Below are 282,416 nucleotides of genomic sequence, written 5' to 3' on the forward strand. Positions count from 1 at the left end.
TGTGGCAGGCTCATTAAAGTAATACTGTGGTCGTTAAGCAAATCAATGGTTCCCTATTTGTGCGGTTTCCCAAAAACCGGACATAAATGCTGGTTTTCTGCAAAAGTGTCATAAAATGCAGCTCTGTGACCATGGGGCACTGCAAGTGGCCGTAAATATGACCCAGTTTGAACTCCGAAAGTTTGATCATAGGGCTGCAGAGGGGTCTGACCCTTGGACGTCGAATCCAGACCGGAAGTAGCCCCCAGGTAGGTCCATCAGAATTGAACGGTTGCAAGTGGAGGATTACTTATAATTATTATGCATGTTTTGTGGAAAGCTGCTGAATGTCAGGCAGATATGCATAAAATGAAAAGGGGAAAGTGGCCTTGGGTCTTAGTCCTCTCTGTGCTACAGAATAACTATGAACAACAGAGTCATGATCACACCTGAAACTATTCTGTTCCGTATTAATCATCTGCTATGGATAATATATTTTTCTATAAATTCCACCACATTATTCTGCTAGTATAGGGGAAAAGATGTCCAGGGCCGAGAACTGAAATTAATGTGTCATAAAAATTGACAATATGTGTCCTACAATGATAAATACCATATTTTTCGTTCCATAAGACGCTCCAGACCATAAGAAGCACCTAGCTTTTAGGGAGGAAAACAAGAAAACAAAATATTGTTTTGTTTCAGCAATGAAAATCTTGCACGGCTTTGTCTAAACCTTTTAAGACTTCGGTTGCCTCTTGTAACATGCTGTTATACAGAATAACAGAATTGGAAGGGACCTTGGAAGTCTTCTAGTCCAACCCTGTGCTCAGGCAGGAAACCCTACAGCATTTTAGACACTTGTCCAATCTCTTTTTAAAAAACACCAGTGTTGGAAAAGGAAAGAAGGAAGAATAGCTGAATAACAGAATTGGAAGGGATCTTGGAGGTCTTCTAGTTCAACTCCCTGCTCAGGCAGGAAACCCTATATCGTTTCAGCCAAAAGCTTTTGAAGCTATGGAAGAAATTTCCTGTAGGTGAGGCTGTCCCCACAATGGATTTTTTTTTCCTGGGACCCGGGTCTATTCTGTTGCTGCCGCTCACCACCGTCGCCTATTGCCTTCGCCGCCTATCGACAGTTGGATCGGCCTCTCAGAATACCACTGATCAGCTGTTCCAGGTGACGGGGATTGCAGCCGCTGCCTGTTGCTGCAGGTGGTGGTGGTGATAGGTGGCGGCGATGCCAAGAAGTTTATAGCTTGCCAAGAAGTAGGTTGTGGTCTACTTTATTGAATGCTTTACTGAAATCTAAATATATTATGTCCACAGCATTTCGCTGATCCACTAATTTAGTCACTTTGTCAGAATGAAATAAGATTTGTTTGGCATGATCTGTTTTTGATAAACCCATGTTGGCTTCTGGTTATAACTTTGTTTGCTATTAGGTATTCACATACTTGTTGCTTGATTATCTTTTCCCAGTTCTTCCCAGGTATTGATGTCAGGCTGATTGCTCTGTAATTTCCTGGATCTGTTTCCCCCCTCTTTTTTGACAATGAAAACTACACCATCTCTTTTCCAGTTCTTCTGAAAGATATATTTCAATGTTTCTGAAATCATGTCTGCCAGTTCCTTCTGAACGCTGGGATATAGTAGTTCATCAGAACCTAGTTATTTGAATCCATCCAGAACAGATAGATGTTCTCTTACCTTATGATTGCATATTTTAATTTGCATTCCTAACCTGTCATTTATGGTTCTGTTTTTGGTAAGTTGAGTAGTGTTTTCTTTTTGCATGAAGACAGATGCAAAATATGAATTAAGTAGTTCTGTTTTCTCTCTACTGCCTGTTACCTCTTTGCCATCTTCTCCCATTAGTGGACCAATTGTTTCAGGCATTACTGAGGATAGTCCGAATTTAAACTTCCTCCCAAGATTCCAGGGCAAGAAAGGCTGGTTTGGAGAAGGTTTAATTTTAATCCATGGTGATCCAATAGATTGGTTTCCTATTTCTCTACTAAACATTCTGAAAGGTAAGAGGATGATTCTGGTGAACACCATTCTCATACTGAAGTAGGTTTTGATAGGCAAAGAAGTGTTGTCATTTCCAGCTGGTGATTAGTCATCTGAAGGCAGGGAAAAGAGACAGATCTTCCTGGAAAGCAAACAATAGCAATAGCACTTAGACTTATATACCACTTCATAGTGCTTTTACAGCCCTCTCTAAGTGGTTTACAGAGTCGGCATATTGCTCCCAACAATCTGGGTCCTTGTCGAAAGAATGTTCGATTGTGCACCCAGGTCATAATGGGAAAGTATTCGGGAAATGGTCTGGAGAAGCAAGGCCACATGGATTATTTGTGGACTTCTCAGCAGCTGAGAAGTTCCCATAGTTTGTTAATTTTTTTCTAGGTAGGTTTCCTACATCAGATATTCAGGACAGGATTGTTCAAGGGGCCATTCTATTGGGGAAAGGGAGGGCAGGAGGACCAGGCAGTTTCAGAAGATAAGGTAGAAACCTTGTTTTGTTCAGTATTCAGCATTCATGACAGTGCTGAGTGACATCATATGAAGGTTTAGTATGTTTAGATATAGCCCCGATTGTTTCACAAGCCTAATGTTAAATTCAAGAAATTGACTCCAGGAGACGCTCCAAGTCTTTATTGAATCCTTTTCTCATTCCTGCCCAGCACACATTATCAAAGTCTGCTGCTGAATCTCCAACCAGGCCTTTCTCTCCGCAGATCCAATAAGAGCCCAAGTGTATAGCTATGAACAAATGCCTTCATTGAGCTATTCAACAAATGCCTGCATCTTCACTTGTATTCAAAACTAAAGGTATTATAAACAGCCACAGCAACCTATAAACTGATTCATACAAGTTCATAAAAATAATTTACCAACCCTAGGTAAATGTTTATACCTGGGTCCTGAGTTTGCTAACCTACCTCTATTTCTTCTTGACAGGTAATACAACACAAGTCCTACATTTGTGTCTGAAATCAGTAATATGCTGGATGAGGGCTAATACACTTGAATTCAAACAAGATAAAAGTACTCTTGATGAAACAATAGTTTTGTTAAGAGAGTGTTCAGGTCTTCTGGATGCAGAATAAGCCTCTCCCTGAAGGATCAGTCCTACAGTCTGAAAATGCACATCCAGCTGGCTTTGCCAGTAGACAGCAAAGCATCATTCAGGATATGGAGCCTCTTAGCCACTGAGGTCACCTCTTCGTAGGGATTGGCATGTGTGAAAGAAATGAGCTGAACAATAAAACATGCATAGTCTCATGCAAATGCCATGACTTATGTATTTATATTAGACATTGAGATGCAAGTAATTTATACCGGCATTTATGTGATGGGGTCACTACATATCATTTTGGTATTGTATTATGATTTGCCGCATATACTGCTGTTCTCATAGGCAACAATAACTTGAAGGAGTATTTTGAAGGATACAAAAATGGGCTGGAGCTGAAAAAGCAGTACTCTGATGATAAAACAGGCTCTGGGAAAATCTTTGCTTGTCCTTAAACAACATCATTAGCTTCCAAGCGATTACAAAGAGAGTTCTACTGTTCTCTCTAAAGCTTTCCAAGTATTCTGGCAGAAGCAGCTATTCACCCTTCCATTAGGTTGCCTGATAATATAGCCCATTTTCTGAATCCTCTCTCAAATTTCTTTCTGAAATGAGTTGGATAGTAACTTGATCAACAATTTTGTCAGTTGTGAAATTCCTTTAGGCAATTTCCCTTCATCCATCACAGGAGGCCTGCATACTTGAATATCTTTCCTGGGGAAAACAAAGCCTTTTTTCCAATGCACGATTTCAATATCTTTTATTACTCTATTTTCACATACTGTAGGTAAGATATCCTGAGGATGTGTCTACTTTAGGCATATACATTTTTAGAACAAAAATACAGCAGAGTGGGAAATCACTTAATCCTTAATGGGAAGCTTAAGTAGGGCAGTGAGGTAAACGTATCTCTTAATACGAAAGACATTCTGCAAGTAATTGTTGATTCAGCTTGACTGAACAACTGAGTCTCATAAATTTATTGCTCATTACTTTTTAAAAATACCTAATTGAATGCATCTCTCTATTAGAACATTCCGCCCATCAGCATTATCCATTACCGATCCCAACTTAAATCAAGTTGAATCAGTTTATAGTTGTTAATGTTTTTCCCTCACCCACACGGAATTACTAAAATGTGTCCTTGCCGAATTTAGTTATACTGAAATCCTTAAAATCATCAACTGTTAGGCTTCAAAGGTAAGCTATTCCTTACTTCTTCAGCAAGAAACAATGCAAGGACTTTGAAGAAAAGTGGAATTATAATCAAATGATAAGGGGGGGGGGAAGTGACTCGTCTTCCTGTTAAACTTCCTGTAGCTGAAACACCTGTTTTTTTAGAAATATAAATTAACCGTGCCTAAGGTAGATTGTAATTAATGTTTTATAATTTGATAAATCCAAATCAGTTCTGTGAACAAATTATTAATCACAGGAGTATGCAGGCTTCCAGTCTTTTGGTTGAACTTCACATATTTCCATCAAAGTGTGGGTTGAAGAAAAATACAGTTTCCATCAAGTAACTGTAGGAGGTGGCAGAATTATTTTTCCTTCTGTGGGACTGAACTCTCTATTCCTGCGCAACTATTTTCAAATGCCGGCCTACCTCAGTCACCATGTCAACTGCAATCCATCTGCTTCTCTGTATAAAACCTCTGCCATCTGTTTGCTTTAATGTAACAAAAAGAACTGAGCCAGCCTATTTTTATTTGCCATCTACAAATACAGGAATACATACTCTGGTGCACGAAATGCAATAAACAATCCCTTGACTGTAACTGGCCACTTGAGAGCACCTGAAAAACCTCCCCAACTTCCCATACAAACTAATAATAATGCCCATGGAACTTCACAAATATTTAAAGATGGTATGTCAACACTCATCAGTAAGGAATATAAAACACGAGGACATCATTTTTTCAAGGCTTGAAAAGAATACTTCAACCAATGGATAAAAAGATACATTTCCAGTAAAATGTTAAACCCGAGATGAGAATCTTTTCACTCTCTCCTCCATTTTCTGTTTGCTTGGCAAATTATTGGGAGATACAGGCTTATAATTAATTGTGGCCGCTCCCTTCTTTAAGAGTTCTTAATCTACAAATTAGATAGGAAAAGGAAAACCTGAAAATAAACCAAATGCTCATCTTTGACAGGCAACAATGTGGTTCAGATGAGGGGTCCTTGGTGCTCTCTGAATTTGGTAGTTTTCTTGCAAACATTTCATTACCCAAGGAGAAAAGCAACTTGGAACAAAGGAGAAACTTCCTAACAGTGAGGACAATTTACCAATGGAACAGCTTGCCTTCAGAAGTTGTAGGTGCTTCATCCCTGGAAGTTTTTAAGAAAAGACTGGAGAACTACCTATCTAAAATGATATCGGGTCTCCTGCTTGAGCCAAGGGGTTGGACTAGAAGACCTTCAAGGTCCCTTCCAGCTCTATTCTGATTGAAACTAGATAACATCGTCTTCATCATCATCATCATCATCAAGGACCCTTCATTTCAATCCCTTGAGCTACAAATATTTTCCTTTATTGATTTGGTTCAACTCTCTATGTTGTATATATGAGTAGATATGTTTACGGCTATGCTGCTGGATTGTGTGAACAATGTTTTGGTTCTGTTCATCCACCACATACGGTCATAGGGAACCTTCATTCTTTCAGCTCCAGGAGACACAGCCAATAACGGATGTTGATGGATGCTGACAATATCTTCCAGTTGTCTCTACTACTAGTGCCCAAATGTGTACTTCAGCAATATCTGGAGGCCACAAATTCTTCATCTGAAACTGAAACTCTAAATCTAAATGAAAGTAATTATTTAATCTGATAATATCTAGATCTGAGGGGTCCTTGGTGCTTTCTGAGCTTGGTGGCTTGTAAATATGTCATTACCCAAACTAGGTTAACATTATCAGTATTACGTCTGCAACATCTGCAAGAAAACCACGAAGCTCAGAGAGCATAAAGGACCCCTCATTTCAACCCTGAGCTACAAATATTCTCCTTTATTGGGGCCTTCTAGATGTGTTGGATATAACTCCTTTCTTGTTATCAAAACTACTGGTTGATTTGATTGGCGATGGGAATTTCCAGAGAATACCAGATTAGAAAAAAGATCTAGACGATATTGGTTTGCCCAGACTGTTTCTATTTCAGTATTATTCCGATATTTAAAAGGTAATGTTTCATTTCCTATTTCTTGAAACTAAACTTTTAATCTTAACCACTTTCTGAGTAAGCTCTTAGCTGGTGACTAAAAATCAACACCACAAATTCAGTCTCTTTGCAAACATTAAACAGTAGAATACAGTACACCTGTTTAGATGGTGAATATTATGTCAACCCATTACGATAAAGACACACAAAATGAAAGTTTAATCACCCAGGGTTGGGTTCAATAAAAATGCAATTCCAATCCCCAAATGACAGAACAAAGTAACTCCTTAGGATATAGAAACTAATTACTATTTCTCTAGTTTATTCTTTCTTGTAAATGATACTATGATAAACAGCCTTCTAATATAAGAGAAAAACATTTTGTGACGTTGACAATCATGCAAACAGACCAATTTCTGTGTCAGCATGTAGAAAAATCCCTTGTTTGCTTTTTGAGTACTAGTAATTTTCATGAACATGTTCAATAATTTTTAGGGTCTCAATCTCATTTCAACGTTCTAAACTGCCTAGGAGAACATCTGAATTGCACTGTCTAAGATTTAAATGATTGCTGGAAAGTTTGATGGAGCAGTATTCAGGATTAACTGAGGTCATGCCATGTAACTTCAAACTGTTTCCCAGGTCACGATTAAATGAGGTGATAGTTTAGATCCGTGTTTCACAACCGGGGCAACTTTAAGACCAATGGATTTCAATTTCCAGAATTCCCCAGCCAGCCATGCTGGGAATTATGATAGTTGAACTCCCCAGGTCTTAAAATTGTCAAAGTTGAGAAACATCAGTTTATATTAAAGCATTCTGCAAAGTAAATATTGCGAGATTCAATAATGAATTCTGATTAGGCTTCTCATCCTAGGCAACCTCAGGTCAACAAAGCAAGGCATATTGAATTGCAAGTAGGCGATTGAAGTATAACCCTTTCAATGCTACTTTCCACCCTAGACTGTTTCTGTTAATCTGGATTTTAAAACGAGCGATTTATCATATGCTTAAAAGTCATCTGAATGACTGTGCAGATCTGATATTTTTCCTAAACACAAAACTTGAATTTTGCTTGGAGGTGCTCAAGATATAACCGAAAGACATCGTTGTCCAGCAAGAACTACTCTCCCATCATGGGAATCAAAGGAAGATGGCAATTGCGGGATCGATGGAGAACAGGGTATACATTTTAATAGATAAATGGAATCATACATGTCCTCTAATTAATTTCCAGTATGGCTGTCTAGACACCAAGTAGAATGATTCCTGAAGGCAGTTTGGCATGATTTCAGTTGTGAATGGAAAGGCATGGGAAATCAGTGGAATGCCTGGCAGTAGCAATCAATTAGGTGGTGGGACGTAATTGGTGATCAGTTCAGTGAAGTAATTGAAGGGATAACTGTAACTTTGGTGGACAGTGTCCAGGGGCCACATCAAAGGAAACCCAAAGATTTCCTGAAGGGACCCTCCTCCTCCTGCATTCAGAAAAGCAGCGCCCTCCTCACCTGCAGCAAAAACAAACAAGCCACACGTCTATGGAAATTCTCAGTCCTCCAGATAAAGGTTGTCCCAAAGGTGCTTTTTCCAAAGGCAACTAGGCTTTGTTTTTCCTAGAAGACGTTTTAACTTCTCATCCAAGAAGCTTCTTCAGTTCTGACTTCTTGAATGAGAAGCGAAAAGTCTGCAAAGAAAAACAAAGTCCAGTTGCCTTTGGAAAAAGCACCTCTAGGATGAGTAAGCCATGGAATGGGAGAAGGATGGAATGGGACAACTCACCACAGCCAACTCATCATGGTCAACTTGCTGTGAGACAACTCGCCGTGGCCAACTTGCCATGGGGCAACTCACTGCAGGACAATTCAACAATTCAATTTAATTATTTAAAATAATTTTTAAAATATTTTCATTTTTATCATTCACATTTCATTTTGTCCCTCCTTTGGTATCCGTTCTTTAATTATTCTATTCCACTATTTCTTCGATATTAGGGTAACTCTTGTCCCGTGTACAGTTGTCCCATGGCAAGTTGGCTGTGGCCAGTTGTTGTAAACAAATCTACATTCTTGCCCAGGACTAAATCCCATTAAATAATGCTCCTTTCTAAACGGGACTTAGGATACAGGTAGTTCTCAATTTACGACCACAATGGAGCCCAAAATTTATGTTGTTAAGTGAAACATTTGTTAAGTGAGTTTTGCCCCATTTTACGACCTTTCTTGCCACAGTTGTTAAGTAAATCATTGCAGTTAAGTCAGTAACACAGTTGTTAAGTGAATCTGTCTTCCCCGTTGATTTTGCTTGTCAAAAGGTTGCAAAAGGGGATCATGTGACCTTGGGACACTACAACTGTCATAAATATGAACCAATTGCCAAGCATCTGAATTTTGATCACATGATCACAGGGAGGCTACAAAGTTTGTAAGTTTGAAAAATGGTCGTAAGTCACTTTTCCCACCGCTGTTGTATTGTAACTTTGAACGGTCACTAAACAAATTGTTGCAAATCGAGGACTAATCCTGTAATCCTCAGTTCAAGAGGTGAGCACATCATACAAGAATATTTATTTCTACGTTGATTGATGTATATACAACTAATGTTTCTTGTCCTTTAATCTTTGGCTTTGTGTTGCAGTCCTAAACATTACATAGAGTTGTTAACTAGGTGGTGGGCAGCATATACAATCAATCAATCAATCAATCAATCAATCAATCAATCAATCAGGCAAGTTACTTTCTTGTTCATTCTAAAAGCTAGTGTGGTAGACTAGCTAAGTTAAGACTACTTGTCTTGTCTTAACCTGTCGATCCCGCTCGTCTAAAGTTTCCTCTGGGGTTCTGTCACTTCATAACCCTGAATAAGGGGGGTACATAAGCGCACCAGCGTGCCTTCCGTCCCTGTCCTAATGTTTTCTTTTATTTGTATCCTTTTCATGTATTTATAATTATGTTTACACTTTTATCTGTCATAAAATACATACTTGATGAAATAAATAAATAAAATGAATAAAATTCCCACTTGGTGCCAGGGCAGGTCCTCTCCTTCTCCTACCAAGCATTATAAAACAACTCCCCTCCTTCCTTTTTTTTTTTTTGTCTCTAAGTGAGCGGGCCGACCCTTACTAGTTCCTCAAAGAAGCTCCCCTCGCGTCCCCTCTCTCTTTCGGGGTGTGGGTGGGAACTCTGTCGTCTGGGACGCATTTTCGCTTCCCGCTTTTTTTTTTTTTTTGTTTTCCTCGACGGCCTGTTCCTAAGTCCCATCGGGGGAGGAGGAAGAGGAGGAGGACCTGCCACAACTTGCGAACGGCAGACGGAAGGCAGCGATGCTCGCTCCTCCGTGCCACTTACTACTCCTCGTAAAGTACTCGCTTCCCCTCCCTGCGGCGGGACAGGGCTGCAAGCTCTCCTCCGCCTCCCGCCACTTCCTCGTCGGCCCAGCCTCAGCCAGCCTCTCAGGTGTTCAGTCCACCCCGAAGTCGCTTGGAAGGAAGAAGGCCGATCGGGGAGGGGTCCCTATCCGGCTCGGGTGCGGGGCTAACAGGACTGGACCCAAAACTGCTGCTCTTCCGCCCCTGATGCCCCGGGCGCTCGCCTCTCCATGCCCGGAGCCGGGGCTGGCGGGAACGACACGCTCTTCCCCTTCTTTTCGGACTTCAAGGAGGCGGCCGTCCGCCTGGGGCTGAGCATCGTGGAGACGGTGGTGCTGGCGTCGATCTTCGCCCTGGCTTTGGCGGCCAACGCGGGCGCCATCCGGCTGGTGCTGCGTCGCAAAGGCCGTCCGGGCGCCGCCAGCTGCCTGGTGCTCAACCTCTTCTGCGCCGACCTGCTCTTCATCAGCGCCATCCCGGTCATCGCGGTGGTGCGCTGGACCGAGAGCTGGACCCTGGGCGAGGCCGTCTGCCACCTGCTCTTCTACCTGATGAGCCTGAGCGGCAGCGTCACCATCCTCTCCCTGGCCGCCGTCAGCCTGGAGCGGGTGGTCAGCATCGTCCGGCTCAAGCCCGCCAAGCCTTGGAAGGGACGGCTGGTGGCTGCCTGCCTGCTCTCCGTTTGGGCCTTGGCGGCTCTGGCCACCCTCCCGCTCAGCCTCTTCTTCAGCGTCCAGCCGCTGCCCACCAGGGGCCCGGTGAGTTGATCTTGGTGGTGGCTGGCCAGCAACCGACCGACCTGGGGAGCCCGAGGACCCCGATGGGGCAAGAGATGTGGTGGCAGGTGTACAAAGGCATAACTTTATTGCTCATGTCCTAAGCATCACTTACTTAACACTCAGGTGAACAGAGTTGGAACGGACCATGGAGGTCTTCAGGAAACCCTATACCCGTGATGGTGAACCTATGGCACACGTGCCACAGGTGGCACACAGAGCCCTCTCTGGGGGCACGCCAGCTGTTGCCCCAGTCCAGCTCCACTGCGCATGCAAGCGTGCCTCCCGCCAGCCAGCTGGTCTTCGGGTCTCTGCCGTGCATGCGCGGAGGGGGGTGCATGCACGCACGGGGCACACATGTGTGCATGCACGAGGGACATGTGCACACATGCACAGGGTGCAGGTTGGTGCAGAAGGCTTTCCAGGCCCAAAACAGGACATGGGGGGGCTGCCCCTCCTGCACCAACCTGGAAACCAAAATGGGGCGTTGGAGGGGCCACACAAGGCTCCCCGTGCCCCGTTCTGGGCCTAGAAAGCTGCCTACACCAACCTGGAAGCCAAAATAGGATGCGGGGGGCCAGCGCAGGGGGGAGCTTGCATTGCATTTTGGGGGTTTGGGCACACGTGTGTATTTTTGCACGCACGCGTGTGCTTTGGGCACTCGGCACCAAAAAGGTTAACCATCACTGCCCTATACCATTTCAGACAAATGGGTTTTATTTATTTTATTTATTTATTTATTAAATTTTTATACCGCCCCCTCTCCCGAAGGACTCGGGGCGGTGAACAGCCAAAATTAAAAACACACAATACAAATATTAAAATGCATTAAAACAGAATTAAATTATCTTAGGCTTCACCAATTTAAAACCCCGTTACCCATAAAATTCACCAATTAAAAATTTTTAACCCAGCCCGGCTTGCTGAAATAAAAACGTCTTCAGGGCCCGGCGGAAGGTCCGGAGATCCGGGATTAGTCGTATCCCTGGGGGCAGCTCATTCCAGAGGGCGGGTGCCCCCACAGAGAAGGCTCTTCCCCGGGGGGTCGCCAGCCGACATTGCCTGACAGACGGCACCCTGAGGAGACCCTCTCTGTGGGAGCGTGTTGGCCGGTGGGAGGTTATCGGAGGCAGAAGGTGGTCTCGTAAATAACTGGGTCCTAAGCCATGGAGCGCTTTGAAGATGAGAACCAACACCTTGAAGCGCACTCGGAAGACCACTGGAAGCCAATGCAGCTCGCGCAGGAGAGGTGTCACGTGGGAGCGCCACGCCGCCCCCATAAGTACCCGCGCGGCCGCATTCTGCACCAGTTGGAGCCTCCGAGTGCTCCTCAAGGGGAGCCCCATGTAGAGAGCATTACAGTAGTCGAGGCGGGAAGTAACGAGGGCATGAGTGACCGTGCATAGGGAGTCCCGATCCAGAAAGGGGCGCAACTGGCGTATCAGGCGGACCTGATAGAAAGCCCCCCTGGCCACGGCCGTCAAATGCTCTTCTAAGGACAGCCGTGCGTCCAGGAGGACACCCAAGTTACGCACCCTCTCCGTGGGGGCCAATGTCTCGCCCCCAATAGTCAGCGATGGCACCAGCTGACTATATCGGGACGCCGGCAGCCACAGCCACTCAGTCTTGGAGGGATTGAGTCGGAGCCTGTTCCGCCCCATCCAGACCCGCACCGCCTCCAGGCACCGGGACATCACTTCAAGGGCATCGTTGGGGTGGTCTGGGGTGGAGATGTACAACTGGGTGTCATCAGCGTACAGATGGCACTGCACCCCAAAACCACGGATGATCTCGCCCAGCGGCTTCACATAAATGTTGAACAGGAGAGGCGAGAGGACCGACCCTTGTGGCACCCCACAAACCAGGTGCCTTGAGGTCGACCTCTGCCCTCCAGCCAACACAGACTGCGACCTGTCGGAGAGATAGGAGGAGAACCACCGTAAAACAGTGCCTCCCACTCCCAACCCCTCCAACCGGCGCAGCATGATACCATGGTCGATGGTATCAAAAGCCGCTGAGAGGTCTAATAGGACCAGAACAGAGGAACAACCTCTGTCCCGAGCCCTCCAGAGATCATCAACCAACGCGACCAATGCCGTTTCCGTGCTGTACCCGGGCCTGAAGCCGGACTGGAACGGATCTAGATAGACGGTTTCCTCCAGGTACTGGGGGAGCTGTCGCGCAACCACACTCTCAACAACCTTCGCCAGAAAGCGAAGGTTGGAAACTGGACGATAGTTTGCTAAAACAGCTGGGTCCAGAGAGGGCTTCTTGAGGAGGGGCCTCACCACCGCCTCTTTCAAGGCGGGAGGCAAGAACCCCTCACTCAAAGAAGCGTTTATAATCCTCTGGAGCCAGCCTCGTGTAACCTCCCGGGTAGCCAGCACCAACCAGGAGGGACACGGGTCCAATAAACATGTGGTTGCGTTCAACCTCCCCAGCATCCTGTCCACGTCCTCGGGAGTCACAGGGTCAAACTCATCCCAGATAACCGTCTCAAGACAGACCTCGGACAACCCGCCTGTACCTACCCAGTCGGAGTCCAAGCCTTCCCGAATCTGAGCGACTTTATCGTGCAGATAATGCGCAAAATCCTCAGCACGACCTTGCAAGGGGTCTTCCCGCGCTCCCAGATGGAGAAGGGAGCGAGTCACCCTAAACAAGGCAGCTGGGCGATTTTCTGCCGACGCGATAAGAGCGGAAAAGTAATTACACTTCGCCGCCTTTATCGCCACTAAGTAGGTCTTGATATAAGACCTCACTAGTGTACGGTCAGATTCGGAGCGACTGGCCCTCCAACTACTCTCTAGGCGTCTTTTCCGGCGTTTCATCCCCCTCAGCTCCTCGGAAAACCAAGGAGCTGGGCAGATTCGGCGCCGGGTCAGAGGCCGCAAAGGCACGACCCGATCTAAAGCACCAGCGGCCGCCCTATCCCAGGCGGCCACCAGGTCCTCAGTCGAGTCGCGTGCCAGAGTCTCAGGAAATGGCCCAAGCTCCATTCGGAACCTATCAGGATCCATCAGGCGCCTGGGGCGGAACCACCTAATTGGTTCCGCCTCCCTGCGGTGGGGCATAGCGGTCGGGAAGTCAAGTCTAAGGAGAGAATGGTCTGACCATGACAAGGGTTCAATAACTATATCCCCTGTATCTAAGCCATTCAACCACTGACCAGAGACGAAAACCAAGTCCAGCGTGTTTCCTCCTATGTGAGTGGGGCCCTGAATTAACTGGGTCAGGTCCATGGCCGTCATGGAAGCCATGAACTCCCGAGCCGCCTCAGATGCTTCACCGATGGACGGCAGGTTGAAATCCCCCATGACTAAAAGCCTGGGGGTATCAACCACCAACCCGGCTATAACATTGAGGAGCTCGGGCAGGGCCGCTGCCACGCAGCAAGGAGCCAGGTACGTAACCAGCAGGCCCATCTGCCTCCCATGGCCCCACTTCACAAGGAGAGACTCACAACCGGCTATCTGAGGTTGTCCAAGCTCTTCTTAAAAACTTCCAGCGTTGGGAGTTTTCTTTCTTTCTTTCTGATTTTCTCTAGTTATCTTCTCAGCTTCGATAGTGCTGGGTTTTGTTTTTGCTTTCCTCCCTTTCCCTACATCAGTTAAGTTAATGACAAGTCAAGATTGCTGAGTGAACTTCAGGGCTGAGTTTGGATTAGAACTGGGATCTCCCTGTGTTAGGTCAGGTTGTAACCAAATTACCAAACAACAACATTCAAATGGCCCAGTTTGAAACTTAGAGCAGATTTCACTTAGAGTTCAGGTCCTTCTTAGAGATATTTAAGCAAAGGCTAAGGGGACTATCCAGCTGTCAGATGGGCTATAGTTTCATCCTGTGTTGTGGTCAGGGGTGGGTGCTACTTACCTTTACTACCGGTTTGCAATGGGATCGCGCGTGCGCGAAATGAGCTTCTGTGCATGCGCAGATCACCGATGACGACATCCAGGGTGGTAGGCGGGGCCTCCCGCTGGTTTTACTACCGGTTCTTGCGAACCGGTCTGAACTGGGAGCAACCCACCACTGGTTATGGTTCATGAGGCTGACTCAACCTCCAACATCCTTTCCAAATATCATTCTATCATTAGTAGAATAAGGCTGCGCAGTGAGTGCGCATCACATTCTGCATTACATACGATGCTGCACAAAATTCAAAAGATTCTGAGGAGCAAGAACATTCAACAGACTTCAGGACGTTGAATGCTCAGGGTGTACTTTGAGAACAGGCTACAGCTAAATTGGGGTCTCAAGCTGCTTTGCCTGGATCACTCTGTCCCTACATCACCAACCAGCCATGTGTCTGCCTTAGTCCTTGCCAGACGTCCTGCGTGTTGAGCACAGAAACCAGGCATCCTGCTTGGCAGGGGATGATGATCTTCTCTAGGCATCTACTGCCAATTTATTGTGTTTCTTTGCTGAATGTATAGAAGGTGAAGTCCTTTGCATGTGCAGCAAAGAAATAAACAGGAGGTACCCTAAGTTTCTGCATTAACTATCAAAGGAGATTGATCAGCTTCCGTTTATCATCAAACCAAGGGTAGAAAGAAAGAATCTTCTTCTGTTTCACTGCAGGCTTTTCTGTTTCTTTTATGGGTATTTGACCTCTCATAACTTCTCCATGGGATGCTTGAGCTTCTGAAGGAAGAATAAAATTCTCCATATTTTTTAAAGTAGTCTACTATATGTTGGCCTCGCTGGGGAAAAGAAGTTTCTTACCCCAGTTTAGTATAAAGGATAAACAAGCCAAAATTTGCATCTGTTTTCTTGCACTTACCTACTAGAAATTCTTAGTTTTCTTCTATGGCAGCCAAAAGAAGCTTCCCATAATGAACCAGCATATCACCTGGTTCTTGCTAGATCAGGATGCAGGGGTGACTCTGCATTTTGATCTTACAGGTTTCCTGCTATGGAGATTCCAGATTCCAATTTTGAACAGGAGAACTCTGTGGAGGATGCCAAAACAGAGTAAAAAAAACATCTCAGTTAAAGAAAACTTCTAAAATAAAATTTATGAATCTCAGCCTCTTCTGTGAGAGTACAAATAACGTTATGGATTATCATGCGTCTCGAGTGAACTGCCACCTGATTACTTTTCCTTCCTTCTCTTCTTGTGTGGCCAGGATGAGAAAGAAGCCAACTTTATGCGCCAGTCATAAGCTCCAGTCCAAGTTTGATTTTATGATTTCAAAAACAGAGTAACTAGCATGAGAAAGACACGAGGGTTCGATTTTTATTTTCTAATAGAAGTGGGTGAAATTTGCAGACCCAGACTTGCTTCTGAGGGGATAAACCCTGTCTAGGTTCTGTAACATATATGCTGGAGGTTTGGAGACAATATGTTAAATTCTGCTTTTTTATAATAAGCCTTGTGAGTTTGGGAGAGACTTACCGTATATTACATTTGCAGGCACAGATGCTTCTCCTCAGAAGATAAAAACTGCCATGCTCCAGGAATGCAAAAAGATAAGTCCCTGCCCCCAGTCCATGTACTTATTTATCTATTTGGTAAATAATATCTACAAATAATGTCAATAGTTTCAGAGAGGAAATTATAGTTACAAATTACAAATAGGGATTCAGAGAGCTTAAAGCTAGGTACCTTTCTATGTCTTTTTCTAAGACAGTTAATCCTGTAATTATTGATTGTGCGGCTCAGCTGGGCATGGGGGGGGCAGGGATTTTTGCTACCGGTTCTCCAAACCACCCACCACCGCTACCGGATCGGGTGATCCAGTCCGAACGGGGAGCATTTCACCCCTGCACCCACCCACCCACCCACCCACCCATCCATCCATCATATATCTATTTCAATTGTGCTTCCCCTGAAATATATTAAAATTTATGTAGCATAGAGGCCAAAATTGTAAGCTGTTCTCCATTCAGATCCTGCTATAAAACAAGGTCAATTACTTAGCTCCATACTCGACTGTATTTGTCTGGAAGATTGGTGAGATTATTAATTTTAAATACTTAAAGTTTGTAAAGACGAGATACTGTGACCACGAATTGATGGAAACTGGAACAAGACTTAGGAAAGTCATCTGAGATTGGCTTTGCTTTCATTTTAAAAAGCTTTTATATGATAAAGCTATTTGCCATGTGTGTTTGTGGGCCCACAGCACACAATACCGAAACATTTATCAGCTACTATGTTACATTTTTGTTTGTTTATACTTATTGCATTTTATTGTTCTGATCATAATCTGCTTTGATGTGTTGACTGGAGAGCAGTTAAAGAATGATTCAAATCATAAATGCTTTCATTATCATAATGGGGTTAATGATCTTAAAGCAATTACAGCAAATGAAGGAAAGATCTATGACAGAAAGAAGTGTGACAACTGGGGAGATTCATCCACAGTGAAAAAAATCCCTTCTGTTTGTTTCTTGTTCAGATCCAAACAAAATATTACATATTGGCCAAAAAGGTAAAATAAAATGTGGCATTGCAAATTGGAGAGCTCAGCTTGGTTCACCCCAAAGTACGACTGACGTTAGCTGCCTATTACCAGGTTCATGGAGTACTTTACAATTCTAAGAGTACATAGTGTAGGCGTATCAAAGAGGTTGCGTAGGCTTTGATTTAAGGATTTTGAGTTATGCAAGGTATCTTGATCATCTTGCAATGAGTGAGCAAACAAAAAGAAGGAAGAAACTCACTCTTTGACTTAATAAGTGAGGTATAGAATAAAACTGGAGAAAAGTTGAATATGTTGTCCAGAGCAAGGGAAGATCCTGCGAGTTCCTTGGACTGCAAGGTGATCAAACCGGTCAGTCCTAGAGGAGATCAACCCTGACTGCTCTTTAGAAGGCCAGATCCTGAAGATGAAACTGAAATACTTTGGCCACATAATGAGAAGGAAGGACTCACTGGAGAAGAGCCTAATATGGGAAAGATTGAGGGCAAAAGAAGAAGGGGACAACAGAGGACGAGGTGGCAGGATGGAGTCACTGAAGCAGTAGGCCTGAGCTTAAATGGACTCCAGAGGATGGTAGAGGACAGGAAGGCCTGGAGGAACGTTGTCCATGGGGTCACAATGGGTCAGACATGACTTCGCAACTAACAACAACAACAATAAAGATCATGGATAAGCATTTCCTCAGGAAAAGCAGGATTGAGGTAGACATTCTTCAGCCTCTGAATCTCATCGTTTTAAATTGCTGGAGCTCCCATCAACCAGGTTGTTAAACAGGCTTCAAATAAAATGGCCCATGAGTTGAGGTTGATTTCTAGTGACTCCAAGGAGACCACCTCACAGTTTTCCTGGCAACAGCCTGGACATGATTTGCCATTTTTTTCCTCTAGGCTTTGTTTATAGACCTGGGCTTAGTTCATCGCCTGCAATTCTGCAATTTGGTGATCTCCCATTCAGGATCTATCTAGATCCAGTCCTGATTAGTTTACTCAGCTTTGCATATACAGTAGGTTTAAGGCAGTGGTGAAATCCAATTTTTTTTTACTACCGGTTCTGTGGGCGTGGCTTGGTGGGCATGGCAGGGGAAGGATACTGCAAAATCTCCATTCCCACCCCACTCCAGAAGAAGGATACTGCAAAATCCCCATTCCCTCCCCACTCCTGGGGAAAGGATATTGCAAAATCTCTATTCCCACCCCACTCTGGGGCCAGCCAGAGGTGGTATTTGCTGGTTCTCCGAACTGCTCAAAATTTCCGCTACCGGTTCTCCAAAACCTGTCAGAACCTGCTGGATTTCACCCCTGGTTTAAAGCCAATCAAAAGCAAATAGTCTCTCCGGACACACTATTCTTCCTTTAAAACACATGAAATGCCCTTTCCAGACATTCAAAGATGTCCGCTTCAGCTGGATACTGAGAGGTGTGGACTTTAAAAAATTAAGTTTTAGAGGCAGAATAAAAATTTAAAGGTCCTTCAATATTTTAGTATGCAGAAATATAGCAAGATACAAATAGGAACTGATTTTATATTAAGGAGGATAAACATTTCCACAGAAAGACTTCTTGCTTGGGTGAGTGGGGGAATCCAGACTTCATCATGTTTATAACAGAAAAATTTACATTCCTAACTAATTTGATCAATTGATGTTAGTATATCTACTTTATAGTAAAGGTAAAGGTTCCCCTCGCACATATGTGCTAGTTATTCCCGACTCTAGGAGGCAATGCTCATCTCCGTTTCAAAGCCGAAGAGCCAGCGCTGTCCGAAGATGTCTCTGTGGTCATGTGGCTGGCATGACTAAACTCTAAAGCCGCACGGAATGCTGTTACCTTCTCACCAAAGGTGGTCCCTATTTTTCTACTTGTTTTTTTTACGTGCTTTTGAACTGCTAGGTTGGCAGAAGCTGGGACAAGTAATGGGAGCTCACCCCGTTATGCGGCACTAGGGATTTGAACCGTTGAACTGCCAACCTTTCGATCGACAAGCTCAGTGTCTGAGCCACCATGTCCCTTATCTGCTTTATACCTGTCCACTAATAGATGCCAAAAATTGGCATCATTTTGTTTTTCCTTTGGTGACCAATACTCCTGTTGTTGTTATTTTATTTGCAAAATAAAAAAGGCAAAACACTTTTATGTTGTAGTTAGCCAATTTTATTCAACAGTAAGGAACTTTCACAATAGGGAAGAATAGAATGAGTTTTCTTAACCATTAAACAAAATAATTAGAGTGAAGCTATTTTAATTCTGTTTTAAAGAATGTAAAGTAGAACTCCTATATTTTTAGACCTGATTTTTTTAAAAAAGCAATTCTAATTTTTCAGGTCCATTTCTTGATTTTATGTTGGATTAAAACTGAAAATGTTCATGAATCCAAACCACCTTTGGTAGTTAAATTCTCCAAAGACCATAGAGAGGAATAAGGGCACAATATGATAAAACTGTCTTATAGCACAATATCATGTAAAAGGTAGAACTAGGGACAACACCTTTCTCAAATCCCTACTTTGCTTTGACCAATCTTAATAAAAGAGGGGCTATTAGTTCAGGGATGATTCTAGATGACCAATAGATGGCAGCAGAGTCAGAACTTTTAAGGTTTTCTGTGTCTCTTTGCTGACATCTAGGGCTCATCTACATTTTTGCAGTCCAAATCTAGGAAGCCTAAGATACTGTTGTGTGCAGCAGACACAACCTTCATGGGTATTTACACTTCTATAGCCAATTAAGCCAACCATGGTTTAGTTATTAATCCCAGGTTTCTGATTTCTGGCTCTCGAACAAGACTGAATTTGCAAAACAAACAAAATCATGATGTTCAGATCTGGTTTGTAAACTGTGTGATGAATGACAAACCCAGATTTGGGTAGTACAGATAATCCTCAATTTACACCCATTTGTTTAGCTACAGTTCAAAGTTACAACGGCAATGAAAAAAGTGTCATGACTGGTCCTTGCAAGTATGACCGTTGGAGCATCCTAAGGTCACATGATCAAAATTTGAACACTTAGCAACCCGTATCTATTTACAACCGTTGCAACATCCTGGGGTCATGTGATCGCCATTTGTGACCTTCCCAGCTGGCTTCCAATGAGGAAAGCCAGATTCACCTGAACAATCTCAGGATTCATTTAAAAGCTGCAGTGGTTTGCTTCACAACCGTAACTTTGGTCATAACATTGGGCACGACAAACTTAACAACTGCCAATTGCAGCTGTAAGTCGAGGATTTCCTGTAGGGTGATACGGTCTTGATTCATGACTAGTTTACATGGGTAATGCTGTCTGGAGGAACCAGTCCAATAGAAGTGGCCTTTAACTTGTTGATCTTGAAATAGGCTTCTCTGAAATGTTGGGTTGCATTACCCCATGAATGCTGCCACTGCCAGTGACCCTATAGATCAGGGGTCCCCAACCCCCGGTCCATGGACCGTCACAGGTCCGCGGCATGCCAGAAACCAGACTGTGCAAACAAACGAAGCCCCATCCCCGGGATGCAAGCAACACATGAACCACGTCGCTTCTGGCCCACGGAAAAATATCTGCCCACAGAACCGGTCCCTGGTGCCCAAAAGGTTGAAGGTCACTGCTATAGATGTTACTGAATCACAAACCCCACAACTCTTCATCATTAGCTTAGCTGGCTGGGATTTCTGGGAGTTGTAGTTCAGCAATACTTTCACTACACTTTCTTTAAAAAAACCTCTCCCTCATGTTTTTCAACTTTGGCAATTATAAGAAAATATGGCATATAGAAAATTGTGCAGAAATGTACATGTTATAATGAATGTATAATTTAGATGTTATAAAAGTCTTTGCTTTCCTGTGCTTGAGCAATATTCCTGCCTGTTATATCATATCTAGCATGCAAAACTGAGATGAGAAATCACTCGATGGCAACAAAGGGTTAGAGCAGGGATCCCCAACCTCCAGACTGGGGCCCACTACCAGGCCGTGGCCTGTCTGGAACCAGGCTGTGTGAGGGGCTGGCTGGCGTACGCCTGTGCGCATGCAGCTCGACTTGTGCAAGTGGCGGGCCGGTGTGCACATGCACAGCTCGACTTGCATGATCGATGGGCCGGCATGCACACACACAGCTTGATTTACGGAGCAGCAGGCCGTTTCTCCTCTTCCCTCCCCCACTGGGCCGCCAAGCTGTAAAGATCGGGGACCACTATGTTGAGAGTTTTCTGTTTCTCTTTGCCGCCACCAAGTGGTCATCTCGATTTTTGCTGCCAGATACAGTAGCCTTGTTCTTTTGAAAATTTGATGTACTTTCCTAAAGAAATAGGCTTCCCTATAGAACTGCAAGTTGTGAGGACCATAAGATGAAACAGGAAACAATACAGGTAGTCCTCGAATTATAACAATTCATTCAGTGACTGTTCAAAGTTACAACAGCATTGAAAAAAGTGACTTATGTTCATTTTTCACACTTATGACCCATGGTCTCGTGACTTAGATTCAGATGCTTGACAACTGATTCACATTTATGACAGTTGCAGTGTCCCCAGAGTCACGCAATCCCTTTTTGCGACCATCTGACAAGTAAAGTCAATGGGGGAAACCAAATTCACTTAACAACTGTGTTACTAATTTAAGAACTGCAGTGATTCACTGGTGAGAAAAGTCGTAAAATGGGGCAAACTCACTTAACAAATTTCTCACTTAACGACATAAATGTTGGGCTCAGTCGTGTGGGCGTAAGTTGAGGGCTACCTGTAATCATCAGGGAATAAGTACATATCGTCTTTCACTTCTAACCTACAGCTGTTATTAACGTAGCAGGATTGAGCTCATAACTTCTAATGTTTGCCAAGCTATTCAGTTCCACTGATGCGATACTGTGGTTTAATTTTTCCCAGGAGTTGATACACCTTTATTTGGATACACACCATTATTTGCCACAATATATAATAATGTAATCATTAGCTGTGTCGTAGCTTATATTTGGTGAGTGATTATGTCACCCGGAAGAGTGAGATGGATTTTTCTGAAAGGCTCTGTTGAAAATCCAATGAAGTCCTTACGTAGGTTTTGTTCTTTGCTTACAGGAAGTGTATATCTGCACGTTGGTTTGGCCCAGCATTGCAGGAGAAATCGCTTGGGATGTCTCCTTTGCCACCGTGATCTTCCTTATACCGGGATTGGTCATTGTAATTAGTTATTCAAAGATTTTACAGGTATTTTCCATAGTTTTACTTTTTTTAAAAAAAAAACAAATACAATGCTAAGAGTTGCCAGCTGTTTAAAACGCAGACAGTGGTATTTCAAATGGAATTTCATTTTTATAGACCACACGAATATGCCGGATTTTCGTTTTATCAGACCGCAAGAATATTCATCGAAGGAAGTTGATAATGCAATAAGCAACGCATGACCGCCTTTTTAATATTCTTAATCATCTCAGTAACGTGTTAAAACGTAAGCATTGCCCTGCTGAATCAGACCCCATCTAAGCCTAATAACAGAATAACAGAGTTGGAAGGGACTTGGAATTCTTCTAGCCCAATGGCCCCCAACCTTTTGAGCACCAGGGACTGGTTCCATGTAGATAAGTTTTTCTTTTGGACCAGAGGGGGCGTGGTTCGTGTGCTGCCTGCATCCTGTGAATGGGACTTCGCTTGTTTGCACGGCCTGGTTTCTGGCATGCCGCAGCTCACTGCTGGTCCATGGACCGGGGGTTGGGGACCCCTGTTCTAGTCCAACTTCCTGCTCAGGCAAGAAACCCTATACCAGAGATGACTAAACTTTTTGCCATTGCGTGCCAGGAAGGGGGGTGGGTGGGGGAGGTTCGCGTACATGTGTGCCCACACCCATAATTCTATGTGCCCCGCCCTGCGCATGCGCGCGCGACCCCCGCTCCTGGCATGCGATGGCCCAGTAAGCCCATTTTTCTTTCTCACCTGGCTCCAGATCCTCTCTATGCATCTGGGGAGGGTGAAAACAACCTTCCCGACCCCCTCGGAGGTCCTCCGGAGGCCCGAAAGGGCCCGTTTTCCAACTTTCGGTTAGACAGGAAGTGACTTTTTTGCTGTCCCCAGCCGCCAGAGTCTCCTAGAGAGGCTGAGAGTTGAGCCGGCATGCCAGGTGACATGGTTCCGCATGGCATCTGTGGCATGCGTGCCATAAGTTCGCCATCATGGTCCTATACCATTTCAGACAAATGGTTGTCCAATCTCTTCTTAAAAACTTCCAGGGTTGGAGCAGCCACAACTTCTGGAGGCAAGTCATTCCACTGATGAATTGTTCTAACTGTCAGGAAATAAGTCTAACAGTCTATTCTCACGGTGGCCAACCAATTCCTCAAGGTCTATTAGTCTCCCAGCAGATGGCCTTCAGAGATGGTCACAGTGCCATCGAGGCGAATAACCATGGATCCTCCTGATTTTGTGAATCATCACAACTCTTTTCTGAAGCCAGCGAAGTTGGCATCCAAACTCCACATCTCAGGATAGCAGATTCCAAAGTGATAAATGGGAGTGACATTTATTTATTCAACCTACGGTAGCAAGCTTATTGCAATGGAACTAATAATACAGCATACATTTAAAACTACAATGTAAAAAAAAAAAAAACCCACAGTGCATGAGCTTATAATATAAAAATCAATCTATCAGAACGGAGAGAACATTAGCTAAATTTGGGAAAAGTTAAGTGTTCAGCTTCTACCTCAAAGTGGAGAGAGCAGGAGTTAGGTGTGGTTTGGGCAATAAAGGAATTGCTAGGTAGGAAGTGAATTTGAAATGAAGCTGCTCAATCTGTGTTTGCAAACTAGGTAGATTTATGAGTAAGCAGGAAATGTTTTAACTCATGGTTGGATTCCAAGCCAGATCTGGGTGGCAAAAATCAGACAGCTGGTAGATGGCAGCAAAGGGATATAGAAGACACTCAGATCAAACTTTAATACAATCAGAGACCAATGCAGTAGAAAAGCACTTGCTCTCTGCTTACTGATTTCTGAAATCTCGGATCTGGTGGCCAACATTTGGGCTTTAAAGTGCACAATATACATCTTAAATTAAGTCCAAACCAGGCTGGTAATTAGTGCAGCTGACTTAATCTTTGCTATATGCCTGACCTCTGACATCCAGTTAGGACTGTTGATGCTCTGAACATGTCTGTGAGGTAGCAGCTTAAAGAAGTTGCTGCTTTTAAGAAATGCTCCAAGTGAATTTTTTATTTAAAGCGAGTCATTTAAACACGTCTTTAGGGCTTTAAGAGTCGTGGTGGCGCAGTGATTAGAATGCAGTACTGCAGGTTACTTCTGCTGACTGCCGGCTGCCAGCAGTTTGATTCTGACCGGCTCAAGTTTGACTCAGCCTTCCATCCTTCTGAGGTCAGTAAAATGAGGACCCAGTTTGTTGGGGGCAAGATGCTGACTCTGTAAATTGTTTAGACAGGGCTGTAAGGCACTGTGAAGTGGTATATAAGTCTTAAGTGCTATTGCTATTCTGTACAAATAAAGGAATAGCCAAATGAGAGAACATCCTGGCTGGATTTGCTGGAACTATAGTTCAGCAATGTATAGAACACCACAGTTTTCTGACTTATACTGTACAGCACCTTTAGTGATTGCAATATTGAGAAGGAACCTCTTCTCCCTTTTCTATCATATCAAATATTTTCCTAGACCAGGGGTCTCCAACCTTGGTCACTTTAAGACTTGTGGGCTTCAACTCCCAGAGTTCAGCAAAACTGGCTCTGAAGAACTTTGGGAGCTGAAGTCCACAAGTCTTAAAATGGCCAAGGTTGGAGACCTCTGTCCTAGACAGTCTAAACATTCTTCAGATGCTTGGAACGTCATGCCCTGTTTAGAATGGAAGTTTTCTTATTCTCCCTGCAGGAAAAAAATATGACCAGAATCTAGCATGGCATCATACAGCTAGTCTTCCACTTACTGTCGTTTGTTTAACAACCGTTCAAAGTTACAACATCACTAAAAAAACTGACTTGCAACCAGTCCTTGCACTTATGACTGTTGTAAGCAGCATTCCACAGTCACATGATCACATTTTAGGCACTTGGCAAATGGCATGTATTTACAATGGTTGCAGCATCCTAGGGTCATGTGATTGCTGCTTGTAACCTTCCCAGTTGGTTTCTGACAAGCAAAGACAATGGGGGGAAGCCAGGTTTACTTAATGGCAGCATGATTCGCTTAATAACTACAGTGATTTGCCTAACTGTGGCAAAAATGGTCATAAAATCGGATACAACTCACTTAACAGCCATCTTGCTTAGCCCCAATTGTGGTTGTAACTAATTGTGGTTGACAACTATTTGTAAAGGAATAGACTTCTTTGCTAGGGCTCTCATATTTGATTTGATCTGATTTGATTTATTTGATTTATATACCGCCCTACTCCCAAAGGACTCAGGGCGGTGAACAGCCAAACAGTAAAAATACATAGATACAAAATTTAAAAACAAAGTAAAATCGAATTAAACAATTTGACCCAGACAGATTAAAACACCCCAATCATTTAAAAACTGATTAAAATTTGCATAATTAAAAAGAGGGAAAAGATTAGGCCAGGCCCGCCTGGTGGAATAAAAAGGTCTTAAGAGTGCGGTGGAAGGTGCGCAGATCCAGGATCCTCCGTATCTCTGGGGGAAGCTCGTTCCAAATAGTAGGTGCCCCCACAGAGAAGGCTCTCCCCCTAGGGGCCACCAGTCGACATTGCCTGGCCGACGGCACCCGGAGGAGCCCCTCTCTATGAGAGTGTACCTGCCGGTGGGAGGCTATTGGTGGTAGTAGGCAGTCCCGTAGATAACCAGGTCCTAAGCCATGGAGCGTTCTAAAAGTGGTAACCAAAACTTTGAAGCACACCCGGAAGACCACCGGGAGCCAGTGCAGCTCACGCAGGAGAGATGTTACATGGGAACGCCATGTCGCTCCCATTACCACCCGCACGGCCGCACTCTGCGCCACTTGGAGCCTCCGGGTGCTCCTCAAGGGGAGCCCCATGTAGAGAGCGTTACAATAGTCCAATATTTGATTGGCACAAACCCAGAGAGCCACTAGATGGCAGCAGATATACAGAAAATTAACAATTTGTTGTCAGCTATGGTCACTTTGGGTCAGATGCGGTGGCTCAGTGGCTAAGACGCTGAGCATGTCAATCGAAAGGTGGGCAGTTCAGTGCTCCGAATCCCTAGTATCGCGTAACAGGGTACTTGTCCCAGCTTCTGCCAACCTAGCAGTTCAAAAGCACATAAAAAATGCAAGTAGAAAAATAGGGACCACCTTTGGTGGGAAGATAACAGCGTTCTGTGCGCCTTTGGCATTTAGTCATGCTGGCCATGTGACCATGGAGACGTCTTCGGACAGCACTGGCTCTTCTGCTTTGAAACAGAGATGAGCACTGCCCCTTAGAGTCAGGAACGACTAGCACATATGTGCGAGAGAAACCTTTATCTTTATCTTTATGATCACTTCAGTGTTTGCAACCGAGATATGTTAGCTCTATCAGACTCCCACAAATTCAGGGGTTCATTCCTAATTAAACGTATAAATCTAAATCATCTTTTTTGTTGATACAGCATAGAATGTCTCAATTCTTTCATATTGACTTTGTCAATATCAGAGACTAGGTCTAAAGTTCACACGCGGAACGAACTTTGTGAACCATAATATTATGTTGATATAAGTTTGATAGGTGTGATAATACCTATTTAATGCTACATTATTGCCATGGCTGCAATAGTAATAGGAACATGAATTCTTTTCTGATCCACATTCCATCAAGATTCCTTGAGCTTCAGAGGTAACAAAAAAAAAAAATTTGAGTCTGGCTTCCCCATAGACTTTGCTTGTCAGAAGATCACATGACCGCAGGACATTGCAACTGTCATTAATTTGAGTCAGTTGATAAACATCTGAATTTTGATCATGTGACCATGGGGATACTGCAATGGTCGTAAGTGTGAAAAGTGGTCATAAGTGACTTTTTCTTCAGTGCCGTTATAAGTTTGAACAGTCACTGAATATACCTGTACCTGAATATATTTTTTAAAAGATTTAAGAAATCCTAAACATGACATTTTTGGAACCTTTTCAAAGAGAAGAAAGGTAATTCTCAAGGCTTAACTTTCCACTATGTTTCAATTGCAGATCGCCAAGGCCTCAAGGAGACGCCTGCAGGTGGGCATGGCCTACTCGGAGAGGCACCACATTCGCATTTCCCAGCAAGATTTCAAATTATTTCGGACTTTGTTTCTCCTCATGATTTCCTTCTTTGTCATGTGGAGCCCCATCATCATCACCATTCTCCTCATTTTAGTACAGAAGTTCCAACCAGATGTGAACATTGCATCGTTTGTTTTCTTCTGGATAATGGCGTTTACATTTTCCAATTCAATCGTCAATCCTGTTTTATACAATATAGTCCAATTTAAACATGGTTGGAGGCAAATCTTTTTCTGTTGCCAAAATCCCCCTGGGAAAAAAGAGACTACAACGGACACATCCGTGAAGCAGCAGAATGGGAGACATTTCACAGTATCTGTTATCACCAGATAACCGTGTGGTATTCCTTGTGAGAAGAAGGTCAACAGTTTTTAAGAACTGGAATAAGCAGTTGAGAAAACAGTTTGTACAGACAGTTGTGGTTTCGTTTACCTTGGTAAAAAACATGGAGGAATAAATCTAGTAGCAATAAACGTGCATTAAAACAGTTTAGCTGGGAACATCTCCATACTATACCATCCTAAACTAATTAAAATAATGATTTATTCAGGATCTTAAAATCTCCTTTTGTATATCCATGACCTAACAACAGGTTCACACAGGACTGTTGATTTCATAAGAGTGAGTATACACTGGAAAAAAGGACCAGCTACTGGGAATTTTCACCACTTAAGTAGGACTATACCACTTTTAACATGCCAGTTTTCCTTTTGAATGGTGTTTGTCATCCTTGACAACTTTAGATTGTATGGATTACAACTCCTAGAATTCCCCAGTTGAAGTCCACACAAGTTAAAGTTGCCAATATTGAGAAACATTGTCCTACTGGTAGGAAGTCACAATCAGAATTTCTGACCACAGATTTATTTTCATTGATGGCTATCGAGAATGAAAGAATCAATTCCTGATTGCGCTGTTCTTGAGCCTGGCTGCTGACTGATTCTTCAAGGAAATTTTTTAATTGTTCTTTTTTGTAGGAACTAATAGCAATTAGTTCCTGGCCAATTAGGAACCAGTCCTCTTGGAATTTCTTTAAAATGGACCATTGAGAAGTTTATCTAGAAGAGAAATTAATCAAGAACCAGCTTTTTTAGACTCCTGTGACATGGGTTAATCAAAGATCAGTTTACAAGTTTCAAATGCAATTGCTCAGATTCTGTGTTTAGTTTTCTGTGAGCTTCTGCGACAACAAAGTCTTCAATTTTTCCATATATTTTACCAGGAACCCTAACCCTCCTAAACATATCCATGCGCTCCAAATTCGTTGGTGATGTTCATTTTTCTGTCCAAATTCATGGGGGCCTAACCCCAACCCTATGTGAATTTTCCTGCCAGTGGGATTTTTCCAGGTATTTTACCAAGAAATCCAGAAAAGCCAGACTCGAAAAGGAAATGCCCACCTAAACATACCCATGCACTCCAAATTCATGGGCAATGTGTCAGAGTTCCAAGTAACACCCCCAACTAAAGAAGACTCCAAAGCTAGCAAGTCCTCAAAGATCCATTTTATTAGAGATGTCAGATTGGCACATCTGGGAAAACCCGAATTTGAAAGTTCCTGGGTTTCCCCCTCCCCAAAAGAAAGTCAGTGACCCATCCCCTGCACCCATATGTCTGTCACATGATCCAATCAATCTACCATCCGAACTGGAGACAGCCCACTCCTACCCAGGTGCAGGCTGAATGTCCTTGACTCTCAGAGAAAAGAATGTTATCGCTATATAGCTTCACCAACTCCTTGCAAATCCCCCCTCCCGTTTTCCCAGGCACTAAATGTAGCAGCCCTGAAGTTCCAAAGAAAAGATGGCCTCCAGGGCTGACACGATGTCCATTTTTGTGTCTGAATTCATTGTGGTTTAACTCACTCTAAGTGGATTTTCCCATGTATTTTAACAGGAAATACAGATAGGCCAGACTCGAAAAGTAAATGCCCTCATAACATAACCATGTGATCTGAATTCATTGGTGATGTCCATTTTTCTGTCCAAATTAATGGAGGCCAAACCCTAACCCTATGTAGATTTTCCTTCCAATGGGGGATTTTTCCATGTATTTTACCAGGAAATGCAGATAGGGCAGACTCAAAAAATAATTGACCTCCTAAACATACCCATGCACTCTGAATTCCTTGGCAAGATCCATTTTTCTGTCCGAATACATGGTGGCCCAACCCTAAGTGGATTTTCCCATGTATTTTACCAGGAAATGCTAAATATACCCATGCGCTTTGAATTTGTTGGCGATGTCAATTTTTCTGTCCAAATTCACGGAAGTCTAATCATAACCCAAAGTGGATTTCCCCCCAATGGGGAAATTTTCCTATTTATTTTATAAGGAAATGCAGAAAAGCCACTCTCGAAAAGTAAACATACCCATTCGCTCTCAATTTGTTGGCGACGTCCATTTTTCATTCCGAATTCATGGTGGCCTAACTCTAACCGGATTTTCCCAACAATGGGATTGCCCATGTACTTTACCAGGAAATATACCCATATGCTCTGAATTCGTTGGTGATGTTCATTTTTCTGTCCGAATTCATGGTGGCGTAAGCCTAATCCTAAATGGATTTTCCTGCCAATGGAATTTCCCCATGTATTATACCAGGAAATGCAGATATACCCGCCTTGAAACTTAACTACCCTCCTAAATATACCCATGTGCTTCGAATTCACTGGCGATGTCCATTTTTCTGTCCAAATTCATGGTGGCCTAACCCAAATCCTTAATAGATTTTCCCACCAATGGGATTTTCCCATATATTTTACTAGGAATTGCAGATAGGCCGGACTTGACAAGTAAGTGCCGTTCTAAAGATATCCATGCACTCCAAATTCATTGGCAATGTCCATTTTTCTGTCCAAATTCATGGAGGCTTAACCCAAGCCCTAAATCCATTTACCCTCCAATGGGATTTTTCTTTCTTAAAGATAGCAGCCACTGCTGCCAGTAAATGTCAAGACATCAGAAACTATGACCATTCAGTCTCAAGAAAAGATTTTCAGCTGGTCAAGATGAGGGTATACTTTCACTATCCATGAGCTGAAGTTCTACCAACACAGTAATATTTGTGGATCATTTGTAGAATGAGAAGGGACACAACACATAAGTAGTTCCGACAATTTGGATTTATAATTTTTAAACATTGCAAAGACAACATGCTAATTACATATCCCAAATGCATAAATACACGTTCACAACACAATCGTGGTGCTATTACACTGATTTCAGTTTATTAACTGGTGGAAGGATAAATGATAAATTACTTATCTGTAATTCACATAAGTATACTTAAAATCCAAATGAACCCACGAATGAATTGAATTGAAATGAAGGACTTCTCTTGAAACAGTACATTTTAAAAGCTTTTAACTACTGAGAATCTGCTTTCCTGCTTTCGATAGAGTATGTTGTCTTTAGTCGCAGAATCCTAAGAAAGAAAAAGAGAAACTAAATCTGCTAGAATTCCCAGAATGCATTACAAAATAAAGCGAACTGGTTTGATTTAATATGGTTCTAGAGCTGGCAGATGGTATGAATGTTTGTTTAATTTCACCCTGGATGTCTCAAGAATAATACATACGTCTTAAAGTTGACAAGTCTAAAAAATACTGATATAGACAAACCTTCCATGAGTAATAGGTTAAAGCTTTTTGCAGGACAGGCAATATTGTATGAATGAGTATGACAGCTGCTATAATGTTAACTCTGAAGTGAGGGAAAGACATGAATTTCAGGATGGAAAAACAGATATTCTGGATTACAGAACTGCAGGAAGAGATTTCCTAGCAAAAAGAGAAAATAATCCAAATTTAAATAAAGAAGTCAGATTGCCTCTATTTGCAAAAGGACTGGAGAGGGAAGAATGTACTACCTGACTCTGGTTTCTTTCCCAACCCCCCAAAACTTTAACCTTAGACTGTCTATTGTTGACCTCACCCCATTCCTAAGAGGTCTTTAAGGGGTGTGCATGAGCAGTGGCTCAGTGGCTAAGATGCTGAGCTTGTCAATCGAAAGGTTGGCAGTTCAGTAGTTCGAATCCTGAGTGTCGCGTAACGGGGTGAGCTCCCGTTACCTGTCCCAACTTCTGCCAACTTAGCAGTTCAAAAGCACGTAAAAAATGCAAGTAGAAAAATAGGGACCATCTTTGGTGGGAAGGTAACAGCGTTCTGTGCGCCTTTGGCGTTTAGCCATGTCGGCCACATGACCACGGAGATATCTTTGGACAGCGCTGGCTCTTCGGCTTTGAAATGGAGATGAGCACTGCCCCCTAGAGTCAGGAACAACTAGCACACATGTGCGAAGGGAACCTTTACCTTTTTATAAGTGCACCAGCATGCCTACCGTCCCTGTCTTAATGTTCCCTTTTATTCGTATTAATTTCATGTATTCATAATCATGTTTATACTTATATCTATACATCTAGATAGATAGATAGATTATCTATTAGATAATCTGATGATGAAAATGAAAATAAATGATGAAAATAAATAAATAAATAAAATAAAAAGTATATGAATCATATCTGAGAAAACTGGTAGATAACAATGAATTAATATGGAAGAGCAGAAATTCCTCTGGGCCTCCTTTTTTTTCAGTTCCATTATTTATTAAAAACACTCAATGTTTAACTCATGGCCAAATTTGTTTTCTTCCTTTCATGAGTCTTCTCATGCCTAATTTGCCTTCCAATGCCCTCTCCTTGGTCCCCCGAGATTCTGGCCAAGTAGACTTGAGATCACAGCAGCTGACTAGAATTCAGTGTGAAAAACAGTGGCATTCCGGATGGATAAATAGGTTTATAAGTTTGTTTCTAGTATGAGCTACTCCTCAAATCAGATTGCACCTCTTAAACTTTATGTATTAGGATTTGCCATGAATATAACTTGAAGCATATGTAACAGACGTCTTAGACTTACAAATTTCCCAGCCATTGGGTCATACTGGTTAGAAATTCTAAGAGTAATAGCCCCAACAATCAGATTGGTGAAAGCTAGTCTTAAGGCATATGATGATCCAGACCAGTATTTCTCAACCTCACAACTTTAAGATGTTGCCTGGAGAATTCTGGGAGTTGAAGTCCATGCAACTCAAAGGTTGGGTGAGATTTAACAGATTAACAGAGTTGGAAGGGACCTTGTAGGTCTTCTAGTCCAACCCTCTGCCTAAGCACCATTTCTGACAAATAGTAGTCCAATCTCTTCTTGAAAGCTTCCATGATGAAGCTCCCACAATTTCCGAAGGCAAGCTGTTCAGGGGTGGGTTCTACTTACCTTTACTACCGGTTCGCAGTGGGGCTGCGCGTGCGTGCTTGCTTCGCTCACACGTGCACTCTTCTGCACATGCGCAGAAGCATTTTGATGACATCGGGGTCGGTGGGCGGAGCCTTCCGCCGGTTTTACTACCGGTTCTATAGAACCGGTGCAAACTGGGAGCAACCCACCACTGAAGCTGTTCCTTTGGTTGATTGTTCTCACTGTCAGAAAATTTCTCCTTATTTCTAGGTTGAATCTCTCCTTGAGATTGAGAAACACTGATCTACACAAATGCATTAGGAACTTAAATTTTGCCCACTTGAAGAGATACATAATCTTTCACTCATAGTGCTATTTTCTTCCACAATCTCTCTGGAAGAGAGGCCCTGTTTTTATCAAGGATCTTAAGGTGATTATGGCATCTGTGTGCCACTAAGAATTCTAACTGCCCTAGAACTAGCAGCTTTCTTGTTTCCAATCTATCCCATCCTGAGCCAGATTTCCTGTAAAATTCTAATAAAATGTTCCTTACCATTGTGTACAATACGCCTGTATTGCTTGTCTAGGCAGATTTCCACCTGCTTTTGCCTGACAATTCTTTGTGCTTCTGGTGTTAGCCCATCTGGAGTCCGGGAAAACAAAAACGAGTAGCTATCATCGCAAGTCCCATCTTCAGTAATATTACGGCAGGAGTAATGTAGAGCATAAGTATCGTAATCCGTGGCCACAACCCAGTGATCATCATCTAAGATAAAGCATAATGAAAATTCAGTATCACTTTACATGTAGGCCTCAACGTATGATGACTATCGGGACCAGAATTTCCTAAGCAAGGGGGGCTGTTCAGTGAGTCGTGCCTGATTTTACAACTTTTTTTACCCAGGATTGTTAAGTGAATCACTGTAGTTGTTAAGTCCAATTTAACAACTTTTCACAAGACCCCAAGATGCTGCAACGGTTGTAGATTCGTGCTAGTTGCCAAGCTCCCAAATTTTGATCACGTCACTGTGTGGATGCTATGATATTTGTAAGTGAGAGGACTGGATGTAAATCACTTTTGTCAGTCCTGTTGTAACTTTGAATGGTCATTAAGCAAATATTGTAAAATGAGGACTACCTGCATTTTTTATTCCACCAAGCCCATTAGTTCAGGATCACATTATTGATCCACCGTTACTCACTTTAAAAGCGATTTCATACATTCTTTCTTTATGAACAAAGCCTGTTTTGTAGGCATCTACTTAGGAGTGTAACAAGTATTGCCATTCAGGTACTGAACTTTATCAGAGAGGAGATTTATCTTTGTATTAGAAAATGCCAATTATTATTTTTATTTTTTTAAATTTGATTTATATGCCGCCCTTCTCCGGAGACTCAGGGCGGCTTACAATGCGCTAAGCAATAGCCTTCATTCTTTTGTATATTTATACAAAGTCAGCTTATTGCCCCCACAACTGGGTCCTCAATTTACCTACCTTAGAAAGGATGGAAGGCTGAGTCAACCTTGAGCCTTGGCGAGATTCGAACCTGCAGTAATTGCAGGCAGCTGTTCTTAATAACAGGGTGCTTTAGACCACTGTACTACCAAGGCTCTGTACTACTACAAGGCACTGTACTACCAAGGCTATTTAAAACCGATTCTGAAATGTTTGAATACACGGGCAATTTGGTCACTCGCATACATCTTTATGCTGTAAGTATAAAAATTATGAATAGAAACCAGATTTAAAAACATTATTTCAGAGGCAAATGGCAAGTCAAACTGGTGAAGACAACAGTGAGAATGGTTTTCAGAAATGTTGCTAATGGTATTTTGGTGCTGAAGAAGCCAAAAGTTTAACATCCGTAAACTGACCAGGCTTAAGTGATAAAAGTCCTGAAATTTACACAGGAATCAACATTAGGAGTACATTATCTTTAAAGTTATCAAATAACTTGAGGAGGGTTAAGGACTTCTAACAGCTTCCTTTCTAAAAGAATGGAGCCAGTTTTTGATAAGATACAATAGAAGGGATGCCCCAGATTTAGTGTTTAACATGGCCCAGACAAGCACACCAGCCTTTGGACTCCCGAGTCCTTAGGAAGCAGCCTGTTGTGATTTCGTGGCAGACCAAAGGTTGAATATCTGTTGAAGGTGGAGGTGAAAAAAAAAAAAACCCCAACCCTGGAGACAAACAGCCTTTCCAGTAATATTTGATGATTTCTGGAGTTAGTCTGTTCTAGCCAAAAAAGGAAGGGAAAAAACCTTTTAAAAAGCAGGCAATTCCATCTGCCTTTTTTGAAGACTTCAAGGGAAAGCTAAAACCAGATTTTCAGCAGCTTTAGTAACAAAATCATTCAAACGGTAATTATGTCAGTCTATTCTGAGCAACTTCCTTAAATATAGCTGGAGCTTCAGTGGGCAGGCGTGGGAGATTTTCTTCTCCTTTCATCTACTGTATGTAAGGTTTAGAGATTTGACCGACATCTCTTCACAAAGTAAAAGAGACTAGATATATAACCTTCTCCCCCAACAATGTCCTACCTGTCAATGAATACTTCAGCTTCAACCAAAACAATCGAAGAGCACACAATAGATACAAACTTATGGTAAACCGCTCCAAACTTGATTGCAGAAAATACAACTTCAGTAACAGAGTGGTCAATGCCTGGAATGCACTACCTGACTCTGTGGTTTCTTCCCTAAACCTTTCACCTTAGACTGTCTACTGTAGACCTCACCCCATTCTTAAGACATCTCTAAGGGGTGTGCATAAGCGCACCAGTGTGCCTACCGTCCCTGTCCTAATGTTCCCTTTTATTCATATCCATTTCATGTATTCATAATCATGTGTATACTATACTTGTATCTGATATCTAATACATGCTTGATGAAAATAAATAAATAAAAATAAATAAAAAATAACCTGGTACTTTCCAGATTTATTGAATTTTGGCTTTGAGAAGTCAAGGTAGCAAGAATTTTGAGGAACTAGCTCTCCTCCTGGTATATACTCACTTCCTTTCTGGAGATATGAGGCCACACCCCAATATTTCATTTTAAACTTGGCAGGGTCCTCTGTCTCGGTGAAGGTGCCAATCATATCAGCACACATGTCCCAGTTACTGAAAAGGAGAGATGGATTTAAGGTCATAATTGTAAATCTGTAGCTACTTGGGCTTACCAGTAAGGAATAAAAGAATGTGAGCAGGTAGAAGAGAGGCAAAAACTATAACAAGCTGGATCACATCATTTTTTGACTTGAGAAATAACCATTTTTCTCCTTGTGTTGAACCTTCCAACACAACTCAAAGTGTATAATAATCAAGGCTGGATGTGATTTTTGACATAAGATGGAAATTACCACCATCACTATTGGATTGTCCCCTGCCTTGTCCTTCTTTATTGCAGTAGTAATACATTCTAAAACCTACCAGTTTGATGTCCCAGGGTATCTAAGATAGCAACCTGACCCTCCCTAATGATAGAGTTGGACCGTCTGTGAAGGAAACTGGATCTCAAGACTCACCCGAAGAGCACGACTCGGCCTCTGGCAGTGGCAGTCATTTTATCATTCTCATCCACAGTAAAGCTGGCCACCACGTTATCCTGAAGAAACAATCCTTCAGGGTCTTTTTTGGCTATGGCATACCAACTGCCAGCGTACTGCCAAAAGAGAGAAAAAAATCCTTAGCAGACCTGTCTAAAGGAATAGGTCAATAGGAGGAAATGAAATGCCAACAAAGAAAGTTTCAATTGCAGCCATGTTCATCTGTCATTAACATTTGCAACAAAAATGAAATTCCAAATACACTATGCAAGTATGAACTTCAAGAAACCCTAAAACGTTTTAAGGGAAACTGAACAAACCTTGATTCTCAGCAAATGTTGCTTAAAATAAAATTCCATATTAAGTTGGTGAGTGCCACTTACAAGCCATATTTTGGGACTTCTGAGGACAGATGTACAAATATTGATTATAGGCCTAAAGATATTTACTTATGTAGCAGGACTGTATTGATATCATCCTTCTCATCTTCTTATCCTTCTCATCTTCTCATCTTTCCTACTACCTTCTCCTATTGGTATCTATGCTTTATCGCTTGTTGTATCTTGTGATTAATGATTGTAACTATGATTTATGATATATGTCCTATTACTTTGTTTTTGTATGCACACTAAGAGCTTATGCACCAAATTCCTTGTGTGTTCAATCACACTTGGCCAATAAAGAATTCTATTCTATTCTATTCTATTCTATTCTATTCTATTCTATTCTATTCTATTCTATTCTATTCTATTCCATTCCATTCCATTCCATTCCATTCCATTCCATTTCTTTGAAGAAGGGTAGACTATATACAATAACTATGCCAAACTTAATAATTAACTTTTGTTTTATTTACCAGATAGTTCTTATGTTATTATGAAACCAATGGGAAGGTACAAATATATACCATTCCAGGGTGACGCAAATTATCCACTGATTATGAGCCAATAGTCAAAGGAAAACACTAGATCCTGTATATCCATACCTTTTCCTTATATATCTAATTTTGATTTCCTTACTAACCAAGAAAAGTGAAAGGGAAAGTCACCCACCAGTAAGAAATGTCCAATGTCAGATTTGTCTTTCCCAGAAAAATCAGAGTTGAAGAATTCTCTGCAATCTTACAAAAGGAAGTCTAAAATATTTTATGACTGTTGCCTGTCAAGAGTCCTAAAGATTTGTGCCTTATACTTCATGAAATGTGCTCTTCTGCATCTAAAGTAACTTGTCTCTCTATTTTATTTTTACTTATTTGTTAGGTATCATCCCATAATGCTCAAGGCAGTTTACAGCACTGAAAAAGGCCCATTACAAAACATAAGAGTAAAAACTATATTGTTGAAGTCAAGCCAAAATTAAGATCAGTATCAAAAATAATTGCTATCCATTGGAAGTGATCTAGAAAGCTTTTCCTTTTACTGTCATCTCTAACACTGGTAAAGCAGAGATAAAGTGGATTAGATAACTCAGCCTTGTGGAAATTACACATAAATGATTTGGATAATGAAGTGGAGCCAATTCTCTTCCCCCACCAAAAAACCTGTCTGTCAACAAGAAAACTTGAAATCTAGCCTTTATAATAGAAGATGACTCACTTGGAGTTTACATACAGATGAAATGTCTACATACATAGGCTGTCAACAACAATTGTGAACAACAATAATTTCAAGGAGGAACTTCAGGTAAAACGAAGTAACTGATGTTATTTGAAATGTAAACATATCTAACGCAATTCACAAAAGAGATTTCTCTAAGAGAGTGACACCCTTTGAAATTTATTTCTGAAAATAAATGGGAGGAGTGAAAAAGTTTGCTGAGCAATGAACACAACTAACTGCCTTTCTCTGCTGCAAAGAGTGATAACCGTGAATTAGCTTCATGCAATGTTAACACTCTTATCCATTTAGCAGCGACAGAACACATGGCATTTGATAGTGTAGAAGATGACAGTTCCTGCCCTGTTTTACATTTGGCAACCCAAGAAGCAGTAGATGAAAAAAAGAAGCATATCTGGGTTATATTTAGGTGTGGTTATGAAATTCAAGGATAGAGACTCTATATCCCTCTAAATGGTTTCAGACTGCACAAAATTGTAGTTCAGCAACATTCAGAAACTCATGGGTTTCCCAGACCTGGTGTAGGGCATGAAAATCAAGGTGACATGGTAGATTTCAGGAAAGAAATTGAAGGTGGTAAGAAAGATGGCTACTTGGAAGAGATCATTTAATTCAGTTCAATTCAGAATAGAGCTGGAGGGGATTGTGGAGGTTTTCTAATCCAACCCCCTACTCAAGCAGGAGACCCTATACAATTTCAGACAAATAAGTGGCTGTCCAGTCTCTTCTTAAAAACTTCCAGGGATGAAGCACCCACAATTTCTGAAGGCAAGCTGTTCCACTGGTTAATTGTTCTCACTGTTAGGAAATTTCTCCTTAATTCCAGGTTGCTTCTCTCCTTGATTAATTTCCATCCGTTGTTTCTTGTTTTGCCTTCTGGTGCTTTGGAAAATAAGAGGACCCCCTCTTCTTTGTTGGCAGCCCTTCAAATAGTGGAATACTGCTATCATGTCCCCCCAGTCTTTCTTTTCTCTAGGTTGGCCATACTCTATCCATCAGGCTTACTGTACAGGCAGCTAAGAAGCCATCTCAGATTCTTTCATGTAACTGGGGAACATTTTGGAAAGAGGGGAGCAGCAAAAAGCACAGGGATGGGCTGTAGGGGAGCAAACTAGAATAGCTAGAGGAAGGAAAAGATGAGGGCAGGATACTTACTCGATATTTATCAAAGTTTTCCTGAACCGTGAAGCTGCTCACTCGGCAGTCCCGCTGAGCTTGACATCTGCTATCCAATAATGCCAGGAACCCCACCAGCATCAACCAGGCAAGACTTGGACTCCCAAAAGACATCTTGTTCCTCTGTGCCTGCAACAAAAATCAAATACCAATCATAACATGGGGAAAAAAAAGGAAGACTGTCCAGAATAACCTAAAGGAAGGATGAAGAACAGGCTCTTTTAAGCATGTGGCAGATGAAACGGGAGGTCTTATGAAGCCCCCCTAAATAGGGCACTAGAATTCCTCTAAAAGGGTCTTTCTGAACCAGGGTACTATTGGGACTTTTTGAGGTCTTCTTCTGTATGTCATAGTTACCAGAGAAAGGGGCTCAAATAATTAAAGAAGTTACTTGTCTGCGGAAGAGAAATGCAGTCCCAGCAGCTAAATTCTAAAGCAAACAGGAAGAGGACATGAGCTTTATAACCTTGGGTGAGGTTGGCGGAGAAGTTTTTTTTTGTAAACCCATGCAGTAGAATTGGGAGGGGGAGGCAAGCAGAGACCAGGCGTTAGATTAATTCCAGCTGCTGGCCAAACTCTCCTAACAAAGATCTTGCATAACTCTGCAGCAGGAGGCTGGGGAAGCAAACAGCAATGATCTTTGATCCCCAGTCACTGGCTAGATGGGGGGTGGGTGGGTAGAGCACATACTCTCCCCTGGATTCTGGACCAAAAGAGGTCTCTCCAGTTTATGTAACACCATCTGAGTAAAAGCCAAGTCAAAAAAAGCAGGATTCACGCAGCAAGCTCTGGCTATGGTTCAGAAGAGGGCTTGATGACTGCAGGTGTCTCTGAGAACTGTTCTTGTTTTCATGCTCATTTGGGCGTGGTAAGAAACACTTCATGATATCATTGTTAAGGCAAAAAGGATTCTCGTTCATTTTTATTTATTTATTTATTTATTTATTTATTTATTTATTTATTTATTTATTTATTTATTTATTTGATTTATATGCCGCCCTTCTCCGGAGACTCAGGGAGGCTTAAGCAATAGCCTTCATACTTTTGTATATTTTATACAAAGTCAGCTTATTGCCCCCACAAACCGGGTCCTCATTTTACCTACCTTAGAAAGGATGGAAGGCTGAGTCAACCTTGAGCCTGGTGAGAATTGAACTTGCAGTAATTGCAGGCAGCTGGATGTTAAATGCTGCCTTAGTAGGAGGCATTAGCCTCCTATGCCACTCAGGCTTCTTAATGTTGTCATCGATTATTTGGGCCTCTCTGATATTTTCTTTTACAATGGAATTGTGGTAGGAAAGAAGATCCAACATTCATTGTATGACAATATAGTGACTGGACTGTTTTTCCTCTAAGGGCCAGTGTAGTTATCTTGTTTTTAAAAGGGAGAATAAGTGTCTTACATGTGAATGTGAGCCACAGCAGAAAATAGAATTCCTGGGGATGAGCTGCCTTTCACATAAAGTATGTCAGCAACACGATAGTTCTGGAGAACAATTGATTTTTGAGACTCCATCTTCTCTGTGGTCAACACATTCTTATAAAGGGTATAAATGAAGCAGTTGTATCAATAGAGATATCTGCCAAAGCAGTTAAAGAAATTGAAGTTGGTTATGGCATTAATTAAAAAAAAAATTTAATGTTCAAAATATTTCACATCCAATAATTCAGTAATTCCTCAAGGAAATGTGTCCAAAATCAGGACACTTCTGTATTTTTTTATTATCACATTTGTTTGCCACCCATCTTGTATTTTGAAGTGACTCTGAGCAGCTGGAGTTTTCATTCCCAAATCCTTCCTAGCCATTTTATGGACATTCATGTTGGGTTGATGGGGATGTGGGGCAGGGAAGTAACTCATGCATATTGTGATAGCAAGGTGCCACTGACATATATTATACACAGGCATTCCTCGACTTACAACCACAATTGAGCCCCAAAATTCTGTTACTAAACAAGACAATTGTTAAGTGAATTTTGCCCCATTTTTTGACTTTTCTTGCCACAGTTGGTAAGTGAATCACTGCAATTGTTAAGTCGGTAACATGGTTGTTAAGTGAATCTGGCTTTCCCCCCTTGACTTTGCTTGTCAGAAGGTCACAAAAGGTGATCATATGACCCGGGACACTAAAACCATCATAAATATGAGTCAGTTGCCAAGCATTTGAATTTTGATCACAACCATGGGGAAGCTGCAATGGTTGTAAGTGGGAAAAATAATCATAAGTAACTTTTTTCGGTGCTGTTGTAACTTTGGTCACTAAATTAACTGTTGTAAGTTGAGGACTATCTATAATTCACATTGTATAATGATACCATGATGCATTAGTCCAGCATGGTGAGGGGGGGATTCTGTGAATTGAAATCCACCCATCTTCAAGGTCCGAAGATTGAGAAATACTGAATTAGAAATTGCTACAATTTCTAGCAAAAAGCCTAGGGTAGGCACAGCATGTATACCATAATGTCTGAAGGTTGCTAAAGTATTTGTACCTGAGCAACAAGTATAATCTAATGCTAAGAAGCCATCAGCAGAACATACGCAATCACATAAGGCAGCTTTTGCCCATACCTTTTCTTCCTATGGCAACTCAAATGTTGAGGTCAGTGCGAAGCACTTACTCAAGAACAAATGAGGTCTCTCTTGTGAACAAAACAACTATCATTGTACCTGATTGCGTATGGATCTTTCCTAATTTGATACACCAAGGTTATCTCCAGTCATCTGAGAGGTTACCCAGCAGCAGCCCTTAGAACATATGATAATACAATACCAAAAAAAAAACTCCTAAGTGTTTACAATGAGTTATATCATTGCATGTGGAATATATGGATTTTATTTTAAACTGTTTTGTTACGATATGAGATGAATGCCATGTTACCAACTCTTGATATGCCATACTTCCAAGATGGCATCCATTGCTATGGAGGTGCAATCAGAATACTGCTTTGGGTTTTAGTCAACAGACACAAGAAGGATATTAAAAGATGTGTTAAATATAGAAGGTGGTCACAGAGATCAGCAAATCAAAGTCTTTAGAATTTACCTCACACCCCTTTCCCTGTCTTGTTGATAGGTTTCTTTCATTATTATATAAAAGGATTTTTTTTCTTCCTTTTCAAGCAATTGGCATTTCCTCACAGTCAATATTTATTCTGAAGTTTCAACATGTCCGCACCGTAATCATTTAAAAGAGCCTGTTAAATATTCTTTAAAGAAGTAGCCTCAGCTGGACAACGCAGAACAAGCCGAAACTAGATGACGCTCCATATTTGGATGGAATAACAATTCTAGCAACAATGGTGAAAAGGTGTTGCAAACAAAAATATCCAGATTATGTTGTTAATCAATTCCTTCCTCTTTTTTTCATTAAAAATCCTAAACCCTGGACCTGGACAGGAAACACATATTTCTTTGTTGCTCGGATCAATATTTTTAGTCAAATCAAATAAGTTTAAAGAACAGTAGCAGAATCAAGAGGAAAGCCCATTTAATTTCTTGAGAAACATGTCAGAAGCAGAGGTGGTATTCAGCAGGTTCTGACCAGTTCTGGAGAACCAGTAGCAGAAATTTTGAGTAGTTCAGAGAACCAGCAGATACCACCTCTGCCTGACCCCATCTGTTCTCTGCCTCCTAAGTCCCAGCTGATTGGGAGGGAATGGAGATTTTACAGTATTCTTCCCCTGCCACACCCAAGAAGCCATGCCCAACAAGCCATGCCCAACAAGCCACACCATGCTCAACAAGCCACGCCCACAGAACCGGTAGTAAAAAAATTTGAATCCCACCACCGGTCAGAACTCTTTATAATTGACTTATTCGACATGCGATGCCATGGTTTGTTTTAACCATGGTTTCTCGAGCAAGCCAATATGTCTTTATGCACTCATCATTTTAAGCCATTTTGGCTATTATTGAGTGCTCTCAGTGGTTGTGTTCAAACACTTTGCTCACTCAACATGAAGCAAATCATATCAAGCTCAGCACTAAGTGAACCATTCGTTTTCAAATGAGGGTGAAAAACCATATATAATCCGCTTTTGCCATCGCATGCCAAAAGGGGGGAAGTGCAGGGGTGTCGCGCATGCATGTGCCCACACCCATAATTCAGTGCGCCCCGCCCTACCGTGCATGTGCGTGCGACCCCCCCCCCCTGCGTTCTCCCTGCTATTGGCATGTGATGGCACAGTGGGACCGGAAGGCCCATTTTTTGCCCTCCCCAGGCTCCAGAGCCTTTCTAGGAGCCTGAGGAGGGCAAAAACAGCCTTCCCCAACCCCCTCCCCCCCCCGAGGCCCTCCGGAGGCCAGAAACGGCCCATTTCCCGACTTCCAGTGGGCCCGGAAGGCCTGAAAAACAGCTGGCCTGCATGTGCATGTGCGCTGGAGCTGAGCTAGGGCAAGGCTCGCGTGCCCACAGATATGGCTTCGCGTGCCACCTGTTGCACGTGTGCCATAGGTTCGCCATTACAGATATATAAAGTCCAAAGCTTTTTTTTTTTTTCCCTACGGGAGAAAATGTTTTACAGAAGCAACTTGACTTCTGATATGCAGGATTTTATATAGATAGCCCTTGGTTAACAATCACTTTGTTCATTCAAAATTATGACAACATTGAACTAGTCATCCTCACGATTGGTCCTTGAAGTTCCATCCATCCCGGCATCCTGTCACAGGATTGTAATGACAGAAATTCTAGTCCCAGTTATCACCATTAAGCAAGGACTGTATATCGGGTCTGTTCATTAAAAGAGCGACTTAACTATGTCCTTAACTATGGAAGTGCTGAACTATGGAAATCTTCTTGCTGCTTTATTTAAAAAAACACACCTATATTTGGAATATGATATAGCACCAAAATTCCAACTAAACTATGGAGTTTATGCCACAATTTCAATGTTTCCTACCTAAATATCACTATCTGGCAAAAACTGACAAAGTCAGCAGTGATGGGTTGCTATTGGTTCACCCCGGCTCAGGCGAGCCAGTAGTGGTGGCAGGGTGCTCCGCCCACCTGCCTGGATGTCTCTGCGCATGCGCAGAGCAAACCGGTAGCGGATGAAATTGAAACCTACTACCGAAAGTCAGTCACTACAAATTTTATCGGAAATAAAATTATATTTGAAGTTGAGCTAGTTCGAGCATTTGAATGGTAATCAAAGATCCTTTTTCAATGCTCTGGATTGATGTCATTCCTTTTAAAAAAATAAAAGCTGGATCGTTTCTTCGTTCAAAATATAAACATTCATACAGCATAAAATGCAAAAGGAAACTTAAGAAGCTCTTCCTTTTCAAACTTGCAGGATGCTGAAAAAGCAGTGAATGAAGTATTCAGCCGTTCTTGGTTGATCAAATTAACCTTGGCTTAAATATCTTGTCAAAGGTTGCACTGATAACATGACAAAACCAGGGTTTTTTGGTCTTTCTTTTTTTAAAAAAACTTAGCCATTTGGGATAAGTAGGAGAATGACTTGCTATCGCTATGGTTACAGTATTTAAATGTAAATACTGGATGAGCAAGTAGAACCTCATAAATACCTTTGGCATTTCCCTGGGACTTGAAGCTATTTAAATAATCACTTGCTCATCTTTTATCCTTCTTAGACTATCCACGTACTGCAGAAGCTCAAGGCTGAGGCATCACTAAGAATGATTCCATAAATAGTTGCATTTGCTATAGTAACCACAAACATCAAAAGCAAAAAGCAACGTATGCATTAAAATAACAAGCTCTGGCTATGCCAAAATTGCCTGAAAATCAGAACAAAATCTATGTAGTTCACCACTTCTTTAAAATTCAAATTTAATCATGATGATGGTGGTTGGTGGTAGGGAATGTGCCAAAATGTCTCACCTGAAATCAGAATCAAACACATAAATCTCCATCTTCTCCTTAAGAATGAACTGCTATCATTTTTTTAAACTAAGAAAATTATAAATGGATAAAGGGATTTGCACACATTTGGCAGGCATTTGCTATTGTTCCTCTTATAATACCATGTTAATAAAATAATTTTGCACTACTGATGTTCACTTAAGTTGGTTATTTATTTTCATTGTTATTTATGGATAATTTACTTTTTAAAAAAAAAATAGATTGCCTAGATTTGTTTTGTTATTTGTTGTTTTGCTGAAAAGTGCCCTAATTATCTTGGGCAAAAGGCATTAAATAAACAAACAAATATTTGAAATTGGTCTTATTAAATTCTAAGAGACTTAGATCTCCGTAAACATGCATAACTCTTAAGGCTTTTTCCACTGTGGCCGTAAGCAGCTTTTGACTCCCTTGCGTAAATAGGCTGGAAATGAAGTCAGCTTAAGAAACCTCTTTCCAGATTTCAGCCCCTTCTCGTGCTTTGGCCCTCCGGGATAGCCTGGGATTCTGTCTTTACCCCTCCCACTGTTCTAGGAAGGCAAACAACCAATTCCATTTCTTTTCATGTATGGGTCTTTGAGGACATGTGGCGTTCATTGATAAGCCTTTACGTCAGCCCTCCTCCGTTGACGCTGCCTTCTCCTTGGCACTTCCCCTGTGATGTGTTTCATCAGTGGCATGGTCTAAGCCACAACAAAACCCAAGCATGTTTTATTCTCCTTCCTGTCCCTTGCGTTAGAAAGTGAAAATTAACAGAACTCTTAGTCAATTTCACCTGATTTTAAAACTGCATCTCATTAAACTTCAGATACAGTGAAAATTTAAGTGAAATGACATTTCAGTGAACTTGTTAACAAAAAAAAAGCTCATCCTGGATCAGGACTCCTTACGCACGGTCACTCAGGAACTCGTCACTTCTCGCCTGGACTACTGTAATGCTCTCTACATGGGGCTCCCCTTGAGGAGCACCCGGAGGCTCCAACTGGTGCAGAATGTGGCCGCGTGGGGGATTATGGGAGCACCCCATCACTCCCATGATCCCCCGGGCGGCCACATTCTCCTGCGCGAGCACCTCTCCTGCGCGAGCTGCATTGGCTCCCAGTGGTCTTCCGGGTGCGCTTCAAGGTGTTGGTTACCACCTTTAAAGTGCTCCATGGCTTAGGGCCTGGGTACTTACGGGACAGCCTTCTGCCACCAATAGCCTCCCACCGGCCAGTACGCTCCCACAGAGAGGGACTCCTCAGGGTGCCATTGGCCAGGCAATGTTGGCTGGCAATCCCCAGGGAGAGGGCCTTCTCTGTGGGCACACCTGTCCTTTGGAACAACCTGCCCCCGGAGATACATAGGATCCCAGATCTCTATGCTTTTCGCCGTGCCCTTAAAACTTTTTTATTTCATCAAGCTGGGCTGGCTTGACCCCCTCCCCCTTATTTTTAATTATTAATTGATTTTAGTTGGGGTGTTTTAAATTTTATATTGGGCCAAAACTTGTTTAATTCTTTTAAATGTTAATCTTAAATTTTGCATGTGATGTTTTTATTCTTGGCTGTTCACCGCCCTGAGTCCAGTAGAAAGGCGGTATAAAAATCTAATAAAATAAATAAATAAATAAATAAATAAATTATTATTATTTTTAAGTCTAGTGTTTCACAAATCCAACAGTCCAATTCTTTCATCTTGGTCTTTGGTTTCTTTTTTACCAAAACTCATAATGGACCGCTAATTACCAAATGGAACAAAAACAAGGGAAAGAAAAAAAGAGCTGACCAGTGCATATCCAGCCATTTTGTTTAGTTTGTTTTGTCCTGTGAAAGAATTACAAGCACTGAAGATTCACTGCTTTAATAGTCTACTGTGAAAACAAAGGAGAAAAAAGAGATTCACTGGTCAAAATTCCTTTAGAAGAAAACTGGCATCCCAAGACAGAAATAGCTTTGGAAGGAAACATTTAGAGCAGAGGTGGGATTCTGCTGGTTCTGTCCGGTTCAAGCGAACCGGTAGTGGCGATTGTGGGAGGCTCTGCCCACCGCCCAGATGTAATGCAGAAGCACTTCGCATGCGCTGAAGGCCTTGCGCATGCGCAGAGGAGGCACATGCTCACATTTGCGAACCGGTAGCAAAGGTAAGTGAATCCCACCTCTGATTTAGAGAGGAGGGGGCATTCCTACCACATTCACACTGGAAATAGTCACCTTCAATGAAGTGAAGTGAAGCAGTTGAACCAAACAGTGCAATCTCTACCAGCTCCTATACTTATAAATAGAGCTGGAAAAGACTAATGGAAGTTGGCCTCCAGGTGGGGCTGGAGACAAAAAGAGGGCAATGTTGCAGAGATGGCTAGTGGCCCTTATGGACCATACTTCTGCTGGAACAAACTGATTGTGTGGAGTAACCCTTAGTGTCAATCTATCATGAGAGATACAATAGAATGTAGAATTTCTCAGATCAGGTGCATAGATGAATTTTCCATCTAACTTAAATGGAATCTAGTTTATTTTGATCTTACAGTGACTTTGAATACAAAGTCACACAATACACTTTTAATTCTATTTCCATATTTATGGTACTAAATTAAAAAATACAGCTAATTGTACCAATAGAAGAGAAAATTTGTAACTCAGGTTTGAACTGTGGGGTCCTTGGTACCCTCTGAGCTTTCTTGTTTTCTTTAGACATTGCATTACCCACTTAGGTAACATCATCAATAATAGAAGGGAATGAGGCGGGTGGGTTCTACTTACCTTTACTACCGGTTTGTATCGTGCCCGTGTGCACTCTTCTGCGCATGCGCAGATCACCTATGATGATGTCCAGGTCAGTGGGTGGAGCCTCCCGCTACTAGTTCTGGTGAACCAGTCCGAACCAGGGGCAACCCATCACTGGAATGAGGTTTGCAAAAAAAAAAAAAAAAACCAACCAAGCTCAGAGAGCACCAAGGACTCTACAGCCAATTTTTACAAGTTCCCTTAATTCTTTGTGTAGAATAATAACCTAAAGTATTTTATTGACCCTTCCTATGTATTTCAGCTTTCCGGCTGGTAGCAATTCTTCTCTTTTCAGAGCTGGATAGTTGGATGGTTGGTTGGTTTTTTTTTTTAATGTTTCGATGCCTTTGAGCATCAGCATTGATTCCTGACTGGACTAGTTCCTGCAGTTTTGTTGCCAAAGTTTTTCAAAAATGGTTTGTTTCCTTCCCAGGGTTGAGAGAGAGTGACTGGCACAAAGCCATCTAGCTGGCTTCATGCCCAAAGTGGAACTAGAACTCATGACCTCCCACCTTGTAGCCTGATGCCCTAACCATTGCACAAACTGGCTCCCTTATTTGGTATATGAATTCCGTGCTATGCTTTTTAGCCCTACATAGTTCCTTCCATGGAAAAAGCAGCATCAATCCTTTAAAAGCATCCTAGCTTGCTTTGTGTATCCAAGATTGATGAATCGTTTATATCAGTGGTGAAATGTAAAATTTGTTACTACCGGTTCTGTGGGCGTGACTTGGTGGGGGGGGTAATATGACTGAGTGGGTGTGGCCAACTTTTTTTTTTGTTAACTTTTAAAATCATTTTTTCTACAACCTCTTCAGTTGAAGAGGTTGTTAAAAAATGCTTTTAAAGCCTCTGACCACGCCAGCTGACTTGCCTGATCGGCAGAGGCTTTTTTTCCTTTTAAAAACATTTTTTCTATAACCTCTTCGGCCGAAGAGGTTGTAGAAAAAATGCTTTTAAAAGCCTCTGACGATCCCAGCTGAGCCGCGGGATCATCAGAGACTTTTTTTTTTTACTTTTAAAAGCATTTTTTTGGCCAAAGAGGTTGTAGAAAAAATGCTTTTAAAAGCCTCTGACGATCCCAGCTGAGCCGCGCGGGATCATCAGAGACTTTTTTTTTACTTTTAAAAGCATTTTTTTGGCCAAAGAGGTTGTAGAAAAAATGCTTTTAAAAATTAAAAAAAAAGCCTCTGATGATTGCGTGGCTCAGCTGGGCAATGGGGGGGGGGCAGAGATTTTTGCTACTGGTTCTCCGAACCACCCGCCTCCATCGCTACCAGATCAGACGATCCGGTCCGAACCACGAGCATTTCACCCCTGGTTTATACTGAAAAGAGTCAATGTGTGCTAATGTAGATCTCCAGGAAGCGAAAGATTGTCTATGCAAATCCTCCGTGGGAAAATTAATAAAAAAGAAAGAGAAAGCAAGTGAAAATATACACGTACAACCTTATAGGTATATTTTCTATACTGTGCATGATGTAGCAATGGCTAGATTGGTTTATCATGCCAAATGTCTGATTTAGAATAGGTAAGTTAAGCGTGCTGAAGGATTTAGTGTCCTGACATCTCTTTAATTAGCAGTCACTGGATCCTTCACTTAAGAAGGCATAAGCTACTGGACTGCTGTCATACTTCAAGGGTTTTAGAAGGTTGGAAAACCCACAGAACAAATCTAGAGTCTATAGTTGCTGGAGATATAATAAACAACATACCCTTTTTCCATTAGAAGCAAAATCAGACTTTTGCTGGGTTTTGGTGGGGATGCAAGAGTAAAACAACAACAACAACAACAATAATAACAACAACAGCAACAACAACAATCTGCCAAATAGAAGCCAAGCAGGATGGGTGAAATCAATAAAGAAGATGTTGAAAAATATTTGGACAACAACCCGCAATTTGCCAAGGAGTTTTATGATAAAAGACTTCGCCCAGAAGCATTAACGAACCTCTTCAGAGTCAACACCGAGAATTTGAAGGAAGGTATCTCCTTCAAAGAGATGACCAAGGTAGAAGAATGTGAAATACTTTTGGAATTGCTTTACGAAATCCAGGACGACAAAGCTGCTATGGAAAAGATCTCACATAAAGTCCTGCAAAGGTTGGCACAGTTACTAGCAGCTGACAAGTGTAGCATGTTTATTTGCCGTTCCCGCAATGGTACCCCAGAGCTAGCTAGCAGACTCTTCGATGTGACCCCTACTTCCAGTTATGATGACAATTTGGTGAATCCTAATAGAGAAGTTGTTTTTCCTCTGGACATCGGGATAGTAGGTTGGACTGCTCATACTAAGAAATCATTTAATATTCCAGATGTAAGGAAGGTGAGTAGGAGTTTCTTCTGAATTTGGAGAATTTGATAAAGTCATTTTATGTTCTGGAGTCGTGTAAAAAGACTTTTTAAAAAAAAATTAAGGGGGCTATAGAACTATAGAGACTTCCTTAAATGTGCCAAGTCTCTGAAATGGCTGGCAGAATGTAATTTTTTTTTTTTTCAAATAGGACACTATTTAACAATTCATATTCTTCAGCATCTTAAATGTGTTTATTTTAGAGCATTATTTAAACTGTAGACAGAAGAAGGAAGGACTGTTATTTCTAAAGCAAATCCATATCTGAAATAGTTGAGGTCTAAGCTCCTACCTAGTGCCCCTCCTGATTTCAAACTGGGCTGAAATTAGTCTTATTTATTTAATAACACACAGATATTGGTTTCTGTATAATTTGAGACAATCGCCCTATTTTAGTTTGAGGGAATTCCCTCTATCATGAATATTAGAAGTACCGTGCTAAGTCCAATGAGGTAAGATTGTTCTTGATCTCTTTGGTTTATTCTCCTGTAATCCACTTTATGAATTAAAAGGATTATCTACCAAGATCCCTTGTTGATAGCAACAGGCAATGCATCAAATATCGCTTGATATTTCCCAGGTAGCACCTGGGTTGATTTTTGTGCTGCAGAGAGATATTTGACTAAAACAAACCACCAAGGGCCAATTCTAGTCTGTGACCATAATTAAGATTGATTGAATCACAATAGGTTTGTGGCTCAATTAATTTAATTCTTGGCTGTGTGGTTATGTTCTCCTGCAATTATTTCTGAACCAGGGACATAATCCATTAAGACTTTTCTCTTGGGGAAACAGACTGAAATAAATAGGAAGCGTAGCATTAAACAAGGATCTAAAATATGATCTGCTTTCTGGGAATCATCCTGAATTGCAGCCAAAATGAATTCAGCGGTTTTGATTTTCATACTAAGTTTGCAATAAATTTGGAAGAAATTTATTGTAAAATTTTAAATCCTGACATCTATTCCTTTCCTTTCCTTTCCTTTCCTTTCCTTTCCTTTCCTTTCCTTTCCTTTCCTTTCCTTTCCTTTCCTTTCCTTTCCTTTCCTTTCCTCTCCTCTCCTCTCCTCTCCTCTCCTCTCCTCTCCCCTCCCCTCCCCTCCCCTCCTTTCCTTTCCTCTCCCCTCCCCTCCTTTCCTTTCCTTTCCTTTCCTTTCCTTTCCTTTCCTTTCCTTTCCTTTCCTTTCCTTTCCTTTCCTTTCCTTTCCTTGCCTTGCCTTTCCTTTCCTTTCCTTTCCTTTCCTTTCCTTTCCTTTCCCTTCCCTTCCCTTCCCTTCCCTTCCTTTCCATTCTTATGGGTGCACTGCAATTCATACCACTTATGGACTCCATAATCAATCTGATCCTTTTAGTTAGGTATACCTATTTGTCTTAAAAAGCAGTTACATGTAATTTCATTACATTACAGATGCAGAGAGATTTTTCTATTCTGTTTCTATATCCTCTAATTTAAAGAACATCACTTTGGGAACATTTCCTATGAATTTTGATTGCATTCTACAGAAAGTGTGTATCTTTTGAACTAGACAGGAAGAGTTGGATTGTTTGATTCTAACGAGAGTAAAAAAAGAGGAGTTAATAACTAATGTAACCTATGAATATTATAGTACCACCCTGTCTGCATATCCAGTCCCCAATACAGATTTTGAATGTAATTTTTCAGACATTTTTAAATTCAATATTAGCACCCAATTACTGATCTCTTCCTTCTGATATGATCCCTTCCTGTTGATATAATCCTGCACTTCTGAACTGTTTCACGATTATGATTTTGTTATAATTTTGATACCACCACTATTAATATCAATAATGTCCTATTTCATTCTTCAGTCAAAACTCCCTCTGCCATCATCTTTACATTTGCATAAGGGAATTCTGAAAATATAGGTTCTCTGTAATATAAGAATTTCTGTGTAATTCATATGCATACATTTCAAAGAAAGATGTGTTTCTTGGTTAAGCACACAGCATTTTCATATTTTTCTTGTATCACTGATGATTACACTATTTATTTATTTATTTATTTATTTTATTAAATTTCTATACCGCCCTTCTCCCGAAGGACTCAGGGTGGTGTACAGCCAGAAATAAAACCATGACAATATAAAAATTAAAAGCAATTTAAAACAATTAAATAAATTGGCCGAAAACTCTAATAAAACAACCCATTAAAATAATAAAATATTATTATTATTAGGCCAGCCCTGCTTGTTGGAATAATAATGTTTTTAGGGCGCGATGAAAGGTATGCAGGTCGGGACTCCTACGAATCTCCGGGGGCAGCTCATTCCAGAGGGTAGGGCCCCCACAGAGAATGCTCTCCCCCTGGGGGTCGTCAGCCGACATTGCCTAGCCGACGGCACCCGGAGGAGCCCCTCTCTGTGGGAGCGTACCGGTCGATGGGAGGCTATCGGTGGCAGAAGGCGGTCTCGTAGATACCCAGGTCCCATGCCATGGAGTGCTTTAAAGGTGGCAACCAGCACCTTGAATCGCACCCGGAAGACCACCGGGAGCCAGTGCAGCTCGCGCAGGAGCGGTGTTACATGGGAGCATCGAGTTGCTCCCATAATTACCCGCGCGGCCGCATTCTGGACCAGTTGGAGCCTCCGGGTGCTCTTCAAGGGGAGCCCCATGTAGAGAGTGTTACAATAGTAACAGGAAGCATTATACTTAACAATCCCTTTTTAATAAAACCAATATTGAAATCTCATAAGAAATCCCCTTTCTTAACAGGGGAAGATTAAATTTGCAGCAACTCCTGTTTTATTGCACGTAGAATTACAGGAATTGGACTATAAAAATCTGCATGACAAACCAATGACAGCAACCCAGAAATGCTAGATCTTTCCAAATCAGATCTCATATATGTTAAACTCAGAACAGTCCTTTATTTTTAAGAAGGTACAGTATATCTTGGGAGACAAATTAATGCTTTTTCAATAATACTATCCATCCTGGCCTAATTAATTGCATTTCAAATGAAAATTCCCTCCCTGAAGCCTTGGAAGGAATGGGAAGCATATATATATAAAAAAAAGGCAAGATGGTGGTCACCACCCCACAAATGAAGCCCCTTTTATTACCTGTAAGAGGGACCTCAATGTGTAAACTACAACTTCACTAAGGCTAATACATCATGTGATAATTTCCTTCTGGTTTAGGATTTAAAAATGGCTATTTTGGAGAATAGGAAAAATGAGAAAGAGGAATAAAGGAGAGAGGGGAGAAAAAATGTTGAAGATCAAAGTACAATCTAGGCCAGTGGTTCTCAACCTGTGGGTCGGGACCCCTTTGGGGGTCGAATGACCCGTTCACAGGGGTCGCCTAAGACCATCGAAAAAAACATATTTTCAATGGTTTTAGGAATAATTGTATGGTTGGGGATCACCACAACAGGAGGAACTGTATTAAAGGATCGCAGCATTAGGAAGGTTGAGAACCACTGATCTAGACGAAAGAAAGAATGATGGAAAATAAATTGTTGAATAAGATAAAGTTAAAATATGTGTGAATAGATGTAAATAGTAAGAAAGGATCACTTCGAAGTAGCTGTAGGGAAAAGTGATATGTATATAAATGTTGTGTGTTTGTGTCTTGTTTTTAATGTTTTCAAAATAAAAAACTTTTTTTAAAAAATAAAATAAATAAAAATGGCTATTTGGTGAGGTATTCCAGGCTTCACCCAAAGCTTTGCTATAAAAAGTTGGTTATGGTCCTGAGGTAAGCGAATCTTCCTGGAAAGAGGAAAGAGAGTGTTCTCATAAAAACAGCATGGTTTCCACTTCTCGTTTCTGAGGAGGGCAATAATTCCCCTTCAAAGTGGGTGAGGTTTGGCGATTGTCATGTGGGAATCCCTTATGGGTGCTTTTTCCACAGATGACTGGATATGAGAACCAGTCCATTAAGTTGAGCTCTAGGGAGGAGTTGGGATTGTTACTGCTGTACCAGCTTCTCTGCTACATGGCAACTCCCTACCTGAGCACCTTAATTCCATTTCTGGGTTGGTGGTGGAATTTCCTATACTCATGGTCTTGGATGATTTCAATCTGTCTTCTTTGGGCATGGGATCTGAGATAGTTCGGGAGTTCATGGCTATCCTGATGCCATGGGCTATTCCTGATCATCCACATACTGATGATCTGACAGGTGTTCTTGTTGGAGCAGTGGTGCTCTTGGTGTCTCCCTTCTCATGGCCAAATCACGCCCTGATAAGCATTGGTTCTCTAGAGTCACTGTCCACTGCAGGAGGCTGGATGCACTAGATTGATCTGCCCCTGGTGACGGATCGACCCAGATGGGAGCGGGGAGGGGTTCCTCCTAGTTCAGGGGTGTCAAACTCAATTTCATTGAGGGCCACATCAGGGTTGTGTTTGACCTGGGGGAGTATGTGTGGCCAGAGTGGGTGTGACCTGCTCGATATCACTCATGTCAGGGGCGCCTGTGGCAGCCCAAGTGCTCTGTCAGCAAAAACAGGCTCCTGAGCTCCGTTTCCAGCTGTGAGGGCCTTCTGCAACCCTCTGCCAGAGAAAATGGAACCCTCCTGACCTCCATTTTCGCTGGCAGAGGGTTGCAGGAGGTCATCGCAGCCAGAAACGGAGCTCAAGAGCCCATTTTCGCTGGCAGAGGCACCACAGGCCGGTCCCTCACTGTTTCCAGGGTGGCCCCGCAGCCCAGATCTAAGCTCCCTGTGGGGCGGATCTGGCCTGAGGGCCTTGAGTTTGACAGGCTGTGCTAGTTGCTGCAAAGTGCATCTGAGGCCTTGGTTGCTACTTGGAATAGGAGGGCTGCCAAGGCTTTTGATGGGATTGCACCCATGCAATTTCTCCCCTCTTATGGATCCCGCCACTTGCTGTGGTTCATGGATGAGCTGACGGAGATGAAAAGATGAGAAGAGACATCTGGATAAACACTGGTGCTCAACAAAGGGTGAACTTGACCAAACATGGATTAGAGATGCTATTAAGGCCTACCTTATGATGTTAAGGGTAGCAAAGCATCAATGCTTCTGCATCCTTTTTGCATACATGGCCTTGTTTAGGGTGAATGTGCCATCTTGGGAAGAAAGGGCTCAGCGAACTTCTTACAGAAATGTGCAGGATAATTTGTTCAGCATCTATTGCACAAAGTTGCTTAAATTTCTTGGACTCCATCCTTGTTGTAGGTCCAGAGAAGATGCCTAGAGAAGAGCTTTGCCTTGTTATTTGTGATTATTTTGAACCTCTTGGGCCTAAGGAAATGGACAGGGTCCTTAGGACTGTTGTCTAGATGCATGCACCTCCTAGCTTGTTAAAATAGCCTGTCGGTTGTCATGTGAGTGGACTCATTAGTGGTAAACTCTGATTTGAATGAGAGTTGTTCCTTTACCAAAAACCAAAAAGGATTTGGTTTGCCCCCTCCTCAGGAAGTCATCACCGGGTTCCACTATGCTGGGCAATTCTCATCCATTATCTAAGGCGATTGAGAAGGTGGTTATGAAGAAGTTTTAGAGGACCTTGGACAAAATAGGTTATCAATTTTCCTTTCAGTTGGAATTCAGGTCTTGGTATGAAATGGAAGTGGCATTGGTTTTAGATGCTCTCTGGCAAAACAGGATGGGAATCATCCATCCATTCTTGCCCTACTTGATGTCTCTGTAGCTTTTGATTCCATTGAACATAGTATCCTTCTGGATTGTCTAGATTGTGGGTAGGTGGCACTGTGTTGTTGTAGGATCCAGTTGGGGTGTGTTCAAGGAGGAGAGATCCTGCCCGAGAACCAAGTATGTGAGATGATGCAGAATCCCTACACTTATTTAATATTTATGTGAAGCTGTTGGGTAACCTTGTCTGTCACCATGGGGTGAAGTATCACACACCCAGGGCACAATCTGTGGGCCTCAGGACTGCAGATGGCAGTCGTGGCTAGAAAGGCCTTTGCACAGCTTTGTGTTGCATACCACTTCCACCCATTCCTGGATTGGGGATCTCTGCTCACAGTTACTAATGCCCTAGTCACCTCCTGATTGGATTACTGTAATGTGCTTTACACAGGGCTGCCCTGGAAGCTTCAGCTGATGCAAAATACAGTAGGATGAGCAGTTATATATGCTAAAACAGCACATGTTATGTCTCAGCTCCGCAAGATGCATTAGTTCTCAGTCTGCTTCTGGATCCAATTCAAAATGCTGGTTTTGATCTTTCAAGCCCTTCATGGCATGGGGCCAGGTTGTTTGAGGAACCATGTCTCCCCAATTACATCCGCTTGTCCCATCAGCTCCAACAAGAGAGGCATGCTGTCTCTCGGTAGGCCCAAGGAGGTGGTGGGGAAACCTTCTCTGTTGTGGCACTTGTCTTTTGGGACCTTCTCAATCCTGAAGGGAGATCAGCCTCATTCCTCATTTCCCAGAAGTCCCTCAAGATCTGGCTTTGTCATCAGATGTCGGGGTGGGGGTAGGTCTCAGAGAACTGGTGGGATCTTGAGGTGGCTTTATTACTGATAGAATCTCGTGTGTGTGTGTGTGTGTGTTTAAATATGACTGTGTCCAACGTGTTTATGGTTTGCATTTTTTTAAATTTTTTGCTTTATGCCACCCAGAGTCACTTTTATTATTTTATTTATTTTATTAGTCATATTTCTATGCCGCCCACTCTCCGAGGACTCTGGGCAGCTTATACCAAAGACAGTATACTAAATAGCATGTTGCCCCCAACAATCTGGGTCCTCATTTTACCCACCTCGGAAGGATGGAAGGCTGAGTCAACCTTGAGCCGGTGAGATTTGATCCGCTGATCTGCTGAACTAGCAGTCAGCTAAAGTAACTGCAGTACTGCACTCTAACCACTGCACCACCTCGGCTCACTTCTCACAAGATCGGGGACTAGACAAATTTGATAAATAAAGAAATAATTTTTTTCTTCATAAGATGGTAAAACTGCTTCTATAAGCAGGCTGATATAGAGTTATAGTCCAAAGGAGATAGTATTAATTGTGTTATGTACATTTAGTTTAGTTTTTCAATGACAAAGTATATATTGAAATGTCATCCAATCACTGTTTCATATTGTGAACTGGGCAAATTGTGCCTCTATTCATATACATATGTTGAAATTCAGTTTATCTTCTACATATTTATATTTAAGAAGGTTCAAATAGTTGTAGAATCTATGGGACAAATTGCACATACAATGGAGCGGGGCTTACATCCTGGTATTGCCGATTTTCAAAGAGAGAGAGAGAGAGAGAGAGAGAGAGAGAGAGAGAGAGAGAGAGAGAGAGAGAGAGAGACAGACTTAAACAGATACTACTGCAGATAAATCTGGCGCAGAGGTAGAGACTGGTATCATGCCTCCTAACCAACGATTAGAAGTACTTTGTTATACATGCATGGAGATTCATGCAAAAACACAGGTTTAGTTATCTGGGAATTGATGGTGGGGTTCAATTGGAATAATTCCATTTGTCTTCTCCATGTTTCCACAAGACAAAAGGCCAAAGCAGAACTGAGTAATTTATTAAAATATTTTTGGGGGGGTCCATGCAGCACTTTGGATCTGAAGACAAACGCTGATGTGATGAAAAGGGGGCCTCATTTGCAACTCTATGGTAGCTACATCTTTCCTTGGGATTGATTTCAATTTTCAATTTATAGTAGTCAAAGACCAGATAATAATTAATAAACAGAATAAAATTTAAAACAGAGTTAAAATTCATTTGTAAAACAACCCCAACTGACATCTATAAGTGAGAATATAGCCTATATAAAATTATAATGTGAACACTAACATTATATTACATATGATAATTTCTAAAATTACAACAAAGTAAAAGTATCTAAAAGTATTAATATCAACAAAGTAATAATATATAAAATTTCAGTGAATTATAGTTACAAAGAACAGGTTATTGATCCATCAGGATTTGATGTACTGTATCTTCTCTGTTGATGCACAAGACTTAATTACATGCAACATAACAAGGGGTACCTCATCTATGAGCTGCATTGGGCAATCTGGGTGACCAAGATATCTACTTACAAAAGAAGGCAAATATACGTGCAGGATATCTACTAATCATAGGTAATACGAATCTGGTTCAGATGACTCTGTAAAAGGTGCAAAGAAGAATAACATATTTTGCAGCTCTAGAGGGATCATGTAGCAACTGCCTTACACACCTGCTGTTTGATTTTAGGAGAAGACACATTGTTAGAATGCACTAGGTGAACATACCTGGGTAATTAGATGTATTTATTTGCTTTCAAATCCAAAGTGAAGTTATCTGGAAAACCTACAGTGGAACTAATTAGGGTATCATGCAAAAATGACAAAATATGCTGTGACATTAGAAGATCATCCCTTTCACACTTGGGTTATGATACCACATGCAAATACAGTATGTAGATGACAGCGCTTCTGTTGCAAGAATAGGGTAGAGTAGAGTAGAGTAGAGTAGAGTAGGGTAGGGTAGGGTAGGGTAGGGTAGGGTAGGGTAGGGTAGAGTAGAATAGAATAGAATAGAATAGAATAGAATAGAATAGAATAGAATAGAATAGAATAGAATAGAATAGAATAGAATAGAAATTTTATTGTCACTTCGAATGTACATTAACTGGCATACATTAAAAATGAAATTTCATTGCATACAACTCTTAAAGGGTCACCACCTCCAATTTTACACTACATGAACATGACAAGATAAATAAATAAATAAATAAATAAATAAATAAATAAATAAATAAATAAATAAATAATATGTATATACCCATCTATATTATATGGCCCAGAGAAACAACACAGTCTAGTTTGGATGTATACATGTTTATGGCGAGAAAAATAAATCTTGCAAGTTTACCAGACAGATGGGATAGGGAACAAAACTGTTACAGGATCTGGTAGTCCTGCTAGAAATATTTTGAAACCTCCTCCCAGAGGGGAGCAACAGAAACAGATCATGAAGTGGGTGTATCTCTAACAATGCTTTGAGCTCTAAGCACATAGCGCTTATAAGCAGTATCCTGAATAAAGGGAAGTGAGCTTCCTATAATCTTTTGGCTGTCCTCACTATTCTCTGTATGGACTTTCTACCTGAGGCACTGCTGCAGTGGTGGTTTTCAACCAGTTCACTTCGTGCATGCGCTTTGTGCGCGCTTTGCAAACTTCGCTTGCACGCATGCTTTGCTCACATGCACGCCAAACAAAGCACATTGCATTTCAGAACAGCTGAGGTGCGGTAATCCGCTCTGCCGCGCCTATCAGCTGGGCTAAAAACAAATGAATATAGGTAGGTATAGCACAGGGGTGGGTGCAAGGGCCCAGATGACAGTCAGAGCGAACTGGTTCGCTCTCAGCTTACCATCGCCGCTACTGGTTTGCCCGAACCAGGGTGAACCGGTAGAAACCCACCACTGCACTGCTGCCACCAACCCAAACAGTCATGCAGTTTGTTAAAATGCTCTCAATTGTGCCTCTGTAAAAAGTAGCCAGGACAGAAGGAGAAAGATGTGCTCTCCTTATCCGACACAGGAAATGCAGACGCTGATTTCCACGCTTCACTGAGGATGACGTCTGGAGAGACCAATTCAGCTTGTTAGTTATTTGCACCCCCAAATACTTAATACTGTCAACCATCTCTACAGCTGCAGCCTTGATACTGAGTGGGGTATGACTACACCAGCTCTTTCTAAAATCTACAATGATCTCTTTTATTTTATTAACATTTAGAACCAGGGTACTTTTATTGCACCAGTTCACCAGAGCCTTCATTTCTTCCTTATAAGCTTCTTCATTGTCATCCCGGATCAGACCCAACATTGCCATGTCATCCGCATACTTCACAATATGATTTGTGTGTTTCATCACTATATCCCTATATCCCTCTTGCAGGTGTCATTATATAACTGTGCCATTCCCTCAATACACTTCTCTGTGTTAAGGGATAAATGAGACTTATCTCTCAGGGATGTTAGAGACAAGCAGTAACAATTCAGTTCTTTGCAGATGAAATATATCCTGAGGGTTATCCTAACTCACACTTGAAAAAATAAACTAACTGTTCCTGTTTGTTTCAGAATAATCACTTCTCTGACTTTGTGGATAAGCAAACTGGTTATACGACCAACAATATGCTCACCATTCCCATTTTGCAAAATAAGGAAGTTCTCGCTGTTTTCATGGCACTTAATAAACAAAATGCCTCTGAGTTCACCAAAGAGGATGAAGAAGTAAGTACAGATTTATTTTTCAAGAAAATACATTGCTTTGCTTAATCTCACCTCTTTCGGTGAGCAGCTTGAGATCATCTTATATTTTAGTATTGTTGAAGCCTAACATGAGCTCACTCCATGGATTTCTTACGCACATCAGAGGAGAAACTTTAAGACGAAAGAGGTGTATTTCAGCTAAATATATTCACAGTAGATGCCACTTGCTTGCCTAACAGAAGCGTCTGCAAGGGGGAACAGGGGAGTATCCAAATGTTAAGAGGAAGTCTTCAACTGTGTGATTCAAGCCCTGCCTTTTAAAATATGTTGTTGTGCATGCGATGCACATAAAGAAGAAACGGGCTTCAATTCAGCTATTGTGGCTGCCATCTTGAATTTTGATTTCACTGTGGACGCCATTGCTCCCTACAGTACTGGTGGCAAGCGATGATTTATCACATAAACCAGCCAATGTTCAATACTTTTCAAGATAGAAATGTTTCTTTCTATATACTTTATGTACTTCTACCACCAGTAGCCTCCCACCGGCCAGTCCGCTCCCACAGAGAGGGTCTCCTCAGGGTGCTGTCGGCCAAATTATGTCGGCTGGCAACACCCAGGAGGAGGGCCTTCTCTGTGGGAGCTCCTGCCCTTTGGAATGAACTGCCCGCAGAAATGCGTAAGATCTCCAACCTCCGTATATTTCGCTGTGCCCTCAAAACCTTGTTGTTCCACCAGGCCAGGCTATCAATGTAAAGATTTTAATTGGTTTTAAATGCGGGATTTTAAATTTGGGGGTTTTATAATTGAGCCAATTATTTAATAATTTTAATTATTTTTAAATTTTGTTTGTCTTTGTGCTTTTAATTAGGCTATACACCGCCCTGAGTCCTTCGGGAGAAGGGCGGTATAGAAATAAAATAATAATAATAATAATAATAATAATAATAATAATAATAATTATTATTATTATTATTATTATTATTATTATTATTATTATTATTTATTTATTTATTTATTTATTTATTTATTTATTTATTTGATTTTTACTATGGTTGTATTTATTAACTTGCCATTCTTTTAATATTATTTACTTCTACTGTGATTATTTCAAGAGCAGGATATATGATAGCACTAGAGTTAGCAGGAGCAATTTTTTTACCCTGCCTTTTTTCCCCTGATGTTAAAACTTGACATGTCAAGCAGCATTCCCTCAAGGTGTAACTTGTATCTTAAGCACTTGAGTCCCCCCCAAAAAGAAGAAAAAGTTGAAAATCCTAATTTGAGTGATGACTTTAAGAGTTGCTGAGAACCAAATAAAAAAGATAAATAAAAAAAAGCTTGCCCCCTCCATCTGGCCCAAGTGTCAGGTGCAAAAGACCACACATTAAGGTTCAATTTAACTGATTTGTTGCTAAAGGCCTATACACAAGAATCTTTTTAACTAATGGTCCTACTTGATTTGAGTTAGATAAGGGTCACTGTCATTCAATGGGGGGAGGGGGGTCGGACTTAATTCGTTGGTTGCTGCATAGTGATTCAAGGCTGGTCCCTCTTTTCACCCCTCCCTCTGGCTCCACCAAGACCCTGATTGCCTTCTGTCTGCAGGCCAAATTTTTCCAGTAAGAGTCAGACAACCATTAGGTTAACTTCCTTACTATCTCATTATCTATCTTTCTATCGTCTATTTATTAAGTTTATTTGCCACCCATCTCGTTCTCATGGAACTGTAATTATATAAATTTGGTCTCAGCATTGACAACTTAAAAATGTATGGACTAAACTCCCAGGCAGTTGGCTAGGAAATTCTGGGAATTGAAGTTCACATATTTTGAAGTCACCAAGGCTGAGAAAATGCTGATAGTGCCCAATAATTTGTTGTACATTTCTTTCTCTCTCTCTCTCTCTCTCTCTCTTTTTTTTTTTTGCAGGTCTTTAATAAATATATTCAGTTTCTTTCACTTGCTGTGAAACAATGCCACATGACATACCTGTATAACATTGAACTTAGAAAGAGTCAGGTAAGTGATTGTTATCTACTTTAATAGTCAACTAAATGCAATTTTTTGTACAGATAGTTTGGTTTTATCTTTTCTCTTGCCACGAGGACATGTTAACCTGCCATTGCCTATATTTGGTAACTGTGTTAGTTCCAAACAGCCTATTATGTCATAGGCTTTATCAGATAATATCACAAATGCCTTGAAGGTTTGAACAGACGTTATCATGTTTTTTCTATCTCTCATCAGCCACGTATTAAAATACTACCCCTCCATCCCATTCTGCCTTCTCTTCAATAGATACTTTTATGGTCTGCCAACAAAGTATTTGAAGAACTTACAGATATTGAGCGACAGTTTCACAAAGCCATGTACACTGTTCGACAATATTTAAATTGCGAAAGATATTCCATTGGTCTGCTGGATATGACCAAAGAGAAGGTCAGTATAATTTTATTTACCACCAGAAAGCAATTTAACTCTTTATCATTCCTTGCTTTCAAGGAAATCATAACTGAGCCATAAACAAAAAAAGAATTGAAAAACACAATCTTTGAAAATGAATTATATTGCAATCAATATAGTTTCAGATAAAGTGTGTTTAGAATGGAAATGTTATTTGTCTTTCAGAAACCTGTTGTTTAAGGGAAATCTTGCCCACCCTGTTGTTTTAACCATAGAAGAGAATATTTGTAGCACAGGGTTGAACTGTGGATTCCTTGGTGCTCTCTAAGCTTGAATGTGTCTATAGAGGTTCTCAGTCAACTGGATCATGGTAGTCCCAAAAGTGCTTTTTTTATATAAAGGCAATTGGACTTACTGACTTTCCTTTAAGACATTTCTCTTCTCATCCAATAGCCGGGCGCAGAGGCAGAAGCCTCTAAGCCAGCTACTCTGGAGGTTGAGGCTAGTGGATTGCTTGAGTTCAGGAGTTCTGGGCTGCAGTGGGCTACGACAATCAGGTGTCTGGACTAAGTTTGCCATTGATATGGCGATCCCCAGGGAGCCGAGGGCCACCAGGTTGCCGAAGGAGAGGGTGAACTGGTCCAGATCGCTTCTCATGCAAAAAGCTTCTTCAGTTTTGAATTGAAGAAGTTTATTGGATGAGAAATGAAATTTCTTAAAGAAAAATCAGAAAATCTCAGAGCTAGGTGATTTTCTTGCCGACATTTTATTACCAGACTAGTTAACATCATCGGTGCATGATAATATCGGTACTGCCAATGTTACTAGTCTGGTAATGGAACATCTGCAAGAAAACCACCAAACTCAGAGAACACGGAGGACCCCACTGTTTTAACCATATTAAGTGTTGTCCTGCCCTGGTCCAAATGTTCTGATGAGGGGCTCAAAAATAGACTACAGAGTGAGAGAAGCCCTGCCCTCTCTTTACATGCATTGAGTATACAACGCACAAGAGACAGGATTTCCATTTCATAATAGCCATAGAGGTTATTCTCAGTCTTTTGACAATAGTCCAGACAGGAAATCAAATCCATGAGTACTAACACTATTTTTATTGTAAGGTTACAGTCACAGAATCTTGCATTTTTGGAAGCATTTCCCTTCTCCCCTGTCTTTACTTTCTAGATAAATAGGGAGGGTCTCTTTTGAGATGCTTTCTGCATCTCCACTCCTTGTGCAGGTTGAAATTTCTCTTGTCCAACCAATGCCCTGGCTGCAGCTCTTCCTCCTGTCTTCCAAGGTTATTCTTGCCACCCATTGCATCTGTCTTGTCCTTCTCTGTGGATGCTGCTGTGTACTGAGCTTACAGTATACTTGGTTGAGTTTTCTAGGAATTAGGCAACCTATCAGAAACAGATTTTCTCTTATCCAATGGCCAAGGATGAGAATTGAAGTCTAAAATACTGTATATGGAGGACACCCAGGTTTTTACAAGCTTCTTTTATTCAGGAGCCCCTTCAATAATATGTAATTGTTTCCAGGAATTTTATGATGAATGGCCAATTAAATTGGGAGAAGTAGAGCCTTACAAAGGACCAAAGACCCCTGATGGTCGGGTGAGTAGATATCTTTCATCTGTCCAAATTGCAATTTGTGGAATGTTGATACGTTTTAAGATTTTTGTATTGCTTTTTTGTTGTGTTTAGGAAGTGAACTTCTATAAGATTATCGATTATATTCTACATGGAGAAGAACAAATCCAAGTAATTCCGTAAGTGTTTCTTACTAGGGATTCAAATAGTAAATAGCTGTAGGAGTTCATGGTATAATAGGAAATGATGGTTTTTATTCCATTCTCTGTCTTAAGGTCACCTCCTGCAGATCACTGGTGTCTTGTCACTGGCTTACCAACTTACGTTGCTGTAAATGGATTTGTAAGTTCCAGATGTTACTTTCCTACAATTCTTTCTGGGGCTATGTGTGGAAATCTACATGTTCACATTTGAACTAATCATTTTAATTTCACAATCTTGCACGTGGAAAGGAATAACATTGTGGTGCAATTATTTGCGACCCTCTTTTACTTCATGTGTACTTACTTAGGCTATTTGACTGTGAACAAATTAATTGTGTTCTGTGGCCCAAAAATATACCATTTGTCTATTTAGCTTAATGTTCTCCACACTGAATGACACTAGCTCAAGATTCTAGATCAGGACTTCTCTCAGCTCTATTCATGAAAAATTGTGGATTATGCCTGAAGCTGTTGGCTTGCAAAGTCCTACTATCTTACTACAGCCTTCCTGTTCTAGCTTCTAGATCAGGGTTTCCCAAACAATGAAGTTTACCTCCCTTGAGGAGCTGCAAGCTGAGTCCAGAGAGGTCTGTAATTATACAACTCTTACAATTAATCTACGTTTCCCAAAAAATTCATTGTATAGCTTCATTCTTCATTTGTATTGATTTTGGAGCTTAGATTTTTAGAAGATAGTGTGTATATTGAGACTACACTAAAAGGAAGTGGATGGCAAAACATTTATCTTTTCTAGTTAATGTGTTTTGTGAGTGGTTAACAATCATCTTCAGCCATTACAGGTAGTCCTCAATTTACAATCGAAATTGAACCTGGAATTATAGTTGTAAGTCATGCTGTCCATTGAGTGGGTCACAATGTGACTGTGCCCAATTGTACAACCTTTAGTTAGTTGTAAGTAAGCAAATACTGGAGTCATTAAGCAAATCTATCGTCTGAGGTGGCCTTCTTTTGGCCAGAAACCGGAAGTAAAGACCACTTTCCAGCAAAAAAAACCCATCCTAAATCATGGTCTCATGTCTGTGGGATACAGCAAACAACTGTAAATGTAGGCCAGTTGTCCAGCACCCAAAGTGTGATCATATGACTGTGGAAGGAATGGCCATCAGAAAGGCTCCCTTCAGGGGGAAAGCCATATCATGGCATGAAGTGTGGAACTGTGAAACCGCATCATAAGTACATTTTGTGGAGTCCATTGAACTTCAAATGGTTGCTAAGCAACTAATTGTAAGTTGAGGACTATCTGTATTGCTTTGTAGGCAGACCATATTGGCAGTAACATTTTAGTTCAAAAACCCTGAAGGACACCAAGGCATTGAAGGCTTATTTAGGCTAAAAGGTAGGGTTGACCATTATTGTACACTTTCATTTTTCAAGTACAGGTACTCCTTGACTTACAACAGTTCGCTTAGTGACCATTCGAAGTTACAACAGTACTGAAAAAAGTGACTTATGACCACAAAAACTAAAAGGGTCATTTTCACATGACCATGTCAGCATCCCCTTGGTCACATGATTGACATTTGGATGCTTGACAACTGACTCACATTTATGACAGTTGCAGTGTCCCATGGTCCTGGGATTCACTTTTGTAACCTTCTGAAAAACAAAATCAGTGGGGAAGCCAGATTCACTTAACAACCGTGTTCCTAATTTAACAACTGCAGTGATTCGCTTAACATATGTGGCAAGAAAAGTCATAAAATGGGGCAAAACTCACTTAACAAATGTCTCACTTAGCAACATAAATGTTGGGTTCAAGTGTGGTCATAAGTGGAGGACTACCTTTTTCCTTATCCACTTTCAAGCGAACCTGAAAATGGCAATTCCAAATGATTTTTTTTTCCATTTGGAAAGCACAGTCTCATTCACTGAATTTTATAGGGAAAGTATGCTCATTAGTTTCCTTTCAGCATTCCCTAAGTTCTCATGACTTCTTCTAACTTTTTTCATATCACAAACTAATTAATAAATACCTGTTAAGATAGGTAAGATGGAAAAAGAGTAATGAATGCCAATATTTATAGGTAGAAACTAATCTTTATTGTATAATTTCTCCCCTAGATTTGTAATATGATGAATCCAGCAGCAGATGATTACTTCGCTTTTCAGGTAATACCATTTTTACTGAGTCATTTTACTAAGCAAGTAGTCAGATAAAAGCATTAATTCTTAGTTTATATAGTTTGAGCTTCTGCCTTTATCCTATGTACATGCACCATGCATACTATGCTGGTCTCCATAAATTACTTTTACAGCCTTTCTTTTCCTTTTCCTTTTGTTTAGAGAGAAGCTTTGGATGACTCAGGCTGGACCGTCAAAAATGTCTTATCTTTACCTATTGTAAACAAAAAAGAAGAGATTGTAGGCGTAGCTACCTTTTACAACAGGAATGATGGCAAACCCTTTGATGAATATGACGAACAGATTACTGAAGTAAGTTCAAAGTTGGCAGGTTTTATCAGCTTACAGCCAAGCACTGGAGAAAGGAAATTCTCATAGAACCTAATAAGTATGTATACTTGTTAATGTTTCTATCTGATTGTCTCTGTGGCAGTCCTTGAAATAGAATTTAGAATCAGTAGCTTACCTTGCAAGCAAGGAGTTAAATATCTTGAGTGTGTCCTTAGGTACAATTTACTGTTATAAACAATGATAATAAAAATGATAGAATACAGTAGCTGTCAAACCTGTCTCAGCTTGAACCTCTAAGTAAGGACAATCCTTAACTCCATTTATTGAGAAAGATAGTTTACTAGAAGTCAAGTGAATTTTAGCTAGAACTGAAAATCATGCACCAAAATCCCCAAGTCTAATTTTTCCCTCTCTTAGTTGCCTCCCATCACTGGGCCTCCATGTCCAGTCAAATTCAAACAAGATGTTTTTAGAATAGTCACATCAGGCATAAGTTTGATATGCAGCTGCTTTCCGTTCCCAACCGATTGTCCTTGAAACCCATCTCGGAGAAATAAGTTTCGTTTCCCTCGAAGCATTCCCCCCTCCCATCCAGCCCCCTTAAAATTCATGGCAGCTGATACTGAATGGTTGTGAAGCGCAAGTGTGAGGTGGCAGCTGACACCATCCATCATTAAGACATCATTGAAAGTCCACTATATGGCCAAGAACCCTTCATTCTAACCATGGAATGGGCTAGCTTGTTGGGAACCATATAGTAGTAGCAAGTTTCACCTATTTTCTTGGAGTTGCATTGGTTGAACTAGTTTGTTTTTAGCTAAATGTATACTGGTGTTCATATTAGGATCATCAGTATGTGTGTGTTTGTGTGAAAATAGTCAAGATGACAGTATCAACTGGCAATCAAGGGCCACCCCTTTTGTATGTATAAACTTCAGACATGCACAAAATGGTTGAGGCATTGATAATTGCAACTGCCATCTTGGGGTTTTTTGCCACCTTCTCTCCCAGGCATTACTGGTTATTAGCTTTTACAGCTCTAAATGGCTTTGAGAGCATGGCATTCCCTACATATCTTTTTCCATCCTCTATTTATTTCTGCATCTTTCTGAAGGTAGGTAGGTAGGTAGCTACAAAGTCTGGCACTGACTCTGTGGTTCCACTGACTCTGTGGCATGCTCTCCCAACAAATATTTGAAATGTGGTTTTAATGTAATCACATAAACTTTTATTACATAATTGTTGCAGGCCACCATCCAACCCACCGAGAATGGTACAACCTGTCCCAATCTTTCTGCGGTTTCTTCCTCTTAGCCTGCTTCATTAGGATCCCTACCTTTGAATGAGAAGGGGATCCATTCTCCTAATGGTGTTACTTACATGGTATGCCTACAAAACTGAATAGAAGCCATAAGGTATACATAACATGTCATAATCAGACAAGACTCTTGTACAGACATGTTGGCTTCCTCTCCAGCACACATACATACAGAGAGATGTTCATTGTACACGTGAAAACTTACATATGATAAAACCTGGAGGATGTGATGTGTAAAGATTTCTTGATGTGTAACATACAATATGAAGCTTAAATTGAGGCTATGGATTTGATTTAGAGTTTAACTACCCTGTTTTCCCGAAAATAAGATAATAAGCCCAATTGGGCTTTTGAGCACATGCACTAAAATAAGCCCCCCCCCCGAAAATAAGCCCTCCCCAAAAATATTTAAATGCATGTGCAGCTGGTCCTCTCTATTTCCTCTGGTTAGGGTTAGGGAGACAGAGCTGTAAATCGGGTAAGATGGCAAGAGGAGCCCCATCTTGCTCTATGCGCCCCAAAATAATAAGACCTCCTCGAAAACAAGGCCAAGCGCTTATTTCGGGGTTCAAAAAATATAAATATTTCGGGTTTCAAAAAATTCAGAGAAACACGATAATAGAATCGAGTCTTATTTCTTCTTCATATGGGGACATTGCTAAAAATTAGCAACTATATCATTCAACATCTTTGGATGTGTTTTTAAGAAATCCTGAAGAAAAGCGTAAAAGTATTATTGGATATGTGTCTTTCCAAATTTGAAATACATCGGACAAGTCACACTGAAATCTCTAAACAATTCTAGTTCTTTGTCAATTCAGATGCTTACACAGTTCCTTGGATGGTCCGTTTTAAATCCTGACACATATGAGAAAATGAATAAGATGGAAAATCGGAAAGATATTGCTCAGGAAATGCTCATGTATCAGACAAAAGCGACAACTTCAGAAGTTAAAAGTATACTGGTAAGTGTTTCTTGCACATCCTGGGTGGAAGTGTGAACCTTATAGTTGGATGAACCGAACTTAATTGTTTATTTCATTTGTTCCTTACTTTAAGAAATGCCAAGAAAAATTGAATCAAGAAAATTTTGAAGACTGTGATGAGAAAGAGCTTGTTAAAATTCTGGTAAGTAACCAAATGTTTTCTTAAATGTCAACTTTAAGCCTATACAATCATAATTTCATACTGTGGAAATATTCTTGGTGATTTATTTATTTATCAGCTAGGAGTTTTTAAATTTTATTTGTTAACTTGTGCCTGTTAGTTTTACTTGAGGGATACCTATTTGCCTGAAAGAGAATTTTACATACCAATAACTATGAATTAGGATGTAACAGATATATATATATATATATATATATATATATATATATATATATATATATAACAGATTATAGGGAAACTGCTACATTTTAGACAGTTGAATAGATTAATCAAGTTTAATTTTTTCTACCTGTCTTAACTAGAACTACCAAGAAACCAGCTACATTTCTGTAACCTCACATCCCAAATAGGAGGGTGCACTTTTAACCATTGATTTATAATAATAACTTAAAAAATTGTAGGATGACAACTTGCTTCCCTAGCTCCTATTTTACCCTTTGCTCTGTAAGAAATATTTGAGATTGATTGTAAATTATAAATAGTAGCCATACAAACTTTTTAAATAAATAAGTAAACAACAAACAAATAATAAATGAATGCATAACCACATAGGACACCAGGATGCCATTTGTACCAACTGTACCAATCCTAGTTCTGCCTTGATAAATGGTGGACCAACAAACATCATTAGAACTTTCTGTCCCCACGTATTCTTCAGTTTGGATTGCTAAAATTTAAATTTAATGCATTGGATCATTTTTTTAAATTCTTCCTTTCTCGTGTTTAAAAGGTAGGATATGAATCATGGTAAGAAACTTATATGGAAGGGAGAGCCTTCTCTGTGGGGGCACCTACCCTCTGGAACGAGTTGCCCCCGGAGATACGGCGAATCCCGGATCTGCGCACTTTCCGCCGTGCCTTAAAGACGTTTCTGTTTCATCAAGCCGGGCTGACCTGACCTAACTTTTTAAATTGTTTTAATTTTAAATAGTTAAATTATGGGTTTTTATATAGGGGTGTTTTAACTGTGGGCCAAATTAATTTAATTGGATTTTAATATTTTTTTAAATTTTGTATTTTCTGTATTTTATCTGCTGGCTGTTCACCACCCCGAGTCCTTCGGGAGAAGGGCGGTATATAAATACAATAAACATAAACATAAACATAAACATAAACATAAACATAAATGCTTTCATAAAGAGATCTCTGGTGCCGTGCCACCAATAAAGGCTTTAGTCTCTAGGAAAGTTTGGAATGTTAGCTCTCTAATGGAATAAAGCAGGTATCATTTTATGACTGCCATTTTTCTGAGGGGAACTGATTCGTCGCTCGGAGGTAATCTCAGAATAATATTAGGAACAAGCAGTTGCAAAACGAAACAAGAACTTGGCTTGCTTACACCCATACACTTCTGTTTTCCTTCAGCGGATATAGCAGGAATATTAAAGCAGTGGTTGAGTTTTTAACAGCTTAGGTGAAGGGGAATAAATTGAGAATCATTCCAACTCTGGCAGAATAGAATTGCCTACTAGACTGAATAGGTCATCTTCATTCTGATTTGGATTGGTTTACCACCTAATGAGAAGGAAGGACTCACTGGAGAAGAGCCTAATGCTGGGAAAGATTGAGGGCAAAAGAAGACGGGGATGACAGAGAACAAGGTGGCTGGATGGAGTCACTGAAGCAGTCGGCGTCAGCTTAAATGGACTCCAAAGGATGGTAGAGGACAGGAAAGCCTGGAGGAATGTTGTCCAAGGGGTCGCGATGGGTCGGACACGACTTCGCAACTAACAACAACAACAAGGATAAGAATTATCCTTAAACCACTGTAGCATGAAATAGATTAGCTATATTCACCAGCTATAATTCTTCCTGGATAGAAATAGTTGGCTTCACTAATCTGTGTTAGAGTAACTTCCAGCTGAAAGTAACTTTACCACTTTCTCATGTACTTTGGGATGGGAGGATATTATGAGCCTATCACCTGCAGTGATTCCCAATTCCCAATCCACTGCCAGGCCCTCTGTTAAGTACTCTTCTGATTTTTAAAGCTTGAACTCAGAATAGGTAGGTAAGTAGACACATACACAGACACCACTCAAATATATATTCATAGTTTATAATCTGCTTTTTGTCCACCTGGTTTCTTTGCCATCTAATTCTCTATATAGTTAGTCCTCAACTTATGACTGGTTGCTTAGCGACTGTTCAAAGTTATGATAGACCCCTCTCCCCCAAAATGGTATTTAGGACTTAGATTCAAAGTTCTGACCATTCTTTCATCCCCATGTTCATGTAGTCACATTTTGGAGACATTCTTATGGTCCTTTACAGCAGGGGTCTCCAACCTTGGCAACTTTAAGACTTGTGGACTTCAACTGTCAGAGTTCTTCAGCCAGCTTTGCTGGCTGAGGAACTCTTGGAGTTGAAGTCCACAAGTCTTAAAGTTGCCAAGGTTGGAGACCCCTGCTTTACAGTGTCCTGTAGGCATATGACTGTGATTTTTGATGTTTTCTGTAAGAAATTGATATTTATTTCTGGTTTCTAGCCAAAAACATCTCATTGTGGATGATGGTTTTGCTTAATGATTACCACGATTGCTTAATGTTTACCTCATTCATTTAACAGGCACCATGTTTGCTTAACAATTGCCCACAAAAATGTTGTAACATCCGGTTGGTCACCTGGGTATCTTGACTTACAACTGTCATGGCATATGACAGAAATTCCAGGGTCCATTATAGTTGCAAGTTACATCTGTATACGGAACTCTCATTTTACTAGTGGGCTACCTCTACTGCTATATAATGTTCCATTTTATCCTGTTTCTTCTCTGCCTAGTATCACATTTCAGTGTGTTTCCTCTCCTTTGGGCTATAAACTATATGTAATTCACAAATGTACCATAAACAATAAGTAAGAAACATGTTCAGTCCCTAATGTTATCAATTATCTGTAATAGCTACCTAGGGATTCTTCTATTGCTAAACGGTTACTATTTCTGCCTTTACAAAGTAGACTGGTGGGTGTTTGGTTCCCCCAGTCTCTTTCATGATTGCATGATATTCAAAGCAATATTCTAATCTAGCAATAGCAATTTGCTTATATACTGCTTCATAGTGCTTTTACAGCCCTCTCTAAGCGGTTTACAGAGTCAGCAGTGGTGGGTTTCCAATTTTTTTACTACCGGTCCTGTGGGCATGGCGTGACTTGGTGGGCGTGGCTTGGTGGGCGTGGCAGGGGAAGGATACTGTAAAATGTCCATTCCCTCCCCAATCTAGGGGAGGGTTACTGCAAAATTCCCATTTCCTCCCAATCAGCTGGGACTTGGGAGGCAGAGAATAGATGGGGGTGGAGCCAGTCAGAATTTTTACTACTGGTTCTCTGAACTACTCAAAATTTCTGCTACCGGTTCTCCAGAACTGGTCAGAACCTGCTGAAACCCACCTCTGAGAGCCAGCATATTGCCCCCAACAACTTGGGTCCTCATTTTACCCATCTCGGAAAGATGGAAGGATAAGTCAACCTTGAGCCAGTGAGATTTGAACTGCTGAACTGCAGCTAGCAGTCAACTGAAGTAGCCTGCAGTGCTGAACTCCAACCACTGTGCCACCTCGGCTCATAGTTGACTCTAGTTGAATCTTTGGGTTCAGAGCATGTCACTCATATTGGACTTCCTGTCTAACTCTATTTTGGTAACTCACAGGATTGATATTGCTCAGGTTGCATTGATTATATAGTAAAACTTCCTGATCCAAGGAACATATTTAAATGTTTCAGTGTCACTGTGAGCTGACTTGATTAAGTCGATTAAGTCGATTCTAGATTGGCCATTCACTGAATGAAGGTTATACTCCTTCCATTTGCAAAAACAACTGGAACAATAGCACCAGTTGAATCTAGAGATCTTGTCAATAGCACTGTTGAATCTAGAGATCTTGTCAGAACAATGAGCATGCATTTCCTGGAACACAGACTTTCTTAGGTTATTCAAGAACCAACTGTGACTATTTATTTATTTATTGGTTCGATTTATATGCCGCCCTTTTCCGGAGACTCAGGGCGGCTTACAATGCGTTAAGCAATAGCCTTCATACTTTTGTATATACCCACTTAATAGGGCTTTTGGGCCCCCCCAAGCGGTGTTCCTTTTTATACAAAGTCAGCTTATTGCCCCCACAAACTGGGTCCTCATTTTACCTACCTCGAAAGGATGGAAGGCTGAGTCAACCTTGAGCCTGGTGAGATTTGAACTATACCAAGTTAGCTCATGCTTGTGACATCATGACTCATGTATTAAAGCGGCAGAATTTACATGATCTGTGTTTCCTCATTTTATACCCTCTTATTTTCTTCTGCTTGGTTTTCATGAATTGGAGGAAAGAGAATACATTTTTATATTTCTTTTCCCTTCATTTGAATTCCCATGGTATTCTTGCTTTATACTGCACTGGTAACACCACTTGGAATCCTTCATTCAGTTTTGGTCAACATGATAAAAAAAAGATGTTGAGACTCTAGAAAGATTGCAGAGAAGAGAAACAAAGATAATTTAGAAGACTGGAGGCTAAACCAAACAAAGAATAGTTGTGGGAACTAGGAATGTCTGGTCTAACAAAGAGAGGGACTAGGGTGACATGATAGTAGTCTTCCAATAGTTGAGGAGGGCATCAACTTATTTCCCCAAAGCACCTGAGGATAGGATAAGAAATAATGACTGAAGGTTATCAAAGAGAGGCCCAAATTTATTATTTATTATTTATTTATTATTTAAATTTTTATACTGCCCTTCTCCCGAGGGACTCACCACCACAAATAAAAATGAAGGAGAAATTTCCTAAGTGGAGATCAATTAATTAGTGAAATTGCTTGCCTTCAGAAATTGTGGGTGGAGGGGTTCAAGAAGAGACTGGACAACCGTTTTTCCTGAATGGTATAGGACTGTGATGGTGAACCTATGGCACGTGTGCCACCTGTGGCACGCGGAGCCATATCAGTGGGTACGCAAGGATTGCCCTAGCTGAGTTCCAGCATGCATGGCTGGCTCATTTTCAGGCCTTCTGGGCCCACCGGAAGTCAGGGAACAGGCCATTTCCAGCCTCCTGGGGGTTGGGGAAGGCCGTTTTTGCCCTCCCCAGACTCCTAGAAAGCTTCTGGAACCTGGGGAGGGTGAGAAACGGGCCCACTGTGCCATCACGTGCCAAAAGCAGGGGGAGCACGGGGGGGTGTTGCATGTGCGGGGGGGCAGGGCGCATTGAATTATGGGTGTGGGCACACAAGCGCGCGACCTCCCCGTGTGACCCCCGCTTTTGGCACGCGATGGCAAAAAGGTTAGCCATCACTGGTATAGGATCTCCTGCTTGAATAAGGATTGGATTAGAAGACCTTCAAGGTCCCTTCCAACTCTCTTATTCTGTAATTCCCAATTAGCAATATTTGACAGCTGGAGAGCATGACCTGAAAAGTGCCATTAATCCCCTGCTTGTCAGGCTTCTTAAAGCATCAGACTGCTCATTGTAATAAGTAACTGGATTAAGGAGCCCTTTACAATTATACAGAATCATTTTCTTAGGAGGCTAGTCATAATTTTCCATTCTGCTTCTTTTCCTGAAATTGTGGACCTTAGGGCTAAAGGCTCAATGCACAAACAGGGTCTATTTGATGAGCCAGATTTTGTCTGAAGGGGCACTGATTTAGCCAATTTGTTTTAAAATATATCTTCATCTTATAGCAAATGATCTGGATATTTCAGACGATCTTTTCTTTAAGTTATATCTCACAGAAACTACCAGGTAGCGATAAATTTCACTACCATAAAATATTTTCCTTGCAAAAATAATTCATAATTATCGAATAGGTTAATTTTTTTCAGACATGCCGCTTGAAACCTGAGAATTCTGCATAGGTGATCATTCCAAGCGGCTAGCGCTCCCCCTAACAATAAATACTGAGGAAGGTAATAAATAAAAGATACTCACAATATCTTTTACCTGTCCAACTGAGGTTATCTTGCTTTTTCTCCTTCAACAGGCAGAAGAATTGCCCGAGCCAGAGGGCGTTGAACTCTATGAATTTCGCTTCAGCGACTTCCCCGTTACAGATCATGACTTAATCAAGTGTGGCATACAAATGTTCTTCCAGTTAAAAGTTGTAGAGAAATTCAAAGTACCAGCAGAGGTCAGGTTCATTTTGTCTCCTCCCCCCACCCCATAAAGATGGTTCAGGATGAAATCCATGACATGTGACCTTTGCCAATGGATATTGATTTCACAATAGCACAATAGGCCTACCTGAGGGGAGAATGTACTAGAAAACACATTCTAGACGTGACATAAAAGGGTCCCTGATCAGGGATGGGCTTCAGAACCTTTAGCAACAGGTTTACTGCCCTGTTGATGGGTGGGTATGGCCGTGGTGGGGGTGGCCTAGTCAGCTGCCTGCACCATAGCAGGGAGGACATTTTTCGCCCTCCCCAGGCTTCAGAGGCTTTTCACGAGCCTCCGGGAGGGCAAAAACTGCTTCCCCCAGGATCCAGAGGCCCTCCAGAGGCCGGAAACAGGCCCGTTTCCGGACTTCCAGAACTTCCAGGAGGCCCATTTTTTGCCCTCCCAGACCTTTTGCGTAGCCCTGCACTTACCTGGAATGATGAACGGGCCATGTGGAGACTCCTGGGAGTGGAGGGGGGGTGTGGGAATGGCCAGCCAGGGGTGGCATTTGGGGGTTTGCTGAACCCTGGCCATTCTTGGTTAGAGAATCGCCTGAACCCTGCCAAACCCCCAGGAGCCCACCCCTGTCCCTGATGAGACCCCCACTGGATTTCAGAAGGAATTTGGGGTTATTCCTAAGGCTCTGATACATGATTCAATGCCCTGTTAGTCACGCCTTGGATTGAGGGGATGTGACGTCCTTACATGGGAATGTGCTTCGGCAGACTCCTACTGCATGCGGATCTGGAAAAATAGCTGTATTTCAAAAGTAGTTGGGGAGATGAATTTTTCAAGAGGCAACTGGACTTTCTGGTTTTTGTTTGAAGATGTTTCGCTTCTCATTCAGAGCTGAAAGAGCTTCTTGGATGAGAAGCGAAACGTCTTTAAAGAAAAAACAGAAAGTCCAGATGACTCTTTAAGAAAAAGCACCTTTGGGACAACCAGGACCTGGATGATTGAGAATCCTCATAGACATCTGGGGAGATGAAGCAAAAGAGCACCTAGAGTGCTATAAGAGGGAGAACAAAGTGAATCCAATCGAGCTTTTATGAAGGGTTATCTTGGCACGATAAGAATGGCAAAATCTAATTATTTTCCCATTCCTACTGTACCCATAAGGGGCCCAATGGCTCAGCAGTTAAAAAAGCTGAGCTTTTCAGCTGGAAAGCTGACAGTCCGGGTTTGAGACCCGAGCGCCATGCAACAGGGTGAGCTCCAGTTCCTGCCCCATTTCCTGCCCACTTAGCAGTTTGAAAGCAGGCAAATGTGAGTAGATAAATAGGTACCACTTTGGTTGGATGATAAGAGCATTCTATGTGCTTTTGGTGTATAGCCATGCTGGCCACATAGTCTTGGAAAATATCTGGGCGACACTGGCTCCCTCAGCCAAGAAAAGGAGATGAGCACCGCACCGCGGTCCCATATAACACCTCTCCTGCGCCAGCTGCGCTGGCTCCCAGTGGTCTTCCGGGTGCGCTTCAAGGTGTTGGTTCTCACCTTTAAAGCGCTCTATGGCTTAGGGCCAGGGTATTTACGAGACCGCCTTCTGCTACCGATAACCTCCCACCGGCCAATACGCTCTCACAGAGAGGGCCTCCTCAGGGTGCCGTCGGTCAAGCAATGTCGGCTGGCGGCCCCCAGGGGGAGAGCCTTCTCTGTGGGGGCACCCGCCCTCTGGAATGAGCTTCCTCCCGGAATACGACTGATCCTGGATTTCCGCACTTTCCGTAAGGCCCTGAAGACGTTTTTATTTCAGCAAGCCGGCCTAGACTAATTAGGTTTTTTATGGGTTAGTTTTTAATTATATAGCGTTGGGGTTTTAAATTGGGGGCCAATTGATTTAATTTATTTTAGTTATCTTAACTTTTATATTGTATGTATTTTCATTTCGGCTGTTCATTGCCCTGAGTCCCTAGGGGGAGAAGGGCAGTATATAAATTCAAATATAAATAAATATAAATACATAAAAATTTCACTGTGACCATTAAAGTTGTTATCTTATACAATGTTCAGAAGTACCATACAATGGTAAGAGAATGGAATGTCTCCATTTTTCGCAGGTACTCACAAGATGGATGTACACAATCAGAAAAGGATATCGTGACATCACTTACCACAACTGGCGGCATGGATTTAATGTCGGACAGACCATGTTTGCTCTTTTAATGGTATCAGTTGTTTCTTTGGATCTAAGCCTTAATTTCCTTTTCATTATGATGGATGGATACATAGGTAGACAGAGATAGACAGACAGACAGACAGACAGACAGACAGACAGATAGATAAATGGATAGATGGATGGATGGATGGATGGATGGATATGATATGCTGTATACTGTAGAGATATAGATGTAGATATAGATATATACTATATAGATATAGATATACATGTACATGTACATGTAGATATAAAGAAATGATTATAAAGGTCTCTCTTTTTATAGACTGGTAAGTTAAAGAAATATTACACTGACCTAGAAGCCTTTGCTATGGTATCTGCAGCTTTCTGCCACGATATTGATCATAGAGGAACCAACAACTTATATCAAATGAAGTGAGTGGTACATTTCTTTGTATCTTTGATTACTAAAGAATGAGTTATTTCGTGTCATTATAAAACATTTCATGCTTAAACTAGCATTCTTGTGTATCCTTGACTAGAAAGACTATGCAAAGCTCTGGGAAGGCCACAAGTCGGTCCAAACAATTCTGTCCAGTAGAACTCTACAGCCAAACTCAACACTAATACTTGAATCTGGAGTTCAATGTCATCAATATGCTGATGATTCTTAGCTCCATCTCTCCTTTCCACCTGAATTAGTATTAAGTATGGAAATTCACAGCTGCTGAATATAGGGTTCTACTTAGCTACTGCAGTAGTTGATAGTCAGGGAGTACAACCCTTACATGACTTTTCTCTTTAAGGTGGAATGGGGATGGAGAGAAAACTTGTTCGTCTCCCTCATTCCTGAACATGGAATATGAAAACCTGCTATGCTTCACCCAAGGCTTGGTGCTTTTATTTGTGGCCTACTATAATAGTACTGTGGTGCCTGCTTTTAAATGTCATCTTCAGACGTGGGTGTAGCTTTGGCTACCCTCAATCAATAACTTCTACTGGGAGAGAGACACAATGAGTGCTGGACATTGGGGCAAGCCTAGATGCTGATCCTCTTTGATCCCTCAGTGGTCTTTTGAGACCCCCGGGAAGGGGATATTGTTGGACTGTCCTAGGGGGTATGTGTGGAACTGGAGGGTAGTTCCATCCTTAGCTGCAGAATTGCCCCAAGGTGTGGAATAGATTTTTGCTTGGTCCATGTCACCCAATTTGTGGATTCCACTGGATTCAATTCTCTACCCTTTGTTATTTGATATCTACATCTGTGCATCCTCCAGATCTGGAGTTCAATGTCATCAATATGCTGATGATTCTTAGCTCCATCTCTCTTTTCCACCTGAATGAGGAAAGGTTGTGTGGTTGCTATTATTTATTTATTATTTATTTATTTTGTCTCATTTCTATGCCGCCCAAATCCCAAGGGACTCTGGGAGTTGTTAGATAGTGGTCTGAAGGCAATGATGGGTGAGGCCCTAGGAACTGAAGCTGAATCAGAGAAGAGGTATTTGGATAGATGGAATTGTGAAGTCAATCTGCTTGGATAAGATCATACTACTTCTGAAGGAACATGGCACAACTGGGGATCTCTCTCTCCTTTGTATTCTCCAATCCATTCAGCTGGAAAAGCCCTGGGTTTCAGCTTTCTGGTAGCCAGGAGGAGAGCATCTCCACAACAACATCCTTATTATATAATTCTTTCCTGAAAGATGCTTAGCTGGGAATCTGATTTAAAAAAAAAAAAGTTAAAAGAGATAACCATCTACTCAGGAATTTGTGAGATAACCAGTCCAAAGCTGGATGATTTTTAGATGATTTTAAGTATATTTTAAAGAAGGAAGCCACTATTAATTTTCTTGCCAATTTTATTGTGTGTAGGTGCACTCATGCATGTGTAATTTTTATTTTAAAAAATTAAAAGAATAAAAACAATGCAAACTCTGAAAGAGAAAACGTAACAAAAGCAAAATAATAAGTAAATAAAAAAGGTGGAAAGAAAAAGCAGTTATAAAGAAGCAGATTCTGCTCTTCTTAACAGTCCCATTTATATTTTACCTTATTTCTCTAAGAGTGTATTGCAATTTCCTTCTTTCATAAGTTTTATTTATTTCTTAAACTTCTCTGAGCTTCTCTGGAAGTGAGAGACGTATAAATCATAATCATGATGAAGGCAATAATAATTTTTAAGGGGACTTTTTATTTGCTGAATTAAAAATAACTGAAATGAAAACAACTTGGTATTAAGGTTGTTAATATAATCTGACACATCAGTTACATCTCAGAGGTTTGCAAATGGTGGAGAACAATTAGATGGCTGATCTAATAGTCACTGCTGGCCCAAGAAAATTGTCTCTGGGGTCTCCAGCGGTGATTGCTGAGATCTCCTGAGCTTTTGGCAATTGCCCATATTGAGCTCAAAAGTTCTGGAATCAGAAACTGACTAGAAAGAAGGTCTGTTGTTGGGACTTCGTTGATAAGAAACCACGAAAAGCTCTATATCAGAAGTGGGGAATTTACATGTAAGCAAGCGTAATGTTAAATAAATACATAGATGCCATTGGAGGGGTATAAATGACCTTTGAAGAATGGGCCAATTGTTTTGCCACATGAAGACCAGTGGAAGTCAATGGGCAAAATATATGTCATGAGCTTTGCAGAGCTGAAAGCACCTGTTTTGTTCCTCAAAATTTAACAGATCAACTTGCTTTGGGATTAGATTTCCATGAATTTTAAGAGATAAAATAGGTCTGTTAAACAAGGCCTTAATGCATCTTTTTTGCCCCTAGTCTTCTCAAATAAGGAGATATTCCAGGGACATTATGGGCATGCAAAATGAGTGATGCGGTGCCTAAAGGTAGAGCTCTGGTTTCACAATCAGGGGGTTGTGAGTTCAATCCTAGGTACAGGCAGATATTTCTCTCTCTGGGCACAATGAGAATGTATCTGCTGAACAAGCTCGCATTGATGACAGGAAGGACATCCAGACAGTAAACACTCAGATCCATTCAGTTGCCCAGACTCCACCCCGCAAGGGATTATGGGATCATTAAAAGAAGAAGATGATGATTCTGGGCGTGCAAAAATAATGTTCCTTCTATTCCTCAGGTTGTTCACTACTGTTCTTAGAATGTGCAAAGATTTGGGCAAACCCCACCCCCCCAAAACCTGATATATTCTCAATCCTTTAATGTTTCACCAGGACAGCAGCTCCATTGGCAAAACTCCATGGCTCTTCCATTTTAGAAAGGCACCATCTAGAGTACAGTAAAACCCTGCTACAAGATGAGGTCTGTGCTTATTTTCATTCATTTGGTACATAAAATATTCCTACTAGCTATAGCCAAACAATAGCATTCCTCTATGGAGGAAATGCTATTTTTCTATTTTGGGAGCAATACTGACTTGCAAAAATATCTTTATTCTGCAGAGTTTAAACATCTTCCAAAATCTAAATAAACGCCAGCATGAAAATGTTTTACATATATTTGAAATTTGCATCATAGCAACTGACTTGGCTCTGTATTTCAAGTAAGTCCCTGATTTCCTATTACCAAACAATGAAATCTTATGCACATTAACATTACTGCATTTTGTTATAGTCTAATTTTAAAGAGCCCTTTTGTTTTGCTCTTTTGTGGTTTTAATCATTGTCAAAGGCAAGTTAAATGATATAAAACCTTAACAATTGAATTCATCTGTGACTATGTCCGGTTTAAACATCTGCATATCTACTCATCATAAAAACAATTGCATTCCAATGTACTTTCTGTAATATTTCTACTTAAAAACCCAATGTAAATACAATACTGAGATTTAATAAGAAAGCTCAGCATGATTTAAGCATCAGGGCACTATGATACTTAAAATATAGCATGATATATATGAAGGTGAAAGTTCAAACTCTTCACACAATACTGGAAGTTGAAGCAGACCCTCAAAAATGTGACATATGTATCACAAAAGTTACTGTTTTTCTCAGGAAAAGGACTATGTTTCAAAAAATAGTGGATGTCACTGAAAAAATGGAAGATGAGAATGAAGCAATTAAATACATAACTATGGACCCTACCAAAAAAGAAGTAGTCATGTAAGTAGATTTAATGTTTCTCTTCCTACAATATGGAATGTGCTGATTTTTTTTTAAAAAAAATGTCTAAATCTATTATTTTTATTTAAAGGGCTATGATGATGACTGGTTGTGACCTTTCTGCCATCACTAAACCTTGGGAGGTGCAAAGTAAGGTGGGCACCATAAGAATCAAGCAAAACTCAGAATTTAACGTATGATCTTCAGTCTATTTGTTCTACTTGCAAAGCAATTTAGATATAATGCAACATAGGAGAAATCTGACATGTTTTTTTAAGGAAGCAAAACTCCCTTACGAATCCTTCCAGTTCAGACCAAAGCCCAATCTAGCCCTGAGGTACACCATCTATTTCAGACTAAAGGCCATACTGGACTCTGAATGCTGACAGCTGTATTACGCCAAATCAGATCAAAATCTAAGTTGGTGTAATACAATGCAAGTTACCGGTAATTCATTTAATGAACTTAATACAGGGACCATATTACTATTTGTATATTTTAATGATTCCCCCCTTTGGGTCAATTTAAAATTACAAATAAATGGCAAATTTTAGTTGAGCTGAAAGAAGGGAAATTTACACACAAACTTTTCGAGATCTGCCTGTCCTGATAGCTGTCATCAAACATTTCTGCTAAGCCCGTTGCTAAGAAAATCTTATCTTTTTTTATTGTCCCATTAATTGTCAATTAGGCCTGTCTTTGGCTGTTTTTCTACCTGTCATGTCCAATCCCTCTTTTGAGCTATTGATCGCACAACTATGATATGCAGCGAATTGTGTGGTGAGGACCACATTACTTATTAATGTGGAACTTGCTTGACAACTATCTGATCATGGTTTAAATGAGAACCCATTTTTAGCAGTGAAAACAAGGAACACATTTATTACTTAGAATGTACATCCCCTTAACATGTTCTGCTTAAGAAATAGTCTCCACCCATGTTTACCGACCATTTCATCACTTCTATAACTATTTTCTTTCTGTTAACATTTTCTAAAAATAAAAACAAGGTTCTAAAGCAGCAGTCCCCAATCTTTCCAGATTCCTGCACGGGAGGAGGGGAGCGGGGATGGTTTTTATGTGAGTGGTGGGCGAGTGAATGGAGCTTCACATGTGGGTGGAAGCACTTGCCACTTGCATGAGTGGAGCAGCGCATGCCCACCCATGCTCAACTGCCACTTGTGCAACCCAGTTCCGAACAGGACGCAGCCCGGTAGTGGGCTGCAGTCCTAGGTTTGGAGACCCATTTCTAAACAGTTAGCATTTTTTCCATAGAAAAAAATCCTTTTCTCTGTCCTTTTCTACAATATCCTTTTATATGGAGCAATGCATGCTTTGATGGAGGACATGTCTAATTACTCTACTAGCTGACAACTATTGCAAAAAACATAAAATTAATTGTTATCCATTCTCAGGTTGCTTTGATGGTTGCAAGTGAATTTTGGGAGCAAGGTGACCTTGAACGAACTGTCTTACAGCAACAGCCAATTGTAAGCATCTTACACAGCATGTATTCAATCTTAAAAAATAAGATTACATGCTCACTAATTACTTTCTTCAACTCTTTCTAGCCTTTGATGGACAGAGCCAAGAAGGATGAATTACCTAAGCTTCAATGTGGTTTCATTGATTTTGTATGTACCTTTGTGTATAAGGTAAGGGATAACTTCATATCATTCCATTTTATTATGTATATTCTTATATAGAAATACAAAATATAAGATTAAAACTGCACAGAGCTGTTTTTGATGAAAAGACAAGATGTTAATTAAACAACCAAGCAAATATATTGTACATATAAGCTCATATATTTGTGAATGCCCTGAAATGTTGAATCTCCAAAGTATTTCCTACAAGTGTTAATATATTTTCCAGTCAAGTGTCAAACCACATGTATTACATTCAGTAAAGCCAGAATATGCTTGTATTAAAACAAACAAATATTTAGGAAAACATTCCCAAATTCCAAAGCTACATCTTCCTCTTGACTGGTGAGTTCAGTATTTGATGCAGGACAGGTTGAGACAAACTGGCAGTAGACATACATATTATCTCCTGTATTTTTATATTAGAAGTGTTAGCATCATTCTAGCGTTGTGTGTGGGAATCAACAATAGAACCTAAAACAGTGAACTATAATAAAGGAAGGAACTCTTAAGTGCCAACGGAAAACCTGCTGATATAGAATGAATGAGCTGGAAGGGATTTGGAGGTTTTCTAGTCCAGCCCCCTGCTAAAGCAGGAGAACCTATACTATTTCAGATAAGTGACTGTCTAAAATCTTCTTTAAAACATCCAGTGATGAGTCCATCTTAATATGCTATTCCTGGTATGTGATGTTTTGTATACATACAGAGAAAGAAGCACTCTTGTAAGCTTTGACTTTTAGGCTTGCTGTCAAACATCAGCCATAATACTAATGACTGTTTTGAACAATATGCAGGTTGCATTACACAAATGGCTATTTTATATGTGAAAGTATGGCTGAAATATTTCTGCACCTATATTGGTTCACACTGTCAGGAAGTTTCTCCTTAGTTTTAGGTTGCTTCTCTCTTTGTTCAGTTTCCATCCATTGCTTCTTGTTTTGCCTTCTGTTGCTTTGGAAAATACATTGCCCCCCCTTAAAAGCCTGTTGCCTATCACACTCTTGGGCAAAGCATGTGAGCCATTTCCTCCTTTCAGTGGTCCATGAAAGTGCATCTATAGTATGTAGATAATAAAGGTGAAAAAAGGTGAACAACATTTTTATAGAACTATAGATATGTTGAGGCTGGGTGTGACAAGGAATGGCTGGGAGGGGAGGAGCCAGGCGAGGCACCCCTTGACGTGAATGACATTGAGTTGGCCATGTCTACCCAGTAACATGACCACCAAGCCACGCCCGCTGTCACATGACCATCAAGCCACACCCACAAAATAAGCCACGCCCACAGAACCGGTAGTAAAAAAATTTAGAACCCACCCCTGGATGAGTGCCCATGATTTCTGAAGGCAAGCTATTCCACTGGTTAATTGTCCTCACTGTTAGGAAGTTTCTCCTTAATTCCAGGTTGCTTCTCTCTTTGATTAGTTTCCAACCATTGTTTCTTGTCCTGCCCTTCGGTGCTTTGGAGAATAATTTGGTATAAAGTTATTGATATAGGTATAGGTATAAAGTTTCCTTGTGTAATATATGTTACAAATGCATCCCTGAAGAAAAATATTGGGTTGATAAGATTTTTCAATCCTCTTTGTTATCCAATAAAGATTTTTCTAAGTATAAAAAATGCATTCTGTTGCTACTGCTAATCTTCTGTTTCAATGGTAAATATATGAAGCTCCACTATTTCTTTAGGAATTCTCAAGGTTCCATAAAGAAATTACACCAATGCTTGATGGTCTTCAGAACAACCGAGCGGAATGGAAAGCTCTAGGTGATATTTATGACGCGAAGATGAAAGCTCTCGAAGAAGAAAAGCAAAAGCTAGGAGGAGATGGCAAGAAAGGTTAGGCATATAGAAATGTGCTGATTCAGGCAATCCATGGGTACATACAAACATTTCCATAACATTGAGAATTTTTGCTGAGTTTGGAACTTAAGGTACCAAATGTAGTTTTAATTGATATAATTTCATGGTCTGCAGTACATTCCATCAGTTCTTTGCTGCAACAGATTAACTCAGCTATCTTTGGGGATTAATGTAAATAATGACAAATCATAATGAGCAAAATATAAATATCCCAGGAGTCCACTAAAGGAAGAAAGTTTAAATTGGTTTAGATAGAAGATTCTGGAACAATATGAAGCAATACAGCAGAAAATCAGCCAAAATTCACAATCTCTTGTTTTAAAGTCTGTGCTAAATAGAATAGAATAGAATAGAATAGAATAGAATAGAATAGAATAGAATAGAATAGAATAGAATAGAATAGAATAGGAGTTGGAAGGGACCTTGGAGGTCTTCTAGTCCAACCCCCTGCTTAGGCAGGAAACCCTACACCACTTCAGACAAATGATTATCCAATATCTTCTTAAAAATTTCCAGTGTTGGAGCATTCACAACAAGGAAGGAAGGGAGGGAGGGAGGGAGGGAGGGAGGGAGGAAGGAAGGAAGGAAGGAAGGAAGGAAGGAAGGAAGGAAGGAAGGAAGGAAGGAAGGAAGGAAGGAAAATACTAATTCACTTTGGGGAGAATCCATCTGAATGCAATCCTAATATAGTATATTTTAGAGGGACAGTAAAGCAGCAAATTAAAAAAAGAGTGCAGACAAACCAAAACTACAGAAATAAGGTATACCAATTTTGAATCACTGTATTTTTACCAATATCATACTTAAATAAATCACAGCTGAAAAATGTTATATGTTAATCATTTTGAATCAGTCAGCTTTCTAAGTTCAAAAAGTTAAAATTCTAAATTAGTCTGGGTTTAAGGTTGTGGAACTTAAAACTATGAACATGGTATGATTTAATGAGAATGGGCTTTCTGAATTAATTCCAATTTGTGCTACTACAGTTTTTTTTAATATTTCATTTTCATTTTTTATTTTTTTTACTCTATCTTGCACATGTTTGAGGCCACAATCCAGACTATCCTGAACATGCGATTGGATCTCTATAACAATGTCTGTAATTTACTTTGACATTTTTCAGGCCGTTAATGACACTCATGAAAAATCCAGTGGCCCCAATCCAACCAAGGCTTTCCCATAAGTAGCTCTATTTGTTTACTTTGGAAGTATAAATCAGCCACCAGTAAGAAATCATCAATTCACTTATATCTCTTTTTGTTATGAGTAGATGATGTTTTTCTGAAGTACATTATTTCCCTGGGCATGATCTCCAATTATATTTCTACTTTGCTGATATATAATTGGTGTTAGATTAAAATGATAGGCTGATAGCTGAGTTGGAGAATGAAGAAATTCAACACTAGCATTGTCCAAGGTTTGTCATTAAATCCTTCCCCCCGCATCTTTTGTGGAACATCTAGCAACCTTTCTGAGAACCCTAGTTGAGAAAGGCTGATATGTACTATATGTACTATTCTGATAGCTTCCATACTGTATATTCCTTTCTTCAACTACTGAGTAGCAGGTTCTACACAGCTGCTAAAGTTAATGCCCCGTATATATATTAGTTATCTAAAGGTTTATTTCCTGGTAGTTGGTTTGAACCCCACAGAATAACATTAGGCTACCCACACCTGATAAGGCCCAAATAGGATGAAAACAGCCATGCTTCTTGCTGTTAATGTACCATTAATTATGTTGTGCAATGCACACCCTTTAAAAATAAATAAAATACAGTTAAATGGACCATTACAACAGGAAGTTTGGGAGAAAAATAAATAAGTAAAACACCTCAAAATTCAAGTGAAAATTATACTGTTAATTATACTTCAGCATTTCAGCAGATAGGTCATGGATCAAGTTTCCATACAGATGAAAAGGAACAAAAATAACATAGTAACATAGTGATTCCCAGTCTTCAAATTTAAGTTAAATTCTAATGTTGGTAATGCTAATGTAAGTAAATCAGAAAAGAGCTATTTATCATGGAAAAAAAAAGCATAACAAATACAATCTGGTGTAATCATTTCAAATCAACTAAGAGAAAAGTTTATATTGGTCAAGTACTAAATAGGATTATATTGCCCTATCACTTAATTTTATGTTCCAAAATGTCCACTGAGACCTGTTGCATTATGTTTTATACATCTGATAATTAATAATTTGTTATAATGGAAAAATTGCACCAGAGTGCATTCCAATGTTGTCAGAAGTGAAAATGGGTTGAACTTTCAAATGATAGATGATTCTTCTGATGCTATGGTACACATCAATAAACCACTTCAAAAATTAAAATGCATGCATATTTATACCTATTTTTTTGCATTTTATTAGAAGAAGATGCTGGAAATGGAGAATCAGCAGATGGCAAATCAAAAACATGTGTAATTTTATAATTAAATGCAAGAGCATTTCTGCTACAATCAAGAAATCTATCAACATTTTCAGTGAGGTCAAGGATTTCTGTCAATCTAATGGAGCATAAACTGTTCAGTCTTTATTCATCTACAATGGAAATGGAACATTTTCACCAAAGGAAAGTGGAACATTTTAAAGAAATGGATAACCTGAGATTACTTTGTCAAAAGTGATTGTGGACTCATTTCTTGGTTGCTGCTATTCTCAATTAACAGTCTTTATTTAATATATTAAACCCTGTGAACTTTCAGGAAACTATAATTTACACAACTTTCACTTAATTTCATATGATAAAATTCTGTACTGCACAATACAGAGCACTGCAATTGTAGCACTGTAATTATTAATGCACAGAAGTAAGTTTTATATTATGTTTAGTTACTTCCCCTGGAATAATTGCTGTTCTTATACTTTTACTATTACCAATAAAGTTATAGCTCATGTCATTTTGAAAGTTCTATTTTTAGCATAAGCTTATGGCTAGAAACAGGTTTACTTCAAAAAATATATCTAAAGCCAGCAAAAGGATAAGGATTCTAATACAGAGAGTGTTCAATTTACAACCGTCATTGAGCCTGGAATTATGGTTGTAAGTCATTGTAGTCGTAAGTCGAGGCATCACACAATCAGACCTGATTATATATGTATGTGTGTGTGTGTGTGTGTGTGTGTGTTTTTCTTCTAGCCAGGTTTTCCCTACGTAACCAAGGTTTTTTGTAGCTCCAGCTCAGTAGAATCACATCTACTCAGTTCTGGACTTTTTTCCTTTCTAACAGCTAGCAAGCTCTAACTGCTAGGTGGGAGACCTAAATAGATCCATTTCTAGCTCATTTGCTTTCATCAGTAGGCCACACCCATATCTTATGTATCAATTTTCTTACTTCTTCGTAGGGTTTATGTGTGTTTTTCTTCTAGCCAGGTTGATACTGTACAGGGAGGATACATAAGATATGGGTGTGGCCTACTGATGAAAGCAAACAAGCTAGAAATGGATCTATTTAGGTCTCCCACCTAGCAGTTAGAGCTTGCTAGCTGTTAGAAAGGAAAAAAGCCCAGAACCGAGTAGATGTGATTCTACTGAGCTGGAGCTACAAAAAACCTTGGTTACGTAGGGAAAACCTGGCTAGAAGAAAAACACACATAAGCCCTACGAAGAAGTAAGAAAAAAAAAATATATTGCAGTGGTTGTTAACAGTGTGATTGTTAAGTGAATCCATTTTTCACAATCAGCATTTTTGCCAAAAACTGGAAGTAATGCCAGAAACTGACAAAAAACATTGCAAATCATGGTTATGTGAATGGGGGATGCTGCAAACAAGCCATAAAAGTATTTTGGTTGATTTTTCAGTTTAGCCTACAAATGTTGTATTGACTCAGGCAAATGAATTATATCTTTTATAATTATATCTACTGTATATAATTGTCTCTTTGATAGTAATTACACATTATTTCCACATTAAGGGGTGTTTAAAACAATCCAAATGGAAAATTACAAGCTGGAAGTTTTTCAATGGTAATTTGTCTTTCCCAAAACTAAAAAGAATGGGAAAACCTGCTAACTGTCATTAGCTGCCTGCTCATGAAATCTAATAACGGATTTTTATGTCTCCATATTGATTGAATTCATCACCCAATCTAAATGGATGAATCATTTTCAGAGGCAGCTTAAGACAACAGGGCAATGGAGAGAAATTCCATTACGATCTGCTCTGTAATAAGTCTCCCAATATAAACAAGGTTACAGAAATGATAAGACTACCCAAGCATGGTAATACCTAACAGTTCTGCCATTTTGTTTTTCTATCTTGAAATATAGAACATGTCCTTTAGAATAAAGATGGAATTATTTCCCCCTTTCACGATGGGCAGCTAAATGTTTCCTGTATATTTTAAAGATAATGACCATGGGTAACCAGGTTATAGGCCTGTTCCATTAATTTGTTGCTGTTGTAGCTCTATACTTATTTCATTCGTTCGTTCCTTTATTTGTAAGCTGCCTCATCTAATGATTCTAGGTGGCTGGCACAAGATAACTGTATAATGTAGAACTAAAATGGAGCCGAGATATAAATATCCATGTTTTTCTTTACAAAATATAGTTACAAGAGGATATTTGCTTGTACATGATTGAATTAGATCAGCAGGTGCAGAGGTGTTTCAATAACTGCACTACAAAGTTCTACAAGAAAGTTAGCCTCCAAAACAGACAGATTTTAATAGGGTTTGGATGAGCAGCTATCGCAAACAGCTCTTGTAAAGCTCTTGAGAGACCAGTTAGATAGATGTATACGGGCTGCCGCTTATTGGATTTGACTGCCATCTTGCAACGTGTCAAAGAATTAACCTTTAAATCCATCTTCTTATGTAAAGAATCTCTCAAAGAAGACTACCTTTCTTTGCCGTTTGAGGACATCCTAGTTTAGCCTTGTTTCACCCTTACTTCTGTATACATGCACCCTTACTTCTGTGAAAAATGCAGTTTACTTTAAGTAGTACTTTGAGAGTCAGTCCTTTGAGAATCTGGGTGAAGAAACAAAGTCCGCAATGCCACTTTACTTCTTGTAGGATATATCATCAACTGTTTGCCAAGGTTTCTCTCTGCCCCTTATTACCCCATACAGAATCAAAGTGAAGTTATTCCCAAGTCTATTTCTCACCCTCTCTCCCTTCTTAGGGCTAAAGTATCATTTACTGCCTTGTTAATTTGCTAAGGGTTCTTCAATAGCCAACTTTATCTGTGGTTTTCTCTGCACGGAGTGAGATATTTGAACATTCATCCAAGTTCTGCATTATACAACAAGGATGGAATCAAGAATCTGATTAGATGGCACATTCAACTGTTAGCTTTTAAAGTGATAGTCACCTTTCTTTGAATACCATTTTATGTTCACAGATGTGCCCTACGTTGATTTCAAGTGTAATGAAAGCACTTCATCTCACTTTGCTCAAGATACTAGGACTGTGCAAAGCATTCAAAAGATGGGCTTCACATCAGCGACAGAACAAGGAAAGTACCCCCTAGATTTTGCTGTAGTTGTCAGCTTCACTTTTGCCGAGACATCTTCAGTTTGCCATCTCTCTCCAGGAAGTCACATCTTTCCAAGGTTTATGCTTGGAAAGGTTTCCAAAGTTTCCAGGAAAGATACAATTGTGATTTGCCCCCTAGCTTCCCATGAAACATTGGTTTGCCTTCAAGACTGAAATGCTGCCCAGCAGTATTAATCACCCCCCTTTAATGGCAAACTCAGGTGGCTGACTGCCAGTACAATGATAGCCAACACAGAATTGCTGAGAAACCAGAGGAGACAATCAAAAGAAAGAAGCATATTCACCTGAGGAAAAGGGAACTGGAAATATGGTGGATACTAGCAAAAAAAGGTACCGGTATTTATAGACTTATTTATAGATTTTTTTAAAAGGTTGATGGGAATAATTCTGATTGTTTATTACTATTATAAGGGGACTGGAAGCTAAAACATATGAAGAATGGGTTACAGGAACTGGTAATGGATAGTGTAGTGAAGAGAAGGACCAGGGGAGACATGATAGCAGTGTTCCAATATTTGAGGGGCTGCCACAGAGAGGAGGGGGTCAAGTTATTTTCCAAAGCACCTGAAGGCCAGACAAGGAATAATGGATGGAAACTGAACAAGGAGAGATTCAACCTGGAAATAAGAAGAAATTTTCTGACAGTTAGAACAATCAACCAATGGAACAGAAGTTGCCTTCAGAAGTTGTAGGAGCTTCATCACTGAAAGCTTTCAAAAAGAGACTGGACTGCCATCTGTCAGAAATGGTGTAGGATCTCCTGCACCTCCTGGGTGGAGGTTTGGACTAGATGATCTATGAGGACCCGTCCAAATCTGTTATTATAATTCACAATGTGAAATCACATTTCTGGAATTGCTGGTATTGGCCTTCTTATGCACTGAGTTCTTCCCCAAAACCTAGGGTATCATAATGCATCGGCAATGTGCATCTTAAGCAGTGTGGCCTTTTGTAATTCACAGGAGGAAAATTTGTCAGTGTGCCTATTTTCTAAAGGCTATTTAAGACTTTTGATTTGACACCCAGTGTCTGATAATCACTGAGACCATCACAGCTAGTTTATGCAGTAATTTTTCCATTTCAATTTGTAGTTCTCAATTCTTTTTTTTTCTTCTCTAATTCTTTATTTTCTGTTCTACTATCTCCTGGTATTGCCACATCAATTATCCACACTTTCTTCTTTTCAATGAGTTAAATCTGTGTGTTAAGTGTCAAGACTGTATTTGTTTTTATTCAGAAATTTCACAATATTTTAACCTGTTTATCTATGACTACTTTTTCAACCATATGATCCTACCATTTTTCATTGCTGGCACATGATAATTTTTACAGATATTCCAAATGAATCATGTTGGTGACAATGTTATATTGTTGTTTATAATTAATCTTCTTAGACAAGCCAAGTATAAGATATACAGTTTCTTCTGCTTCTTTGCACAATCTGCACTTCAAATCACTTGATGATTTTTCATCTCTGGCTTTGATTGAATTAGTTCAAATAGTTTCGTCTTGAGCTGTCAAATTCGGGGCCTGAGACACTTTTATAAATGTTCTAACTGTAAGCCATTGCCAAGTTTTATTTATATCCAACTTCCCCTCGATTTTTTGTAGAAATTAATCACGTAATGGCATTCCGCTTATTTTTATTACACCATTTCAACATTCTATGTTTTGTTTCCTGTACATTCAATAAGTTCCAACTTTTAATTTGCATCAATACTTGTTCCTGGCTGTCTTTTACATAATCAGTCAATGAATGCTTTTTCTTCTATCAAAATTTGTTTGTCTTGAAATAAACCTCTGCCTCTATTTTTGTGAAGAAGGTATATAATCTATAAGGATGTAATTTATAGTGAATATTCATTAGTTTTCTTGTTATTTGGTCCCAACTGTCCATTTCAGTTGGTGTCCAGTTAATTAGTCAGGCAGTGTTATCACATCAAAGTTATGATCCAGGTATTGATGGCTTTGATAGCATTTTCACCATTCAATTTTGTCTTTAGCAGTTTTCTCAATCTTTGCATGCATTCTTTATTATTCACATTTTTAACATGCCCATGCTTGATATTATTCAGCTATAAAATGCCCAGATACTGGTAGGTTTCATCCTGTTCCTTCTTGATGGTTTGGTCATTTGGCATTTCAGTTCTGTTAGGATATGGTATAAACTTAACAAGTTGTCCAGGCAATATATGTGTGCTATAACTTTAAATGTATTCTGTAACTTTAAATGTAATGCTGAGTAATTGTACTGCTGAGTCATTTTAATGACTAATGACTGCTGACTGACTGCTGACTGCAATTATCATAATTGTACTGTTGAGTCATTGCACTGCTGACTTCACTTATCTTAAGTGGATAATTACTAGTGTAAACTGTATATAAGAAGGAAGCCGAGCTATAGTCATTGTTGGACCTGCTCTCATCATTGCTTGACTTGCTGCTTGACTGGAACTGTTGATTGGAACTGTTACTGTCGTGTGTGAAGACGTGGATGGATATGCTACCAGCGTGATTTGTTACCAGCGTGAATTGCTGTTTATTACCGACTGCTGTTTGTCTGGTAACTTCGGACTGATTTGAATGGCTAAAGACTTGGATTGACTAAAAGACTATGCAATTGTTTTTCACTACAAAGTAAAAGCTTTGTTAAACCAGTTTGTATGTATTGTATTCATTGCTCTCAGTACCGTTTCTCTGTGCACTTACTCTGCTGGTTGGTAATACAACAATATCCTTAACAAGTTCTATTTCTGTTTATGACTTTACCCCAATTTATTGTTCCTGTAGTAGATTTATCTAAACCAATTTCCATTTCTACATATGTGTTTAAAATGCTTACTGTATTTATTAATGACTGGATTTCAATTTCTGGTTTTTCATTAAGCTTCAGATCATCCTTTTGCCTTTTTAGCTAACATCAGCTTCTCTAAACTGATTCTCTTTTCATCATACTCAGTAATACTGAATCTTACTGAAACTTTGAATTACATCTGATTATAATTTTTAAAACTTGGCATGATTAAAAATAAAAACTCCTACCCAAAGTTTTAATTTAAACTAACACTTATAGGTCGATGTGAAAGAGACACAGCGGATAATTTAAACATATTTTAAAAAAAATATTGTGAATGAAATGTGAAAAACTGCTTTTTATTTACAGATTTTGAGGAGTATGAAGAAACAAGTTTCAGATTTGGAGATCTCATTTCAGAGAAACAAGTCTTGAAAGTATTCGTCAAATTCTTCCTCCCTATAAAATAAAGGAAATACGTAACATGAGTTATTGAATCAGAACAAGACTATATTGTTTTATACGTGCAGGGAATGCTTTACAGCAAAGGTTCCACATTTTACAGATATACCATCAAGGGTGTGCTGACAATATTTATCTGACTAGGCAACTCAAGCTTTAAGTAAGTAAGTAAGTAAGTAAGTAAGTAAGTAAGTAAGTAAGTAAGTATATTCATGAGCAAAAGCAATCCCTGCTCTGGAGATTAACTAGCAAGGAAGAAGTTTTTGTTCTTTTGAGTTTTCTAGAATTGTGGAGAACGAAATAAAGGAATCCTAGCACAGATCAAACTGAGAATAAAAAACTAACCCATCCAATCTTCTATATACAATGAATAATACATAATTATAATATTACATAATTATAATAATACATAATCTATATAAGTGGCTATAAGGCTCGGTTTTTTTTTTTTTAATTGATTTATATGCTGCCCTTCTCCGGAGACTCAGGGTGACTTACAATGCGTTAAGCAATAGCCTTCATACTTTTGTATATTTATACAAAGTCAGCTTATTGCCCGCACAAACTGGGTCCTCATTTTACCTACCTTAGAAAGGATGGAAGGCTGAGTCAACCTTGAGCCTGGTGAGATTTGAACTTGCAGTAATTGCAGGCAGCAGATGTAAGTGGAGGTTAATTAGTCTGCTGAGCCACCAGAGCTCTTTATTTTGTACATTCTCAAGCTAAGTGCCTATCTTCCTTCAAAAGTAGTTTTTCTCTGAAATGTAATCATCTTAGACAAGCTTACTAATTTTTTTAAAAAAAATTATTGCTTTTAAAATAATGACCGAGAAATAGCAAAAAATCACAAAGATAAAAATATGTGTGTTATCAAAGTAAAGAAAACGCATAGTGTTTTTTTAGGTGAAAGAATGCAACAAAAGAAAAGGGTATAATGGATCAGTTTAGCTATAAATAGTTAAAATTCTATATATAATTATCTAAAGCAATTATTCAAGTACATATGTATTTATCTCATATTTTTACTTCTGAGAGAGAGGGAGAGAGAGGGTGGGAGGGAGGGAGGGAGAGAGGGGGGGGGGAGAGAGAGAGAGACTGTATGGATACAGTACCTACATGTCTGTGTGTGTCTATAAAAATAAAAAACAATGCTTTTGCTTCTTAATTAAAATTTCTGTTTAGATAAAGTTTAAGGAGGGTCACAGGACAGACCTTGTTTTTTCTTCTGCATCCTGTGGTGGACCCCTCCAGAAATCTGCCTCAGAGGGACCATCTTCCTGATCATCACCATCTGAGTCTGTTAAACAAGACAACAATGTTTAAATTTTTTTTTTTTTTTTAATTTATTTTTATATGCCGCCCTTCTCCGGAGACTCAGGGCGGCTTACAATGCGTTAAGCAATAGCCTTCATACTTTTGTATATTTATACAAAGTCAGCTTATTGCCCCCACAATCTGGGTCCTCATTTTACCCACCTTAGAAAGGATGGAAGGCTGAGTCGACCTTGAGCCTGGTGAGAATTGAACTTGCAGTAATTGCAGGCAGCTGGATGTTAAATGCTGCCTTAGTAGGAGGCATTAGCCTCCTACATCACTCAGAGCATTTTCATGTTTTGAGCTAGACTTCTTTAACACATTTTTTTTAAAAGCATAAAAATAAAATGGGGAATAATTCATACATAATTTAGTTAAGCAGATATTCCTGATCACTATCCATTGGAGTTATCATTTTTAGCAATGACAAATTGGGGATATAAAAAACATGTTCATAGATACACCCCCTTTTTTTTGTCCTATATTAAAAAGGGGTTGGTGTAGTGGTAAACGGTTATAAACGCAGACTATGAGTCCCTCATCTAGCACAAAGCCAGCTGGGCCAGTTACATCCTCTCAACCTCAGGAAGGAGGTAACAGTAAACCACTTCTGTAAATGTTGCCAAGAAAACTGCAGGGACACACTAGGGGTGAAATGCTCCTGGTTCGGACCGGATCACCTGATCCAGTAGCAATGGAGGCGGGTGGTTCGGAGAACCGGTAGCAAAAATTCCTGCCCCCCCCCTTCCATGCCCAACTGAGCCACACAATCATCAGAGGCTTTTTCTTTTAATTTTTAAAAGCATTTTTTCTACAACCTCTTCAGCCGAAAAAATGCTTTTAAAAGTAAAAAAAAAAAAAGCCTCTGATGATCGCACGGCTCAGCTGGGATCATCAAAGGGATCGGCAGAGGCTTTTTTTCTTTTAAAAGCCTCTGACGATCCAAGCTGAGTTGCCTGATCGGCAGAGGCTTTTAAAAGAAAAAAAGCCTCTGCCGATCAGGCAAGTCAGCTGGGATCGTCAGAGCCTTTTGAAAGCATTTTTTACAACCTCTTTGCCAAAGAGGTTGTAGAAAAAATGGTTTTAAAAGAAAAAAGAATTGCCCACGCCTACCCAGTCACATTAACCCCCCCACGAAGCTATGCCCACAGAACTGGTAGTAACAAATTTTAGATTTCACCACTGGGACACACCATATAGGCACTAGGAAGTAAGGCTAGCACCCATGTACAGACCCACAGTTTAATATTGTAGTGTTGTGGCTTTACCACATTTTGAATGATATATCTCATACTTCTTTTGACCAAACTAGCTCTTTATAATAAAGGTAAGTCTTCAGGTAAGATTTTCTGGACACAACTGATTTCATTAAAACGAATACAAGTTTAAACATATATTTGTGTCCTCGTCTCCAAATAATGTGTAACTTTAATATATATCAGCCTTTTATTTACTTAACAGGTCCGCATTTCAGGTAACCATCTGCTTTAGAAAGTCATTTTCATTTCAGGTGTTTGTTATATAGCAAAAGGGACTGTATTTTAAGGTATTCAAGCTGAAACCTTGATAAATGGATCTCAGAAATCAGTCTGCCTCCTAATTACATTCTATAGCAGTGACAGTTAACCTTTTTGGTACTGAGTGCCAAAACTGGAGTGCACATACATGCACCGGAACACCGGAACCTGGAAGAAAGCAGCTGGACAGTGCACATGCGTGCAGCGGCCAGCTACTCTTCGGGGTTGTCATGTGCATGAGCACCAGCCAACTGGTCTGTTGCGCATGCGCACCATTGCCAACTGCTCTCTTCTGGGTTCCGGTGCGCGCATGCACGCCGGCCAGCTGGTCTTCACGCAAAGACCAGCTGGCGTGACGGAACCTGGAAGAGCAGCTGGCAAGGGTGCACATGCCCACAGAGACGGCTCTCCGTGCCACCTCTGGCACACGTGCCATCACGGTTCTATAGCAATACATTTCTTCCTTCTATGATGTTTTTCTCCAGATTAGCTCCTTTTTTTCCTGCTTTGCATATTTAGATGATTCTACAAGTTTCTTTACTGAACAGAAATGATTTCCTACAATTTTTTTACTACTAACCTTCATCAGTTTTGTTCGATTCTTCCAAAGATGCTGGACCTAAAAAACATTTCAGAAATAATTACTTTACATTTGCGTTCCATCAAGTGCTCCTCAATTGATGATAACAATAGAACCCAGAGTTTCATAAATCATTGTGGTCATAAATTGAGGTACCGCATAAGTGGATTTGATTTTACAACTGTTTCTATTATGGTCAAAAAGCAAGTCATCATGGTTGTTAAGCGAATACGCAGTTGTTAAGCAAATCCAGCATATCCAATGGGAGTTTTTTACTTGTAAATGTGAGCTGGTTTCCAAGTGCTTGAAACGCGATCACGTAATGGGGGGAGGGGGAAGGCAGCAGTCATAACTCTGAGGATGGGTCGTAAGTAGCTCTTTTGAAGTTCATCATAACTCTGAATGGTCATTAAGCAACCAGTTGTAAGTCAAGGACTATCTGTATTGTCCTATATCTAAATTTAAATTGTAACCTCAGAGTCAGATATCCCTATTTTATAAAATGTAAATTGCACCTGTTATTTAGTTAATTGTGAGCCTAAAGGTAATCTTAAATCTTGAAATTTTCTTTTTACCTTCATGGGTCTTTTTTTTCTTTGCCTTGTGCCTGTGTGGTGAAGATGCTCTTGACTTTTTACCCTTTAAAATTTCCGAGCTTTGTTCTTTGCTGTCTTGCTTCTTTCCTGGTTTGACCTCCCTTTTCCTTTATAAGAAATAAATAACATGTCCATCCAGCTTAAAAAATGTATTAAAATGGGTTATATAATAGTTTTAATACATATTTGTATATAATAAATCAACCTTCTCTAGATGATAATTTAAATATGAATTTTTTAAACTGTCCAAATTTTGTTTCTAGCCTGCACAAAATTAGAATAAGGAATATACACTTTTCTCTGCTTGTATTAAAGATAAATGTAATCCAATCTTTCTTTCAAAAAGTATCTGATTTCAATTGAACTGATATGTGCCACGTTGATTCTAAAGCAGAATTTACTGAATTTTAACCTCAAAAATGTCTGGAAATGCTAGCACTTAGTCTTTTGGGGAGGAAACAGGGCCCTGGTATCTATCAATCTGATACTATGTTGAAAAAAAAGACTACTTACTAACCACAAAGATTATTGTCCTTATACAATTAGAGATTATACACATACAGGCAAGCTTATGCACTTGTGTTATTTCTATTTCATGAGCAAGCAACGGCTACCTACACACAGTTTCTCTGATAAATTGGTATTAAAGATACTAATTTGCTTCTTAAAACATGAATGGATGAATGAATTATAATGATGTTACCAATCAAGTAATAAGGCAATAGAAATAAAGGCTCTGCTTATCTTTCAGGTTAAGTTCTCTACTAGTTTTCCTTAAATTATGCAGCAATAATAGATAGGTTGGCAATACGAAACAGGATGTGGTAGAAAACGGGCCACAGTCAGAGGAGGAAGGAGCTCAGAGGGCCAAGAGACAAAGACACTGGGGATGTCTGGGAGGCAGGAAGAGGACGGAGGACTCCCGCAGCAGTTTACAGGGTGTATCTAATCGTTATGCACCTAAGCTCTTTAGTCTGGCATGATTTCTGTAGACAAGCAACAATAAAGAAACTATTCTGAAGTAACTCTTCGTGTTGTTCTTGGTTCCTTGGACTCGACAAAGGCTTAGCTAATGTGGCGTTTTACAACTGTGACGGTGAAGTTTGTGGGTTGGTTTCTGAACGTTTCGTTACCAGGCTAAGTAACATCTTCAGCGGAGTTTAGTGGATGCCACTGTTCTGCTGGTTATAAGGGCTTCAGGTGTGGGTGTGTCAAGTGAGGGTCTTGTGATGAGTCAGGTATGAGTCATCAGTAAGAATCTTGTGATGGATCTTGTGATAGGAAGGTTACATCAGGTCAAGGACATTGGGAGGTGAAAAGCTGGTGGGGGGGGAAGTTGCGTGGGTTGGTTGAGGGTCGATGCTGTCTCTGATTGGCTGGGAAGTTGATTTGGATTCTGAGGGGTTCATAGGCTGGTTGCAGGTCATTGTGTCTGTTGATGGAATCGCTTGTGGAGTGCCAGGCTTTGATGAACTCATGAGTGTGGCGGATGGTTTTACAACTATGTTAAAGTACACTCCTTTTACTCATACTAGCTAGGATTATTAAAGTGGTAATCAAACATATCTGGAAATAAAATTTAAATAGTAAATGGTAACAGTAATAATAACAAAAGGCCAGGCAGCTGGGAACTGTTCATATACTATGCCGATACATTACATTATCCTAGGTTCTTGTAAAGGACTAAATTTTATTTTATTTTTTATTTTTTAATTTATTTTTATATGCCGTCCTTCTCCGGAGACTCAGGGCCAGCTTACAATGCGTTAAGCAATAGCCTTCATACTTTTGTATATTTATACAAAGTCAGCTTATTGCCCCCACAAACTGGGTCCTCATTTTACCCAACTTAGAAAGGATGGAAGGCTGAGTCGACCTTGAGCCTGGTGAGAATTGAACTCGCAGTAATTGCAGACAGCTGGATGTTAAATGCTGCCTTAGTAGGAGACATTAGCCTCCTACGCCACTCAGGCTCAGGCGCCTATGCACATGAAGGCCAAGATTGGCTAAAAATTTGATAGGTGTGATTTCACATTGTTGTATATATAAAAATAATATCAAGATCTAAAAACCAAATGTTAAAGATTATGGCATAAATCAGCAGTGGTGGTCCCAATGGTTATTGACACACTGGGTGTCCTACCGAAAAGCTTGGATGGCAATTAGAAAATCTGGGCATTGACAGAATTTCTGTTTGTCAACTACAAAAGTTCATGCTGTTTTATATACTGCATTATATACTGCACTGATATAGTACAACATACACAATGCATAAGAAGGCCAACACTAGCTAAAGAACTGGCAGCTGTGAGTTCACATTTTTGTGTACAAAATAATAAGTAATAGATGCCTTGGGTGCAATCCTAAAACATCAGGAGAATCATTTGTAAACATCGGCACTGATGAAATCGCTATTAGTCAATTGCAATAGGCAGCTTTACTTGCAACCTGAAACAATTCCTTTAATATCATCAAACAACAACATCCCCTTATCCCAGGTCCTTGGGAAGCAGTTGATAGATCAAAATGCCAAATCTAGTTTAAACATCTGGTTGACTGTGTGACAAACCATAATAATATTCATTGAAAGATGCATTACCTGTGATGAAAATTTAATTTGAAAGAGCATTCTGGACAGAGTCCTTTAAAAAAAAAGAATAACATATTTTATTTATATGCACACACAGAGACACACACATAGATTGGAAATAGGAGGGATACCAATAACTATCATTAAATGCATACATAATTAAAAATTAATATGATTTTGAGAGCCTAGTCAGTATACTAATAGTAGTTAACAGCACTGACATAGAAACCAGGAAACCAAGTTTTAGTCCTGCCTTGGACACAAAGCCAGCTGAGTGACATTGGGCCAGTCTCTCTCATTCAGCCCTAGGAAGCAGAGAAGGGCAAACCACTTCCACTAAGCTGGTCAAGAAAACTGCACTGGCTTGTCCAGGGTGTTGTCAGGAGTCAACATTGACTTATTGGAGCATGGCAGCTCATTAGGCTAGGATGTTGGGCTGACGATCAACAGGCTCACGTTCAAGACCCAGTTACTGCCTCATGGTTGAGGTGAGCTCCCTCACATGCTCCAGCTGTTGACCCAGCCATTTGAAAGTGGGCAACTGCAAGTAGAGGGCAACTGCGACTAGATAGATGGATACCACTTTGGTGGGCATTTATTGGGGCCATCAAAGGAGCCCAACTGCGTCCCTGGGCAATGGTGATGTCACATTCAATCCTTTCAACCCAGAAGCACTTTGGTGCTCTCGATATGAATGTAGTAGTAACCCTGACTTGAAGGCACACATAAACATATATAAATGTTATTTTTATACTTTGGGATTGCCATATGTAAAATTTCACTTTGCATTTCTATGGGCTAACTAAATAACTCAAATTGAAATAAATCAATAAATTGAATTAAACAATGCAAATCTCTATAGGAGAAAAAATATTCCCTAATGCTAATTTATAACATGGAATCAAGATTCTTAAATCACCTTTGGTCAGAATGGTTGTGTATCTGCTTGAATTGTGTGATGGCTGAAAGTCAGCTGGCTAATTAACCTTCCTGATGTCCTTCATTCTCCTACAGATCAGGAAAGAGTAGCAGTTTGAGCCACATGGGGAGTGCAACTGATGCACCAGAAATTACCTGTCAATCTATCATAGATTATAAGTGGACCTAACTGTACTTTCTTTTGGATATGTTGTCGTTAAATTTCCCTTCACCTACATTTTTAAAATTCCTAATGTTATTTTTCTACACATTTAAGATCCATTGAAAAGGAGATAAATATTGACTACGTGACAGACTTACTTAATTTAACAAGTGCGTTTTTCTTTTGCCCATGTTCAACATAACCAAAATTCACCTCCCAGCTCTTTAAGCCTTCTTTTTCATCACAATGTTTGCTTCCACAAGAAAATTGCCCTGGAGAGAAATTGATCAGAACATTAAATTAACAAGATCGTAAGAATTTGTACATGATGCAATATTTACAAGTAAATAACTTGCTCAAATTTTAAGGGTATTATATTTAAGGATATTATTTAAGGATATTGTATTTATTAAATGCTACAAAGCATTAATAACAGAGAAAAAACTAACATTGATACACTCATATGCATACACTTTAGTCTGATCTCTTTGGTATTTTGCATAAATGGGGAAAGAAAAAAGAATTAGAAATAAAAGGCTTTATATTATTTACAGTTAGTTATAAAAAATGGGGATGAGCCTGTTTCACAGGTGTTTCTGGATAGCTTCCAGCACTATAAATAAAAATACATTGTCAATTCATTTAACTTTTTCACCTTAACACATTTTTATCTGTTGTTCTAAGGTTGTTGGAATTTCTGTGAGATGGGATATTTTATACAAAATAAGTCTTGTCTGGAAGCACTCTTAAATTCTCCATAATTATTTGCTTAGAGAAACATAATTGCCATGAATACAATGTAGCTTACAATGTAGTTTATCAGAAATTAGCATATTAAAACATACACAAAATAATAACTTAACATTCTATCTGCAGGAACAGGCACTTATGACTATGATCCAGATCAGTGCTTCTCAATCAGCTGGATGTGGTAATAGAGAAATAATCTAAGTCACGGATGTCCAACCTTGGTTTAAGACCAGTGGACTTCAACTCCTAGAATTCCCCAGTCAGCATGGTTGGCTGGGGAATTCTGGGAGTTGAAGTCCACCGGTCTTAAAGTTGCCAAGGTTGGACAGCCCTTGTTCTAAGTAAAGATGTGTGATTAAAAGCATGGCCCGAGATCTTTTAGGTGCTCAACCTGAAATGGACCCTCATCTACTGTGGCTTGAGGTGAAAAAACTTTCTGGTTCTGATGTTCATTCAAATGCCTTCCAAAAGGTCCTTGCAAACAAAGACAAGAAAATGGAAAGCTGGACCTTGTCATTTACTTTACTGTGGTGTCTCAATCTTCCTGCAAAGCAGCCAACAACAGCAACAACTTCAAAAGAAACAGCTTTTCATTCCAAATCACCACTACTCCTGTCTGCTTTCAATCATTTCTGCCTGTAACAGTTGAATTCGCATTATCCTTGTATTTTAGGGAACATTCCCTACCCCACAGTTTCTCTAGTTGCCTTTGGAACTTCTTGACGTAAGAGCCGTGGTGACGCAGTGGTTAGAATGCAGTACTGCAGGCTACTTCTGCTGACTGCTGGCTGCCTGTAATTTGACAGTTCGAATCTCACCAGGCTCAAGGTTGACTCAGACTTCCATCCTTCCAAGGTCGGTAAAATGAGGAGCCAGATGTTGGGGGCAATAGGCTGACTCTGTAAAGGGCTGTAAAGTACTGTGAAGCGGTATATAAGTCTAAGTGCTATTGCCCCTTATTGCAAAACAGCAAAGGTCTTGTAAAGCACAGGTCCCTTCTTAGACTTGCTTTCTGCTTTGACATTTAATTAACCAAAGGGATATTTTAGTTCGTATTTTAAAGCCACAATAGTAAAAATTGGACTAAACGTTCCTATATTCATTACATTTACATCAAATGATAGATGTTATCATCTTGGAAAGTGCTGCTTAATGTAAATGATGGCAAATAGTTCAAATCGTAATAGAGGCATATCATATTGTAATATTAATATAACCATTTACATTACAGGCAAGACAGTTGTTAAGTGAGTTTTGTCCCATTTAACAGCCTTTCTTGTCACAGTTGTTAAGTGAATCACTACTAACTTGTTAAGTCAGTAATACGGTTAAGTGAATCTGCCTTCCCATTGACTTTGCTCACCAGAAGGTCTCAAAAGGTGATCATATGATCCTGGGACACTGCAACTATCATAAATGCTAGTAGCCAAGTACCCAAATTTTGATCACATGACCATGGGGATGCTGCAACAGTCGTAAGTGTGAAAAAGTGTGAAAATGCTCATAAGTCACTTTTTTCAGTGCTGTTATAACTTCAAATGATTACTAAACGAATAATTATAAATTAGAGGTCTTTATATACACACACACACAGGGTGGGGATGTATATATATCCTAATAGACACACACACACACACAAAGAAACTCCAATAATACATTCAAGAAAACCTACAACTGCATCTCACAACAATCTTGCATGCTTATGCCTCTTAGTGGTAAACTATATTATTGCTCTATAACAATGATGTTTGATGACTATAGCAATCTTAGCAAGCCTAAGGTCATTAAAATAACAATTTACAAAACAGTAAGAATCAATTATTATATGACTAAATTATGGTATGTAAGACGGCTACTGTACAATTAACAACAATGGGGCCTGAAATCAACGCTATAACTGGTAAACTAGAAATAGGTTTTTGTAAAACTTTTGTAAAAAACTTTTGTAAAAGACTTTTGTAAAAGTCTGCGAAGATGCTAGATCAACACCTGATGTTAGGAAGGGCCAACAAACATAAGATGGAACCCATCTTTACCTGCAGTTCTTCACCTTCAAAGCATCAGATTTTGGGAGCCTGAAGAGGCTGCAGTGATAGGTGAGAAAAACCCATTCCATAACAGAATTCTGCTCATCTAAGTTAGACTCCAAGGCTCAATAAGGAACAAGAAGAAAACTTGCCTTTTCCTGACACAACTTCTTGCTCGTGTCTCCATCTAAATCCAAACTGTTGGAAAGATTTTACAAATAGAGTTAGCATTTTGCTTTTACAAATTCAGCAAGCACACGGAAATGTGATTCACTGAAGGAAAAAGTAGCCTCCATATCCGTGATGGTGAACCTATGGCACGCATGCCCGAAGTGCGTGGCATTGCTCATTCCTCTTCCGGGTTTCTGGCGCACATGACGATCAGCTAGCCATTGTGCGTGCAACAGTGCCAGAAACCGGAAGAGCTGGTCTTCCATTTTCCAGTGTGAGCATGCGCGCCGGCTAGCTGATTGGCTCTTCTTCCTGCTCGCAGCCCAGACAAGCGGGCGCGCGAAGTGCTCCCTTTTTAGCACTTGGTGCCACCCGCGCACACACTCCCTTTTCGGCACTCAGTGGGGAAAAGGTTCACCACTGCTCTATATCTAGAAGACTATTTTTTTTATTAGAGTAAGCAATGAACAGCAATGATCAATTATGAAAATGAATGTCACGTGATTCCATAGGTTGATTTAGGAATGAGGTATGAGAAATAAAAAATGAATATAACACATATAACAGTTGTGCTTTATAGTAGGCTTTTAAAAAGTTATTCATGTCTTTTATTAGGCTTTTTTTTAATCAGCTGAATTTTGGATAGTCAATGTAAAGCATCAGTATGAAGAGATCAGGTGGCTGTGCGAGTTCTATGACAGCCAGCATTTCAAGGAACGGTCGTAAGTACTACTTGTTCATGCCATTGTAATTTTGAATGGTCATTGAATGAGCACCATCAACTGAGGACTACCTGTATATCGACTTAGATTCAACAGGCTGGCCATTCAGCTATATTTCCTTTTAATCATCCATCACACTGGAATGGTTTTCCGAAAACGATCAACTGCTAAGAAGCATTGTAACCATTTAAATTCATAGCCAGGGCTATATCTGTTTTCATCTGTGCCAAAGGCTAATTTTAAGTCTCTATATATTGATTTCAAGAGGATGAAAGAGAGGAATGCAGTCATGTCATTCTCCTCTCTGGTTTTGTATTTAAGAAATGTGCTGGATCAAACTAATGCTAATGCCTTTTGCCCATTATTTGCCAATCTCACTGAATCTTAACTGCTGCAGACCATCTGTGAGCGAGAACTATGGCATTGTGACTTTTCTTAAGGACAACCACAAGGAATCTGTGGAACCACTTTTGGAAACAGAATTTTCTGCTACATGGTTGGCTCCATAGATGTTCATCCAAAGAAAGCATGAGTTTGCCAGTTCCAAGCATAGTACCTACTCATTATCATAGTAGCTGCCTCAAACATTTGCTATGGTTCTGCAACAGCCATTGGGAACAAATAGATCAACATTGCTTTGTTACCTAAACAAAATCTCTAAAAGCAAGATATAAGTTAAGTATCCTCAAATATGTGACTCTCATGCACTGGCCATAAACAATGATGCTTTTGTACAACAACCCTCTATATTGTCCCATTCCCTGAAACAATTTGCTAAAGAACTAAAATTATCTTCAAAACCTTTGGCCAGAACTTAAAAATTACCTTGTTCTCTTTGTAGTTTCTCAGATCTGCTATACAGTATTCTTTGAATAATTTATCATAGTATTTCTTACTCAACCTCTTCTCCCTAAAAGATAGAATGATTGATTGAACAGAAGAAAAAATACAAACAGACAAAAAGAGGTATTCCGCTTTTAACACTGGATAGACAGAAACGCTAACAAGTTTATTTTGCCAGTAAGTATTAGTTGCAACAGAAAATTTTAAAAATGGTTGGCATTTATTGTTGAAGTAGCTTGCTTATTACTTTACTTTTATCATGAGCATGCTTTGCTACAGAGTGTTTTATTTCACACTTCCTAAATGTCTGACGCTATCTTTTGGGGGGAAAACAAAAGGCAATATAGTTTAGTGCAGTGTTCCCCAATCTTTCTGGCTTTGCAGATTGGCGTTGGGGGGGGGGGAGGAGAAGGGATGATTCCCCATAAGCGGCGGGGGAATGCGTGCATGCAGCTCCATTTGTGCAAGCAGCAGGCACATGGAGCTTCGTGCATGCTCACTTCCGCAGCACAGTACTGAACAAGCCGTAGCCTGGTAGTGGGCCATGGCCTGAGGTTGGGGAGCCATGGTGTAGTGGTTAAAGCATTATTAGGCTAGTCACTGGGAGAGACTCAGTTTCAGTCTTTCCTGCCTTAGGGATGAAGACAGATTCATCCATGCTTTTTTTCCCCATATGCCTGGAATGGGTCTGTGCTATATTGCTACATAAACAGTTTTAACAGGCAACATCCTAAGAGCCATGACTTCTGTTTCCATTGGCAAAACTCCAGTCCCATCCTAGGTCATTCAATATATAAAAGGCCTCCTCTATCTGGCCCACATAATATTATGGCTACTCAATGCACTGCAATTTTTTTTCTTTCCTGTTGCACAGAATATGATGTACATATGGAAATGTATGACTAGTTTTTTTTCTCTCCTAATTACTTGTATAAGGATTATTCTTTAGATTATTAATGTTGTCTTGTATTCTTGTATGGACTGCACCAGTAGAGGCTAAACCAATTTTGTTGTATACGTGATGTACAACGACAATAAAGGCCTTGAACTTTGAACACTGACCCATTATTTTTTTTTATTTTTCTACTTCCTTGAAATTATGGGTCAGCTGGTTGACTGTAGACTGCAACCAGGTTTCTTTTAAATATCTCTTGACTGCCACCTAGGGGCCACTGGGATTTGCGCAGATGAAATGTAGGCATTGTTTAAGGGCTGCTGAACATTAGGAGCTTGACAAAGGTAAGACTTAGTTAGGAGCAGGGGTGAAATCCAGCAGGTTCTGACAGGTTCTAGAGAATGAGTAGCAGAAATTTTGAGCAGTTTGGAGAACCGGCAGCCTAAATTTTGAGTAGTTCAGAGAACCAGCAAATACCACCTCTGGCTGGCCCCAGAGTGGGGTGGGAATGGAGATTTTCTAATATCCTTCCCGTGGAGTGAGGAAGGAATGGGGATTTTGCAGTATCCTTCCCCTGGAGTGGGGTGGGAATGGAGATTTTGCAGTATCCTTCCCCTGCCACGCCCACCAAGACACACCACGCCCACCAAGGCACACCCACAGAACCGTTAGTAAAAAAAATTGAATTTCACCACTGGTTAGGAGAATCTGTAAAATACCCTAGAACATAGGGTGACGAGAAGAGACAAGAAGCTAAAGCTTTCCCTGTGGGAGCAGCAGTACTGGGAAAGGAATGCCTGCCAGTCAGGCCACAGAAGCTCAGTTAGCATCCTTTCAATTACATATCTTAACCTGGAATGAAATTAATCAATTTTGAGGGCCTAGAGACTTCAGTTTACCAACCCATTTAAAAAAAAAAAAAAGTATCTGCAGAAAGCAGAAACACTGATCTGCCTTTAGGCTGGTCTATAACCATAATAAGATTTGAGTTGATTTAATCTGATCTGCTTTACAGCCAAAAGAAGACTGAGAAGGTGAGCAAAGAGGTCAGGGATTAGTCTGAAGGAAGTAATCCCGAAGGAAATCGGGAGAACCAACCGGAGTCACAAGACTGCTGGCATCGATCATTTCAGCCAACACACAGAAATTTCATTTCAGACTGCTTCCCCAATGCACACCAGCGGTCCCTACATCATCTGCACAGAGCATATGAGGTAGGACAGGGATGTCAAACTCGATTTCATTGAGGGCTGCATCAGGGTTGTGTTTGACCTCAGGGGGACGGAGTGGGCATGGCCAGGGTGGGTGTGGCCAGCTTGATGTCACTTGTGTAAGGGGTGGCCCGAGCACTCTGCCAGTGAAAATGGTCTCCCGAGCTGTTTTCAGCTGCAATGGCCTCCTGAAACCCTCTGCCAGCAAAACCTTCCCTGTTTCCAGGGCAGCCTCACAGGCCAGATCTAAGCAGCCCACGGGCTGGATCCGGCCCCCAGGCCTTGAGTTTGACAACTCTGAGGTAGGACATAAGGAAACACACACCACTTCTAAATGACCACATTTTAAGCCACCCTTCGCCTGTCACGGGATACTGAGATACAGGGGGAGACAAGCAGACAGTAGGGGTTAATGGGCTGTCCTTGGGCCAGATCAAAGAGGTTGTGCGAATTGGTTTGCCCCGACAGAGAAATAAAGAAAAACTGAAGTTACCAGCTCATATCAACTTCATCCTCTTCTCTCCACAAAAACCTGTGGTTCTCCCTTATAACATCAAGGTCAGTTTTATCGTTTTCTCTGTTAAAACAAAAAATAAGTGGGGCTAATGATCAAAAGAGTTGTTTTTAATTAAAATCAGTAATAAAAGCTGTTCATTCTTTTTGTCAGATTCTTTAGCACATCATTTTTTTTCCTAAAAAGGAGCTCTTTATCAAAAAAACCACATCTCTGAGACTCCCTTGCACTGCATCAAACTGCTTCTCAGATTTTCTCTAGATTCAGAAAAAAAATGGCAAGATACAGTAACTGTACTCAGATTCTTTTATAACTTAGCAATGTTGATTTTAGTAAATATAATGTTTGTGCAGAAATACTATCCACCACATTTAATCTAGATAATACAGTTGAAGTGTGCTTTTTAATTCAAAACACAGAATCCAATTCAACAATATTCTATTTATATATACCAGTAGCTTTCTATTTTTAGTTCCTAATTACACAATTGGCATAATTAAAAGAATTCTTATTTTGCAGTTAATTCTTAAATATATGATAGAATGCTCTGCTGAGGATTAGTTGAAGCATTACTACCTCTTATAGAAACTATAATATCCAGATAGGAAAAGTGTGCATTTATTTACATAGGAATTTACTGTACTTTTTATCATCAACTTATTCAGCATGAACAAGATAAGTAAAATATAATAAGGAAGTAATCTTTAATTATCCAACAATTACTCATATATAATTTAATCTTATAAATATTTACGTATGCCAAATAAATTTTGATTCTTTTTGTCTTCAATTATTAATGATTTCAGCCTTTCTATCTTTTAGAAATAAAGTTCTATAAATAAGACGGTACTTACCCTGAACGTCTGAAGTCTTCTTTCTTACCACCATAGTATAAAATGTAATCATTTACAAACTTCTTATGTCTTGCATACTAACAGAATTAAGAAAATTAATGCTTCTTTTTAATGACTGCCTAGTAACAACTTCATCTTAAGATCAATTCATAAAAACTAACCCCAAAACATTTCTATAATACAAGGTGTAAGAGAGAAAGGTTCTAAAATGATGATTATTATGAAATGATAAGTTACACACAGTTATTACAACAACAACCTCTATCAAAACTGAAGGATACCTGCAGTAGTTGTGAGACCTGGAAAACCCCCACAACTGCTTTAAAGAGTTGCTGACCGGTGCTGTATTTACATTGAGTGTCTTGAATAATTTATTCTAAATCAAAACTGAAACACTGCAGAATTATATAAACGTGCATTTTATAGTGCTGCAGTTGTTATATATTTGAATACATACACACAGAGATACATAGACATTAATCATAGCTCATACAGTGTAAGTATTACTGTTAGCTTCAGAAATGGAGGAACCATAGTTACAATTCTTTGCCTTCTTTTAATTGCTCATCTTAATTAACATTTGGAAAACATAGCCCTGTGACTGTACAGGAAAGAGAAGGAACATCTAAGATATATAATTAAATAAACGTATCTGTGTATACGTGAATAGCAAAGAGAAGACAGTTTTCTCCTTATTAAATTACATTTTCATATTTTGAAATATTGAAGTCATAGCTATGAAAATGCATCCTATTAATCTTCCAGACTGATCTTTGACAATTTTCTAATGTAATTTTAGTGTCCGCCAGTTCAGTTTTCTTACTATTTTCTTTTCATTTAAAAAGAAACACCAATCTAACCAGATATCCTGTTTTTCCTCCCTTCCCACAAAATCAAGATAACCAGAAATTGTTCATGCTTGAACTCTGCCTTAAGAAATATAATTTAAAACATACTTGAAGAAAACCACAGAGACAAAAATAAAACCGTATGCAAAAAAAAAAAAAACTTGAGAGTGTTCAGTCACAGGTTTTTTTTTAATATTAGAGTATATTTTTGCTTTTAATTAAAATATCAAAGGATACGGCATCCATTGCTATTAAATGGAACCGTCTATTTCTGGCTTCTTCCCTAGAAAAAGGAAAATGTTATTCCAGTAATTTGGATGTTTAATGCGATTCTGACAATGTTACACTAGTGTGATGAAGTACCTGTCCCACTCATCCATTGCCACCTGTCTGTGGGCCACCTTGTCCTGCTTCTCCTTCTGGAAGGGTTTTTTGAGAATTGCATCTTCGCTGGTTGGCAGGGAGAAAGGAGAAGAAAAAGGAATTTCTTAGATATTGCATTTACCATAATTTTTAAAATCTCTCTTTTGAAAACTATGTACCATTACATATAGTAATTGTAAAATACTCGGATAATAACTAGAATCAAGAATGGTAACTAGAATCATAGCTTCCTTGGAACACATATTCAGATGCCGGGGTTCATATACCTACAAAGAACAAAATTGTATAGACTCTGGTTTTTCCCTGGCACTCTGTGAAAGCAACAATTGGACTCTGAAAAATCAGATAGGAAGATTATTGACCCTTTTGGATCACTGAACAAATCAACCCATAGTTCCCACATAAAACACAAATGACCAGATTCAAATGATCATATTTCAAACCCATTATGCCAGGGATGGGGAACTATGGCCCTTTTATGACTTGTGGACTTCAAATCCCAGAATTCCTGACCCAGCCATGCTGGCTCAAGAATTCTGGGAGTTGAAGTCCACAAGTCATAAAGGGGCCATAGTTTCCCACCTCTGCATTATGCAAAGACCTAGCTCTCTGGAGAAGGCTCTAATTAATAATAATAATAATATTATTAATAAAAAATAATAATTAAATGCTGGCCTAAATAATAATATTTTTACTATTTTTAATGGGTTGTTTTATTAGAATTTTCGGCCAATTGATTTAATTGTTTTAACTTGTTTTTAATTTTTCTATTGTCATGGTTTTATTTCTGGCTGTACACCACCCTGAGTCCTTCGGGAGAAGGGTGGTATAGAAATTTAATTTAAAAATATAATAATAATAATGCTGGGAAAGATGGAAGGGAAGGGAAGAAGACAAAAAGCAGCAAAGTGGACAGACTCAATTACAGCAACAGTGGGTACACATGAATTGATCAGAATCAAGACTTAAATATCCTAGTCAGAAAATCTCAGTATAATGGCTATTTGCTTTTTTCTTTCTTGATTAGCAACTGAGAGGCCAATTGTTGTTCTTCAAATAGTGAGATCTGATCCTAGAACTTCTAGATGTCAATCTCTAGATTACAGCAAGCTTGTTTATTTCATGTAGTCCGTTCATGTGCAAATGGAAGGAATTAGGTTGGGAAGACCAGGGGTGGGCTTCAAAAATTTTAGCAAGGGGTTCTCTGCCCAGTTGCTGGGTGAACGTGGCCATGGTGGGTGTGGCCTAGTTGGCCTCATGCACCATGGTGGGGGGGGGCTTTTTGCCCTCCCCAGGCTCCGAAGGCTTTCCTCAAACCTCCGGGAGGGCGAAAATGGCCTCCCCAGGCTCCAGAGACCTTCCCAAATTTCCGGTAGGCCCGTTTTTCGCACTTCCCTAGCCTCCGCACACACCCTGTACTTACCTGCATCCAAAACAGGCCACGTGGGGACTCCTGGGAGGGGCAGGGCAGGCCACGTGGGGGACTCCTGGGAGGGGCAGGGCAGGCTGGGCTGGGCTGGACCAGCCAGGAGTGAGATTTAGGGGTTCTCCAAACTGCACAGAATCTTAGCTAGAGGTTCTCCCGAACCCCTGCGAACCCCAGTAGCCCACCCCTGGGGAAGACTGCTTGAAATATCTGGCACTATGTTCAAATCCCCATAAGAATCATTCCAATAGGAGCAAGTGCTACAGGAGCAGGAATGCAGTGCTTATCTGCCTCTCTTTAAACCAACTGGGTACTCTAAAGAATTGCATTAAAATGGTATGTTGTGTTGCTCAATCCAAAGCACCACATAGCTGTAATGAATGTTTTTTTTACTCTTCAGGGCAAGTGAAATTCTAATGATATTTTTAAAAGATTGATAACCATAATATTCTCCTGGATAACCATAATTAGGGACCGCCTTCTGCCGCCGATAGCCTCCCACCGACCAGTACACTCCCACAGAGAGGGACTCGTCAGGGTGCCGTCAGCCAGGCAATGTCAGCTGGCGACCCCCAGGGGGAGGGCCTTCTCTGTGGCAGCTCCTGCCCTCTGGAATGATTTGCCCCCGGAGATACGAAGGATATCGGATCACCGGGTCTTTTGCCGTGCCCTGAAAACTTTTCTTTTCCATCAAGCAGGGCTGGCGTGAAACCCCCCACCCCCCATTTTTAGTCTTTTTTAGTTTTTTAGCTTTTAAGTTGTCAATGGGTTTTAATTCGAATTGTTTTAAATTTGGGCCAAAGTTATGTAATTCTTTTAATAATTTTAAATTTTGTATTGGTATGTGTTTTAGTTCTGGCTGTGCACGGCCCTGAGTCCACTAGGAGAAGGGCGAATAAAATAAAATAAATAATAATAATATTTTCACAATGAAAATATTATGGTCATCCAGGAGGAGTTGGTTTAGATTCCATTTTTTATTTTTTTGCGATTTTCTTGTTTCACCATTTTTATAGGTTTCCCCTTTTGTCTATTTTCTAAGCAACCAAGATAATGGTCCTGAATGCCATGTTCAATACTGGTGTTATTTGAATTTTTAAAAATCAGCATAAATGAATGTACCTTTTTTATAACTTTAGTCCCAATCAATCAGCGTAGGATTGCAACACATGTCACTTCCCACTCAGGCAGAAAAATCTATCTATATGGTCACTAGGAGTTGAAAAGGATTTGATGGCTAGTAATCAGTCAAACCTCCTCCTCCTTCTCAACAGGACAAGTTGAGAAGAAATAATAAGCGACAGTTGCACTTCATTTCTTTCCAGCAAGTATCCTTGCCCTCAACTTCCTAACCTCGACTTCCTTTGATTTCTTGTTAGAAAGATAGGTTATCTATGGCCAGATAACCTTCGACTTATGACTACAATTGGGACCGCAAAATTTGTTGTTAAGCGATGCGCTCATTAAGCAATGCATTACAGGACCGTACCAGATCTTACAAGTTTTTTTTCCATGATCATTAAATGAGACATCACATGCCGGCTTCCCTACTGATTCCCCTTGTCAAAAGCTGGCTGTAAGGTTGCATGTGGTGATTACATGACCCCCTGGAGGCTGCAACTGTTGTAAATGTGACCCAGTTGCCAAGCTAGACTGCAACAGTTTAGTGATGACTGATCATAAATCACTTTTTTCAGCACCGTCATTCACTTTTGTAGCTAAATGAACTGTCGTAACTTGAGGGCCACCTGTTGCTCAACGTAGCAGGGGATCACTAGCCAGCCTTTAGTGGGGCTCTGAGTCTTCCGAGCTGAAGCCCAGAACTGCAGGTAGTCCTTACAACAGTTCATTTAGTGTCCGTTCCAAGAGACAATGGCACTGAAAAAGGTGTCTTATGACCATTTTTCATACTTTATGACCATTGCAGCATTCCCATGATCACACAATTTACATTTGGATGCTGGAAAAATCGTATTTATGACCGTTGCAGTGTCTCGGGGTCATGGATCCCTTCACGACGTTCTGACAAGCAAAGTCAATGGGGAAACCAGATTTACTTAACAACCATATTATTAATTTAACAAGTGCAGTGATTCACTTAACAACTGTGGCAAGAAAAAACAGTAAAATGGGGCAAAACTCACTTAACAAATTTCCCACTTACCGTATTTTTCGGAGTATAAGAAGGTGAGTCTTATACACCAAATGTAGACCACCCACTGGCCCCCACCCTTTGGCCTCTGCCTCGCAGCAGTTACCTCCTTGCAAACAAACAGCAAGTAAAAACAGCTCCTTTCAACTTCAGCACAGCCTAATTAGCACAAGTTGATTGGATCGGCCTCCCGACTCGCAGCTGTTTTGCGAGGGCCTCTGCTGCTTGCTGCAAAGAGGTAAATTGCTGGAGCAGATGTGCTAATCAAGCTATGCTGAAAACGAAAATGAAAGTAAAGCAGGCTGTTTGCTGCAATGAGGCAAAATTGCTCAGAGGCAGAGGGAGATTTCTTTTTCTTCTTTTCCTCACCAAAAAAGGAAAGTGTGTCTTATACTCCGAAAACCACAGCAGTTACGTAAATTCTGGGCTCAATTATAATCATAACTCAAGGACTACCTATACAAGGAATAGGATGGCAAACAGCCACAAAATGGATGCACAGTACTTTTTTTTACTGTTGTTTCAAAACAAGATACTCTGTTCACACTTAAGTTTGAAAAAAGAAAAGTCTGCTATATGCACACATAGAAATTATAACGCTACCAGAGCAATATGTTACCTATTTTTCTGCTGGCAAGATTTCTCCACTGTTTCATCATCGCTAAAATCAGAGTCATAGTCTCCATGGCCAAGTATCTGGAGGAAAAAACGTACAACATGGATTCTGGTAAATTTATGGATTATAAGACACTGGCTTCAAAGGGCAATTTCCAAACTGAAATAACCAGAAACATATTTTGTGTGTGTGGGAGGGGGGGGGGGAACATGAAATGACAAAAAAAAGAAAGAAAGAAATTGGCTACTGGCTTCATAAACAAAGACTTGGGCTCAACAACGGGAAACATCAGAAGATTTCTCTCTATCCTTCTTCTCAGATATGCAAAAATCCATAATCTGCAATCATAAACTTCAATGTACAAAACAGCGAAGAAGAATAACTTTACAGCAGGAGTGGCTAGGAATCTCTGTCTGCATGTACGGGCAGTTCTCGACTTACAACAGTTCATTCAGTGACCATTCAAAGTTACAACAGCACTGAAAAAAGGGACTTATGATCATTTTTCACACTAATGACCATTGCAGCATCCCCATGGTCACGTGATCTAAATTCAGACGCGTGGCAAATTGACTCATATTTATGGCGCTTCCAGTGTCCCGGGGTCATGTTTTATGACCATTTGACAAGCAAAGTCAACAGAGAAGCCAGGTTCACTGAACAACCGTGTTACTAATTTAACAGTGATTCACTTAACAACGTTGTAAGTGAAAAGTTGTAAAATGGGGCAAAATTCACGTAATAACTGTCTTGCTTAGCAACAGAAATGTTGGGCTCAATTGTGGTCGTAAATCGAGGACTGCCTGTACGTCTCCCTCTTCAGAGAGATCATATATCCCTTCAGATCAAAATGAGAGGAAGGCTCATAGAGTAGACCGAGGTGGGCAACTAGAACAACTTTATGATCTGTGGACTTCAATTCCCAGAATTCCTGGGTCAGGAATTCTGGGAGTTGAAGTCCACAGGCCATAAATTTGCCATAATTGCCCACTCCTGGAGTAGACTAACAAAGGGTTACTTGTTTTTCTACTCCTCTTTCCTCTTCTTTTCCAGAGCAGAGGGGTAGAAAAAAAAATCTGGGACCACTGCAATGGCTGCAGGTTTCTACAATGAGGCCTCCCACTCCAAGCAATATGTACAGGTAGTCCTTGACTTATGTTCAGAAGGAAACCTATTCATGACGGGTCATAAGTCACGATGGTCTTAAAGTAGGTCATCACATGATCAACCCCCATTTTGTGAATTTTGCAGTAATTGTTGCAGCGAATCCTCACGGTCATTATGTGAATCTGCAGTCGTTAAATGAATTCATTATTTGCTCTGGGTATTTTTGCTGAAAACCGGAAGTAAATGCCGGCTTTTTTTGGGGGGGGGGGAGAATGTCGTAAATTGATCATTGTGATTAATTGCGGACATTGAAAATGGCCATAAATGCAGGCCGGTTGAGCATTCAAAATGGATCGTGGAGTGGGGGTGGCCACTGGAATTTTGGAACTGGATCGTAAGTACCATGGTAACTTCAAATGGTCATTAAGTGATTGGTCACAAGTCAAGGGAATGTTATAAAACAACTTTCAAGGCAGCCACTCAAATCGCTCACATTTTTGCCCAGAACAAACTGCATGCCCAAATGTATTCTGTGTATTGGGAACAATTTAAAAAGTCCACCCATGACTTCTTCAGATCCCAAGGTCCTAACAGTTGTGTGACTGACCGAAGTTTGTTCAGCAAAAAAAACTCTAAGAAAAAGTATAATTGAGGAAGTTATACTTTAGCCTTACTTACCAAAGTATAAAAAAGACCATTCCATGCTATGCATCAGACAACAAGGCACCAAAGGGCAGGATTCTAAAATTTATTTCCAATTTCCTCTTTCACCCGAGTGGTTACGGTTCTTCTTTAGCAAGGCCTATAACCCTGATTTAAGTTCACGAGGGGAAAAAAATTAGCCAGGAAATATGGGATTTATTAAATAGGGTGTTTTTAAGGATTGCATAATATCCCTTTCTTACAAATACTTTAGCATCCAACTTCAGTTTTGTTTATGAGAAAAGGAGCTTTCTTCCTTCTACCAATGTCATCTTCTGTAATTCAACTTTCAAGAGTGATTTCAAAAATGTCAGACATTCCTTTTGCAATTGTAAAAGTATATAATTTTTCCAAACTTACTTTGCATATTTATGGGTAAAAGTGGCATTTCTAATCACTAACGTTTATAACTGATCATAGAAAACAGACATATTAGTTATTCCACGTTGATGTACTTTGAATACACGGGTGATATCACAGCAATTGAAATTGGCAACCAGTTTCTAACGGAGGTTTTGGAACCTTGACAACTAACAAAGAACATGGAAGGGCCATGGATGTTTTCTAATTCTCTGATTAAAAAATTGTCTTCCTCTTGCAATTTACTTTAGAACAGGTTTTCAACCAACAATGGCAAACTATCAAAATGATATTTTATCTGCAACGTTTATGATACTGGGATAGATTTATGATGAGGACAAACACATTTACTAGCCATAAACATTATCTAATGGGTCATTATCACCATGCATACAACAGATTGCAAAGATGGACCAAAATAGACAGTTTCTTCAGCCTTTTAAATTATGCACACAAGTTATTTTCTTATCTGCCTTAGTAGTTACAAATTCAAAATCAGACAAAAGAGTTATCTACAGTTAAAAGTGACATAAAAACTATAACTGCCATAAAACTACTTTTCTGACTAAATTGAACAGTTTGATGGAGAGCAATCTATTAACTCTATTTTAAAAATTGAAATAAAAAATAAAATAAAAGTAAAATGATAATACATGGGTAAGGACTCTTCGGAAAGAAAGCTATTTAAGTAAATAATAATGATCTCCAAAAAAGGAAAGCATCAGGCAACTATAGACCAAACACTTGATTACCAACAACTTTCAAATTGCTAACTGGTGTGTTAGCTGATGCAGTCTAATAGCATCTAACTGAAAACAAGCTCTTTCGGTCTGAGCTGAAAGGAAACCGCACATATCAGCTCCTAACTGACAACATCATTTTGGAAAACTTTGTAAGAAAAGGAAGACCAACTTCAAAGACCAACTTCGACTAAATACAAGAAGACATTTGATTCCCTGCAACATGACTGGATAATGAAATGCCTATAAATACGGTTGATGGGTGAATAGGAGTGAACAGAAACATCAGAATCTTGGTGCAAAAATGAATGGTACAATGGAAGACATAGCTTTTGGTCAATGGCGATAGACTGAGAGACATTAACATCAAGGGAGGAATCTTTCAAGGAGACTCAATATCACTACTGCTGTTCGTCATTGCACTGATTCCTCCATCAACACTAGTGAACAAGTCAAGTCATGGCTATGGAACATCAAAAACATCTTCCAATCTATCCCACCTCCTTCACATGGACAATCTGAAGCTGCACGGGAAACAGGGTGGATAAAAATCAATGATTTTTTAATTTAAATTGGATTTTTTTGATTTTTATCGAATTTATTTTAATAAAAAACTTTTGGAGTAAAAATCTATCGTAAGATAGTTTTCTATTTAAGATACATAAATAATTTAGTTTATTCAGCATGAAATGGAGCTTAGTTATGTAACATGAGGCTGTATATTCTGCAACACTGGGACTATCGGTGAGTCAACAGTGGGTCAAAGGAGTAGCAGAGATGATAGCTGCTCTTTAAAAATTATGATTTAAATCGAGTTGATTTAAATCAAGCCTTTTTACTAGTGATTTAAATCATGATTTAAATCCACCCTGATGGGAAAACACCATCTGAAATAGTATCACTGCTCAACACTGTCCACATATAAAGTCAAGATCCTGCAATGGTGTTTGGACTGAATAAATGTGTCACCTTCATTATCAACAGGGGAAAAATAGTGAAAACTGAAGGAATCAAAGTACTCTATAGAAATAACATCAGAAGACAATTGCTCCAAATACCTGGGCACCCTTCTTTATACTGAAGTCAAGAAGGAGGTTAATAGTGAATATATCAGAACAGTGAAGAAAAAATTTAGTCCAAATTCAGTGGAAGAAATACCACCAAGGCAATTAACACCTGAGCAGTTCCAGTCATAGATGCACTGCTGCAATAGCAGACTGAACTCAAGCAGACCTAAAACACCTGGATAGGAAGACCAGAAAAATAATGAAAATAAATCATGCTCTTAACGATATTAACAAACTCTATTTACCAAGGAGTATAAATGGGAGTGGAATGTTGCATGTACACCAGAGAATTGAAAAAGAAAAAAGAGCATTGGAGTAATATCTGAAGGACAGTGAAGAAGCTACACTGTATGACCAAAAATAAACTGTTTATCAAAAATGACTTAACACTGTAGCCAAAATGATTCACTAAAACATCTGTAAAAATGATCATGGGCCAGTAATGAAAAATTGGTGGGATCAAATAGTTGAAAAAGTAGTCAAAAATGACCAGGTTAAAATTACATGGGAATTCCAAAAAAAAACTAATAAAGACTTGGTGCATACATCACATCGAACTGTGTTTGAAAAGAAGAATATGTGGATAATTGATGTGGCAATACTAGGGTGTAGTAGAATAGAAAAAAAATGAAAAATATCAAAAAGTATCAAAATCTGAAAATTGAAATTGAAAGATTATGGCATAAACCAATCATGGACGTCCCAGTGGTTATTGGTTCACTGGATGTCATACCAAAAAAATCTTGGACAGCGCATAAAAGATCTGCACAAATTTTCCATCTATCCATTACAAAAAGATACATTGTTTGGATCCACACATATATTACGCTAATACATTACGACATCCTAAGTTCTTGGGAAGAATTCCATAGGTATGAAGGCCAATCCCAGCTAAACAACTGGCAGCTGTGATTTCACATAGTTCTGTATATAATAAGTTCATATCACTTTAGTTCTGCATTTGATTGAATGTTGATGTGCTAAAATTATGCAAATTGTATCCCCAATGTTCAAGACAAGCACACATTTTTCCCCACTTTTAACACAAAGCTTCAAGAAGGATTTATTATGATTAAACTGCACAATTTTAATATATGAACTATGATTTAGATTGCAACTATCACATTCAGGTGAGGCAGAGCCTTTACCCTAATTGCTTTCTGAGATCTACTCCCTTGTGTGTAAGGTATATTTTGGGAAGCAAGTAGCTGGGAGATTTCCTGCATGTAATGAAACATTAACTTACTTTGGCATAAAATAAACAGAAAAAGAGAGCTATGACAGAGCCTGTACAGTGGCTGAATTGACTGTAAATGGAGGAATACGCTCACCTTGGCTATACAATTGTGATATGGTTTTATGATTCATATGAATGCACTTAAAAAAAAATTGAGAGGTGAACTGTAATGTGAAGCAATAAGAGCCATGCCATTTGCAAAATTTCAATGCATCGTCTTTAGTTTTGATTCATCTCTAAGTTTGCCTAGGCTTAGAAATGATACTATGATAGCCTAAAATATGGAACCCATGTAAAATGAAATGCACTTACTGAATTTAATAATCACCTCAGCATATAGATTATTGATGAGCTACCATATAGTAAACTCCATTCAAGCACAACACATACTGTCCTACTCCTGGCCGATGTACACTTCACAATAAAATTATTTATTTATTCATCAAACAAAAATTACAAATTAAAAAAATAAAATGTGACAGGGGTGGTAGGCACATTAGTGCACTTATGCATACCCCATTAGGAATGTGTTCAATATGGGATGAGGTCCACAGGAATTATAGATATGATTTTAACACTGCGATAAACATTCTGGAGATTCTCCATGGAGATTCTCAGTCATCCAGGTCATGGTTGTCCTAAAAGGCAACTGGACTTTATTTTTCCTTGAAGATGTTTCGCTTCTCATCTGAACTGAAGAAGCTTCTTGAATGAGAAGCAAAAAGTCTTCAAGGAAAAACAAAGTCCAGTTACCTTTTGAAAAAAGCACCTTTTTGGAACTATGGCAGTAACGTTCTCACACTCAGTCTTCAGACTAAAGAAACGCAAATATACGCAGTCCTCAGTTCATTGAGTGACCATTCAAAGTTACGGCACTGAAAAAAGTGACTTATGACCATTTTTCACACTTAACGACCATTGCAGCATTCCTTCCATGGTCATGCGATCAAAATTCAGACACTTGGCAACTGACTCATATTTACGGCGGTTGCAGTGTCCCAGGGTCATGTGATCCCCTTTCGCGACCTTCTGACTAACAAAGTCAATGGGGAAGCCAGGTTCACTTAACCACCGTGTTATTAAGATCCCCTGCAACGATTCACTTAACAACCTTGGCCAGAAAATGGGGCAAAACTCACTTAACCAATGTCTGGCTTAGCAACAGACATTTTTGGGCTCCATTGTGGTCGTAAGTCGAGGACTACATGCAGTATCCCCGCAATTCACCGTCCTCCTATATAACCCAGTTTTTAAATTCGATCGAATATTCTGAAAACGCATCCAGCTACGATGCCCGGGAAGGTTTTCTCTGCCGGACCAATCAGCGTAGCGCAGCACCGCCCCGGGGCGAAACCTCTCGCTGCCCCTGCTGCCCTCTCTCCCTCCAGAGCGGAGGACCGCTACTTACAGCCCTGGGCAGCTTCCTCTCGGGGGCCGCCATGTCACCTCCCAATCAGTCCGCCTTCCACGGCTCGGCTTCGTTTGCGACTTGTAAGGTGCGCCTAGATACTCCTCCGCGGCGGCGTCCCTCAGCAAGAAAGATTCGGTCGGAAACTGCGGCGGAAAAGAAAGGAGCCGGTCAGCGAAGCGGCCGCCTCTCTCGCTAATTCTTTAGACTGGCGCCCCCTCAACGGGGTGGGCGGGAGAGGCGAGCGGACCTTCTCGTGCTCTCTTAACAGGGAGAAAACGGGAAGGGGGGGGCATTGCAAAGCCCCTCTTTTGCAGTTCCCGAGAAACCGAGCCTAATTGCTCGATCTCTTGCGTTCTCTTAATTTTTTGGAGAAAGGGATCCAGATTCATAAAACAGGCAGGGACTTTCTGATCTGGAAATGAAAAAAGGGAGGTGGGGGCTGCTGTGAGATATAAATTTCATTCAGTATTGGACGCTAATTAGTTTTGGGTTTTTTAGCCCTCGAATCGAAACCCAGCCTTTGGGATGGATTGGGTTGGGTTGTAAATCAAGACAGGCTGTTGGCGTTGGCTTTTGGGCAGAGTTGGGATCTTGGACACAAAGCAGACAGAGTGTGAAGATCTACTCTAGACTAGTCTAACAGTATTCAGGTGCATGGAAAGCATAATACAGGTAGCCCTCAACTTGCAACAGTTTGTTTAGTGATAGTTCGAAGTTACAACATCCCTGAAAAAAGTGACTCATGGCTATTTTTCATACTTTTGCAACCATTGCGGCATCCCCGTGCTTACGTGATTTACATTTGGCCTCTTGACAACTGATTCACATTTATGACCGTTGCAGTGTCCTGGAGTTACGTGGTCCTCTTTTGTGACCTTCTGACAAGTGAAATCAAGGGGGGGAAACCAGATTCTCTTCACAATTGTGTTACTAATTTAACAACTTAACTTGTTGTTGGTTCACTTAACGTGGCGAAAAAAGTGAAACTCACTTAAGACATTTCTCACTTAGCAACACAAATTTAGGGCTCCATTATGGTCGTAGGTTGAGGATTATCTGTATAAACCAAAGGTAATAAATAGTAAAGAAGTAGTGAATTTCTGCTGAATCATCATTTGTATCATCATTTACATGAAACGGGGCTAGTAGTGTAGGACACCAGGTATTGCTGGTCTCTACAATTTCTTGTGTCCCAGCAAATACAGGTAGTCCTCAATTTATGACCACAATGGAGCCCAAATTTTTTGTTGCTAAGTGAGACATTTGTTAAGTGAATTTTGCCCCATTTCGTGACCTTTCCTACCATAGTTGTTAAGTGAATCACTGAACTGTTCAGTTAGTGATACAGTTGTTAAGTGAATCTGACTTCCCCCTTGACTGCTTGTCAGAAAAAGGTCACAAAAGGTCACATGACCCTGGGAAACTGCAACCATCATAAATATGAGTCAGTTGCCAATCGTATGAATTTTGATCATGTGACCATGGGGAAGCTGCAACGGTCGCAAGGGTGAAAAACGGTCATAACTGACTTTTTTCAATGCAGTTGAAAATGCAGTTGTTACTCTGGACAGCCCCTGATCTCTGTTCCTTCCGCAAAGATCTTAAGACCTGGCTTTTTACTCAAATCATCTGATCTGGTTGGGTTTTTAGTTAACTGTGGGATTTTAAATTGGATTTTTAATGCTATTTAGTGATATTGTTTTTATTGTCATTTTGTTCTTGTGAGCCGCCACGAGTCCTTCGGGAGAAGGGCGGCATATAAATTTTAATAAAATAAATAAATAAATAAATAAATACTTTGAACAGTCACTAAATGAACTTTTTTATGTTGTGGACTACCTGTACTTCCAGGGCTAATGCAGAAATGTATGTAGAAAAACAAATCCCCCATTGCTGGTATAAGAATTTCATGACAGCAATCTGTAAGGTGAAAAGGGATTGTCTTAACCCTGCTGCCCCAGAAGCCTTGTGTGTTTTATACACATTACCTCTACTCCTTGCCTTTATAGTAGTTAAGTTTCATTGCTACCAACAGCCTTCTGTAGGTGATACCTTGACCTGAGTTATTCCTTAACCTGGCATGTGAGAGTGCTAGGAATCCCATAGCGCCATGATGGCTAACCTATGGCACACGTGCCACAGGTGGCATGTGGAGCCATATCGGTGGGCACGCAAGCTTTGCCCTAGCTGAGCTCCAGCAGCATGTGTCAATCTCAGTTCACAGGGTTGTTGTGGACAAAGAAGAGGAAGAGGTATTACATATGTTCATTGCCTTGAGTTACTATTTATAAAAATAAGTGAGATATAAATAAATAAAAATATAAAAACATTTAGTGACAAGAACAGATTTAAAAATATAGATTTGCTCAAAACATAGCAATTTAAAACGGGTCTCTGGGAGAAAAAAAATAAATACTGTATGCATGACTCTGGATAAATCTCAAAATTGTATTGTTGGATCCCCAATTTAGAGGAATTTTGATATAGAATGATTGATTGATTTTTTGCCATCAAGTCATTTTTGACTCTTAGCAACCATATAGAAAGATAGATTTTCTCCATTATGATTTATCCCTAACCTAGTCTTTCAGGTCTTCCAACATTGTTGGAAGCACCACCATGAGCCTTGGTGGCGCAGTGGTTGGAGTGCAGTACTGCAGGCTACTTCTTCTGACTACTGGCTGACTGCAATTTGGCTGTTCAAATCTCACCTAGGCTCAAGGTTGACTCAGCTTCCATCCTTTCAAGGTGGGTAAAATGCAGACCCAGATTGTTGGGGGCAATAGGCTGACTCTGTAAACCACTTAGAGAGGGCTGTAAAAGCATTGTGAAACGGTATATAAGTGCTATTGGTAGTGCTTTTATACCAATTGCCTCTATTACTGAGTCCATCCTCCTTGCTGCTAGTCATCCTTTTCTCTTTCCTTCTATCTGCCAGCATTAGAGCCTTTTCCAGAGAGGCTTTGGCTTTCTGAGGCTTTGCATAATCTGTCTGAAGTAGGATCATTTGAGCTCGGTCATTTGTGCCTCAAGAAAGAACTCTGGATTGACCTGTTTATTTTTATTTTATTTATTTTATTTTTAAATTTATATACCGCCCTTCTCCCTGAGGACTCAGGGCGGTGTACAGCCAAAATTTAAAAAACATGAAATACAAATATTAAAAAACAATTAAAATATATATAAATTTGGCCCAAAATTAAAAATACAAACCAATTAAAACATTTAAAATTTCTTCTTAAGCCAGCCCGGCTTGCTGGAAAAAGTGGGTTTTAAGGGCACGGCGGAAGGCACTAAGGTCTTGGATTCTCCTTATCTCTGGGGGCAACTGATTCCAGAAGGTAGGTGCCCTCACAGAGAAGGCCCTCCCCCTGGGGGTCACCAGCCTACATTGATTGGCTGATGGCACCCTGAGGAGGCCCTCTCTGTGGGAGCGCACGGGACGATGGGTGGTCATCGGTAGCATCAGGCGGTCTCGAAGATAGCTAGGCCCGATGCCATGGAGCGCTTTAAAGGTGATAACCAACACCTTGAAGCGCACCCGGAAGACCACTGGGAACCAGTGCAGCTCGCGCAGGAGCGGTGTTACATGGGAGCGCCATGCTGCTCCCGTCACTACCCGCGCTGCTGCATTCTGGACCAGTTGGAGCCTCCGGGTGCTCTTCAAGGGGAGCCCCATGTAGAGAGCTTTGCAGTAATCAAGGCGAGAGTTTGATGATTTACTGAGGTTGTTGTTTTTTGTAAGGCGGGGGGGCATCTCCACAGTATTCTCAGGAGTTTTCTCCAACATCAAAGTTCAAAAGCTTCAATACTCTTCCTACCCTGCTTTATCAAAATCCAACATTCACTTCCCATGGAGTATCACAGGAATATCAAGATGTACACAATTCTGACCTTTGTAAAGTAATTGCATAAAGCTGTCCTCCTTTCTAGTTTCAGTCCTGACGTAGTTGCATCTAAGCGACCCATCATCAAATGGTATGGTCCTGATCACACAAATACTGTATGCAATAGGCAGAGTGACGGATTGAAACCTGTGGTTTGCTGCCTCTTCAGCACATCACCTGCCAGCAATCGTGGCATCGCAACAGGAACAGTGTGGGTCCGATACGATAATTCAGACATCACAATTTTCTCTTGTGTCTTTTATGTGAAATTTTCCTATTTTTTTGTTTTTAAATGTTTTAATGATTATAAACTGGAAGCCAGGTGGCATGTAAATATAACAACAACAACATACATTTTACGAAGATGCTTAGTTGATACCTAGGATGCTGGCAGCAACCTGTATCAACCATCCGTGCCAGTCAATGATATTTGTGATACATTTTTAAATGTTCAGTTGATTGAGTTTCATGTTTAATGAATAAAAGTTTATAATAATAACAACACCTTACCTCCTGCACTTAAGAACTAAGCATTTAGCTTAGTTATATCTGAATATATCCCTATTTCTATTGTTACCTCTTATCACCCAACAATACTAAAATAAGAGCCTCAACTACTGTTTCTTAGTTATAAGAACTATTATTCCAAACTACTTATATTTGGAACAATTTTCAATTGTTGACTGTATTTGGGACCTAGAAAATTTATAATATTGTAGGTTCAGCTTGATCACATATGGCTGTATAGGAATACAGTATTGCCAATGATTATTGACATCTCAGGGAGAGGCAAGATGGTGGTATTGTTGGAAAAGCTCTGTAGACTACACCTGTTTTCTGAAATCGATAGCTTTTTATGTATTGCGAAAGCCAATTTTCTATAGTACTGTAAAGCTTACCTGTATCCTTTCCTGTGCTGATACCATCACATATCTAATGATCTAAGCTGGTTAGCAAGAATCTCCCAAAGGTAAGGGTTGAGGGTGAGGATTGAGAAAGTTTGAGTATATAAAAAGAGAAAAAAACAGATATGTTTTTCTTTGAATATTTTCCATTGGCCAGGTTCTGCAGATTTGAGAAGGAAAAAAAAACCCTCAGGAACTTGTCCATTCTTGTTTGAAACTCTGAGCAGCCTAAAAAAAAAATAATCAGGGTTTCCAATTTTCCGTGATATTTCAGTACTACTGCTTTATATAACCAGAGCAGTTAATCAATGACATCAACTGCATCTTGTCTCCAGCCTATTGGTTGCCTGACCAAATCTTGGAATCTGTTTTGTTACTCCTGGCACGACACTAGTAGAAAATGTGAGATTATGAGCATCTCCTTTTTGTTCAGCAGGATAATTATTTGCAGAATTCATGTTGCAATGTTAATAGCTAAAAATCTCAGCCAAGACCTACCGCCAGATAAATAGCTACAGTAGGGTTTGACTTATACTAAATGGGAAATTACACTATAATTAATACATGCATACCAAAATACACCTTACAGCAATGTTTCTCAATCTTGGCAACTTTAAGATATGTGGACTTTGATTCACAGAAATCCCCAGCCAGCATGCTGGCTGGGAAATTCTGGAAAATTGAAATTTATGTGTCTTAAAGTTTGCTAAGGTTGAGAAACACTGCCTTATAGAAATGTGCACGTTATTCGACAAGGTGCTTTGCTTACGTAGAATACACACACAAAAGAAATTGAGAAAGCCTACAAGCTGTATCAGACACGTAAGCAGATGTGATTACTTCTTGTTTTCAAAAGAATCTCATTCTAAAATAAAGCCCCCTTTCAAATTATTGGTAGAGGTCCAATATAGGTAGTCCTCTACTTACAATTTAGCATTCAAAGTTAGAGTACAGGTAGTCCTCGACTTACAGCGATTCATTTAGTGACCACTCAAAGTTACGATGACACTGAAAAAAGTGACAGGACTGTTTTTCACACTTATGACCATTGCAGCTTCCCCATGATCATATGATCAAGATTCAGATGCTTGGCAAGTGATTCATATTTATGACGGTTACAGTGTCCTGGGATCATGTGATCCCCTTTTGCAATCTTCTGACCAGCAAAGTCATTGGGGAATCCAGATTCACTTAACAACCATGTTACTAACTTAACAAATGCAATTATTCACTTAAGAACTGTAGCAAAAAAAAAAAAAACCATAAAATGGGGCAAATTCACTTAACAAATGTTTCACTTAGCAGCATAAATTTTGGGCTCCATTGTGGTTGTAACTCGAGGACTGCCTCGAGTTACAACCTACAGCCTACAAAAAAATGGTATTGGAAAAAATGACTTACAACTGTTTTTCACACTTAAGATCGTTGCAGCATCCCGACAGTCATGTGATCAAAATTTAGGGGCTTGGCAACTTGCATATATTTACAACGGTTGCATAAATGGGGGAGTGTAATATCTGAATCCACAACTTTTCATTAAAGAAGGCAGGCAACCGAGGTATAAAAACTTCATCTGATAATATGCACAGGAAGACAGCCATAGGAAGCCTTTAAAAAAAAAAAGTCACTGATAGTTTTGCACAAATTTACTCTAATTTAACATGGCTGAATAATTTCAGCATTGCATTGTTGGTCTCTGTCTGTATGTCTAAAATCTTAGCCACGTAAGAATTGGTGGGAAGTAAAATACATTGCAATTTCAGATTTATAAATTTTGTAGTTCATAATTTCTGGGGACTCTTCCTGCCATCTTTTCCTGATGTCTAGTAATTTTAGTAATCTCAGCAGAACTTGCTGGAGTTTTAAAAGGGGTTAGTTAGTTTATTGTGGCTGAGATTAAACCGAGCCTCAGTTAAACTGAGTCTGATGTTTGCCACAAAAGTATTGGCAAGAATGTGAACCTGATGGAGGTTCTCAAAGAAATATCTGGTTTCAAAGTTCTCATTTTAAAACCAAGTTTGCCAAAAAACACAGCAATTGGCTCATAATTGTAATAAGTAATGATTAACTCTAAACAAGGTAAAGATCAGTTTCTCCCATGTCTTATTTAATACAATTTCTCATTTCTCATCATATACTGTTAATGTCTGATGTAGCTTTGGATTCTGTGTGAACTGTGATTCAGATAGAAGATCCCTTACACACCTAACTTCTCTTCAATGAGTGCAGGCAGTCTAGATTTCTTTCTAGGAAGTTGACTTTCTTTGCCTTTCCCAATGTTTTGCTCAGCTTCCAGTATTATTTCCTAATTTTTTGGCATTCCTTGAGCTTCTAAATGTTTTATGGCTGAGATTTTAGTTTACCTGGCTGAGATTTTAGTTTACCTGGCAGAGTTACCTGATTTGACCTGATATCTGATCCAATAGTTTGTTTCCCCTGGAAGATTTCTTTGGGTGTGGCTTTTAGCTCAGTCCCTAAAATTCTCCTTCAGGCATGCCAAAAAAAAGAAAAAAAAGAAAAACCCATAAAAGTAAGTTGAATGCAACAAGGGAGGAGCATTATGAGCCGAGGTGGCACAGTGGTTAGAGTGCAGTACTGCAGCTACTTCAGGTGACTGCTAGTTCAGCAGATCAAATTTCACCGGCTCAAGGTTGACTCAGCCTTCCATCCTTCCAAGGTGGGTAAAATGAGGACCCAGATTGTTGGGGGCAATATGCTATTTAGTATACTGTCTTTGGTGTAAGCCGCCCAGAGTCCTCGGAGAGTGGACGGCATAAAAATATGACTAATAAATAAATAAATTAATTAAGAAATTAAGAAATTAAAAGAAGTGTGGTACAGATAGTCCTTGACTTACAACCACAATTGAGCCCAAAATGTCTGTTGTTAAGCAAGGCAGTTGCCCCATTTTACAACCTTTTTTTGCCACAGTTGTTAAGCAAAGTACTGCAATTATTAAGTGAATTGTGCGGTCATTGAGTGAATCTGGCTTCTTTGACTTTGCTTGTCGGCTGGGAAGATTACAAATGGTGGTAACACAGTGAATCTGTCATAAATACACACCGGTGGCCAAGCATCCGAATTTCGATCATGGGACCATGGGGACGCTGCAATGATTATAAGTGCGAAAAACGGTCATAAGTCCATAAGTACAATTGTTTAGCGCATTGTAAGCCGCCTTGAGTCTCTGGAGAAGGGCGGCATATAAATCAAATTAAAAAAAAAAAATAAGTCACAATTTTCAGAGCCATTGTAACTTCAAACGGTCACTAAACAAATGGTTGTAAATTGAGCACTACCAGTAAAACAAGAGGACAAGACTGAACTGGTACTGGATAAATGCAGATTGAATACAAATGAAGTAACAGGTTCCCCCTAAAATATGTTGGTTATATAGAAAGAATGAGGCCAAAAAAAAATGAAGCAAGAGGGAGTAGATCAGGGGTGTCCAACTCAATTTAATTGAGGGCTGCATCAGGGTTGTGTTTGACCTCAGTGTGTGTGTGTGTGTGTGTGTGTGTGTGTGTGGCCAGGGTGGGTGTGGCCAGTTCAACGTCACTCGTGTTGGGGGTGCTTGTGGTGGCCTGAGCGCTCTGCCAGCGAAAACCGGCTTCCAAGCTCCGTTTTTGGTTGTGATGGCCTCCTGCAATCCTCTGCCAGCGAAAACAGCTTGAGAGGGCTGCCCGCAGCCCTTGCAAGCTCCTTTTTCGCTGGCAGAGGCACCTCGGGCCAGGGCGCTGTTCCAGAGCGACCTTTGCTGTTTCCAAGACGGCCCCACAGGCCAGATCTGAGCAACCCACAGGCCAGGTTGCCTTGAGTTTGACACCCCTGGAGTAGATCAGGGACATCCCTGGAGTAGATCAAGAGGAAGCGGAAGATACAGATGGACATTTTATAAAACCCAATATATGAGTAAATGCATTTATTTATTCATTTGTTTGCTTTCTTATTTAACTATCCATCTCCCTCCAAAGGGGACTTGGGCAGCGCACAACAATAAAATAGATAAAAGTCTGAAAGCCACAGTAATAAATAGCATAAAACCAATGTATTTTATTAAAATGCATTAAAATGTATTTTATATTGAAAATAAAAACAATGTATGGACATATTACAGTACAAGCAAGGGCACATAACCCTGGGACAATGCAACTGGCATAAATACATGCCAGTTGCCAAGTGCCCACATTTTGATCTTGTGACTATGGGGATCCTGTAACAGTTGTAAGTGTGAAAAATGGTCATAAGTCACAATTTTCAGAGCTGTTGTAACTGCAAACAGTCAGTAAATGAATGAATGGTTGTAAGTTGATAACTCTCTATAAAGAGTAATCCTCTTTATAAGACTAAAGCTATAGTGGAGAGCTATAGTGAATGGTGTTGCTCTAAATTATTTTTAGCAAAGCTTCATTTTTATTTTCTTTCATATGCTTTTAATTTCTTTAGCTTACTCTGTTCTGCTCCTTTTCTGCACTCTGCATATCATAAGTTACCATTAAAGTGAATAATGTAATGGATGTAAAAAAAAAATAAATGACAAATCAGCAAGGTTTCAAAAATCTATTGAAAATCCTAGGAAATCTTTCTAATGAAAGTTTCCTTTGTATAGAGGAAGCGTTTCTCAATCTTGGCAACTTTAAGAACTTTGACTTTTAGCTCCTAGAATTCCCCAGCCAGCTGTTCTAGCCAAGGAATTCTGGGAGTTGAAGTCCACCCATCTTAAAATTGCTAAGGTTGAATAACACCAATATAAAGTATAGTATAAGGATAATGTTTGATTGGTGTTCTTGTTTCAATAGGCTGGTTCCTTCTTCATGTATGGTAAATAGTTCAGTTGGCAGATATTCAGAATCAGATGCCAAAAACAATTTTGTAAGTACATAAAGGCTAATTCCAAACAGCATGGCAATCTAGCAACAAAAAAAAAAAAGTCACAAATATAATTGATCAGAATCTTCTAATGTCTACAAGAAGCTATTCATAATTTAACTTAAGACTTACAGCTTCTGACAAATGGGAACTAACTAAACATGTTTTAAATAATGGAAGCACAGTGATTATTGCTGAAACGGAATCATCACTTGAGACAAGAGGGAAGCCTAAACCTTGAATAATACAAACTGGGATACGAAAACAGCTTCATGAGGTTTTCTTTTCAGTTTTGAGCAAGTATATTTGAAAGGCAGTAAATGAAAAGCCATATGTCAGCTTGTTAGGAAGCTTAGGGGAACCAGAAGGTCTGGCAGAATGGAAGCTTTTCATTGGATTTCTGCCTTCCGCCTCAAAAAACATTCCAGAACTCTGTTGGTTGGGAAGGAGGAACTTGGAGACGGGTAACTGTCCAGCTACTGCTGATTTGTAGTAACAAGCCAACATTTTACTACCCAGCTTCTCGGTGGTCTCACCTTAAAGCAACTTCTCCTTGCTGTAAGGATTTCCAGTGTTGACTTAAAGAAAACCAGTATGGTATAATAGTTAAGGCAGTGTTTCTCAACCTTGGCAACTTTAAGAACTGTGGACTTCAACTCCCAGAATCCCCCAGTCAGCCATACATACAGCTTTTCATCCATGCTGGCTGGGGATCCTGGGAGTTGAAGTCCATAGATCTTAAATTTTCTGAGGTTGAGAAATACTGAATTAAGAAATGGCACAGGCATTTGTCTAATGTCAGGCATAGGAACTCACAGAAAGATTTGGGATTAGTCCTAGTCAGTTTCTGTCAGCCCAACCAAAGGGATATGACGGACAGAAGGATTGCTAAATTGGTCAGCTGAAGGAAAGGCAGGATGTAGTTTAATAAATATACAGGTAAAAGAATTCAATTCCTTTTGATTTAGCACAGACTTTACTCAAAACTTCCCAACTGGATAGTCGCACCTCCCCTCCTATACATTCAGGTGGACTAGGGCCAGAAGTGAATGGAAAATTGGAAATCTGCCCCTGGCATAGATATTACACATTTTTGTTCTTGGGTTGTCTTCCGGGCAAAAGAGTTTTAACTGAAATGCAGAGAGAAGCAAGTCTATTTCTCTAAGGAATAAAGTAGTCTATCTTACTCTTTTTATTTCTAATGGATGTTTCAGGACATAGTAGTGCTACTGGGGGGGAGATAGGGGGGAAGAGAGGGTAAGCAACCGAGATGTGCTTGCCAAAATTTTGCTCTTCAAAAAGCAAAGGCTGACATTCATAAAGAGAGGTGGTAGTCTAAATGTTAATAGGATTTGCAGAATTTACGTGACTGCATATTTCTGGTTGCCAGGTTACAGTGATTACCTAGCTGTCACAGAGAGAAAAACTAAAATGTAGGCAGGGTGTGGGGGGGAATCAAATATAACACATTCAGGATATAAAATTCATATTCACTTCCAAGGGTCCTGTATTAGATGCTCATGTGTTCTGTTATTCTAAGCTTACCTGTCAGGTGATGCTGATGCTGTCCATTGGCTGGCCTTAACCCACAACAGCAGAAGGGGATGATCAGACTAGTTTCAGATTTTCAGTGTTCTGTGGGAATTCTGTGCAGCTTGCCTTTCCACAAAACAAAAACTCCACAACTCTTCTTCCCTAATCACTGTGTTATCCACCAACACCTTCTGTGTTACTAATTACAAATAAATGTTTAGAAAGCAGGAATGCATCACTCTTGAGTCTTGGAAGAATCTTGCTTCCAAGAATGCTTCTGGGCCCCAGATGTTACCCGAAGGCATTGGTAGAAGGCATTTGATACGATCCAAAATCTTGCTTGGAACTACTGTACACATGCCAGCTCAAAAGAGAGGTAGTACTGTAGAATATTCTGGGAAGTGAGTTTTCTTCCTAGTAGCAGAGTACATTGGCTAGACTCACCATGGCAGTCATTCTGTAAATGTGCTTATGACATGCACTCAAAATGCCAAATTTGCTAGTGATCTATTAGGATTTCCTGTCCTAATTCATGCAGAGATTCCTACGGTAGAGTTCAGCTCAGTCTAGAAGTTATTCCTGTGCATACACATTCCTGTGCATACACATTCTGAACACATTCTGCAGCTATATCTGAAACTACTAACCAAAGAAGAGAATGTAACAAATTGAACTGGTTACTGAAAAGACATTAATGCAAGAAATTTCCTTCTCTAGCACAATTGGCATTATGCAAAAAAAGATCTCCATCTCATCCTTAGATGGATTCAACCGCATCAAGCAATTCAGTTTAGATCTCATCAAAGTGCAATAAATGGCTAAGCATTTTATTTCTCTATATTGTATATATACTGCCTCTGTTGCTTGTCTTGGAAATGACTTCTTGATAAGATGGAGGTAAAATGCTATTAATCCTGTTCTTTTAACACCAAAATTTCCTTTCAGTGGTAAGATGGGCAGGGAAGGAAGGAAGGAAGGGAAAGAAAGAACAAGAAAGAAGAAAGAAAGAAAGAAGGAAGAAGGAAGGAAGGGAAAGAAAGAACAAGAAAGAAAGAAAGAAAGAAAGAAAGAAAGAAAGAAAGAAAGAAAGAAAGAAAGAAAGAAAGAAAGAAAGAAAGAAAGATGTCTTTGACAGTCCTGATCAAAAGGGAGTTTTGTTACGGGAGTGCTGGGTAAGTTGCAGTCTTTGGCCTAATTCAAAAATTGGAGGTTCACATCACTTTCTATACTAGGTTTTATTAATGGATTTATTTCTATCTATAGGTAGTCCTTGACTTACGACCACAATAGAGCCCAAAATTTCACTTCTAAGGGAAACATTTGTTAAGTGAGTTGTGCCCCATTCTATGACTTTTCTTGCCACAGTTGTTAAGTGAATCAGTGCAGTTAAGTTAGTTAAGACATGATTGTAAAGTGACTCTGGCTTCCCCATTGACTTTTGTTTGTCAGAAGGTTACAAAAGGGGCTCACGGGACCATGGGAAACTGCAACCATCATGTGTCAGTTGCGAAGCATCTGACATGATTTTGATCATGTGAACATGGGGGATGCTGCTAAGTGTGAGAAATGGTCATAAGTCACTTTTTCCAGTGCTGTTGTAACTTTGAACAGTCACTATATGAACTGTTTTAAGTCAAGGACTACCTGTATTCTTGTGGACAAAGTCATGGATCAATAACTCAGCTGCTTTGTGAGAGGAGCTACCGTGTTTCCCTGAAAATACGACCTACTCAGAAAGTAAGTCCTAGCTTGATTTTTACAATATAAGCCCTATCCCCAAAATAAGCCCTAATTAAGACCCCACCCACTCCAGGGTGCACAGGTAAAAATTAAGCTAGGGTAGGTATGGAGATCTGTCCTACTACGTGCCTTCGGATAGTTGCAGCCAGGCCTCGCACACCTCGGCTCATTCATATATAAGACAGGGTGTTATTTTCGGGGAAACACGGTAGTTCTCTTCTGAATTCCCAAAAATGCATCAGGGTTTATAAATGATCCTCAGTAAAGCCTCTCTGCCTTCAGCAGAATTCTGAGTGTAAGTGGACTTCCTTAAAACAGCCAAATTTTTATCTTGTATCTGAAAAGTTGCTGGGGCAGAGAAATAGCCAGAGAATTCTGAGTATAAAAACTTCTGGCCAGGCTTCAGTCAATTTGCTATAAACAAATCTAATCTGTTCCAGTTCCTGTCATATTATCCTGACTGCTCAATTCTTGGAATTTCATATCATTCTTCTGACTATATTTTTAATTTGAAGTACATTTTTATTGAATGACAATTGACTTGCATTTTTCTTATTATGTAGCCTGAAAGTCAACACATAATCTACCAAAACTGAAGTATCTTGCTGTCTGTCATCTCCAAATGAAGGTTTCCTCTGTATATAATGGTACTGGACAATCTAGCTTATAATAACTATACTATAGTTCACTCACTCCCTAATGTAAATTCCAGAGCCTTGCACAGTTTTAGAAAAGAGGTCATGAGAAAGGTCATATGAATTTTAAGGAGTGACTTTCTTTCTTAAAATAAACTCTGAAGACATCCACTTTTCAATAATGTAAAGTGATAACTAAAACCGTTAAGATTAGATCCTAAAGTTAGATCAGTTTCAGAGCACATTCAGCTATATGAAGGATGAAAATTACAAATGTAATTTCTTTGGGGTGAAGATATACTTTGGGGAAACAGCCATAATATGCTACTCAATGATCCATAAAGCTCATTCTTGACTTGTCAACATCTGGGTTTAAGACATCGGAACAGATCCTCAGTCTGATTTATCTGGATGTTGGACATATCAATGTCTGAACCCTCCTGAATTTGAGCTAGGAATGAAACCTGTTTCAAGAAAATCAACCAGGTACCTTTACATTGGTATTAATAGAAAGTTTATGCAACTTGAAGCTGAAGATTTCTATCATTTCATTAGATTTCCAACACTAAGGCTTAAAGTAGGGCCTGGTGGCTCAGCAGACTGATAGCATTGTGATTAACACCAGCTGTCTGCAATTACTGTAAGTTCGAATCTCACCAGGCTCAAGGTTGACTCAGGCTTCCATCCTTTCTAAGGTAGGTAAATTGAGGACCCAGTTTGTGGGGGCAATAAGCTGACTTTGTATAAATATACAAAAGGATGAAGGCTATTGCTTAATGCATTGTAAGCCGCCCTGAGTCTCCGGAGAAGGGCGGCATATAAATCAAATTAAAAAATAAAATAAAAAAATAAGCCACTAAAAATTCCCACAATTCATAAAATTGTATAATACTAGAATAGAATTCTACTCAGCAGAAATGATGATACAAGATCAAATGTTATGCCCTACAATAAGAATAATAAATAACAACATTAAGATTTGTGGCTAAAACTGATTGTGTAAGCCATCTCTTCAACTTTGAAGTTCCAGGATAGAAAATATTAGCATTCTGTTTTCTCAAGCATAAACACAGACATATTTAATAAAGACATGTGGGTGGTGTATTCTTATACATACTCAGGCACATGCATAGGGATATTAAATGTGGAAAATTCATGTGGTGGTGGAAAATGTGGAAAAAAAATTATCATTAAAGTGACTATGAACTACATAATTGACTCCTAATTCTCTCAATCAAAAATATATTCCATCTTTTCCTCCTTAATGGACCTTCTGATCAGAATAAAGAGAAAGGGGGAAGAGGATGTTGTTTAAACCGCTACATTCCATGAACAGAGGTTATACAGGTATTTAGTGACCATTCAGTTACAATGGCTCTGAAAAATGTGACTTTTGACCGTTTTTCACTTATGACTGTTGCATCTTCTCCATCGCCACATGATCAAAATTCAGACACTTGGCAACTGACTCATATTTATGACGGTTGCAGTGTCCCAGAATCATATGATCACCTTCTGAGACATTCTGACAAACAAAGTCAACAGGGAAAACCAATTCACTTAACAACCATGTTGCTCACTTAACCGCTGTAGTGATTCACTTAACAACTGTGGCAAGGTAAAATGGGGCAAAACTCTCTTAACAAATGTCTCACTTAGCAACATAAATTTGGGGCTCAATTGTGGTCATAAGTCAAGGACTTGAAAAAATCTTATCGTTGACTTGTGCAATCGATTTTTGAAATTGGTTCTTCCTATGTTTATTTGAGCTGTGTGGGTGTATAAAAATATTTTCATTTACGGCCAATTGCAGTGAGCTGTGGTCACATGATCGCAATTTTAAGTATTTTTTCGGCTGGTTTCTGGTCTTTTCTTCTGGTTTCTGGCAAAAAACCCTACCCATTGAAAAAAATGGGTTCACTTAACAACTGTTGTGTTAACACTCCACTATAGAAAAGGTTGTAAAACCAATTGGAATCACGTTGTGACTCTCTTAACAACTATCATGACTTCAAACCGTAAGTATGGGCTCAATTACAGTCATAAGTCAAGGACTATCTGCACACCTACAGTAGGAATGACTGTTTTACCTTGAGCTGGGAACGAGATGAGGTCAGTACTGTGCAATCATGGGAAAAGGGTGGGATTATTAGAATATGATGGAGTTGTGGTAAACCACAAGTGTGGGATGTAGACTAGATTTACAGAGCACATTAAGATGTGTTTGCCAAGTATCTGTGAATGTTGGCTAAAATGTGGTAGGCTAGTTTGCGATTCAGTGTTATCAAATGAACCTCCTAGCCATTGTTTCTGTGGACACTTCCACACTACCAGCATGAGAACACACACCACACTGCAGTCTCCCCAAAGCAATATTTAGTACAGGTAGTCCTCGACTTACAACAGTTCGCTTAGTGACCATTCAAAGTTACAACAGCACTGAAAAAAGTGTCTTACAGCCATTTTTCACATTTATGACCGCTGCAACGTCCCCATCAGGGGTGGGTTCTACCTACCTTTACTACCGGTTCGCAATGGGGCTGCACGCACGCACGCGCTCGCTTCGCTCGCTCTTCTGCGCAGAAGCATTTTGATGACATCAGGGTCAGTGGGTGGAGCCTCCCACTGGTTTTACTAGTGGTTCTATAGAACCGGTGTGAACCGGGGGCAACCCACCACTGATCCCCATGGTTGCATGATTTACATTCAGATGCTTGACAACTGACCCACATTTATGACGTTGCAGTGTGCCAGGGTCAGGTATCCCCTTTTGCGACCTTCTGACAATTTCACAACTGCAATAATTCACTTAACAACTGTGGCAGGGAAAGTTGTAAAATGAGGCAAAACTGAACAAACTTCTCACTTAGCAATATAAATTTTGGGCTCCATTGTGGTTGTTGAGGACTACCAGTAAACAGTTTTGATTGCCACTAAGAGAAATTCTAAAAACTGGGTGAGCCAACCAATCCTTCCTTTTGTCAGTGCGACAAACAAGGTTCAGTCAGCGGTAACCTCTCCTGTCTACACCTTTACATGAACACCGTTCATGTTGTGGGAGAGATGCTAAGCAACTAAGATATTACCACTCTATAGCAGTGTTTCTCAATCTCAGCCACTTGAAGATAGGTGGACTTCAATTCCCATAATACCTCAGACAGCTTGCTCTATCTACAGTATTGCCTGTAGCTGCTGAACCTTTATGGCAGGTCTTCAAACTTGGCAGCTTTAAGACTTGTGGACTTCAACTCCCAGAGAAGTCCACAAGTCTTAAAGCTGTCAAGTGTGAAGACCCTCTGCTTTATGGGAAGGGGTTCTGAGGAGGGGGGGGGAGAAGAGATTTGAGAAAACTGAAACAAATGAAACCATTACTTTCTTTTTTTATTTTGCAATTTCGGGGTACACGGCAGCTGAGGCAGAAATAGTCAGACGAGGATGGGGGGGGGGAAATCACAGATACATGGCCCGAGTGCTCACGTGAAGATGCCCTATGTTAAATCTTTGCAAGATGCACAGGGATCTCCTTAGCACATGGAGCATGCTGTGTTTAGTTGGAATTGTAAAAGAGTCCTAAAATAAGTTATTTACTAGGAGAAATTGGCCCGGCATTTGGAATAAGGAATTTTAACATTTTTAATAGCTTCCTTTCGCAGCGATGCAACAGTTCTTTTCTGTGTCAGATGCACAGTGAAAATATTGCGGGGAGCCTGACACGATTCATAGGTAATAAATAACCCCCCCCCCCCACCCCCCAGCGCTTCAAAACATTATGGCTACACTTTGCACTTTCCTTGCTTTCTATCTTTCCGGTTCCTATAAAGAGGTTTCCCCAAATACAGTAGCACGGGTTTAGCTTGCCTCGAAGCCCAGCTATTATTGTACATTAAGGAAGGGAAAGAAGACGAGAGAGAAGCATTCTCATTTTGCCGGCTGGGTTTGAACGTGGCCGCTTGCAGATCCGCTCGGTTGATAAAGAGAGGCTTGCGTGGTTTGTGCCCGCGGCGTCCGTTTGTTTTTGCAGCGGTTCCCAGCCAGCCTGTGCAATGAAATCGCAGGCCTCACACCTACGCCAACCGGGTTTTTATTAAAATCTCTCAACACACACACACACGTTTCCACGCCGCCCTTTGGATGTTTTCCCTCGCTTTCTTTCCTCCACGCAAAGCCGGCTTTTTCTTCCCGCTTCGGCTGTCGCCTGGCAGATGCAAAGCCCGATTTTCCCCCTCAAGGGAACATTGACGCGGGTGGAGAGAGATCCTCCTCCGCCTGCTTGCTTTCCTCCTCCTCCACGGAGCCCCCACTCCACCCACCCACCCCCACCGCCCGCCCACGCAGCCGCCACCACCAGCCAAGCAGAAGGTGGTCCTATTTTTGGCCGCGAGAAGAGGGCCTCCCCTCAGAAAAGTGAAAGCCGTGCCTCGGCTCCGCGGCGTGCGTCACACTTTGCAACCCCGAGCAGCAGCAGCAGAGCTGTAGCAGCCGCCGCGCGCGCCAGTGTGTGTGTGTGTGTGCTTGTGTGTATGCGTTTCGCGGGGATGCGAGTCTCTCTCTTTCTTTTCCTTCTCTTTTTTTTCCGCTCTTTCGCCTCTCCAGCTGGTTGGGTCCCACCGTCTTCCTCCTCCTCCCCCGTTTTCGCCCCTCACGGCTGCCTGGCGAATCCCCAAACAACCGACGGCTGAACGGCTCGGAGCCTTTCAGCTTCCCCCCCCCACCCCCCGACAGCGCGGGGAAAGGAAGGGCTGGCGACGGGGAGAACGAGCGCCAGGGAGGAGGGATGAAGGGGAAGCCGTCTCGTCCGGGCTCTCCGCGCAGATCTTCCTTAGCCCGGTAAAACAACAACAACAACAACGCGGAGATTCCCGCCTGTCCGTTCATGATTCGGGCTGCGCTTCTTCCTCTCGTCCTCCTCCTCCTCCTCCTTCCAACTGGCCGGAACCAGAACGGATCCAAAGGATGGGCCAAGCCGACCGGCGACCCCTTGGAAGACCCTCGGCAGTTGTCCTGTGCCTTTTCTCCGCCCTGTTGCTGACCGAAGGGAGCAGACCGGGGAAGACCGCCTGCCCGGCTTCGTGCACTTGTACCAAAGATAACGCGCTCTGTGAGAACGCCCGGGCGATCCCGCGCACCGTGCCGCCCGACATTACCTCCCTGTAAGGGGGCTGTAAGCACTTGGGGGGACGGGACGCTTATCGGTGGATCGCACAGACGGTCTGGGCGCGGGGAGGAGCGGGCGCTGGGATTGCAAAGGAGCCGGGATGGAGAAGGAGGAAAAGCGGGGAAGGGGTGTTGGAGGGGCTAGAAGTTGGATCCCTCTGCGCGTTTCTCTTAAGGCGACGCCGTCTGTTTCTCGGCGGTGGCGATCCTCCCCCGCTGGAAATTGTCACCCCCTGTTGACGGGAGGGTGGGTGGAAGGAAGGGGACAGGTAACCAGCCTCAGGGTGAGGCTGACAAAACGACTCCCCGACCGGCTCCGGTGCTGTTAACCTCTGCTTTGCTTTCTTTCTCTCTCCCCCCCCCACTCCCCCGTTTTCCTCTTCCAGATCCTTTGTGAGATCTGCTTTCACGAAAATCCCAGAACGGAGTTTCATCTTCTCGCCCAATCTGCAACTTCTGTGAGAAACGGTTTATATGGTGATTGCTTGTTATGAAACCGGTGTCTTTAAAACAAAAAAAAACAAAAAACACTCCGCTAACGGGCTTTTAAGTACCAGTACTTGTTTTATGTGGTGCAGAACTATTATATAACAAAATGCACCTAGTGTTTCCAGTGGAAGTAATGAAAGGTGTGTCATACCTAGCGGATTATTATAATTACTATTATTTTTCTTCACTGTATTGATCTGTTCTTCTAGTGCTGCTTAGGGTCTGCTTTAGCATCATCACTGCTCTTATTATTAGAGTGCTTGTTTGGTACATGTGAATTCTAGTTAGGGCAGTGACACCATGTTCCCATACCGTGTACCACACTGTCATGTACTGTCTTTTCTGAGGCTGGATAATGGCTCATCATAAATCATTTCTCTACACTTCCAGAATTAGTGCTGTTGAACGTTAAGAGTTGTGGCTGATTAAACAAACTTGCTTCTCTCAGAAAGGAACCGTGGATTTCAATGGAGCAATTTTATAAGCGAGCTTCATGCCAATGATAGGGATAGATCTTTCCTATTTGTGTTATGTACCAAGAATTGAAAGCTGTTGGTTGCAATAAACCTAGCCAAGAAATATTCCTTGGGTTAGTATCCTTTGATCCTGAAGAAAAAACCCAAGTTCTGTGGGAAAATGTGGTCCATAAATTAAGACACATCTGATTCAGAGACCTGTCAGGAAATACAACTTCTTTTTTAAAGAAGAGCCTTAAATACGCAGGCATGGTGGGTTGTATGAATTGGCCTAGGCTAGGGCATAATTTTGCTTTAACGTTAAGCATTATGTCTGACTGCTCATTATCCACTTCTGATGCTGATGCTCTGTCAGTGAGGTGATGTCCTTTTCCTTCTCACCTTGTATACTGGGAGCTGATCAGAAGGAATGTGCACTCAGCTGGGGTTTGAATCCCAAACAAATATAACTAATATGACTAAATATGACTAAATATAGTTACCATGGGAACTATACAGTTTCTCCCGGATCTTTTGCAGAATAAAAAGAACATAATCGGGAATAGGGCAAGAATCTCACCTTATCATGCGGGGAAGAAAAAAGATGATGAAAAAAGATACGTTACTCTGTAAAGGGGAAAATCCTTGGTGGCTATTTAGTCATTAGTATGCCAGTGTGTCATCTCAGCAGGCTTTGTCGTGACCTTTTTGTAGATGGAAATGGTACATTTTAATATGAGTAGATATGAATCATACCTTTGATATATAGATGTACAATTTGGGTCGAGAGCCTAATTGGCAACTTGAGAAATGCAGATAGGTTGATGTTTATGATCTGTAATTATTGATATCTCAGGATACCAATTTTCTCACCTTAGTTTTGTAGATGATGCCATATTATTTCTGATTCATATTCTCTCCGTTCAATGCAAAATAGTAGCTCCTTTGTGATCTTTGGAAAGTAAGGTTGTTATTGAAGGAGAGGTAGGCTTTTGAAGCCATTTTCATTTGTGCCTTGTGATGTTATCATTTCTGCATTGGTGAACTACTGCTCCCACTTCCCAAGAATATTTTTTTTCAGAAAAGCATGTTCAGAATATTGAAACTGGTGACAAGGCTAAAAGGCAGGAATGTACAGTATAGATCAGCCTTCTTTGACTTAGCATCTTCCAGTTTTGTTAGACTACAGCTCCCATATACTCCTAACTGGCATCTTCATGTTGGCTGATAAAACATATAGTTCCAAGATCCCAGGAGGGCATTAGCTTGATGAAGACTGATGACAATTATAACAGAAAAAGACAGGTGGAGCTACTCTAAGGGAGATGTCAGGGACACAAAAAATGTGAACAAAGTTAACATTTGTACAGGTAGTCCTCGAGTTACAACCACAATTGAGGCCAAAATTTTTGTTGCTAAGTGAAACATTCGTTAAGTGAGTTTTGCCCCATTTTACAACTTTTCTTGCCACCATTGTTAAGTGAATTATTGCATTTGTTAAGTTACTAATATGACTTAATTGAATCTGGATTCCCCATTGACTTTACTTGTCAGAAGGTCACAAAAGCTGATCACATGACCCCAGGAACACTGCAACCGTCATAAATGTGAGTCAGTTGCCAAGCATCTGAATTTTGATCATGGGGATGCTGCAACGGTCATAAGTGTGAAAAATGGTCATAAGTCCCTTTTTTTCAGTGCCATTGTAACTTTGAAGAGGCACTAAATAAACTTGTAAGTCAAGGATTACCTGTAGTTAGTTCCTGCTTCCTGACTGAGTCTAAATTATTTTTGAAACCACTAGTATGAAAAAGTTGAGTGGGTTTTCAGGAATCCCCCCGCTCCCAATGGAAAGGCTGAGATTAGCCCTGAACATATCAAGAGGCACAATCTGGTCCACAGTAAGTCACAATTAAAAGACAGGCACACAAAAGGACAGGAGGTTTGTAATGGCAGTCGGCTGAATGCACATTGAAGGCTTCAAAATTGGAGAAAAGACCTTCAAAATCAGCAGCTGTATATGCCTTGAAAATTAAATTTTTCAACAGCTGGCCCTTAGTCACATTCTCCATAATATTATTGTGATTACTTTATTTTTATACCCTTTTTATTATCAAAGAGCAGCATGTTTCCTTTTCTGACTCCTCTTGCATTTCAAACATGGAATCGTAGATGGCTTCTTCAGTGGGTTTTTAAGGAGCACTTGAGGATCTAAAGGCCCTCTGGGCAATAAGTAAGACAGGTGTATAAAGAACTTCTTTAGAGGGAGGGAGGAAGGATGGGAGGGAAGGAGGGAGGGAGAGAGGAAGGAAGGAAGATATCTTGTGATATCTCGTATTGCTTATCTCATGAAGAGTCATCTTCATCCTGAGAGCATCACTGCAGGAGGGAATTGCAGAATGGATGACCCAAAAAATATCCATCCATGGCTGCAATTGATCTATGATCTCATTGAGAATTGATAGATCTGATGAAACTTTTATTCCACAAAGGATAAGTGACTAAGATAAAAATCATCAAGCAGGGAGGGAGTGAAGTAATATTCTACTACCAGGAGCTCTTGGACATCTGGATGATGGCCAGAACCAAATTTTCTTTCCTGTCAGTGATGAAGAAAAAAAATGCAAGCATTAGTAAAATACTGTTCCAATAGTAGAGATTAATGCTTCAAGAAAAATTTAAAATAACAAAACGTTTTTTCTTTATTTTATTTCTATTGCTATGTTTTAAATCTAGTCCCATTATGCATCCCGATCTTTGGAGTAAATAAAACTATAACAAAAAGTCTTAATATTTTTCATTTGGAAGTATATATACTGCTCAAAAAAATAAAGGGAACACAAGCAGAAGACATCCGAGATCTGAATGAATGAAATAGCCTTATTAAATACTTTGTTTGTTACATACAGTAGTTTTGTGTTCCCTTTAGTTGTTTGAGCACTGTATAAACTACTGTATGTAACGAACAAAGTATTTAATAAGGCTATTTCATTCATTCAGATCTCGGATGTCTTCTGCTTGTGTTCCCTTTATTTTTTGAGCAGTATATTTAATTTTTTTAAAAAGAAACTAAAAACTTCGAAACTGCATTTTTTAGGATATCCTTTATAGAAATTCAGTCAGACCTAACAAAAGTATGCATTTCAGCCTATTTTTAAAAACTACTGATCACAATCTTAATTAAGTTGTAAAGACTTTAAGTTTACCTTGCTTACTTTAATTTATATAATAAGTCTTTAAATTATATTTTATTTAATATAATTTGCTTAAACATAAGTATAAAGAAAATATCAGGGAAAAATAATGCTTAAATTTAATATATTATATTTAATTATCAAGAAGATAATAGCTGTAACGGTGCAGAAAAACATTAAAATATTATTTCATCAATCATGTAACTTACATTGGTCCAACGGGTTAAGTAGCACGCGTGTTGTAAAAAGCCTTTTCAGGTGCAAATATCACGTTGATAGGAGCATTTGTTAAAAATAGAAACGGTTATAACCCTCTCATCCAGTTGAGGCTTCCTTATGGGGTGAAGTTAGATACCTTTTGTGCTATGTAGGGCTATATGTTACTGCTTAAATGTGATTAACTACATCTCTAATTTGGCCCCATCATATTTTTGGGAATTTTTCTATAATTCTAAGAAGTATAGAAGTATGTACGATATCATGATAGCGTATGAATTGGGGAGGGTTGCACTTTTCCATCTTAGATAGATAGAGAAGTGGGTTGTACGTTTCTCAGTTATTCACAACTGGCGCAGCCTATAAACTAATGAAATAAATAAAATACAGTACATGTAGGTATTTCCTTCCCATCTCTTTTGTGAGTATTAAAAGGTTAAAAAACAATCTGCTAGTGCCTCAGGATTATTTTTTTTTCTCATTTAAATTCCACGTTTGGTGGGAAGAGGAACATTCTTGAGCCTAAGTGAGAAGCAAACATTTAACCTCAAAGAATCAGATAGAGGAAAGCAGGGAGCAGTTTCTGTTAAGAGTTGCAAACATTTACAGGATCATGGTATGACCTCCTTGCTGCCTTCTGGTGGTGGTCTGGATTTTTGCAGCCCAAAATAGCAATCCTAAAATCGATATCCTATTATTCTATGTTTAGGATATCTACATAGAAATCAGAAGACTCCGAATTCTAGTGTCCCTCTAGAGATAAAAGCCAACTGGGTCACTCAGGGCAGGTCTCAACCCAACCCACCTCACAGAGACAACGTTGGCTTCCTTGGCCAAGAAACAGAGATGAGCACCATGTCCTAAAGTTGGACACAACTGGACAGGGAAACCCTTATCTTTATTCCACACATACACATAGATATAGAGTTGATGTTCATCAAAAACACATGGATTTGTCATTCATTTTAGGAGGGGGGGAAAAACCACACCATTTTGTGTGTTTGATGTGGGCCTAAATATGTTCCTTTTGTTGGAATGAATAGCAATGCTTATCCTTGCAAAAGTTCCAAATGCAGCTGAGAATAGTGTTGGCACTCTCAAATGGGAGCTATTATGTAAATTGCAGCAATTTGCATTCATCTTCAAGCATTAGAGGAAAATATAATTTTGAAACGATATTTCTGACTGCAGTGCATTTATTTCTTGTAAAGGCAAACTCTAGAACTTTGAAGGAGACATTGTGGAGTTGTAGGAAACTACTCAGAAATGCCAGTTCTTTAAATTATGGCATATTTAGTCAAAATCATTACACTGTTTCATATATATTATAACATATATTTATGTCTTGAAGAACTAGATCAGCTAAGCTGGACCTTCTAGGAAATGTAGTTCTAACACATCTTAGAGGATGTAAGGTTGGAGAAAGATAATCTAGACCAGTGATGGCTAACATTTTTGCCATCGCGTGCCAAAAGCGGGGGGTGCGCGGGGGGGTCATACTCATATGTGCCCACATCCATAATTCTATGCACCCCGCCCCCCCTTGTGCTCCCCCTGCTTTTGGCACATGGTGGGCCCAGTAGGCCCGTTTTTTCGCTTTCCCCAGGCTCCAGAGCCTTTCTAGGAGCCTGAGGAGGGCGAATACGGCCTTCCCCACCTTGGAGGCCGGAAACAGCGTGTTTCCTGACTTCTGGTGGGCCCAAAAGGCCTGAAAATCTGCTGAGCTCATGGGCCTACAGATATGGCTCCACATGCCACCTGTGGCACCCATGCCATAGGTTCGCCATTACGGATCTAGACTCTGTATATGTGTATGTGTATTTCATTTTGTTAGAACATAGCAGAGTAGGAAATATAATCATCTCTAAAAATAATCAAGCACTGTGAAAAATCTATGTATGTCTAAGATCATGTCACATTATTTATCTAATATTTCTTTCTACAGATTATTTACTGCAAACATATTTGAGACCATTAGTAGCGATGCTTTCATGGGCCTTCCTCATCTAGAATATTTGTGAGTTGAAATATTTATGGTCCAAGATTTTTTTTGAGTGAGTTGAATGCCTGAGATGAAGACAGCTTTGACCAGTTGTGTTTGTATCCCAATTACAGGTTTATAGAAAACAACAACATCAAATCACTTTCCAACACTTCTTTTCGCGGGTTGAAGTCCTTAATTCACTTGTAAGTATGTTTGTTTGTTTAAATGTATTGGCCATCCAACTCCAATGTACAAAACCAGGGAAAATATAAAAGTATCTAAAAGCATTAAATTACATAGGCCCCAAACTAAAAGCAACAAAACAAAACAGGGACCTTTGAACAAGTAATAAACTTCAACCTCAGACTTGGGACTGATCCAGGTTTTCAAATCTTTCCAGAAGCCCAGGAGTGAGGATATTTTCCTTATTTCTGGGGGATGCTGCCACAGAGAGGGTGCACTTCCTAGGTTGCAGAAGGTGGCAGTGTTTACTGGAGAAGACTTGGAGAGCACCTTCTCTGCTGAAACACACTGGGTGGTCAGAAATAGTTGGAGTTAAGCAGGCTCTCAGATACCTTGGCCCTATTCCATAGAGGACTTCATAGGTAATAAACAGCAATTTGAATTGCACCTGGAAGCAACTGGCAGTCAATGAACCTTGCGTAGCAATGGTGACACATAGGCATACCAAGAGGCATCTGTTACTGCTTGCATTGCTGCATTCTGAACCAGCTGGAGCTTCCGGGTGGTCTCCATGTAGAGCGCTTTGTAATAATCCAATTGTGAGATAACCAGGGCATGAATGACTGGCTGAAGGACCTTCTGATTGAGGAAGGGGTGAAGTGGTGCACAGAGGAACCTGTGCAAAGCCTCCCCTGGCCACAGTGACATCTGCTCTTTGAGCAGTAGCTATGAGTCCAGAAGGAACCCCAAGTTACATAACCAGTCTTGACTGAAGAAGTGCAGCCTCATCCAAAACCAAAGATGCTGACATCATCAGCAGCCACAGCCAGTCAGTCTTAGTAGGATTGAGCTGAAGTCTGTTCTGTCCCATCTAGAACTTAACAGCCTCCAGACACTGAGTCAATACATTGATAGCCGCTCGGGTTGAGATGTAAAATAGGGTATTGTCACCATACTGCATCATGAATTGGTGGATGTCCTTGCCTAGTGGGTTCATGTAGATATTGAACAGGGATAGGGACAGTTAGTTGTGAGATACTCTAGTCAAGAGAGGCCATGGAGTTGATCTTGTCCACTCCCATCAATATCAAGTGAAACTGGCCTCTGAGGAAGGAGATGAACCACTTGAGCATAGTGCCTCCCACTCTTAACCTCTGCAGCAGAAGGATACTGGGATTGACGGTATTGAAAGCTGCTAAGAGATCTTGGAGCTCTAGGATGGATACACCATTCCAGTTCCATCAAGGGCAACCAATGCTCCCTCTGTACTGTACTCTGCCTGAAATGGGTCCAGATAATGTGTTCCTTCTAAGATCCTCTGTAGCTGTCATCCAACCCACCTTTTCCACAATCTTTGCTAGAAAGGGAAAATTGAAAATTGGCTGATAATTCTCCAGCGGGTAAGGATCCAGCCATGACCTCTTGAAGAGTGGTATACCACCTCCTCCTTCAAGGCTGGTGGGATTACCCCCTCTCTCCAGGAGGTCAAAACCACCACATGAACCCATCCTGTGTTCACCTCCCAGGCTGCTTTAATAACCCAAGATCTAACAAAGATTTACTCTTTGTCCTGTGTGCACTAATAGCTCACAATCAATGCCATCCTACTTGCCTTTGTTTAGAAGTAAGCCCCCATTGCGTCCAATGGGCATAGGAGCTTTTGGGGCCTCCTGAAGTTACCATTGTTGCTGACCTGGAGGCTATACATGTGTGTGTAGTGTGTGTATTTATTGTAATACACACAAAGGCACAGTAAGGGGAGAAATTTCATCACTTTCATTCTCCTTCCAGCTGACCTGCAGCTTTCTGGTCCTCTCTCCACCATTAGCAGTGGGAAGCTCTTAAATTCTGAGCAGTGACACAGAGAGAGAAGTGACTCCCTGCGGCTTCTTTCTTTGCTCTAGTGACTCTGCTCCAAAGTGCTGCCTAATATTGGCTCAGCAGATTCCTTTGATCAGATGATTGACAGGGGAAGAGGAGAGCCTTTTTACAATTATATAGAGCACAAAGAGGGTGAGCAAGAGCATAGGTGGGCTTCTTAATATGTAGACTCCAAGGTGAAGGGGATAGAATTGACATTTTTAGTTTGAATGTTAATCAAAGTACAATACATCTTTTTAGTTTATTAGATGTCTGGTCATTCATCAGTGGATCAAATACTTCTGTGGAGCTGAAAAACATTTTGTAGCCAGGCCCTGCATATTTTTTTAACTCAAGCTTTTTTGGGGTGGTGGGGGGTGGGGAGGGACATGTTAGAGACGCAGTCATCAAAAGGGAGCCAGATTGGAATGTTCATCCCTTTTAAAATTAAAATTATTTTGAGAAGTAGCCAAATTATGCTCCGACAGTGGCGACCTCTATTACCAGTTTGTTTTCTAACTGATGACAAAAAAACACCCCACAATTGTGGGCGCCTTGTAGGAGCAAGGGAGCAACTATTGTTGCATGCATCACCACTTCATCAAAATGATGTGACTTATGCCCCTAATGTGATGAATGCAATAGCATCATTTACACAGTTGCGTTACGATGCATATCGTTTGTCCTGTATACCTGCAATCCTGATATTTTTATTTGGCATTTTCCATTGTTCAGATTTCAAGAATATGATGGGCTTGAAGGCCAAAGGGGTCCATAGTCCACAGAATGCTCAGGAATTAGTTGTAAATACATTACCCACCAATCCAACGAACCCTAAACCTAGTTTTGCACTTGGGCAGGTGGGGTTGGGGGTTTTGAAACATCCAACGATTCACCAGCAGTTGAGATCAACTCCTGAGACTTTTTATCATTATTTTCCTGGTTCAAAAAAGTCAAGATGAGGCCACAAACTCTTAAACAGTGAAACTATTACTAGTAGTATAATATTTTGCTAATAAAGGGGTAAAAAAAATCAAGTCCTTGGAATTGGCTTGTGGACAGACCTTCAGTGATATGTTGGAACTGAGTCAATGTTATACAGGCATTTTTTTTTTGCATAATATATTGTTTAGTCATCTTTTCTTCCCATTTAAGACTATGAATAATAAACAGCATAATGACAGCAAATGTATTACTGTTATTGTTTTCTTGGACTATCCTGGAAGGTTATGATGGGATGGAAACCTTCCATGCTAGTGGAAGGGCATCCATGGGTGGAAAACAATTTGAGGGCGATCATAGATGTCTATGAGACAAGCCATGGCTACAAAGGTATGCAACTGATATCCTTGAGTAGTATTTCTCAACATGCTGGCTGAGGAATTCTGGGAGTTGAAGTCACCACATGTTAAAGTTGTCTACTGTTCTGCAGGTAGAACTGCTATTAAGGTAGAATTTGAGGACAGGGAATGCTTAAAATACCCTGAAATCTTTTTCATTGTTAACAATAACAACAAAAACACAAGGGATCCTTGATGCTCTCTGAGCCTGCTTGTTTTCCTGCAGACATTTCATTACCAAAACTAGGTAACCATCATCAGAGCACGGATGATGTTACCTAGTTTGGGTAATGAAACATCTGCAAGAAAACAAGCAGGCTCAGAGAGCACCAAGGACCCCTTCATTTCAACCCTGAGCTACAAATATTCTCCTTTATTGGTAAAGATACAAGGATTGTGGTGAAGAGTTTGGCAAGGCGGCAGAGACCTTAGAACAATAGGGAGTGTGTGGATATAATATTTAAACAGGAATTGTGCTTTCTGGGTTATAATAAGTAAATGTATTCCATATCAATAATATTAGCATTACTAGTATTGCTATTACAACTACTTACAATAGTGAATCAAATCATAGCAATGCATGTGCTGTTATTTGCCATCCTAGTGATTCATCAAATGGGAAAAAAAGAATCCAAGATTAAACTAACCCTAATTATATTTTTTACAGGAGTCTTGCAAACAATAACCTCCAAACGCTCCCTAAAGACATATTCAAGGGATTGGATTCACTAACAAATGTGTAAGAAAACCTTTTTGATATTCCCATTATGAATAGAAAGGGGGAAAAAAGGCTCAGAGATACATATTGTGGAACAACTCCTCATACAATGAGCCTGAAGTAATCCATTTTATATCCACTTATCATCAATTATCTCATTCATCTAATAGCATTTTTTCCCCATTTAGGAGCATTCCTCAAGGCAGTTTTCTGCAAGCTGGCAGCTTCCAAATATGCCCAGATTGCGTAAAGGTGCCACAGAAGATCTAAAACAAGATTGTCCCCTACAATAATAGGTTTTTGTGGCAACCTTATCTCACAGGCAGATTTTCTTAAAATTATATCTGGGTGCATTTATAAATAGTTTATCAAATTGCCCTGCAAAAGAGAGAAGAAGGAAGGGAGAGAGAAAGAGGAAAAACTACATTGTATGCTTGGAATTTACAATCTGTGTAAGCTTTCGTAGAAATGGGAATGGAATGAATTTCTCAGCCATCTCTACTGAGAACATTAGCTGTTCTCCTTGAGCTCATTTAGCCACAGCCATTCCCACTGTCAAGAAAGCCAGCTGTTTTAAACAATTTGCTCTGCACCGATAAAAGCTGCGGCAGTGAAATCAGGAAGCCAGGCCCTACCAGGGAGTCCTCCTCCCCCCCCCCGCACCCGTTTGCTTCCTGGACATTGAGAGACATGGAACATACGGGAAACTGTTGGAAGAATTTGCATTTGAAAATTCTTACAGGAAGTCACATATCTTTTTCTTGCAATTTTTCATGGCACAAGTGTGCCTTCATCTCACATCTTGCCTACCTGTGAATGAAGCAGACTTAACTGGCTCTGGACTATTAATGAATATTAAGTATATTTCCCCTCTTAGAATAAGGCCAAGACCAAGGAACCATTTATCTGAGTTGTAGTCCTACCTGAGACATGAAGCCAGCTAGGTTACCTTGGGCCAGTCATTCTCTCTCAACCCTAGGAAGGAGGCAAGGCTGAATCACTTCCTACTGAGAAAACTGCAACGATTAATCCAGGCAGTCACTATTATACCAAACTGGTTCTATTTTCCCTTGGATACTGTTAGAATTAGAGGGAAAATATTCTAAATATACTAAACAGCCAAGGGCCAATTAAGTGTGCTTCATTCACAGGCAAGACATGGAGAGAAGGTTTATTTGCATGGTGAAAGGCCCCCTGACACCTCATTTTCTCTTTCTGGCACCTGCTTCTCTCTTTCCCAAGGAACTTAGGCCAAGAGCTGCATCTGGATGTAAGGCAGCAATTTGTCCATCTAACCTTTATGCATAGCTTTATGGTTGTGTATTGGGGACCTTTGAGTTAGTATTGACTCCTGGTAACTCCCTGCAGTTTTCGTGGCAAGGTTTTTTGGAAGTGGTTTGTCATTTCCTCCTTCTTAGGACTGAGAGAGGGTAACTGGCCCAAAGTTACCAAGCTGGCTTCATGGCTAAGGCAGGACTCGAACTCGCGGCCTCCTGGATTCTAGTTTGGTGCCTTAACCACTAAACCAAACTGGCTTTCCTTATGCATGACTTCCCTTTTATGTATATATTTTCCAAGAGATGCAATTGCTAGTCCTCTACAGTACTTCCATTTCATGCAAATGCAACTACATGAGAAGAACATCAAAGGATAAAGTTATGTCCCTCTACCCCAAATAACTTAATGATTACAAGAAATGTTCAAAATGAGACAGACACCCCCTCACAATAAAGTGACCCAGGGTTCCAGCAGAAAATGGGCTGAAATGCGTGCAATAAAATAAAACTACAATGGAGAAAAGGCATTTTCTGTAGCATTTGGAAACATATTTATGGTTGCACAAAGCAAAATATGTCTATCAAGATCCAGATAACAACCGAGGAGAATAAAATGAGCTAGGTTTATTAATGAGAAGGATGTGTACCCAAGTATCATCTATCTAAATCAGTTGGATTTAATTTCCTGAACTTGGCTCTTCTTATTTTAGCATGAAAGAGGAGCCACAACATTTGAAGGTATTTTTGCTTTTAAAAAGAATACATTAATACAATTGATATTATTTATATGACATCTAGAATAATGAGCTGGAATGTCACATGGAAAGTTGTTTTAAATTTGTTTCCTGTAAACCTAAAATGAGTTTTTAACAGAAAAGAACATTTTGCTTATTGGACACTACAGCAATTATTTAATAAAAAATTAGTTGCAAGTGCTTTTCTGTTGGAGATTTATTTCGGACTTGGAATATTAATTCATATGATTTGAATTATGAATGATTTGAACCCTGTTATTGTCATATTTGAATTGAAAGCTGCTCCTATGACTCTGGAACAATTATGTGTTTTTAAAAATGCATTATTCTTGGCGATAATTCTGGTCTTTGGAATTTAGCAAGATTGTGCACCTTGTGGTATGGGGATTGGCTAAAGAATACTAAGGCAAGATGGAAAAGAGATATCTACATCTGATATGGGGCAGTGGATTGTTGATCGGCATTGTTGGTCAAATTATGAATTATTGTAATTGCTGTTAGTTGGTTGGTCAGTTTGAGAAAGAGGCAAGGAAAAGACTTTTTGACACAGGTGTTCAAAGTTTTTAGAGTTGTTCTGTTGGAATATTATTTTCCAGACCTTTTTCTTTTCTTTTTCTTTTTTAATCTGCATATGTTTTAAGGTAACATATTGTTAATATTATTGTATTCTTCTTCTTTAGTAATTCGTTTCCAAAATCAGTTAAAAGAAGTAATTTTACATTTGCGAAGAGGAAAGCAAGCTTAAAGCTCTTTTGCTGTATTAGAGGATTTTCTTTCCAGATCCAATTTAAGCCTGGAGGAATTACTCAACTAGAATAAGATTTCAGGAAAAAAAGAGCCCCCAGAGGCAGCATTCTCCATACATAATCCAGGCAAAAGCATCTGCAAAATTGGATGCTTTCATCAAAATAACAAAAAAAAGCATTGCGTTGTCATTCTACAATCTCCACCCTTTTGTACATGGATATAACACCATAATTCACATACAAAAGAGAAATATAATAGAAGGATGCTTAATTCAGTGTAAGATTTTTACCCCCCTTCCTTCTCTCTCTTAAGAAATTTAATATACGGTTGCTTTTTTAACCACAAAGAGTCTTTAAAAAATATAGGCTCGGTTTCTTCCTTAAAGCACATTGTCTTTCATGCAATAGTGATCTCAAAATATTATAAACCGATAACCTGTTGTTGTTTTTCTTAAACAAATGATAATGTATTTAAATTGTCACATTTCAAAAACGTTGTTTCTATCCAGAGACCTGAGAGGAAATGCTTTCAAATGTGATTGCAAATTGAAATGGTTAATTTCATGGATAAGCAGAACAAATGCAACAGTGGAAGACATCTATTGTGAAAATCCACCAGAGTATAAGAAACGCAAAATCAACAGCCTCTCTCCTAGTGAATTTGATTGCATCATTACACGTAAGTCTTCAAAGTGTCTTCTGTTTCTTTCATTCCCTGTTATTCCTAAGGGCGTTTTCTTTCGGCGGAGCAAATGGTTTTCTACTGGGTTAATCTATACATCTACCTAGCCCGAATATTGCCTGCCTTTACTCACAGCAACTTTCAAGATCTCTTCTCTGTCATGTTGAGATTTTTCTCTCCATCCTTCTCTGCAGGAGAAACGAACCTACACAATAATTGCCCCAAAGATGCTTTTTCAAAAGGCAATTGGACTTTATTTTTTGCTTGAACTGGAGAAGCTTCTTGGATGAGAAGCAAAACGAAAACAAGGAAAAACAAAGTCCAATTACCTTTTGAAAAAAACCACCTTTGGGATAACATGACCTGGATGACTGAGAATCTCCATAGACACATCTACACAATGGTTGTGTGGCCTGGTTCACCTAATCTGAATGAGATTCCATTGATTTTGGCTTAGCCTCTTGTGTGATTATCTGTGACTTACTTTCAGAAGCCATAGTGAAGCAAATTTATTTATTTATTTATTTATTTATTGGTTCGATTTATATGCCGCCCTTTTCCGGAGACTCAGGGCGGCTTACAATGCATTAAGCAATAGCCTTCATACTTTTGTATATACCTGCTTAGTAGGGCTTTCGGGCCCCCCTAAGCGGTGTTCTTTTTTATACAAAGTCAGCTTATTGCCCCCACAATATACAATGATAGTTCAGTGCAAAATCTGCACACTACAAATTCCTTATGGCATAGAACAGTGGGTCTCAACCTTCCTAATGCCGCGACCCTTTAACACAGTTCCTCATGTTGTGGTGACCCCCAACCATAAAATTATTCCTAAAACCATTGAAGATACGTGTTTTCCGATGGTCTTAGGCGACCCCTGTGAAAGGGTCGTTTGACCCCCAAAGGGTCCCGACCCACAGGTTGAGAACCACTGGCATAGAAGTTAAACAAGCAAAGCTGGATAGGAAATCTCAACTATATGGGATGGTTTCAGTGGTGGGTTGCCCCCGGTTTGGACCAGTTCTATAGAACCGGTAGTAAAACTGGCGGGAGGCTTTGTCCGCCAACCCCAATGTCATCAGAAGGCTTCTGCGCATGCGCAGAAGAGCATACGCGAGCGAAGCAGGCGCATATGCATGGCCCCGTTGCGAACGGGTAGTAAAGGTAGGTAAAACCCACCCCTGGATGGTTTTACTATGTAGGGTCTAACTGGCCAAAACTGTTCTGTTTGTACTCATGCTTGGAGAAGATCAAGATTTCTCATTCCATATTGACTGAAAGTATCTGATTTGCAGTATTAGGCCCTAATTACATTTTATGAAAATCAGCGTGACTGCTACATTCATAATTTTCATCCCAAGAAAGAAAAAGCCTGTTTGGCCTAGGGAGTAAGCTGCTAAATTAGAAGCTGGAAGGTCAAATGTTCTAGTCCAGTGGTTCCCAATGTGGGGCCCACAGGGGGGCACTTTGATTTTTAATGGGAGCAATTTGAACCTTGTTTAAACCAAATTAATGGCCTTTTAGGCTTCCTCCGCGTGAGTAGAGTTCACTTTTTGAATAAAGTAAGAATTATATGTCACCGGGAAGTGGGGGGGGGGGGAGGCATCAGGATTTTAGAGATGCTTAGGTGGGGCATGGCCGAAAAAAAGGGTTGGGAACCACTGTTCTAGTCCTACCTTAGGCCTGTAACCCAGCTTGATGACTCTGGGCCAGTCACTCTCTTTCTTTCTCTGCACTAGGAACAAGGTATTGGCAAGCCACTGCCAAAAATGTTGCCAAGGAAACTACAGGGATTTATCCTTGTAGTCAGCAGGCGTCAGATTTGACTTGATGAACCGTAACAACCACAGTAGGAATTAGGCTAATTAGAATTGGTTATGATTCAAGCATGAGTGCTATTCTCTGTTAATAAACATTTTCATCTTTTTTTTCTTGTTGACTAAAGTCTAATAAACAGGAGAAATAGATTTTACAAAATACCACTGCCTTGTACAAGCTATCTACTTTTTACAATAACATTTAAAGGAGTAAATACCAACTTTTAGTATGTACTTTTTCAGAATTCGTCGTATTTCGAAAGCTGCCATATCAGTCCCTGTCAGTGGACACTTTCTCATTCATGAATGATGAATATGTGGTTATCGCTCAGCCTTTTATCGGAAAATGTATCTTTCTGCAGTGGGACCATGTGGAAGGGACATTCAGGAATTTTGATAACATCACAGGTATTAACAGCTCATTTCTCTGAACGTTGTGTTGCCTTATCGTAATGCCAGTTGATGATACGCTTTGTCGATCTTTGTGCAGGGACTTCGGTGGTTGTCTGTAAGCCGATTATTGTTGAGAATCGCTTGTACATCATTGTTGCCCAGCTCTTTGGTGGCTCCCATATATACAAACGAGACATTCACGCAAATAAATTTATCAAAATCCAGGACATTGAGATCCTTAAGATCAGAAAGCCTAACGACATTGAAACGTTCACCATTGTTAAGGATGCATACTTTGCAATAGCGGATAGTTCAAAAGCTGGCATCACCACTATCTACAAATGGAATGGAAATGGATTTTATTCTGACCAGTCTTTGCACGAATGGTACAGAGACACTGATGTGGAATATCTTGAAATAGCCACCAAGCCTCATTTGATCATCTCAAGCAGTTCTCAACACCCGATCCTGTATCAGTGGAACAGGGGCACAAACAATTTCGCTGACCCAGTGGATATTCCAGATATGGAAGATGTTTACGCTGTCAAACACTTCAAAGTGAAAGAAGATATTTATGTTTGCCTAACAAGATTCATTGGGGATTCCAAAGTAATGAAATGGACAGGCTCCAAATTTCTGGATTTACAAAGAATGCCATCCAGGGGGTCCATGGTGTTCCAGCCACTTCAGATAAAGAATTATCAGTATGCTATTCTTGGAAGCGATTATTCTTTCACTCAAGTCTATTTTTGGGATGCAGGAAAAGCCAAGTTTGTTAAGTTTCAAGAATTAAATATTCAAGCGCCAAGATCCTTCACACATGTTTTTGTTGACAAACAGGATTTTCTCTTTGCATCAAGCTTTAAAGGAACTACAGTGATCTATAAGCACATCATAATTGACTTAAGTGCATGATACATATTTACACACACACACACACACACACACACACACACAGAGTATGGAAGTCTGTTGTGAGACTTCTTCCATTAATAACAACAGAGACCTAATGAACTAAATGCATGACAACGATTCTCTTTACTTCCAGTCTGCAAAATGCCTTTTAACAGCTGAGATTGTTAAAATAAAGTGCTACAGCTAATATCTTCAACCATAAATGTCAAGTCTAGTGCTGTTTGAAATTGCAATTTTAAAAGAAGGACAAATTAAAGCATTAACTATTATTTGCAACAACAGTGTAAATAGCTAGCAAAGCTCCATCCCTCCTAAATGAGTTGGAAAGCACCAATCAACTGTAATTGTCCATTATTCACTGATCTGAAGATTGCCAAATAAAATGTTTACGTTTTCTTTCCTATTCTCAAATAGCTTTATTTATACAACAATCCCATAGATAGTTTTTTCTCATTTTGAGTAGTTTCCTAGGGTCATGAAAGTTCAATATTACCAGAAATGTTATATTGCATTTTGATTCAAATCTATTGCTTACACTTTTAAACAGAAAGGGACTGTTTGATCCAAGACAAACAGGTAATTTGTATGCATTCACCTGTATGGAATGTGCAGCTCATTTATTTTCATCATAAGGAGAGAGAAAAAAACCCAACTGATGTTTTGTTCACAGTGTGTGGAGTATTGACAATTTCTGTCCTAATGGGAAAGATGCCAATTGCCATATTTCTAAAGCAATTAGAAATATAAGACTCTTGTTGGCATATAAATATTAAATATTCAGGGCTTATTTTTCATAGGTATGAGTTAGCCTGCAGTACTGCATTCTAACCACTGCACCATGAGCCATGGTGGCGCAATTGTTAGAATGCAGTACTGCTGGCTTATTCACTGTTCACTCCAGGAGTTCGATTCTGACTGGTTCAAGGTTCAATCAGACTTCCATCTTTCTGATATCGGTAAAATGAAGACCCAGATTGCTGTGGGCAATATGCTGACTCTGTAAACTGCTTATAGAGAGCTATAAAGCACTATGAAGTGATATATAAGTCTAAGTGGTATTGCTATTGCTATTTGTGGATACAAACACACACACACACACACACACACACACACACACACACACATATCCAGTACCATTAAAATGCCAAACATGGTACCATTACTTTGGTACAAGTTTTTATGCATCACTGCATAGGGAATATTTCTCTGAGTGGTGTTTTATAATATGTAGAACTTAAGCTTGTATCACCCACACTCTCTGATCAGAGCTCTCCTGCTTAGAATAGTTACAGGTTTTAAAATATAAAATGACTAATATGACTTCCTCACCTGGAATTGTTGTTTTTTTTTTCTTCTTCTCTAAATGCATTTTTTGTAATCATTTTTCAGCAGCAGCAGTATTGCATACAGTATCTTATCTTTCGAGAAGTGCTACACAGGTACATAATGGTAGATATTGGATAAAAATATTATATTTTATAAGAATCACCTCTTACATGGCCATATATATTATTTTAGCTTCAGTGCTTATTTTCTCCCACTCTTCTTTTAAAGTCTTGAGAGGTTAGAACAAATAACCAAACTAATTCTCTGTCTCTCTCATATCTTATCAATAAGAAAAAGAAAAATCACATGGGCATTTTAAGATTATCATGACAACAGAGATAAAACAAGAGTGTGCATCTCCTTGGGATGTAAGCATGTTTATATTTTGTAGGAAAAGCTAATATTTTAAAAATAAAAAATAAAATGAGTATCACTAGTAATGTCCCAAAAGTTCATTGCCCAAGCATACACCTTTCTGCATTTTAGTTTTCATTTTAATAATAATAATGAAAGGAAATGATGTGGTAATCATTACCCCACCCTCTGAGGCATCATTTGAGTAGTAATTTGGGAAGCTTGGCTAATGTCCATCATCAAATGTTTCCTTTCATTGATGGAGAGATGAGTTCTTTTTATGTATAGTAGATCCTTGCAATTTGACCATCACTAAAATTGGATTCCCTTAGCAATCTGATTGCAAAGCTCATATCCCCATGTCTGTATGAAAGCTGCCTTTATAAACATTAATCATGAGATCTCTCCAACATATTCATGCAGCAGAATTGTATCTGAGTTTACATTTATCTCTATAATAATCAAAGATATTTATTGACCAAAATCCCCCACAACAATGACGTCCATCCCTGCAGGCAACCTAAAGAAATATAACTTCAATTTAACATGCTTTCACATAGAATATAGAATAAGGCATGTTCTAGTTCAATACTAATTGTTTATTTATTTATTTATTTGTTTCCATTTCTATACCGCTCTGCTCCAAATAGGACTCAGGGCGGTGAACAGCCAAAGTAAAAAACAGAACATACAAAATTTAAAAAACAGTTTAAAATAATTAAATATTTTGGCCGTAAATTAAAACAACCCAATTTAAAATCAATTTAAAATTTAACTCAAGCCAGCCCAGCTAGTTGAAATAAATAGGTTTTCAGGGCCCGACGAAAAATCCGGAGGTCTGTTATTGTACGTAACTCTGGGGGGAGGTTGTTCCAGAGGGTGGGCGCTGCCACAGAGAAGGCTCTCCCCCTGGGGGTCGCCAGCCGACATTGTCTGGCGGACGGCACCCTGAGGAGGCCCACTCTGTGCGAGCGTACTGGCCGGTGGGAGGCTATTGGTGGCAGAAGGCGGTCTCGTAAGTACCCCAGCCCTAAGCCATGGAGCGCTTTAAAGGTGGTCACCAACACCTTGAAGCGCACCCGGAAGACCACTGGGAGCCAGTGCAGCTCGCGCAGGAGAGGTGTCACATGGGAACGCCTCGTCGCCCCCATAATCCCCCGCGTGGCCACGTTCTGGACCAGCTGGAGCCTCCGGGTGCACCCCAGGGGGAGCCCCATGTAGAGAGCGCTGCAGTAGTCCAGGCAGGAAGTGACGAGTGCCTGAGTGACTGTGCGTAGAGAGTCCTGATCTAGAAAGGGGCGCAACTGGCGTATCAGGCGAACCTGATAAAAAGCCCCCCTGGCCACGGCCGTCAAATGATCTTCTAAAGACAGCCGTGCGTCCAGGAGGACGCCCAAGTTACGAGCCCTCTCCGTGGGGGCGAGTGATTCGCCCCCAATAGCCAGCGATGGCGTCAGCTGGCTATATCGGGACGCTGGAAGCCACAGCCACTCGGTCTTGGAGGGGTTGAGTCGGAGCCTGTTTCTCCCCATCCAGGCCCGCACGGCCTCCAGGCACTGGGACATCACTTCAAGGGCATCGTTGGGGTGGCCTTGTTGAAGCATGTTGAAAAACTTGAGAAAACTGATGGGCTGAATATCAACATCCATATATTCAGACATGAATCAGAAGCAAGAAGGCTGGTTTCTGACTTGTTTATTATAGAGCAATGCTTGTTTTTTTTTCTTAGACAATACTGAGAAGAGTGATATTGGCTTGGTGTAACCTCCTTCGACTTTGTACCATCCAGATGTGATGGACACAACAGCTCCCAGTTTTCCTAGCCAACATCTGTCTTCCCACGCACCTAGCAGCTGAAGTAGAGGGAGATTGTCATATCATGCATAGGGCTACTTGTATAATTTGAGCAAGCCAAAAAATTATACAGCAAGGACCTTTATACTAGAGGAATGAAGCAGGAATGAAGCAGAATTATCCCCTGTAAGGTTGGTGATAGTTCTTAATGATTTAACTTTGTATTTAAATAAAAAAAGAAAGAAAGAAATACGGTACATTGCAATATCAGGGACAATAGGATCAAACAGGCCCCCTTTTCTTTCTGAAAGAAATGTTCTTGCTATTCTCTCTGGTGATAACTACCCAAGCATCCTTGGAATCTGCGTCTGAATAGCTTGAATATCAGAATGCATCGTTCTGCCACAAGATGATGTAGCCCCACAAGAAGCGTTATGTCTTTGTGTTCTGCATTAGCGAAACCAAAGATCGGGGTAACCCTGAAGATATGAGACTAGCTGAGAGCAGCTGGAATGATAATGCATGCATTTCCTACTTAAGTCTAGTTACTTATTTAGATAGGATCGATACTTCTGCTTATTCAATCCTGTTTTAGCTTCCTCCCAAAGCAGGGAATCAGCCTTTAGTCCTTGCACAGCATAAGCCTCCCCCACCCACCCCCATCCCCCAAGTTCCATGGGACCTCATTTGTTTGTTCCCATGGGAAAGCAAACAATCTGGAGATATTCTTGTGTTGTAGATAGAATACAAGAAAGTACTCAGTTTGAATCCTTCATATGTGGAATCAACTTAAACCTTTCACATGTGAATCTGGTTGCTTGCACCTGACAACCCATCACTTCCTAAGGTCGTCTCTTCCATATTTATTTTATTTATTTATTTATTATTCAAACTTCTATACCGCCCTTCTCCTTTCGGACTCAGGGCGGTGAACAGCCAAAATAAAAACATTTATACATAAAGTTACAGTTAAAAATAGATTTAAAATAATTAAATAAATTTGGCCCGTAATTTAAAACTTGTCAGTTTAAAATCCGTATCAAATTTTAAAACCAACCATAAAATCAAGACAGACCGGCTAACTGAAAAAAATAAGTTTTTAGGGCCCGACGAAAAGTCCGGAGGTCGGAGATCACTCGTATCTCTGGGGGTAGATTGTTTCAAAGGATAGGTGCCACCACAGAGAAGGCTCTCCTCCTGGGGGTCGCCAGCCGGCATTGTCTGGCCGACGGCACCCTGAGGAGGCCCTCTCTGTGGGAGTGAACTGGCGGTGGGAGGCTATTGGTGGCAGAAGGCGGTCCCGTAAGTACCCCGGCCCTAAGCCATGGAGCGCTTTAAAGGTGATCACCAATACCTTGAAGCGCACCTGGAAGTCCACCGGAAGCCAATGCAGCTCGCGCAGGAGAGGAGTCACATGGGAGCGCCCTGTCGCTCCCATAATCCCCCGCGCGGCCGCATTCTGCACCAGTTGGAGCCTCTGGGTGTACCCCAAGGGGAGCCCCATGTAGAGAGCATTACAATAGTCCAGACGAGAGGTGACGAGTGCTTGAGTGACTATGCGTAGGGAGTCCCGGTCCAGAAAGGGGCGCAACTGGCGTATCAGGCGAAGTTGAACAACTCTTACTTAGATACTTTTTCTGATCATTCAACCATACCTACTTCTGTATTACAGTATTTAAATTCCTTCTTTCCTCTTCTGTAGCAACTCTGAATAATTCCACTCCATTTTTAAAACATGGCAGCCCTAGATAGACTTGAAGACAGTTACGACTTTTCCCTACTTTCTTCTCTACTTCAGACTAAACTTCTCCATATCTCCAATCGTTCCCCCTAAGCTTTCCTTCCAGATTTTTTACAACCTCGGTTGCTATCCTCTGGCTACCCCTCTCTTTAGCCTAGAGAGGCAGCCCTTGATGGGATACTTGTCTCAGGCTGCCAACGGGCCGCGGGAAGCCAGAGTGGGGGTGGAGCCCATTAAATGGTTAATATGAGTGTGTGTTGTCACTGAGTGATGTGGGGGGTTATTTTATTATTTTGTATTATTTTTTTTTTATTCCTTCCACATTGTGTTTTTATTTTCTGTAAGCCTCCTAGAGTCGTGAGCGAGTGGTGGCTATATAAATTTTCCTAAATAAATAAATAAATAAGTAAATGCCAGAAAAAAACTGCTCACAAGCTCTTCAAAACTATAAAGAAGCATTTGCTCCATTTGCAAAGAATTGCAGTAGTGTTGTAAAAATTTGATCCAGCTCTCAAAAATAATCCACGTTGTGCAATAAGGGAGGACCAGATCTGTTTTCAAACTGGTGTAAAGTTCTTATGCAGTACTAGAGGAAAGCTTGAACAGAATATTTCTCAATGCTTGTTCTGAACAGTTAATTCTTTAATTACGCTATGTGTATGCGCAGAACAAATACATTTTATAGATATAATACTTCCATGGAATTATTTTTGATTTCAGGCCAAGGATCATGTTTGAAGACATCAATGTTAATATTACTTTTGTATGGCCTTCTATCAGTATGAAACACTGTTCACACTTAAAATGAATGCTTTTTTTCTCCCGTTACTGAAATATGGACTATTTCTTTGCTTCAAAGGGTGATATGTTGAAGTAGGAACGGTGTCTTGAGGTTCCAAAGTGAGTTTGCTTTACAGCGATATATTACTTAGAAGTTGCAAAGGTTCCTGGTACAATAAGCAAAGCAAAAAGTTATTAACGGATAAGACTGCAGATCAATTTTCTTATTCAAGAATTTCTCTTTGGCATACTGTACTTTAATGTATTGGCTGTAAGAGGCATTAATTCATATACCATTAGCTTTCTTATCTAGTAGAGTATTAATTTTTAAATAACATCTATTTATAAATTGCACAAGCTTTGTTTTCCTCTATCAGTTAACAGTGGAGCCAGAATTTTTATTTATTTATTTGTGTATGCGTGTGGTTGTGTGTGTGTGTTGGTATTGACACATTCCTACATTTACCTTTTGAAGAACCTGCTCGATAAATCTGGATGGTTTCTTAGGTAAAATATGAAGTAGAGAAAAATGGATGGAGCTTGAGGTTTGAGTATGTTCAACCTATAATTTGGGGAAGTTGTGTTCATTTCCGATAGAATACATCCAGTGGCTCAGATTGCCTTAATTCTAAGGGCCAAAATATGTAGCACGCAACAATTTATATCATTTTGATTATGTAACTTGTAGGAAGGAACAATAACCATAAATGCTACATGCAGGGAGGTATGTCATTACTGCCCAGTACAATATTCTCTGTCTATTCAGTTGGAAGGCAAGAAATGTTGCAAAGAAACCCATGGTGTATAAAACTGGGCTATTTTTAGACCTATTTTTGCATTTACAGCTTTCACTGTGTGTAATTCAGAGCTTTTGATCTGAAAGGAATTGCTGCAAGAAAGAAAGGTCTGTTGCTTTCTTGTCCTCCGAGTCCATCCCAAAGCATTGTTTCCCCAGTACTATTAATAGAATTAGGAGAAATGGGCTATCTCCCCAATGCCCTGTAGTACTCTAAAAGTTTAAAAATAGCTCTCCGCCCCTGTCTGCAATTCCTTGTCAATGCTTGTCTTTTCATGGCAATGCCTGAAGGCATACGCTACTGCGTAAATCTACTTAAGGGCACACTGATGCTCTTGAAAGAACTGATACTGCAGAATGTACTCATTAGCCAGGAGAGAAGCAGCGGGTGTCTATAACCAAGCCATCCCTTTATGTCATCTCTGCAGAGATACTAAGAATGAGATGACATTCCTGTTCAGAATAAATGGCTGCCGGGATAGCAGGAGAGGGAAGAAAGGCTGTTTGAGGTTCTTAACAAATAAGCTATTTGAGGCTCTCTTCTTTGTGGCAACCAGTGGTGGGTTGCTCCCAGTTCGGTCCAATTCTATAGAACCGGTAGTAAAACCGGCGGGAGGCTCTGCCCACCTGCCACGAGGTCATCATGGATGATCTGCGCATGTGCAGAAGCTTCTGCGCAGAAGCGCGTGCACCCGCTCCCGTTGCGATCCGGTAGTAAAGGTAAGTAGAACCCACCCCTGGTGGCAACCCCGTCCAATATCTAAGGGGCTGCCACAAAGAAGAGGGGGTCACCCTATTCTCCAAGGAACCTGAAGGTTAGAATAGAATAGAATAGAATAGAATAGAATAGAATAGAATAGAATAGAATAGAATAGAATAGAATAGAATAGAATAGAATAGAATAGAATAGAATAGAATAGAAACTATATATCCTAATGGATAACCAAGGCAAGAACCAACCTAGTACTAGGGAGAAATTTCTTGACAGAACAATTAATCAGTGGAACAAATTGTCTGAAATGGTATAGGGTTTCCTGCTTAAGCAGGGGGTTGGACTAGAAGACCTCCAAGGTCCCTTCCAACTCTTATTCTATTGTTCTCTTATTATGCTGTTAACATAGGTTTTTTTCCCCCATAAATTCTCTTTCTTCCAAACCACTTGAAGCTGTCTTTTATAATGATCACCTCAAAAGATCATGTTCAAATTCCCTTATTACTCTTCAAGTATTACTGTCTCCAATCAATACACTTAATGAAGAATAAATTCTACAGATCTGCTACCACAATAATCTGGTGTGGCAAGAGAATGCTCACATTTGAAATAGTTATTCCTAACTTGTTATTTTCCAGATGTATTCAATTACTACTTCCATTACTGACAGTCAATATGGCCCTTTGGCCTTGCCAACTGGTAATTTTGAGAGCTAGGCTCCATCACATTTCGAGGGCATCAGATTGGCGGATGTTATTGGATGCTGAAGTGCTATGAATATAAAATGCACATCTGTTCCACTTATGTCCATATTATACATGTGCCATTGCAAAATCCTCAAGCCACAACCAACTTAAAAAAAAAAGAAAAACAGCCAGAAGAGACTGGGAGAAGCCAAAGACATGTTCTAAAGTGCCAGGAACCTAAGCCTTTTGGCAAACTTGCTTCAATATAATTTAAGCCAAGTTAAACAAGAACTTCAGCTAAATCCAGCTACAGAACTTTGGAGAGACAAAACATTCCAGTGAAAAAAAACAAGAAGGCGTCCTTTATTGTGTATAACTCTTGAGAGTATTTTCAAAGGTCTTGAAAGATATAGACAGCTTGATCTTTCAAGGAAGTAAATAATTACTTGCTTGTGGCAACAATGATAAGGAGAAACAGGGAAAAAGGTAAACAGTGTGAACTATGTTAACAAAGAACAGGTTCTTCATAAGGTGTCAAATTGTCCCAAAGCACCAAGTATTCATTTTTTTAAATCAGACTTCCATGAAACAGGAAACAATTTCAAGGTATTCCTGGAAAATGTATCTGCTACTCTAATTTGGAGATCCTTAGGTTTTCCTTCCGGTCCAGTCTTCCTTCTATTAATGCCGTTAACAGAGAGATCTGCAAAGTCCTTAAGATCTTTCCTGAAGAAAAATGGTTGTGGTGGTGAGGAGGTACAGGTTGTCCTCAATTTACAATAGTTCATTTAGTGGATGTTCAAAGTTACAATGACACTGAAAAAAGTGACGTATGACCATTGTTCACACTGATGACCGTTGCAGCGTCTCCTTTGGCCATGTGATCAAAATTCAGATGTCATTTATGACGGTTGTGGTATCCTGGGATCATGTGATTCACCTTCTGCGAGCTTCTGACCGGCAAAGTCAATGGGGAAGCCAGATTCACTTAACAACTGTGTTTCTAACTGAACAACTGCAGTGATTCACTTAACAACTGTGGCAAAACTCACTTAAAAACTCACTTAACAGATGTCTCATTTAGCGGCATAAATTTGGGGATGAATTGTGGTTTTAAGTTGAGGACTATCTGTAGTTTTATAGCATGTCAACTGATTTTTATTTTGCCTAATGAGATTGCAGAAGAGAAATATCAATGAAAGGTACCATATTGATGCTTAGGGTGGAACTGCAAATGTGGGGGAGGGGGGAACATTCCAGTGGTGGGTAGCAGTGGCGGCAGGAGGCTCCGCCCACCCACCCGGATGTCATCAAATACGCCCTGCGCATGCGCAGAAGTGGTGCGTATGTGAACAAAGCGAGAGCGCATGCGCGAGTGAACCAGTGGCAAAGGTAAGTGAAACCCATCACTGGAACATTCATTCCCAATCTCATTTGAAAGAGAAAGGTGGATGGCAGAGCATAAGAGGAGGCAAAGCAGGATAAGAATACACCCAACAACTAAGAATTAAATGTTACTGAAAAACCTGACCTCCAATTCCACTTTTTAAATGTAAGAATGCTAAGGTTGTGTGCCCTTTATTTATACTTCATTGAATGCACATAAAGTTAACTCAAATGCTCACTGTTTTAAAAGTGCTAAAAACGTCCTTTCAATTGGACAAAACATTGCAACAAACACTGTTCCTCCCAGTTTTAGGCGTGTAAACCTCTATTGGCAGGTCCCCAAGTACAAACCAACAATGGTCCTTCCACTATTTAATTGAGAAGGCATCAAAACTAAGTGCTGAAGGTGAAGCCTTGGTGGTGCAGCGGACTAAACTGCTGTTAAAGTAGCACTTAGCTGCCAGCTGCCTGCAATTACTGCGAGTTCAATTCTCACCAGGCTCAAGGTTGACTCAGCCTTCCATCCTTCCGAGGTAGGTAAAATGACCCGGTTTGTGGCAGCAATAAGCTGACTTTGTATAAAATAGAATACCGCTTAGGGGGTGCCAAAAAAGCCCTACTAAGCAGGTATATACAAAAATATGAAGGCTATTGCTTAATGCATTGTAAGCCGCCCTGAGTCTCCGGAGAAGGGCGGCATATAAATCGAACTAATAAATAAATAAATAAATAAAGCAAGAGTTTTAAAATTTAGTTTTCTTTTAGGCTATCCCCCAGGCTGGGTCTCACAATTGCATAAAATATAAACTTTTTATTTATTTATTAAATAGCAAAAAGCAAATTATTTGCTTTTAATTAGGGCAATAGAAAAAAAAATGCAAATTTTCAACACTTTTTAATATAATTGTTATAGGAGGAAAATGCAAAACAAAAAAAATGGAAAACTAAAAAGTGTTTATCGAAATGTATTGAGAAAAGTGAAAAGAGTAGCAGTGAAAGAGTTAAGGGTGTGATAACTAGGGGTACTCTCTTGGGAGAGGGGGAGGGAGGGGGCTAAGCACATGCTGATTTGACTTAATGGTTAAAACACAGCGCCTGGCAACTATGCTTTCTTTTCGAGTACAGCCCCACTGCGAACCGGTAGTAAAGATAAGTAGAACCCACCCCTGATATGAGGGCAGCATTGCAGAAAACAGAGGCTGCTGGAGTGTGTTTTTGTCATGGTTAGGAGCAAAATGAATACAGCTGTAAGATTTGTACTTCGTAGTTCTTAATGTGAGCAGCAGATGGAGCCAGCTATTTTTCAAGTTCTTTGTGTAGCTTCCTTCTGTGAAAAAATATTCCCTAGTGAAGATCCCAACTAAATTTATCTATTCTTCATCAAAAGATATTTTGTCTGTTTCCATATACATGCATATCACATATTGCATACCAAATACTTGGCATATTGCATAATTGTCATTCATATCGTAATTCCATCAGTATCAACATACAATAATACAGTATGTTGTAATATGCTCATGCTTTTGCAGAGATGAATTTCTTACATTAAATTAACATACCTTAAATCAGGGACAGTATTTGGCTAATGTGGAATAGGCATATATATATATATTCATATTCATATAGTATACCAGCATTTTTCAAACTTAGTAACTTTAAGATGTGTGGTCTTTATCTTCCAGAGTTCTGCAGTCTGCCACAGTTCCCAGTCAGCCAGATGTGGGTTAAGTGGAATTGCACATATCTTAAAATTTACCAAGTTTGAAAAATGCTGGCATATTCTATGATGGTATCCTGACGAAGGAAAGGACAGTGCTAAGGAGGATGGCTGGGTCTGAGTGCCCTATTGGAAGGTTCCCTCTACTGGGAAAGGCAGTGAACATGACTGTTTTCCTAAGCAAAGGAAGGAAATAAACATCCTAAGAAAAGTGGGATTTGCTCAGTTTGGGGATGAAGTGGTTCTCAATCTTTTCTTTACCACTCCCCTTTTTATGACTCTCATCCCTTAAGTAATTCGGGGTAGAATCAGGGTGACTGGATGGAACTGAGCATTTACTGGCCGGATGCCCTTCCTGACACCACATGGAGTTCACAGCAGATTTTTTTTTCTTTGCGCTTGGGGAGAGAAATATCTGCCGCTATCTAGGACTCAACCTTCTGAACGGGAGGCGATTAGCTTCATCACTAGGTCACCATGATGCTCAAACTTCCCCTTTAAGTACCTTTTGTGGCCATGGACCATGGCCACAGACCACCAAGACTTAACTCAAGATTTAAATCATAACATTTCTTCAAGCCTTCCTGGGACCCTCTTATGATGACATCACAGCCCCTCGGGGGTCTGTGGACCACAGGTTAAGAACCACTGATTTAGTAGATAAAACCAGTTTATATAAAATGTTGAAAAAATATCACATAGGCTCATAGAGATAAACCACATTTACACACCATTCAGAAGAGGCAATTAAAAACGTAGGAACGAAACGAAATATTACAACACATTCCCTTGAGCAGCCGAAATTCAGATTAGCAGAGATCAACACCAAACAATTTGGAAGAAAACAATATTATGATTAAGGAACCATCAAGAACAAAGCCACAATCCCATCAACATAGGCAGGGCAGGTTACTAGGCATGAACAAGCAGCAAGATGTTATCTAGTTGGGTAATGAAATATCGCAAGCATTTCATGTCAGAAGCAAGTAACCAAGCTCAGAGAGCACCAAAACTCAGCAGTTTGACCCTGAACCAGAGATATTCTTTTTTATTACGTTTCATAATAAAACCGAGTGATGTTGATATTCAAATTAAGAAAAAGCACTGCCACTAAGTGCTCAAAATGGAATGGCTGGATTTTATCAGTCTTGCCAGTAGCTTTTGTTTTGAAATATTTGGGCTGCCCCTATCCAGACTTTCTACCATTTTAATGTTTATTCCCACAACTCATCTCACTCTCAGGCAGCAAAACATTCATTTCTCCATGCTGCTTTTCAAATTAATGCACAAAGATTCTGCCTTATTAATTTCTATACAGAAAACTTTCCAAGGCTGAGTCATTTGTACTTATGGTGTCAAGAAGTTCAAATTACAATTTTCCTAGACACTGATTTTGAATACAGTTGTACCACAAAGTAGAAACAACAAAGTAGAAAGAATACTGGTGTTTCAAGCACAGGCATGCTCTGCTGATTGGGAAGATGCCAAATCACAGGAGAAAATAAACTTGAAACTTTTGAAAACAGGAAGTTGATAGAGTTAAAAGTAATAAACATTTACATGTCCTATTAACAAATCAAATATGCATTGCAATATATTTTTCATATCATTTCATGTGTGTGTGTGTGTGTGTGTGTGTGTGTGTGTGTATACACACACATATATTACACACAGACAAAGACACACACAGAGACACACATTTACAGTAGGACTTGTCATTTAATGGGATGAAAATTAATTTTTGCATGTTTTTTCAGTGAGGGGTTCTAAAAATACATGTTTTTACACCAAGAATTCAAATCTGCTGTTATTTTTGCAATTGCACAACGTTTTTTAGCTTGGCATGGTAAATCCACGTCTGATCATATACCCCACAAAAGTCTCTTGTAACCCGAGTACTGTTAACTTTATCTTCTCAAAATTACACCTTGCGCTTCAAAAATTAAAGGTTTTTTTTCCCTGCATGAATCTTATCTAGCTAAGCAAAAAATAATCCATGCAATTATAAACTAACATCAGAAAGCAATTATCTGAGTTACAAAAATGTTTCAGTGAGTTTCATTAAGTCTTGCTTCGATTCGTTCTTTGACATCAGCTGCCGATTTGCTTCTTGGCCTCTGATATAACCCTCACATTTCTCATGGGTATACACTCTCCTTGCTGCCTCTGTGTCCTATTTCACATGTCTCTCTATTGATTGGACATGACAGGGCCACTGTGATACTTGCATTGGTCCGTCAATGAACTTCTTTATTTCCACTGTAATCAGTTTGCACGTCAAAGATGGCTCATATACACCTTCAGACCAGTCAATCAACTTGAACAGAGTGGATGTTCTGGCTTGATCTCTACCCAGTGCATGGCACCACCTTCACAGGCAGTATTAATATTTCTAGAGTCTCCTCCAATGGCCTTCAAGCTTTTGTCAATGTCTTTCTTCTTCATGAAATACACCAAATTATCTGCAATCACTTGAGCAGGTTTTCCTGTTTTTGAGCCTTTCTCTGGCGTGAAATGATAAAGTTATCTTTCACCCGGCTCACTGCACCCAGAATAATGTTCTTATTAATAATAATAATGTACTGGGGAATTGCTGGTCTAAATTGTTTGCTGGGGAATTGCTGGTCTGAAAAGTTATGATATTTATGTAGTTATTTACCAAGCACATCTAAATTATGTTAAAGTAAAATATCTTAATGAGACTTGGTGGCGCAGCAGACTAAAGCACTGTTAAGTAATACCAGCTGCCTGCAATTGGAAGTTCGAATCTCACCAGGCTCAAGGTTGACTCAGCCTTCCATCCTTTCGAGGTAGGTAAAATGAGGACCCGGATTGTGGGGGCAATAAGCTGACTTTGTATAAAAAAGAACACCGCTTGGGGGGGGCGAAAGCCCTCCTAAGCAGGTATATACAAAAGTATGAAGGCGATTGCTTAACGCATTGTAAGCTGCCCTGAGTCTCCGGAAAAGGGCGGCGTATAAATCAAACCAATAAATAAATAAATAAATAAATAAATAAATAAATAAATAAATAAATAAATAAATAAATAAATAAATAAATAAATAAATAAATAAATAAATAAATAAATCTTTACAATCCCCAAGGCATGTCACAATTGTGGAGCACCACAAATGTTTGGAAATTGAAAATTGAAAAATTTGCTAAACAAGACAATTGTTATGTGACTGGCACCCAATTTTACAACTTTCTTTGCCACAGCTGTTAAGTAAATCATGTGGTCATTAAGCAAATCTAGCTTCCCCCATTGACTTTGCTTGTTGGAAATTGGCTGGGAAATTCGCAGGTGGTGTTCACACAACCCCGGGATGATGCAACTGTATAAATACATGCTTGACAAGTACCTCAATTTTGATCACGTGACTATGGGAATGCAGTGACAGTCGTAAGTGTGAGGATTGGTAAATCACTTCTTTCAGTGCCATTGTGACTTTGAATGGTCACTGAATGAATTGTTGTAAGTTGATGACTACTTACATATAAAAATTTATGTTGTTTTGAATTTGTTCTATTTTCTACAGCGATGAGTTTATCTTTGGTTCATCATGGCTATATTAAAATTTCTTTCTATAATGAAACAGTGAACAATACTGCTTGCTCAATGTATTACATGAATGATATACCATCTCATCCCAATTTGAATGGTGAGAAGCCCAGCATTTATTATTTATTTATTCTCTTTCTATTGCTGCCCCTTTTGCCAAAGGGATGATGGAAAACAGAATATAGGTGGTTCTCGACTTACATCTACAACTGAGCCCAAAATTTCTGTTGTTAAACGAGACATTTGTTAAGTGAATTTTGTCCTGTTTTACAATCTTTCTTGCCACAGTTGTTAAGTGAATCACTGCAGTTGATAAATTAGTAATCTGGTTGTTAACTGAACCGGGCTTTCCTGTTGACTTTGCTTGTCAGAAGGTTGCAAAAGAGGATCACATGACCTTGGGACACAGCAATGGCCATAAGTATGAACCAGTTGCCAAACATCTGAATTTTGATCACATGACCATGGGGATGCTACAAAGGTTTGTGGGAAGGGCACTCCACTAAGACAGTGTTACCACATGAAAGCAAGGCCAGAAAATTTTAAAATAACACAGACAACACCCAAATGCAATTTTATCCTACAAAGGCCTCAAGCAAAAGTCCTAACCTGATATAATTGGAAGTCGGGGCACAATGGAATTAATACAAAATACCAGAACCATTAAGAATCGTTACAAAATACAAAAAATTAAGACTATATTAAGACTCAGGGCCTGCAGAGAAAAGAAACTATTAAGCCTAGCTATTTCTAAAGGTAAACACAAAACAAACGGAAGGTCTGGGATATTACTAAAGACAAACACAAAAATGATTATAAAGCAGATTTTGTAAATACTTAAGGAATAAAAGACATATTGACTCACTAAAACATACTAAAGTCCTCTTCCCCGGACAAGATTGCCCCATGACAAAATAACAAAAACACGAGACAGGATTAAAACCATTAGGACAGGACCAGTAGTGGGTTCCTCTTACCTTCACTACCAGTTTGGAACCGGGAGTGCACGCGGGCGGACCTTCTGCACTAGGGGTGGGTTCTACTTACCTTTACTACCGGTTCGCAACGGGATTGTGCATGCGCATGAGCAAAGCGAGCACACGCGCCTTGTTTCTGCGCATGCGCAGATCGCTGATGACAACATCCAGGGTGGTGGGCGGGGCCTCCCTCCGGTTTTACTACCGGTTCTTGCGAACCGGTCTGAACCGGGGCAACCCACCACTGTTCTGCGCATGTGCAGAGCATCCATGATGACGTCCGGGCAGATGGGTGGAGCCTCCCGCCGCCGCCACTATCAGTTCGCCTGAACCGGGGCGAACCGATAGAAACCCACCACTGGACAGGACGGATAAGAAAAAGCAATCACGTACCCAAAAGAAACCACACAAAATCCCATCAGACTCTACAAACCAACTTCAAAGAGTACTTCAAAGTATAAAAATCATATACTTAACAATTTAGTTTTTGTTAGCTAAACAGGAACACTCGATCTGTGCCTCTGCCTTCTTGCCTTCCTGAAAAAAAAGATCCGGCTTTCACGCAGCTCGCTTCGGTCCAAATTCTTTCACCGCGTCAGCGACGTCTTCCCAGCTGGGGAAATGAAACAAAAAGGGAACTTTTTCCTTCCAACAGGTTGTAACTGTAAAAAATGGTCGTAAATCACTTTTTTCAGTGCCATTGTAATTTGTAACCATTGTAATCTGGCTTCCCCATCGACTTCGCTTGCCAGAAAGTTGCAAAAGGTGATCACAAGATCTCGGGGCACTGCAGCTGTCATAAATATGAAACAGTTACCAAGCGTCCGAATTTTGATAATGTGACCGTGGGGATGCTGCAACGGTTGTAAGTGTGAAAAACAGTCATAAGACACTTTTTTCAGTGCTATTGTATCTTCAAATGGTTACTAAATGAACTGTTGTAAATCGAGGACTAATCCTGCAATCCTTGTTCAAGAGGTGATCACATCATACAAGAATATTTATTACTACATTAATTGATGTACATATGACTAATGTTTCTTGCCTTTTATTCTTTGGCTTTGTGTTGCAGACCTAAACATTATATAGACTGGTTAAATAGGAGATGGGCAGCATATACAATCAATCAATCAATCAGACAAGTTACTTTCTTGCTCATTCTAAGTCAGCATGGTAGACTAGGTAAGCTGTTGGGAGGCCTGCATTGAAGTCCACTTCCAGCCATGGAAGCTCACTATCAATTTCACTCCTGATCTACCCAACAAATTCAGTTATCATAGAAAAATTAGAGGAGAGAGTTCTAGGAAGCTACCATGGAGCACTAATTGATATTCTCTGGCATTTATTTGTATATAATATTTGCAATATAATACATTTTCCTTTTTTGTTGGTCCCCTCTTATCAAGCATCATTACGTTTTTTCACGTAGGCACCCCCAGGGGCCATATGGACTCCAGTTGAGAAATCACTGCTTTATATCATTACTATTGCCCTCTCCTTTTTACAAAAAAGGCAAACAACACAACTGAATGAAATGCCTGTGGGGGCCTAGTGGTTTTCATAGCAGAGGCAAGCCTTTAAAGTGATTCACAATTCTGGGTGGCCATATGCCCTTTTTTTCCCCACAAGGTATTGTATTTAATGCAGTGTTTTTCAAACTTGGCAACATTAAGATGTGTGGGCTCCAGCTGGTAGAATTTTTCCAGTCAGCATGTTGGCTGGGGAATTCTGGGAGTTGAAGTCCATCCAGCTGGCTATGGCAGCTGGGTCAGGAATTCTGGGAGTTGAAGTCCACAGGTTGTAAAAGGGCCACAGTTGCCCACCCCTGGGCTATGGGATTCTGGGAATTGAAGTCCATCCATCTTAAGAGCGGCCAAATTCGAAAAAAACGCTCATTTAATAGCTGATATTCTCTAATATTCTCTCTCAAATTTAACTCCAGATTCCACTTTTCCACTCTCGGAGCTGGAAAGCAGAAGGGAATCAATCCTCCCATTTAAGGGCGACCCTGTGGTAAACACCCGGCCGGAGGCCCGGCGCAGCCCGCCAATAAACTCCCCGTGGGAAAACCAGCCGGCCTCGCCCACGGGACGGAGGGAGGCGGAGCCAAACCGGCCTTGCCGCATGCGCACTAAAGTTGCCGGCTCCTCGCCGGACGGAGCCGGCAGGCAGTTCGAAGCGATCCTGATGGTGCAGGATCAGGGCGGCAGGGAAGAAACCGCCGGTCCCACCGCCGGAGGGTCAGAGGCAGCGGAGCGATGGGAGCTCAGGCAGGAAGAAGCCGGGACCCGGGAGGAGGAGGAGGTCGGAGGTGCCCCTTTCCAGGTTCACGACATGGAAGCGGCGGGCGCTGCCAAGCCGGGCGACGGGAGCTCCTGTCTCTGGACCTGCTGCAGGATGCCCGGTGGGTGAGAAGACAAAGTACCGGTGGCTTTTCGGTGAGCCGGTTTAACCGGCGCCATCCCTGCGCTTCTGCCCTTGACCTCGGCCGGGGGTGCTGAGAAACGGCGCTCTTTTTTAGGTGCCCTCCGGCTAAGGCGAGGCTGAGCCGCCGCTGCTTGTGCCCGGGCGACGGGCGAGTTCCAGCCCGTGCCCAAATAAATGCCCGCCCTCCCTCTCTCCCTCCCCCCCCGCCTCCTTCTTAGGTTTCCTCCAACTTTGGAAAACTCCCGTTAAACAATTCGGACGGGGCTCCCCCAAAGGAGTAAAACGAGGATGGCGGATCTTAAACGTTCAGTTAAAAAAAAAAAAAAAGGGAGAGAGGTTTCTCTTTAGTTCCTTGAGAATAATAAAGCAACCATCACAAACAACAACAACAACAACAACAACAAAACATTTCTGAGTGGATCGACCAGACCGGTAGGATTAGAGTGCCACGAACTCTAATCCGCCACGTTTTGTAGCGCTTTCCTCCTGAAAGCCTTGCAAAAGCCCTGCATTTTTTTAGATGTTCATTTTTCACTCTTTATCTAATTTTATAAAATGTGCTGTCCTTTTTGTTCTGGAAATATGCATTCTTGGGGGGCGGGGGGCGGTTCTATCTGTCCTGAATCTGTATTTGCTGTAATCCATTTATTCAGCACTCTTATGCCCAGAACTACAATAGTTTAAACAGAGTTTACTGTCCCTTCTTCACACAATGTGGTAAAGGAAAACAGAAACCTTCCTTTAACTGTATAACAACTCATGTAACTTAACAGTGCCAGACCTTATTCCTTAATGTGTCTCATTCTTCTAATGGGAAAAAAAATGTTTGTTTGGAATCAAAAAACTTTAGTTCCAGATTAATTACTGTAAAAGTTACGATTATTATTATTTAATTTGGAAACTAAGTTTACACCTGTTATCTTATTTAATAGGTTTGGAAACAACTCAGAGTCACTTAGGTGGGATCTATAATAATATGGAATATGTTACAGAATAATGGTATTAAGTAGCCTATATTCTCATTCTTTGCAAATATAATTATTTGTATACATTTATATTCATATACATGCATATATATGTACATATATGTATGTATATATATGTATATATATGTGTGTGTGTGTATACAAACATATACATACATATCCATGCAAATTCACATAAACAAATAGAATAGAATAGAATAGAATAGAATAGAATAGAATAGAATAGAATAGAATAGAATAGAATAGAATTCTTTTATTGGCCAAGTGTGATTGGACACACAAGGAATTTGTCTTAGCATACGCTCTTAGTGTACATAAAATAAAAGATACATTTGTCAAGAATCAAGGACTTTATCTGGTTTAAGCCTGACATACAGTCCTTACTTAACTACAATTGAGCCCAGAATTTTGGCCCTAAGTCATTGCGATTGTTAAGTGGATCATAGTGTGACCTGACTTGATTTTTATGATCATTTGTACAATGGTCCTAAGGCAAATCACCATGGTCGTTAAGCAAAGCCATTCTCTTGAATGGATAGTTTTTGCTGGAAACTGGAAATTGGGATCAGTGTGGGATGCTGCAGCGAGTTGTAAATGCGAGCCAGTTGCCAACTTCCCAAAATACAACCATGTAACTATGTAGATCTCTCTCTCCCTTTCCCTCTGTGTGTGTGTGTGTATGTGTGTGTGTGTGTTGTAACTTTGAGGATGGGTTGTAAGTAACTTTTAGGGGGGGTTCACTGTAACTTTGAACACTCGTTAAGCGACCAATCGTTAAACAAGAACTACTACTTGTAGTTTTGTTCACTATTACCTGACATTGCTCTCCACTATGTAATATCTGTAAGAGGTAGTTTCATGTTTATACATAAACTTGTATTGAATCTCTGTTGGTCTGTGCCATACTAAAGATTTGACTTGACATATAAAACCTTTCTATAAAATATGTATAGGTTGGAGTGTTTATGATTGAATGCATTTCCTGTGTGAAGAAAACATATTTTGGATGCAGGTCTATGATGTTAACATTTTGTGCTTTTATGTATAATAATTTATTCGTTCATACACAAAAATGTGTTAACTTCTGTCAATCTCTAGTCAGATTTGTTCCTGAGTAAAAATGACATCTCTGTTCCTCGGTGTAATTATGAAATCAACTTGATTTTAAAATTCCTATCAAGGGTATAATGTTGCCTTTTCAATGCTGTGTTGAAAGTATGATTACATTTTAAGATCCAATGTCAGTAGAACATTGTGCTTGGAAAATATTATCTTACTCGATTCTTAAAGTTTACATTGAAAAGACAGATGAAGGAAAAAGTGTAGCAATTTTCTGAGCTTGATAAAAAGCAGCTGAATGAGAAGCTCCTTTATTTTATTATTTATGTTGGCAGTGTGAAGCAATAGCATAGTCTTTCATCTGAGAACATATTAGCAGATAGATTAATCTCCTGATAGAATGAATAAAAAGAGCATGTGGACGCTGCATGGAGCTGATTCTGGGAACTGAAGTTCATACATTTTCAAGTGCCCAAAGTTGAGAAACATTGCTATAGAATATTACAGAAGTGTGTGGGAATCATGCTATTGGGAAGGATAAAGGAAACTGTGGAATGATGAAGCAGAAGAGACTGTGGATGAAGAAAAGTGCACATAAAAGAATGACTGCTGCAAAAAAAAATGAGGATTAGAGGAAGATGTATAATGTGTATACAGAGATAGAGATAGTTTAGAACAGAGTTCCCAAACTATCGTGTTTCCTTGAAAATAAGCCCTCCCCCCCAAATAAATCATCCTCTGAAAATAAGCCCTCCCCTGAAAATAAGCCCTCCCCAAAAAATAAGGCATCCCCAAAAATATTTAACCGCATGCGCAGCTGGTCCCTACCATTTCCTCTGGTTAGGGTTAGGCGGACAGAGCTGGAAATCAGGTAAGACGGCAAGAGGAGCCCCGTCTTGCTCCACGCGCCCCAAAATAATAAGATCTCTCCGAAAATAAGGTCAAGCGCTAATTTCAGGGTTCAAAAAATACAAGGGTTTTATTTTCGGGGAAACACGATATTCTCGCTTTGTGGACTGGAGGGGCTGGAGGGGAAGACGGGATGGTTCTGTGTGTGCAACTGGTAAGCACAACTCCATTTGCACGAGTGGCAGGCACATGCTTGCCCACTGCTCATGCAAGTGGAGAAATGAGTGCATGCTTTCCTGCCCGCCACATCCACAGCCCAGTTCCGAACAGCTTACAGCCCAGTAGTGGGCTGTGGCCTGTGGTTTGGGGACCCCTGGCTTAGAAAAACATTCAATGAGAACAGGGAGTGATTAAGATGAAAAGAGGTGCAAAAATTGAGCAACTTTAATGGAAAACATGTTTTGGAAGTAAGTGAAGCAACTTCTAGAAAATGGAATGAAACTGAAATGGAGAAATGCTGGATGCATTGATATACTGAAGAATGGAATTGAAACACTGGCTGACCTCCATTGTGCCCCCATCTTCTCAGCCCTGGATCTGGAGGGGAGGCAGTTCTTCCTCACCTCCGCTGGCCAACTGCAGCTGTGTGCACTCTGTGTCCCTTCTGTCCCTAGCTCAGCCCACCACTTGTCCGGTCTTTCCTCCTGTGATTGCTCTGCAGCACTTGGCCTTACTACTCCTGTCTCTGAACATCTGTCAACCTCCTGACGTTCCTCCACATCCCCGTCTGATGTGCCTGGAACTGGCTCTTCCTCATCTGAACGTGCATCTGGGGAGGCATCCAGGGAAGCCATTGCATTTTTTTTTATTATTTGATTTATATGCCGCCCTTCTCCGGAGACTCAGGGTGGCTTACAGTGCGTTAAGCAATAGCCTTCATACTTTTGTATATTTATACAAAGTCAGCTTATTGCCCCCACAAACTGGGTCCTCAATTTACCCACCTTAGAAAGGATGGAAGGCTGAGTCGACCTTGAGCCTGGTGAGAATTTAACTCGCAGTAATTGCAGGCAGCTGGATGTTAAATGCTGCCTTAGGAAGCATTAGCCTCCTACGCCACTCAGGCTCCTTGACTGTCTACAAGCAACAGTGAAGCATGGTGTTTCCTTGCAAGTTTGGGGCAGCATTTCTGAGTAGGAGATCAGGAACAATGATTTCCTCAATGCTGAGAAATACAGGCAGATACTTATCCATCATGCCATACCATCAGAGAAGCACATGATTGGCCCCCAAATTATTCTGCAGCAGGGCAATAGCCTCAAACATACATCCAATGTCATTAAGCATAAAGAAGTACAAGAAATCCTGGAAGTGATGGTTTGCCCCCCATCTCCCCCCAGCCTTGATCTCAACATCATAGAGACTGTTTAGGAGTACATGAGGAGCCAGAAGGATTTGAAGCAGCCTACATCTACCAAAGATCTGTGGTTAGTTCTCCAAGATACTTGGAACAACTTTGAAGGAACCTTGCCAAGTTCCTTCAAAAAGTGGTTGCAAGTGTACCTAGAAGAATTGATGCTATTTTGAAGGCAATTAGGCAAAGAGCGATCACCCCAAATATTGATTTGATTTGGATTTCTCTTCTGTTTATTTACTTTCTGTTTTGTTAATTGATAAAAAATAAACTATTAGCACTTCCATTTCTGAAAGCATTTTTCATCTACTTCATTTTTGCATAACACTTTTGCACAGTACTGTATCTGTTGGTAATGTAAGGGTTTTCTCTTTGTTAACTGTAGTAGCACAGGTACTCAAGGCTTTTGATAGAGAAGGAAGTTTCAAAGGCTTTTACCACATGGCAGGGTTTTCTGACGCTGGTAGTTTAAGATGCATGGACTTCAATTCCCAGAATTCCCCAGCCAGTCATGCAGTCTGGGGAATTCTGGGAGTTGAAATCCATGTGTCTTAAAATTGCCAAGGTCAGGAAACTCTGCCATATTGTGCTTCGGAGAAAGGGGCTTGGACCTGCAATTCCTTGGATTGTGATCCACTTTAACTATTCCACTATTGATTTTGGCATCTTGTTTTTCTGATAATCAAATAGATTGGCTAAACATTAACCTGATGTTTTATTCCTCAAGGTCAGCAGGGTTTGTATTTCTTTCATCAGCTGTAGTTCATTTTGAGCATCCCTACTTTAATATAATATGAAAATAAACAGTACCCATTAACATGGGCCTTTATTGTATAATGAGAAAACTAGGAAAATAATGCAATTGAGATCAAAACAGGTTTAAAGTGGGTATAATTAATCAGACGTCAAAAGGTCTGTCTGTTCCTGTATGAACAATCCAGATTGAAATGACTGTGATTAAACTGAGATGTGCACGTGCAATTCCAGTTGTAATATGCTGGAGATTCAAGTTGTCTTGATAGATAGATAGATAGATAGATAGATAGATAGATAGATAGATAGATAGACAGACAGACAGACAGACAGACAGACAGACAGACAGACAGATGCATGCTATATACGCTATATATATGCTTGTGTGTGTGTGTGTGTTTTGCACTGCTTTGAATTTTATTTAGACGTTTTTATTTCATCAAGCCGGCCTAGCCTAAATGGTTTTTAATTGGGATTTTAAATTTTATGGATTTGGGGTTTTAAATTGGGTAGCCAATGATTTAATTCTTTTAATTATCTTAACTTTTGCATTTGTATGTTTTTTAATTTTGGCTGTTCACCGCCCTGAGTCCCTTCTGGGAGAAGGGTGGTATACAAATTAAATTAATAATAATAATAATAATAATAATAATAATAATAATAATAATAATAATAATTATTATTATTATTATTTTATTTTTGTATTAGAGAGTGAGCTGCCCTTAGTGTAGGAAAGAGAGATGATTGGTGGTTGGAAGAATTCTGAATTTATTATGGAGAAGGTACAGTCTGTGTAAATAGGTTAAGGACCAAACTGTTTGCAACTGTAGCATTTTAAATAAAAAGAATCATGCATGTGAGTGGGAGCTCACTGCTTCTTTTTCCAAATTGAATGTAGTTGAAATGCAGGGTGAATATGTATGTATGTATGTATGTATGTATGTATGTATGTATGTATGTGATTTATTTGCTGCCCATCTTGTTTTGAAGCGACTCTGGGTTGCTGATACCATTAAAAGGCATTAAAACCGTGGAATATAAATATTTCTAAAATGATAAAAATGGAATTACAATTAAGATAGAATTACAGTTAAAAGATAGGGAGGGAGGGAGCAGGATGTGTAGGCAGGGCGGCAATTGCCCACCCCTGGTTTAGAGGATGAGATGTTTCTTTTGCAAACCATTTCTATATGTTCCAATAGTGACTCCTTATCACATCAGTACTAAGATTTTATTTTAAAATAATCTTAAATACTGTTCAAATGCAAGAAATAACTCTGCTAATTAAATTTTCTAATTCTAATTAAAAGTTTTCCAGTGGGGGTTAAGCTTGGGGTGAGTTAAATGATGGTAAATAAAGGCTAATGTTTTAATAGTGATACAAGTTGCCCTTGACTTATGACCACAACTGAGCCTGAAATTTCAGCCATAAATCAAGACACAGCATGATTGGACTTTTATGCCCATTTTTATGATGATCATAAAGCAAGTCACTGTGATCATTAAGCAAACCACACGGTTGTTAAGTGAATTGACCATATCCAGTGGGTGTTTTTCAGCTGGAAAATGGCAAAAAAAGGTCACAAATCTCGGTCACATGACTGCAGATCCCAGCAACTGGTCACAAATGTGAGCTGGTTGCTGAGCACTCAAAATGCAATCTCATGACCATGGGGGTGCAGTCATAATTTCAAGAACAGGTCATACATACGGTAGCTTTTAAGAATCAATTGTAACTGAACAGTTGTTAATCGTAAGTCAATAACTTCTTCTATCAGGTCTTTCAAACATTAAATCTCTCTTAAAGAAAAACTAGGTTCATTTTAAACAATTCAGATATAAATTTATTATCCAATAAGTCTCCAAATGCAATGGTCTTCTAAGCTAGACAAAAAGGTAGCCTGTTTTGAGTTAAGCTCACTTCTTAGTGACTTCATATGGTTAACACCTTCAGGTTTGGAACTGATTTGCCCTTGCCTGCTTCTTTAATGTTTTTTTTACTTCCTAGATTAATAAAATTCAAGTAATTATTTTTAATGGGAATCAGGCCTGGGTAACCTATTGTCAGCATAAGATCTCCCCCAATCCATATCTGTGGTCAAAGGAGAAATGTTGCTAAAACATGCCAACTAGTCGTCGATTTTCCGTAGCATGCGGTATCTTCTTTTTTTTAAAAAAAAAAAAAAGCTGAAAATAAGTGGCGTTGTCCTCTGCTAATCTCAATGCTTTTATTTACATTAACTCCTGCATCTTCATTAACTGAATAAAGTTAACTGAATCTCTCCAATCCTACCACCAAAATAGACTGAATCTTTCAATCCATCCTCTGTAGGGATAATAACACCATCCCTCCTGCAATTTTCAGATGCTGGAAAAGAAACAGGCTCTGGTTTCCAACAGGATTTCTACTCATTTCTCAAATGTAAATATTTGCACTTTACTAGCAAACATAAGCATTTACTTTCAATTTATTAAAAAATTTCACTGATCTGCCTGGTAATTATGAGATTTTACATCATAACTGTCTATGTATTCAGAAGAACCCTAACCCTGGCAAGATTTAATGTTCCAACCACAATTTTTGAATGGAAAATACAGAATATCATACTGTGGGAAAGGAGTTCCTGAAACATGAACCCACATTTTGCTATTATAAAGATTATTATAAAGATGCCTAGATGCAGTTATCAAGGAGAGAAGCCACCTAGAACTAAGGAGAAATTCCCTGACAGTTAGAACAACCAATCAGTGGAACAAATTGCCTCCAGAAGTTGTGGGTACTCCAACATTGGAAGTTTTTAAAAAGAGATTGGACCACCATTTGTCTGAAATGGTACTGTATTAGACAGTGATGGCTAACCTTTTTGCTGTCATGGGCCAAAAGCGGGGTGAGTGCGGTGGGGTCGCATGCATGCCTGCCCACACCCCTAATTCAATGCCCACCGTGTCCCGTGCCCCCTGCATGCAAGCGTGACCCCCCCCCATGCCCCATTTTCGGCCTAGCAGGCCTACCTGAAGCCTCCAGAGGCCGGAAATGGCCCATTTCCCGACTTACGGTAGGCCCGGTAGGCCTGTTTTTCACCCTCCCCAGTCTCCATAGGCTTTTGGCCGGTCCTGCCCATGCTGCCCCTCCCCTCCCAGAGCCTCCACACGAGCCCTGTACTTACCTGGCATCCAAAACGGGCCATGTGGAGACTCCTGGGAGGGGAGGGGTGGCATGGGCGGGACCAGCCGAAAATCAGCTGCCCAGCGCGCACATATGCGCTGGAACTGAGCTAGGGCAACGGCTCACGTGCCCGCAGGTATGGCTCCACATGCCACAGGTGGCACGTGTGCCATAAGTTCACCATCACGGGTATAGGGTTTCTTGCCTGAGCAGGACTAGAAGACTTCCAAGGAGACTAGAAGACCTTCAAGATCCTTACCAACTCTGTTATTCTGTTATTCTGTCAGTTAACCCATTTAGTCTAATTTCCAGGTTAGCCAGATTCAGTTTATTTAACATTGTTACTGTCTGATCAATGTGATTTTATTTGTCTGACCATCGCTAAGTTTTGTTTTGCTATTTGTATAGTAGACCAGATTTTGGCCACACCAGTTTTATTATTATGCTTACTTATTATTATTTACTGTGGTTTTTATTTGCTGCTCAGAATGTGTGTGTTTGGATTTTTTTTTTTGAATTGGTCAATGACTGCCTGCCATTTTTGTCTTCTGTTTTGTTTCTGAAGATTTGTACTAGTGCCAATGCATTGATTAAAAAAAGAACACTGTATATTTATTTATTTATTATATTTGACTATCTAGCTATCTATCGTATGGCACATTCACATCATATTTCAGTGAAAAGGAACACGGGGTAAAATACAAAACATAGAATATAAAATCTACAGACATGTATCTAAGTTGCAAATATAGTTTTTTACTTCATTTGTCGCAGACAGGAAATCAGTGAAATCTCCATAATAAGCTCTGTTTTGACGCTCTGTCACTATGTATTGAATAGTTTGTTTCTTTTGTCCCACAGTCACAATTTGGTGACGGTATTTTGCTGCATTTATAGAGGGGCTTCTGCACATCTATCACGACTGGTGTAAATTTGGTTCAGTGTTGTCCATATCACATGGTGATGCTCAAATACAGTTGGTTTTTCCGAGATGCAGAGAAAGCTTCAACATTGTGGGGGGCAATCTTTTATTTGTTGTTTCCATATGTCTGGGTCGAAATCATCTTTTACAAGTGCTGGATAGCTGGATGTCTAGATCTCAGCCCGTTTTCCTCCAAGCAGGCTAGGTTGCTCAGTATTGGCAACTGGCAATTGTCAATAATCTTCAGTTATTCATGAAGAATGTCCTTTTTTTTTTTTGAATGCTGGAAAAAGGAGAGGAAATAGTTGAATGTGCCTATTTTTATATTCCAATGATATCATTTGTCAGTTTGTGTGTCTCTGATGAGAAAACCAAAATAAAACACAACACATGAAGATTTTATTGTCAGATTACTTAAATCTTCAAATTGCCTCCCACAAAACCTCTTAAACAATTGCTTTTTCTAAACCACTACAATTTTTGACATAAATGGATATAAATGGCAAAAGTATTAAGTTAATGTATAATACAACATTTTTACTCTTTTTACAATAGGAAGTCTTCAAAGACTTTATCTCCAGCTTTATTTTATTGAATATATAAGAACTCAGGGACATTTGTAAAAAAAAAAAAAAAGAGATCAAGAGTCCCATCCCCATATACAACATCGATGATATACAAAAGGGGTGGAACTTGTGATTGCCATCTTGACTTGGCCTCTCCTCAGACCACCTGTAAGAAATACAGTACTTGTTTTTCATTTGTGTGTATTGGAGTAGATGCTAGCTCTACTGAATCATGTTACTGAAAAAAAACCCATGTTTGATTTCTCATATCAATTAATCTTAATCAATTAGTCATTAATCTTAAGCACATTAGTGTCACCAGTGATTCGAGATTCAGTCTTTTCAAAATAAAAAGTTCCCTGCTGGTTGAAAGCTGATTTTAGCACTGATCTCCATGATCTGAAATGGCTAGGTCATGACCGTCTATATTTTGTCACCTTAGAGTCACAGCTGTTCAGTATTAGAAAACAGTGATTCTCAAGTTTCAGGTTTAATTCATCATTGCCTAGCAACTGACAGAAGCACCTTGCCAAATCATGCTTTGTTTCAGTCACTAAATCCTGAGACATATCTTTGGCTTGTTTAATCACCTTACATGAACTAATCCAGAATAGGGGAGAAAAAAAAATAATAATCGCAAAGCAATTTAAATCCTAAGAGTACTGTATGCAGTTCCTGGAAGCATCCAGGTCCCAAGAAAATTCTTGATTATCTTTTCTGTCTTCAGCAAGTTCTTTAGAAAGAAGAAAAAGATGCATAAGCTGTCCCAGAACTTTGTTTCTTTTTACTGTTGGGTGTTGGGCATGTATTAATTTCCTGGTCCTGACCACCCTGAGTCCTTGAGAATCTTGCAAGATTCTCTTAATGTAGCCTTGCAATAAAGTAGAATTAGTTCATCTACTTGTGTTTCCTGACTGGTTTATTTGGGAGGTCTGACATCAGTTTTGCAAAACTCAAGGTACAGACTTTTAACAGCTTGATCAATTAAACTTTCTAAGATTCTTTCTCTGACCTTTAAGTCACTGGAGGTTCCTGCCTCTGTTATCTGACGGCTTCCTAGGCAGCATCACTTCCCATCCTCCCCCAAGGTCATCCACACGTTCCATTACAGTTAGCCAGAAAAGATGCTAACTCCTGAATTTTTGTTGCCACTATAAATAAGCAAGATCTCTTCCTACATAGTTCTGAGCCTATGCCTCCTGAAGTTACCTCATAACATCAATTCTTTTTAATTATCCATTAGCAACCTTGAAGTAAAGCTCTTAGTATTTCTCTTGTAATCATTCTAAATGACACTGGTGGCATTTTTCTTCTGTTTTTCCTTTCTAATTATTTTAATTGAAGACCAGGAGAATGTTATAGTGATTAACCTATTGAGGAAGGAAAAGGGAGAGTCAAGTTTTAAGTCTACCCTTGGTGGAGACTCGGGCCAGTCAGTCTCTGTGCTCAATTTATCTCACAGGATTATTGTTGTGGGAAAATGAAGGGAGAAGAGGAAATGCTACATATCTCACCTTGAACTATGGGATATAAATTTAACAAAGTATCCTTTGTGTTTCTGTGCTTCATTTGGTTCACATAACTATTTGGACCCTAGTATTTAGTATTAGTGTGTAACTATATCAGTGTTTCTTAGCTTTGGCAATTTGAAGATGTGTGAACTTCAACTCCCAGAATTCCACTGTCAGCACATGCTGGCTGGGAAATTCTGGGACTTGAAGGCCGCATATTTTCAAATTGCCAAGGTTGAGAAACATTGGTCTATATAATGAAGGCTGAGTGTATTTTCTTTGGTATATAGTAAATAATTGGGGTTTTTTCCCTTTTTATTGTTTATTTTATGTATATGAAAATATTGGTTGACTGAGTTATTTTCTTCTGTATGAAGTTGAATGATCATGACATTAACTGGCCTTCAACATTTTCAATATTATCAATCGGAACAAATTTTCCCCAAATGTGTAAGCCAGAATTAATTATTCTTCATAACAGTGTATAAATCCACTATGTATGCTCCGTATTTCAATTTTAAAAATATCTATACTAATAATATATGTGTATGTATTAACATTTGCACGTCTATAGGGATAGGGGCTCTCAGGCAATATAAATCTGCAATGTATTATTCTCCCTGAGTATTACTTGTTCAGATGTCAGCATTTTTTAATTATTCATTGCTAACTGGAAATTACAATTATTCCATTCTAGGAATAAAGATGAAAAATGGATGTCCAGGGCTTGGCTTGTTCTATACATTATTATCTGCCTTCCTGTTCTCTGTTGCTTCTTTATTTCTAAAGAAAATTGAAGACGTTCATTCAGTGGAAATCAGTGCTATTAGATGTGTTTTTCAAATAACATTTGTTCTTCCTGGATTAATATACTTCAAGTGAGTATTCTCTTCCTTTTCCATGTAAAAAAACTCTAACAAACTTCATAGAAGATTAAAATGCACAAAAGATGTATGGGATGGATATATGTCTATGGAGATTCTCAATCATTCAGATCATGGTTGTCCCAAAGGTGCTTTTGAAAAGGCAACTGGATTTTCTTGGTTTTTTTTCTTGAAAACATTTCACTTCTCATTCAAGAAGTTGAGGAAGCTTCTTGAATGAGAAGTGAAATGTTTTCAAGAAAAAAAACTATGAAAGTTTAGTTGCCTTTTGAAAAGCACCTTTGTGATATGTGGGATGGGTAAATATAACTATATAGTATGTTGAGTTTTAATCAGAACATTATATAATTATATACTTTTTGCAGCTAACGTGACTTAATTCCACAATATTTTAAATTGATACAGGGATGCATGGCATGCATTTTACAAATCTGGAGCAAAGCTAATGTGATGATAGCAGAGTTAAATCCAATTAAGGTCCTGTCAGATCTGTGTAAAACAGGTTTGGGGGAAAAGAAAATTAATACTGTAACTTAAGCAGGCAGAACCAGAATCCTGACTTCTCACAGGGTTGGCTTATTTATCATTTTTATATATTTATACATTATTTATATTACCGTATATGTTTATCTTGATGGGATTTCCCAGCCAGAGAAAAGGGCTGTATAGAAGGGACTTGAAGACAGAGTAATCAATTGTGAATAGGAGACCTCCATTCTCTTCTTCTGATTTCAGTGTCCTTCTATATAGCAAAGGTCTAAAGAGTGCCTTATTACATTGCTTAATGTATAATGCATCCGCCCATATGATAGACAAGGACCTCACTAATGTGTGAGGTTGCTATTGAGTTTGCAGCTGGAAGACAGTTTGCTTAAGGAGATGAGGGCACTAAATCAAGAGAATTGACAATTGTACAGATGTATGATGGTGATAGCATCTGGCTCATCTCTTTCAACATGTGAGACTACCAGGGAATAAGGGATCCCATTTTATGATTATTTTATTTATTGATCTTGTTGTTTTCCCCTACCTGATATTTACATTACTTATAATTTTGTTATATTGTTTTTATTCTGTTTTTAAGTATTGTTAGCTGCCCGGTATTGTGTATTGTTGACGGGTAGCCATATACCAGGGTTGTAGACCAGACTGGGAAATTTAAAAAAAATCCCCAAAGAAGTCAGTGGCAAACCACTTCTGAACTATTGTTCAGAAAATTGCATAGATGTCCCCATGAGTCAAGTTCAACTTGCATAGCTTTCATAAGATGGCACTAATAGTTTGAACTTCCTAATTACAAGCTCAGTAGCAGATGAAGACAGAGGAGAATAACAGAATGTTGACTAGTCTGTGTGAAAAAAAGCTAGTCAACAAAAGCATTTGTGTAATACTGAAAATGTTTTAGGACCATCCTTTGATGGTGAATTGATGCCAGTGAGGAATCTGTTCTTAATGATTGATTTAAAAAAAAAAAGTTCTATTAGTTGAGAACTATGACTTGGATGAGTGTGAATCTCCACAGGCATTCTATTACTTGATTTGAGTAGCTTCAGTAAATACCCTCCAGCATGCTTATTTGAGAAAGGGAATACTTATTTCATTTTGTTTATTTATCAGATTTATTTGTCACCTGTCTCACAGTTAACTTTAAAAAAAAACTTGTAAGCACATTTATAAGTTTGATGAACTTCAGAACCTTGAAGAAAGTGCATTTGATATAAGGGTTAAGAATATGGGTTATATGTTGGAGTTATCAGATATAGCTAAATTGACTGTTTTAATTAAAGAAAAAAACATAAATACCTTTATTTCTACTTGGAAACCACTTCTGGACTTGGTGCTGGAAGTGGGAAAAAAATTGAAACTTTGATTTTGAATTTTACTGATTAGATAGATTTGTTGTTATAGAAATGGCTAGTTTCTATTATTATGAAAAAGTAAAAAGTTGAGGGTAGATGTTAATGCCTTATTTTACTGCTCCAAAGGAGTCGAAAGTCAGTGCCTTTTTTTTCTTTTTCCCTTGCTTTCCTTCAGTATCCACTTCCCTTTTTCCTTCCCTAATTTCCTTAATATTTACCGTATTTTTCGGACTATAAGATGCACCGGAGTATAAAACACACCTAGATTTTGAAGAGGAAAACAAGAAAAAAAATAATTTTTGGCCTCCGGGCATCCAGTTTTTGCCCTCCCTGGCCCCCAGGAGCACTCTGCAAGCCTCCCAAACCCTTTGCGCGTCCCATTTTTGTGGAAAACGGGCCCATTTTTGGCCTCCTGAACCCACCCACCCCCACGCGTCCCATTTTTGCCCTCTTCAGCCCCCAGGAATACTCTGCAGGCCTCCAAAGCCCTCTGCCAATTTTGGGGTGGGGGATTTTCGGGAGACCAAAAACAGGGCCATATTCGGTCTATAAGATGCATCAACATTTCCACCCACTTTTTTGGGGGGAAGTGTGTTTTATGGTTGGAAAAATACGGTACTTTTGTATTCTCATTGTGTGTCATATTATAAATTTTATACACACACACACACACACACACACACACACACACACACACAGAGTGTTTCCCCGAAAATAAGACCCTGTCTTATATTTTTTTTGAACCCTGAAATAAGCGCTTGACCTTATTGCCATGCGCTCAAAAGCCCGATTGGGCTTATTATCAGGGGATGTCTTATTTTGGGGGAAACAGGGTATATAAATAAATGTAAAAGAATATGGGTTATAAAAGGTACTAAAGTTAAACATTAGGAGAATTTATATGAAACAGTTCTAACATTATTGTTCTTGAATTTGAATTTGTAGTGTTTGTTCTAAAATTCATCGTGTGATGTTAGGGATACTGAAGTATGATTATTGACTCTCAAGCATAAGGTACATATGATGTCTCTCTCTGTTTTTTCTTTCATTTCAGAACAGGATTCCTAGGACCAAAGGACAAGCGACTAGTTCTTTTCCTCCGAGGATTCCTTGGCTCCAGTGCAATGATCCTTGTTTATTACTCTTTCCAAGTGATGCCTCTTGCTGACGCTACTGTCATTACATTCAGCAGCCCGGTTTTTACATCCTTCTTTGCCTGGATCTTCCTCAAAGAGAAATACAGTCTCTGGGACCTTCTTTTCACCCTGATTACAATCACCGGAGTAGTCTTTATAGCAAGGCCCCCTTTTTTATTTGGATCCAATGTTCTTGACATGGAAGAAAGTTACACAGATCATCTTAAAGGAACCATAGCAGCCATTGCAAGTGCAGTAGCCGCCGCCTTAACTTTTGTGATCCTAAGGAAAATGGGGAAATCCGTCCATTACTTTTTGTCCGTTTGGTATTATGCTATAATTGGGTTAATTGTGTGTATAATCACGCTTTTTATAATGGATGCGTGGAGTTTGCCCAATTGTGGTATAGACAGATTTCTCCTAATCTTAATTGGATTGTTAGGACTTGGTGGTCAGATATTTCTTACTAAAGCATTACAGATTGAAAAAGCTGGCCCCGTTGCTATAATGAAAACCATGGATGTGGTGTTTGCTTTTATTTTTCAAGTCCTTTTTCTTAATCATATACCAAGATGGTGGACAGTGGGAGGTGCTCTTTGTGTGGTAGCCAGTAGTTCTGGAACAGTTTTCCGCAAGTGGTATCAAAATTCCAAAAGAAGCACAGAACAAAAAATTTAATCCGCTAGGTGTTCTGTCATTGTTAAATAGAACAAAGTATTATGATACTTATTTTAAATAATTCATCAATTGGCCAGTTCTCTCGACTCAGTGTTCATTATCTAGGTAAGAATCCTAACCATAACCAGCTTCTTTTATATCAGGGATGAATCTAAACAAGAAGAAAGATTGTTTTTGTGTGCCAAATTTGCCTTGTTTAGCAGCCTTTGTGCCTTGCAAATCCAGCAATTTCATGACAGGTTATGAGTATTTATTCTTTAGGTTAAAAAATGTTGCAAAACCAAAACGCCACAAGGTTTGCCTAAGTGTTTAGAAAATAGGTTTTGCAACCTAACTCTGATTTCTTTTGTAAGGCATCCCTGCTACATGTTTTCATAAAGCTGATTGATCTCTTGGCGCCAATGTATGCACTATAAAAACTATGAAAAAGGAAGCACTGTGAAGTTGCATATCTTCCTTCTCCACCTCTCTTATAACTTGAAAAGTGTAACCAAACTCTTAACTTCTAAACCATTCCAAAAGTGGGATTTGTGAAGTACAGAATTATGTCTTATTTCACAATTTAAATTGAAATGGATGCAATTTTGGTTTCACAGTGGAACTGGGAAAAAGTCAGTTATTTATGGTGTGTTTCCCAATTTTCATTCAACTTGAAATGTTTGTTGCAACATTTGAACATTGTTTTTAGTCCATTGACTTCTACAGGGTAAATATAATTGGCTATAATATGCCAATTGCAGCAGATAATGATCTGTAAGTGCTTTGGATATAAACATCAGGTGCTTCCACTATGCCCACTTTGAATTTTAATTTAGATCACTTTACATTTATATAAACTAATTTGATTGCATATGATATTGTATGACTGAATCATGCAGATTGCAGTGTTAAAATTACACTGCATTGCAGCCTCATAAACTTTTAAAACATAAAATAGAATGACATAGACTACAAAAATTTCCTTTTACAATATTCAAAGCATCAGTTTTGTTATTTTAGTGTAGTACATTAACTAAATTCAGATTGGTCTCTTTTCAGCTGCAAAATGAATTCTTGTTTCTTTTTGTCCACTCAAGTCTCTAAAGAATAGATTTTTTTTATTTAAAAAATTATGAATACTACTTTTGATATAATTATGTCTTGTATTTTATTTAAACAGATTTTATTGTATTTGTAGAGATGTAAACTACAAATTTGCGTGTCTTAAATATATTATTTCTGAGTAGAAGGAGTGAAAGCCATATTATGCTTGGATTGTGGGCAACGTTCTGTGCATGGAACAGTTGCTTTTGAGAGGCCCAAGCCTGAGCTGATCTATTTTGAGTAACCCATTGTGGGGTCTGTACATGGAAGGAATAAAAGGCCATTTTGATCCTGGGAAAAGGAATTGTGGGTGGGGATGGGGAGGCCTGGGGAGGAGGCCAAGGATGGAGGTAACTAAACAACGGGAAATGGGAAGCACAGATTGGACCACAGAGACACTGTCCTGGACATGGGCCAGCTGAGAAGAAAGAGAAGATCCTTGACAGGGCAGGTGGGCTAATCAGATATGCTATGTTAGAAGCTGATGAAAAAGGGAGAGTCACCTAAGTCAATCAAAGTGATCCAGGGTTTGGTTCTACTCAACCACATATGGTCCAGAATAGTTCAGTGGAAATTCCAGAATGTTTAATAAAGTTTGTTCTGAGTTTGAAAGCAAGCATTTTCTTCTCTTCATGCATACCTTCCTACTAGTATTCAATTACTAAAATTCAAGTCAAGGAATAAATTGAATGAAATCCCCCAGCATCTATTTGCCAACAGAAGAGTCATCCTTAATAGAACATTCTCTCTGTCCTACTATAACTCTCTCTTTTGTCCCCCAAAGATGCAGTACAGATAGGTTCTGAACAGGGAGAAAAGATAGGAAAAATTACTTAGTCAGGAAGATATCTGCTTGCTCACTGCATAGTGGAACCCAACAATTACTTGTATAGGGCCAATTCTTTTTAGAGAAACGGACTGTAGTTGCTGCCTTCTGCAATACTATGCATTTTTTAATATTTTAGTAGTATTCCTGTATACTTAAAGCATTGTTTGTTTATCAAATGTTCCATTTAAGATGGTAATTTTGTTACATATTAAAAATAAAAAATATTAAAAATATGAACCGTTTACAGCCTGAAAAAAATAAAAAAAAATATTATCCTCAAATCATATTAACATTGCTGCATGACATTGTATGCAGATATGCTATTGAATATTATTAGGATTGTTGTATGTGTGGATTGAAATCCAGTTATTTAAATTGATTGATTAAATGATTGATTTAGGCTCAGTTTATGTTCCTGATAATTCCAGGAAAGTAATTGTAATCTAGTATAAAAGTGTCCCGTTTCAGTTATTCTTCTGAAAATGTGAGTTTATACAAGGATCCCTTTCAAAAAAGAAGAAAACATTGATAAAGGGGTTATTCAGATTGAGTATTTTGTATAAATACATAATTTAAGACCTGGGCTAAGATTTGTTGTTGTTAGTTGGGAAGTGATGTCCGACCCATCGCGATCCCATTGACATCATTCCTCCAGGCTTTCCTGTTCTCTACCATCCTCTGGAGTCCATTTAAGCTCACCCTACTGCTTCAGTAACTCTATCCAGCCACCGAGTTTTCTGTCATCCCGCTCTTCTTTTGCCTTCCATCTTTCCCAGCATTAGGCTCTTCTCCAGTGAGTCCTTCCTTCTCATTAGGTGGCCAAAGTATTTGAGTTTCATCTTCAGCATCTGGCCTTCTAAAGAGCAGTCAAGGTTGGTCTTCCCTAGGACTGGCCTGTTTGATTGCCTTGCAGTCCAAGGGACTCGCAGGAGTCTTTTCCAGCAGGGCTAAGATTACATGGGCCATATCCGCAGAGGTAGGACCAAGAAGTTATACTGAACTTTATTGCAAAAGACATGTCCTTACTGCGGGGCTCTCTTACGTGACCAGCCCACATCTGAGGAGGACTGAAGCTGGATCCTGATGGGGTTTTCCATGTGACTTGTGTTCCATGGAGGAGTTTTCAGAGGATTCGCAACCTGCTGGGCTGTGCCCACCTGGCCTCCTTCAAGAGCATCTGGCCAGAGCAACCTGTGCCTCCATGGGCAATTTTGCTTTGGATGCCAGAAGGATGGGTCGCCTCATCAGCAAAGCCTGTGTATCTTACAGGTAGTCCACATTTAGTGACTGCAATGGGTCATGGCAAAATGGTTGTTAAGCAAATCACATGATACAGAGAACTGAAGAAGCTTCTTGAATAAGAACTGAAACATTTTGAAAGGAAAAAAAAAAGTCCAGTTATCTTTTGGAAAAAGCACCTATGGGACAACCATGACTTGGATGATTGAGAATCTCCATAGACATTCTGTCTCATTCAGCTAAAGTTCTCCCCTATAGTATCCTGTGCCTGACCTGGGGTTTCCCCCCCTTTTTTTGCCCCATTGCAGCGTGGAGAAATTATTCAAACAAGCAATCTCTTCTTGAGCTGCTTCTTTCCACAGTGCCTCCCTCCCTCCCTAAAACCTGGAAGTTAATAAGCTCAGCCCTGTGACCTTGTTTAATTGAGTAGAATCTTCTCCCCAGCTGGCGATGCAGCCTTAAACTGAGCAAGCCTTAATCCGTTTCACATGATGCCTATTGGTGTGCTAAATGCCTACGTTGGTTATATTTGTACAGGGTTACTTGTTCGTACTTGTTGGTTTGTTCATTTGCCTGCTTGCTTATTAGAAGGCTGGCTGTACATGTAACAGTGACTGCACATGGAACAGGAAGCCAGTATTTCCATCAGCACACAAAACGGAACTCCTGCTAAAGATATTACAGGATTTCAGTAAAGAAGTTGGCTGAGGTGCACATTAAAAAGAAAAAACTTTCTTTTTAATTTATTTATTTATTTGTTTTAATTTGTATACCGCCCTTCTCCAGCAGGACTCAGGGCGGTGAACAGCCAGAATAAAACAGAACATACAAAATTTAAAAACAGTTTTAAAATAATGAAATATTTTTGGCCGCAATTTAAAACAACCCAATTAAAATCAATTAAGTTTAACCAAAACAGTGGGATCAAGCCAGCCCGGCTAGGTGAAATAAATAAGTTTTTAGGGCCCGACGAAAAGTCCGGAGGTCTGGTATTGTACGTATCTCTGGGGGGAGGTTGTTCCAGAGGGAGGGCGCCGCCACAGAGAAGGTTCTCCCCCTGGGGGTCGCCAGCCGACACTGGCGGACGGCACCCTGAGGAGGCCCTCTCTGTGCGACCGTACTGGCCGGTGGGAGGCTATTGGTGGCAGAAGGCGGTCTCGTAAATACCCCGGCCCTAAGCCATGGAGCGCTTTAAAGGTGGTCACCAACACCTTGAAGCGCACCTGGAAGACCACTGGGAGCCAGTGCAGCTCGCGCAGGAGAGGTGTCACATGGGAGCGCCCCATCGCTCCCATAATCCCCCGCACGGGGGGGGATTTAGGAATATCAGACACTGCGGGAAGCATTTAAATAGCAATAGCACTTAGACTTATATTCCGCTTCATAGTGCTTTTACAGCCCTTTCTAAGCTGTTTACAGAGTCAGCATATTGCCCCCAGCAATCTGGGTCCTCATTTTACATTACTTCCACACCCTCCCAATTCTTGTCTTTTTCTTTCCCAGTTTTGCTATCAGAGAATCACCCAGGAAGGAAAGCAGGAAGTTTTCTGGTCTTTTGTGCTATGATTGCAGAAGAGCTGGTTTGCTCTACCCACCATTTTCTCTCAACTCCTGATATTTGACAGAATCCTCTCGTCCATTTGCTCTAAAAGATAAGAAACAATTCATGCACAGGGATTTCATATTTCAGTTCTTATTCTACATAGGTTGATTGTACAGGTAGGCCTCAACTTAATAATCATTCATTTCGTGACCAAAGTTACAACGGCACTGAAAAAAGTGGTTTTTTAATGGTTTTAAGACTGGTAGCAATCCCCATGGTGATCAAAATTTGGATGCTTGGCAACTGGTTCATATTTGTCCCAGGATCATGAGATCGCCTTTTGCAACTTTCTGACAAGCAAAGTCACTGGGGAAGCCAGATTCCTATAACAACTGCAGTGATTCACTTAACAATTGTGGCAAGACAGGTTGTAAAATGGGGCAAAATTCACTTAACTGTCCCAGCAACAGAAATTTTGGTCTCAATTGTCATAAGTTGAAGACTATCTATTTTCAACTTTCACTGTAAACATTAGTAACATGTTGGGCTGGGGCTTTATTTCAAACTTCAGATATTCCCCAATGCAGCATAATAAAACCAGTCTAGTTATGGGAAAGCACAAGTGTTTGACATATGTATTTTAAATATCAATTTTCATAGACATAACCAAATCTTTCTGATTTTGCCACCAAGCTCCCTGTTCAGAAATTTTCTGAATAGTAACAGGTCTAGGGGCAGTGTTGAAACAATTTGTCTTTGGGTAAGACCGAACTACAAATTCAGTAATTCATAAGATTTAAAGATCACCAGATTAGATTGTTTTACCTAGCTGTTGCCTGCTTTTTTGCAAACTCAAAATGTCTCTTTTTCAAACTTTGGGTTTCTATTTCAAGGCAGTTAAATTTTCAGGCCTTTAAAGAGTATTAAGAATGTTAAAGTTACTTTAGGCAACGGTAGAGTTTATAATTAATAAGGATGGATTAATAGACTTGTGTAGCCCAATTTTTAAGACAATTCAGCATTTGTGACTGGATTTGGATTATTAGCCCATTAGATATTTCCCCCTTCTAAAAGTTATTGTTTGTTAACATTTGGTGTGTGTGTAATACATTTATATTATACAAACAGCATTGCTTAATTTTCATTTTATGAGAAATGAAATGAGAGCCAGTTTGGTTAAGGTACCAGGCTAGAAAGCAAGAAACCATTTAAGTCCTCTCTTGCTCATGAAAGCCAACTTTGTGACTTTGGGTGAATCACACACTCTAAGCCCAATTTTTTTTTATTATTATTATTTGATTTATATGCCGCCCTTCTCCGGAGACTCAGGGCGGCTTACAATGCGTTAAGCAATAGCCTTCATACTTTTGTATATTTATACAAAGTCAGCTTATTGCCCCCACGACTGGGTCCTCAAATTTTCTGAAATTAGCTGCAAAGATAATGTGACTTCAGTTTGGATATGCTACATACCTTTTCAGTTTTGTAGCTTTGTTTTGAAATATTTATATTCAATATTTTTAAATTTTAAATTCATGTAAGTTCCTATTTTATAGAACATAGCTCTTCTCGATTTGTATTTCTTTTGTTTAAAAGTTTCTCAGAAAAAAAAATTAAAAAGAACATTCCTTTTAGATGGAAAACTTTTTTTTTTTCATGTCACATAATATGATCATTACTCAAAAGTGATTCAGTGTCTGGGAAAACTAAGTCACCTGAATGTTTTCATTGCCAAATTGGTCCAGAATCAGTTTTGCACAGCATATGTTTCGTTTTTATGAACCAGCATTTTTGTTGGTGTTCGTTTACTGTTATTTTAAATATTATCTATTTCTTTCACATAACTAGCATCAAAGTTTCTGGGGAGACAGTAACCACATTCAACTACCCTTGGTTAAACTCATCCAATCCACAAAATTAAAATCTGGGCTCGCATTCTTGGGAAGGTTGAGAGACTAGGCTGGCCAGTTGTAGGTAATTCCTCCCTACGTTTCCTGTCAACATGAGACAGTGATGGATAGACAGCCAAGTCCTACAGTATGTGTAGTCTCTATTAGTAATACCTGAAGAGGGCTTAAATGACAGGCAACATAAGAGCCTTGGTGGTGCAGTGGACTAAAGTGCTGTTAAAGTAGCACTTAGCTGCCAGCTGCCTGCAATTACTGCGAGTTCAAATCTCACCAGGCTCAAGGTTGACTCAGACTTCCATCCTTCCAAGGTAAAATGAGGACCTGGATTGTGGGGGCAATAAGCTGACTTTGTATAAAAAAGAACACCGCTGGGGGGGGGGCAAAAGCCCTACTAAGCAGGTATATACAAAAATATGAAGGCTATTGCTTAACGCATTGTAAGCCGCCCTGAGTCTCCGGAGAAGGGCGGCATATAAATCGAACCAATAAATAAACAAATATTAGTGAGTACTGCAAAATACTTCATGGCAAGTGAACACAGTACAAAAATTATAACGATAAATGAGACATATTAATCCCTTCTAATGGTGACCTTGCAAACAATGACTTCCATTGAAGTCCTTAAAGTTTATCATGTTTAAAAGGAAAAATAAACTTTTCTTCTGAATAGGAAAGCCAAATATTGCCTTGCATCATTGCACAACTTGGTTGAGAATGTGTTCAGGTTAACCAGCATTTTAATGGAAAGCACCTTCCCTTCTAACTGCACACTTCAGAAACTACACTTTCCCTTACCTTTTCAGTTTCATTTTTATTGCAGTTTTAACTTTTATGTCCTTCTTCCTTAGAGATTATGACGGAAAGAAAATAAAAATATTCAATATCATAGTTTGCATATTTATTCCAAATAGGATGCTATAATTACAAGATCTGGTTACAATTTTTACTTGTAGAGATTAGCCCAAATCCTTAGCCCCTCAGTTTTTGTCTGATATATATATATTTTTATTTAATTTATATGCCGCCCTTCTCCGGAGACTCAGGGCAGCTTACAATGTGCTAAGCAATAGCCTTCATCCTTTTGTATATTTGTACAAAGTCACCTTATTGCCCCAACAACTGGGTCCTCAATTTACCTACCTTAGAAAGGATGGAAGGCTGAGTCAACCTTGAGCCTGGAGAGATTCGAACCTGCAGTAATTGCAGGCAGCTGGTCTTAATAACAGGGTGCTTTAGACCACTGTACTACCAAGGCTCATATATATATATATATATATATATATATATATATATATATATATATATATATATATATATATATATATATATATATATATGAAACCTGGAGAAGAGATATAACAGGTGAGAAAAAACCTCTGAGATTTGGAATAATTCATATCCAAAATGTTCTATTGGGCAGCATTCAGCAGTGACACCTAATTAGGTGAGACATTTTTAATCCCTCCCTAAAAACACTCTTTTGCCCCCATCTGTGGAAAAGAAAAAAAGATTTAAAATGTTGCTATGTAACAAACAACAATCACTGTCTTTGAATGTTTTTTTTTAAAGGAAGGGAAATCATAAACTCATCCTTTTGATTTATTTCATTCTAACTTTAAAGTTAGAATGGCCAAAATGGCTTTTATTATCATCATTTAAGACTATTGTCAGAAAAAGAATGTTGATTTTCCCGCAATTTTTAGTGGCTTTTGGCCTTATTCACAATGGTGTCCTCTGAAAGAGTCAGGGATTACTGTCTCTGTCGCAGTAATGCTGTTTTAACTTGACATGGTCATTTCCAGTTATACTGAAAAATTTTCTTTGGCTTTCGATCATAGGGTCTCATGAAGTTTGTTCCATTCATTCATCCATCCATCCATCCATCCATCCATCCATCCATCCATCCATCTATCCATCCATTCTCTATGTATCTATCTGTCTGTCTGTCTGTCTGTCATCTATTTCTTCATTTGATTTGGGATAAATTGTTCAATTGACAACAGATATCCATTGAAGGAATAGGCAGAGTGAGATATAACTAAATCTGAATTCCAATCAGACAATAATATGATTAGTTTGTACCAAAAATTAAGATAACCCATTTAGAGATGGCTTTTACTACTCCTGAAGGAGCAGGTAACTAGTCAGAGAACCTAAACCCAATTACCATATTCCTCAGTTGTGGGTGTGTAGCTTGGCTTTAATTATTTAGCCTTCAATTATTTCAACTGGATTTGTGTGGTGCTTTCATTGAACAAACAACAGCTGATGATCAAATGAAGCAGCTAAGTGAAATCACATGATACTGATTCTCAAACCACCCTGTTCCCTACTTTTGAGCATGTGGCCACATTGTCACAATTCATTGATGTATAAAGCCCTGGATATGTTGTGAACCAAATACTTAACAAAGTGTACCAGCTGATCCATGATTTAAAAGCCTCTGGAAAACCTTGCTTATGGACTATTCATGGGAATGGTGGACAGCAGAAAGATCCCAGATGAAGTTACTGAGATGGCAACACCCTGATTATATAATTATGTCAGTCAGGCTTTATTACTTTAATGTGCTTCAAAGATTTTTCTCATTGGGGGATTATTCGTGCAAATCTTATGCATGTGTCTGTAAAACACTGCCCTTTGCTCTTTTCGAAAGTAATTGTGATATAAAATATCATCATCATCTAGAAACATAATTTGGTGTCAGAAAACTTACATTTGTTAGAATGAAGGTGGAATTCACTTTATGATCTAAGTTCTCTCAGGTTCTGCCAATTACCTTAAAGTGTGCTGCTTTATATATGCCAAGTTATAAAAATGTTGAGACATATTTAAAACAATTTTTGATTTCCTGTACACCCAAGGACTTTTCTTATCTCAACTGCTGATAAGAACTTCGATTTCTTCAATCTTAAGGACAGAGGTCAAAGCTTAGGTAACAGAGGCCTACTGGAATGGAAGGAAAAGTTGAATTAGGAGAAGGGTTTTTACTGTTTTATTGGATTGTTATATGTGGCCGAGTCACTTTCTTTGAGATGGGCTGCTATAAATTTGACTAATAAATAAGGGACACTGTACAGGGGCAGATAATTCCAAGTTCACATCTATGATGTTGCTTTCATCTCTTCCCCAGCCTATGTGTGAGGTACACTTAAATTGCTCTCAGATGTCAAAAGTAGCATTTTCTTCTTTGGCTATCATCCAAGTGCAACCTCAAGATGTATACGATCATTTAAGGCTTCATCACTCACTGTCTTGGATAAAATTCGGATGAATGCAGTGACCTGAAATGGAGAAAATAAAAGTAAAGTGGGTTTGACAATGAAAACAACACATTTGTTACTGCTATAGTTTTCTAGCAATTTAAGAATAAATGGAAATGCTAACTTAGTATTGTGGAAAGGCCTGAGGGATGGTTCAGTCTCAGTGACTTCATAAAAATATCTCAGAGTTTCAAGCTAGGCAGTATTCAAGCAGAGGCACAATTTGTGATAATAGTATTCTGTATGGGTCCAGCCATAAAGCCAAGATTGCAGTGGTCCTTCTTCGAATCATAGTATCCACCAAAAAGAGTTTTCATGTACCCCCAAAGCCACTTCATGCCAGCTGCAGAATTTTGGGAGTTGAAGTCTACATCTTTTGAAGTTGTCAAGTTTGAAAAACACTGCTTTAGTGCCATCCAGTGGTGTAAGTAAACAAATTGAGAATTTAGAAGATGCTTTTATAGAAGCGATTGGATATACTGGTTTTTCTTTCTCTCTTCTTCTGTTTCTCTCTCTCTCTTTCCCTCTCTCAGCATACACTGAATAGACTTGCTAGAAATTACTTTGGAAGAATCACATGGTGTGAAACATATTGTTGAAATTACTGGCCTTTAAAAAGCCCAAATCACTTCTGTTTCTTATGATCATTGTAAGATGAGAGAATCATGTTAGTCTAAGATGGAGGAGGTGGCCAGAAGTCTGCTAGGATCTTTTCAGGCCAACAGATTTTATTAAAAGGTATAAACTGCAGCTCATGAAGGTTTATGCCTTTAAATAAAAATTGTTAGTTAGAAAAGGTGCAAACACATTCCTGATTTATAGATGCTTTGGTAGACTTATCTTGAAGGGTATACTCCTTTCTGTGGATAGATGAATAATCAAAATTGCCTTGAATGATTTTTTTTTCAAATTACAACTGGTATGTATATACTATAATATATTGTTCACTCATTATGATGTTGACTTTAATATGGTTAATCCATATTGCATCAGATGAATGAATGTACACAATCCTTTATTTTATGTATATCCTACATTTGTTATTTTTATACATAACTCAAGGTGGCGAACATACCCAGTACTCTTTTCTCCTCCTATTTTCCCCACAACAACAACCTGTGAGATGAATTTGGTTAACTGGACCAAAGTCACCCAGTTGGCTTTCGTGCCTAAAGTGGGATTAGAACTCAGGGTTTCCTGGTTTCTAGCCTGGTGTTTAACCATGAAACCATACTGTTTTTGTTTTGCTTAACAACAACAACAACAAAAAGATAACAAGATTGACACTGAAATTACTTTGTTTTTCTACTGTATAGATTTCGCCTATTCTTGCTATACCCAGAATAGATATTTGTTATTTTTACCATTTTCAAAAAGATAAAATCAGACACTGTATCTTTTCTTGACCCCAAGTCTATTAGATAATAAAGCTAGCCTTAGAACGTAATTGGGAAAATTCAAAAAAGCTACCTGATGTAAGTTCTGCACTCTGCCATATAACCTTTTAAACTATTTGTATTTTCAGAGAGTGTATGTTTGATTTAAAAAAATAAACTTAGAAAAATTGAAGTCTACATTTTAATTTAAAACAATAAATGAATAAAATGTTCATTCTCTTTCTAAACGTTGTGAACTTTTGGAATTATGAATTCCAAATGTGTAGTTACACAGCTGCAAACATTAACAATAGCAAATTTAATATCTTTAATTACAATTTTAAATGCACTGCATAATTCTATGTCCATGTGCGTATCTCTTTTACCTTTTACCTATAAATAACAAATCAGTCCTCCCCAATCCGATGTCTTTCAGTAAGTAAATAAGTCAGTAAGTAAACCTTTATTATGGTCTTTGACCACCGTGTGTACACATACACACATAAAAGTTACTTAGTATACATACATTCCATATATACCCATATGTATCATACTATACATATTACATACACATACTACTAATACACACACACACACACACACACATATGTATGTATGTATGTATGTATGTATGTATGTATGTATGTATATATAAAATTCCCTGGGAATGATAAGCATTCAGGGTGAACATGTTTGGAAGCACCAGTCTGGGAAAAGCTGCAGTTGATTACCCATAATTTGTAAAGGAAAACTATAATTAATATTATAGCCCATTTTTCTTTCTTTTTAATGGCATATATTCACTTATATTTTTAAAAAACCATACTTAGGCCTAATATACTTCATATCAATATCCATCATACTAGATACAGGAAACTTCAGGACTACTTAATCTTTAATAAGTAGGTAAAAAAGAAAATTCATTTCTATCTGGCCTTCCATAGGTAGGGACACCACATTGTTTTTTGGATTTTCCATATCTTGTAAAACTCATGCATATACACTCAGGGATGGTGAAAATCAGTTTCTTTTGGTTCGCAAGAATGATAAGACTCATCCATGTTTTCCAAAGAGAATACAGAATGTCAGGCATGAAAGATCAGATCCACAATTGAAGGCCCAGTTAAACTGATTTATTGCTACTCATGCCTATGCACAGGAATCTTCTCTATTGATGGTTGACACTTACTTGGAGTCAGATAAGAGTAAATGAAGTTCAAGGGGGATTGGACTTAGTCCACTTGTCCAGACTCCATCTATGTAGTCCACTGGTTACCTACTGTAGGGTTTCTAGACTGATTCCTCTTTTAACTCCTCCCCCATATTCTGCCACTCCTTCTACAGAATATCCCATGGGGAAAAATTTTCTCTTGACTTTCTGCTTGGGGAAGGGCGATGCCCATAAATACGAAGCAGCATTAACCAAACTTTGATTTAAGTTAACCATATAATTTTTGGACTCCCAGGTTTTTGAAAATTACTTGGGATACTGAAAATGATTTAATAGAATAAATACTTTGAATGCTCTGCAGGAATAAAAGCTCTACATTTTATTGGAAAGTCCAATGTTTGTACAATTCTTCTAGGAAGAAACATTGGTTTGTATTTGCAATGTAAAAATCCTGCTTGTTCCAGTTTTAAATAATTTCAGTTTTTATATTCAAAAATAAATTATTGTATAGATGATAAAATCAAATGTCTGTGGAACAGAAATAATAGCAATAGCACTTAGACTTATAGTATATATCTCCCCATTGTGCTTTATTGCACTATCTGAGTGGTTTACAATGTCAGCATGTTGCCCCCAACAATCTGGTTCCTCATTTTACCAACCTTGGAAGGATGGAAGGCTGAGTCAACCTTGAGCTGGTCAGGATCGAACTCCAGGCTGTGGGCAGAGTTAATCTTCAATGCTGTATTCTAACCAATGCGCCACCACGGCTCCTATTAATGCTGTTAACATATTTGAATGGACAAAATTACCTCATCTGCTGCCAGTGCTTCTAGCAATTATTTTTCTTGCCAAGAAATAAAATACGTTTCAACAAAGATTATTTCCTAGAGTTTAAATGTTTGAGCCTCGGCATTGGCAGACAGGGGAAGGTATGACAAATATTGAAATGTACACTGTGATGTTGGGACAAAGACTGTATCCCTTTTGTATTTGTGTTGTGATGTCCGACACATTCAGGCAGGTAAAGAATGGAACTGTGGTATAACAACACATTTCATCACTTGTAATTTGAAAGGGTAACTTTTATGTTTGTTAGAATAGTTTGTCCTTTGCCTCAATATATTAATATTATATTGTAACATTTGACCAAGGTAATGACCCTTCAGATATTTACATTTCACACACACCCATAATCCTGAGAATTATGTTATGAATGTCTTGGATTATAAGTAGAACAAGTAATGCAGTGTGGATGAAGTAAAGTCGGCTAGTTTCGTTTAGTGCTTAAGCTATCAGGTTGAAACCAGGAAGCCCATAAACTCTAGTTTTGCCTTTGGTGTAGAGCCAGTTGGGTGATACTGCACCAGTAATTCTATCTCAACCCTAGAAAGATGGCAATGACAAACGATTTCTGAAATCTTGCCAAGCAAACTGCAGGGATATATTCAGGCAATCACCAACACTGATTCAAAGGAACAACAACATCAACAAAAAGTGTCTGTATAGGTGTGTAGGGGTACTTTTAAACCCAATGCTTGGAAAAATCAGAGGCACAGGCAGGCTAGATACAGTAAAGAGATGATAGAAGAATGAGCTCGCAAAAACTGAAAGAAACAGTCACCGATAGATAATCCTGGTGAAATTACATCTGTTACAAAACACTGAAGTTTTGTCCTAAAATGTAATACACTCTAAATACAGACACAAAGAAGATAAAACAAGAGAAGCTAATAACGGCAGGTGTAAACATGAACCTGGCTCAAATTTCCCTACTTTGGACACATTCTGCAAAGACTTGTTGCTGTTAGTTGCGAAGTCATGTCTGACCCATTGTGACCCCATGGACAACATTCCTCCAGGCTTTCCTGTCCTCTACCATCCTCTGGAATCCATTTAAGATCACGCCTACTGCTTCAGTGACTCCATCCAGCAACCTCATTCTCTGTCATCCCATTCTTTTTTTGCCCTCAATCTTTCCCAGCATTAGGCTCGTCTCCAGTGAGTCCTTCCTTCTCATTAGGTGGCCAAAGTATTTGAGTTTCATCTTCAGTACCTGGCCTTCTAAAGAGCAGTCAGGGTTGATCTCCTCTAGGACTGACCGGTTTGATCGCCTTGCAGTCCAAGGGATTCGCAGGAGTCTTCTCCAGCACCAAGTTCAAAGGCCTCAATTCTTTGGTGCTCAGCCTTTCTCATGGTCCAACTTTCACAGCCATACATTGCAAATGCAAAGACCTGGTATTGGAAAATACTCAAATGCTGGAAAAGATGAAAGGGCATAGAAGAAGAGAACAACCAACAGCATGATGGATGGGCTTGGTTACAGTGGTGAAGGGGTGCACTGTTGAGCCAAGTTGGGGACAAATCCTCCTGGGGAAAGTCCTTACGTGGTTGCTAAGAGTCAACACTGACTTGATGGCAATAAATCAATCTATGAACACTATGAACACTATGAAATAGCACACTATGCAAGCAAACTTCTTATACAAGACCTGAAATTAAAGATTAGCTGGGCACATAGATTCATTTATTATCCTACCTTTACTTCATACAACTCACGGTAGTGTATGTGGCACTTCCTCCTTCTATTTTCCCACAGCAACAATCTTGTGAGATGGGTTGGGCTGAACTCAAGGTCACTGAATTGACTTCTGTGCCCGAGGAAAGACTAGAAATCAAGCTCTCCCTGTTTTCTAGTCCAGCACCTTAAACTCTGCCCCACTGCCCGCATATTCAGCCAGTCTATCCCCACTCTTTTATGGGAAAGTTTTAACAGGGCTTCTACCTGAACACGAGTGAAGTCTTGTGACCAACTGGAGCACTGATAAAGCAGCATTTTCTACCCACATTCAAATGAAAATGAGGAGAATCAGTTTTCAATCTTCATTTCCCATAGCGCTGATGGAGATTTAGCGTGGTCTTTTATTCCAACAATTCTTTAATCTTTCAGATAAGCCGCCTGTGGTTTCTACACAGGAAACTGGCTTGTATGCAAATACTTGGGATTTTAAAAGGTTGGGAACTGCACCCTCAGGTTACATAAAACAGCTTAACTACACATAATAACTTTTTTAGTTTACTTTACTTTTGCAAAATAGAGAGGGAAAAAGAATGATTAATCTGAATGTGAGATTGAAAGAAAGGTTGCATTTTTATTCTAAACCCATACAGGCAATATATGTACTAAAGTTAATAAAGGTATTGTGCCTATGGAGTTTGGAATCTTTTTCCCTCATAGCTCCTTCAACTATTATTTTTTCATCCAATAGGTGTCACTAGTATTCAGTGGCTTAGGAACCGTGGCTCAGCATTTTTAAAAACCAAAGCACTTTAAGTCTGGTGATGGATGATGGTCATACTTGTTTCACTGGTGTATTGATTAAACATAAGTTCTTAATGAAATTCATCAATGTCACTTTTTCTGATTTTTGACGTGCAGAGATGGAACTGTAACGTCCATTTTGCCCTCTTGACAGAATGTATCCCTCAATCCTTCACCATTCTAAGGCAGAAGCTGTTTAGGTTTATAGCATTGTTTCTTCCTCTCAATGCTTCAAATACCTAATAAGGTTTGTGCTTTGTTGCCTCAAATGATTAATTCATCATTTAACCTCACACAAATCCCCACAAAAGGTGCTACTAAACTTCCTCAGTCACAGCAGCATTCTGATCAACATGTCTGACAATTGTGATTTTACATTTTTTTAAATGAGTGAAGTATATTTTTTGTGCGTGTTTTTAAGAAAATCTAATTATTAAGTTAATCAGGAAAAATGTTAGATGCTGTTGTAGGTGCTCTGTTAGGTTTGTGCTATTCGCTTATTATTATGGTTTGTTGCACAGTCAGCCAAATGTTAAGACTGGATCTGGCATTTTTATCCACCTATCGAGTCATTCCCAAGGATTCTTGGGATAGACATAGGTTGATGTTTGATGGTGTTAAAGATGTCATCACTGGATATAAACTGTTCCCAGTAAAGCTGCCTTTTGCAATTGATTGATGGTGAGTTTGCCAATGCCAATGGTGTTGAAAGTGGCGCTCCAGTTGTTTTGGAACTGTACCCAAGGCATCTATTACCATTGGTACAAACAGTTATACTAATTATTATATAAAGAATGGTTGCAGAAATTGAATATGTCTGGTTTAATGAAAAGAAGGACTAGTGGTGACATGATAGCAGTGTTCCAATCTCTTAAGGGTTGCAACAAAGAAGAGGGAGTCAAGCTATTCTTCAAAGCACCTTAAGGCAGGGCAGGAAGCAATGGATGGAAACTAATCAAGGAGAGAAGCAACCTAGAACTAAGAAGAAGTTTCCTGACAGAACAATTAATCCATGAAAAAATAGCCTCCAGAAGTTGTGAATGCTCCAATACTGGAAGTTTTTAAGAAGAGATTGGGCAACCATTTGTCTGAAATGGTATAGAGTTTCTTGCCTGAGGAGGGGGTTGGACTAAAAGACCTCCAAGTTGACTTCCAACTCTGTTATTCTGTTATTCCAGTAGTTCTGCAGCTGGCAGACCTGGTTGCTCAGCCAACAATCCTGAACCTTGTAACCTGGTAAATTACCAGATGTTCAGGAACTCCAAAACCTAATGCAATCCTTGTTGACCCAGGCAATGACTGATCCAGTATGGATTTCTGTAAATTAGATCATACCATATGATTTATGGGGGAAGACACTCTTCATCTGACTCCTCTGGTGATCTCAGAATGGTTGAACCTCTGGCATAGCTCTCAACTTCCTCAGAGCACACAAGCTCCACAACAATGTCAAGGAGTGGAGGTCGTCATCATCATCATCATCTAAAATTGGTGGTCCCTGAATGAGATGGGCTCTCCGTGGCTTGCACTTACAGGTAGCCCTCAACTTACAACCACAACTGAGCCCAAAATTTATATCGCTAAGCAAAGGATTTGTTAAGTGAATTTTACCCCATTTTACGACTTTTCCTGCCACAGTTGTTAAATCAATCACTGCATCTGTTAAATTAGTAACACAGTTGTTAAGTGAATCTGGTTTCCCCATTGACTTGGCTTGTCAGAAGGTTGCAAAAGGTGTTCGTGTGACCCTGGGACACATCAACCATCATAGATGTGAGCATCCAAATGTAAATCACATGATCATGGCAGGGGTGGGTTCTACTTACTTTTACTGCCTGTTTGCAGTGGGGCTGCACGCTCTTCTGTGTTTTCGGTGATGTCGGAGTCGGTGGGCAATGATGCCAGAGTCGGTGGGTGGAGCCTCCTGCCGGTTTTACTACCGGTTCTATAGAACCGGTGCCAACTGGGGGCAACCCACCACTGGATCATGGGGATGCTGCCACGGGTGTAAATGTGAAAAATAGTCATAAATCACTTTTTTCAGTGGTGGTGTAACTTTGAATGGGCATTAAACAAACTATAATAGTATATAGTATGTTGAAGGCTATCTGTATTTTTTTTCTCCAGTTTGTCCTTCCTCCTGCCTCTTCATTCCTCTTCTTGAAGTTTCATTTTCTTTTCTCTTTCTAAACAAAAGAAGGAATAATGGCAAGGGATTTTAAGCTTTTTAATTTAACAATTAAAGGCATTGCAGAGCAAAAGGTGCCACTATACTAGTGTGCCTTTGGCCCTCCTAAGTAGTGGGGAGAGCTTACTGTGTGCCAGAAGCTCTGTGGATGATTGTCTGTAATATGTCCCCTTTCAACATAATATGAAAACACAAATATGCAATGCCTTGTCTTATCTGCCATTCACAGAAAATTGCTCTGACTAGTCACGAATAGGTTTTTTTTTTTATATTCGAGGGAATGAAATTCATAAATCCATGTGACCCAGTTAATTCTCAAGGTCACATTCTTCTTTGTTGCTAGACGTGTTTTTGTTAGCCCTCATTTTTTTCCCAAGAAATGTAACCATACTTTTTGTGGTCAGGCTTAGCTTGCACCACTAGAAAAGCAGGTTGCCATATCCTGCTCAGGGAACCTATTTCTTCTTGAAAGGCTAAACATTCCCCAAAGTCTTTGGGGCGCTTCCGAGTCTCCTAAAAGAGGTGCTGGTCTCTGGAGAGGAGAGGCAGGTGTTTTTAGATAAATAATTCAAAAATTTGACATGCTGCCTGTCCTACGTGTACTTCTCCAGTACATTCCGGGGTCAAATATAGCAACCCTGTGAGGAAAAGGGAGAGTAACTTTGAGTATGTGACAGGATTTTTAATCTGGATAATGGATCAAGTCAAAGCTGCGGCACTGAATTTGCTACATCATTCCAGCCTGTTTATTCATTGTATATATACTATAGAGCAGAGGTCTCCAACCTTGGCAACTTTAAGCCTGGCAGACTTCAATTCCCAGAATTCCCCAGCCAGCAAAGCTGGCTGGGGAATTCTGGGAGTTGAAGTCCTCCAGGCTTAAAGTTGCCAAGGTTGGAGACCCCTGCTATAAAGTCAAAAACATACCCCAATGTTCTTTAAAATTAAATTAGCCATTAAGTCAATAAAGAAAGCTGTAACCTAAAACTCCAAGACCTATGACCAAAGAAAGCAAGCAAACATAAAGCATCAATCAATTCACCTCACATCAGTACACTGCAAGGTGTTTGTTTGAGCTTCTTGTTCAGTTTTCTGACTCCTGGCAACCACCTAGACTAGTGCCTGCAGTTTAATTGACAAAGTTTTTTGGGGAAAATGGATTGCCCTTGCCTCCTTCCTAGGGCTGGGAGAGAGTGACCGGCCCAAGGTCACCCAGCTGGCTTTGTACCTAAGGCAGGACTAAAACTCAGTGTCTCCCAGTTTCTAGCCTGATGTGTTTAACCACTACACCAAACTGGCTCTGAATGACCTACTTTGCAAGGTAGGATATAATTAAAAAATAAATAGCACATGTAAAAACGTGAACGTATTTATATGCCCTCAAAAGGGCAGCCTTGAGAGTCCTAAAGCAATAGGGCTGCAGAAAAAAAATCCCTGCTCCTAAACTAAATCATCAGAAAAGGCATTTTTCTTTAGTTGGGTGTCCCTTGGAGGGAGGGAAGGGGGAAGGAGGGAGGAAGAAAATGAGTGAGGGAGGGAGGGGGGGATGGAGGGAGGGAGGGAGGAAGGGATGGAAGGATGGGAAGGGCAAAAAATATTCTTTGTCAAAAGTCCTTTGGGAATGTTTTCATGGTCTGTGATGCAAAGATTAACTATACGAAAGCTCATCATTTTGTACTACTGTGCTATTATAAGTGTCTATTCTGAGACTCTTCCACCAATATAAAATGAGTGTTTCCTGTGCTTCTATGTGGGTCTTAACAATAGCAAATCAGGGAAGTGTTCAGCGAATGCTAATAGGCAATGCAGGCGAGCAACTTCAACCACATTTCTACTGTGTTTCCCCGAAAATAAGACCCTGTCTTACATTATTTTGAACCCTGAAATAAGAGCTTGGCCTTATTGCCATGCGCTCAAAAGCCCGATTGGGCTTATTATCAGGGGATGTTTCATTTTGGGAAACAGGGTAGTTGATACCCAACTTTTGAAAATCTGCATCATTGGCAACTAAAATAACTACCGGTATGCTGGTTTCAGTTAGAAATATAAGGTACCATTACAGAAGCATTTCTCCAAACATTTAGTAGGGCATATCTTTCTGGAAGGAGCAAATCTTTCTTTTCAGACTTTTATTTTCTTCACAAACACATGGCATGTTGTTCTGCAAGATTTTTTTAAAAGATTTGTTTTCATTTGTTCCCTTCTCCTTCCTATCAGATTTATCCAGATATATGGATCTGTTAATAAAAGTTATTCTATAATCCCTATTAACTTCTCCTGAGGCTAGACTTGCATCACAAATGTTATTATTACAATTTCCAAATCACCAGTGTTGGATTCAGCTTAATAAATTTGTCAGAAAACAAATAGGCATTTAATAGGGATCTTCTGCAGACCAAAGGCTTTTAAAATGTTCAGCAGACTGAATTACTGGAATGGGGAAGGAGGAGTATTTTGTGGATGATGATGATGATGATGATGATGATGATTATGGATAGCCCACACACTATGCCATTGCCCAAATACACTTCCAGGAGATAGGAGAAGCTGTACCGGAGTTTGTGATAGGGAAGGGTATTATCCTGAAAAAAAAACTCTACCATATCAACCAGCCTTCCAGTATTGAAAGGTTCTATTAGAACACACCCATTCCAAAATGCTTATTGAACTGGCTTTCAGAAGGACAGACAACATGGTTTCTGAGCTATAATGCATGGCAGTACCATTGAGTAATGCATGTACTCAATGCTAAGGGATGTTGAGAGCTGTAGTTCAGCAATAAAGGTGGGATATAAATTAAATAAATAAATAAATATGTATGGCACTGTATGTTTTCCTTGAAGAGCAATGACTCGGAGCTGTATAAAGCTCCCAAAATCTTATCTACTACTATATTAAAAAGCCATTATTTATGTATTTTATATATTTCCAGTTAATCCTCGATTTACAACCCCAATTGAGCCCAAACTAAGCGAGATAGTTGCTTAGTGAATTTTGCTTCATTTTACGATTACTTCTCACCACAGTTGTTAAGTGAGTCATTGCAGTTCTTAAGGTAGAAACACCGTTGCTAAGTGAATCTCGCTTCCCTGTTGACTTTGCTTGTCACAAGGTTGCAAAAGATGATCCCATGACCCTGGGACACTTTATGCATTTTATGACTTTTTGCTGAAAAACGGCCCATAGCAAACCATTGGTTTGCTTAATGACCACCAAAAAAGTCATAAAATTGGGTCAATGACATAGACTCACTTAAGACCATCATGATTTACAACCATGATGGGCAGCCTCCGTTACAGTCATAAGTCAAGGACTATCTATAGTCTGCTATTACCTGCTGATGTTACCGTTATATTTATTTTAGCTAAAATATTTTTGACCTTTTTAAAATATTAAATGTATATTTGAAATATCATTGGTGTACGTATACCTGGAGTATAATATTAATGAAATTTGTTAAAAACTCTCTTTGCTTTTTCAATTTTTTCCCCATTTTTCTTCAGTTGAAATGCTCAATTGCAAGCTGAAAAGCTGCAAGTTGATAGTTATGATTGACTAAACTTTGACCTTATATATTGGCTCATAGAAGAAGGTTTGATACTTGATGTGGGGTGGGTTTTTTTTAGTGAAATAGGTTTCAAAGAAATCAGTTATAGTACTAAAATTTTCAGAAATGTTGTGAAGGGTTCCATTAATATAAATATGGGATATGCCTATTTTATTTACAAGCTTTTTCTTAAGTCATGACTTTCTCAAGCTGCAAATATTTGCAAGATACTTATTATGCCAAACTTCAGGTGCTGGAAATGAGTCAGTCAGTGGCCTGTCCCAAGTTTCTGCTAAGCAAACAGAAATGCAAACAGGTGTTTTTAGAAAGTTTGCAATGTAACTGACTGAAAACTGTATGTATTGATTTACAGTATCATGTGTGTACAGTAGGGACATAAACCCTACTATACAGTACATATGAAATATAAACACAAATGCTCTTAACAAACCTGCAAAGTTGAACTTCAAGCCAAACTTGGTGCAACGTTGAATTTCTTGCTGTAGTGTGCATGTTGAGGTCAGAATGGGCCAAGTTGCTGTGTCACCATGGCCTATTTACCGCAGAACAACTCGCCACAGCCAACTCGCTATGGGACAATTTATTTATTTAAGGAAATTTATATTGCCGCCTATTCGCACATGGCGACTCAAGGCGGCTTACAAGAATATAAAAATCTCATATATAAAACAATAAAACTAATAAAAGAAAATAACCATATAATAATATAACAAAATAACCCTCCACCTCCCGCCCTGGCGACAACACATCACACGAGCCATTTAATGGGCTCCATCCCACTCTGCTTTCCCCAAGCCTGCTGACAGAACCAGGTCTTCAGCGCCTTCTGGAAGAGTGTTAGAGTGGAGGCCATTCTAATCTCTGGAAGAATGATGTTCCAAAGAGAGGGAGCCACTACAGAGAAGACCCTTCTTCTGGGTTCCACCAGGTGTATCTCCCTAGAGGATGGGACCTGCGACATTCCTTGCCTCCCTGCTCTGGTGGGTCAGGTAGATGTAACAGGCAAGAGATGGTTCCTCAAATAACCTGGTCTCATGCCATGAAGGGCTTTAAGGTGACAACCAGCACCTTGAATTGCACCTGGAAGCAAATCAGCAACCAATGCAACTCCCGCAAGAGAGGTGATACATGTGCATGCCGAGGTCTGCACAAAACCATGTGGGCTGCTGCATTTTGCACCAAATGGAGCTTCTGGATGCTCTTCAAGGGCAGCCCCATGTAGAATTTAACAATTCTATTTAGTTATTTAAAATAAATTTAAAAATATTTTAATTTTTGCCATTCACATTTCATTCTGTCCCTCCTTTGGCATCCTTTCTTTAATAAGTCTATTACATTATTTATTTCATATTAGTGTAACTCTTATCCTGCAGCGAGTTGGCTGTGGCAAGTTGGTTGTGGCAAGTTGGCTGCAGCGAGTTGGCCGCAGTGAATTGTAGTAGACCCTGTACAGATAGCCCTTGACTTAACAATGGCAACTGGAACCAAAATTGCCATCATTAAGTGATGTAAAATGCAATGTCACATGATCATGTTATTTTTTATTTATTTATATTTATTTATTTTGTCAAGCATGTATAAGATAACAGATATAGGTATAAACATTATTATGAATACATGAAATGGATACGAATAATTGGGGACATTAGGACAGGGACGGTAGGCACCTTGGTGCGCTTATGCATGCCCCTTGGTTTAGCAATGGCAGTTCCAGCAGTTCTGGTTGCATTTGCCGAGGGCAGGTCATGCAGATCATTAAACTAGGACCTCATGTAGGACCTCATGTGATTGCAACTTTTAACTTCTTGCCAGCTTTCCCACTGACTTTGCCTGTGGAAAGCCAGCAGGGAATATCAGAAATTGAAATCATGTGCTTGTGGTTCACTGTAATATCATCATCACGGGCCAGGCACCAAGTACCCAGATCACAAACATGCAGCAAGAAGAACATCTAGCTCACCATTTCACTCTCACCAGAAGTTCAGCAAAATAACAGAAGATTAATGAGTTTCTCAGTTATAAATATCCACGCTGAGCTAACCCAGTAAAACTGATGGGATTACTTCTTGGTTCTTGAAGCTATGGAGCTCCATCTGTTTAAAAACATCATCTGACAGAGCTCAGGAAGTGTGATTTTTTTCTGTTGCTGCACTTGTCCTCTAGCACATCATGCTCCCTAACATTTCATTGGCCCCGACCCCAATGGCATTTCATAAAGTTTTTAAAATGTTTATCTGGACCAAACAAGTTGGGTGGTTAATTTAGCCTGTGAGATAGATAATCATTTACTAATGGTTTGTGTTATCCTCAATTGCCATTATGTGTTTTTGAATCATTGTTGATGAGTATTGATTTTTTTAACCATTAGCTACTGAGAGTCACCGTTGCAAATATAATTAAGTAAAATGTCTCAAAAGGAAACTATTCTGAATACAGTGCCTCATCATAATGTTGGTCCATAGAAGAGGATTACTATGTCATACATAGTGCAACTAACCTTTGCTACATGACCCTGTTCAATTGATTACACATCTCTAGCTTCAAAGAAGCAATAATGTGTGCGGTAAATTCTCTGACGTTCTAATTTTTCAGCACACCTTGAAACAGATTTCTTTCATCTGCTCTGAGCTACCACTAGGTGTTAATTTTAATTTGTACCTGTGGGTGTCCTTTTTTCAATAGGACAGACTGCCTACATTTCCTACCTCTCAGGTCACATTCCTCAAGCTAAATTTGGACAGAGCCCTCATGTGTTACAATGCTAATATAAAAAAAGTCAGCAAACATGTAACACTTGAAAGCTGTGTGAGGTCAACACACTTTGCCAGCAATATTGATATACCACCACTGAAGTGCAGTCATCGTAGTTCTGAAAAGGAATTAGCTGATTACACTCAAATTCATGAATATATGAATGAGGGAAGTGGGACTGAAACTGCTTTAAAGCTATTTCCCTTTTATTTTACTTTTTTTTTTTTGTATTATGAATTCGCAGAGAAGCAGAGGAGGGGAGTACATTCGAGGGCCTTCCTCAATTACACCTAACAATAGCACAGCCACAGAGATGCCCAGGCAACATTTGTTTTGATTGTTTCTGTTCATTGTGATGTTGCCTTCAACAGTGAGAATAATTAACCAGTGGAACAGCTTGCCTTCAGAGCAGGGGTGAAATGCTCCCGGTTCGGACCGGATCGCCTGATCCGGTAGGGATGGCGGCGGGTGGTTCGGAGAACTGGTAGCAAAAATCCCTGCGCGCCCCCCCCCATGCTCAGCTGAGTTGCACGATCATCAGAGGCTTTTTTTTTTTTTACTTAAAAAGCATTTTTTCTACAACCTCTTCCGATGAAAAAATGCTTTTAAAAGTTTTAAAAAAAAGCCTCTGATGATCGCACGGCTCAGCTGGGATCCTCAGTAGCTTTTCAAAGCATTTTTTAAAATGCCTCTCTGACGATCCCAGCTGAGTTGCCTAATCGGCAGAGAGGCTTTTCAAAGCATTAGAAAAAATGCTTTGAAAAGTTAAAAAAAAAAAAACGTTGGCCACGCCCACCTAGTCACATTACCCCCCCCCCCGACCAAGCCACACCCACAGAACCAGTAGCAACACATTTTACATTTCACCCCTGCTTCAGAGGCTGTAGGTGCTCCATCACTGGAGGCTTTTAAGAGGGGGGTTACTACATCCACATCAGAGGTGGAAGGTTCTGACCAGTTCTGGAGAACCGGTAGCAGAAATTTTGAGTAGTTCGGAGAACCGGTAAATACCACCTCTGACTGGCCCCGCCCCCATCTATTCTCTGCTTCCCAAGTCCCAGCTGATCAGGAGGAAATGGGGATTTTGCAGTAACTTTCCCCTGGAGTGGGGTGGGAATGGAGATTTTAAATATCCTTCCCCTGCCACACCCACCAAGCCATGCCACACCCACCAAGCCACACCCACAGAACCGGTAGTAAAAAAATTTGAAACCCATAACTGATCCACATGGAAAGAAGTAAGTAGTGGGGTACCACAAGGCTCCATCTTAGGCCCAGTACTCTTCAATATCTTTGTAAATGACTTTGAGGAGGAAATAGAAGGGGAACTCATCAGATTTGCAGATGACACTAAACTGGCAGGAATAGCCAACACTCCAGAAGACAAGCTCAGGATCCAAAAAAATCTTGACAAACTTGAACAATGGGCCTTATCCAACAAAATGGAGAAAGGTAAAATTTTACATTTAGGCAGGAAAAATTAAAGATAAAAGTACAGATCAGGCAAGACCTGGCTCAAAAACAGTAACTGTGAGAGGCACTTTGGAGTCCTAGTGGATGATCACTCGAATATGAGCTAGCAGTGTGCAGCAGCAGCTGAAAAAGCTAATACAATCCTGGGTTCTATAAACAGAGAGGCATAGAATCAAGATCATGCGAAGTATTAATACCGCTTTATAAAACCCTAGTAAGACCACACCTGGAATACTGCAACCAGATGTTGCAAAAAAGATGTTGAGACCTTGGAAAAAGTTCAGAGAAGAGAAACTAAAATGATCAAAGGCCTGGAGATTAAAACATATGAATAACGGCTGCAGGATTTTAGTTTGGCTAGTCTAAAGAAAAGAAGAATTAGGAGCAACATGATAGCAGTATTCCAGTATTTGAGGGGGCTGCCACAAAGAAAAAAAGGGGGGGTGTCAATTCATTCATTCATTCATTCATTCATTCATTCATTCATTCATTCATTCATTCAATTTATATGCCGCCCTTCTCCAGAGACTCAGGGTGGCTTACAATGCATTAAGCAATAGCCTTCATACTTTTGTATATACCTGCTTAGTAGGGCTTTCGCCCTCCCCCCAAGTGGTGTTCTTTTTATACGAAGTCATCTTATTGCCCCCACAATCCGGGTCCTCATTTTACCTACCTCGAAAGGATGGAAGGCTGAGTCAACCTTGAGCCTGGTGAGATTTGAACTTGGAGTAATTGCAGGCAGCTGGTGCTACTTAACAAAGCACCAGAGGGCAGGACAAGAAACAATGGTTGGAAACTAACCAAAGGGAGAAGCAACCTGGAATTAAGGAGAAACTTCCTAACAGTGAAGACAATCAACAAACAGAATAGCTTGCATTCAGAAATCATGGGCGCTCCATCACTGGAGGTTTTTAGACAGCTACTTATCTGAAATAGTATAGGTTCTCCTGCTTGATCAGGGGGCTGGACTAGAAGATCTCCACGATCCTGTCCAGTTCTATTCTATTCTTTACTTTGAAAGAGATTGGACAGCCACTTGTCTGAAATGGTTGAGCAAGGAGTTGGATTAGAAGACCTACAAGGTCCCTTATTCTGTTATTATTCTGTTATTCATCCCCAACCTATGACTGATATAGGTTTAAGTCATCCTTACTGTACCATTCTTCATCTTTCCCCCACTTAACCAGTAAGCACCCAATGATATAATGCATCCACCAAGGGTAGAGTTAAAAAGAAGAGTGAGCCCTGGTCTTTTCTAGAGCTTCATCTTTGTCTCAAAAGCGAGAAGGGATGGTAAACAGTCTGGCAAGTAGTTTGCATTTAGTGGCTAAATTGGTTGCAGATTCTCATTAATTGGATCCCCGTCAAACAGTCTTGCACCCAGAATCTATATCATTCACAAGGCTTCTTTGATTCTGGTTCCTGATATCTCTGGTCTGATTTTATATATATATTCTTTCTACTTTATTCCAAACAGAAGCTTCAGCACTCTACCATCTCCTTGATAGGTTTTCATTTTCCATTTTCCATCTTTGTTCTGAAAGTGCTGTCTGAAAGTGCTGGGTTATCTATCCTACCTTTGTAGTAAATTAAATAAAGCACAGAAATTACTGTGTGGGTGTAGGTGTGTTTGTAGATTTTTGATTAACAACCATGGGAAAGAGATCACAGTTCATGTAGCTTCAAAACCTTCCCTACAAAAATAAAATTCCTTTCAGGTGCACCCAGTTATATTTTATGATTCTTACACTTGTCCTGGTCACTTAGAACGGGTTTCATATTGTAAAAATGGAATATGTGAATTTTGTTTCTTTCAACACATTGAAGACATGATTGCACTGCATCAGAAGATTAAGATTCTTTTTCTCATATATTTTCATAGTTTCTGAGACTGTAACAGATTTGGTTACAACAGGTAGTCCTCAACCTATGACCACAATTGAGCCCAAAACCTATGTTGTTAAGTGAGAAATTTGTTGAGTTTTGCCCCATTTTACGACTTTTCTTGTCATATTTGTTAACTGAATCACTGCAGTTATTAAATTAGTCACGTGGTTGTTAAGTGAATCTGGCTTCCCCATTGACTTTGCTTGTCAGAAGGTTGCAAAAGGGGACCACATGACCCTGGGAGACTGCAACAGTCATAAGGATGAACCAGTTGCCAAGCATCTGAATTTTGATCACATGATCATGGGAATGCTGCAAAGGTTGTAACTGTGAAAAATGATGATAAATCACTTTTTTTCAGTGCCGTTGTAACTTTGAACTGTTACTAAATGAACTGTTGTAAATTGAGGACTACCTGTAACTTATTCCACACAACTCTGAAGAGATTCTTTGCTCCTATCATTTTGAGAGGCATTTGTGGTTGTGGGAACTCCCTAAAGAATCGTTACTTCTTGGTGCCAGGCTTCTCTGAGGCCTGGTCATTTTGATTTTAAGTGCTCATGTGACATAATGACATAATGACTTTTATTTACTGTCACTGTTACATCATTCTGGAGCTGCTTATTAATGTGTTGATGTGTTTTTAAATGTTTGCATATGTTTTATAGTTAAATTAATAATGTTTGCCTGACACCTCAGCCCTTAGCACTCCTCTCTTAAGTATATGGTGATGAATCTCTTCATGTTGCAAACAAATACATTTGGGGAATTAAAAAGAAACAAATTTCAATTATACTGCAATTAAACATGTATAAAATGGTCTGGAAAATTTGGCCTATTCCTGATGAAGACAAGATTTATGAAGACATTTATGAATTGTCTTCATAAATCCCCTGGCCTTCTGAAATAAAACCTCTTTTGGGAATGTCACTTTTTATCCATTACAACACACTCTGGTCTTCCCTTGGAAGAGGCAGAGGCGTCCTGACCTAGGCTGCACTCCTTAATTCCTGATGAGTCATTTTTGTTTTTGAGCTTCTCCTAATCTGGTTGCTATAAACTGATGGAAAATGCTAATCATTTCTCTGTGTTTTGGTACTATAGTAAATCTTTTAAACCGTTTTGGATTTTGGATTAAATTGAACCATTGTTTGTTGCCAGATATTCCTGATGGTAAAGTTTTCTTAGTGAAAAACCAAGGATGGAAATACTGTTATATCCACAGGTAATATGTGAATGTCTTATATGCAGGTAGTCTTCAATGTACAACACTGGAGACCAGAATTTTGGTTATAAGTTGTGATTGTACATCAAGGCACCCTGGATCTGATTTTTCAACCACTTTTACAGTAGTTGTTAAACAAATCACAGTCAATAAGTGAATCTATTATCCCAAATGGTGGTGATGGTTGTTATTATTATTATTACCATTATTGTTGTTGTTGTTGTTGTTGTTATTATTATTATTATTAATAATAATAATAATAATAATAATAATAATAATAATAATAATCTACAAGACTATACAGTAAATGCAAAATGGAATACACTAGGATCTGTAGAAAGTCAGTACCCACACCCTCCTAGAGAATGAAATGTATTATTAAATGGGAATATTAAAAAGGCAAAACAGAATATTTCACCTGAAGGAGAAATGGGAAAAAAATCTTAAGGGAGGCAGAAACCATCCCCAGTCTTCCTGCCCCAAGCAGAAAATGAGGATGCCAGGTTTTAGAAATGCAGATTTGGTAATCCATTCAGAAAGACTGGGTCAGAGGGATATACCAGATAAGCAATACAATTAGGCAAGCCAAGGTTGACAAGATTAGCCCAGACAAACATCTATGACCATGATGGCGAATCTATGGCATGCGGAGCCATATCGGTGGGCACGTGAGCGTTGCCCTAGCTCAGCTCCGGCGTGCGTGCGCATGCCAGCCAGCTGATTTTCAGTTCTTCTGGGCCCACCGGAAATCAGGCAATAGGCTGTTTCCAGCCTCTGGAGAGCCTCCGGGGGAGGGAAAGCCTGTTTTTTGCTCTCCCCAGGCTCCCCAGGCTTTCTAGGTCCAACCGGAAATCAGCAAACAGACTGTTTCCGGCCTCCAGAGGGCCTCCGGGGGATGTGAGGAAGGCCATTTTCACCCTCCCTAGGCTCCAAGAAAGCCTCTGGAGCCTGGGGAGAACGAAAAATGGGCCTAATGGGCCCACCGTGCCATTGCATGCCAAAAGTGGGGGGAGCTCTGTAGGGTCACGTGGGCATGCACATGGGGGGGGACACATTGAATTATGGGTGTGGGCACACTCCCCCCACTTTTGGCACGCGACGGCAAAAAGGTTACCTATCACTGATCTAGGATTTGCATTTTCCCTTTTGCCTATAGAGCCAGCCATGTCCTCATCACAATCTGACAACACCCATTAGAATATTAAAGGACATGTTCTTGCATAAGAACAGGAATCTCAAATACAAAGCCCAAAGAAGATATAAAGCCCACCTCACTCTCAACTCCATTTTGTCAGCTGTCCCAGAACTGCGTGCTGTATGTTAGTTCTGTTCACCAATAAAAAGAATCTTTCTTTCCAATCAACATCTGTTTTATTCCCGGCTTGGAACTGGACCTGAATTTTTCTTCCAACAGATCAAAAGAAAAAGGCCTGATTCAAACTTTGCATGAATGGGGCTGAAGCTGATTGTGACAAAGCTGGAAAACATGGTCACACCTGCAACAACTATTTAAAGCAGCAGTTCTTTCATAAAAAATTGTTATGGTAGCATTTGCTAACCTAGCATTGCCCCATGGCTCTACCAGGGGTTTAAAGTCCACAATCAAGTCATTTTATGGAGCAAGCAAGTTATTTTGTTCACAGGAAGACAGCCAACCATGCACAGTACTGATACCTGTAAAACAACAGCAGGTATTCACAGAAAAGGATACACTCGATATACATAGCATAAATGAGGCTTGTTAAGAAGAGGTAACAGGCACTCCCTCCTTAAAGGGATAATATATCCTTAACCCACAGTTTCAAAACAAACTGAAAACAGAGCAAGCAATAGGGGATTATTCAACATTTAAGTTCTGGTTGGCTGATTGGGGTAAAGCTGGACTAAAGGGATAAAAAAAAGTTTGAAAAAATGTAATTCCTAACAGATACTGTATATAACATATGTGATGCATTATTGTTATATTATTAGTAATAGCAGCAGTAGTAATAGCGTTACATTAGCCAAACTCAGCAGAGCTACATTGTTTTTCCTTTTCTTGAATAGTGATTCTTGGTAAACTTTATACAAAGTAGCAAGTATTCTTACTTCAAATCAACTACTCAGTTGGCCTGAATTTGAGAAAGGCAATAATGCCTCTGAATGTAAATTAAATATGGCACTTACTGGGGGGTGGGGTGGGAAATCTGAACATGCGTGTGAGCACACGTACACACACATTTGAATGATACTTCTACTTTTTATATAGATTTTGAAATGCAAGATGGAATGAACTACATATTAGGGTGAAATCCTGTAATAGATTTCCATAATCAGCATGTTGTTATCATATTGTCAGACTCCAGGTTTCTGGTGGCATCCTCATAGTAATGAGAATGCCACCAGAAATACCTAGTAATATCTGTGAAACAGAGGTGGGTTTCAGCAGGTTCTGACCAGTTCTGGAGAACCGGTAGCAGAAATTTTGAGTAGTTCAGAGAACTGGTAGTAAAAGTTCTGACTGGCCCCACCCCTATATATTCTCTGCCTCCCAAGTCTCAGCTGATCAGGAGGAAATGGGGATTTTGCAGTAACCTTCCCCTGGAGTGGGGTGGGAATGGAGATTTTACAGTATTCTTCCTCTGCAACACCCACCAAGCCACGCCCATCAAGCCATGCCACACCCACCAAGCAGTACCCACAGAACTGGCAGTAAAATATTTTGAAACCCACCACTGCTGTGAAATCTACCAGTTGCCTTAATATATTTACCTAGTGCAAGAAGACACACAGACACACACACACACAAACACGACTCTTGTTTCCTCTGCACTCAGAGGTAGGAGGTATAATCAGGTACCATTTTTGTACAGAAGTTGCCCCTGTATCTTAAAACATATCTTGCTCAGAAAAAGATTTTACAAGGAATTGCACTCCACACTAATTCAACCCTTAATAGAGAAATTTAGATAGGGTGAACTTGTGGGCTTCATAGAAAAGCCTGACTCTGGTGCCAGATCTTTTGTGTTTTAATGTATTTATTTTATTGTACTGTAGATAGATACTGGGTTTTGAGCAGTGGTGAAATCCAAATTGTTTTACTACTGGTTCTGTGGGTATGGCTTGGTGGCTGAGGTGTGGCTTGGTGGCCGTGGCAGGGAAAGGATACTGCAAAATCTCCATTCCCACCCCACTCCAGGGGAAGGATATGGCAAAATCCCCATTTCCTCCCCACTCCTGGGGGAAGGATATTGCAAAATCTCCATTCCCACCCCACTCTGGGGCCAGCCAGAGGTGATATTTGCTGGTTCTCCGAACTACTCAAATTTCCGCTACCAGTTCTCCAGAACCTGTCAGAACCTGCTGGATTTCACCCCTGGTTTTGAGCCATTCAAAGTTTGATTCCAGATGGGTGGCCATATAAATGTTTTAGAGAGAATGGGAAAGATGGAGGGAGGGAGGATGGGTAGGTAGGTAGGTAGGTAGGTAGGTAGACCAACCATTCAGACAAATGGGGTTTAAGTTTTTTTCTTAAAAAAAATAAGTGCCATTAAATCATTTATACAAAATCTAAATCCTGTACTCCAAGCTGTAAAACTTCCCTATGTTCAGAGATCCATCCATTGAACTTGATGATTTACTCAATGAATGAGATTTTATTTTATTTTGTTTTAAATTATACTTATTTCATAATCTGGTCTTGGATTATAAATAATAAATGTTCAAATGATTCTTAGTGGAAAGATCTCTGAATGTTATACTTTACTGTATTATTAAAATAAGTATTATTTCCTAACAACTTGTTCTTGACAATCTGTTTAAGCTCATGTACTCTATGTATTCATACCATCAAGTTTAGTATTCACACTCAGCTTTCACTCCCGTTTTTAATCTTGCCCTCTTAATGTTGCTCTAGTAGGAGCTCTACTACAGTATCAAGTACACACTTACCAGAACACATGCAGATTTAATGTGTAATAATAAAAGCTGGTGAAAGCGGGTTTTCTTTGGCTTTATCTGGGAAATTGCATTGGCAGTTATATATTTCCTTGGCAGCCTGAATTTTTATTGCTAATTCGTAATAACCCTGCAGTTACAAACTTGGAAACCACATCATTGTTGTTTTAATGCGATGCATTCAATTCTTACTCATCTATGCAATGATATAATCAGATGTTCTTGCATTCATTTGGGGGAGAAATCTACTGAACTTTTCCAACTTACATTTCCCTCTTCAGAACATCATTTTAATAGTTATATGTACATTTTCTTGCCTGAGTATTATATATATTCTGCAGAATACGTTCCAGAGCTCTATACTGTACAGTTTTGTCAAAAACCATACATCAGCCAGGAGTATGAGTTTATCTAGTTTTTCTTACTGGGAATGTCAGTGAGATATCTGGTAAGCTTATGTTGAATTCAAGGATATTTACATGTTATAGCAGTTTTATTATTTAATAGAAATTTTTTTCAGCTTCAAGTAAGATACATTATCAAAGTTCAGTTCCCCCTATTCAGTTCCATACCTAAATTTTTAATACCCCAATTATCATTAAATGGCAATAGAATAGAATAGAATTCTTTATTGGCCAAATGTGATTGGACACACAAGGAATTTGTCTTGGTGCATATGCTCTTGGTGTACATAAAGAAAAGATACATTCGTCAAGAATCATATCTTAATGATATGATTAATGATACTCACAGGGAAACAGTCAATATAAATCTTAAGTATACCAGCAACAAGGTTACAGTCATACAGTCATAAGTGGGAGGAGATGGATGATAGGAACGATGAGAAGATTAATAGTAATGCAGACTCAGTAACTAGTTTGACAGTGTTGAGGGAATTATTTGTTTAGCAGAGTGATGGCATTCGGAAAAAAACTGTTCTTGTGTCTAGTTGTTCTGGTGTGCAGTGCTCTATAGCATCATTTTGAGGGTAGGAGTTGAAACAGTTTATGTCCAGGATGTGAGGGGTCTGTAAATATTTTCGCAGCCCTCTTTTTGACTCGTGCAGTATACAGGTCCTCAGTGAAAGGCAGGTTGGTAGTAATTGTTAGAAATAAAGAATATACCTACAATTCTAGCTTTGTGCTGCCATTTATTGATTCCTTTTAAATGTATTTTTGGCTTTTAATGACATAGTATAGGGAAGTACTCAAAAAAGAGAACTGGAACCAAAATTATATCATATTTACAATGAACCTGGCTAAAAATAAATCCATTGAATAGGTTTCTTATGAAATTTCAATTGGTTGCAATTTTTAGAAGGGATCCAAGGAATGCAATTAAAACTTTCGGAAACTGCTATACAGTATGGCTTGAGGCTGCCAGTTGCACGGCCTTCAAATGATTCATTTTATAGCAATGGGTGTTGTCATGATGAATTTGTAGCAGTGTTTACCACCAGATAAAATAGGTGATACTATTTCTTTAAAAAAATTGCAGTGGTGCAATTTTTAAAAATAAATAATTCTTTGCTTGGTAAAGCTCAGCTAAACAGTAGGATAGTGTTCTGCTTGGAACGTAGAAATGTGACCTTAGTCCAATTTAGAGACAGCAACCTGCTACAGGTAGTCCTCAACTTACAACCATTCATTTAGTGACCATTCAAAGTTAGAACAGCACTGAAAAAAGCGACTTATGATAGTTTTTCACAGTTACAACCTTTGCAGCATCCCCATGATCATTTGATCAAAATTCAGTTGCTTGGCAATTGGTTCATACTTATGACTGTTGCAGTCTCCCAGGGTTATGTGATTCCCTTTTGCAACCTTCTGACAAGCAATGTCAATGGGGAAGTGACTAATTTAATAACTGTTTGGCTATGCATGCACATGTATCTCTTCCATTTCCACACGTTATCATGTTGTTATCAAGTTGCTATAAAATGTGTCTGAATTCACATGATCAAAAAATGTATTCATGTTGCCACAGACATATTGCCATGCTGAAATTTCAAGGAGTGGGTAAATGCTTAATGTTCATCAAGTCTTTAATTTTAAACAATGTTTGAAATTCTGAAAAAAAATATCTGCAAAAAATGAAAATAACTGCTTAATTTCTTTAGAATTTTCAACTAAATATTAGTCCCGTTTGTTGATTTTAATACATATTTGTATAAAACAAGTGTGAACATGCCTTTTATTAGACCAGTTAGAAACTTTTAATTTACATATTTAGTCTATAAATACATATAGAATATAATATCGAATAAGGGATATGGTGGCCTAATGGTTAAGCAGCTGGGCTTGTTGACCAGAATATTGGCAATTCCAGACTCAAGCACTGTTCTTGTCCCAGCTCCTGCCAACCCAGCTGTTCAAAAACATGTAAATGCAAGTAGATAAATAGGTACCACTTTTGTAAGATGGTAACAGCATTCTGTGCCCCTTTGGCATATAATGGAATACAGATATGTAATTAATTTTGACTGTAGTATTATTTTAAGAATGAAGCATTTATTTATTGGACTCACAAGGCCACCCAACTCCAACAGTTGTAAAATGTAAATCACTAACAAGAGATATGCCATATTTTTTGATGCACAATATCATATTTATTACATTGTCCCTGGCAACAGATACTACACATGGCACACAACTGTTCGTGTTTGGGCTAGCATATACAACAAGGTGGCACAGGCTATGAGAACTATTTAGGAAATGACATGCTTCAGATACCAAGTGAGCAGAACACCCAATGAATGAGCCTAAAAACATAGTGGTTGAATTTAAATGTTTGACTAATTTATTTGTATCCTGCCTGTATTATTGTTACAAATAACTTGAGGTGGGGAACATATCCAATATACCTTACTCCTATTTTTGATGACAAAAACAACAACAATGCTGGGAAATGAATTGGGCTGCGTGAAAGTGATTGGCCCAACGTAGTAATAGCAATAGCATTTAGACTTATATACCACTTCACAGTGCTTTACAGCCCTCTCTAAGTGATTTACAGAGCCAGCATATTGCCCCCAACAATCTGGATCCTCATTTTACCCACCTCAGAAGGATAGAAGATCGAGTCAACCAAGGTGTCCCAATTTCTAGCCTGGGACTTTAAACCCTAGACCAGTGACGGCGAACCTATGGCACACATGCCACAGGTGTCATGCAGCGCCCTCTCTGTGGGCACATGAGCCATCGCCCCAGTTCAGCTCTGCTGTGCATGTGCATGCACCTCCCACCAGCCAGCTGGTTGACGGGTCTCTGCCGGGGGTGGGGCAAATGCTGGGGATATGCACGCATGCGTGGGGGGGCAAGGCGCATGTGTGGGGACCATGCACGCATTGCATTTTGAGGGTTTGGGTGTGCACATTCGCAGGCGCACATGTGCGCATTTGCAGACACCCCAGCACACTTTGGGCACTCTGTCTGGAAAAGGTTAGCCATCACTGCCCTAGACCAGGGGTGGGCAAATGTGGCTCTTTTACAACCTGTGGACTTCAACTCCCAGAATTCCTGAGACAGCCAAGCTGTCTCAGAAATTCTGGGAGTTGAAGTCCACAGGTTGTAAAAGAGCCACATTCGCCCACCCCTGCGCCTAGACCAAACTGGCTCTATTTAATTAATTGATTAACGTTAGTGATTCTTAAAGCCACATCATCCTTTTTCTCATTTTTTTTTCTTTCTTTCCTTCCACCTTCTTTTTGCTTTAAAAACATTGGCAGTTCATGCCGTCTAGTCAATGTATCCCTTTATGATTCTAGAAAAGGGAACAGCAGTTTCTTGATGTTCTATTAAGAAAAGCAATCAGAAACAGTTTGTTACATTGGTTCATACATACCATCAATTTGCTAGAGTTATCTTTGTTTCTCAACCTCATCAACTTTGAGATGTGTGAACTTCAATTCCCAAAATGATGGCTAGGGAATCCTGGGAGTTGAAGTCTACACATCTTAACATTGCTGAGAGTGAAAAACACTGTTACAAGAAGCCTTCAGCATACAGCAAGTTTCCCAATTTTCATTTCTGGAAATGAAATGAGTTATTATCACAGGTTTTCCTAAAACTCCACAAGATGCCAAGCTAATTAGAGTAATTGGAAGTTGCTGCTAAAGAATGCCAAACCACAATGTGAAATCAGATAGGTCACTAGGAGTTTGATATCACAAGATCCAAAATGGATGTAGCTAAAGAGCTTAAAGGAGGCCAGCAAACATTCTGTCACATCCTGGGTACCCCATTGGTGACAGCTGTCAAACTGATCCTTGTGCAGAAATGGAAAGCAGGAGTCCACTAGAAATAGCACAGTGGTATGCAAACTTTTAGGAAATCAGAACGATGAACCAATCAAAGCATACAATTAGAAATAAAGACTACAATCTTTTATACTTACCACACCAGTTTTATTTCAAAAATGTGTGGGGTTGTGCAGTAAAACATTAAATCAGCATCAAGTTAGATGATGTAAGACCATTAATTGAGTAATGAAAATAACTAGGAAAGAGCATTATAATATTTTAAGTAGTCAGTATGAACAACTTGCTTCAGCCTAACATATTTCAATATCTTGCTAGCTAGTAGCTCCTACTGAGATTAATTCAAGTGGGAGAATTCAATGCGGTCTCACATTCTTTAATTAATAATATTTGAAAGTGCTTCACTGTGAAAGGCCCAGTTCTGCTCATTTTTTAAAATTTACATTTTATTTGTAAAGGTTCTTATATCTCATTGATTTGTAACCTGCCTGTTCATCTAATCCTAAAGTAGCTGTTGTTGTTGTTAGTCATGAAGTTGTGTCCGACCCATCGCTACCCCATGGACAATGTTCCTCCAATCCTAAGGTACAAAAATGAAATTGCTTTCATAAAACAGACAATAATTATCATTTGATCAACTGTAGACTGACGCAGTCTCACTTCTCAATTAAACTGTTAATATTTGTTAATCATCTACATTGTAGAAATACTGTTTACCTGTAACAATGAAGTAGAACTTTACAAATTCAGATCCCCTTCATGTTTTTTTTTTTTAATGTTGGAGGGGATGTACAGTTAAATGTACAGTCCATGGGCAGCGAAAGAGGCTATGATAGATAGATAGATAGATAGATAGATAGATAGATAGATAGATGGATGGATGGATGGATGGATGGATGGATGGATGGATGGACGGACGGACGGACAGACAGAGACAGACTTCTTTATTGGCCAAATGTGATTGGACACACAAGGAATTTGTCTTTGGTGCATCTTTAGTGCATAATCAGGACAAAACACTGTTTGCATCTCTCTGTAAAATATTCCGAATTCAATATTTATCAAAATAAAATGCCTTTTTTTTTTTGCCTGCAGCCAGCGTTAACATTTCTGAAATCCAAGTTCCAAAACCGCTATACAAGATGTTGCGCGCTCTCGCTCTCCCTCCCTCCTCTTATTTAACGGGAGGGGGGCGGTCTTTTAAATGCAAAGATGCTCCGTTCCGCCAACTCCCTAGTTTTCCATGAAACAGACGGAAACTTGACAATATCCCCTCGCTCTGCCCCCTGAGTTCTTGTGGCTCACACAAGCCTTTCTTCTCCCGGTTGGCAAGGGCGCCCACAATAGTGGCGCGCTTGTGCGTGCTCCACTTTTCAACCCGCTCCCTGAATCGAGCCATTGTTTTCTTCTGCGATAGCTTGCTTGCTTTTTTTTTTTTTTCCCCTTCCCCAGAGAAAACAGGGGGTAAAAGAGGCACCTTGTGTAAAAGTTGCTGGCAAGGCTCGGAAGGGAAGGGGAAGAGAAGGCGAAGGAAGCCCCACCAAAACTGCGCAGCGCTGCAAGCCCCGCTCGGTCGCTGAGCGGGCAAGGACGCCCGAGTTGAGTTACCTCAGACATTCCAATGGAGTGAGGCAGCGGCCGGCCGCGCGGCTCCGTGCACCAGTCGCCGCTTCTCTTCTGCAGCCGCCGCCGAGCCAAGGGAGGAGGCGGCCGGCTCTCGTTCCGCAGGCGACAGGTCAGTCTACGGATCTTCCTTCGCTGGCCCACTTCCACTCGCGAGGGTGGGATGCAACGCTCGGGGAGCAGCTTTCTTTCCTGGCAAAGATTGCGGGGCGTTTTGATCGCTGGTGGAGGAGGGGGGGGGGAACCCACCGATCCCACTGAGACCGACCTCTTAAAAGCTTCAGGCGGGCTGCCCCAAGAAAAACGTGGGGGGCTTTCTTTCTTTCTTTTTTCTCTTCCTCTCGTCAGATTCCACCCCCGCCCCCAAATTTATCCTTCCTGGATCCCTACAAGCGTGGGGTGGAGGAGTTACTACTCTTAAAAAATTAAAACGCGTCTTTTGCATTTGATCGGCGGGCTGTTGCTGGGGGCAGGGCGCGCGAGAACCAACTCCGATCTTGCAAGATGCAACTTTTCCAGGATCGCCGTTACGTTTGCAGATGGAGTGCTGGAATGGAAAGCGGGGGGAGAGGGGGGGGAAGGGAAGGAAAAGGAGGTTTTTCCAGGAATTCCTGTTCTTTCTACAGCAGGAGAGTTTGGGGTTGAAATTGAGATTTTAGAAAGGGGGAGTAGCAGTGGTAAAATCCAATTTTTTTTACTACCGGTTCTGTAGGCGTGGCTTGGTGGGTGTGGCTTGGTGGGCATGGCAGGGGAAGGATACTGCAAAATCTCCATTCCCACCCCACTCTGGGGCCAGCCAGAGGTGGTATTTGCCGGTTCGCCAAAGTACTCAACATATATAAATAAAATTATTATTATTATTATTATTATTATTATTATTATTATTATTATTATTATTATTATTATTATTATTATTATTATTATTATTATTATTCCGCTACCGGTTCTCCGAACTCCTCAAAATCTCCGCTACCGGTTCTCCAGAACCTGTCAGAACCTGCTGGATTTCACCCCTGGGGAGTAGTAGATGCAGGTGGAAGTAGCAGAATGGGGGAATTCCTTGGCGCGGTGCGTTATCTGGAAACGGGTACTTTCAGAAACGGCGGGAGATGCGACTCCTCTCCTCCTCGTTTCGTGGAAACGAGCCCCGCAGGGCGTGGGAGGGGACGCGTCTGTTTGCCCGAGTTTAGCCGGGAGGGGGGAACTCCCGAAAGAGCAATGCTTTGAGGAAACGCTATATATATATATATATAATAACCAGCCCCGCTTTAACTTTAGGATTTCCACCATCTTGCAGGTGCCTAGCCTGGAGTAGAGAAGTCCCTCCCTCCTCACTGTAGTAAATAAGGGGCTGTATTAGGGGCGGGATCTGATGGGCTTCAGGACAATAACGGGGAGATCTTTACAGTTTCTGCTCCCTGTCATTGAAAGCCAGAGTAAGGAAGGAGGCTTTGAAAATTCCCCCTCCCTTCGCCCCTTGGATGATTGCTAAGTCGTTGCGGAAAAAGAAAATCAGATTTGGGGGGAGGGGGTTCCACACACGTAATGCGGGGGTTGCCGCAGGGTCTGCTTAAGGACAATGGGCACTTCCCGAAAAGGTAGGCGTTTGTGAATTTACTATGTGGACTCAGCGTCTGGCACCCTAATGCTAATGCCCTGTGATGGCTTTTGAAGATCTCTTGTTGGGATGGGAAAGCATTTCTTGGGCAGTTTTTTACAATAAATAAATAAATAAATGTACCTTCTTTTGCCTGGATGAAAAGTTAAAGCAGGAGGGATGTTGATCTTAAGGGTTTTTTCCTCAGAAGTAGCTTGCATGGGGACACTGTTCTTGTGGGTTTACAACTCTTCTTTACAATTGCTGTTTTTCTGCCCTGGGATAGATAAATATTTTTAGCGGGCAGTTTGTGGTGTCTAGGCATCCTTTTTCTAATACGATGCATTTTTTTTTGGTTTTCAGATTGAGGGTGGAAAAATATTGTGGATATGATCTATGATAACTTTAGTGATGAATGGTCTACAGCTCTTCCCCCATCAGCAGTCCTTTGCCTATGCCAGTGAATATTCAGTCAGTATCAGCTCACCAAAATATTCTGGTCTACTGATAAATTAAAGTCAAAGTTCACGATAGAATATTGATTTATTATTAATCACACAGTGTTCTTGCTTGAACTGGATAGTCAAGAAAAGAATAATAATCCATTGAATTGAAATTTGATGGAGAATTTTGGGAAAAGTTATGTTTTAAGGGGTCCAGGCTAGGACAGACTGTATTAAGCTATTGTTTGCCAAATTGTTTTTTTTTTTTTTTAAAAAAAAACTGTTTTAGTCTTAACAATGAGAATGAACTGAAAAAATGTTTTTACAGCTATGTGGCCTGTTTGCCCTGCTGTTAAACTACCCCAGAGAGCCATTTTTTTTCTAACTGAAAGATAACAATAGTTGAAGCTTCAGCTGATATCACTGTAAATATAAATTGTGGACAATCAATCTCACGCAGGGGAAATGTATTGTGACTAAAACTGCTGCTTGTGCAATCCAGATAATCCTCATAGAGAAAAGAATGTCTGTGTGCTTGAATTATAGGGAGCTGAAGGGGATTGGAGTTCTTATGAATTATGCTGCAATCCCACTAACTGGCATAAACATGCTCTATTAATCATTTGTTTTGTGACATCATGTGCTCATGCAGTGGCCTTCATCAAAATGATCTCCGACTGTTCCAGGGCTTTCCCTTTTCTCCTGTTACAATGTTTGGGATGGATGTGATCTAGCACATCCTTCAGAGACAATGTGATTGCTGACATGGTATCATCAGGGTCTATCCTGCTTCTGTTCCCGCTATAGAATGCTGTGGGCACAGCCTCTTCTGTCCAATTGCTGTGATCTGCCCCAGAGGGCCATTGGCTTGGGTTAGAAAACACCAAATCTCTAATTTCTCTAGGGACATCAGAAAGTCCTAGCCAGCATTACATAGCAGGGGTGAAATTCAGCAGGTTCTGACAGGTTCTGGAGAACCAGTAGTGGAAATTTTGCATAGTTCAGAGAACCAGCAAATACCACCTCTGGCTAGCCCCAGAGTGGGGTGGGAATGGAGATTTTGCAATATCCTTCCCCCAGGAGTGGGGAGGGAATGGGGATTTTGCCCTATTCTTCCCCTGGAGTGGGGTGGGAATGGAGATTTTGCAGTATCCTTCCCCTGCCATGCCCACCAAGCCACACCACGCCCACCAAGCCACGCCCACAGAACCAGTAGTAAAAAAAATTGTAACCACTGTTACATAGGCTCCTTAATAATAAATTACATATTCAGCACTATTTAGAGGGTTTCTCTCTCTCCCATTTTATTGTATTTTTGAAAGAAATAAGAAATAAAGGATAGAAGGATAGAAGAATCAAATACAGGTAACAAAATATGAACAGATTAACACACTAAAATCACAAAGAATTGGTATTGGAAACTTATGTTGTTACAAGAACTTTTATATCCATTTTATATTGTTAAACGTGAGTTCAAATGTTTGGTTAATATCATTCAAGACTGTAAATAGCAAACTGTAAATTGTACATAGAATTAAAATATAAAATCCGACTTTTGGATGTGCCATGCTTTCTATATAGAATTATAATCCAAGAATGTTTTCCAATTATAATTAAATTCCGTGTCCCATTTACCATACTTTTAAATATAAAATTAATCTAGCCATTGAGGCATACTCCCGCATCCTTCTGAAGGGTGTTTTTTTTTCCAATAAAAGGCATATAAAATCCCCGTAGCTATTAAGCATATACGACGCCAATTTTCTGGAATTTAAAAGGGTCATGTGAAATTGAGTAAGACTATCTCAGGTTGCAGTGGGATTTCAAAATGTGTTCCTTCTAGAAATGAATCACTGTCCAGTAGGAGGACTGAGCTTTTACAACATTGCCACTACTGTACATTTAAAAAAAAAAGAAAAAGCACCAGATGTGTGCTTCAAAAATCAGGACAAAAAGAAAACAGATTCTAAATTTGGAAAGAGAACTGGGTTTTCTCGGACGTGGGTTGTAGCTTCTGCCAACAAGGGGTCTTACACGGCTGTACTTTTTAGTGTCTTTATAATGGGAGGAAGTGCTCCATTTGCCTGCTCCAGACAGGCTGTTCACAGTCAATAGCTGACAATGGAACTTCCTTGTTATTGATGATTTTTTTCATTTTGCCCTGTTCCCTTCCTCTGTACCTGTGAGCCATCAGGTGGGCTATTTTGGGATAAGGGCTTAGCATTCCTTTGGAAGAATGCTAGTGCTAGAGGCAGTGTTCAGAAATAGCACGACTGATAGAAGTCATACAACAGGTGGCCAAATACCCCATTCCAAGCACCCACCCACCCACTCATCTCTGTTCCACACTAGGCATATAGTGATGGATGGTTGTTTGCCTGCTGGCAGGCAACCCTTAATGAGAAAGGAAAACGAAGCCAGAGAAATCTGCTAATGGTTTCCCTTCATTTATCCTGCCACAAAGCATTAAAGAGTATTAGTTACTGACTTGTTACGGTGCCTGGATAGGACTCTGCAATCAAGGCAGCAAGGAGTGCTGTGGGGATTGCACACTTCAACACACCTTCTGATTGTGCATTTACTGTAGCTACCATTCTTTGAAAAGTCACGGGGCAACTTGTTTTGATTAAAAACAGAGTTGCCAGGGCATGGGCTTGTTTATTGAAGGGCTTTTTTTAACATCCTTCCTCCTAATTTTAACATAATCAAATCAAACCAAATCAAATCTTTATTATGATCGAAGTTCAGCATGAAGTGGGTGAGGTACAGGAAATTAAAAAGCATAAAAGGTAGGAGAGAATAAAAGTACATATAAAAATGTAAACTTATTTTTTTAAAAAAATCCAACAAATATTTTATTTATTTTATTTTAGGAAATTTATATTGCCACCTACTCTCACATGGCGACTCAAAAATAGTCTAAAAGGAGGCATCAGAGCAATAGATGTGTGTAGGGGAGCATGGCAAACTAACAACAACAACAACAACAACCACAACAACAACAACAACAACAACTTTATTGTCATTGTACGTGTATACACAGTATACCCATACAACGAAATTCACTTAACATCCAAAGACCAGGTCCAACACACATAAAAATCCCCAAACACACTCCCACCCACCACAAATTCCCCACCCCTAAACCACCCAAACATCCACACAACAGACCAAGTAATGCTGTCCAACAGTTCACTGATGGTGGCCCTTTAGTTCATTGTTGAGTGCAATTAAAGCTCTAGGATAAAAACTATTCAGAAAACGTGTGGTCCGAGATTTAATTGTTCTGTATCTTCTGCCAGAAGGCAAGAATCCAAAAAGATTGTAAGCAGGATGGGAATGCAACTTATGCAACTTTCTCAAACAGCGAGATTCGAAGTTGTCATCCAGGGCTGGTAGCTGGAGCCTGATGATATTCTGGGCAGTTTTGATGATTCTCTGTAGAGCTAAAATAAACTGAACCCATCTTAATACAGAGCATTCTACATGATGTATGTTGTAGCAAGATTGGTATCTGAGAGCAATAGGAAGGTGTACAGTTGGCCTGTGTACCCTGGGGATCTATGCAATAGTGGTGAAATGAGGCTAGTATGAATGTCTGTAGTACAGGCACTGGAAAAGTACATGCTCTATTGTTTCTATGTGTCCAGAGTTAGAGGTCCATTGTCTTTCTGGGTAGGGGGATCTTCTTGTATCAGCCTTCAAAGACAACTGAGGGCAGGGCATGATATTGTGCATCCAATGGTTTGGTACTTCAAGATTAATTAAGTATGCCATAGAGGAGGCAACATGCCTATTGGGTTCACTTGCAATAAAGGTTGAAGACCTAGCTAGGTCCAGCTGGGGCTCTGTGTCTTCTACACACTGTTTAATGAGCGCTTTAGCCTTATTGTATCCCATGCTGAGTAGAAGCCCTGGAGAGAAGTCAAAGATTTTAGTTGTCACAGTCTTTTCCCATGTGGACTGAAAATCGTCCCACATAGTTAGTGGGGTGAGGCCAGAGGGAAAACAGGATAGTCTGAGCCAGTAGTTGAGTATGGACACTCACATTCTAGGCTGTAATCTCATGAGGTTTGTCTCTAGTTTCAGGATGGCATTAGACATATATTTTGGGTTTTGAAGGCCAGTCTTAGAATTTGAACAAGTTCTAATAGTACAAAATTGGAGTAGGGATCCAGCTGGGTGCCACAGAGAAGTTGTGTTATTGCCTGGCTTCAAATAATTTGAGTGCTGCATGAATGTAGTGGTCACCTCTTACCTTGAGGAATTTAAGGATGGCAATGATCTTCATTGTGAATTTTCAATGACGTTGTTCCCCTGGGGTTTCCTATTGTTGACAGAGTATAGGAATATTCCCAGATATTTGAAACAGGAAACTTGATAGACTTTGGTTTTCTGATAATTGAGCTCTTGCTGGTCTTCCTTGCAATAGCGTTTTAATGCTCCCAGTGCTCTTTTAAGAAGTATTCTTAGGAGTATTACTGCATCATCTGAATAGAGTACAATAGAGATGTGGCTTCCAGCTAGTTTTGGGGAGTGAAAGTTTGTGTTGAGGAGATGGGTAATGATGGAGTTTACAGTATATAAAAACAGAATAGGGATGATGCCAGTATGCAGCCTTGCTTTAGATCTTTCTCAGTTCCAGTGGCACTAGTGAGAAGGTGGGATTGCAACTTACTTGGAGTGATGTCTCTTCATACGTATTGAATGAAGTAAATATTGGTCAGTCAAAGAGTTCTCCAGTTTTTCCCATAGTTTGGCTCATGTATGGTAACAAAAACTGCTTTGAAGTCTACAAAGGAAGTATAAAGGGAAGTAATATTGCAGGAGTATTTTTCAATGAAAAGTTATAGCATTAAGCATTGATGAATGATGGATTGTCCTTCCCTAAATCTGGCTTGGTCTTCTGTAAGTATGTTTTCTTGTTCCAGCCAGTTCTGGTGTTTCCATTATTGATCTTGCATAAACTTTTCTGATATTATTGAGGAGGAGGATCAGTTTATTACTGGCAGGGTTTTCCTTGTTTTATATAGGAGTGATTGCAAAAGCCCCTAATCCTTGGGTACTCGGTCTTAGGTGTCGAAGGAAGTAAAGATTGAGGCTAAGGTAGAGTAATACCTTGATAAGAATATTCCAGATGTACCAGACCACTATATGATTTAAACCTATTGGGCTAATTTGTAATTAGTGTATACAGGTAGTCCTCATCTTACGACCACAATCGAGCCCAAAAATTTATGTTGTTAGTGAGAAATTTGTTATGTGAGTTTTCCCCATTTTATGACTTTTCTTGCCACATTTGTTAAGTGAATCACTGCCGTTGTTAAATTAGTAACATGGTTATTAAGTGAATCTGGTTTCCCCCATTGACTTCGGTTGTCAGAAGATCACAAATAGGGGTCACATAACTCTGGGACACTGCAACCGTCATAAATGTGAATCAGTTGTCAAGTATCCGAATATAAATCATATGACCATAGGGATGCTGCAACAGTCGTAAGTGTGAAAAATGGGTCATAAGACACTTTTTTCAGTGCTGTTGTAACTTCGAAAGGTCACTAAACAAACTATCGTAAGCCGAAGAATACGTATATATCTCAACTAGAGAGATTTTTGTCCTTGAGATGAAAACTTTAGATCCCTGCTAAAACATCAAACCTGCTGTTTCTTTTTGGCACCCATGGCATATATACTGTCTGAAAGGGACATTCTTTGAAGAGCAAAATTCTGACAGATTTTGTGCCATCAGTTGGGAATCAATTCTTAGTGACTGCATAGATTTCTCCAGAAAGAACTGTTCCTAAATTAGTTCTCCAGCTCTTCTAACAATGCATCCATCACTGCTATAATTGAATCCATCCACCTTGCTCTTGGTCATCCTCTTCTTCTCCTTCCAAGTACTATAGGTTTCTCCAAATTATTCCCATAATGTGTCCGAAGTATTATGATTTGAGCCTGGTCATTTATACTTCAGTTGGTTGATTTAGGATCCATTTCTTTGTGGATCTTTTTGGCTATCCATGTTATTCTTGGGAATCTTTTCAAAACAATGAAGTTTGAAAGCATCAATATTCTTTCTACCCTAATTCTATCTACTACGGTACTATCCTTTTCAAATAGTAGTAAAAACGAGCTCATTAAGATTTTTACTATTATCTGAAAAGGATAAGACAGATTTCAAATTTTATTTAGTATACAGTACATATTTATACACTTCTAAGTGTTTTCTAAGTGTATACATTCTTAGATGTATCTTCTTCTTCTTCTTGTGCCATATCAGTCATTGGACGTTGGTGATCCTATTTTTGTCAACAGCTGTATGAAAAAGTGCCTCTGAGTTTTGTCCAAACCAGTCCCTAAGGTTTTGAAGCCATGATGTTCTTCTTCTGCCTGGACCTCGTTTGCCTTCAATCTTTTCTTGGAGAATTAAGTGAAGGATGCCATATTTTTCTGGGTGTTGCATCACATGTCCAAAATATTCTAACGTTCACTTTTTACTTAGATGTATATCTTAGTTGAATCTAGCGCAGCTTACATTGCTAGTACTTCTAAAAGTAAAACCTACTGCATTCCATGGGACCTCAAACTTACGACCCAGTTCTCAAGTTACGATGGCTGCCCCCATCACAACTGCATTTTAGGCACCTGGCAAACAGTCTGTTTATAGCCATTTGAAGCCACCCATGGTCACAGGATCACAATTTGTGACATATTTGCCAAAAACTTTTTACTGATTTTTGTCAAAAATACTCCATAGTGAACAATAGGTTTGTTTAATGACAGATTTACTGAACAACTATGATAATTTGCCTAATGACCGCTGCAACAACAACAACAAAAACCGGGTTGGTCACATGATGACCCACTTTATACCATCCTTACAACCATAGTGATCAGGCTCCATTACAGTCTTAAGTCGAGAACTGCCTACCCTGCATTTATATCCCGCTTTTCCTTCAAGGGTTGTCAGGCGCCAGCCCACAGACAACACAGCGAAATCCAATCGAGTTCAATCTTTTATTAGCTTACACCTAAGGGACAGAATCTTGCCAAATTAAAGCTATAACTTTCTAATCTACTAAATGTATCCTAAGAGATACTAAAATGTGACTTACCCTGAACCTCTTCCACACTTCATGGTTGGATGGGGCTTGACCTGGGTTTTCCTAATTCAGGATTTGAACATTGGCACCAAGAGCCTTGGTAGTACAGTGGTCTAAGGCACCCTGTTATTAAGCTGGTTATTAAGAACAGCTGCCTGCAATTACTGCAGGTTCGAATCTCGCCAAGGCTCAAGGTTGACTCAGCCTTCCATCCTTTCTAAGGTAGGTAAATTGAGGACCCAGTTGTGGGGGCAATAAGCTGACTTTGTATAAATATACAAAAGAATGAAGGCTATTGCTTAGCGCATTGTAAGCCGCCCTGAGTCTCCGGAGAAGGGTGGCATATAAATCAAATTTAAAAAAAAATTGTTTGATTGGGCTGTCAGTTGCAAGTTGTGTGGTTCCTCCGCCTCCCAAAAGTCATGTGTGAGCATTTTTAAACTGCAAGAATACACCAAATATACTCATTATAATATTTCCCATATACTATTACATAGTTGTTTATGCTAATCCAAAACCAAAGTAATCGTATTAGGCCTGTGGGGATTTGGGAGTGAACAAACTCTCCATTGAGAATACATTGTGGATGGAGGCACTAATAAAATATGAACTGATTTTATCAGTTGCAGGATGCCACAAGATTCTTGTTTTGCGAATAACAAACTATATTGCAGCAAAGTAACTGAATATCTACCGCTGCTATTCAGAAAAGCTTATTCCTAAATAATTGTTATTGGATGGGAGGTTAAGAAGTCCAGCATTAAGGTGTTCATCATACTTGTGTCCACAGAAGCAAGCAGTTGACAGTTTCAAGAACAAGGTTGGCACAACCCTGAAGAAAAGAAACCTTGTGGACAATATTAGATTGGGAGACTAACATTGAAGAATACGCTGCAATAGCAAAATTGAAAATACATATCCATCTTAGAAGTTTAATCAAATTCAAACAGCAATTGCTGTCTTGTACAGAACACATTACAAAGCAAGGGAAAATTAGACATTAGGGCTAAAATAGAAACCAGCAATAATGTGTAGGATACAATCAATCAATCATTTACAGGATCCAATCTGGGTCCATCACCAGGACCAGAGGTTTAGTCTTTTGAGTTTTCGGACTTGTGCTGGAGCCCATCCTCAGGGAACTTCTCTCTACCAGAACGTATAGATCAATTTTTATTACAATCACAGAGCAAAATCTATAGGTACAGTGTACAGTAGATGCCCAAACAGGAGCTCAGCAGTTGGGGACATGAAGCAGAAAATGTGTTAGTACCACAACTTTTAAGCACTTTTAATCTTTTGTGTGTGCGCGCACAGCGTGTGCATGTGCATTTTTGAGTCACTTTTGACTCCCAGTGAGTGCCAGGACTGCAGATTTTAGGGAAGTGGTATGTCCTTGCCTGCTTCCTAAGGCGGAGAAAGAGGGACTGCCCCAAGTCACTGAGCTAGCTTGATGCCTAAGGCAAAAAAATTCTCCCAGTCCCTAGCCTTACCACACCATCAAACTATAATTTATACCTATTAAGCGTTGTTTTACCTTGTTTCCTTTCTTGTTCTCTTCAGCATTTCAGGGGTCCAACAATAAAATAAATGAAAGTGGATTAGCATTTGCTTCTAATTTTTTTTTTTTTACAGGAATGGCCCTACTTCCTTTCCAACCCAACTATATTGCCTCCCCAAAAATTTATTTATTTATTTTGATGAACAAAGATCTGGGCATCCTGGGAATGGAGACTTCAGGTTCCTCCCGGAGGGATGGAGGGAAAACAAACCCTTGCCATATAGCCTTAATCTTTCCTCCCACACCCTCTCATGTTCTCAGATATATGTTTTTTGTTCTTTTTTCCCGCCCAGCGAGGCGTTGTTAGCGCGGCCCGTCGCCTCCTTCTGGGTCAGCCCTGGCTGGCGAACAACATTTTTTTCCTCCTTCCCGCGGAGTTCTGGGGAACTTAGAAGGGGAGCCGTGTGGCTCTCCCCGAGTTTGCCGAGGATACATCGATGTGGTTTTAGGGGCCTTCCTTCCAATGATGATTGGCGGCGAGCGCCGAATGGAGAAGTTGAGGAGTTTGTTGGGGTGAGATTTTATTTTATTTTATCGGGGAGGGGGGGAGTCCCGGGCTTGCAGCCTCTGCTTAGTAGGACCTCCTTAGAGGCGGTTTCGGTGTTGCGTTTCTGCAAGGACGGAGCATCCCGGAGAGTTCGCCTGGCGCTCGACTTGAAGGCGGGAAAAAAATGTCTCCACTTTAAGCGGAGCTCTCGCCGCCCGGCATGAAAGACGCCCAGTTTGGTGGTGGACTATGAGAGCAACTTAAAAGGGCGCGCTTTGTGACACGGCTCTGCTCTTCGGGGCTAGTTCCGATATTAAACCTAACCGTGCAAAACTATTCGTAGCCTCGTTCAACCCTCATTTTGTGGACGTCAGTACCACACTGTGATGACCCGATGAATCTGGCTGCCAAATTGGCGTTTCTCTACCATGGCAACTTTTAAAAGACGTGGATTTCAACTCCCAGGATTCCCCGATGTTGGCTGGGGAATTGTTGAAGTCTACATGTCTTTAAAAGTAGCCAAGGCTGAGAAATACTGCTCTAAATGTAAAATATATTTTGCTGATTTCAGAATTAGAAAGCTAAAGTGGGAAAGGGAGGACGTGTTTGCCAACAATTATTTCATAGTATTTCAGAAGGACTGCTTTGCATAAAGGTGTTAAAATAGCTTTAATTCTTACAGGCATCATATTAAGGTCAAATTATTTTCTGTGAACATTGTGTGTGAACTAAGTTTTATAGCTTAACGGTAGGGAGCCAGGTTTATTCAACCAATCAGTGTTAAAACAATTTATGGCATAGTAGGAAATTGCCTAGTCATAAATATTTGCTGTTCTACCAATGCTTCATTAAAAAAACCCAACAAATCCAAATTAATTAAGTTTATCTTTATTTGGCTGTTGATATTTAATTCTCACTGATCACTGTTCCCTTTGTTTCTGTAATGAGTAAACAACTTAGTATTTTTCATGTTGGTGATAAAAATCTAACCTGGGAGGGTGAAAGCAATTTTCTATGTCATGTCATCAGGAATCAAGATCAACTTGAAAGAGACTTCCTTAAAGAAGGTGCTTTTACATAAAACTTTTATTGTGAAATCAGCCAATCATCTGTGCGATATATGGAATGGCTGGACCCTTCTTTCACTGTTTTATTTACATTAATTAATTTATTTAATCATATTGACAGTTTAATTTTATCTCAAACTTCTGATAAACAATGATGAAATAGCTGCACAATACATTCCGATTGATACTTTTGTGTGGAAGGACTCTTAGTTATTTGGCTTTAAAGTACGGGCAGTCCTCGATTTACAACAGTTCATTTAGTGACCATTCAAAGTTATGGCAATGAAAAAAGTGACATGATCGTTTTTCACACTTATGACCATTGCAACATCCCCATGGTCACGTCATCAAAATTTAGATGCCTGGCAACTGGTTCATATTTATGATAATTACAATATTCCAGGGGGATGTGATTCCCTTTTGCAACCCTCTGGCAAGCAAGTCAATGGGGAATTCACATAACAACCAGGTTACTAACTTAACAACTGCAATGATTCACTTAACAACAGTTTGCAAGAAAAGTCATAAAATGTGGCAAAACTCACTTAACAAATGTCTTAGCAACATGAATTTTGGGCTCAATTATGGTGGTAAGTTGAGGACTACCTGTATTGGCTTTGCTTCCTTTTATAAGAGAACTAAAATACAGTTTTGGTTTGCTTTTTAAAAAGCAGTCAAAATAACCAGAAATAGTGAGACAAAATAACAGCTTAGGTAAATAGACATGCTTTTTATGAGCTTGTTTAGTTTGCCAGCTGTGATCCCATCTAGTGGAAAAAGTTTGTGACATTCACACATTTGCTTGCCTCTAGAGTAGACTCTTATGCTTCTCATGTGCTTCATGTAGGCCTGTCTTTAAAGATAGGTTGGTATGTTCAACAGGTGCAGAATTCAGCAGCCTGGATGCTTATGGCAAAGGAAAATGATCAAAGCATGAACAACTATTTCATATCAGCTGCAGTAACTGCCACTTTGCTTCTAAATTCAGTTTAAAGTGCTGGTGATCTCCTTTAAAGGCCTAAGCAATTTGAGACATTGGGATTTGAAGGTTTGATGGCATCCGTATAAACCTATCTGGATATTAACTTCAGTGTCTGCTATTACAGTATAAAGCATTATATTTATTTTATAAATGCAATTATTTTTATACTGTAGTTTTTCTCAATGGGACCTGTACTGTTACAGTATACAAGAGAACAGTGAGGTAAAAAGTAATTTAGTTTATAAGAAATTGTGTCCAAGTTTTACCCAACTTAAAACGTTAGCTGTCCTAATACCAGCCATGTCATTCATTAAAATCAGATGGGGAAGTCCAAGTATATGTAATTATAACTTGTAATTTTTTTGCTTATTCTTTTGAAACTTTGTTATTTTGGTTTATATCCCACTCTTTTTGTTCAGGAGCATAAGGCTTTATGTAGAAATTCCTCTTCTTGTTTTTCTCCACAACAGCAAGGTAGTTGAGCTGAGAATGGAATTTTGGATCTTCCAAATCCAGTGCCTTAACTACTATACCACACTGGTTTTAACACATTTTTTCATTATTCTGTTTTCAAATAGCAGTGCTTATCAGCAAGGTAATATTTTTAAAAACTGAAAGCTAAAGACTGTTGAGCATACCAGACTGTTGTGGGAATCAGAGGGCCGACAAATTCTTGTCCTCTCTCTCTTGCTGACAATTTTGTTTGTCAGATTGTGGGAAAACTAAGAGGGCTTCTGCTATTCAGGACTTACACCCTACTAACAGGATGTTCTGATCCAGCTCCCTAAACACGACAAACCCTCTGTAATCAATCAACGATTCCTTTATTAGGAGCGTCAGCAACGCAAAAAGTCTCTCTCTCACAGCAGGCTAACAAGTCTGTCCAGCAGGGAAATGAATAGTTGTCTGCCACATCAATTCATCTCCACCCCCGTCTTTTATCCCCAGAACTAGGGTGGGGCTTCACTAGCAGTGGTGGCTCTTCTGTCCCAAGGATCGGCCCAAAGATTTCCACTGCTCTCCTCTCCTCTGCCTTCTGTGCGTTAGGCACTGGACCCAGCTGTTCCTCCTCTTCCTCATCAGCCATCTCCAGACCTGGGGGCTGTTGACTTTCCATCTGAGGGCTGACGGATGACCCAGGCTCTGCCTCTCTCTCTCTCTCTCTGACAGCTCTATTCCCTCTTCCCCCTTGGAGCTCTTAGGTTGCCTTGATGCTGATCCTGTCTCCTCATCTGATTTGGTTGCTGGAGGGGCCGGCAGCCGACAGGCCACAGCACTGGACAAAATAGGCCAAAAGGGCAAAGGTGACTGGAAGCTTGGGAGGAAGTAACCTTGCTGTCCTTGAATTCATTATATCTAAAGGAAGAGAAATTGAGAAGAGTCAGACACCGATTCAGCTGCTACCAGCTTAAATGCTATTTTGGGATGTAGTATATTAATAGGAGCATAGGATCTAGATTACAGCAGGAAATTGTCCCATTCTATTCTGTCTTTGTTGAGGGCTTGTAATATAGGTGGTCCTTGGCTTACAATGATTCATTTAGTGATCACTCAAAGTTACAACAGCACGGAGAAAATTGACTTACAGTATCCAAAGATGACCATTACAGTATCTTCCTGGTCAAATGATCAAAATTCAGATGCTTGGCAACTGGCTCATATTTATGACAGTTGCAGTGTCCTGGGGTCATGTGATTCTCTTTTGCGACTTTTCTGACAAGCAAACTCAATGGGGAAGCTGGATTCGGTTACCGACCATGTTACTAGCTTAACAACTGCAGCGATTCACTTAACAACTATGGCAAGAAAGGTCGTAAAATGAGGCAAAACTCACTTAACCAATAGCTTGCTTATCAACAGAAGTGTTGGGCTCAATTGTGATTGTAAGTCAAAGATTACCTATACTGTGCCCTCTACAGGTGGTCCTTGACTTATGACCAGATGCTTAGTGACTATGATGAACCCCCCCCCCAAAAAAAGCTATTTAAGACCCAGATTTCAAATTACAATAACCGCCCCCTGCCTCGGCCACGTGTCTGATTGTGGCCTCTTGCCAGCAGCCCTCATTTATGTCAGTTTCCAGCATTCTATGATACAACAATGCTTTTGCTGGAAACTGGTGTTTGCTTCCACTTTCAAGGAAAAAAGCATCCAAAACAAACAAGAGGTTTGCTTAATGACTGTGGCATTTGCTTACGGCCACCATACTTGCTTTATGATCGACATGTTCACTTAACAACCACCACAAAAATGCTTGTCAAATTTGGCCTGGTCAAGTGGTGAGCCCCTTAATGACCATCAGCTCAGTTATGTCTGTAAATTGAGGATTACTTGTAGTGTGCAGTCTAAAAAGGACGGCAGGAATGAGTTCAGTGAAGGCCTAAGAAAAGTTGGTAAGGAGAGTGGAAGCCAAGTCCTGTGAGATACGGCTAAATGAACTGAGTGTATTTAATATGTAGAAGAAGAGACTTCAGAATTCAGATACGTAAAACATTGTTATATAGAAGAAGCCGTAGGCTTTTTCTCTGTCATCTCAGAGAATTAGAGTGAATGGACGAAACTACAGTAATTCAAGGTTAGATATTAGGATCAATGATAGAAACAGTCTTTGTAACCCTCTTGATCCTCAGCTCATTTGGTTTTGGATAAGGATAAGAACATTGAATGAACCAGTTATTTTATGGTTGATACGATGTATGAATGTGCCACAGTTGGGCACAGCATTCAATGAATAATATATTGGCTAAGTGTAGCGTGTGATTCCAGTCATTTTTTAAAGGAAATCATTCATTCATTATTTTGAACTTTATTGATGTGCAACCTCATTTATTTTCACTATACGTTTTGTTACTTGTTCCTAATAATTTTATTAAACATTATACACAGGTAGTCCTCAAATTACAACAATTTGTATAGTGACCATTCAAAGTTACAACAGAACTGAAATAAATGACTTATGACCATTTTTCACAGTTATGACCTTTGTAGCATCCCCGTGCTCATGTGATCAAAATTCAGATACTTGGCAGCTGACTCATACTTATGACCGTTGCTGTGTCCCAAGGTCATGTGATCCCCTTTTGCGACCTTTTGATAAGCAAAATCAATGGGGAAGCCAGATTAATTTAACAGCCAGATTACTAATTTATCAACTGCAGTGATTCGTTTAACAACTGTCGTAAAGGTCGTAAAATGGGGGCAAAACTCACTTAACAAATGTCTCACTTATCAACAGAATTTTTGGGCTCAATTGTGATCCTAAGTCGAGGACTACCTGTAATTAAAAAAGATAAAAACTAGTACAAAGTAAAAAATTAACAAATAAAAGAAAACTAGTGCAAAAAAGAAGAAATAGGAAAGGAATAAGATACAAGAATATAGTAAAGAAAAAAAAAAGAAATATATAAGGAAATGACTTATCCTTTCATCACAATAAGTATAAACAAAGTTAGTAACTTACAGATAGTCTTTGACTTACAACCACTCATTTAGTGACTGTTCAAAGTGACAGTGGCACTGAAAAAAAAATGACTTATGACTGTTTTTCACACTTAAGATCGTTGCAGCATCCCTATGGTCATGTAATCAAAATTTGTGCGCTTGACAACTGGCATGTATTTAGAGCAGTTGCATTGTCCTGGGATCATGTCATCATTTGTAACCTCCTTAGCTGGTTTTTGACAAGCAAAGTCAATAGGAGGGAGAAACCAGATTTGTTTAATGACCACATAATCTACTTAACAACTACAATGATTCACTTAACAAATGTAGCACGAATATCATAAAATGGGGCAAAACTCGTTTAATCACTGCTTTGCTTAGCAACGGAACTTTTGGGCTCAATTGTGGTCGTAAGTTGAAGACTACCTGTATTACCTTTTCTTAAAGGACAACAAATGATCATCTTCCCATCTCTTATCTATAGAAAATTAATAAAATCTTGTGATTCAGTTCTGGTCAGTAAAACTCCATTAAGTATTACATGAGATAGCAACCATGTAGAGGTCTGGTCTAGTAGTTAAGACACCAGGCAAGAAACTAGGAGGGTTAGCCACCTTTAGCTATGTGCTGACTAGGTGGATCAGTGGCTAAGACACTGAGCTTGTCGATCAGAAAGGTCAGCAGTTCGAATCCCTAGTACAGATTTCCTGCGTGAACGGGGTTGGACTAGATGACCTCCAAGGTCCCTTCTGTATTGCTAATACATTACCACACGAAATGTAACATCCATTTTCCCATTACTTTCAACTGTTGCTCAGCCAAAATAATTTCTCAGCCTAACTAAATTTAAGGAGGATAAATAGAACTGGTAGAACTTCGGAATTTTGAGCTGCTATAAGAGCAGTTGTGCTAAAGGCAGTTGCTTAATAGATTGTTAAGCGTTTTAATGCATTTTACTGAGAGGAGAGTACAGCATGTTGTTGTTTTTCAGTGTATCCATAATTAGTAAAATATGGCTGAGGAATTCTGGGAGTTGAAGTCCACAAGTCTTAAAGTTGCCAAGTTTGGAGACCCTTATATCTACTACATGTATGTGCTTGTAGTATTTTTAAATCACAGTAGCAGCAATAATACATTATGTTTGCAAATGCTTTGAGGTTCTCAAAATGTGTCACCTGAATTATCTAGCTACACTCTTATGTCAGGGGTTCCCAACCCCACTCTGTGGATCAGCACCGGTCCGCGGCATGCCAACAATCAGAGCAAACAAATGAAGTTCCATCCACAGGATGCAGGCAGCACACAAAACCACACTCCCTCCTTTCTCCAACCTTTCTCCACAGAACCGGTCCCTGGTTCCCAAAAGGTTGGGGGCCACTGCTCTATGTAACACATCAAAAAAGTAAGTCTGAATTGTCCTCAATGTTGCAGAAGGGAGTGGTTCAATGGGAAGAACAGAACAGAACAGAACAACAGAACAGAACAGAACAGAACAGAACAGAATAGAATTTTATTGAAACTTTAAATGTACACTAATCAACATCAATTTTGTTGCATTCAGATCTCAAACAATAACCATTATGCTATACACCCAAGCACACACACACATATGTAATCCGGTGTTCAGAGTAGGGATGTAATGCAATTAGAAATTTAGATCTTACAAAGAAGAAAAGATCCTACCCTGAAAAATAAATACCAAATGAATAAGCAACAGGCAAAACAGTGCCAAACCTGGATATTAAGAATGAATGAAAGAAGATACAATCAATCAGTCTTTGATAATTAAAGAAGTGATCACCAGGAAGCAGAAACTCGCATGTGTTGGCCAGATGATTGATAAGCTATCAAACTTGTAACACTTGGCAAGATTAAGGGACATCAGGCTTGGCTTTATTTTCGGGACATGTCCTATTTTCGGGGAAACATGGTAGAGGAAAGGGAAAGCAATGGATAGGATGAAAGAGATTAGAGGAATATCCTCATAATTCAGATAGGTCAGGACAAAAACATTTAACATAAAAGTAAAACTCAATTTGATGGCTCCTAACTGTCTTAGAACATAATGCAAGCCTAGTTGGAATTATTAAACCCCAGAAAGATACCGTGTTTCTTGATATATCTATATAGGATTGTAGCCTTGACCTTGAAATATAAACCCTCAAAATTCGCAGCCAAATAACTGGTGAATATTTGCCTAAAGTGAACACATCTTTGATGACAGGTATCATCTTTCTCATTCCTCAAATCAGTCTAGTTATATTATATGACACAGCTCACGTGGGGAAACATTGAGAAACATGCACCAAGACGTAGCCACTGCTGCTATTTTCAGAGAAAGAATTATTATTTTCACAGCTGTTACACTCTGGTAGGGGCTGCAATCAAGAGCTTTTCTTTCATCCAAACCGTAGTTGCAAGATGCTCTGACAAAACTAATTTTGCTTCTCATTTCTTTTAATACCAATTATTAGCATCTGACTTGCAAATGTTTTAATGGAACTTCATTTTACTTTAGAAATTTACGTTCAAGATTCTGGGCAGCAATATCAACCTGTTTGTCTTATTACATATATCGTATTTATACTTCATTAGCAGTGATTTCATTGCAAAAGGTAAATAGTTACCTTACTATAGGTAGTCCTCGACTTACAATGACCATTGAGCCCAAAATTTCTATTGCTAAGTGAGATCGTTAATTGAGTTTTGCCCCATTTTATGACCTTTCTTTCCATGGTTGTTAAGTGAATCACTGCAATCGTTAAATTAATAACACAGTTGTTAATCTGGCTTCCGCATTGACTTTGCTTGTCAGACGGGCACAAAAGGTGATTTTTTTTTTTAAATTTGATTTATATGCCGCCCTTCTCCGGAGACTCAGGGCGGCTTACAATGCGTTAAGCAATAGCCTTCATTCTTTTGTATATTTTATACAAAGTCAGCTTATTGCCCCCACAAACTGGGTCCTCATTTCACCTACCTTAGAAAGGATGGAAGGCTGAGTCAACCTTGAGCCTTGGAGAGATTCGAACCAGCAGAAATTGCAGGCAGCTGTGTTAATAACAGGGTGCACTAAACCCCTGTACTATCAAGGCTCTTACACAACCCCTAGGACATTGCAACTGTCATAAATAAATATCTCCCAATCTGGGACTGGCATGGGACTGGTGCTGTGAAGATGTGAGTTTAGATAGACGGCTAGACTGGCAGGTTTAACCAAGTCTCAAAAATCATTTCATTGTGGTGCTCCCTCCCAGCCAAGGCCCTGTAAAGGATGAGGCAAAGTGTGGGTTGTACATGGAGAGATGGGATGAGTTAGGCAACTCCACCTAGTGCCACTTAATAGAGTTGGATTTCTATTTAAGCACACCTAACCTTGTATCACATGATATCATTATGGATGAGACAACAGACCTGGCATACATCACCAAGATCTGGCTAAACACTGAAAAGAGATGGGATTCCCCTTTGTGCCCAGTCTGCTTTCAGATTTGACATCAGCTAGGACCCCAAAAATGAGGGGAACTGTTATTGTTTGGAGGTGGGGGACAGAGCTGGGATTGTCAGGGGTGCTGCCTTGTAATTAAGCAAATGCGAGACCATACTTCTGAGGCCAATACTGAGGTCAGTTGCTGCTATTGTATAGCCTGTGCTGCTTGATGCCATCTTTGGGCTGATGGGTGAAGTTCCTTGGGGATGTCAGGTTACACGTTTAAAAGGTAAAGGTTCCCTCGCACATGTGTGCTAGTCGTTTCCAGCTCTAGAGGCAATGCTCATCTCCGTTTCTAAGCCAAAGAGCCAGCACTGTCAGAAGACGTCTCTGTGATCATGTGGACGGCATGACACAATGCTAAAAGCGCACGGAGCGCTGTTACCTTCCCACCAAAAGTGATCCCTATTTTTCTACTTGCATTTTTTACATGCTTTCGAACTGTTAGGTTGGCAGAAGCTGGGACAAGTAACGGGAGCTCACCTTGTTATGCAGCTTTAGGGATTTAAATCTTTGAACTGCCAATCTTCTGATCGACAAGCTCAGCATCTTAGCCACTGAGCCACTGTGTCCCCTCTTACATGTTTATGAGTATGTAATTTAATACCATTAACACTGTGTTTTTTTTTTCTTACAGAAAAGAAACTGGAAGCTGCATGACGTAAGAAGCAAGGGCCTTTTCCTGTTCTGTTCTATGAAATGTACAAGAGGGAAAACACCACTATATTCTATGACAGAAGAACTAAATCGTTGGGAAAAAACAAGTTTAAATACTGTCATGCTCCAAACAAATACTGACTGTAATTTATATTCTGTGCCAGCCAAGTGCTTGGAATTTTGGGGAGACTCTTAATTACAGAACTATGTTTTGTAATGGTAGCATTCATTATACTAGCTTTGGAGGAAAAATACATACACATTTTAAAAATGTTATGGGGTCAGCTTGTTTTCCAAAGAAATAGGCTTACAGTTGATTCAGGGCCAATATTTGTCATTCAGAATTGAAATAATGGAGATAAGCTCTGTAGGTGCCAGTTATGAAATGACAAATCAGATGTACAGATCTTTTTTATAACTTGAATCAGAAGACCTGCTAGGGAACATTGCTTGGCATTTTTATTTTAACAGATACAAAAGAAATGACTGATAGAGAAAATGCCTGGCAGGGTGGCACATTTATTCCTGCTTCTTTGGAATTTCTTAACATAAATTATGATGTACAGAAAAACTGTAAGAGTAATGCCATACGTAATCAATTATATAAACCGTATGATTCTTTTTCAAAGAAAGAGAAATATTCAGAAACTGGAATTTCTTCTTCGCTGCAAAGTGTCATGTATTCCGAAATTCAGTTAAACATGGATGAATCTCAAATGAAGTTGAAGTCGTTAAGAAGCCAGTCCTCAGTCAACAAAAAAGAAAGTGAAAATACAGATGCCAGTTATGTTAAAGAGGCCAATAGTATCTCAAAAAGTGGACATACTTTGCATAATAATTTAATTTGGAATGACTGTGTGTCTTGCACTAATGATTCCATAACCTGCACTTGTAATTATCTGGAACTGCCATCTTGTGGGAGTAAAACTGGACAACTTCATGATTCTTCTGATACGTCAGTGGATAAATTGTTGTGTTTCAAAAAAGGAACTCCAAAACTTAGTATGGGAGGCTCTGGTCACGGTTTCTCAAGTGGCAATTTTACTGGAAGGATGCCTTCAAAGTCTCTTCTGGGCCATTTTGAAAACTGCACTGCCAGCAACATTACGGAGGAAAATTTTTCCCGAAGTAAGAAGGAGCGTTCTACCTTATTAGTAAGAAGATTTTGCAAAAACGATAAGGAGATTAAGAAATCAGTCTACACTGGAACTAGAGCGATTGTAAGGACTTTACCATCAGGGCACATAGGGGCTGTTGCTTGGAATTGTCTTGCTCAATGGAAGATTCATACTGAGTTAAGGAACACTGGGATTATATCAGAGCAGCTAAAAATCCCGCAGGTTTCAATAAACCAAGCATTACATTATTACCTTCTGCAATCTATATGGCATGAGGTAAGTGTCTTTTTAAAATCCAATTTTTGAATATGGGGGCTGGGAGATGCAGAATTTAAATTTTAAATTGCTCTTTGTGGCAGTTAAAGTTCAGTGATGTAGCCAAGTAAAATAGGGAAATACAGTGTTTCTTAACAAGTTTATTAGAAATCAAAGGAACACATTCTTAATTCTTAAAAATCAATTTATGATGTTATTTTACCAAAGTCTACTGTTATCCAAATATTTATCTTATTCTTGGGATAAAAATATGGGTAGTCCTCAACTTATGACCATAATTGAGCCTAACATTTCCTTTGCTAAGCAAAATAGTTGGTAAGTGAGTTTTGCTCCATTTTCCGACCTTTTGCCACAGTTGTTAAGTGAATCATTGCACTTCTTAAATGAATCATGCGGTCATTAAATGAATCTCGCTTTCCCCAGTGACTTTGTTGGGAAGGTTACAAATAGTGATCACAAGACCCTGGGACATAAATACATGCCAGTTGCCAAGCACCCAAATTTTGATCAGGTCACCACGGGGATGAAGCAATGGCCATAAGTGTGAAAACTGGCCATAATTCACTTTTGTCAGTGCCATTGTAACTTTGAAAAGTCACTAAATGAATGGTTGTAAATTGAGGACTACTTGTAATGAGTAGAAAGAATGATTTGGGCTTGCATATTCAATAGTAAGTTGGTTTGATGCAATGTACTTTTAATTGCTTAGGACAGAGAAGAAGTAATCTATGTGGAATAGATTTCTGGAGGATTTTGGGATGTGACTCAGTATCTTGGATTTAATGACTGTATTTATTTGAATATTATAATTTAAAACGTTTTATGGAATCCTTGGTTCTCTCTGAACTTCTTTGTACACTTGCCAACTTTTCATTACTCAAGTTAACATCATCACTGCTATTGAGTGTGGGGTTTGCTCCCTGTTGAGATATAGTAATTTATCCTGCCAGTGTTAGTGGAGATAGGGTTTTCTCCTTGGTATTCCTAGTTAAAGGTTTTGTTTTTTTCTTGATTGTTTGTCTGGTGTTGATCCCTGTTTACTTGGGCGTTTGCTCCCAGAGAGGATATGTTGTAGTCTTTTTGTTTCCTTCTTAGATTTTTTTACTGTAACTTTTAAATGGTGTGTAAATGTAGTTTATCTCTGCATCTGTTGCAGGCTGATTTGTCTGAGTGCCAAGTTTCCAGGATTTCCCTAGTGTTTTTTTCAATTTAGTTTGGTCTAGGAAGCTCATAATTTCCCAGTTGAAACTGTGGTGGTTGCATTGTCCATGTGTTATGAGATTAAGGAGTTATGTCTTACTTTTTAAAATTATCTTTGGCTATAAGTACTGGCAAAGCCTTAACTTAGATCTCCTGTAACTAATACTGAGATAAGAGTTTACTGAAGTGCTGGAATCATTGGGTTCCAATTAGCTGGAGGTAATCCTTGACAAGTGATTGACCAGAACATTATATGAAGAAACAAAATTTACTCCTGAGAAATAGCTTAACAATGTTTGCTGTTGTTGGGAAGTAAAATTATTTTTTCCCATGACATTAGAAACAAAATTAGAGAACAAATATATATATATAGTATAGAATAACAGAGTTGGAAGGGACCTTGGAGGTCTTCTATTCCAACCCCCTGCCCGGGCAGGAAACCCTACACCACTTCAGACAAATGGTTATCCAACCTCTTCTTAAAAACTTCCAGTATTGGAGCATTCACAACTTCTGGAGGCAAGTTGTTCCACTGATTAATTGTTTTAACTGTCAGGACATTTCTCCTTAGTTCTAAGTTGCTTCTCTCCTTGATTAGTTTCCACCCATTGCTTCTTGTCCTACACTCAGGTGCTTTGGAGAATAGCTTGACTCCCTCTTCTTTGTGGCAGCCCCTGAGATATTGGAACACTGCTATCATGTCTCCCCTAGTCCTTCTTTTCATTAAACTAGACATACACACATAGTATTCTGTCAAACATTTCATTTGTGAATGAATATAAAGCATCCTCCCTCTTCAGTATGGGTCTGTCCAGCTACATTGAAATTCAAGGTCCAGCATTCTTAACTTCCTAACAAATTGGAAAGTGTCAAGTTTGACAAAGCTGAATTAATGAAATTGGGTAATTGATTCTTTAGCCACAGCTATAATTCTAAAACAACAATTGTACATAGTTATGTACTGTAGTTACTATCTGCCAAATGGTATCACATGTATATACTTGAAGTTGATATAGCAATACATTTTTGGAGTACTTTGATGGTACTCTCATTATGGTCAGAGATTTTAATATTAGATTCGGCTCAAATGATGCAGTTCTATATATCGTATCTCTTTAACAATTATCAGGATCACCATTTTAAACGTTGGAGATGTTAACCTTTATAGCAATTCACACCAGTAGTACAATACAGCTGAATATGACCCTAGAGTAGGAGGGTCAAACTCCAGGCCCACAGGCCAGATGTGTCACGCACTGGCCACACCCACACCCGGTTTAGCAAAAGGGAAAAAAGTCCCAATATGTCACGTGACACCACCCTGATGACATGAGTTTGACACTCCTGCTCTAGAGGATACCTTTCTTTGCAAGGATTTTGAGTTAGTAGTGTTAATTTTACTGTAGTTTCAGAAAAGTGATATATAAAATGAGCCATTTTAAGTATTTCACTGAATTTATTTTATCTTCAGTGAGGAAATTCTTTGTCTAAATTTCTTAGTGAACATACTTAGAGAGATTTATGGGTCATATAGAGGAAGAAAAGAACATTATTTAACACAGTCTTACTAAGTGTGTACCAATAAATAGTACACAGCATGCTGGAGATACTGTACTAGAGTTCTACTCCCAAAATAAGAACAAAAGGGAAACCATTAATGTTTCAAAGCAAAGCCACTTGAATTGGAGATTTAAAGTTAATAATTTACCCTTTTTTTGGTCCAATGAGAACTGAACAAATTCTATGACGCTTTAAGAAAAAGAATATACTCAGAAACACAGATGATAGTGTTTAATTTGGGCTATTATTACTAACAACTCTGCTTTCCTTCTGTGTATAATATCTAGTTCTACTTAAGACATTTGATGGAATAAGAGCTTTAAATATATAGGAAGAATGTTATCAATCTTTTAGTAGTGATTCTATTCAATCATTTACTTTAACCAAGACTAGGCTATGCTCCAAATAGTTCTTAGTTTCCCACTTTAGAAAATACTAAATTAATTTTATAGTTGAAGGATAGGAATGTGCCCGTGGGGCAGCAATACAGGTTTTGTTCACATATACAGTAGAAAGTCAATATTGGTTATTTAATTTATCATACAGATTGTGGTGTTGCAGATTTCCAGGGAATGGAGTTGCTTTTTCCTTTCCTTGTATGAATGGGGATAGAAATGGTCCAGCCTAATTAATGCCTAATCAGTTTGCTAAACATAGTTAGAAAACTGTCCACTGTATGTGGATATTTTTTTTGGAAGTATGCAGAATGCAATATGATAGTATCCTTTGAATACAAAAGTTGTGTTCAATGAAGAGAATCCTAATTGATTGATTGATTATTTATTTATTTATTTATTTATTTGTTCATTCATTCATTCATTCATTCATTCATTTTGCTTGCCACCTATCTCATCGTGAAGCAATTCTGGGTGGCTTTCAACATTAAAAGTAATAAAACCATGCAAACATACAAACATATATATCTAATAACAATAAAAATACTAATTATGACTACCAGTAATAGCTGTAGAGGCAGGGAGGGAGCAGGATGTGCCGGGGGTGGGTGGGTGGAGAGGGGAATCTGCTGTTGATCCATTACCCTCAGCGTGAAACTCCCCAAGGTAAATGAAACTCCCCAAAGAACCACCTCTTCAGGCCCTTATGGAAGGTCAGGCAGGTGGGAACAGACCTCACCTGGCGGGAGGGCGGGGGGGGGGGGCGTACAGGGGAGATGTTCCAAAGGAAAAAAGCCACAGCAGAGAAAACTCTTTTGGACCCTGCCAGGTGGAATTCACTGGCTGAAAGACCTGCTGTCACGGGTAAAGCGGGTCAGTCCCATTGAGATGAGATGGTTCCTGGACTCCATGCCATGTAGGGTTTTAAAGGTGAGATCTAAAACCTTGAATTGCAACCAGAAGCAAACCAGACCCAGTGCAGCTCACAGAGCAATGATATAACATAGGCCACTCTAGAGGTCCCCAAAATTGCCCATGTTGCCGCACTCTGCAACAGTTGTAGCTTCCAAATGCTCTTCAAGGGTAGCCCTAGGTAGAGCGCATTGGAGTAGTCCAGATATTAGATGATTAGGGCTAAATGATTGAGCGCAGGGACTCCTGATCCAGGAAATGCTGCAACTGGTGCACAATTAGAAGTTGTACAAAGGCTCTTTTGCTATACCACTTGGTAGAGAAATATAGGTAGACCTCGAGTTACGAGCACAACTGACACCAAAAATTTATGTTGCTAAGTGCAACATGTGTTAAGTGAATTTGCTCCTTTTTACAACTTTTCTTGCCCCTGTTGTTAAGTGAATCTGGATTTTTAATTGACTTTGCTTGTCAGAAGGTCGCAAAAAAAGAATCACATGACCTCAGGACATAAATAGGAACTGGTTGCCAAGCATCTGAATTTTTTTTTCGTGTGACCGTGGGAAGCTGCAATGGGTGTGAAAAATGGTCGTAAGTCACTTTCTTCAGTGCCATTGTAACTTTGAATGATCAGTAAATGAACTGTTGTAAGTCGAAGACTACCTGTAGTATTTTTTCCTTATATGGCCGTGATGGCGAACCTATGGCACGCGTGTCCAAAGTGGCACACGAAGCCATGTTGCCCTGCACGCCTGACCTTGCCTGTTTGTCTTCTGGGTTTCTGGTGCACATGCGCGTGCAACAATCAGCTGTCTGCCTGGGCGGCAGTGCTGAAAACTGGTGTGCGAATGCACACCAGCCAGCTGATTGTTGGATGCGCATGCACGCTAGAACCTGGAAGTTTGGCTTTTTCGGAGTGCGGCCCCGATGAGTGCACACACACGCACGCGACGTTTCCGTGCGACCTTTTCGTCACTCAGTGCTAAAAAAGGTTCGTCATCACTGTTATATGGCACTCATTGCCCAAAATATCAGCAATGATTAATATGGGAACCTAAGACAAGCAGCTTTGAAGAATTTCATTCAGTTTTTTTCTTTTTTTTTTTCAGTGTAATGGACCATATATTGGAAGTCTGAAAACCCAATCTCTTTCTCCACTGTATTAGCATACAGTCCTTAAATTCTCCTCCTCGGTGGGAACGGCAGTCAGGCATGGGATGACTCTGTCTGTTAGCCAATCAGGACCGAGTCTGCAGATTTGCTAAATCCCACCCTTCTTGCTGTTCTTCAGTTTGTCGACTTGGTCTGCTTGGACAGTCGTTTTTCTCCTTGCTCTATTCTCGCTTCTCAACAGAAATTAATACCACCTTGCTCCCTTCATTGGTTGAGCCTTACCAGCGTGAAGGATATTGTCTGAATCTGCTGAAGGCCATGCGGCGGCTCCAGACTGCCGGCCGGCGGTCCAACGGGCAGCACTCACGAGTCTGCTACGTGGTGCTGACCTGCACCAGCCCCGCTTGCTGCTCATCGGATGGTGTTCTTACAGTGGGAGTTCCTGGGCTGTGTTTAGAGCCTTTGCTCAGCAGCGTTTTGGTGTGAGGCTGGTCATTCCGCGCCGGATGTGATTGCGTTTCAATCTGATGGCTAGTCCCCTCCTAGATCAGATCCAACCCCAGCACTGTCCACAGTATCCCCTGAAGCAGTTCGTCCTTCGGCTTCTCAGCCTTCCCCTCGGGCTTCATTATCACCAGATGTTTTGCTTCAAGGCGCCCGCCTCATCAGCTAATGTGGCCATTTTGTTTGCAGCTTTGCCAGCAGAGTGTTCTCTTCAGACCGATCCTAGGCAAAGGATCTCCCACCTTACTCCTCCGGCATCTATGGCGGATCCTCCCCCCTATGGCCACTCGTCTAATCCACAGGACACTCAAGTTACCCCTGCCTTAGCCTCATTGATATCAGAGGCCATTAGACTTGGCATTGCTCAAGATCTCCAACAGAGATCTGCTTCTGAAGTTTCTGACTATGTGAGCCAGGTCAACCAGTTTCATGGTTCCTGTCAACGGGAGGAATCGGGTGGAGCAAAATAGGCTGGATTCTCCCGGCTCTGCTAGTCAAGCCTCCTTGTCTGGAGAAGAGATGCCTTTGGACCAGGAATAGTCAGATGATGATGGCTTTGAGCCAGATCATCCTTCTTTCATAGGCCTATTTAGGCCTCAGCTTTTTCGATAATTATTATTCAAAGTGCAATCTACTACTAAGTTGATGGCTATCTCTTTGGTGCCCGAATCTACTTCAGCTGAGGCAGATCCTTCCACTTCCCTTTTCTTGGAACAGACTCTGAAAGCAGAGACCTTACCTGCTCCCAAATTGTTTTCAGATGTCGTTCGGCGACAGTGGGCGTTGCCCAGTTCTGGTCCGCTCTTCAATGCGCAGGACAAACGTTTTTATAACCTGGCTGCAGAATTTTCTGATTTACTGCAGGTTCCCACCGTGGATGCTCCTGTTGTAGCTCTATCTTCTGCTACTCTGGTTGGCCCTCCGGAGGAGTCCTTATGCCCGGAGGACAAGAGAGCTGAAACGTCCTTCATCAAGGGTCATCAAGCAGCAGCCTGGTCAGTAAGAGCGGCTTCAGCAGCCTCATTTTTTAACAGGGCTTCTATTTTGTGGTTGAAACAGCTGCAGGAGAGGATTCCTTCTTCCTATTCCAGTGCCCACCAAGATATTAATAAGATTTTGGCAGCAGTTGAATTTTTGGCGGACGCTACCCTCAATCAAATCCGCAGCCAAATCCATTGGTTCCTCAGTCACATCTCAGAGGCTTCTCTGTCTCAGGCATTGGCAGGCCGACGCCAGAAATAAGTGGTGTTTGGCTTCTTCACCTTATTCAGGGGAGAAGCTCTTCGGTTCTTCCCTCGACCCTATTCTGGTTAAGACCAGAGATCAGCGCAAAATCTTGCCTTCTGTCTTCCGGAGGACCGAATTTCATCAACAGGGCTATTTTCAATCATCCACGTCATCATTTCGCAGGATGGAAGCCTTATTTGTTTCATTTCAGCCGGCTTCCATGAGCTCCAAAGTCTCGGCGCCAGCCTTGGACCACTGGATTAGGGCTACGATTTTCACCGCATATGAATCCCAGTCCTTACCAATTCCTCGTCATATCACCACCCACTCTACCAGGAGTGCAGCTACGTTGGTGGCATGGGCTACCCAGGCCTCATTGGAGGAACTCTGTAAAGCCGCAACCTGGACTACCCTGACACCATTCATTTGACATTATCGTTTGGACTCCTACCCATCGGCTGACGCTGCCTTTGGCAGACGAGTGCTGCAGACAGTCCATTCAGCTTAGGATCAGCGGAGCCGGCACCATTTTCCCGCCTGAGAGGACAACGAGCTTTGGTATGTCCCATGCCGGTCTGCCGTACCCACCGAGGAGGAGAATGGGCGTTGGGCTTACCTGTTACGCCCTTTCTCTCGTAGGGGGGAATGGCAGTCAGCCCTTCTTTGGAGGAAGCCAGCCGTCAAAGGGTGTCAGGGTAGGTGGGCTCCATTAATTATTTATCTTTACAGCTGGAGACACGTCAGTCTGCATTACGGTCCTTGCTGACAAACTGGAGAACAGCAAGAAGGGCGGGACTTAGCAAATTGATTGGCTAACAGACAGAGTCATCCCATGCCTGACTGCCGTTCCCCCCTATGAGAGAAAGTGCATGACAGGTAAGCCCAACACTCATTTTCATGTAAGCAAGATAAATACGTGATGGGATAGTTAATAGGACCACTGGTTTTCAACAGTTCTTATTTATTTATTTATTATTTATTTATTTATTAGTTATATTTCTATGTCGCCCACTCTCTGAGGACTCTGGGCGGCTTACACCAAAGACAGTATACTAAATAGCATATTGCCCCCAACAATCTGGATCCTCATTTTACCCACCTCGGAAGGATGGAAGGCTGAGTCAACCTTGAGCCGGTGAGATTTGATCTGCTGAACTAGCAGTCAGCTGAAATAGCTGCAGTACTGCACTCTAACCACTGCGCCACCTCGTCTCCTACTTATATGTTTCATCCCTTCTTGTACAGTAGTATCTGTAATCAACTGTTTTGAAACTCATCGAATTTGGTACTCAGTGCATTTTGACCTGAAAATTTTGTCCTGATACTCATTGTTTGTTTGGTATTCAGCACACAAGCTAGAACTTGTCATTGTCAGTTGCCTTGTGACTCACTACATTATTCCTTATTGGAAAAAAATGTTTGGTATTCATCATTTTTAGTACTCATCACAGCTCCTGGAACCAATTAACAATGACTAATGAGGTACATTTCTTTCTTTCACTTCTTTTAAGAGTTGCAACATGAACCACTGATTTCTATTGTTTTGAGCCCGAGATCTTTCCTACACTTAAAATGAAACTGCATAAAAAATATATCTATCAATGATATTCAGTACTTCAAAGTGAATCCTAACATTCTAGAATACAACAGATGTATGATCAAGACCATATTGTGGCTTTTTTCTTCACAATAACAGAATACTGTAAAAGAATTGGAAGGGATCTTGGAGATCTTCTAGTCCAAACCCCTATAACAATGATGGCGAACCCATGGCATGTATGCAGGAAGTGGCATGCAGAGCCATCTCTCCGGGCATGTGGAGCCATCACCAGTTGCTCTTCCAGGTTCCGGCGCGCTGGCCAGCTGGTCTTCACACATGCGGGAGCACCAGAAACCGAAACAGCAGCAGCCCAGTGTGAGTGCCGGGAAGATGATCTTTTGGTTTCCAGTGTATGCATGCGCGCGGGCCACCTGGTCTTCCGGTTTCTGGTGCACATGCGCATGCAAAGACCAGCTGGCCAGTGCGCATGCGCACACCAGAACCCACAAGGGGAGCAGAGCTGCCAGCCAGGAAGGGCGGGCCGGGAGCTTCTTGCATGGCTCCAGCCCATAGCACTGCTGCACGTCTGCAGTCTGGAGTGCCCGGCCAGCATGGGGCAGGGGGGCAGGGTTTGCTGCTCCTGCCACTGCGAGGGGGTGGCGGCGGTTCTCATGCTGCCACTTCCGGCCGGGATGCTGGAGCAGGAAAAGGAGAAGGAGCCACTGATGGGGAGGCGAGTGCAGCATGGAAACAGCGCCGAGGGGTAAGAGGCACGCCGGCCGGAAAGCGACTATGGAGAGGGGGGCTGCAGTGGCTTGTTCTTAGTGGTGGTGGTGGGGCCCTTTGTTCTGGTCAGAGTTGGGGCGAAGCTCTCCTGCCTGCTGGCCCCCCAACCCAAGCCCTGGGAATGCCAACACCCTTACCTCTGAGGCCGAGAAGGGGCTCCGGCTTTCCAGTGGAGGGAGATGGCATTCTCCACGCAACTTTCGCTCCCTGTTTGGGCTGCAGAACTGGGTCGGTGGGGAAGTCCCGCCACCCCAATGGAGACCAGGGGGGCGGGCAAGGGGGTGAGCAGGGAGGCACGAGGACCCCCGAAAGCCCAAGTAGAGGTAGCGCATGTGCACCCGACAGCTGGTCTTCGCGCGCACGTGCGTGCCAGAAATTAAAAGATCATCTGCTTTTCCGGTTTCCGGTGCATGTGCGCGCTCATTTCGGCTCTTGGTGCTGAAAAGGTTAGTTGTCACTACCCTATAAGATTGGGGTGGATTGTGTTCACCTGTGCAACTCTGTACACAAATAGTGTAGGGACTGTGAATTTCCAGTTACAGCATTAGCCTAGGTATGTTACGTAACCACAATAAGATAAAATGCTCTTTGATAATATATCAATTGCAGATTTTTCTGCTGAACTTTAGGAATTCCGTTTTCATGAGTATAATGGTTGCACATTGTTGATGAAAGAAAGGTTCGCCATCACTGTTCTATAAGATGATATGGCATTAGAAAAAAGAATATAATGAAATGTATAAGCCATCCTTGTAAATTGGTCTCATGTTACTAATCCACAAAATAACTTATTAGTTCACATATCCACACTAATCTTAGAACTGGCCTACAGTTAATAATTGGTAAAAAATTTGCTATGAGAAATATAATCTAGTTTTTATCTTTTCCTTTTAGTGTCTAAAAACCTCTACTCTATTTTTTTTGGGGGGGAGCTTTAATTATCATAGACAACTAATGAAAATCCTGTGATTCTAAGTTTAAGAGTGGAAAAATATTTTGGCTATAGTTTGGTAAGCATAGTTATAAATAATATAAATAAAATTATATCTGAAGACCTTAAACTGCTGTGTAAAGAAATAATTTATGTTTTTAATGGAATGGATGCACCATCTAGCGGCAGCACTGATAAATGCAGGTTTATTCTTTGAGATCATAGATATTTGATACTCTGATGTGTATATTTTAAGAGAGATTTGGAAAGAAATTATTGCATGCATAATTGCAGCATTACATAAATTGTTCTGTATTTCCCCTTTTAATGTTCTTACTAATCCCCATTTTTTCTTTGTTTGGAAGACTAAGTGCAAAGAGAGAGACTAAGAGTGGTTACTTTATACTAAGATATTCATAATTGTTTACATATTAAAAATAACACCTACATGTTTTAGCCAAGAAGAGAGATAAGATAAATCATCCAGCTTCTAGGGGAAGGTAGAATATAGAACTTTCTAAGTAAGGCAATCTTGCATTCTCTGAAAGTTAGTTTGAACATTTGACTTGACACTTGAATGTAATGTGATTTGATATAAACATAAATTGCCTTTTGTATAAATATGCTTTCCTCTATTTCCTAGCCCTGGCCTGAATCCAAGGAGATCAGAAGCATCTGTTTCTATTTAAAGTAAACAAGTTTCTTATTTCCATCCAAACCAGCAGGGATCAGGAATCACCATGCTTTATGTTGTAGTGTAATCAAAATACTATTTAAACCCATCTCTTTGTCCAGTTCATTTAAGACCGAAACAAATGCTTCCATTTCCTTCTTGCAACCACAACAGTTTAGCATTGTAATGTAAATATATGAGTACTTTTCATAGTGTTGGAAATTTAGGCATTGGAAGAATGGACACTTTACACCTAAAGTAAAAAATAACAAAACAAAACATATTGGCCACAAGAGCCCTTTTGCAAGTCAAGGATTGACTATGGCACAATAATGGAATACTAAAGGGGCATCTTAACACAATGTTTTTCAAATTTGACAACTTTAAAACATGTAGATTTCAATCCAGAATACCCCCGCCAGCATTTTCAAGTTTGAAAAACACCATCCTTGCCCAATCAAATATCTCATTCAGTATAGTAATTTAGAAAAACTTTGTGGAACTGAAAAAGTAGAAGAATAATGAAATATCATTGTTAGAGAATTACATTGTAAAATTAAAGATGCTTATGGAAATGGCAAAGTCATTAGGGAAAAAACAAGGCTTTTTAAAAGAGATTGGAAGCTTTTTTAAAAAAAGACTTTTTGCTGACAGAAGAAAAGATAAATTGAGAATTTTTGGATTTGGGGATTTGATTGCAAGATTGATGTCAGCCTAATGAGGTAGTCCAGATAGGATGCACAACTTTGAGTCCTTTGGACTCAAATTTCATTTATCATGCTGATGCCTAGACTGCAGGTCTACCAAGGTCATTTCCCATGTAGCGATATGGTTTATATGGAAACTGGTTTATAATCAAGGGGGGTGGTAGCAAAAGGACTTCGTTTTCCAGTTTCTGCTGTCTAGGCCAGTTTACTCCAGAACTGATGTACCTCTGAGCTGGTTTTCTTCTAGGGAAGAAAGAATGAATTGAAGATGACTGCAGCAGAATGAAGAGCCAGTGAGTAGACCAGCTTTTGTAATTCCTCTCTGGACAAGGAGAGGACTTGAGATCACCGACCGGTGCTCCAGGCAATTGCTCCTCATAAGGAGCAGCAATGTCTAGCAGATTTACAGCTCTGGAAGACAAGGGAATAGCTATCTTGCTCAAATTGCATTCAAAAAGGACACCTGATTAGAAAATGTACTTCCTTTTCTAATCACTTTTGGAAATTGCTTGTTAATGATTTTTTAAGCTATTAGAACCCTGTGGAATCAGCAGGTTTTATAGCACCTGGTGAATTTCCTTCATCCTTAATGAAAGAAGTTTTAAATACAAGTTTAAGGATTTTTTTTCTTTTGGAATAAACAGCAAAGTTCTTTTTAAAGGTGTACATTTTTTTTTGCTTTCTGTCTAAATGCATTCTGTCTAAAACCAACATTTTGCCTCATAAGATTGCCTTTCTCAAGAAGCACCAAACCAGAATTTCTGCTTTCTACTTGTTTATCACTACTATTCTTGGTAAATCTCTTCATAGTTCTCACCATGAAAACTCACTTCTCACACTCCATTATGCAGTGAAGCTGGTACTGAGTTTCTTCTAAGGCTGAACATACTTTAAATTTGTTAACGTAATGCTTTCTTCAATAGGAGTTCAATTCCATAGGGCTTTTGTTGGAAGAAATATCCTTCTGGGTTCAGCTCCAAGTGGGGAAAAAGATACTGGAAACATGGACACTGCTTGGAAAGATGGTTTAATGGTGGACAGGATCACATGGTTTGAGTTCCTGAACAGAAAAGGGGGGAGATGCTGAGCGTGCCTTGGTTTTGTGCACTCTCTGTGTTTTGAACTTCCTGAAGCGCAGGAAGAGTATCCTGATTGGTTGTCAGACTCTCAGGGGGTGAGGGTCTTAGCTAGCCTTGCTGGCTGATATAATCTTCCCAGGTGCCATGTGGTAAGTTTCTGTTGCTAGATGGGTCCTATTGTGTTAGTTTCTGTTGCTAGATTGGTCCTATTGTGTTGCAGATGATAGTCCATTGACAAAGATTGAGTTTCTGCCTCTGGCCCATTGACAAACGGTGGGGGGGGCAAGAAGGTGGGAGCTGCTTCGTCTTTTAAAACATGCTTCTCCATTTCTCATCCAGGGAAACATAATATTCTGCTTTTTTAATATTTCCTAAAATATTTCATTCTTCTGGGAAAGGGGTGGCTAACTTCCTACACTTTGTAGACACAACCATCTAGTTTTCTTGACACAAGTGTAGAAGCTATTGACTATTGGCTTCTTTTGAGGGTTGGGTTTGTTTGTTTTGGGTTAGGCTGATTTCACCTAACCTTTGGAGTTTTTTCAAGAGGCAACTGGACTTTCTGGGTTTTCTTTAAAAATGTTTCGCTTCTCATCCAAGAAACTTCTTCAGCTCTGAGTTGAAGAAGCTTCCTGTTTGAGAAGTGAAACATCTTCAAAGAAAATCCAGAAAGTCCAATTGCCTCTTGAAAAAGCACCTTTGGGACAACCATGACCCGCATGAGTGAGAATCTCCATAGACACTAAGGCTTTGGAATTTCCTGGTGGTCTCCCATCAGAGTCTGACCTATCTTAACTTTTCAAGCTCAGTCAAAATTACCTAGGGGCTACCATATGCAGTCTTTTGATGACCACCTCTGCAACTGTTTGTTTTATTTATATGAATGCAACATCAATTAATGAAGAAGAAATTACAAGGCAGAAGCAGGAAACACATGGCCTTCTTGTGTGCTGTGGCCTGGAAGGACTTCGAAAAGTGTTGTTATGACCCATTTTTCTGTTAGTAACCCTGTCTCCTCCAAATGATGATGAGCTGTATCAGTTTTTCTTAATCTTAGCAATTTATAAAGATACATGGACTTCAACTCCAGCCAGCGTGAGGAATTCTGGGAGTTGAAGTCCACACATGTTAAAGTTGTCAAGGATGCGAAACACTGACTTATATAATTCCAGACACCTGAGATACAGTATGCTGTCTTAGTCCTTGGGAAGATGCAATTTCAGCTCTTTGTGTCTGCTGTGCTGAATATTGATTCCCATTGCTGGCAGAAGGATGCCTCCTGCATAGCTTTTTTTTCTGGAATATGTACCTTTATTACTATACAGCTTTTGTCAAAGTGTCAGAGAATTGGAAACTTTTATTACTATATAACTTTTGTCAAAGTGTCAGAGAACTGGAAACAGCTCCCATGTACCTCTATATTTCATGTTTAAGCAATAGAGAATGGAACCATAAAATACTTTAGCATTTTAATAGGATATAAGGTGGGGGGGGGGTGTTCTACTTACCTTTACTACTGGTTCGGAATGGGATTGCACACGCACGCTTGCTTCGCGCTCACGCCTTGCTTCTGTGCATGCGCAGATCGTCGACAACATCCGGGGCAGTGGGTGGGGCCTCCCGCCGGTTTTACTACCGGTTCTTGTGAATCGGTCCGAACCGGGGGCAACCCACCACTGATATAAGATATAGTCAGACTTTATTTTTTCATATTTTTTTTCTGGAGTAATAGCTGAAAATATGCAATAATTAGACTATATCATCCCTTGATTCTCAACACATTCATAGTTTTTCCTGTTTGCCTTTTATTAAGGGGGAACACAGAAGAAATTATCAGAGGAGAAAAAATTAATATAATTGTGTCTAGTTAAAAGGCAGAAGCAAATCTTATATGACACCCTATAAATAAAAGTTTGTTCAAATAATCACTCTAAAATCTTGTCCATGTGTGCTAGAACAAATCATGTGGAGTTTATTGGATGTGTAGGTTAATATGTTCAGAATTGCAATCTGGGTAGTTTCTAAAATTAAATTTAAAATAATGAAATTAAATTTGAAGTAATGAAGTTTAAATTAAATTTGAAGTAATAATAAGAAATCAGCATACATTTTTCCTTTGTTCCTGAAGAATGTTTGAAGCTTCTTCCATTTGTGTATTCATTTTTATTTTTAAAATTAAAATTCATTAGACTTTTTCTGTAATTCATTTCCCATGTATTTTAATAATTATAGGGTTTTTTAAAAAGGTTTTTATTCGGTATCTTGCGTTACTGAAATCAGACATGTTGACCAGCAGGTGGAGACTTGATTAAAACTTTCAGATATCTACTTTGCAGCTAAATTTATATCAGGAAGCATTAGCATTTCCTTAAAATAAGAATATGGAAATGATATTAGTGAAAATAAAAGAGTTACTCACCTCTCTGTGGTATCCCCTCACTGTACTATATTGTACCACTGGAAACATTCTGTGGTTTATATCCCACCCTAGTTTTTTTCAATCCGTAGTTGCATAATTGATGTATCTTTAATTTGCCAAACAATCTTTTAATTTAATGTAGTAATTTAAAATACCCCTCACTTCCATATGAGGGGCAAGCATTTTCAATGCTCTCATTTTGGTTACTATACATGTTAGGTCTATTCCATATACTTTTGGCGAGAGGAAGAACAGGAGAAGAAATATCCATTCTATAACTTGCTATGTTCCAAATGGTTTTAGGACAATATTTTATTCATGTTTTGCACTTTCTGTATAAAATAAGATACCTTCTATGCCAAGAACCTTCAAGACAGTTTACCGAAAAAAGGAAAAGATATAACGGTATAATTTTTTTTTAAAATTTGATTTATATGCTGCCCTTCTCCAGAGACTCAGGGCGGCTTACAATGCATTAAGCAATAGCCTTCATACTTTTTTGTATATTTATACAAAGTCAGCTTATTGCCCCCACAAACTGGGTCCTCAATTTACCTACCTTTGAAAGGATGGAAGGCTGAGTCAACCTTGAGCCTGGTGAGATTCGAACTTACAGTAATTGCAGACAGCTGATGTTAATCACAATGCTATCAGTCTGCTGAGCCACCAGGCCCTTTTAAACTCTTAAAATATATTTTAAGAGAAGCCTCAGCAATAGCAGCTAGAGCAATCAATCAACAGTATGACTGGATTTGTAAACTGAATAAAGCAGTTATTTAAAAGGTGGCTCAAAAGGTGTCAGGCTTGCTAGGTAGATCATGCCAGGAAATGAACTCCACAGGAAGGCTAAAAACTACTTTTATTGAGATTGGCTATAATGACAAAATCTTGCAAATCTGGTTGTGCTATACCTCTCTACCACATTATACTCTAGTGAATAGGGAAGGCTTCTGCCTGAATTGCTTCCAAATGTTACCTGGCAGCTTTGGGTTTAAAGAATGCATCAGCCCCTTTCGTCTCGGTAAGGGTTCCTGCATATCTCCACCAAAGTCCTTTCCCTTATTCTCTACCAAAGGTGATCAAACATATCTCATTGTTTTGGTAGTCCATAGATAGTCTTTGCTGAATAACAGTAATTGGGATTAGTTTTTAAGCACCATAATTGTAAGGTGCAAGGTCACATGATAATTCTGGTAGCTGTTATTAAGCAAATCCTGCATGTCATTAAGTGTGACATCCCATGGTCGCCATTTGTGACCTTCTGCCTACTTTTCCAATGGACAGGTGGCAGCTGGCAGTGAAGGTTGCAGATTGTGATTACTTGCCCACAGGATGCTGCTACTGTCAAAATTGTGAGCCAATTGCTAAACACCTGAATTGTCATCACGTGACCACCAGCCTGCTGTGACAACCGCAACTACAAGAACCAATCCGAAAGTCTTCTTGTTCAACACCATTGTAAATTTGAATGGTTGCTGAATAGATTGGTGTTAAAGAAAACAATTCCATCATTTAGGAATTGCTAGGAACAACTCTTACTCTATGTAGGATTCTGCTGGTGGGTCCCCAAATTACCTTACATTAAAAAGAGAAGTCAATCTTTCCAAGACCAATGTATTTTTCAGCCCAATGCTAAATAATTCTTCCAGCTGTATATAAAATAAATTGTGTGTTTTCTATTTGTATCTTTTTGGGGGCTGAAGAATTTGCTTTTATTTGGTGAGAAGAAAGTGATTGGAAGTTGGCAGTGGAAGAAGACTGCTCCAAATCCATGTTCTTAATCTTATTTCTTCTGTTTTAGTTTCTGTTGTCTAGAAGCTGTTTAAACTTTATTATGTTTATAAAATTTGTATGAGCATTCTTTTTATATCCCTGTTCTTAGCTTGAATTTCTTTCACGTTACCGGCTTTTAATATTTTTGATATTTTCCAAGAGCCAGCATATAAAAAAAACTGAAAATCTATTGTTCTACATATTTTTGAAGTTGAGGATGAAATGTCTTAGTATGTACATAGCTTATAATTTTTTTAAAAAGAAGCTTCCCTCTGTAAGTGTATGGAAATTTCTACCTCTATCACCGATTTTGTCTTTCACCTACACCAGTGATTCAGCCTTGCAAAATCCACAGGGTTACTTACTCAGTTTTTAATAACTGTATTAGAAAAGTTTACTGCCCCCCAGCTCAGATATAGCTCATGTAGCTTTTCTACATGAGGTTTTCACTGAGTCGCTACTTCTTCTGGGTTTGGTTTGGGATTTGGATGCTTTAAAAAAAAAAACTGTTGGGGTTGTTACAAAATGGCAGCCATGGTGGGGATGGTAAGTTACTAGTAACTTACTACCCACAAGTTTCTCAAAAGGTAAACTTCTAAGGCTCAAAGAGGATATGCTGGCCAAGAAAATGTATATAAAGCAGAGACGACATATCAATCCACCTGGCAAATCATATCTTTATGCTAGGAATCTATAGGAGATGAGCAGACCGAACTGGAAGGTGGGATTAAATATGTTATCAGCTTGGAGTCATTGTGCAACCACAAGAGATCCAAGTCCAGCCTCCCATGAATTCCATTGACTCTTATCTAGCGCCAATTTAGCTTTGAGAACTAGTTGTCCAGATTCTTGTGTATAGGTAGCAATAATAAATTCTTTGAAGTCAGTGAGTGTTCCTGGTTCTTTGCAACTCTCAGAAGCAAAATAAATACTCATTTGAATAAGGAATCCTGAGAGAAACCATTACTTGCAGTCATGAACAAATACGCACACACACAAAATAAGGGTAAAAAATATAAAAATAAAAGTAAAATGTATGCTTCAACTAACACAATGCAAGCAGGAAGATCAAATTTCTCTCCCTCAGGCCCTACCACTCCAAAAACTTTTATTTTATTCCCTCCCTCCTGCTTTTCCCTTCAATGCTAACCCGTGAAATAAGTTACACAACCTGGCTGGGAAATTCTGGGAGTTGAAGTCCTCACAGCTTAAAGTTGCCAAAGTTAGACTAAAAGAAAGTTTTCCAGTGTGCTCTCATAACTGAGGGTGGACTTGAATCTGAGTCTCCCTACCAGTCTAACACTTTTAACTATTCCACATGAATATGCTCTGCATTTAGCTAGAAATACATTCCACTGAATTTAGTGAGGTTTTTTCTGTACACCTATATATGACTTTTAAATGATTAGCTCTAACTGTTAGTAAATAGCATCTAAGTTGGGCACAATAAAATGCTTATGATCAGTGCTTTTCTTTATAACTATACTTGGTCACTTTTGATACAAGGAATGCACATCTCTCTCTTTTTGTCATTCCAATCATCCAGCCAAAAGTTACTGACTGCAAGGTCATTTTTAATTAACTAATTTTATATTCCTAAATATCTTGGAATCAACTTGCTGGGGGAAGTAAGCAGAAAGAGAGAGTGTTGTAAAGGATATCTCCTGAGATTCTTAGATGTTATGAATAACGAGATGTTTCTGTCTTCCTGAAATGGAAGGTTTTATTTTTCTATTACCTGCTCAAATTCACTCCCTGCCCCTATCAATTTTTTGATGAGATATATACATACTGTTAGGTTTGCATGGTTTTGCTACATCACGGGATTTTTTTTTCATTCATTAGGCTAATTGGGATAACAGTCTTTCCACTGTTTTAACCATATTTAATTCTTTGAACCATACTAATAATAGAATTAATATAGACTTATATATATTAATTCAACCAAACTCTGAAGATCAGAAACGAAGTTTCTTGCGACGACAGTGCTCTGCAGAATTCACAGCATATACCGGTAAATCTGAACCAATGTATACAACTCTTTAAATTTCTACACTGAATTTGCCCAAGAGTAAATATGTAAGCTCCAGAAAACATGCTAACATGTTTGAATATGTAAACATATCAGCAAACATGTAACATCCAGGAAAAAAAAATATGCTAAAAAGTGTTGAGTTTCAGTTCCATGAGGCTTCTAAAATTTTTAATGTGCTTTTAAAAGAAATTGCCATTAGCAAAATAGGTTTTGCAGGAACTGAAGTGAGGCTGTACCATGTGAAATTCAGCAAAGGGATTAAGATTTGGCACGACATTACTAGTTTCTGCACAGGCTTTTTAGGCACTTCTTGAGACGGGAACAAACTGTCATCCTGGAGAGCTGAGTACAGTTGGCTTGTCTGGACTTTGTTTGTGTGTAGTATGCTTTTCTGCATTCCATCTTTCAATGTAGCTTTTGGTTCAAGTTGATATGATCTGGATAAGTGAGCTCTGGATCCTTAAGTGGAAAAGGTATGGCATATTGACTGAAAAATATTTTATTTAACTTTTCTTTTTACTAAGCGTGATGGTAATATGTTCTTCAAACACTTTTACAATTATCAGCAGAACGATTTCACAGAAACCATGCTTTTAGTGCTGAAAACAATATTTGTTATATATATATTTAATTATTGTTAGCTTCCCATTAATTATTATGTATTGACTTTTTTAGCAGTTGGTCATGGATTTTAAAAGCCAGTTTATTGTTTATAATCAGATTAATGCTATTTGTTTATAGATGTTTGCTGGAAAGTAACTTCATTACAGTACTCCAATTTTGGAATTTACTGTCTTGTTTTTGAAACCTTTAGATGAGGCATTGTTTAATAATTCTAGAAATGTAGAAAACGTTAGATGGAATTAAATGTACAATTCTGGGTTGACTCTTCCACTAATGTTGAACATTTTTATGAGTTCAGAATAAAGCTGCTTTTAGAAGTATCTGTTTATTAATTCAGTATTGTATGTTTCTGATAAATGAAAAAATGCTTTGTTCTATAAGGAAGACCAATTATTTTTTATTGCAGTTTATTAATATAAAGTTTTATTTAACTGTACTTAAATGGATCTATTAAATATATAGTGTAATTTTAACAGTGTAAGCCATCACAGCAAAAGAATAATTTGGTTGTGAAGTATTTAACTGCTTGCTATTTTAAATGCAATTGACAATTCTCAAGCAGTGCATAATAAAACAAGTTCTTATATTTTTTAAATGGAGAAAACTTTTGTCATATATGTTTCACTGGATGTCAGCTTTGAATGAGAGCTCTGCTAAAGTTTCTGTTACTTTGATCTAAGCAAGTGGCAGTTACAATGTAAAATGAATATTAAAAGTATTGACAAATACCACCAAGAAAGATCAAAAGGATGAATAGCACATACAATTTGAAGAGTTTTTAAATTTAATATGTCCATTGCTACATTGCTGGCAATTGTAGATTACCAAGTCAGAAGGAAGTGTTAATAAGATAAATGGATAATTAGATTGCAAAGTACACCTTATTTACTATCGGAATGTATTAACTGTACTTTTAATGTGAACTTTTGTTCCTGAATTTGTTTGAGTTTTATGTCTGCTCTCTTTGAGCGTCTTATACTTTATTTCAAGTGGTCTGTTGGAATGAACATATAAACCTGTTAGAATTAGGGTTTGATTTTTTTTTCCTAAGATAGCAAACCTTCCCCTTGAATATGTAAGTACAGACTCACGTGATTAAATGCCCTTCAATTTATATGCACAGTGGAAATCAATAATGATTTAAAAAATTTAAACTTAGCTTACTCTACAATATGCCAGGTTTTTGTTAATAGTATTCCATTTCTACTGAAGAGCATTCAGTCACAAAAGCCTCCAGTCAAAAATGATACCTACAACCTAAATATTGTATTTGTCTACCTGCTTAGTGAGTGCTACAACTTAAAGTGCTCGGAAAAAAGGATAGTCTCTTTGTGTGTGCTTGTGTATGTGTGTTTGTATATGTGTGTATTTATACATAATAGCATACAGTTTATCGTAAGCTTATTATAATATCATATAAAGTAACACACATAATAGATAATAAAACAAGTTTTTTACTTTTGTAATTTGATAAACTCAACAAAAAGTTGCTTGATACTAAACTTGTCAGGATTTTGACTAAAATGAGAAAAGTTATCTTTGATTGGAGGTTTAAGATTTCTAAAAGAGGCCCAGAGAAAAAAAAGCAGATAGTTGTGAAATTAAAAAGAAAGATCCAGAGATCCAGAATAGATAGATGCCAGAGGCCTGCATTAGAGTGAAATGCCCTAATATGAAAATAAAATAAGGTATCTAGTTATGGAAAAATAAATCGTTCTTGTTTTGAGCAAGCATGAATAAAATTGGTGTTAAGGATCAACAATAGGAGAATAGTTTAGCTCTCCAGAGCAGGTCTGCAAATAGGTTTTATTTCACTGCTAAGACTCCAATGTTAAGTAATGTTGCCCTTTTATTTGGACTGTATAAATATTTCAGCACTACTTTGCAGCCGGTGGACCTGTAATTGTCCAATAAAGGAGAAAATCATACATAGTAGAAGAGAGGCGCAGAGATTTAGAACCATTACCAAATTTGAGGACAAAAGTAACTTACAGTGTAAAAACTAAACTGCCTAATGCTGTCCCTATCTTTCAGAAGTAGCACACTACTGATCTATACCTGGTTTGTTTAAATTTCTTGAACAGCAAGAACTTACTTCAGCTCCCTCAGCCCTCTTTAATTTCCCTCTGAAAATAAAGTCACATATTATTGTAATCATTACACATCCTGTTATTTGTTAAGAAATAAGAAGGCTAGTGGTAAAGTAGTTAATAGTTTTCTTTTTGCCCTATTAAGGGCATTAGCTCCCTAGTCCTATAAGTACTTTAAGTCTACTTTATGTGTGTTGGTCTGATTAGGTCCTCGAGCCTTTATTTGCTTGCACTGATATCTGTTAAAATGGAAGAGAGTCAGTTTAAATAAGCAATTCCTTACTTTAAAAAGCTGTTTAAGAACTTCATCCCATGTTTCCCTGAAGTTCAGTTTTATGTTTCTGAAGAGTTGTCATAGTAGTGGTGTACCCCCAATATCAATATGTCTTCGAGAAATAGAAGTGTCTATGAAGTTTTGCAAGCAAGTTGTAATATATACAAAAGTTTCAGTTGAAACGAACACTTATAAAGCAAAATAAATCTCATAGATGTCTGAGTTGCAGCTCCTGGCTCTGTAATAGTCTCCAGAGGATAAGAGAAGTTAATATAAAGTATTTTTGTTCTCCTGGCCCTAAGCCAGATGTTTTAAATTCAGAGAGTGATGCCTCATATGACATTGAACTCCAGTGGGGAAACTCAGAAAAGCTTTCTTATAAACCTTTGATATGTTACTGTCCATAGCAGAAACTATCTGTAGTATTTTAACTCCGTTAGTATCTAATTACACTTTTTAAGCATATTTTATTTGTTGAGTGAGAACAAATTCAGATATGTTCTAAAATTTTAATTTATTTATAAAGCTATAATCACATGCGTACCAATGCTGAAATTCCTTTTATTTTAATGAAATAGAAATCTACTTCTATTAGGGATTATATATTGAATATAATAAATGATCTAATGATACCAAATTATTATTCCATTTTAAATTCAAATTGTGAATGTTACAACTTTCTCAAGCCAATAGTTCAATTGAGGGCAAACAAATTGAATCTTCCAACTCAGTGTATATCTGTTTGCTTCACACACTTATCTGTGTATACAGAGAAAGAGCTTGGAATATTTTAAAAAATTCAATATTAAAAAAAAAAACAGTGAGTGAAGGAACTTGTCATAGAAGAACCTTCCTCCCTCCATTCTCCAACCTGTCATTAAGTGCTATAATTGTATTGCTTTGCTTGAATAAGAATTTTGGTGTTAGTGGCTTCAATCCACCATCTTTCACAGAATTAACTATATACATCTTTACAAAGCTAGAAAGGATTGAAATTAGGAATATGTTAAGCAATGCAGATGACCTTCAGTGGGAACACTTTTATCTTGCTGAGGAAGGGTTCATCTAGCTTGAATGGAAACTTTGAAAACAATGTTTTTTGCCCATGTATGGAAGCGCCTGTTATTAAATAGATTGCCATTGCTCTGACACTTAGAAACAGGACTTCATTTTGTTCTTGGGTTGCAAGTTCCAGGGAAAGAAAACAAACTTTGAAGATCTGCAAACCGATAGAATATATTAGTAGCCAACATGGAATCTTTGCATGCTAATTTATTTATGTATACCTGTATGTCTGATAAAGTCTTCATTGTGGGTTCCTCCTCCCTCAATTTACAAAGACCTCCCTTTCTGCAACTGATTTCCATTGACTTCAGGTGATCAGGAATGGCCCTGTTTTGAAATTTGCTCTAAGATCTAAAAGACAATAGATACTCATGAATCAAATGCTGAGTAAAAAAGAGTGAAAGGGCTTTTTGGTAATGTTTAGTTTTTATATAAAAAACTGGATTGGATTTTGCTTTGTTTGGAAGAAACAATAAGTTGGAAAGATGCTACATTTCCTCTCTTCTTTGTCAGAAATTCAGCACATTTCAAGAAAACATCTTATGGGAGACTCTCAAAAATTCTAAAAGGATTTGCAAAGTTATCATTAAAAAAAATCTGGCTGCTTTAGGTGTATATATAGGTAACTGTGTCCTGAAAAACTAGAGACGATTTACACAAGATAGATATTTTGTCAAGAAATGTGTCATGCAATCCACTAATTAATTATGTGTAATAGCAAGAAGTGAAACATTTCAATTGTGTAACTGGGACCCACCCTATTTGACCAGTTAGCCACCCATAAAATGGATGGTTGCACTCAGGAAATAGTTTTAAATCTTAGTGGGTTCACTATTAATCATATCCTTTTATGTTATGTAATGGTATGCAGACTTCTGAGTGAGGCCCAGACAGTAGTGGGTTTCAAATCCCAGCGCTACCAGTTCGCTATTGGTAGCGGTGGGCGGGCATGCTTTGTGAGTCCGCGGCGTTTCTATGCATACGCAGACTGTTTTTGATGACATCCGGTCGCTCAAACCGGGGCAAACCAGGAGCAACCCACCACTGGGCCCAGAATCAGCAGCAAAACAGTTTATAAAGGTGTCAAGTTTTTAAATTGTATATCTTAGATTAGCTCTTCTTTTGGACTATACTTTTAGTGGTGAATAGGGCAATTCTTACTCGGGCTTCAAAGAGAGAGAGAAGACCAGAAACAGCAGGAAGAAATAGAAAATACCTATGACTTTGTGAGTGTCTGTGTGTCTGTGGCTGATTTAACACATATTGGCTTTGATATTTCCTTTTGGAAATTATGATCAGCTACAGATTCAAGCAGAAGGTCTGTGAAATTTGACATGTAAACTGGGTTGTTTTATTAGCAGAAATAATTAGAATAGGAATAATAAATTGCAAACAAAGGCTGCAATGGACTAGGATTATCTCTATGCAGAACATCTGAAAAGACTTCCTCAACGTGATTGTAAATTGAAAATTATGACAGAAGACCTCCTAGGAGGCATTGAAACAATAATTCTTACTTGGGTTGGCTACAAATAAAAGGAAGTGTGTCCTTTAACTGTAGATGTTGATATGCTTGTTAAATCTCAAAAACAACCATTATAGCCTTCTTTAGAAGTGTGACTCCAATAAACGTTTGTGAGCAAATTACTGATACGAAGGAAAAAGGTACAAAAAATAATACGCTAAGTTAAATGGACCCTTGTTACACTTGGACAGATATTATTGGTATTTATAGTTAAACAGATGTGCCACATTGGAATTGAAATAACCATTGCTTAGAGTCAGTTAAATCTTAGGAACACAAAAATATTAATTATTATGAATAATAGTGCACCAAGAATACCATCATGTGCTTCAGTGTAAAGCAAACCATCTGGTAACAAACACTTATACAAACCCATTATACATATGATTTGTGAGTCATTATCAGCACATGATTTAAAGGATTCCTATCTCCATAAAATAATAGAAATTTAGGAGAATAACAGCAATAATGTTGCTTTGAAGTAGTCATTCGATAATGCAAATGAAAGAATTTCTGTCTACCTAAAATGATTTATTGACCATATTTGTCAAATGATCAGACCTCAGAAAGATAAACATATAATAATAAATCATTTCATAACCATTATCAAATTCAGATTCTGTCTAATACCAAGAAGAGGACAAAGAAAGTAAACGCACACATTTTAGTATAGGAAAAATAGGGCACAAAAGGAAACTTAAATAAGGAAAAGCAAGAATAGGAAGTATGGACCTAAGTTGAACTATAAAAATCTTCATAAACCTTTGTTGGAAGCAAGCAGCAAAGAGAACATACACAATTAAAAAGTCATCAAAGATGAAGATGGGTAAATAAAGTACTTAATAAAGACGTAAGATTTGTAAAAAGATTAAAATGTCTAATATTGGTAAATGAAATTAATTCTGACAATACAGCCAATAAAATAAATGATCGAAATTAACTTGCAAACACCTTCATTCTTTTGAGGGGAAAGAGAGAAGATGTCCCACGTAGCAGATGCTATTTCCAACTTGTGAAAGCCAAACTTAAATTTATTAACTTTTCAAAACCCAGGGGCTGATTTTTGTAGATGGAATGAAGATATCATTTTGTGCAGCTACTTCAAACATTTAGTCCTCTTAGATTCAGTTCAGATGATAAATGAAGGTGGAATATTTGCATTATAATGGTGTTACAATAAGTGCATTAGAAATTTTTGATTCTGGTGATGGCTATCAGTGTAAGAGCAGTATTTCCTTCTGACAAAGAGTTTGGAGTAATAGATATTATTTGCACCTTTGTAATTACTTTTCTAATTCCTTTAGATACATTTAATTTCTACAATTCAATAATTCTTAGGAATTTTGGTATTATAGCCCAATTGTTTTGATGAAAAGAAGAGCTGCAACATCAACAGAGAGTTAACAACTTCAATTCCCTCCTAATCCTAAAAGGTCTGAGAAGAAGGAGATGACCCCAAAAGAGTCATGCCTACCGTAATGTGAAAGAAGCGGAGATCAAAGCAAGCTTAGCATTACTGGCCAAAAACACCTTAATGCAATCAATCTACTGAAAAGACCGTGAAGACCCTATAACTTTGATTGAGAAGAATAGTAGTGGAGATTAACCTTCTGAATCTATATGAAAATAATTTAAATAGCCCCACTTTTCAAGGGACAGAGCCTCTTATCCTATTAAAGATACAGGAACCCACAACCACTTGCAAATAACTCCCCATAATCACTTCAAATGCAATTCAGTCTGTAGGATACCTACAGTTGCCTCCTAACTTTAGAAGACAAATCAATGTGATTAAATTAAACATGTTTGGATGAAGTTGTTTTAGGTTCTGATCTGATTTTCAGTCCAGATTATGAAATAATTTGCACTAAAAAAAAAGGGGGTCCCCATGTGCCAAACTAAACTGAGTCTATTAAAACACATAAGTTATAAATGTAATTTGTCTTGCTAGATTTATAATTGGAAGGAAAATCTCACATAACAAATTACAATTAAGCTGTGAACTTCAAGTTCACATCCTGGTTTGGAATGCAGCAGAATGGAATGCTCAGACTGCTGATAAGAGTTCCTCATAGTTATTAAAATCCCATGATATAGTATGTTTGTAAAAAAACCTGGATCCCAGAAAGTCATACTGACATAATTTATTTAGCGGGATTTAGATTGTGAATTATTTGACCATGGAAATTACACTCTATGGCTGCTCTTTAGGGGTGGGTCTAGGTCTGTTTTGTTAAATAGGAAGTGGAATCTGGAGACAGCTCAGATAAATCTGAATTTTAATCCCTTTCTTATGATAGTGAAATTGATGATAATAAATGACCCATACTACTAAATGTTTACATGCCTACTAGAAGTGCCAAATTTCAAATCAGGACTAGGGTTGCAATGGATGTATTAAAAGATAAATTTCTGGTGGATATTATGATAATGGTAGGAGATTTTCATTTAAGAATAGATGAAATTCTATTATATCTATTATATTTTTTTTACTCATTCCATTCCATTTTTTGATAACAGCAATTCTTCAGACCCTCTCCCCAGGGTTGGCAAAAAAGAGTTGTGATCCCAGTATATATATAAAAAAGGTAATTTGAGACTTTACAGAAAATATGTTAGAATCACAACCATGCAAAATTTATGCCAAATATTTAGTTAACATATTAGAGAATTGGGTTATCATAATATGAATTCAGAGGAATAGGCTGAATTTAGAATCAACAATCAAGTCAATGTAAAAGATACCATAAAGAAATTGTTTGATGCCTTTGTTGATTTTCACACAATCTTTGACCCTACAAGTTACTGATTAAATTAGAACAGCTTGAACAAATTATTGATATTAATTACCTGTATGGCATTATACCCAAATACTCAAATTCAAGTTGGGCCCTTTAATACACTTGATTATGATCTTTAAAGGGTTGAAATGGTGCATGCTAGCACTGTCTTTATTCATCTTGTTCATCAATTACATTGTTTCAGCCCTTTTCTTGTTTTCCCTGAAAAGTTGGGAAATAGGAAATTCAAATGATAAAATTCAATAAGGTATTGTTCATTTCATTCTGTCAGGCCATCATAGATATGGGTACTAGAATGTTTTACGCATTCCTTGATTTTAAATGCTGAAAAGACAAGTTGGTGATATTTGAGGGAGAAAAAAATCATAAATGAAAAATGATACAGAACATGTTTTTTCATATATGTATCTGGAAATTCATTTTGTGACTTCAGATAATTGGTGTTTTCATGACTCTCAGAAATCAAAACTGATTAAGCCAGAATAATTGAGTTTTTACGTACAAGTGTTAGACATCAAATATCTCCAGTCTTAACCCTTCTGAGAAACAAGCTAGTACCTTATTTTCTGAATATAATATAATGGGATTTTTATCCTTTACTTTACTAGCTGATAACCCGGCGTTGCCTGGGTATTTCTTTATCCCAATCCTGAAATTGCTTGAGGCTTTCCAGAGTTAAGCTGGAACACACACACACACACACACACACACACACACACACACACACACCAGGGGGCCATTGAGAGGGGCCTTTCTTCCCCCTGCCCTCTCCCTTCCCTCCCATGCCCATCATCACTGCCCTCTCCCTTCCCCCTCCCATGTGCTTCTCTTTCCCGCTCTGTGTATGATCCTGGCACTTTGCCCCAAGTCCACCAGGGGGCGCCTTCTGCCAAGAGAAGGGAACATCGGGTGCTTCCCGGGCGAACATCATGGCTGGTTTTCCAGACGAAGCTGCAAAGGAACTGACATCACAAACAATTGCCCCTCTAGGACGCCGCACTCACTCTCCTTAATGGCCCAGGCATTCTAGAGTGATGTGGAACACACACAGACACACACACCCCAGGGGTGTCTTCCCCCGCCCCCAGTATTTGTTTCCAGAGGGTAAGTCATCTGTGTACCAAGTTTGGTCGAAATTTCTTGAGGCATTCCAGAGTTATGCTGGAACATACATACACAGCCTTTTATATAGATAGATAGATAGATAGATAGATAGATAGATAGATAGATAGATAGATAGATAGATAGATAGGTGACATAGAGTTCTTTTCCAAAACAAGCTTCTTAGAATTACTTTTGTTGTTGTTAGTCGCAAAGTCATGTCTGACCCATCACGACCCCATGGACAACGTTCCTCCAGGCCTTCCTGTCCTCTACCATCCCCCGGAGACCATTAAACTCACTCCGACTGCTTCAGTAACTCCATCCAGCCACCTTGTTCTCTGTCGTCCTCTTCTTCTTTTATCCTCAATTGTTCCCAGCATTAGGCTCTTCTCCAGTGAGTCCTCCCTTCTCATTATGTGGCCAAAGTATTTGAGTTTCATCTTCAGGATCTGGCCTTCTAAGGAGCAGTCAGGGCAGTGGTAAAATCCAATAATTGATTTCAAATGACATTTAGGACAATGTGCAAACTTCTCTTTGGAGTCCTTCAGCTATTACAGGGAAATTACAAGCATAACTGGCTGAAGTTTTTCAAATGTATTTTAAGTCTCAGATAGTACTTGGCTTAATAATAAAAACTCAGAAAAATATACACTAGTTAAGTACAGAAGTGATTTTTAAAAATAGTTACGTTCCAGCTCATGAGCTTTGTGTGGTAATAATAATAATAATAATTTTATTTCTATACCGCCCTTCTCCCGAAGGACTCAGGGCGGTGTACAGCCTATTTAAAAACACAAGACAAAACAACGATTAAAAATTTAAAATGATTAAATAGATTTGGCTCAATTTAAAACCCCAGAAATTTAAAATACCCCAATTTAAAATAATTATGTTGATAGCCCGGCCTGGCGGAACAACAGGATCTTCAGTGCGCAGCGAAACACCCAGAGGTCGGAGATCTTACGTATTTCCGGGGGCAGTTCATTCCACAGGGCTGGGGCTCCCACAGAGAAGGCCCTCCCCCTGGGTGTCGCCTAAAATGCCAACAACTATAGTATTTATCTGGTTTTCTCTCTGATGTGAAAAAGCAGTGAATTAAAATACATTTAAAGTACAAACTGAGGAAATACGGGTAGTCCTTGACTTACAATAGTTCATTTAGTGACTATTCAAAGTTACAATGGCACTGAAAAAAGTGACTTATGACTGTTTTTCACATTTACAACCGTTGTAGCACCTCCATGATCGCGTGATCAAAATTCATGTTCTTGGCTACTGGTTCATACTTATGACTGTTGCTGTTTACCAAGGTCATGTAATCCCCTTTTGCGATCTTTTGACAAGCAAAATCAATGGAGAAGTAAGGTTCAGTTAACAACTGTGCTACCAACTTATCAACTGCAGTGATTCACTTAACAACTGTGGCAATAAGGGTCATAAAATGGAACAAAATCCACTTAACAAATGTCTCACTTAACAACAGAAATTTTGGGCTCAGTTGTGGTCGTACGTCGAGGACTGTCTGTATTCTAGCTGTAAAAACATTTTTTTAAAAATTCTGTAAATGTTGTTAAGTAGGCCAAGCCTTTTGTTTTAATGGTGTGCTAAATAACTTAACTGAACTTTAAATCCATCTAGTAACAAGAACACTTTGAGTAGATTACAGATAGTCCTCAATTTATGAACACAATTGAGCCCAAAATTTAAGTTGCAAAGTGAGACATTTGTTAAGTGAGTTTTGCTCATTTTGGGGGAGAGGGGAACCGGGCAGCGCGAGTGACGGGTTAGCACGTGCACCCAGCTCAACTTGTGCAAGTTTGAGTTGTGCACATATGTGCACGTGTGCTGGCCTGCTGCTTGTGTGACCCGGTTTCGAATAGGCTATGGCTTGGGGGGTTAATTGATTCCGGGAGATTGGATAAGTACCAAAAATGATGAGTACCAAACAAAATTTTCCCATTAGGAATAATGTAGTGAGTCACAAGGCAGCCGACACCAACAAGTTATAGCTTGTGCATTGAGTACCAAACAAACAATGAGTATTGGGACAAAAATTTTGCATCAAAATGTGCCAAATTCCATTAGTTTCAAAGCAGTTGAGTACTAAGGTCCCACTGTATTATGAAGATGATTATCATTGCTTTGCACGTACACTGAAAGCTTCTGTACCAGAGACAAATTCTTTGTGTGTCTTGGCCAAATAAATTATTCAATTCAATTCATATCCTTCATTTAAT

The 282,416-nt window shown here is 39.7% G+C and overlaps 6 protein-coding genes across 7 annotated transcripts; 4 read left to right on the forward strand and 2 right to left on the reverse strand.

Moving 5' to 3' along the window:
• The first annotated feature begins 9,821 nt into the window (after window positions 1-9,821).
• On the forward strand, window positions 9,822-27,313 carry FFAR4 (free fatty acid receptor 4). Its single transcript, XM_070945959.1, has 3 exons — window positions 9,822-10,349; window positions 21,843-21,971; window positions 26,906-27,313. The coding sequence occupies exons 1-3, from the start codon at window positions 9,822-9,824 to the stop codon at window positions 27,311-27,313; spliced, it is 1,065 nt and encodes a 354-aa protein (XP_070802060.1).
• Window positions 27,314-30,090: 2,777 nt separating this feature from the next.
• On the reverse strand, window positions 30,091-39,015 carry RBP4 (retinol binding protein 4). Of its 2 annotated transcripts, none has more exons than XM_070945328.1 (6): window positions 38,946-39,015; window positions 38,534-38,683; window positions 35,742-35,878; window positions 35,231-35,337; window positions 32,765-32,977; window positions 30,091-30,407 (listed from the first exon to the last, which is right to left on the reverse strand). In XM_070945328.1, exons 2-6 carry the CDS (start codon window positions 38,666-38,668, stop codon window positions 30,394-30,396), a joined length of 606 nt encoding a protein of 201 aa, XP_070801429.1. In that variant the 5' UTR covers window positions 38,669-38,683; window positions 38,946-39,015; the 3' UTR covers window positions 30,091-30,393. The 2 variants fall into 2 exon arrangements, with proteins under 2 accessions (XP_070801429.1, XP_070801428.1); XM_070945327.1 differs by having other exon boundaries at window positions 38,912-38,986.
• A 10,024-nt stretch (window positions 39,016-49,039) lies between these two features.
• Window positions 49,040-87,140, forward strand: PDE6C (phosphodiesterase 6C). The gene is made up of 22 exons (XM_070944940.1): window positions 49,040-49,519; window positions 59,592-59,744; window positions 61,655-61,744; window positions 62,024-62,164; window positions 63,670-63,744; window positions 63,835-63,899; window positions 63,996-64,062; window positions 66,006-66,053; window positions 66,228-66,377; window positions 68,496-68,639; window positions 68,734-68,802; window positions 74,812-74,958; window positions 77,048-77,155; window positions 77,432-77,541; window positions 80,303-80,390; window positions 80,531-80,631; window positions 81,083-81,190; window positions 81,282-81,345; window positions 82,606-82,680; window positions 82,762-82,845; window positions 84,528-84,678; window positions 87,079-87,140. The coding sequence occupies exons 1-22, from the start codon at window positions 49,040-49,042 to the stop codon at window positions 87,138-87,140; spliced, it is 2,580 nt and encodes an 859-aa protein (XP_070801041.1).
• Window positions 87,141-93,347: 6,207 nt separating this feature from the next.
• On the reverse strand, window positions 93,348-121,272 carry LOC139318019 (protein FRA10AC1). The gene is made up of 14 exons (XM_070945254.1): window positions 121,179-121,272; window positions 114,561-114,637; window positions 110,343-110,429; window positions 110,217-110,262; window positions 109,132-109,208; window positions 108,257-108,340; window positions 105,640-105,724; window positions 104,074-104,119; window positions 101,303-101,416; window positions 100,073-100,115; window positions 97,453-97,580; window positions 96,878-96,916; window positions 94,679-94,763; window positions 93,348-93,463 (listed from the first exon to the last, which is right to left on the reverse strand). Exons 1-14 carry the CDS (start codon window positions 121,209-121,211, stop codon window positions 93,421-93,423), a joined length of 987 nt encoding a protein of 328 aa, XP_070801355.1. The 5' UTR covers window positions 121,212-121,272; the 3' UTR covers window positions 93,348-93,420.
• A 17,995-nt stretch (window positions 121,273-139,267) lies between these two features.
• On the forward strand, window positions 139,268-157,272 carry LGI1 (leucine rich glioma inactivated 1). Its single transcript, XM_070946466.1, has 8 exons — window positions 139,268-139,900; window positions 140,291-140,362; window positions 146,204-146,275; window positions 146,374-146,445; window positions 150,293-150,364; window positions 153,631-153,800; window positions 155,864-156,028; window positions 156,111-157,272. The coding sequence occupies exons 1-8, from the start codon at window positions 139,704-139,706 to the stop codon at window positions 156,926-156,928; spliced, it is 1,638 nt and encodes a 545-aa protein (XP_070802567.1). The 5' UTR covers window positions 139,268-139,703; the 3' UTR covers window positions 156,929-157,272.
• A 17,677-nt stretch (window positions 157,273-174,949) lies between these two features.
• SLC35G1 (solute carrier family 35 member G1) lies at window positions 174,950-191,918 on the forward strand. Its single transcript, XM_070945785.1, has 3 exons — window positions 174,950-175,166; window positions 187,113-187,293; window positions 190,213-191,918. Exons 1-3 carry the CDS (start codon window positions 174,950-174,952, stop codon window positions 190,970-190,972), a joined length of 1,158 nt encoding a protein of 385 aa, XP_070801886.1. The 3' UTR covers window positions 190,973-191,918.
• The last annotated feature ends 90,498 nt before the right edge of the window (window positions 191,919-282,416 follow it).

The sequence above is a fragment of the Pituophis catenifer genome, unplaced genomic scaffold, assembly GCF_029215685.1.
Source record: "Pituophis catenifer annectens isolate HBS135680 unplaced genomic scaffold, rPitCat1.0.hap2 SCAF_6, whole genome shotgun sequence".
Classification (NCBI taxonomy): Eukaryota; Metazoa; Chordata; class Lepidosauria; order Squamata; family Colubridae; genus Pituophis; species Pituophis catenifer.

Excerpts from the sequence above, each read along its gene's own strand:
- FFAR4 (XM_070945959.1), top strand. The coding sequence starts at position 9,822 with ATGCCCGGAGCCGGGGCTGGCGGGAACGACACGCTCTTCCCCTTCTTT. Across the intron at positions 10,350-21,842 it reads CGCTGCCCACCAGGGGCCCG|GAAGTGTATATCTGCACGTT; the intron begins GTGAGTTGATCT and ends CTTTGCTTACAG. Across the intron at positions 21,972-26,905 it reads GTTATTCAAAGATTTTACAG|ATCGCCAAGGCCTCAAGGAG; the intron begins GTATTTTCCATA and ends TTTCAATTGCAG.
- RBP4 (XM_070945328.1), bottom strand. The coding sequence starts at position 38,668 with ATGTCTTTTGGGAGTCCAAGTCTTGCCTGGTTGATGCTGGTGGGGTTC. Across the intron at positions 35,879-38,533 it reads AAAACTTTGATAAATATCGA|TACGCTGGCAGTTGGTATGC; the intron begins GTAAGTATCCTG and ends CTCTTTTGGCAG. Across the intron at positions 35,338-35,741 it reads GGCCGAGTCGTGCTCTTCGG|TAACTGGGACATGTGTGCTG; the intron begins GTGAGTCTTGAG and ends TCTCCTTTTCAG.
- PDE6C (XM_070944940.1), top strand. The coding sequence starts at position 49,040 with ATGGGTGAAATCAATAAAGAAGATGTTGAAAAATATTTGGACAACAAC. Across the intron at positions 59,745-61,654 it reads TCACCAAAGAGGATGAAGAA|GTCTTTAATAAATATATTCA; the intron begins GTAAGTACAGAT and ends TTTTTTTTGCAG. Across the intron at positions 81,191-81,281 it reads ACCAAAAAAGAAGTAGTCAT|GGCTATGATGATGACTGGTT; the intron begins GTAAGTAGATTT and ends TTTTATTTAAAG.
- LOC139318019 (XM_070945254.1), bottom strand. The coding sequence starts at position 121,211 with ATGGCGGCCCCCGAGAGGAAGCTGCCCAGGGCT. Across the intron at positions 114,638-121,178 it reads AGAGGAAGCTGCCCAGGGCT|ATACTTGGCCATGGAGACTA; the intron begins GTAAGTAGCGGT and ends TTTTTCCTCCAG. Across the intron at positions 96,917-97,452 it reads GAAAAAAAAGACCCATGAAG|GTCCAGCATCTTTGGAAGAA; the intron begins GTAAAAAGAAAA and ends AATGTTTTTTAG.
- LGI1 (XM_070946466.1), top strand. The coding sequence starts at position 139,704 with ATGGGCCAAGCCGACCGGCGACCCCTTGGAAGACCCTCGGCAGTTGTC. Across the intron at positions 146,276-146,373 it reads CTTCCTCATCTAGAATATTT|GTTTATAGAAAACAACAACA; the intron begins GTGAGTTGAAAT and ends TCCCAATTACAG. Across the intron at positions 153,801-155,863 it reads ATTTGATTGCATCATTACAC|AATTCGTCGTATTTCGAAAG; the intron begins GTAAGTCTTCAA and ends GTACTTTTTCAG.
- SLC35G1 (XM_070945785.1), top strand. The coding sequence starts at position 174,950 with ATGGTGCAGGATCAGGGCGGCAGGGAAGAAACCGCCGGTCCCACCGCC. Across the intron at positions 175,167-187,112 it reads GACCTGCTGCAGGATGCCCG|GAATAAAGATGAAAAATGGA; the intron begins GTGGGTGAGAAG and ends ATTCCATTCTAG. Across the intron at positions 187,294-190,212 it reads CCTGGATTAATATACTTCAA|AACAGGATTCCTAGGACCAA; the intron begins GTGAGTATTCTC and ends CTTTCATTTCAG.